General features: G+C 38.7%; 1 protein-coding gene and 1 long non-coding RNA gene across 3 annotated transcripts; both read left to right on the top strand.

The window, feature by feature from the left end:
* The first annotated feature begins 31,438 nt into the window (after positions 1-31,438).
* On the top strand, positions 31,439-249,364 carry LOC110678676 (homeobox protein SIX3-like). Of its 2 annotated transcripts, none has more exons than XM_021851882.1 (5): positions 31,439-32,530; positions 58,967-59,085; positions 66,819-67,068; positions 247,314-247,594; positions 247,670-249,364. In XM_021851882.1, exons 1-5 carry the CDS (start codon positions 32,244-32,246, stop codon positions 248,176-248,178), a joined length of 1,446 nt encoding a protein of 481 aa, XP_021707574.1. In that variant the 5' UTR covers positions 31,439-32,243; the 3' UTR covers positions 248,179-249,364. The 2 variants fall into 2 exon arrangements, with proteins under 2 accessions (XP_021707574.1, XP_021707575.1); XM_021851883.1 differs by having other exon boundaries at positions 31,442-32,530; positions 247,694-249,364.
* On the top strand, positions 156,178-157,225 carry LOC110678677. The gene is made up of 3 exons (XR_002501826.1): positions 156,178-156,324; positions 156,388-156,495; positions 156,553-157,225. It is a non-coding gene; the product is annotated as an uncharacterized LOC110678677 (long non-coding RNA).
* Positions 249,365-272,179: the final 22,815 nt, after the last annotated feature.

The following is a 272,179-nucleotide window of genomic DNA, read 5'->3' as shown; positions in this document are numbered from 1 at the left end:
TGAGAGAAGATGACCATTTGATCGGATTAGTTAACGTTAAATGCTATATTTATATCTGTATAGGATATTATAATATCTGTTCTCGGTCCTGTAGAGATCACACTGATCGTTGCGTGTACGGGTATATGCGAGAAGATAGAGGAATATTTGCTGCCAGGGATCTGAGTCCACGAGCGTCACGGGTTGCGTTTCCCGGACACGCTGACTGGCTAGTCGTCGGCACTTGGTAAGACATCTAGGATACATGTTCACGATGTGTGTGGTTTTAGGTTCTAATTATTCTGTTGACATGTTAATAGTTTAAGCTTGCTTCCTTAGTTGTGTGTTGGCTTACAGACGGCTGGAAGTTGTACGTTTGTCTGCTTTTTTTTTCCTTTTCTCTCTACTTGTGCTGTGCATTGATCTACTCTCGCTTGTGATTTATGAGTTCACATTACTTATTGTATATTTATTGGCTAGATTAACGTTGATCTTTTTCTCAATGGATGCATTTTCCTGCGAATCGTGGTATTTACTTTTGACCCTGTATCATGGTATTTTATTAGCTGGTAATGTTTGATTGTTTATTATTTGTGTACATTATCTGTTTTATTTGATGGTTATATGTACTGGTCTGTTCTAATGAGTGTATATCGTATCTGTAATGTTCTTGCATTTATTCTTGAGTGTTATGATGTTATTTGCCTATTTTTTTTCACATTGTATTTGGTGAATGTTCTGTTTAGTTAGTCTATCATGATCCTGTTTGTGATAGTTTTTGTTTGGTCTATTGGTAACATTTTATCGCTATGTCTGTAGTTCTACTGTTATCACGTTTTTTATTGGGTCGTTCTAGATACTAATTTTTGTAGTTTGCTATAATTTATATTTCTTTTTTTGGTGGTCAGTTATATATGAGGTTGAGTTTGTTAATTTCTGATCTTGTGTGTTGCAAGTGAGCTGATTTGATTATGACGATTTTCTGTATCGTTAGATCGGTGTGGTTTAAGTACTCTTCGCTGTCTGGTACGCCAGAACTACGTTTCTCGCTTGAGCAATGGGAGTCGATGTCGACGCGCCTAATTGCTGATCTACCACTTTCGCTGGAGTATCTGTCGACTGATTGATCCAGGTTCGTACTTCACTTCTGTAGCTGACCCGGCTTTTGCCACTGTTCCGGCTTCTGAAGCTCGACGTACTGCCTCTGAGATGCTTTTCAGCTTGGATTTCAGCTTCCAACTGGTGCTTCTCGGCGAGAAAGGCTCGTTCCCGTTCAGCTTGCTGTAGTAGAAGACGATCATCAAGCGCTTTCGATTCCTCTAATTGTCTCAACCGCAAACGCAGGGCGCTGGAGCTTCCTGAACTGACCGATATTGCTGAGCTGCTGGTACCATCGCCTCGGCTAGAACAGTAGCCGCATTGCCATGGCCTATTGCAAATAGAGGCTTGCACTCCCCGCACAGGTGTAGTGGAACCAAGTTCCACAAGTATCGCATGCAACCATGTCTTCGGCATGGTCCGGCCGATTGCATGCCTTGCAGTGGTTGTGAGTCGGCATTTCTAAACTGCTCATGTCCTACTGGAATCGTATTGGATGCAATAATTTTCGAGGATGTTAAAAAACGGTTTCGCAGTTCGGTTTTTCCGCTAACTCGACTGGAAATAATAGTTTTATTAGGTGTTTATTAATGCAATAAATTCATAATTCACTTACAAATTAGTTTCCTAACTGTCCGAGCAATCCAATTATTCTCCAGTTTGAGCTGTTTAGGTTAAGTTATCTGCTCACATAAAATTGCAATTATTGTTGGAATCCTTATCGATTAACAATCTTTACTTACATATCCGTACTATTTAGCTTATAATTAAGGATGTAAGATCGTTTTAGGCTAGATAATATGTATTGCACTCACTGTAATTTAAGGAATAATTCATGAGAGCACATGTTTACATTGCATGTTCAGAAATAGTTATCAAATGCACGATTCGTTGAAATAAATAACTAAGAAAAGTACAAACCTCAACTAGAAGATTTAGACTATTGAATTCAGTTTATAAATCGAATAGTTAATAAGAAATGCAACTAGAACTGTGTTTTTCATTAACTGTTAACTTTACAATAGCTTGCTTCAGTGCGTATTTTGCTGATGTCATTGCTATAGGTCTGTCACCGACAAGTCAAGTTTGACATTCAACAGCTTGACAGTATTACGCTGCGGCGCCTTAGTGTGGAGCAGATCTAAAGGGCCTATCACTCGTATTCCGCAACACACCTTTTTAGCTCACTGTTCTTATTATTATGGAGTTGCAAACATTGCGTATGAAGAACAAACCGCAGTAATAGATGCAAATACAGCAAAATGTCGTGCTCATAATTTTTGAGGAATTTCATTAAATAAATTGCGTTATTCTAGTGAATTGCAGAAGTGTCAACATATAATCCATAAAAAAGTATGTATTTTACTATATTGTATATTATTTTTTAAGAATTCCCATGTTCCATTCAACACCGACACCAATACGAATGCAAACACAGTCCAAACTAAACTTTATTCTCAAAAATATCATTGAAGCGTGCGGTGAAGACAATTTAATCTTTCTGCGAGCTTCTTTCCCTATTTGTTGGAGATTCTTTAAGACGTTAGATTTGTTGAGAGATGTGTTTTATACAAGATTTTTAATCAAGGATACGGGTCTAAATATACTTAAAATGTTCCTTGCAAGCTGGGACTATGAATTTCCTAACTGAACCCTGGAGAATCCTTAGGGAGTTCTTAGTTCATAAGGGACTTCTCAGAAATTTTAACGGATTCTTGAGAATGTCTGCAGATTCCTAGCGAGGATTAAGTCCGAAATTTTGTGATTCCTAATAAGCTTTTAAGTTTTCTAGAGCATCCTGGTAATTCCTAGCTGGATAATGTGGATTTGTAGTGGTATTTTGAATATTTCTGGCAAAATCTTGTAGATTTTGGAAAGGTTTCCAGAGGTAGTGAGGAGTGCTAGTGGTAGCCTAAGAATAATGAATTTTTGAAAATTTTTATTGAAGACTTAAGAATTTTCGGAAATATCGCAGCAATATTCCTAACAAAATGCTTCAGAGCCGTAGCGGTTTCTTGTAGATTACTTTTTTTGATTAGTTGTTTATGTTTGGAGGGTATTCTAAACTTACCGAATATTGTAAAATTTTACGCTAAAGCCTTAAAGTTAAACTAATTTTCAATATTCATTAAATAAAAAAAACTCATGCCGTTTTGCAATACTCAGCGCATTTGTTTTGTAAATACGTCTTTGTATGAAAACAGTATTATTTTTTTTTTCGCATTCTTACACAGTTTTAGGAAAATGCTCAGTTCTTAAATAAAGATCACTTTTGCGATTATTGATTTTACATGGTCCACTCATACAAATAGTGTACATAAAGCTTCTGAAAATCCTTAAAGACATTGAGGCGGAAAAAGTAAGTATGTAGAACGTTTGTCACAATTAACATCACGGCGCTATAGATTCATAGCATAGTACAATATTACGGAAAACTGCTTCGAAGTGAACCGTTCTGAAGTCTTGATGCCATATGGTTCCACAAGGATGATGTGATAACATTCTAATGATGTTTTCAAAACGAATAGTTGAAAAATAAATTTAAAATAAGCGTTCCGGTTTTGGCAACTGAAAATTTCGACTTTGTTGCCAAAAATGGAATCCCACTACACTGAAAAATTTGTCAGTACCCTTCATTGAGGTTAATAAGCAATCAAAGTAATCAATTTGAAGTTCATAATGAGAAACCATACTTTTCAAATAATTTTATGAAGATTGCAAGAACACTCATGTCATGTTTTTTTCTTCGATATTTGATGAGAAAAAGTGATTTGTAGTCAAACTTAATTATCTCGCGTATCCTACAATTCTTACAGAATCCTGGATTATTCCTAAATGTCTCTTAGGATTCTCACATATCTCTCTGGAGAATCATCTAATAATATTGGGTTGAATTGTGACATTTTTTTTAGTAAGTATCTTATATCATTGCCTTAAATTTTATATTGGAATCATGTCCAAGATTGCAATATAAAATTTAAGGTAATTTTTTAACGATTCCTGGACGAAATTCTGACGCAGTCTGGAATACAACTGCTTTGTAAAATCTTTATAGAAAATGAGACGGATTCTCACTGAATCCTTGTAGGATTCTCAAAAACGATTGATCTTATCATTTTTTTTCCAACAGAAATTTTATTTTTCTTAATCGTTTAACAAATATGTTGGAAATGCTTTGATCCACCGCGAAAAATTATTTCTGAAATCTTGCAAACGGTTCAAACATTATTAGGCAGAACTGCTCTATGTATACAAAACTGGAGGCCATATTCGTATATTCCAGTTCAGACGAGTTCGTTTGGTGCTTTCTATAATTTCGATAATTTAGATAAAACAAGTAGATATATATTTCCACGCAATGATCATCAGATAGCTAATCATATAGGCTACCACTCTGCCATTTAGTCACTCTTGAATGACACGGAAATTTGTCATATAAATCCAACAATATCTGCACGTACTTTTACCCGAGCAGAAGAGGAAATTGCTACTGAACACCAAACTAAGGTATTCCATATCAGATAATTTCCAAAATTCACAAACTGAATAAGGTATGAAACTGATAATTAAATCATAATACATAAAGGTTTTTTAGATAGGAATATTTTATATAGAAAATTTTCAATAGTAGTTCAATACCTCAAACCGCCCTTAATAGCTGTCGAAAACCGCAATGAGATATTTTTAATCGATTTCAACATTTTTTCAATATCATAATTATACCAAGTTGCATTGACTACTGAAAAATACCTGATTATGGTATATATGGTATGCATCGTTACGTGAGAGTTATTCGTTCCTCCTCGGGTACCTATCCATACTGCCACGGTGGCAGTGTCACCCATGTTCATCAGAATTTGCCGTAGGCACATTTCGGAAACACATCAGTTAGCTCCAATTATTGATGCAGTTTTGATATGTTTTTAAGTAATCTATTTGTTCCTCATTTGATAATGATACATTAGCAATTATAATTATTACCCAGCAAAATTATGTTTACATAACTTAGATTTCAATAGAGTGATCGCTTACTCGATAAAAACAAATGGTTTATAATGCATGAGTTCCCGCTTTTTGTATAGCTATGAAGGCTATATACATTATAGACATTTCATCATACAATTTTAAAATAGTTATAACACTTCAAAAAGTTTGCTTTTCTATGAACAATGTTAAATGCCGTTATGTTAAAGTTTTTTTTTTTTGAAGATTTGTATAAAATTAACTGCTTGTCCAAGAGATCTCAAAACCCGGGTTGTGGTATTCCATACCAGATAATTTCCAATACTTACAACCTGAATGAGGTATGAATGAGCCCTGCAAAAGAGGTAAAATACCTCAAATAATACTTTCTGCATATTCTACAAATACCAAACTGATAATTAGATCAGGTATTGTAATACCTAAATAATACTTGATGGATTTTCATATAAAAGTGAAATTATTCAATAATAGTTCAATACCTCCAGCAGTCCTCAATAGCTATCGAATACCAAAATGAAGTATTTTTAAGTGCTTTAAACATTTCATTCAAATGCCATTATAATACCAAAATGAAGTATTGATAACTGAACAATACCTGATTGTGATATGATACCAAAATATGGTATGCATACGTTATTGCGAGTTATTCTTTCCTCCTCGGGTAACTTTTGGCATCTGTATAGAATACACCATTAAAATTGTACATCGGTTTTTCAAATATATGCTGAGATATATTGAATTATGCTTTGAGCCATTCTCGCCCCTCAGATCATTGTCACCCCGTTCGACGGTATAAGTTCCCAAAATCGCACAATCGCCCTAATTTTCAATCTGCAAATGCTCCAGAAAAGGACAATTTGAGTTTGATTAAGCACCTCAATATTAACTCATATAAGAATGAAGGGGAATGCCGCGGTGCTTACTAGTAAGCGCATTTTATGGACAACCCCTCAAATGCGCCGACATCTCTATTATTTCTATGCCTTCATGCATCTTATGGAGCATAATTTGTTCCTTCATGTTTGTTATCTTTCAAACCGAATTTTAAAACCAGAGCTCAACATGTCGTTTTGTCGTATGAAACCCTATGCTGAGGATGCGTTCAAAGAGATATTTAATGTAATAATAATAAACCATTGTAAGCCAACATTCAGCGAAGAAACTCCCCTTTTGGTTTTTAAATGCGACGCCGCTTGCGTGTGGGAACAAAACAGGTTACACGTTGCAGTTTCCGTACTTCACATTAACGCGAAATATTGTTCGCGCCCAGCAGGGAATTTACATATCACCGAGCATAGAATAGTGCGCTCACCAGCCATGCCATGCACTGCAGTGCCGCACTGGCGTGGATAACACTGGTGAGTTCGCCGGAGTGAGAGATCTAGAGCCCGCGCAAAATTCATTTCACCAGTGTGGTGAGTTTCTGATTTCTCTTTGCTCTCACCACACTCGAACTCGCGCGCTCTTGAATGCGTGGTTCACCACAGTGAGTGTATGTATTTTCTCGCATGTGGAGCGACTGAATGCTCCTCAGTGAGACAGATTCACTTACACACTAGTGCTACACACTGGTGGAATGCCATCACTGCCTGTGGCTAAACGGTGTATTGTATGAATTTGTGCGGATGTCCTTGGTCCTCTAAGTTCTTTATCGAATATGGGCATTAGGATATACAAGCGTAACCAATCATAGATAGATAGTTCTTCAATATTGCAAAGGCCTCTTACTGTCTATATTTGCAAACAAAGTGTTGTATTGAGTTGTGTCGATGTTTTTGTACTTCCGAGAACCCCGATATATGGGCCTGAGTATCTACAAACTTAAGTAGTTGTACATTGATGATACTTATTTATAGCATAAAATCTAAACTCTTAAGGCTAAGTAGCCCGTCATTCGTTTTGGTAGCCTTGTTGATTAAATTCCAAATTGGCGTCGGACATCGATTTTCGTCATCCCCTCATCGTGCCCCTTCCGAATATACCCATATTGTATGGGTTTCCAACGGTTTTCCCAAACCAGAGGTCGCCATCTTGGATTCCAAAATGGCGTCGGACATCGATTTTCGTCATCCTTTCGTCGTGCCCGTTCCGAAAATACCCATATTTCCAACGGTTTTCCCAAACCAGAGGTTGCCATCTTGGATTATAAAATGGCGTCGGACATTGATTTTCGTCATCCCCTCATCGTGCCCATTCCCAAAATACCCAAATTGTATGGGTTTCCAACGGTTTTCCCCAACCGGAGGTCAATAATTTCCCACAGAATTATCAAAACTCAATTTACGCACTGCGTAAAAAAAGTGACGTAAATTGAGTTCACTGCGTAAAAAAAGTGACTTAAGTGTATACAAATAGCCAACTTTCGTGGCAGCCCGTTGCTAGTTTTGTTGGTGGAGGATATTTGTTTTTTTTTATTTGTATATATTTGTTGTGATACTTACGTCGAAAATAGTTGTAGAGGCTCTTCATTACTACCCGAGCAGAAGAAAATAACTACTGAATACCAAATTGAGGTATTCCATACCAGACAATTTCCAATACTGCATACCTGAATGAGGTATGAATTAGCCCTGCATAAGAGGTAAAATACCTCAAATAATATCTCAAGCATATTCTACGAACACCAAACTGATAACTAGATCAGGTATTGTAATACCTCAATAATACTTGATGGATTTTCATATAAAAATGAAATTTTTCAATTATAGTTCAATACCTCCAGCAGACCTCAATAGCTGTTTAATACCTCAATGAGGTATTCTTAATTGTTTTAAAGATTTTTTTCAATACCATTATAATACCAAATTGAGGTATTAACAACTGAACAATACCTAATTTTGGTATGATACCAAAAAATGGTATGCATAAGTTATTGGGTAGTTATTTGTTCCTCCTCGGGTAAGCAGATGTTCTACAACTTGGATACCGATGGCCATGGTAAATATCAAGTTTAATTGTAAACATGTGAAGTCACTCCTATCGTACCATATGCCATCCGGACCACTAGAACATTTTTTTCGCAAATTTGTTCGAGGTGGATAGGTATGCTCATATCTCAGTGGAAGTAATCGAAAAAATATGTGACAAATCATTATCATTTGGTTGGTTTGCATACAAGAGGCAAACTCAATGATGCAGATGAATTTACCTCTTGTATGGAAACCAACCGAATTTACCAACGCAAGCAGTTAAAATCGTGCTAAGTCTTTTTGGTTGCTTAAAATAGTTGAGTTTGTCACTAAATTTTGACTACTTACCACGAGAAAGCGCAAAATAGGCGCAGGAAAAGTTTGGTTGCCATAGACGTGTCTCCTGACGCCGGATGATTCTACAGCAGGATATTCTCATTTGACACATTCCCGCATGCGCATCAATTTGTTTTGATTTGGGGGTGTCCATTAATTATGTAAGGGTTTTTGGGTGGAGGGGGTTTTTGAGATTTCTTACGCGCCATACAATTTATTTTTAATTTTCATACAAAAAATCTTACGAGGGGGGAGGGGGGGTTGAAAAACCCCGAAAATTGTCTTACATAATTAATGGATCGCCCCTTTGATTTTGACGACAGTCAGCAAAAATTGGACTCTGCTCTATAAATTTTATTATATTTTATTATATATATTATATTTCTTTAAGTAGAACTCTTCAAGTAATACTTCTAAGAAACCCCTTCTTCTTTGGAGGATTTCAAGAATAAACATGCTAAGAAAGTCTTTAGTGATTTGTAGAATTGATTGTAAAAATATGCCTTCATGATTATCTAAAGTACAGATTTCGTAGGAGGAATTTTTGATGAAATTTATGAAAGAAATCTCTGGATTAATATTTGGAAAAAATAATGAAGCTTGTACTTGTAATATCCTGGATGAAATTCTGCAGGAATTCATGGGGCTCTTTAATGAAATCCTCAAATAAATCTCATTAGAAAATATGAACACATACCTACTGATATTTATATAAATTCCGAAAAATTCCTGTACTTTTCAAGACTATCTTTTTTCAATATTGTTCGTTTGAATCTCTGGTGGAATGTATGTATATCGAGAGGGATTCGCGATAAGGGCCTATCTGACAAATCAATAACAATGAAAAAATAACCAATGAAATTCTCGTGTGCAATTTTAAATCCCAATTGGAGAAAATATACTCAAACTTTAACCTTTCCACTTTAATACACATTTCATAAACATAGTTTTAAAATCCTCATCAATACCACACACATATCCTACAATTTCCCTAGCTATTTCGTACTAAAAATAATATTATAAGGTTTCGCCTTAAACGCACTCAAGGATGCCAGTATCGCCCAATGTTATGAGCCTGTAATCGATATTATTTTCAGTGTCGCCTATTACTTTTGCGCCGTGTTTACATTCTGGTTTCAATTAAGCCCGCCATGTACGCCTTGTTTTTTTTGTTTGCAGTGTCGCCGTTTACTCTCGCCGTGTTTTATTTATTTATTTATTTTATTTATTTATATAAGATGCGCCCATCACTTTGATAAACAAAAACACAGGCGTAATCAATAAAGTGTGTGGTTTGGCATGAGGTGAAGTTTCGTCTTCTACAAATTTGCGTTTTTTGAATAGTTAAATTATCGATAGGGGAAAAGTTCAAGTGCAATAGAATAGACAATCGAGCTACAATTTCAACGCTATATTTCCTTAGATTGTGTACATTTTGTCAGTTTCGCCTGATTCGCGAATCTTTCTAGATATATTTATATAAATTTGAAAGAATACTTTTTATTAAGACTATTTCCTCGGGGGAGAACTCGATGATTGAGATTGGAATGTGAGCCTCATTGAACTGAACCAGGAGAATGGGGCAAAATCTTGAGGAAATAAATTTTATGCTACGTACTGCTCTTATCCATCTTCTTAATTCTTCTAAATTTACAAATAAAATGTTTGAATGTCATTAGAAATATAATTATGACATTTTATAATTAAAACAAATCGAAGTTGTGTTGCATAATCGAATGTATTAAAAAGCTTGTTTAAAACTGCAGATCACTGTACTTTCCCGGAATCTCAATTGCTGACTGCCCCTATTGGACAGCACGCGTCCTTTCATAAACTTCATTTGAGTACTTCGACAGCCCTGGATTCTAGTGACAGCTGTCACTGCCATCAACCGTGAGTAGCAAATTTGGACAGAAATATAAATGAATCCACAGAGAAACAGACGTAACAGATGGCGGTAGTCTGTAAACGTCAAACGCGAACAAACACAACGCGAGCGCTGTTGGTGGTCGATTGACCTCCTGACGAACAGACGTCACACTTTCAATGCTGTCCATCGACCTGCTTTTTAACAATCGATTCGAATATATGGTAGAAAGTCAATCGACCACCCGCAGCGCTCGCGTCGTTTTTGTTCATGTTTGACGTTTACAAACTATCGCCATCTGTTGGTCCATCGTCCACTTACAGTGTTTTTAGAAGATACTCGAAAGGCATGCCATTTCAGCTGGTTGTCATATTTATAATCCTATGTTAACCCTTGTTTTTGTATGTGCAGCCTATTTGAAAACGTTCCAACTATATTTAATATTTATTTACATTTGAGGCTCGAATCGTCAAAACAAAAGAAAAATCTATGCATGTTAAGGTGAAGATAAATCGATGCCAAACCTAAAATTTTCAAGAGCACAAATCTGGAGAACCAGACATCCGTTTAAGCTGAAAACCTAATCGATTAATCACTTGCTGGTGATGATCAATAAATTAAGTTTTCAACCTTAACGGATGTTTAGTTCTCCAGATTTGTGCTTTGAGTTTTGGCTTCGATTCATATTCACCTGAAAAAAGAGTGCAAAGTTAAAATCAAGAGTTGCTGTTAAAAATATTCAAATCCAAAAGTTAATGATAAAAATATGTCGAACATCTGTTTTGACCTGCAATTTTGGAACAATAAGCACTGATTTAGGACCATGATCCTATTTCTATGTTCATCCTACGAAATTAAATCAAATTTTCAGAGAACATGCTTAGGGATGGTACACAAATTATGTTACGCTAAATTTCAACTTTTTTGACCCCCTCCACCCCCTTTGTCACGTTTTTTGTATGAGTCCTCCAATTTTTTTGTATGGCTTGTCAGGCTTGGCTTGACCCCCCCCTCCCCTCGGAGCGTGACGTTATTTGTGCATGACCCTTAAATAGAGTGGGATCACCCAATACCAGACATCGTCAAAAAATTGAGAAATAATGGTCCAATTAAGATGATATATTAGTAGAAATGGAAGCTTTTGTTGAGAGTAATATTTGCGTAGAACAACACATCCTTGACATATGAACGCTTTTTTTATGGATCTAATCCATTATGGTATCCAATATGCAATAAAAAAGAAGAATTGTAATTAAGAACAACACGCCTAATGAGTAATTTTTCATCATATATGAAAGAGGTTTTTCGATGGACGTCTTGCATACTAAGTAAAACTCAAATTACCTCTGTAGATGTTGCAAATGCATTGGCGATGAAATACTATTCGTGGAGTACATACAGTCGAAGCTCGCTATAACGACATCGTCATTTGGTCGAATGACATTTAGTCGAATGACGTTTGGTCGAAAGTACATTTGGTCGAACGGACATTTCGTCGAATGGAATTTGGTCGAAAAGGTTTGGCTGCAACAGAAAGCATAGCATATTTCGAGAGTAACATTTTGTCGCTGATACAAGAGTGATTGAATAATCGAAAAAGTATCGGCCATTTTACCAATAATCTCTTTGCGATCAGCAACATTTTCTTATTCAATTTGATGGGTGCTCTCCCAACATATTGATCAAGCTCTGGCGTTTTTATTGATTCATGTTGCTTTTTCGTTTAGGTATGTTCTGCGATTCAAGATAAGCGGATCATAAATGGAAGCAAGCCGACTTTTGTCTCCTCAGTCAACTCGTCTTCACTTACCCGATACATAGAATCAGCATAATTTTTCATTTTTATTAATTCATAGCTTCTAGAGCAAAACCCTGTTTTTTACCCGATGTGATCAACACTGCCAGCAAAGCCATATTTTTGCTTGTGGAATGTTATTAAGCTTGAAGTCACTATAAGCCAATTGACCATAAGTAGAGGTTTTTCTAAAGCATTTTTTTCCTGCCGTTTTGATTCAGATTATAGCATTCAAAAATCTTACTCACGTCCGTAAGATGCAAGACCCGGAATTTGAGGAAAGATCCCGAGCACTCTCTCTGAATTCTTCTATCAAATGAAGATCAGCAGTTCATTACGAAGAACGATGACATTTTAAAAGAATAATAAATAATGAAAACATTATGTTCACATCGTTGAATAATAAAATAAAATCTAGTTGAGCAGTCGAAGAATGATGATATTTTCCAAGAATAATAACTAAGCTAAATATTTAAGTCAAAGTACAAAAAAAATTACTTCTAGAAAGTTCATTTGAATAATAATCATCGAAATCCTAGATTTTGGCAAAACTTTAAATTACAAATCAAAAGATGTATGAAATTTAAAAACACGGCTAAATAAAATGTCCCATTTTTTATTCAAAACAGTTAATGATTCAGATTATTCCAAAGAACACGTTATCTTGCTATTAGAGTATCATATTTCTCAGGAGCACATAAATGTACTGACGAGCCTCCCACCAAACCATCTCTCAGCTCATCGGAATCCTAGTGTGCTGCGCTCATGCGCTGCTCGGCGCTACGGCTCGCCATCGGTATCCAAGTTCCGGCTCGCCAATCGGTATCCAAGTTCCATACTTACGGTTGAGGTAGAAATACGCGTATCTGTCAAAGGATACAAACTCTAGTGGAATTAAATGGTATGGACCGATGCACGAGTTCACTATTTGACGTTTGAGCGGTGCCGTGTTATTTACGTGACCATGGCAACGATTGAATTCGGCACCGTTCAAACGTCAAATTAGTGAACTCGTGCATCGGTCCATAGTACTAAAATCGGTATTTCATTTATTTGTCTTATAAAAAAAAACGATTTCACCAATTTACACTCATTTTCCCTTGACCAAATTTTGATCGATCACCTACTAAAGGGTGATTCACTTCGAATGAATGAGATGGCATATCGTCATACACTAGAAAACCTATGTTCATGGCGTTTACGACGACTTTCCAAACGACTTCATGTACAGCCATGAGTTCTCGGAAAGTGCTGAAATGATTAGCTTGATTTTTGAACATAACATGATAAGATCTCCTGAACTGTATCGATATATGTCCATACCGTCGAGAAAACAACTTCATCAGTTCAGTCGGCATACAGAGGCAGACGCATACCATTCTGTGAATAGGATTGTTAAACTGTGTATATCCGTTATGATTTTTTTCATGCAGTGAGATGCCCAACATTAAATAATCATTCAGCGAATGATGGCTATCAACGATCAACTGGATGATGCTATGTGCTTAGCCAATCTAAAAAAGTCAACAAGCAGAGGGAGCCAAGCACATATGCATAAGTATTTTGATTATTTTTGATTGGCTCGAAAGGCATGGGCGATGGGAGGGAATAAGTAATAGCCAAAACGAGTGGGCAGTGCAAAGAGAGATAGAGCATTAATACCGTCCGGGTCGTGCCCGATGAGAAGGAAACGAAATCAAAACCATGGATGAAATGATATTCAATTAAAGTGGAAAAAAGATGTAGATGGGAAATGAGAGGCAAAAGAGAAACATTCATTAGATTCTAATCTATTTAATTTGACAATTTGATTTTATTGTCCCTCGAATGGATATGTACGTGAAGTTTTGGTTTGTTGAGTACCCAGGAGAGTTTCAATGACATGGATGATTATTACTCGACTCAGTGCTTTGAACTGTTTCTGGAAGACTTTTGATAACTTATAGGACCGTAAAATGGGATCTTCCTCAGCCTTAACATACGCAGCTATGCAATACCATAGCAGAAATTGATAACGAAACGATAACGAATCCTGTTATCCGAATTTATAGCCAGCATAACCAAAATGAGAACTCGAATTTGTCCGCCGAAAAACAAAGTAACAGTAAATTCTGTTATCACTGCGTTCAAGTTTTTAAAATGTGTATATGTGAAAATTATGGTCACAATTCACGTAAAATTTTGGATGTTCTGGCATAATCTTACGCTCCATACAATAAAAAAGTATGATGAAATAAAAAAGTTTACTTACGCTTTATAAACATGTTATGGGACACATGGGTGATAACATATTTTGTTACCAACCTGTTATCAAACATGTCTATCACGGATGCATTGATAACAAATTTTGTAATCATTCAATTACAATTGATAACAGAATATCAAAACGATAACAGCGATAATTGTGAGGTGTGTATTGGGCTTAATGTTGTTGAAGTCATATCCCTCTCGCAGTATGATGTTGGTAGCACTGTCATTAGCAGTTAGCATCATGGTCGAGCGACATTGTTTGAGCGTCACACCGGACGTGGCCATCAGCTCAGACAGGCTTCGTCACAAGTGCACCAGCAACGCTCGGGAAAGGTAAGACATCTTGAACCTCTCTCAATTTCGTGTGATTTCCTAACTGTGAATAAATAATGACGAATCTCCGCGAAGCCATATTGGCTATTTAGATAATTTACAATAATGAAAGTTGTTATCAATTGAACCAAGACACTGTTAGACAACTTTGCTTGGCAGCTGCAAATTAAGGTCTTCAATTTTCCCGGGAATTGAATTTACGCCTTTCTGTGAAAGTTGTCAATGAGGGATCATATAAAGAAGTTTTTCCCTTTCTAAAATTTTAGTTTAAACAAATAAATAAATTACTACAACAATCAACGAAAAATTCACTCGTGAACTGATTTTCGGAAATATCACCAATTTGTTTTTTAATCAACTAAACTGTATTAGATTTGGTGAATGTTTTTCCAACATTTTTCAGAAATGATTTACATTGATGATTGATACAAACACATTCTAAACTATAACTTTTTTTTAGCAGAATATTCATCTTCATTTTTTATGCCACATGTAAAACAATTCTCCATAGCCCAGTTGCAAATCATACCAAACCACTGAACGGTGAAACTATAACGAAGAAGTTTTCCACTGTATAAATGTCCGATGAATGAATATTATCGTTATTATTATTTTGTTTTGACAGATGCTTTTTCTTATAAATCAGCTACCGTTCAATTCAGAAACATTAATGATAGCATTATTATCGTGCCTCTTTGCTTTCGGCTCGACTCGACTCAACTCAACTCAACTGAACGATGCCTCGGCCACTTGGAGTTGGAGCATAAATATCTTCACATCTCGACATAGAAGTGGACTCATCGCGGTCTCGTCTCCGGGAGTGCGGAGCAGCTTCGAATCAGGAAAATCGTTACACCCGCCGCAGCCCCTCGAGAGCCGACCGTTTCTGGGAACTCCAATAGACACGCGAGAAGGGGTTACTGTTCGCATCTTCGTTATTGCTTGTCTCTTCTTGGTCTTTATTTTAGAAGTTTGGATTCAATCCACAGAATAACTCTAAGACATGATTGCAAATTTAATATCTTCTGTTTTAGAGACTAGCATAGAAGATCTTTTTCTTCTTTCTGTCATTATGTCTCAACTGGGTCTGTGACTGATTCTCATTATGAGCACTTCCACAGTTATCAACTGAGCGCTTTCATTGCCAATTGACTGTTTTTGCATTTGTAAATCGTGTGACAAGTACGATGGTACTGTAAGCGCTGGGAAGTCGGAAACATTAAAAAAAATGTATTAGCGATTAATTGATATCATTTAAAATTAGTTGTCCCGGCAAACGTTATATTGTCCAGTAAGGCTACGTCAAATCCAAAGAGTTAAATTTCTTTTTCATGTTGCTCTGAATTTTCTCGCCTTATACCAGCATCAACTGTTCAGGTTACTCACATAGTGCGGCAAAATGAACATTCCAACCTGTTTTTGTTGACGATAGAAACATGTGAAAATTTAACAATATTAACATGAATTCATGTACCTACTTTAGACAATCCATGTTTTTGAAGAAGTGTTGGAAACCATACAAATTCATCTTTTTTTTTATTATTAGAGATGGGATGAAAGTTCTCCTATTGCTTTGACAGTGACTACTGGTTTGAGCAAAATTCAGATTCTCGCTCCAGTCCACTTTTTGGACTTCGTTTGGGTGCGTGTGTGTCACAACTGCGTGGTCTTTTCAATGTTCTTCCTCGTAAAATGACCTATCGAGATTTGCGATTAGAATTTTTCATAGAGATCAATGGGTGATATATGGCAATTTTGCTTTGAAAAAGTAAGTTTTTCCACACCAGCACAATTGGGGCACGCAGAACATTCTGAGTGCCCGAACTTATGCAGGTACTGCCTATAGCAACCATGTCCTGACAGAAACTGCGTCAGTTGGAAGTTCACTTCCCCATGGTTTCTTTTATATCAATCTGACACATTTGGTATTAGTCGGTCTACTTTTAGTGGAGTTATCCCATACCTGCTGCCAACCTCTGAGCGTTGCCTCTTTACACGCGTTGCGGGCTCCTCTGGTACCTCTTTGGTTGAAGCATTGAACATCATCCCGGCTATGATGCATACGGCCTCTTTAGAAACCGTTCGGTATGCACTTGCTATTCTTAAGTACTTGATCCTATAGGTGCTTTCCAACCGCATTAGGTCTCTGCTCGTTGTAAGCGCTTTTGACCTAGCGCCATGCTTGCCAGAAGCGTGCGTTCGCTGGCAATTACAGGAGAGCTGTTAGACATCATCCTCGAGAGCGTCGTTATAGCCGTTGATACCCTTTTACAGGCATATTCAACGTGTCTAGCGAAGCTGAGCTTATCATCGCTCATTATCCCAAGATGCCTAAGGGATTGCTTGTACTCTATGGTGCAATCACCTACCGAGATAAGCACCCGTTGCTCGGACTTGCGGTTGTTGACCGTGGTGGTGGTCTTGTGACGGGCTAATCCTAGTTTCCTAGACTTCATCCATTCCTCAACTATGGAGATAGAGTGCGCTGCTGACAACTCTACTTCCTCTATCGATTTGCCATACGCCACTAGGGTGCTGAAGCTAACAATCTTGATACCCGTCCGAAGGGGCATCCTCAGTACGTCATAGTACATCGCATTCCATAACATCGGGCCCAGGATTGAACCTTGAGGTGTTCCCGCGGTAATTCAAACGCTTTTCTGCCTCTCTTCTGTGTCATACAGTAGAATCCTACCACCAAAATAGCTTTCTAGAAGCTTACACAACTGTACCGGTACCTCGAGGCTATGAAGTGCGTAACGGATGCCACTCCTTTTATGCTCGACTGTCACCTGTCTGAACGACCGACTGGATGGCTTCCAGAATAGATTTACCTCTCTTGAATACAAACTGGTGGTTGGACCTTCTGTGTACGGTACTAGCCTATTGAGGATCAACCTCTCCAATAACTTGCCCGTCGTATCTAGTATCACTCTGGCATAGACGCTATCAAAGAATGCCCGTTTCCGACTCTCAATTTTCTTTTTGAGAGCTGACTTTGCCTCTCTTAATGCTGCACCGCGATCTTCTCTTTGTGCTTCCGTGCGTGCGCGCTGCATTCTTCGTCTACCTCGAAGGCACATCGCTCGAAGATTTGCAATTGATTCACACCACCAGTACACCGGCGCCCTGTTCTCTCTAGGAGTAGCTTTTCTTGGCAGGGAAGCATTATACCCTCGTGATATCTCAGCAATCTTTTAGGTCCATAGTGTTCCGTTCGCGCCTCAGAGATTTAGTGAATACTTCGCCGTCGAAGCGCGCTGTTTTTCAACCTCAGGCTTGGGTCGAGTTACATTGCACTGCCTTCCGCGCGCCTGGTATTATACTATAGCGAATCCATTGATAGTCGCAATGAGTATAACTGTCATCAACGCGTCATCATGGTACCTAAAAGGTTTGGACTACAGAACGTCACGTCGATAATCGATTCTGCACCATTTCTGCCGAAGGTACTCACTGTACCCACATTTACCAGCTCTACATGTAATGCGGCCAGGGATTCCATCAATAGTTGGCCTTTTTGGTTTGTGCAGCGGCTAACCTACTCTAAAACGGTCTGACCTGTATCTTTGACAACCGTCGTTGCATGCTGCGATACTGATGACTCTGCAGTGGTACGTCCGGTTCACCGAGCGGAGGGCTGGAGGCGAGCACCGGCAGTGGCACTGTCGTCAACCATTGAAGGGTGGGACGGGTCGCGACGCTTGGTACCACCGGTCGGCAGCAGGGCCGGGAAGTGGTTTGGAACTTCGAACGTGGCTTCAGACCAACAACAGGAACCTCGTCGACTGCTCAGGGTCGGTGATTTGTGGACCCTACGGATAATGCGATCATGTATGCGGCGAAGAAAAGGCACTTCACTCTAGTGTTAGTCGAAGACGCTCGTGTATGGGTCAAAGATAGGCCATCGACATGGATGGATACAGCATCTTCTATGGTGACAGAAGGCTCGATTGGCTTGTCAGATGGGTTGGGCTCGGGACACCCAGTCTTCTGTCAATCGCTGCAGTTGATATAGGGCATGCCCAAGGTGTGGTCAAAGATGAACAGTGTGGAACCTTTTTACATCTCTACAGTTGGAACTTGATTGGAGAATGTCGATATAAATCGTGAATTAGACTTTGTTCATTAAAGTACAGCATTTTCTATTTCTGGAAAGATATCGATTCATTCTCATGTTTCAATATAGCATTCAACATAGATCTATCCTTTTTTAAACATAAATAAGTGCTAAACATATCATATATTCTTTCCAAATGGATTGAATGGACAAATTGATTCGAAATTTGCGAAAAAGTTACACGTCATTTCGGTGAGAATCGAACTCACGACTCGCTGTTCACTAGATAAGGCGCGTTAGCCCTACACCACGAGAGGACTCATGGACGGAGAAGTTAACCTGAATTCGTGGTCCTCGTTCGCAAAGCGCACCTCTTTCGGAAAAATTATACGCCCATCCAAACACAGCGCTTTCTATCGTGCACTATCCACCATAAGTAAGGGATCGCATCACCTAGTATTGCAACACCTCAGTTGAATATTGCAGCACCCTTCAAAATGTTTAGCATCACCTATAAACTATTATGTTTATTATGTAATATCTCGGTATCCTTACTTCCTACAAGGTTGCAGTCTTCAGCAAAGTTGTTCAGAAGCCTTATGGCGTTCATTAGGTAAAATTTTTAATGCGTAATTTTGCTGCTACGTGGCGCTAGGTGAATGTAGTTTGATCATGTTCAAGCATCACCCGATCACATAGAAAGTCCGTATTTTCAGCAAAGTTGTTCAGAAGTTTGATAGCAATTGGAAGCAGCATTGTATAGTAAGCAATTTTGCCGCTACGTGGCGCTAAGGTGCATGTAAATAATGTCATGCTTTAGAAGGGTCCAGCTCATGATCGTGGTCACCTAGAAGGTTTGTGTCTTCAGCAAAGTTGTTTAGAAGCATGAAAGAAATTTGAAGCAGCTCTGTTTGGTTAGCAATTTTGCCGCTACGTGGCGCTAGTGTGGATGTAAATTTATTAATATTTTAGAGTGCTCTGGCTAATGATCCTGACCACCACGTAGTGGCAAAATTGCTAACTAAAAATTATGTCCCAGATTGCTTTTAAGTTTCTGAGCAACTTTGGTGAAGACACGAACTTTCTAGGCGGCCAGGATCATGAGCTAAAGCTTTCTAAAACATAACTAAATTAATATGCACAATAACGCCACGTAGCGGCAAAATTGCTAGCTAAACAGTGCTATCTAAAATTACTTGAAAGTTTCTGATCGATTTTTCTGAAGACACGAACTTTCTATGTGGACAGGGTCATGAACTAGACTCTACTGGAATATGCATACTAGCTCCACGTAGCGGCAAAAATTGCTTACTAAACAGTACTGCCTAAAAATGCTTTCAAGCTTCTGAACAATTTTGCTGAAGGCACGAACTTTCTAGGTGGTCGGGATCATGAGCTGTAGCCTTCTAAAACATGACCATATTTACATGTACACTAGCGCCACGTAGCAGCAAAATTGCGCATTAAAAATTTAACTTAACGATCGCCATTAGGCTGCTGAACAACTTACAAGACCGCAACCTTGTAGAAAGTGAGAATTCGGAGATACTGTATCATAAATATGATAGTTTTAGGTGATGCTAATCTTTTTGGGGTACTGCAATATTCAAATTGGGTGTTGCAATACTAGGTGATGCGATCCCATACTTATGGTGGATAGTGTATATGCAATGCCTGGTGTGGTTTTTCAATACCTAATAAATAATGCGTTCTCGGGCTGGGCATTGCATATACAATAGGAAGCGTTGTGTTTGGATGGGCATCTACTTCTTCTGAAAGAGGACAACGTGATTATTGAGCTTAAATCATCTTCAGGTTAACTTCTACATCCATGAGTACTCTCGTGGTGTAGGGATAACGCGCCCTATCTAGTGAACAGGGAGTCGTGAGCTCGATTCTCACCGCGAATACTTGTAACTTTTTCGCAATTTTCACATCAATTTATCCATTTAATCCGAATGCAAATTATATGTAATGTTAAGTTTTTCGGTAGTTGTTAAACTTCCACTCGGCTTCTTAGCCGCAAACTACGAATCATAATTAAATCAAATAAATAAGTAGATATCGAACAAAATCGAACGAATTACATTGAGCATATAAGGCATTGAATATCTCCAGGCGTTTAACGTTACATGGACGTTACATACTGTGATTACACTCAGTGTTGATCTCACGTGAGAGCAAACTAATTAGAAATCTGCTTCGCAAGTCTCACGCTTGAGATTTTGATGCAAAATCGCTCAATCAAATCAAACCGTAAAAAATGATTCAGTCGCAAAACCCGTCAAAAACCCGTGAAACCCGAATGATGTTGTTTACGTTAGAAAGGATTACTATAATTTTACCAGACTAACAAGAAATTATTGCCGTGTATGAGTAAACTGTGGAAATACGAGACAATGAGTCAAAAAGGTAAGCTAACTCATCCATGATTTTTTGACTGCTGAGTTGTGTGATTGACAACTCACGCATGAAAAATCTCAAGCGTGAGTTATGAGTAATTGAATTATTGACAACACTGATTACAATTTGTAATAATGCTGTATGTTAAGAGATTTGAGACAAAATTCTAGTTCTACTATGACAAGGCTTTTAAGGATAAGTGCCGAACTTTTTGAAACTATATCAAATATTGAGCGTAACAAATTGTTTGTAAGCGTTTTCCCACGATTTCCCCAAAAATCTCATGTGGATCGTTCCTATTGGTTGATAACGAGATCATCCGATTGCAAAATTTCATTAGGGAGAGAACTAGTCTAATAAGAATTTTCATTCATTTCGTTAGCATGAACGCTTCGCGCGGCCAAGCTACATTTCGAGCAGGCTTTTACTCGCTGCAATTTGTACCATGTTATACAGCATTCCGAAAATACTGACAGTTTGCTTTGCTGCAAAATTGGACGGCTGAAACAGTATGTTCTTCTACTTCGAAGCCTTGATAGCGGATGACAACAAATTTAGTCGTGAGATATGGAGGCGCCTCATAGCGGAAGAAAAAAAACTGTGTAGGGGGATATCCCCCAGTACCGGACACTTAAGCCACTAAATTCAAAATTCGAAAAATATTGATTTTATGGGCTCGTGTTACCCATTTATGATAAATATTATCATTTTTATAGCGTACAAAAATAAATTTGAAAATATAAATACGAATTATAACAATGCATTTTGATGATGTATTTTAGTATCAAATTGATCGATCTTGAAGGGTGGCACCCAATACCGGACACGATCTGGAAATGCCCCGAATTCTGCAAATATGAACATCATTGAATGTGTACACTATAGGAATAGTTTATAATTACCAGTTCAATGCATTTGCAACATTTACAAGAATAATTTGCGTTTTTCTTACTTTGAAAGATGCCTATCAAATACCTCTTCCATATATGATGAAAAATAGCACATTTTACGATGTTGTTCTGAATGTTCATTCTTCTTAATTTTATTGTATGTTTGATACCATGATCGACGGAACCCATGAAAAATGAAAGTATTTTGAGACACTGGTGCAATAATTACAAAGATATCATATAACAAATGGTTCTCCGACATTACCCGGAAAACCATTACCCGGAATGCAATTTACCGGAAGACCATTAAGGTGAAGATGAATCGAAGCCAAAGATCAAATTTTCAAGAGTACGGATCTGGAGAATCAAACATCCGTTTGAGCTGAAAACCTAATCGATTGGTCATCACCAGCTAGTGACCAATCGATTAAATTTTTAGCTTAAACAGATGTTTGGTTCTCAAAATTCGTGCTCTTGAAAATTTGAACTTTGGCTTCGATTTATCTTCACCTTAACCGGAAAACCATTTACCGGAATGAACCATTTACCGGAAAACCATTACCCGGAAGGACCATTTACCGGAAATTTTTTTCTCTATTTCTCGCCTTTTCCATTAACGTCCTTTTAACCGTTTTGCGGTCATTCGGTCAGTATTTTGCCTTGAAGTATTTAAAATGATCACCAACGATAATGGACAGAGGATATTCTGCCTTCAAAATACATAAGCATCGAAGAGGAGTCTAAGATATCTTCATACTTGATCATGTCAATGTGCACCATCTTCATATATTTGCATTTCATAGATGATTCACCCTTCTTTTAAAAATAATCTATTCTTTCAACTTATCTTTGCAGCTTGTCTTGGCTGGATTGGCTAAATTTGGTTACAATTATGTAACTTTATCAACGAATGTCAATTCACCAAATGTCGTTTCTGTAAACGTCAATCAACCGAATGCAATTCCTCCGTATATTCCTTTTTCTAGAATTACCCTTTTCGGGTCATCTGATATTCACCCTTCTTTATTTGGTTGGCGGTTCTTTCGAGTTTCATCGATCTCGGTATTTTTGGCAAAATGTGTTTAGTCAAAAATTACCAAATTTCTTCTTCTTATGATTGCTTACTGTTTTTTGCTTTGTCAACGAATGTCAATTCACCAAATGTCGTTTCTGTAAACGTCAATCAACCGAATGCAATTCCTCCGTATATTCTTTTTTCTAGAATGACCCTTTTCGGGTCATCTGATATTCACCCTTCTTTATTTGGTTGGCGGTTCTTTCGAGTTCCATCGATCTCGGTATTTTTGGCAAAATGTGTTTAGTCGAAAATTTCCAAATTTCTTCTTCTTATGATTGCTTACTGTTCTTTCTAGTATATTATCCTGGAATTGGATTCGGGGTACAGACATTCAGAGTTATGACATTCGTAGAAAAATAGCACAATCAAGCAAATTCATAGGAAAAGTAGATCTATTGAGGTTCAATATTTCGGAATCAAGAGATGGACGTCACAATGGCGTATAGTGTCCCTACTCTCAATCACCAAGGCACTTTTAGTTTCGTCTTGATTTTTTAGATTTCCTCAATCCATAAAGGCTTCCCTTAATAAAGGCGATTTTATTACGGTGACAGCGACATGCACATGCGCTGTATGCACAGTTTATAAGCGACGCAATTTTGCAGCGATTTTCGTCGTGTCGATCTAGATGGTTCCATATAAGAGTGCTTGCAGCGACTCAATAACGAAATCGCATCGATTTTTTGTCGATGTCGTGTTGATTTGGGGGAGCCTTAAAGCTAAAATGAGAATTGCACTGTTGTATGTCACTTCCCTCGCAAAATTAGTGTTTTTTTTATTTTTTGATACAATATTTAAATTGGATTCTAAACTGTGATTTGAAGGGAATAAGAAAACCATCATAAATCCAAACATTTTCAAATGCTGAGATGTTTCATTTACTACAATGCACCCAACCTTAATAGTTAGGCGATTTTTCCGATTTACATTGACATCGTTAATATTTAACATCAAATATACATAACGAAAATATTTATTTTCATTCTTTTTATCTTGCCTGCAATGTTTAGTTTTATAGCCTTAATTTGAAGATATAGTTTTTCGATCCTATTCTTGGCACTTTTGATTCACTTCGGCAGTGGGGTTTTTTGAAAGCTACTTAGTTTATATTTGGTCACAATTTGCATCGTACTGTAGTGCCTCTTTTTGCAAAATTTCAGATAATTCAGCCGAGAAAAACCTGTGGAAGTGCTTAAGTAGCTCTGCACACTATCCGGAGATTCTTTTCTAACAAAATCGCAAATAAATAATATGTGCAATTAAATTTTGGTATCGTAATATTCGTTGCGACAAAGTGAAGCTTTTCAGAAAGATCAAGCTGAGGTTGGTAGCATTGAATTCCGCCGGTTCAAAATTATTTCTAGTTGGCAAATTTGACTACGTTTCAGAGCTAGAGTACTTACATACTTGTCAAACTATGTACGAATGCAAAAGTGGTCGACTGACATAGACTCTCAGCTATTAACTGTAGAAATGCTACTAGAATAGCTTTGTCCCAGCTGACTCGTAACGCCGGCAAGAAGATAAACATATTTGGTCCATAGCTGTTTGAAGATGTCTTTTGAAAAAGTGTTTATAGAAACCGAGGGAGTCAAGAATGTCCATGGTTAGCGTGACATAATTTGTGCTGAGCATCATTGAATGAGAATAAAAATTGTATACAAATGTACTGAAAAAGGTCGTCAAAAATGGAAGATTTGGCTCTCCGGGTAGTGGTGCATTCCGGTAAATGGTACATTCCGGTAAATGGTTTTTCCGGGTAATGGTACATTCCGGTAAGTGGTATTCCGGTAAATTGCATTCCGGGTAATAGTATTCCGGGTAATGGTATAGAATCATAACAAATCAAGCTGTCCGAAACTGAGGGACAGGAGGTGCTTAAAGAAAATTGTAATTTGTCCATATTTAGTTCAACCATGGTACAAAATACATTCATGATATCAAATAAGGATTATGTTCTATCATGCTTGCGTGATCCAAAGTATTTTTTCTTATTCAAAATAAATAAAAATGGAATGGTGTTTGTATGTCACGAAATGGCTTGAGAACGGGCTATCGGATTTTGAAAATTCTTCCATAGTTATGTTCCTGAAGTGTTCCGACATGTTTGTGTATATAAAGAGTAAAGGATATTTAACGGGAAAGTTGAAAAAACAGGAGCGAACGGAACATCAATTTTGCACGGGGCGTTTCATGGCGTTTTTCAACAGCCTACTTGATGGCAAGACGAAGTTTGCCGGGACCACTAGTTCAAAATAATTACTGAATAGGCTCAAAATTAAGAGAATACGTCAATTTTTTAAAGATTTTCAAACTTTCTTCTATGGACCATGCTGGAAGAGGACCTACAAGCACTTGGAATATTCAAACGACGGGTGCTTAGGATCATCTTAGGATCTCCATTCGAATACCGTATGGCAAGTATAATGATACCTTTTGCTTTGGGAATTTCCATAACAAAAAGATCCTGGACCGCCCGGGAATTGAACCCATACACCTTCAGCATGGCTTTTCTTTGTTGATGCGGCCGTTACTACTAGGCTAAGGATAGCCCCGCTGAGATTCAATTATTGCTGTGATGGAGAGAAAGGTTCATCCACCAGTGGAATTAGAACTCATGACTCTCAGCGTGAATGACTGCACGTTAACCGCTAAGGCTGTTTGAGCTTTCATTACAAATATTTAAAAAGGTTGACTTGTTTTTACATGATAAATGTTTCATATAATCCTTAGAAATTCGGTCAATCTATTTCAAATGAATTTAAATCAGCTTGTCTAATGTACGACCATTTGACGCTTCCTAATAAACCCACATTGATAGGGATACAAGTATGGCTCAAATGATATCGATAATTACACTTCATCCCAGCTGTGGCTGATATACACAGGCGATCATTCGACCCGGTGACAATAATTCCATTTTATTCCGACGACCGACGGCAGAAAAGGACCGCCATCCATCCCATTCCTCATTCACGAGTAGATAGTACCTAGTAGTATGCAGTATAGGAAGAAGCTTCGAGTGAATAGACTGCAAGGCGAGCGCAAACGACGACATCCTGGCAAATAGTACCACAAACGTGTTTTCGATACGTGAAACATGTAATTGGATCCCTGCGGTGTGGTCTGGCCATGGCTCCCGGAGTGTGTGGGTGGGAGGGACCCCAAACTCCTAGTTCCTCCTAGTGCACAGTGGGGTTGATTCTTAGTAAAGCTTAATATTTATCGCTAAATTCTTAATCAGGAACAATATTTATATAGTAGGCCGGAACAGTAGCCGAAAAACCTCAGTAGAGTAGGGGTCTCTAGTGGCGTCCTCAGTGGGTTGGGTGACAAAACGTCGAATCCCAAAACGTCGAATGCCAAAATGTCGAAAGGACAAAACGTCGAAAAGTAGACGTTTTGGCTTTCGACATTTTGTCCCTAAACCTCCTCAGTGAAGCAATAAATCTTTCCAGAATAACTGTTGGCTGCAGTTTTGCTGAGAGAACTGCTGTAAAAATTGCATAAATTGTTTGAAATACGTTTTTCTTCTAGTCATTACGTCCTTTCATTCATATTTCATTCAATAAAGCCGTGTCAACATCAAAATTTATTCAAATGCGGATTTTGCATACAAATTTGGTTCCACATATTTAGGCCAAAGTTTTGGTAGTTTCTGAATCTATTCGGGAGTTTATGATGGCAAAAATGGCGATCTTTATAAAAAAATTAATGATCTAATGGTCTGTTTCGCAAAATTCCAACAAAATAAGTTTTCATATTATGGCGCAAGAAAAGCGCAAATGAAGCCATAGTACACGAATACTTTGGAACATTTGCAATACATTTTTTGTTATGGCTATATCGGTCATGCGACTCAAAGGAAAAGGGAGTCTATAGAAGATTTTTTACAAATGATGAAATGCATAGGTGGATAGGCGTCGCAAGGGAGCGACAAGATTGAAATTAATTAGGTGGTGAAAATTGAGCAAGCCATAGGGGAACCAGTAAAGCATCGAAGCGTCCTGTATTTAGCCTAGCTTCCTTACTGGAAAAGGGTTGGCTCAAAGCTTTGAGCTTTGCTACCAACACAGCTCAAAGCTTTGAGCCAACCCTTTTCCAGTAGAGAAGCTAGGCAAAATACAGGACGCTTCGATGCTTTACTGGTTCCCCTATGGCTTGCTCAATTTTCACCACCTAATTAATTTCAATCTTGTCGCTCCCTTGCGACGCCTATCCACCTATGCATTTCATCATTTGTAAAAAATCTTCTATAGACTCCCTTTTCCTTTGAGTCGCATGACCGATATAGCCATAACAAATAATATTAAAAACAATCACGGTCGATACCTTCTCTACATTTGCAATACATTTAGGGGTAAATGATCATTTTTGAAACGTTTCTTACATATTTTTGAAGATGCTCTACACTTGTTGATATTCTCAAATGATACACAGTTCACGTACGATTCCAAACACCAACAAGGAAGGCGAAGTCAAAGAACCTAGCAAAGTTTGAAACAGTATCGAGTAGATTTGGGGTCGCTGAATCTGATGTCGTGTTCAGAAATGTCCCTGCACGTCACAATATTTAGCTGCAGGTTGCCATAGTTGTATAAAACATTGGTTTAATTGATGTTTACATAAAATTTAAAGTATGATTTCTTATATATTTTTGCAATCTAATCCAGCAGGCATGTAAATGGGACTTCTACTTTTATTTCAGATGTAATTTGGTTGAAATTGCACGATAAAATTTAGATTAAATCGATTTTTTCAACAGGCTTGCAGTCTACATACAAAACTCTTCATTTCTCTTATATGGCAAAATGCAATACATTTCTAAAACCCCAAAAAATAACTTTTCAGCATCGATAGTATAATAAACTTTGCTGATAAGTATTGTTATACACATATAGTTTGAATTATGTGCCAAATTAACCAAATAAATTGCCTTACAAGTTGATAAACTTGCATGAAAGTTGGCTGAAATAGTCATTTTTTGTTTCTGCTGTTACCTATCGCCCTTACGTGAAGATCACTTAAGCACTTAAATTCATTTTGACATCTGCAAATCCCGTTCATTCAGTGATGAGCTTGGACGTAAAGATGGTGGCTGCTAGTTTTTTCACGAACTTTGAAAAGCTATTGGACTTCAAAATATTGTTTCAAATTGTTTTCAAGGTTAATATGCGTATGTGCGACATGTGTATTTGTCAATCAGTTAGTTATAGCATTTGTGTCATTTTAAAGATATAATGGACCGAGGATACCGCCGTGCCAGCCAATGGGGTTTATTCTACGACTGGCGTGAGGTGACAATTGTCGGTGTCGATTCTACCCCATTACCCCGAATGCCATTTCCCCGAATCCCATCACCCCGAATTCCATTACCCCGAATGCACCATTACCCCGAATTCCATCACCCCGAATTACAATTATCTTCACATGATGATATGGATGACATTTCCCAATGATTTTGGAATTCGGGGTAATGTCATTCGGGGTGATGGGTCGTTAGGGGTTTTGGAATTCGGGGTGATGGCGTTCGGGTTTACGGCATTCGGGGTAATGGGATTCGGAGTAATGGGGTAGAATCGTCGGTGTCGTATAGCGAGGTGACAATTCTCGACTTGAGTGAAGTGACTCTCCATTTGATTTGCACGGCAAGTCACTTCACTCGAGTCGAGTATTGTCACCTCGCTATACGGCACCCACAATTGTCACCTCACGCCAGTCGTAGAATAAACCTAAATGTTTTGATGCGCCTACGAACTGCTATTCTGGATTAACGTTCACTGGATATCTAGCAGAATATTTTATTCAAAATACATCTGTATAGATTGAATAAAACAAATATCGTTACATCTTTGATTTATGTCTCTTTTCACTCGTAGCTGCAAAAGTGACTTATACACTCTTATGTAACAAAATTGCAATTTTTAAAAATTTTCAGTTTTTAATACAAAAATTGAATAAAATTTTGGAAACCACATTTAAAATATATAATTTTAAGCATAAACTTGCTCTGGTGTAATGTCTGGTTGAGCCAAGACCACATAGCGTTGCAAGACGTTCCGATTTTTAATCACAAAAAACTCATTTTCATACTTGTGCTGGTTAAGGAGCATGTCTAAAAATAGTCTAAAATTGCAGCTGCATCTTTCAGACCTTTTAGAGGACACTCTAGGAAATATGTCTGTGCGTGATTTAGGGTGGAACTCGGTGGAATTTTTTTTGAATCGATAAGCAAAGTTACATGTTAGGATTTCATAAGTTTGATTTCATAGTCAACTCAACGTTCCAATTTCTCATATTCAAAGTGTTCTCATCACATCAAATATACTTTACCAACCTTCAGCCATGTTCTGTTTTAGATTTTGATTGAATATATTAGTTTCAACACTCTTCGGGCTAGTTGAAAGGATTGCTGAAGACATTCGACAAAATTAGGTTTTTCTGCTACTCAGACAACTGTCTCTTTCGACGCTTGTTGTAGATGTTTTAGTGATTTGTAAAGCTTATAAATACTTGTTTCAATAACGGATGTTAACTATAAACACTTGTGGATACTTATTATCACCGGAAAAAAAAACCTTGAAAATTGCACAAAATTGAAACGGAAGCAGCAAAAATCGTTTTTATACTTTTTTACGGTTGGTTTGACGTTATTAACGAGATTTTTAGCCCTGGGCTAGTTCATCTCGGGACCAACGGCTTTACTTCCCTTCCGAAGGAAGTCGTCACTATAACTTATTACGTCATAAATGACTATGTCGGGGATGGGATTCGATCCCAGGTCCTCGGCGTGAGAGGCGAGTGTTCTAACCACTACACCAGGTCCGTCCCCTGAATACTTTTTTACGATTATCTTGAGAAAAACAAAAAAAAATATATAGAGAGAATCATTTTTAACCATTTTTTATAATCTATGCTGAAAAATGCATTCTAAAACACATTGTTCATCCAAATGGAGGGTGGCGCGTTGGGAAAATTACCTTCAGTTCTCTTACAGATGGAAGCAACATTTTGGCATTTCTTTTAGAATAGCCTTATCATTGATTCATTGCCGAATATGCCCCACAATTATAAATCAGCAGTTTTCTAGATATACCTAGTTGACATTTTATTTTCAAGTCAGAAAAAAGCACAATTGAAAATCTGTTTGATGAGAAATTTTGTATTGATTCCAGGACTGATCCATATCTGTAGACTGTAAACCAATGAAAAGATTTATGTCAATTGATCATTTTGCATTTGTTATTTTTCTGTGTTAGTTGAAATAAAAAATATTACAAAATAACAGACACGGAAAACAGTGAAATATGACAATCATTAGTTAACATAGCTCCTTCCTTCACTAATGCATAATCAACGTTTCATTTACAAATTTAAAGCTGGGCGTCTAAAAGCGAGCTACCTTCTAAATCGAAAAGTTGAAATTTTGCAATTGGATTTAGTCTATTTTCTCCCCACTATGAATGACAAGAGACTGGCTCGTTGATACCGTACGTACGTATGCCACGAATCATGGCTTATTCCAGTGTTCACCTAATATAGTGCATCTGGGGCACTGCTCTTAAGCCTCATCCCACCGCGCCGACATCGGATTGGATCGAGCTTGGGAGGTGGGTGTTGAACAATCTCTCCAGCGAGTAGTGAGAGAGGGGGCTTTCAAAGTCAGCCATCGCTACAGCGCTCTCCCCAGTGGGGGCAAAACGACTCCGCAACTCCCCCCGGTCAACAGCCGGTACCACTCCTCTCTCTCGCTCTTTCTCACTAGCAGACCTTGCACCACATATCCATCGTTCGACCTCATACGATACGATACGATACCAGATACGCTTGTGGTGTATATGGATATAGCTCAACTCGGCTCAGCTGCTGCCTTCTCATATAGGCTCTCAATAGCAGAATTCCTCTACAGTTGAAATATATACGCGTACAAATAGAAATTATACACATTTTTTGTGCTGCAAGAGGTTAGGGAAAAGAGGGAAATTATCTGTTTCACATGTATTCATGTTATTTCCCTGCGTATAATGTCCAACAGTAGTAGGAAAAGTTATGTACAGAAAAAGATCATCGCAGACAAAGAGCATGGGATACATAACCAAAGCAGCAAAGCAGTGAACATGATACTTTTACTTTGTACTTGAAACCAGTTGGAAATGGAATGGAAACGTTCACAAACACACGCGGACCCCGTCGCCTGCTTGGTTTACAAGTTGCACAAAACGGCTTCGGCTCGGCAGCACTGGCCGCTCGTTGTCACTCACACAACCATCCATCCGAAATGGTATTGGTGGATTTCGATCCCCTCTTCCCTTAGTGGTAGTTGTGAAAGCGGCGCGCATGCCATTCAAAATAAAAATCGTAAAAAAGATCAACGCCCCTTTTTTACGATGATTGGTGTTCTCTTAGCTAATCAGAAACGACCAGAGAACGCGCGCCTTGCTCTTTGTAAAGACGAGAGGGATTATGTATTGAAAATCAAATAAGATATCAGTAGCTTTACAAAATCCATACGCGATAGATGATATACGCTGCTGCTGAGACGTGTCAAAATAAATATGCGCTATTAGAGGTTTCGCGCGACGAGGAGTACGGAGATTTTTTTTGTTGTTTCTGTTGTTGTTGTTGGTTTGCACAACTGTTGCGGGTGAAAGAGCTGGCGCGGGTCTTGTTGAGCCGTTGTTGGAGCATATTCTTGCGAATGACTTACCGTCGCATTTCGGTCGCTCAGCAGCAATTTACGTTTGCCGTCGTGCTCGTTCACAGTTTCGCGGTGGGTTGGAAGAGATCGCGCGCGTTTTCCGGCCTGACCGTGCTGGATGGATTGTAACGGGTTGCTTGGATCCGGCCTACTGCAACACTAAAGTGGCGGTGATGAAAGATTGTGAGCTTGATTGCGTTTTTGGAAGATAAGTGCGAATTGATTTGTTAAAATAATATGCAATAAATTTCTAGAAACCGTGGAAGAATTGCGTTTAGAGATGTGAAAATATACGTCCTGTTGGATTAAAATACTCCTCACGACGAGAGCAAACAGAAGAAGCATAAATCAGTGAATGATCGTTATAGTTTGCTGAAACAGAGTCTACGGCAGTGAACGGAATTATGCCTATAGTGTTATACCTCAAGTGTGCGTTCGGAAGTGATAGATAAAAGAGTGGCCGAGTTTGCGAAAGCGATTGGCAAGTGAAAATTACCCACCGCCATCATTGGTTCAAAATTGCACCCAACACGAACAATCTGGCGGTGGTTAGACAACCATCCATGGCCGTTGGGCCGCCGACGGGAGGATCAGGAAATCCTCCGCAAATACCAGTCCAGCCACACCCGATTCTAGCACCTAGTCCGCTGTTTGCCTTACCGACATTGAACTTTACGGCGTCGCAGGTTGCGACCGTTTGCGAAACACTGGAGGAATCCGGGGACATTGAACGGCTGGCGCGGTTTCTATGGAGCCTACCGGTGGCCCACCCGAACATCTCGGAACTGGACCGTTCCGAGGCGGTGCTGCGAGCGCGGGCGATAGTTGCATATCACACGGGACACTTTAGGTGGGTGAATCGATCGATCGTTGGTTGTTATCAGTGTATGATTTTGTTTGTGCCTCTCAAACCAGTGTGAATTGAAGAACCTTGAACAACTGAGATTCCAGATGTGTGGGACTGTAAAATAAGTCATTCAAATATAATGACATTCACATGACTAAATGTGATTTGTAGAAATAGAGTACTGATCCTCAACTTCAATGGTAACGGAAAACGAGCCCATGTTCGATACGATTTTCAGTGTACTCTCTGGACACCAGCTTGGGCAATACAAAATAAGATTATGTCAGGGAGCAAAGAAGACTGAAAACTAAAGCCAAATTTATGAAAATCAATCACGGCACTCTAACCCCCGAAAAACAATTTCAACAATTCAGTTTGGTTGTGAATGGTTTCTTTACCTTAACTGTATCCAAAATGCGCTAATTCCAAAGTATAAACCTCAATAAGGTGTGGAAATTGCTCAAGCAATAACTCTTTAAATTATCACGCTTTATTTTTATACATACTGTTGCATTGTTCGTTAGATTTTGGCAACGCAATCGAAAATATAATGTTCCAGAAAACTGAACGTACAAAATTGATTCGTTTTATGCTCAGCATGTTACCAACACAATCCATTGGTAATTGAGCTAGAAAATCATTAGTGCCAGCTGAGTTTTGATCAAATTGTAGAAGTAACTAATAACAATTGCGAAATCGATTGATTTTAACACAGTGCTAGACACGAATGTTTTTTGTAAATCGAACGATGTGTTGCCAAAAATGTACAGTGTCGCAATTGAACGGAAAATGTATTTGAATTTAAGAGCCTTTGAAATTACACTTTACAATTTTTTTTGTACAGTAGCAAAGTATTTCGCTATGAAGTTTGATTACATATTAGAATCGATTGAGCATTGAATCGCACATCATCCGTGTTGGTGGTGCTGAATCATACTCAATGAAGACAAATTTTGAATTCAAACATGTATTAAAAGCTTACAATTGAATAGACTCGTACTTTTTTGTCATAGTATTACTTAAAGTTTATGCAATGGTGAATTAAAATAAATTAGAATAACATCCGTGGAAAATGATATTGTTGAATTTGGTATTGTTATCCCCTCACGGTAAATTTTTTCGATGGGTTTTATGAAGAACAGGCTAAAAATGCATTATATATTTTGAAGTTAGTTACCTATTGTGAATTTTTTTCTATACCAATCATCAGACAGAAGGTTGTAGGGATAGGCAGAGCTTAGTGAGCAGCCTGATTTTTCTCATCTTCCATTGAATTTAAACTAAATTGCTGTTGGTTCAGTTTAATCAATACTATCAATTATTGGTAAAATTTTAAATGGAAGAAATGTTTGATTTGCGATTGATGGTTTTTCTGTTTTTCACATAATATCCTCAAGACACATTGGAAATTCTAATTCAGTAAACGGTTGTCAACAAAAACTCCAAAGATTATTTTCATTATTATTAGATCAACATTCAAATACACTCATTGTAACAAAATTCACATACAAAGAGTTATTCGATATTATTTGTTGTACATTGTTCCAGTCAAATACAATTATTATTTCTTATCGATAACATTAGACAATCATATGACATTAGTCGTGAAATTTAACATGCCACTATGAATTCTAACAAAAAAAGAAAAATGTTTTTTTGGCATACATATATTTTAACATACATTATGAATCATAATTTCCAAAATACAGAATACTGCATAAACAACATAAAAATGCATTTTGCTCGAATTGCTTTTACATGAGGTAAACTTCAATTGCATAATGGGTAAAAAGTCGAATTTTCCACCAGCTTATGGCTCAATGGCTTTGTAGCACTAACCATTATCATTTACAAGAATCTGTCTTGTGTTTCTAGCATGGCTGTGAAATGTAATAATAGTAGGCTTGAAATTCACGAAAATCACGAGGGTTTCCTGTCTACAATACCGTTTTGATACGAAATCCAGACACCTAAGCACCTAGACACCGTCAATCTAATTTTTTTTGGGAATTTCATTTTAAGGGACGAAACATTTTGTTGAGGTATGAAAATAACTATCTTTTGAGAGCAATAATTAGTTAGAAATAGCTAGTTATGAGCTACAAATCATTGAAAATACATTAAATATGTAGCATGTCTTGCTTCGAAATCCGGACACTGAATAATAAATGTTTCGAACTCCGGACATATTTGCTTCGAAATGCGGACACTCTAAAATTATCAATAAACATTTGATTTTATGGATATTTATGAGATTTTTTTCTGACACGTTGTACAAACGTAATAATGATCTGATACAATTGAAACAAAGATATAAATCTACTATACAATTCATTATATTAACTACAAACAAGAAGGAACAGTCGAAGATAAAATGTGAACCTATTTAAAGCCTTTATAATAAAATTATTTATTTTATCTAATCAGTCAACGGTTAGGAATCAATAATATTCAATTGAAGCTCATATGTTTTGTAAACAGTAGAATATGTACTACTTATATGCAAAAAGCATGCATATTGATGAAAAGGTTTGCATCTTCTGTTTTCGATAGAACTAGTCAAACAGAAGCATAATCGAATTCCTGGCGTTGAAGCTATATTCTGTTTCCCCCCACTGGACGAGGATATAACTGCTGAATTGCACTTTTTATTATTCATTACTTACCCATTTTTGCTCACCATGGATTTTTTTTCGATTTAAGAAAAAATATAGGTTAAATTATCATAGCACTAGCACTAAATGTAGTGCATGACTGTTGAATTAAACACTCGCTCACTCACAGCAGCCCATTACTTTCCCAAGCTTTGTAAAGTTTGCAGCCACCTTAAAACAATAATGTACACTCTAATTATTAGTGTAGTATGATTTTTTATTCATCATCTTTTAAAAATCATTACGAAGCAAGGTGTGTCCGGTTTTCAAAACGTTAGAATTTCATGCTTCAAAACCCGGACACTAGATTTTTTTTTACAAATATTGGACACTTAAGCAGTTTTTAGCACTTTTCGCTATTCGAAAACATCACTGGAAACAAGATCATTGCCTAATTATGATCAATATCACTTCAATGTGCTTCAACACTTTGAAATGATAAGATTCGTTCGAGTAGCGAATCCAAAGCTTTGACCTAATCAGCGCATAAACTTACGTTCTATATGACACGAAAATGTTTTTTTAAGTTTTGAACAATCATTTTACCAGGTTACTATGATGAAAAATACATAATTATGTAGAACTTAAAGTAAGGCATCGATTCGTATAGAATTGTTTAAAATTAAATTGCATATGCATGCAAAATAGCTGAAACTCTACAGAGTGTCCGGCTTTCGAAGCGTCCGGGAATTCGATGCAAAACGGTAGTTTAAAATCGTGAATCTCATCATGTAGCCTTTGTTAGGTGCATGCATTTTATCAATCAGTAGTGTCATCGCAGGCTGCAAGCGTGGGGAATAGAACATTTTTCTACCGTAATTTTGTGTTGCCATTAGAAACAAGTGTTGTGTTACTTTCAAGGCCTTTAGCGTACATCAACGATAGGCGTGAGTTTCACTAGTTATACTGATTGTGTCTTGTTTTTCTAGGCTACTGCAGCGTGAATCTCAGATTTTTCCGCACTCTGGTTTCTAGTACCGTAATCCGGGGTAACATTGATCAATTTTTTGAATATTTCTTAAATATTTCGTTTGAAATTGCAAAAGTTGCAAATTGTATACTTTTAAAACAAGTACTGCCACCTATAGCTCGTGACTATATACTTTATTTTATTTTTTGAACTATTTAAGAATGTTCGAAAAAATGTTTTAAGCGATTTTTTGATTTAGCTGGTATGGGGTAACATTGATCACTTATGTAAACAACGTTCTGAATAATTGAAAATGTCGTTACTTACTTAAATCATGGCCCCTGAAGCCGAATATGAAGGCCAAACGCTTACAAAACATTTACTTTTTGAGTTATTTTAAAATTAAAAACACCTCGAACCACGGAATACGCCTAAAGGTAGGCAATTTCCTAAGGGAAATTTACATTCTTAATAGTAATTTGGTAATGTTGCCTAATTGAACATACTTATGAAAGTTTTGACAACGGAATCGTTTTCGGCGATGCCGTTTTAAGTAAGAACCGCATTTTCCATGTGCATATCGTTTACAGAACTTATGTGAGATGTAATGTTTGGTAGTGTCATCCTTAACCATTAAAATCATTATTTCGAAAAGTTGCCAAATTTACGTATAAATTAAATGCAATATTCGCAAAAATCTTCACTTTTATTAGCTCATGAATATAAGAAAGGGAAGCACCATTCATGGTTTGGAAATGTTCCATCAATAAATAATAATGCGAACTTTCTACGAGATGAGTTATTCCGATCAATGTTACCCCGCTGATCAATGATACCCCGGATTACGGTACAATCTCTTGAACATACCAGCAGTTTTGAATCCAGTATGATGAAAATTGTCAATACTGAAAAATATCATACATTCAGTATGATAAAACTACCAATTCTATAATAGTAGTTCACATAACAAGTTGCAGAATGATGGTTTTTACAGCACGAGTCGTACACTTACCCAACGAGGCTTGCCGAGTTGAAAAATTTCGACGAGTGCTGTAAATATCGAGTTCTGCAACGGCTGTTTTTCATCACGCCAATCTGTCAAGAAAGTATGCAGTGCAGGAATAGTCATTACGCAACTGAAACCAGTGCTGTAATGATTCATTACGCAACGCTTAATCATTATGCAACTGTCTTGAGTTGCGTAATGAATCAACACAACAATTTTTCAGAAATTGTTAAATAATGGTGAATGCATTCCGATGTAATTTCTGATACCCTCAAGTGGTCTTCTACGAAATTGCAAAAAAAAGTTGTTTGTAACTCGTTGTAGAATTCGATTTTTACAGCACTCGTCGTAATTATCCTACTCGGCAAGCCTCGTGCAACTTGTTCCGTAAACTACTAATTTGCAATTTCGTAGAAGGGGTATCAAAATCTTATCGGAATGCACTCACCATTATTTTACAATTTCTGAAAAAATGTTGTGGAATGATTTATTACGCAACTCATAACAGTTGCTTAATGAGAAAGCGTTGCGTAATGAGTGATTACACCACTGGTTTCAGTTGCGTAATTAGTGCAGGAAAGTAGGTCGTTTCATGACGGATTGGCGTGATGAAAAACCACATTTTACGATGAAAAATTGTAAAAAGTTAGTTTGCAAGTTATTAAGGATTATTTTTACTCTTCTGATCGAGAGTATATGCTGATTCGAAAACTTGAAGTTGATGGAATCAATCTCATACAATTTTCAAAGAAAAATTGAGAAACATATAAAAATATTGATCTACGAACTTCTTTTGGTCCATATTAAAAAAAATGCGCTAATCAAACTAATTCTCGGCACATGGAATAATCGAAAAACTGAAGGAAATTTGTTTATACTAATTTTCTTTACTTGATACGATCTTAAGGAATTCCTCTCACAGAGATTTTCACCTGTGATCGCTGGAAGAATGTCACCAGAAGTTCAATAGAGTTTTTTTTCTTTAGTTTTCTTGTTGCTATTTATTCAAGACTTCATTACATGCTTCCAAGAATCCAGACCAAACCGTTTCAAAAAATTCTGTGTTCCGATTTCTGATCATTTTATACATATATTTTTTTAATAAGTGTGGTGTTAAGAGATTGTCTCTTCTACTTTTTCTTAGCTACTTTTTTTTGGTCTATGTCGTCCTTTATTACAATGAACTTACAACGACAAATAACGAATGTTTCATAATTTTGTTCAGACAGGTAGGGTTAGAACAATCGACTTATAGAAATTATCATAGCCTGGAAGGGTGGAGATGATTAGTTGAATGGTTTCTTGCGAGTGTTGCAAAGACCTTTACTGCCGTTCTACGCATGTTTGTCCCGCGGTTCATAAGGCTTACATAGAACATGGGACACGTAGTAGTAGAAGGGCAGTTTATATCCCCTGGAGTGCATCATGGAGAGTTGGATCTTATTCGTATGAGAGTAGTGGCCATAAGACTGCAAGTATATGTAAGCAAAGCCGCATAGTAATGTGTGATGAGTTATCCTGAATTTTAAGAAGAACTTCCACCAACTTGAAGATTAGTAGTAACTATTATGCAACAAGTTGCAAAATGATGATTTTTTCAGCACGAGTCGTACATTTATCCAACGAGGCTCGCCGAGTCTGTCACAAAATTTCAGACTGTCACGAATTTTCACACTTTCAATGCTGACTCTATTTTGAAATACAGACCAGGTAAAACGCTGCTAGCAATTTTCTACCATATTGTTGGTTATTCATGTACTAAATTGCCTACACATAAGTATACACGAACCACTTCTTAAAACTCTCCTCTTTTTTGAGAGTGAGCTCACAATTGCTACTGCCACCTTTACGTCCGCAAAACACAGAATCTTTCACAGTCAACTAGCTTCTGGCTCTACGATCCGAATCTGACTCGATTTGGTTCGCCAAATGAATGTAGAATCAGAATTTAGTTAACTGAGTCATTGAGAAATTGAGAGCAATTCAATAGACGTATGGACGTAATCCGACGTCGTTTTGATAATTCCCATAACAGTACTAAAAAATTCTACTTTTCGATACTGTTATTAGTGCTGAAAAGTAACATTTTTCAGCACTCTTTGTACTGTCAGGAAAAGTAGGCTGTTATGTTGGTCATTGCTATGATGAAAAGTAAGTCGATGTACAATCAAATTGCAAAAAGAATTTTTTCGATATATTTCAACACAGTAGTGCTTCTTCTTATGAAGATACTATGGGCGTAGGAATAGGAGTTGAAATATGCATGTTTTTGTCACGTTTCTTTTTATTTCTTTAATAGTGAGGCTGTGGCTAAAGTTCACCTCCAGGTTTTAAAAATAAGCATGAAAACAAAAATAGGTATATACAACAGTTTCATAGCTCATATTGTTTCTAGGGCACGATAATAACAAATATTCTTAAATATCTATCGTGTAATTGTGATATAGTTGCCTCAATATTGTACCATTATGCCATACAAAGTCGTGTAAATGTGTTTATATTTGTGTATCTCACAGTAACTCAAAATCATATTTTAAAATTCCAATCAACATATCATAAATATGATTTTTCCATGAAGAAGTGGAGAAATGCAATGTAGCTTCAATTTCATACAAATTGAAAATGTTCAATATATTTTCCAAAACCTTAACACACACTCAAGCCTACATGATCATGAAATACATTGAAATTTCGCACTTCCAGTTTTAAACTAATTTTGCAAAATCCCGGGATTTCGAAAATAAAAAGTCAAGTCCGGGAAATAAGACCCTCTATTTGGTGGGCTACGTAGCCGTGCGGTTAGCGGCGTCAGTTGGTTAGGCGTATTGTGCTACGGAGTGTGGGTTCGATTCCCGCCCCAGTCGGAGAAAACTTTTCATCAAACCAACAATTCTTTATTGGTCCACTGGTCGTTTCGTGTGTCCGTTGTCTAATGTTAGTTATGTTCAGTCTGTGTAGCCTCTGGCTGAAGACGGTGTAAATTATTTTTTTTAATCTGAACACTTCAATTTGAACCCTGCTAGTTTGCACATCGTTCAGATTTAAAATAATTCAAACGTCATTTAGCTCATGAAACGGAGTTTAGTGAAATGGAACGTAGTAAGATTTCGATTGATAATTTTAAAATCAAATTAAAAATGAATCCCGATGGTTTGCATGAGGTATCATCCAAATAAGCAGTGGTGCACGGTATTTGGGTTGAATTTTATACCCAGATGACACATTTCTGGCATTATAAAAAATCACATTAAAAAAAACTTGAAGATTAGTAGAATACTTAGAGCAAAACCATTTCTGTCTGTTTTGAGCATTATCCAAGTAACATTGGTAGCTGAATAACAGTTCATTCAACTAAAATGAGCTGTATAAACAGCATCTTAGCTGAATAAGCTGTTATTCAGCTACCAATGTTACTTGAGTAGGATTTATGGATGTGATTTCTCAAACGAATAGCTCATTTCTCACACCTATCGTAGTGCTCTCTAGGGCAACATTGTCGTCATTCGAATCATTATACCGTGGAGTGTTGTGTAAAGGTTCGAAATTATATTGACCAACGTGCTTCAAAATCGCGGTATTTACAATAATGTCCGTTCCTTCCAACTAATTAGACGGATTAATCGACTTGCAAGACGATGCAACCACAGATTATGCATTCGTGTGAAGCTTGTTATACAGATTTGTGTATTTCTAACGCCAAATATACTTGGGGATTTTCTGAGCAATCCCACGCCTCGCCAGATGATGATGCCTGCCTGTTGTTGGTTCAAATCTGCACATCATCGTGAGATATTCGTTTCGAAATTATCAATATAACACAATTATTCTTGCTCCAATTGTAAGAGAAAAATTCATCAAATCATAAGAGAGATAAATGGTCCATCAGCTGCAACTGAATCGCGAGGGGGGAGCGCGCTCTCTTACGACTGTCATTGCCTCCTGGCCTGTGGGGTGAAGAAGAGCTCGCGAATTCGGATTGGTGGAACGGCGGCCAATTGGGTGCGTAGTGGAGCCAAACACCGAAACGTGGACCGCCCGTATGGGTAAACGGTTCCAAACGAGGCTCGTTAGCGAGGCAACCACCACGTGTAGGCACCAGTATAAAATCAATAAATTACCTTTTGGAGCGGACAAAAAAAAAAACGAACGCGATTAACGTTTCGAACTGGTCCAATCGCAGTCGGTGGGATTTGCGATGGGTACATGAATGCGAACTAGTAGGGGAGTATGGGCGCGCGGTGCTTCATTTACTGTTATTATTATTACGAAAATTTATTGGCTTTTTTCGGTGTAATAAATGTAAAATGTATTTACTGTTATTATAAAAAACAATCCCTAACAGAAAGTTAAACGTCAGCTCGTTTTTACATACACCTCTGGAGTTGTAAAAAGATAGTTAGACGAAATTTGAAAAAACGTCCTTTTGAAGGCGGAGCGTTGATTTTTTATTTGATTTGATCATAAAAGTAGTTGACGAATCGCTGCTACCCGTATGTAGTAAACACTCATGTTCGAAAGTAGTACATACGTACTACATGTTCGAAAGATTGTTAATTTATACCAAAAGTGTAGTAAACTCTGTAAATTTCGTTTTCGAGGTTGTGCTACATGTAGGAAAGCTAAGCTTTTTTATTCATACTACCCAATTTTGCCCTACAGGTTGTTAAAGTTGTAAAAATGCTGAATTTTAATATTAAGAATTTAACGATTATACTAGAACTCAAGGAGTCCAAATTAAGTATGTAGAAATGTTTTCAAAACAATGATTGTTTGACAATTGATCAATTTGACGATCGGCGAATTGTAGTAGAGTACTATTTTGTGATAATAAATTAAGACTAGTGGGCGTTATCATATTTCAAACGTTTCGCAACGATCAGCCTATGTTGATTTGGAAAAGTTTGCTGAACTGATGCCACAGTTTACCCAAATTTGCAGTCAGTTCACCTGTCTGACGCACGTTTCGTAACCATCTGATATATGTAGTTCAAAAGTCCTACGCACACTCCGGAAAGGCTGCCCGAGAAGAATCAACAATAAAATTTGTAATAATGACCTATCGTGCACGGTGGATAATTTGGAAATTTTCTCTTTTAATTTTCGATAAATAATTTTATTAGCAAAACAGCGATACAGTAGGTGGGCACCTCGAGCCAAAAAAAAAAAACAGAGAAGAGACTTCCACCAGCTGGCGGAGAAAAATGGTCTAAAAAGTGGAGAAAAAGCAGCAAGTAATTGTAGTTTATAGCTAGTTAAACGTAAGCTCGCCTGGTGTGGTGCTATTTTGGGGGCCTTTTCCTGCCCCTCGCGGATGTGTACAAGATAGATTGTTGATTTTTCGCCTGGTTGGTACAATTGGCTGATGGTTGTACTTTTTTTTTATCATTGGGAGAGCGATCGTTTACGTTTTTGGCCAGCACGATTACGGGGCCAGAAGGAAAACACGCTTATTAAAATAATTTGGCTCTCGTCTGGATTCAGCGTTAGAGGAGTAGGTCACGTTCATGAGCATGATTTGGCTGATCCGCCCTGAGGCATTGTGGCAACGAAGCATTGCTCAGGTCTTTACCTTTGCGTTAAACTGCTCGAACGTTGTCTGGTTTGCGCACAACGAATCATTTTTCGACAATTGAGCTCTTTTCCAAACGACGTGGAGATAGGTTTCCTGCACAAACTCAGATTGAGCTATGATTTTTGTTTTCTGTATTTTATCGGTAGGGGAAGGGGTGGTAAAATGAACACCTTAAGGAAATCATCTTGTTTTTGATAGAAAAACGAGGATTTTCTATAGTTCTACCGCACAACATCAAAAATAGGGATGTAATCTATAGTAACGACAAGGATTCAGACTAAAATAGCTAGATTTTCACATATTTTCATCGCTATCAAAAAGGGATACAAATGTTCATTTTACCTGCACTATGTGGGTAAAATGAACAGTGGTTGGTGGTAAAATGAACACCACGCAAAAAACGTGAGCAAAACAAATATTTCTGAATATGTTCATTGCCCCACCGAAAAAACAACCTTTAATGATTGTAACCCATTCAAAAAGAATTCTAAAGCTATCAGATTTGACATCATATCATAACGATATTCACCTCACTGAAAAACCTCAAGTCTTCCGAGCTAAAAGTTACGGCAGTTCTAATTTTTGAACGTGGTTTTCTAAAATTTTAGTTTTCGTTGATATTTTCACTTCAATTGACCTGAGTATCAACTCGAACACTCATATTTATGCTCTAAATCGTCCGTGCGTGATAAAAAATCATCGAAATTTGTTTTTTCACGGTGAAAGGCACGGTGTTCATTTTACCACCCCTGTTCATTTTACCACCACTTCCCCTACAATAAGCTTCGGAATTCCTGGATAAATACTGGATTCGACTTTGTAAGCAGATTGATGAACATTTCTTTGAATTAACCTTTTGTATTAATTGTCAATTCAAAAACTATTAACTAAGCCTAAGTTTGTACTCATAACCATTAATTTTCGTTGCTTATTGCTAAATTCATCATTACATGAGGAATGTGAGTCGTGGGGTAAGCCCTAAAAGGTTTAAATGTACGTTCTGCCATTCAACGCTCAACCGAGAGCCGTCATGAAAAGGCAAATGAAGAATTACACCGCATTTGTGAATTGCTGTAATGGTGCCTGCCGGCAAAATCGTCTGTAGGGTTGCATTTGTTTTGTTTCGAGAATTGTGGTCTCTGTCTGAGTGAATTGATTTCCATTATTCCTATCTGCTTCATTTCACACCTTTAATCAAATGATGTTTTGAATATTACTCCCTCTAACGTTAGCATACTTTATCTACATATTTTTATACATTTTTCCACGTTTCATATTTTTGAATTTGTGTCGATTTTGGTTACTTGGTTCCAGGCATATTCTGAAATTTCTAAGCAGAGAAGAAGATTTCTAAGAACCTTAACTATAATTCATTTGAATATAATACAGAATTTTGCTTATGTTCGTTTGATTGCTACTCAAAACAATACTTTAATATTTAGAATCAGCCGCAAAAAAAACAAAGCTAACGAGTATTACTGTTGAGTAATGAGCATTTAAGTCTCTGATATTCATCTGCCCGTATAAAAATCTTCAAGACATCAAAATAGTTATTTGAGCAACAAGTTGCAAAATGATGATATTTTCAGCACGAGCCGTACATTTATCCGACGAGGCTTGCCGTACATCTAACCGACTCAAATTTTCACGCATCTCCCGAAGTCAAACACTAGCACTTTTCAGCACTATTTCTTTCGATAGGAAAATTAGGCCGTAATGTTGTCCATTTTCTTGATGAAAAGTAGGCTGATTTGCAACGGAATAGCAAAACATTGTTTTGTAATGTTTAGTTTTTTTTTACAAATGATTTGTTACAAATTGTAAAGTTGATAGAGGAACCTGGACTGAATCAGACAATGAATGTTCCAATTCGGTTGATTTCTCTAGCGGTTTTGTAGGAATCATGTGCATCGTTTTTGTACGCATCGTCTGACTCGAAACTTGCACACTATATTTGATACCTTTCCGTCAGAGTCTATATACTCATATATGACATATGATAGTCATAGACTCTGCTTTCCGTTATTGTGTTAGTTTTTTATATCAATTTGTTGTTATTGAGCATTGTCCGAGAGCATTATTTCTATGTTAATCGGTATTAACCCTCTAATACCCAAATTTTTATTTTCGATCTAAATATCATTTTAAGTTATCTAAAATCGTTCTAAACACGTTTTGGGCAATGATTTATTTTTATTCGCAAATATATGAATTTTGGTTTTTGATTTTTATAATTATTATTTTTGAACATCACTATCCTTCTTAATTTTTTCTTGAAGTTACTGATTTTTGGCAACAATAAAAATTCAAGTTTTCACGGTACTTTTAAAAAGAGTAAATTTCAAATATTTTTCTGAAAATATTTTTATTTTCCGTGTAATTAACGGAACCACAGGTTTGGAATTATTTTAATACCACCAAGCCCTTCTTCTGTTATAGGTTAATAGTAGAAAAATATAAAAGGTACGATTTTTTATATTACACGTTAAATAAACCCCAGGCATTTGTAGGTTATATAATAATACAATTTTTCAAACAATTTTCAAAAATACAAAAAAGTTTCAAAAGTCATAAAAACCTTTTCTCATATGCGTGTTATGAGTCAAGGTTTAAGCCAAAAATAAAATCATTTTGATTTCCGAGCTACGAAAAAATACACAAAATTCCAAAGTGTACCCCGCCTAAAGGCGGGGTTGGGTATTAGAGGGTTAATTCACTAATCCATCTGTATTATGCTATACTATACTAATTCCTTCAACACAAGCTTTATTCGACTATATAATTAAGATGAGGACTGTATCGAAAAGTAATTAGTAATATATTCAAATGTCCGAAATAGGTGGGTCTATCAATGCTATTTATATTATCTATATACAATACCATACCCGACTAAGGGTACAAAACAAAATTATATCAGCATATGTTATTATGTTATAAATTTTTTTCGAACATAACATTTGAAAAAAAAAGTACCCAAGAGTTCGAATCTGGTGTGGGGCAAAAGTTCGCTGGCTGGTACACAAAATCTCGTTACCTTTATATCAGCCATAAACTTATGTTTACAGAAAAATACACACTAAATTGTCATTAAAAGACCCTCGGCAATACCTAAAAACAACAATTTTTCGCAAAAATTGGTTCAAACTTGTAATTTTAGTTCCTAGATGAGTAGGAAAGATTCGCTAAATTTAAAGATAATATGTGGATTTGAGGCGGTTTTTTCATTTTTTCCGCGAGAAAAATGTACCTGCTGATTCGAACTTTTGCCCCTCTATGGGCCGAAATTGGTTATCATGCATTTATGTAAATACACCTTAGAGCATATTAAGTATATACTTACAAACACTCTTGCATAAAAATCGATTAAAATTTAATTTCTGTTTTGTTCCATTGAATGAAAATGACCAAATGACGTCTGTTTTTTAATTTTCCTGGTAACGGAGTTATTTTCAGTGTAAGACAGGGCTGCTGGTCTAATGGCTACCGCTTCTGCTTCATAACGCTTACGCCAGACACATAGGCAGTCTGCTAACCAAACAGCAAGCCTCTGGTTGCTTCTTTGTGTAAGTGCAACTGATCTGGTGATACTGGAGTAGGGTAGATGTACCAATAGTGGAGGTACTAAGCACGATTGAACTTCATTTAGCCGCCCAAATTCAAGATAGGCAATTAATCTACATATTGATGTTGTAACGGGAAGTAACGGCCTTTGACTTAATGAGAAAAAATGATTTCATCGCAGTAACCAACGGCATGTCAGTGAAAAATAATGCCTGCACTATTGGTACGCTGTTCCTTTAGTTGCGGTATATTTTTAATTTGTATTCCTATAGTTGCGGTATCCGTTGTTTTCTTCTGGGACCCTCCACTATAGGAACACTTCACCGCAACTATTGGTACAAGTAAAAAAAAAATACCAATTTAAGCGATGTTTCATCAGTTATAATGCAATTTGAACGCTGTTTTCAACTATTTCGTGTTTCAACAAGACAATACGACGATTGGCAGTGTCGGTTCTGTAACTGATGCAATCAAATCAGTGAAAATGGCTCTACCGCAACTATAGGAACACCCTCAACTAATGGATCACTTACCGAAACACACTTTTCGCACTATATGGCTTTTTAACCTTTCGGTTGTCGCGTGAAATTGTTACGCGAATAGTTTTATAAATATCCCAGGAGTCTAATCACTTAGAAATATGACGTCTTCGGCAAAATTGTTCAGTAGCTCAAAGGCTATCATTTTATTAGCCAAGAAATCCGGGATTTTGCCACTAAGCGGCTCTAGTGAGCATGAAACTTTTGTCTTGCATATCTCAGGATCCTGACCACTTAGAAAGATGGCGTCTTCGGCAAAGTTGTACGGTAATTCAAGGACTATCATTGTTCGAGCTAGATGATTCAAAATTTTACCACCAGGCAGCGCTAAAGAGCATAAAACATTTGTTTTGCAAATATCTCAGGAGCCTGATAATTTACAAAGATGGCGTCTACGGCAGAGTTGTTCAGTAGCTCAAATGCTTTCTTTGTTTAATCCTTGAAGTTCGAGATTTGGTAAAAAATGATAGTCCCTGAGCTTCTGAACAACTTTGCCGGCATCTGCCTAAAAAGTCAGGATCCTGCAATATCTGCAGAACAAAAGTTTCTTACTCACTAGCGCCGTCTAGTGGCAAAATATCCTATTTCTTGGCTCAAATAATGATAGCCCTTGAGCTACTGAAAGACGCTATCTTTCAGGTTCCTGAAATATCGTCAAAACAAAAGTTTAATGCTCATTAGCGCCACCTAGTGGCAAATTTTTGAATCAACTAGCTCGAACAATGATAGTTCTTAACTTACTGTACAATTTTGCCGAAAACGCCATCCTTTTAAATCCGTGGTCATTAAAGTGCGGCCCGCGGGCCACACGTTATGTCCGTACCTCTTAATTATGATAAGTTTCGAACATTTTTTAATCGGGAAGCTGTTTTAATCCTAAAGTTATCAAGCACACCAAACCAAATTATTATAAAAAAAATAAATTATAAGAAATAAAAATGGTCAAAAAACAAAGCTGAGGATCACTGTTCTAAATGGTCAGGAACCTGAAATATTTGCATAACAATAGTAAAAATTTAATGCCCACTAGTGCCATCTAGCGGTCAAATTCCGAATTAAATGTGGTGTCATCATACAGCGCTTCACCTCTAGAACAACTTCACTAAAGACCTCAAGTTTTTAAATTATCTAGATTTTGAGATATACCGATTTCAAACTGTGGTCTACTCGAACCTTATATAATGCGTTCATTATTATGCGACTTATTTTACTGCTTTATAAAGGGCCATACTGTAAATAAAAACTGTAGAGTATTGTTCTTATGAAAATGCTCAAGGAATACATTTCGTCTAACTTTGTTACTGAAAGCCTTGAAGAAGAATATTTTCAAAGCACATGCTGAATTGCGAAAAAAAAACCTAACCGGTTGACGAAGTACCGGCAGAACTGCCAGTGAAATCATGTAAAACGCATGCTAGATTTTACATGATTTCACTGGCAGAAGAACGACTCAAGCTATCTTAAAATTGAATCTTTGAGAAGAAAAACACTTTTATTAAATAAAAAAATACATTAGAACATCGACAGTTGGCATAGCACCATCAGCCAAATCGGTTTTTCGCCAGCCACACAATATTCAAAACGCAGCCGTCCGCACGTACGGCATGCTGTGATCCCTCGCTAGGGTGATCATTAGCCTGGGACACGGCTATATGAAATATTTAGATTCTCGCTCCAGTCCATTTTTCGGATTGCATTTGGGTCCTATAACAACCGTGCAAAATTTCAATTGGATCGGTGAAACTACATTTTAGCGCCAACTGTTCAAAGTTTGTATGGGATTTAATATGGGGAAACTTACTTTTGCAAAGAAAAATCGCCAGAGGTCGCCCATTGACGACCTCTATAAAAATTCAATAGACATCGATAGGTGTTTTTGCGATGAACAACATTGTCGAAGACCGCATTATTGTTATTCCTTTACGTGTTAATCAACGTCGCCTTGCTAATAAGTTATCATTGAATAACTTTTTTCACAAGTGTCAGATTGTTTCGCGGTCTTCGGCAATATTCTTTATGATAAAAATGCCTATCGAGGTCTGCGTTCAGAATTTTTATAGAGGTCAATGGGCGACCTCTGGCGATTTTTCTTTTTAAAAGTAAGCTTTGCAATATTAAATCCCATACAAACTTTAAACGGCTGGCGCTAAAATATACTTTCACTGATCGAGCTGAAATTTTGCACAGTTGTCTTGGGATCCAAATGTAATCCCAAAAGTGGACTGAAGCGAGAATCTAAATTTTGTCTCACACTAGTGATCATATAAGTAAAATAAGCTCATACATTCTAAAACATAATGTATCCAATCACAAGACGAAACTGAATTCTTCAAGAAAAATGTCAATGCAACTTTATTGAACTAACAATAACAAAATCTTTTTTTCATCCACGCTAATGCGTTTATGTCAATCAAGACCACTGTTTTTTTTAATTGCATGATTCTCAATATAAATTGAGGAGGTTAGAAGCAAATTGGTGGCTGACAAAACCTTGTTAAAAAAAACACTTAGAAGTTTGTTCTACCATTTTTCATTCCATGCAAATTGTATCTTCTATGAAATATGTTTTGTTTTTTCAGTTGGACAGTTGTCACTAACACTTGGAGCAAGACATCTTTGATAATAATTAATGATACTAGCAGTATTAAGGCTCGTTTGCTACTGACAAGAAAAGGAATCGCCTATCTCGTGGAAAATTTCTTCTCAGAAATGGTCCAGAAAATTACATTTTTCTGATCACAGTACGCAGATGAGAAGAAATGTCATTTCAAAGGGGGCTCCCTGTATGCAGCTTATTGACCCATTCAGTCAAAGAATTTCTTTACTTTTCTTGAGCGGAACAGCATTTAAGTCTGATTCGCTGCAGACAAGTAATTTCTCGGCCTATCTTGATGCATGGGAAATTTCTGCAAGGAATCGATCAAGAATACGTTTTTTTTTCTGATCGCAGTACACAGTTGAAAAGAAATGTCAGTTCAAATGGGAGTGGCTGTAGAAAATTTCTGTAAGGAATCGACGAGAAATTTCTTTAGCGATTCCTTTTCAGTAGCAAACCAGGCTTCAGGAGATATTAATCTTTTTGTCTCTTTCCCTCTACCTTGAAATGTGTAAACAACAAGGGCAGTAAATGTCAAAATCCCATACCAAAACAGTGCAGAGGCCTATACCAGTGCTGGGAATGGTAATAGGCATGAATTTTAGCGAAAATGACGTGGCTCTCCAGTACAGTAGTCCAACAACATGAATCTCATCAAGTAGCCTATTTTGGGTGCACGAATTTTCTAAATCATGAGTCATTGAAGGCTCTAAATGCGGGAAATAGAACATTTTTCTATAGTAATTCTGGGTTGCCCTTAGCAACGGGTGTTTTGCTTTTTTCAAGGCTTTTTGGTGTGATTGGCTTTGCTTGGCTACTGAAGAGTGAATTTCAAGACCAACCCTGATTAATAATCAAATTGATTGAGCTGAAGGATCATCGCAATCAAGCATGTCATGCTAAAATCATTGACCACTGTTGGGAAAAAAAGTGAGTTTACAGTTTGTGGATTACCTATTTGCTCGTAGAAAACTACTAAAATTAACGATCAACGCTCCGTCATCGTAATCATCGTCATCATCGAAACTTCAAAAGCAGTTTTTCTGTTCAAAACTAAAAATTACTCGATGAAAATGTGTTCACTGTGTTTCGGTTGGAGAAAAGAATACAGTGAACACATTTTCCTGTAAATTTTCTTGATTTTGAACGAAAAAACTGCTTTTGAAAATTCTGAAATCAATGACGGATCCTGCCCCCTTAAACTTTTTTCAGAAAATGATGACAACGTATCTCATCATCATATTGGAAGTAGTTTATGATGGAGACTTGCAGTGAAGTCTTGTATTGGTGGTCTGCTTGGGCACGTCAGGAGTTAATCATCAATATTAACCTCCTTTTCCCGAGCAGCCTAGATAGCCGCGTAGTGTCGGTAGCGGTTGTTTCAACTGGCTAAGAATTAATACTACGGACTGCCTGTTCCGGTGGTAAAAGTCCACCTCACAGGTGACCCCTAATTTATGGTGTGATGCGTACCGTGCCTAAGAATGAATGGTTAGGGGGGTCTAAATAAAACCTAACCGCAAACGGAGCCTGTGGGGTACCAGGGCGCCCTCCACAGTATTGAGTCCTTCCTGTGCTACCCGGAGCAATGGTGCAGGTGACCTTGTGTTTCTCCGAGATAATCGGCTGCCCTTCTTCAGTCTCTATCTTGAGGCTTAATAAGGGTGGGATTATGAATATGTTGACATTTAATTTAAATTATCACCTATATGGATTCGCATTATGCGTTTTACACAGTGTATTCTGTGCTCTTTCGCCTTTGGCGACTTTAAATAGATACCGATCTGGTTTTTTCGTTGCTGGTCTTTTTCGTGCTGAGATTGCAAAAAGCTTAATCCTGCCTAGTTTGGGTAGTGGCTACGGTTAGGTTAGCTCAGATCAATCTTCAGCATAAAAGAACAGCAACGATCAATCTTTGCAGACTCATGCAAAATGGTGCAGCCCAAGTGGCGCTAGTTCAAGAACCCTACTTTCGTAGAGGGAACTTCTATCTAGGTAACCTTGTGGACCCAGTTTTTGCTACTTTTAGCAAGCTTGAAATGGCAAACTCGCGCTCCATGCCCCGCGCATGCGTGCTCGTAAATAAAGCAATCGTTGCTACACTCATTTCTGAGTTGACGACCAGAGATGTATGTGCTGTCACAATTGATGTTTCTGTTGGTGACCTCAACAGGAAATACGTCTATTGTTCGGTATATTTACCACATGATGAACCATCCCCAACGGATGACTTCAAACGAGTTGTCGTACACTGCGTAACAAAAGGCCTTCCGCTGATTGTGGGCAGTGATGCCAATGCTCATCACATCATCTGGGGCAGCTCGGATATCAATTTGAGAGGCTCCAGTCTGATGGAATACTTAAGTAGTACAGACCTTGGATTACTTAACATAGGCAATCGCCCAACCTTCATGGTTTCTAATAGAGAAGAAGTGTTAGACATAACGCTCTGCTCGAATAGAATCAGTCACGAGTTGACGAATTGGCATGTATCAGATGAGGAATCATTATCTGATCATCGCTACATCTTCTTTGAACATTCAAATGTAACTGCGCAGACTTTGCGTTTTAGGAATCCCCGGTCAACAAACTGGGAACTCTACATTGAATTGGTTGCGACCAAATTTCATGGATATTCTCCGTCCATTGAAAATCCAAGTGATCTGGATGATGCCGTTGATACTACAACATCCTACATTATGGAAGCTTTTGAAGAAGCATGTCCTCTGCGGTCTGTAAAGACTACAAGAGGGACCCCATGGTGGAATTCCGATCTGACTAGACTCAGGAAACAATGTAGAAGGAGTTGGAACAGACGCCGTTCAGCTGGATCAGAGTCGTTCAAGTCAGCTCGCAAGGCTTACAAGAAGGCTCTTCGTTCTGCTGAACGATCCGGCTGGAAAAACCTTTGTACAAATGTTTCCAGTTTGAGTGAAGTCAGTCGGTTGAACAAAATTCTTGCAAAATCTAAGGATTTCCAAGTGAACGAAATTCGCTTACCTAATGGTGACTTTACTTCTTCCGATGAAGAAGTTTTAGAATGTTTATTCAATACACACTTCCCCGGATGTGTGGACATAGCATCTACGGATGAACCAAATATCTTTTCATGTAGTTACGAGTCTCTGGCCTCGGCTCGCAGTATCGTAACTACTGAATCGATTCAATGGGCACTTAATAGTTTTGCTCCTTTCAAATCTCCAGGAGCGGATGGGATTTATCCTGTTCTGCTCCAAAAGGGATTTGAGTTTATCAAACATGTTTTGAAAAAGCTACTTGTAAGCAGTTTTGCTACCGGGTACATTCCCAAATCCTGGCGTGATATTACTGTAAAGTTTATCCCAAAAGGAGAACGTGCGTCGTATGAGGAAGCGAAGAGTTTTAGACCAATCAGTCTGACCTCTTTTCTTCTGAAATGTCTGGAACGCATTATCGATCATCACATCCGTGATGTTTATTTGGCAAACATGCCTCTTCATGTGAATCAACATGCTTACCAATCTGGAAAGTCCACTGTGACTCTTTTACACAAAGTTGTATACGATATCGAGAAAGCATTCGCTCAGAAGCAATCGTGCTTGGGTGTTTTCTTGGATATTGAGGGTGCCTTTGATAACGTGTCTTTCGATGCCATATTGGAAGCCGCACGAAACCATGGGCTACCTACAATGATTACCAATTGGATTCATCAAATGCTCAAAAACCGACATCTCTTCTCGACATTGCGTCAAGCAGCGATTCGAAAATTGAGTGTTTGCGGATGCCCCCAAGGGGGAGTCTTGTCACCACTTTTGTGGAATCTCGTAGCAGATACGCTATTGAGGCAACTCAATAATTGCGGTTTTCCAACTTATGGATTTGCCGACGACTATCTAGCTCTGATAGTTGGTATGTGCATAAGCACCCTATTCGACCTGATGCAAAGTGCTCTTCAGGTAGTCGAGAGTTGGTGTCGCCAATATGGCCTTTCGGTTAACCCGAATAAAACATCTATTGTTCTTTTTACGGAAAGACGAAACCGCGATGGAATTCGACCTTTACGTCTTTTTGGCACTGAGATTAATGTGACTGATCAAGTAAAGTATGTCGGAGTCATTCTAGATTCCAAACTTTTATGGACAGCTCACATTGATTTCAGAGTCAAAAAAGCTTGTATGGCCTTCGGTCAATGCCGGCGAACCTTTGGTAAAACTTGGGGCCTCAAACCCAAATATATCAAATGGATTTACACAACAGTTGTTCGACCAATATTGGCATATGGATGTCTTGTGTGGTGGCAAAAGGGCGAAGTGAGAACAATCCAATCAAAATTGGGCCATCTCCAAAGGATGTGCTTGATGGCGATGTCTGGTGCGTTCTCTACAACTCCCACAGCAGCGCTCGAGGCCCTTTTCGACGTTGCGCCACTACACATATATCTTAAACAAGAAGCACTTTCTTGCTCTTACCGTTTATGGGTACTGGATCTACTGGAGAAAAATCCAGTGAATCGTAGATCTACACACACTTCGTTGTTTCCACTTTTGGTGAATTGGGACAAAATTGTCCTTCCTCCAAGTGATCTCACAATTGCTTGTAACTTTCCTTACAGGACATTTACCACACAATTCCCTTCACGGGAAGAGTGGACGTCTGGCTATTTGGAAAGAAGTATATCAAACAATATAGTATGTTACACTGATGGCTCCCTTCTTGAAGGTAGAGCTGGTGCAGGAGTATATTCTCGTGAGCTAAGGTTGAATCTGTTTTACTCACTTGGTAGAAACTGCACCGTTTTTCAGGCGGAAATATTTGCTCTTATGTGTGGAGTGCAATCAGCACTTCAACAGCGCGTAATGGGTAAAGTCATATACTTCTGTTCAGATAGTCAGGCTGCTATAAAAGCTCTCGCTTCGGCCAACTCAAGGTCGAAGCTTGTTATCGCATGTCGAACTCAAATTGAGGAACTGAATTCAGTCAACTCTGTAAACCTTGTATGGGTACCTGGCCATTCTTCCATCGCTGGAAATGAATTGGCTGATGAGCTAGCTCGCGATGGAGCATCGCATGACTTCATTGGCCCTGAGCCGGCTATTCCAATTTCGAAGTGCTGGGTGAAGCTTAAGATAAACTCTTGGGCGGCAACTCAGCACAAGCAATATTGGAATAGTTTGGAGTCGTGTCGTCAAACAAAATTGTATATTACTGAGCCATCTCCAAAGGTGGCGAAGTATTTAACAAATCTGTCAAAGCAGAATTGCAGTCTCTTGGTCAGAGCGTTGACAGGCCACTGCCGACTCAACTATCACATGGCAAATATTCAGCGTGCTGACTCATTTGTGTGTGATAGTTGTGACTCCGATTATGGAACTTCGTATCACCTGATATGTAACTGTCCAGTTTTTGCGCAAATGCGATTCCAATTACTTGGCAAACACTTATTAAGTGAAACTGAATACAGAAGCCTGAATCTTCAGGACATCCTGTTATTCTTAACCCGCTGTGGTAATGAGCTATAGGCTCTCTTTACGCTCATGCGTTTTGCAGTGCCCTTTTTAGGGCGCTGTTCGAACCCATTGTGGTATGAAGCTAACATGCTCTCATTTCGCTTATGCGATCTTCCCTCTTCAAGGGACCCCACTCCTATTTCCTCCCATCTTTCCCTTCCCTTTCCTCTCCCATCGGGTAGATGATGAAATAGGCTCAAATATGGCGATGGCACAAATCTCCCAACTGGTGGGGAACGTGCCTTTGGAGCCGGCCTTCTGATACCTGATACCGTCATCGTAATCATCGTCATCATCGAAACTTCAAAAGCAGTTTTTCTGTTCAAAACTAAAAATTACTCGATGAAAATGTGTTCACTGTGTTTCGGTTGGAGAAAAGAATACAGTGAACACATTTTCCTGTAAATTTTCTTGATTTTGAACGAAAAAACTGCTTTTGAAAATTCTGAAATCAATGACGGATCCTGCCCCCTTAAACTTTTTTCAGAAAATGATGACAACGTATCTCATCATCATATTGGAAGTAGTTTATGATGGAGACTTGCAGTGAAGTCTTGTACTTTCGGTGCTCGCTAAACAAACGATAGTTGTGACCAACTTGGGGTTATCAACTCATAAGCTCCTTAAATTCGTATAGGCTTCCAGATCAAAAAACTCGCAATGTTTTCTGTATATTGTATAGATATTAAATTTGAGGGAATTTTGCAAAAAATCTTATTATAACTAAAATAGAGAATTAAACAGTCCAACTATTAGTTTACAACACTGACACCGCAAGCAATTATTTTGTTCGTAAAGAATTTTAATTCACACCACACCATGAATACTTTTACATATTCACTTCTTATAATATGCAGTATCTCTGCGTATTAACAATGAATAGATTGAACGGGTTCAATGTTTATCGCTCTAGTCCATTGTGCCAGAAGTGTCTGGTCTACTTTTACACGTTTCTTTTCTCAATGAACCTTCAGAATAGTTCATTATTATTATGCAGCTGAAGCGAATCATCGTAAATATTCGTTGAGTGCAACTTTGCAGCCACACATGACATAGTGCAACAAATTTGCATCGAATTTCGACAAGTATTAGCAATCTAATATTTATAGGCCGTATTAATAGGGATATTAGGCAGTGTTTTGCTCCTAGCTAATACCCCTTTGCATTGAGAGCAAAAATATATTGGTTTGAGTTTTCCAGATCTGCTCTTCTCTTAACAAACCGTTTTCTGTAAGTTTCTGTTGATAATTTCAAATCTTTTCGCAGTAGTTTATAAACTATTTATTTCAATTGATATTTGAATTCATATTTTTTCGTAATTGTGTTTGAAATAAAATAATAAACTGCTTTAAAATGTTTCAAGAATTGCATTTCATGCTAATTAGTGTGGGCGGGAAAATCTCAATTTATTTTTTTAATGTTTTTGCTCTATACATATTATTGGAGAATTGCCAGAAATTTCGGTATAAAATAATGCTCTCACTCTTAAATGTGGCGTATCACACTATTCGAGTTCACTTGCATGCAGTTCACGTGCATCGATTACGTTACGTTGAACCAATCTTGGCTACACCCGATTCTGTTTTTGGGAGATGCGTATCGTGCAAAACAAGTTTTCAGTTCAAAATTTCGAAAATCGTGCAAAAAAAAGTAACACAATTTCCCGACGTTTTATGCTGAAATAAGGTATTGGCAAAAAAAAAAATGTGTGGAAACTTTTTTTTGCACGGCCGTGTAAAAAAAATCCGTGCAAAAACAGAATCGGGACATAATTCAATAATTTATACCTAGATGAAGTTAAAATCGAACTTTTGCCCCATCTTACTTTATGTGTCAATATTAGTACCGTTTTGACTCATATTCCGAACACTTAAGGCCAACAGTGACTTCAAATGCATTTGGTTGGCATGAATTGGCTGATATTCATGTAAATTTCAATTTCTTCGCAAAGTCTAACTGTTAGTTGTTGGATGTACCAATAATAATGTTGATTTAATTAGTTTTAGTATTGTTTTTACGTAAAAGTATGGAACAACATTTTGATTCAAATGCCGAACACTATGATCATTCTGTCTCATATTCCGAACACCTTGATTCAAATTCCGAACAGCACGAATAAAATGTATTTAAATGAATAATTTCGCAAATAAATTTACCTGAGCTTGTTCTACTGGTCTCAAACTAGAGAATCATCCTTAGAGTAAAGTGGGGCAAAAGTTCGAGTGGGGCAAGAGTTTCTTTTTAAGATTTCTAGCTCAAATCAAATCAAAACTTAAAAATGTCATGGTGGTTCGAATGCTATTCAAGTAAGAGACTTTCACTCCAAATAATTGGAATATTTGGTCAAACTTTCGATGCATGGAACCAAATGAAGATAAAATACTTTTCAATATTTTATGTAAGGGCGTTTCTAGGCCTATCATAAGGATGCTTTGACGTGGATTAGTTTTTCCATAAATAGTTGGAATCAATTTTTGGCCCATAGCGGGGCAAAAGTTCGAATCTGCGGGGCAAAAGTTCGACCCATGTATAAACCCACGGAAAATTTTTCAAATTTCCTGAAATCTACATATTATCTTCAAATCTAGCGAAATTTGCCTGATCGTGCGAAAAATGTCAAAAAAATTTCACATTTCCCTTAGTTTTGCGAAAAACTGCTATTTTTTGGGTGTATTACAATTAACCCTGATTTGGGCATTTTTTGATGAAAATTTAGTGTGTATTTTTCGGCAAACATAAGTTTACGGCTGGTAGAAAGTATGCCTGGCATAAAAGTATTCATATTTTGTGTTTTAGCCAATGAACTTTTGCCCCACACTAGATTCGAACTTTTGCCCCACCGGTGGGGCAAAAGTTCGAATAAGACAATCAATTTTGGAACTGTTATAACTAAAAATGGGTAAGTATTTTGACACAAGTTTGTTCAGCAAAGTTATAGCCAATATGATGAAGGTTCGCTGTATGGTATTTGTTTTGTTTCATCTGCTATTATTTTCCTGGAAACTTTGATTATACCACTAAGGTCGAACTTTTGCCCCACCTTACTCTACTTCCGCGGTATAAACTATATTGGAGACGTTAAAATTGAATTGCAATTGACTGCCATTTCCTTGTTATTTGGTGACATATTTCAGCGAAACATTTCAACCAAATCGCCATACAAAAACCGAGTGTTCGGAATATGAGTCTGTTCGGAATTTGAGACAAAACGGTAATCATCTACAATCTACTTGTGTTCGAAATTGTTGAATAAGATATTCTATTTTACTGATCATATGGCCGGTGTTTAGACAGACTGGACCAAGTGTTTTTCAATGATTTCAGGAAAGCATACCCCTAGCACTCGTAGTAACAAAATATTTGCATTTTTTCGCTGTAATAATGGAACTTGTTTGTTTGATGAAACATCTGTATCAAAATGGCATCGAAAAAATCAGAAATGGCAATGTTCTTGACTTATCTTTACAAGGCGAAACTAGCATCTAGTCTGGTCTGTCTGAACACCTACCATATTATCTAGTTATAAACGTGTAACAAATTTCCATACTCTACTACACATTCTTGTGGTAGAACAATTGGTGATGAGTGTTGTATGGAGATTTGAGCCACTCAATTGCTTGAATTTGCCATCAATAGTGAAACCACTTGTTATTCCTAGCATTTTTGGATGAATGTGAAATTTTCAAATAATCTAGATTAAGGGGTAGATGAAACGGTAGGGGTAATATGAATCTATTCCACCCATTTCAGCTTGCCCAGGTGTACCTTGTATGTTATGAAATTTAAGATTGTTTATTAAAAATGTCTAACTTTATTTGTAGACCTCGTCTAATCCAAGCGCCGACAAATCTAAGACATCATTGCCACGGAAGGCCGTTAGGCCGAAAAAGTTCTCTAAGAGGAAAGGATTGTCTGACGGAAGGAAAATTAATGTCAAAAGAGTCGTTAGGAATTTGGGCAAAAACTCTGCTGCACCGGATAATTAACCCACTGATATTTCAAATGATTCAACGAAAAAAATCCACTGATTGATGTTGTTCATCTAATGATCATTCAATACATTATTGGCATTCGATTAATCGTGTTTACTAACTTCGGTTCGTTATTATTTGCAGGGAGCTGTACACGATACTGGAAAGGCACAAGTTCACCAAATCGTCCCATGGAAAACTACAAGCGATGTGGCTAGAAGCGCACTACCACGAGGCAGAAAAACTACGCGGACGACCATTAGGTAAGCTCCAGAGAGGGATGGCAAAAAGTTTCAATAACATCCACTTGGTTGATTCTTCATAAGTAATGTACGGTTATCAATGTTGAAATGCAATCGCTGCACTAATGTTCGGTATGGTAATTTTCTTTATGTTGACTGTTGGGAAAATTTCTAGCAAGCATTAGTTTTACCTTTTGTGACAAAAAGTTCTTTCGTACATGAAACCTATCAAAGTGGCTTTGCAATTGTAGATACTACTCGTACCATTAATTCACACCAGTACAAACCCCAGCCCATATGATGAGACTACAATTATCAACATATGTTTTTGCGTCTTTTTTGCGTCGATGTGTGGAACCTTCCAGGTGCGATTCGCCATAATGGCTTCATGGGTGGTGGCACACTATGGGAGGTTTTTGTATAAGTTGGTGGCCAAAAATATTTTTGTCATTTCATTGCGTGTTTATATCTCAAAGAAGTATTATAATTTTTTTTTAATTTGAAATACGTTAACAATCAGACTACAAAACATTTTGATCTGATATTCCAGAAATATCCTAATAGAAGTGTTTAAATGAAAAATCGATCAGACCTAGTCATTTTTTCTGAATTTTGGCCACCTGCTCGCCCATAGTTTCGTAGAGCGGTAGGTAATGAATTGACGAGAGGCACCGCCGAAGTGCCAAACAGCAAAAAGTAGCCTCAATCCCTAAAAGACAGCAAGGCTCCGATGTGGCTCTCAGATAAGCGACACATGATCGTCATCCTCATCCTCAGGTCGCAATCGTAAAGTGGCGGCATCGTTTGTTTGAAATTAATCCCACCTTGACACCGACACGTTGTTGCTGCTTTTAATGCGGTAATGCAATAAGAGTTTGGTAAGGTAGGTGGAGGAGGCGGTTGAACTTGGTAATGATCGTCACTTCCGACGGTGCATCGTTACATTAGAAGGTGCAAAACCAATTAACGTTTGCAGGCACCCAAAAAATGTGGTTCTTAAATTAGATATGGTAAAGCTGTTCTGCTTTCCATTTTTAGCAAATTCGTCCACAGTTGAATTCTTAACTCAATTTAGACTGACTACACATATCTATGGTTGCTATTCCGTGACTGACCGAAGTCAGTGAAGGTGCACAAAGAATCAACTAGAAGTTCCACTGGGATTGATAATCTTCTTCAGCGTGAATAATTCAGTGCCTCTATTCATACAGGGTTTATAACGGTTCCGGCCACCTCCTTGCAATCTGGTGAGCTTATATGGAGACCGTGTTTACCTCTGCATTTCCACAAAGGTTACTGGGAGCAGTGCTGTTAAATGTCAAAATTTTGAAAAATTAAGATGCTTATAGCACCTTTCCATGCGAGATATTGCATCAGCAAGTTTTTCTAACCGATAGTAATTCGAAAAAGACCATCAGGAAGAACATTTCCCGATGACTTTTTCCATGCGAAGGATGATATTAGCAATATTCAATGGTCAAAGTCACGTGATATTCATGATATTTAACAGCACTGACTGGGAGGGATGTTTGTTAATGGAGAGGATCGTTTCTCAGTTCTCCCATAACCTAGGAGCCATTGGTAATCGAAAGTGTAGCTCGTTGTTTCTATGAAAATAAATGGACCTAGATAAAAACTATTACCACTGGGAAATAGAGAAGGATTTTCTCTTCATCGTAGCATTTTTTAATAACGTGTAAATCCAATTGTTTGTCCAGTAATAACAAACTGCACACTTGGTTACAAATAGCTTTTAAGGCAAAATTATAAATTTTGCGAGAGTTGGACATTTGTCATAGTCAAGTATATATAGTTGAAGTAACTGTGAGTGGTTCAACTACGATTCACTCCCAAAATTGGCTTATTTTGGCTCGTGTGTGTACTTTTATTTTTTTAGGGGGTGGTAAATTGCATTTGTGAACTAAGATTCACGTTCGATATGGAGGCTAGTCATATCGAATTCGTCCATCGTGCGCCAGAGTGTCGGACTCGAACCCATACCGACTAAATCCACTTTCGCCCACGAGCCATTCCCCCCGGAACAGCTTCTTGGCATTACTTCGTGAGGGAGGCTATTGTGCTAACCGCTGTACTGCTCCTTGCTTCGCTTTCTGCGTGCATCTTGCGCTCCTGTACTTCCCCGCCTGCTGCTAATCCGCCGATTTTCGAGCTTTCCAGGTTGGACCAGTTGGATGCCGAGGTCGGTCCAGCGATTCCGTGGAGGGTAGATTCCGGTTCACTGGCGCCCCGACGACTAAAGCCGGTGACTCGCTACGGACTAGTCAGAATAGTCCCCAACGGTGGATCTATCCTACTCCGACAAAGATTTCCCTGACGGCGGAAGATCTTCCGAACCGATGCTTTCCGGGCTGATGCCGAGGTCGGTCCTGCGATTCCGGTGGAGGGAACCTTCTAGTTTACAGGCGTCTCGACGACCATTTGCCGGTGCAACTACGCGATCTACTCAGTTAGTCCCCGACGATGGACTTAACCTACTCCGAAGCTGGCCGGGCAGATGCCGAGGTCGGTCCTGCGATTCCGGTGGAGGGAACCTTCTGGTTCACAGGCGCCCCGACGACCATTTGCCGGTGCTGTTTCGTGATCTACTTGGCTAGTCCCCGGTGGAACGACATAGCCTATTCCGACGCGATGTTGGTCGGTAAGTGCCGAGGTCGGTCCTGCAATTCCGGTTGGAAGATGACTTGCGGTTTGCAGGCGCCTCGACGACTTATTACCGATACTACGCTACGCCCGCTCTACTCGGTCTAGTCCCCGACGGAGGATCTAGCCTACTCCGGTCGCGCCCGTTGATCTCCTTCAATGCTCGCTTCAATAGGCTGACTTGCCAAGTGCCAAGGTTGGTCCGACGATTCCGGCTGCCCCAACGACTCAGAGCTATGTTCTGTCCGCTGTGTTTAGTGCCGCTGCTCCTCTCGCCATTTTCGATGTAAAAGAGACATCAGTTGGACGTTTGTCTTGTTTACCGCATCCCATTTCTCTTCGTCAGCACACATTCGTTGGACGATATTGTGCACATTACCGTCATTGCTAACGACGGATGTCATCTCGGCTCGCTCAATCTCGAAGCGTGGACATTCGAAGACCTCGTGCTTAGGGGTAGGGACGTTCCGATATTGCAAAGTATCGATATTTCATTCGATATGATTATCGAATCAAAGTATCGATACCACCGATATATTGATTCAAAATATCGATATATCGGAATATCATATGATATATTTCAATGGAGAAACATTCCTATATTGCTTAGTGAATTGCCGTTTAGTTTCTTAAATTCGACAAAAAAATCTTTGAATACTCAAGATTATTGCTGTTTTAACCGACATTCACATAACCATCTTCTGTTAAGGTGCATTCTAGTGCAATTCGAACGGAAGCTGCTTGTTTTAAAATACAATAAATAAATTATATTTTGAGAAAATCCTACAATTGTTTTTCATCTAGAACATGTAGAAGTCTCTGCAACTCTCGTGCACCCAATCAGATCATTAAACAATTATTAAATTTTTAGTAGAAATCTATCGAGTTTTATGCTGGGTGTAAATAGTTATCCAGTTTCCTATCCCTCAGCCCCTCAACTTTTGCAAGGACATGGCCAAGGCAATTCCTGACTGCTGAAGGATGCGTCAATTTCGTCTAATCTCAATCGCAAAAATCTCAAATCTATGTCTATGATCAATGACGAGGCAACCTTGATACAGCGGTCTAGGGCTGTACCACTTACGAATGCTTATTGCCTATGCTAGTGTTTGTACTAAAACCCTACAATTGTTTTCCATATATTAGTTACGATATATCGGAAGGAAATATCGATATCACCGATATATTGAATATGAAATATCGATACCAAAATATCGAATATCGAAAGCAAAATATCGATATTCCGATATATCGGAAGTATCGGAACGTCCCTACTTAGGGGTTTCGTCAACATCGCCGCACCTGGTGCATAATGGCGATCTTGCGTGTCCAAACCTATTCAGGTATTTCTTGAAGCCGCCATGACTAGACAAAAACTGCGTCAAGTGGAAATTCACTTCTCCGTGTTTTCTGTTTACCCCCATCGACAGGCACGGAATTAGTCGGTGGGTCGATCTACCGTTCTCAGCGCTGTACCACTGCTGTTGCCATTTCCTTCATCTCTGACTCTTTTCCGGATTCCCCGCGTGCCTCGGTCCCTGTAACACTCACTGTCCTCTTCGAGTTGAAGGCTTATAGGGATCAATCCTGCAATCATACAGACTGCCTCCGATGTTATCGTACGATACGAGCTCACCACACGCTACAGCCGGGAGCGGATCTTCATCGTCTGCAGTGCTGTCGCCCACACGGAGCCAGCGTATCTGAGTATCAACGTAGACACGCTCACCAGTAGTCGCTTCTTGTTGCTGCTGATCGCTGAGTTGTTGGGCATGATACGGGATAGAGCTGATATCAGCTTCACGGCCCTCTCACATGCATAATCGACATGGCTGTTGAAGCTCAGCCGATTTTCGATCATCACTCCCAGGTGCCTGACTTCCCGCTTTGAGTCGATGGTACACTGTCCAACCGAGATTCTCGCATGCTGCACTGCCTTTCGGTTGCTTATCATCACAACTTCGGTTTTATGATGGGCTAGCACAAGCTTCTTCCCTCTCATCCATTCTTCTACGGCGTCTACTGCTTCAGTAGCAAGTATCTCGACTTCTTCTAGTGATTCGCCGATGACTACGAGCACCACGTCATCCGCGAAGACGACGATCATCACACCCCGGGTGAAGCTCAGCTTCAACACTCCGTCATACATAGCGTTCCAGAGGGTCGGGCCAAGAATAGAACCCTGTTGGTCGCCCGCCGTGACTGTTGTGCACCTTTTCCCAGCGTCTGTTTCGTAGATCAGTGTACGATTTTGAAAGTAGCTCCTCAGAATCTCACAAAGATACTCGGGGACCTCCAATCTTTTCAGCGATTCGACGATCGCAGCCCAACTGGCACTATTGAAGGCATTTTTTTACGTCCAGAGTGACCACACCGCAGTACCGATATTCTCTCCTCTTTTGCTTCCGCGCCGTCTCCATAGCTTCCATGACCGTTCGGATGGCATCAACGGTGGATCTACCTTTCCGAAAGCGGAACTGGCTTTCTCCACCGCGTTCTGCTCATCGTTCTTTACCTGGGCTTCTTCTTCGTCGTCATCCAGAGCTTGGTAAGGTGTGGACGGCCAGCTCGTCGGTTCGTGCCGAGGGAATAGCGCTTCAATGATGGTCTTCATCTTCTCCGGACACCTATCCGGTGGCACAGCTGGGCCCCTCAACTTCGCCATTGCAACTCTGTAGGCGTCACCCCACGGGTTTGAATTGGCGTTGCGACAGAGCTCCTCTAGACAGGTTTTCTTGCTGAAAACTGCTTGTCCAGTCTTTTCGTGTTTTTGTCAGATATTTTGGGCTCATATTTTTTAAACGATCAAAAGTCAATCATTGCTTCGTTTGGAGAATCTGAAGAAAATCATCATTTGGCTCAGGATTCTGGAAGAATACTGTTCAGGATTTCATTGTTATGTAGCTCAAAATCTAAAAATTCAGCCGAGTGTAAAAAGACCCTGTCTAGGATTGTGAGAAATATGTCGCAGATTTGCAGTAATCTAGGCTATGATTCTGTTGATTGCTACACAGAATTCTGTGCGAATTCAGCCCAATTTTCATTAAAATTATGTTAGGTGTTCTTTTTGGGAATCTTACACATTATTCTTAGATAAAAATATCCTTATTTTTGTTGAAATCTTGGCCAAGATTGTATAAGATCCATGGTAAGGAATCTGTGGGAATCAAATTGTTTAAAAAATGTTTGTTGTATGCCTAATAAAATCAATCTTTTTACTGAAATACTTGTTTTTATAACATTGTGAACCATAAATCGAACTCCTTAATCCTAATTTATATGTATGACAATACTAACGGCGCTAAAGTGCTTAGATGAAGGTGACAAAAATTTAAAATTCTTTCAAAATTTAACATTGAACAATTTTGAAAACAAACAAGAATGAATTCAGAATATTAAGATAAAATAAAAGTCTTGGATGACCATATCGAAATATAAGATAGCAATGTATTAAACAGTGGCGTGTTCTAACTTCAAATAAATAGAACAGCCTATGGGCCAGGTATGAGAAGAGTTTTCGAATTCTTCGCAAGCCGCACAAAATGAATCCGTGGCCTGTACTTAAGGCAGCTTCGAAAGACATCTTGGTTTTTTTCCGCTTTAATAGGTAGTTTTTTTGGAAGTTGTGTTTGATCCTTCGACCTTGACGCTTGCTCCTGCGGGGGCCGGATCAAACATGTCGCGCATCGGTCGAGTAAAGTGAAAAAGTGCCGCGTTCGATTAGTTCTTTTTGATCTTTTGACGCTGACGCTTGCTCCTGGGCAGTGCGTCAAGAAAGCCCGAGCAGTCGTTTGTTGCTGCTCATTGATGACGGATCAATTGGTGAGCTCGTTTCATGCTACTATTTCTAATCTATAAAATATGTATGACTTCACCTTTACTCGTTACAACGGTGAGACGTAAATATGATTTTTCAACAAACTTTGAAAGGTTCGTCACTGTGAGTGTTGACATAAACTCTGATTCATAAATTATTTATGTCTGATTTTTTTCTCAAAACTCCTTATTTTTACCTTTTCTTTTGTAATTATTAAGAACAAGTGTAGACTTGCAAAAGGTTCACTTTATTCAACAAACTTTGAAAGGTTCGTCACCTCAAGTGTCGGCATAAATTTTCTCTACATAGATATTGTTCATATCAAATGAAAATATTATATTTACATATAAGCATGTTTATATCTCACAAATAATTATTTATCATGGTCTAATCGCTTATCAAAGTGAATCCTGTGACCCAACGATCCTCCTCATTTACAAACATTCCTCCCAGTAACCTTTGTGGAGATGCAGAGGCAAACACGGTCTCCAAATAGCAAAGGTTACACACTAACATTCCTTCCCCCAATCCCATCTGACTGCAAGGACGTGGCCGGCGCCGTTATTGACCATGTATAAATAGAGGCACTGAATTATGCACACTGAAGAAGATTATGGCCAATGCCAGCCGAACTTCTAGTTGATTCTTTGTGCATCTTCACTGACTTCGGTCAGTCACGGAATAGCAACCATTGATATGTGTAGTCAGCCTGAGCTAAGTTAATAGGTAGTATTTTTGGATTGGCGCCAACCACCTTGTTTTTTATGCTATATTTTTATTATTTTGGATTTCTTGTGAATTGAATGCTTAAAGTATTTTTTTCGACATTCAGTAGTCTTAAAAATTCAAACTAGAACAAAGGTTTGGTAAGTCAAATATATTTCACAATTTTGATAATCAAAGAATCATAAGCATTGATGATCGTACAATTCGTAGTTGCTACTTCGTGATTGACCGGAATAATCAAAATTGGGCAGGGAATCAACAGATCCTCAATTTTGATAATATACCACTTCTCATAAACGCTTGCAGAATGATCCTTTTCACTTAGGTTGCTAGTATGTCATTCTGTAGCCACCATAATGGAATAATTTTCAATTTCCCATGGTTGGTCTCATCCTGGTGGCGACACTGTCTACCTGTAGGAAATTCTTTTTTCCCTTCGACCCCGAAAAAAAGCAATTTTCACTTTTCCTAACCTCGTTTTTTTCCTTTCTTTCTCGCCAATCTCTGTATCGTTCTTTTTTTCCTCCATGATGCCCATCTCGCCGCGAAGGACCAGTCGATAAGTACCGCGTCCGGAAAAAATTTCCGCTCCCAAGGACCATCTGGGACGGCGAGCAGAAGACCCACTGCTTCAAAGAGCGCACGCGAAGCCTGCTAAGAGAGTGGTATCTCCAGGATCCATATCCGAACCCGACCAAGAAGCGGGAACTGGCCCAGGCCACCGGTCTCACCCCGACCCAGGTGGGAAATTGGTTTAAAAATAGACGCCAACGGGACCGAGCTGCGGCGGCCAAAAATAGGTAAGTCGATGTTCTGTTGATGTTTGTCCCTATCTTGGGAGGTTTGATCCTTTGGTGGCTGACGATAGCCATGATGACGATGAGGAAATAGAACATACCGTAACTTGTGTGTATTAGGGTGCGGCAAATTTATTGAAAGTTCTAAAAACCAATAGCTCGTGTGCTCTTCTGAATTCAAATCGCAAAAATGAAACCTCGACATTTAAGCCATTACCTATTAAGATTTGTGGTAGGTACAATGATACTTTATGATACTTTATGGGAAGTCGAGAAAATTTCCATTACGAAAAGATCCTGTACCGACCGGGAAACGAACCCAGACACCTTCAGCCGCGGACTCTAACCACTCGGCTAAGGAAGGCCCCCGGTTTCGCTTTTTATGTGATTGAATTCAGAAAAACCACAAGAATTTTCGGTTCTTGATAACATTCGAAATATAAGCAGCACCCTACTGTGTATCGCGATGTCTTGTGAAGAAGAGGATTTTTTCGTTATCCAGTAGTGTCGCGTTTGATAATGGCAACTTTCCTGTTCCGGTTGACACTTTCCATCGGCAGAAGCACCATGTTTTTTCCTGTGGACGATTCAGGAAATGTGCAAACGAGTCCCTTTCCTCCCTTGACACTTTATGCGAGAGTTTGTGTGTGTCTGTGCATTTATGTATCCCTTCGAAAGGTGTTGTTCGAGAGAGATTGTAACAGAATCAGAATGTTCTACCACCAGGTGTTGTACCGTTGTTGGAGAATGTATTGGTGGTGGGCTAGATCCCTGTTCCGGAGTCGTATATAATGTGCAAAGTTTAAAGACAATATGCTAAGCGCTAGGCATCGTTGTCTCATAATGATCCGGAAGGGAGCGAGAATGAATTGAAATACATTTCAAATGCAAATTTACGTAAATATGAAATAACAATACCGGAATGGATGGTAAAATGTGCGTTTCCAGTGAGTGGTTTTGGAAACATTTTGTGTGGCGTTAGAAGATAGAGGGGGATGTTCGTCGACTGAGATTCGTGACAAACAGTGTTGGTCCACCAAAACAAGCTGTTGGTGGAATTATCTGAAATTGAATTTCTACATACTTTTTCATATCTTTCAATGAATAGCCTTGAATTTGTACCATGAAATCAAACTTCGTCCAGTGATGCATTTGAACGCGTTCAGTTCGCGTTCCAGTTCATTTTGTTGAACGCAGCGATCAAGTAGGCTTGAACATTGAGCAGTTCAAAAATATGAACCCGTGCGAGCCGAAAAATGAACGCGATCAGTTTTGACTGATTTACGACAAATTCTAGGTCAATGTTATGTTTTTGACATGCATAATATCGAGGGCTGTATGATTTCTATATTCATGATAAATTTCGACGATTAATACATTCATTCTTCAAGTGGGACCTCCAGTCATTATTATGAACTGAACGGGCCGTTCTTGAGCAACGGCAAGCTCTTGCTCGTAAGTTCATTGACTACTACGTTCAAGTGCAAATTTGGCTCGGGCTCCGTTCTTTTTTGCCTCGCGTTCAGTTCAAAATGCACCACTGACTTCGTCAATATTGTTATGTATTTTTTCGACGAAATTTCGGATTCAATGGCCAACGGATTCTGTCGTTGATCTTCAGCTTTCGATTTCCCTCGATCCAGTCTTTCTGACTGACGACAAACGTTTACTGAACACTTTTGTCAAATTTCTTTGAATTACATTCAAAGAAATAGCAAAACGACCGAATTCATATGAATATACCGTGAAATGGTATCTCGTAGAGGTCATGGATGGTGTTTCTCAAGGCTCATTATTTTGCGTAAATTTTGTAATTTTTAAATGACTTTAACAATTATTCGTGCCTTAGATGGATATCTAATAGATTATATGTAATAAATTGCTATAATTCTTTAAAATGGGGTTGTTGAAGTCGATTACTAATATCAAATTTATATATGCATTTTCCTTAGGATATTACCTAACTCAAATAATACAGGAATTGCTGGAATTATATTCGGATTAACCCAAGTGACCAAATATCACTATAATTCACCCTGCATGCCATTATAGCGCTATTATAAAGCTGACTATTAGACGTATAATAGCTCTATAAGGCCAAAAAGGTGAATTAGTGGGTTAGTGGTTACTTGGGAAGAGGTCATGCATTTAGAAAGTAACATTATGTTCAATCTAACCGTATTTTCTTTAATCTGCATTTGTATTTACAATATCAAACTGATCAATACTACTTCTGAATACGGCATTCTTCATAAAATGTCATTTCATTTTGGACTATCTTTACTCATGCTCAATCCGTTATTAATTTTTGATTTACTTTCGAGACTCGAATCACTCACACATAATCCACAATAAATAGTCACTCGACGCACTTTGGACGCATTCAGCAATCTCCGTCGTCTCACACTAAATCTATATCGCATTTGATTTTAGGCTTTGTTTTCTTTTAGACTTATTCTTGAATGCACTGCTGTGACATTTTCTTATCTTTCTCGATTGTTTTTTTTTTAACATATTCTCAACTCATTTTTACCTACCTTTCCATTTCTCATTTTACAGGTTTTTCTTCTGGCTTCTATTATTAAAGAAAAGTCCTTTTTCATATCTACGCTGCTTCATTAACAGTTATCATAAAATAAAAACAGCCATCTAAAGTTAAAAGTTGCACAAGTTTGTTTTTGTAATTCCGTTGCAAATCAATCAACTTTTCATTGAGAAGTTGATCAACATAACGGCCTACTTTTCCTACCGAAAGAAGCAGTGCTAAAGCACGGTGCTGAAAAGTAGCACTTGGCAGCGAGTCGACAATTGTCACCTCATTCAACTCAGCTCGCTTACACGCCGCACAGAATAAGCACAATTGCATCTTAAGTTTATTCTACGTGTGGCGTGGGGTGAGAATTGTCGGTCTCGTATAGCGAGGTGACAATTCTCGACTCGAGTGAAGTGACTTTCCACTTGATTTACACGGCGAGTTTAGCTAAAATATGATGAACGCTATGCATCTAAACTTGTTCAAAAAACATTATAAGAAACCCTCTCTAGGGTTGAGAATAAATAATGCATAGACAAACTTTGAGCGTTATACAAACGTGTAGAATTAGAGTATGTAAGTGAATGCTAGGAGTATAATTTTCATTCTACGGTCAAACCTCCATGAGCCAATATGTTGCCAATGATTTTTTTTTGCATTTATATACTATACGCCCTAGCTAGAAAATCCAGAAAATTTCCAACCAGAAAAGATCTTTAAATTTAACATTGACTACAGTCAATAAACCACGTCAGCTATTCCACGCCATACAACTCGGTTCGTAGCTGCCTCCCTCCATCCTCGGCTGTGGCCCACACTCGCCAGATCATGCAGCACCTGGTCAGCCCACCGTGCCCGCTGTGCTTCACGCCTTCCTGCACGTGCCAGGTCGAAGGCGAACATAATTTTTGCAGGGTTGTTGTCCGGCATTCATACAACATGCCCCGCCCAATGCATTATTCCAGCTTTTGCTACCTTCAGGATGCTAGGTTCACCGAAGAGTATAGTGAGCTCGGGATTCATTCTTCGCCGCCACATTCTCCTGCACACCGCCGCCAAAGTAACCGACGTTCGAATACGCCGAACGCTTGCAGGTCCTCCTCGAGCATCGCCAACGTTTCATGCCCGTAGAGAACCACCGGTCTAATCAGCGTTTTGTACACGGTAAATTTGGAGCAGGGACGAATCTTTTTTGACCGCCGGTTCTTCTGGAGCCCATAGTAGGCACGACTTCCACAGATGAAGCGTCTCCGTATTTCACGGCTAACGGTGGACAATCCGTCAGCAAGGATCCGAGGTAAATGAATACATCTACCACCTCGAAGGCATGCCGTCAATCGTAACGCTGGTTCCTAGGCTCCGCCCACCAGCATGTACTTTGTTTTCGACGCATTCACCACCAGTCCGACTCTTGTTGCTTCGCGTTTCAGGCGGGTGTACACTTCTGCCACCGTTTCAAATGTTCTTAAGATTATATCCATGTCATCAGCAAAGCAAACAAATTGAGTGGACCTTGTAAAAATCGTGCCTCGGCTGTTAAACCCGGCTCTCCGCATGACACCCTCTAGCGAAATGTTGAACAACAGGCACGAAAGTCCATCTTAGTCTTAGCCCCCGGTGGGATCGAAACGAACTGGAGTGTTTGCTCGAAATATTTACGCAGTTCTGCACACCATCCATCGTTGCTCTAATCAGTCTTGTGAGCTTCCCGAAAAAGCTGTTCTCGCCCATGATTCTCGGTCTATACTGTCGTATGCCGCTTTAAAATCAATGAACAGGGGATGTGTAGGGATCTGGTATTCCAGGATTTTTTGGAGAATTTGTCGTACCGTAAGGATCTGGTCCGTCGTCGAGCGGCCGTTTACGAAACCGGCTTGATAACTTCCCACGAACTCATTAGCTATTGGTGATAGACGACGGGAGATGATCTGGAATAATACTTTGTAGGCGGCATTTAGAATAGTGATCGCTCGATACTTCTCACATTCTAGCTTGTCGCCCTTTTTTGTAGATAGGGCATATAATCCCTTGCTTCCACTCCTTAGATAGCTGTTCTGTCTCAGATTCTGACTATCAGCCGATGCAGACAAGCGACCAACTTCGTCGGGACCATCTTAACGAGTTCCGCTCCGATACCATCCTTCACAGCTGCCTTGTTATTTTTGAGCTGTAGAACGGCATCCTTAACTTCCCTCAAAGTGGGAGCTGGTTGGTTGCTATTGTTCGACATTCCGACGTGGTAATTTCTCCCGTTGCCTTGAGCCTCAAAGCCTGTGCTCTCAGCGCCATTCAAATGTTCGTCGTAGTGCTGCTTCCTCCTTTCGATCACCTCACGTCCGTCTGACGAAATGTTCTCATCTTCATCCCTGCACATTTCGGCTCGCGGCACGAAGCCTCCGCGGGATGCATTGAGTTTTTGATAGAACTTTCGCGTTTCATGGGTGCGGTGCAACAATTCCATTTCTTCGCATCCCGTCTCCTCCAGGTGTCGCTTTTTGTCCTGGGACAGATGGGTCTGCTGCTTCCGTTTATGTCTATAACGTGCCACGTTCTGTCAAGTACCTTGTTGCAGCATTACTGTCCGCGCTGCGTTCTTCTCCTCCAGAAACATTCGACTCTGTTCAACGTACCCAACAATATTCTCGCCTACGACGATGATGTCTGTTTTTATTGTACTCCAGCAGTCCTCGAGAGGGGGTTCGGCGAGCGATTCCTTTTTAGGAAATGTTTGAGATGCTGTGCGTGTGCTGTGGCGAAATCCGGCTGCTTCAGACGCTCAAGCTTATACCGAGGCGGGCGTAGGTTGTTAACGACGGAGAGTTTGGGGCGCAGTTTTACCATTACCAGGTAGTGGTCGGAGTCGATGTTAGCGCCACAATAGGTCCTGACTTCGATAATGTCGATGAAGTGTCGTCCATCAATCAAAACGTGGTCGATGCTGTGATGATCTCCAGATGTATCGGTACGGAAGGCTATGTTGGTGCTGCGAATGGCCGTATTCTTGGAGGCGGTGAAATCAATCAATCGTAGGCAGTTCCCGTTTGTCAGCCGATGAGCGCTGAACTTTCCAATCGTCGGTCACCTGAGGGTTTAAATCTCCTATGATGATCTTGATGTCGTGGCTTCACGCTCAAGCTGCGCGTAAAATGCATCTTAATCATCACCACTGCATCCGGAGTGTGGGCTGTGCACATTGATTATGCTCTTTGATGCTAACCTGCATCAGTATTAACCTAACTTAACCAGTGCTAATCTGTAAATTCTCTCATTGATCGGCCACCATCCGATTACGTGCTTTTGCATGTTGCCCATCACGATGAAAGCTGTTCCCAGCTCGTGTGTATTGCCGCAGCTCTAGTAGATGAATGATTATATCAAGACGTACGCACCATTGATTCTCTACAACAAATTTCCTGCAGCGCTACGATGTCGAACTTGCGGTCCTTCAATGCCTCGGAGAGTATGTGGGTGCTTCCGATGAAGTTGAGGGATTTACGGTTCCACGTACCGAGTTTCCAATCGTTAGTCCTTTTTCGTCGCATTGGTCTTTGCCGATTGTTTCGGTCCGTATTATTCTGTTGACGTTCTTCTTATTGGCATTTACGTCCTCACTGGGACAGAGCCTGCTTTTTAACGTAGTGTTCTTATGAGCACTTCCACAGTTATTAACTGAGAGCTTTCTTTGCCAATGTTGCCATTTTTATATTGGTATACCTGTGGCAAGTACGATTATACTCTATGCCCAGGGAAGTCAAGGAAATCTCCATTACAAAAAGATCCTGTACCGACCAGGAATCGAACCCAGACACCATCAGCGGGAGTTGATTGTATTCCTGCAGGTGCACGAGGTACCAATGATATTCTAAGCCCAGCATTTACCGTGGCGTTTACGTCACTTCGGCAAATAATGGCAGATTTGTGCCCAATACAATTGACAGACTATGAAGCGAAAATGGAAGATTTTCTTCTTTGGTCCATTCTCAGTCATCTATTCATTTTAGAGTACTTTCCCCTTATAGGTGGCCGTCTTTATTCACTTATTTTTGATGACGCTACGTCCTTAAGTTTCTCGATCGTCCCACACTTCCAAGATCCTGCTCCACTTGGTCGAAACACCTAGCTCCTGGCGCCCCTCTTCGTGTTGTACCGACCGGATTCCAGGTGAACATCATTTTGCGGGATGGTTGTCTGGCATTCTCACAACGTGCCCTGCCCATCTTACCCTTCCAGCTTTGGTGAGTTTCTGAATACTGGGTTCACCGTACAGTTGCGCATACACCGCGCCGTTTTCACATACTCCGCCAAAGATCGTCCTGCGTGCACGTCTCATGCCCGTAGAGTATTACCGATCTTATCAGTGTCTTGTACATGGTACGCTTTTGAGCAACAGTTTTCCAGACCATAAGGTCTTGCGGAGTCCGTAGAAATTATTATTATTGTAGTACTGGTAATGATTTAATTTTTATGACGATTGATAGATCTTTAGCATCAATCATCGCAAGTAGTACGCGAAATATCTTCTAAAGAGATGCTTTTCAAAAATGGTTTCAATCGCGTATCAATAAAAGCTTCTGTAACTGGTTCTAGTTCGGTTGCATATCATTATCAAGGCTCATAAAGTTTAATTGCCGTTCCAATGAACATGCATTTACCTTTTGTTTGACGTTCAATATTTGCTGCAAATGTCCTTTACAAATAGCAATGAAGTCAAGTTTATCAAGATGTTTTCAGCAACTTTTCAAACAATCTCTTGAAACATCTCCCAAAATGTCGGTTTGAATGTTATGTTTCAAATTACTTTCATTTAAAGCATCCGCAACTTGCATTCGATTTTCGTTCCCATACCCAAAACTCAAGAAGATTCATCCCAGTTGCGAGAAAGTTGCACTTAACTACGTATTTGACTGCTAGAAGTTTGTTTGTTTGAATCCAGTTGCAATATGGTTGAGTTGTATCTTACGTATTATCTAACAATGAAAACATGGTCTAGCAACAGTTTGTTTGTTTGAAAAGTGTTTATAATGTGTTGCGCGAAAGTTTTTGCGAAAAGTTTAGATTATTTCAGGCGTGGCCTAACTTCGCCAGTAATGAACTTGTATTGTGTAGGATGCAGTAAAGTTATGAGCAACAAGCTTTGATTAATGGGCAATGTGATCGCTTTTATAGTGCATTGGCGAAGCAATTGTTCGAAGATCTGGTGGAATAGTGAGTAGAGGAGAATATTGGTGATCTTGAGGTCGGAAGTTCGATTCTCATTAATATTTTTATTTTCATTTTTTTCTTTAAAGTATTTTGCAACAAATAAGCAATTTCAAATATGTTGCAAACAGACTCCCCCTCTTGCGCCTATTGCGTTACTATTCAGTGCAATTGTAAGTCTGTAAACTGTGCTACTCGGGATTCCTTCAATATCCTGAAAGATTTTTTTTTAATTATGACATTTAAGTGGTGTGTCCGTTGCAGAAAATAACTTCGCACAAGCTTCAATTGTAATTGTACTGCAATTCCTATAATGTTTTTCTCTATCTCCAAATCACGACATCTACTTCCGCGCGCTTCATTGTTCTCCCTTTGATGGAGTTGTTTGCCCAATAAAAGGACAATAAAACTACAAACCATTGGACATGAATCGGCGCTCTGAAGCGAAGAAAACAAAATCAATATTTTCCGCCAGTGTTTTCCCAATGTTTTGCGCCCTCTCGACTGCACTCCAAAGGAAAGGTACCCACATATCTCCTATATATGCAACTTGATTCCTTCCCTTCGCTCCGCACAACAAAGAAAGGAATATGGAAAACAAAAACTTAATTTCAAACAAACTCGGGAGAACAGACCTCATCGGCGAGCTGACTGCTTGCATAGGGCGCTGAAGTGGTTCTGACTGTCTCCCTGCTGTTTGCCCAAGGAATAACAACCGACAACAACAACAACAAGAACAACGGCTTTCTTTATGATGAAGATTCAATTTGGACCGCTTGGGCTGCTGACTGAGGCTCCCGTACCCATATATGTAGATATGCGTGTGGTTATTAAAGGGCACATTGGGAGTGGGCCGTTTGGCTGTGCGCCCGAATCTTGCCAAGTCATTGTCTTGGTTTGTCTCAGTCTCATTCCCTGGGACTTCTGGGCGAGTGCACGATGAGGGGAGGGGGAGGTCTGTGGTGTGTGCGCGCGCAGAAAGATCTCACTCGAGTCTCGTCTCAATCTCTCAAGATGAAAATGGGATACACACGGGAGGAGACCCCAGACAAAGAAGTCCAATGCTTGCACACAGCACGTCGATAAGTACATATTTGTATTCATTTCAACGATCAGTTTTATTTATTTTCTCTTTTACCTTTCTTTTATTCAAAATCAGATGAGAGTGGTTCGATTCAGACGCGATGCCTTATAAGGGCCGCAGAAATCGGAACTGCCAAAAAACCCAATCTTGAGCCCTTCACCAACCCGATCGTCGACTGCCACCGGAGGGAAGGCCGAATTATGTGGCTTTGTGTGGCAGAAGATCATCGGCAGTCTCATCGAAGAAGCAGCACACGGGAGCAGGGGGAAGTCTCGAGGATGACAAGGTCATTTAACGACTTGGCGCCACCTTCCTCATTGCTGAGATGAGTGACGCCTGAGGTGGGGAACGATGCATTCTGGAAATTATGTAAGCGCTATCGATGCTTCTAGGAATCATGATTGGGCGCGACCTGGCATTTGCTGCAGACGATCTCTGTCTAACATGCGTCAGGTGAAACCGTCCAACTGGGGATTTCTAATGAATTACCACATTGAGGGAATTTTCCGGTTGTCCCATGATAATTTCATCCGACATATCTTCCAATGTTTTTAAACCGGGTATTCTATGTAATTTATTAGTTCCGTACCAGGTAGGCAGCTTCACAATAATCTTCAATGTTTTATTTTGAATCATCTGCAGAGGCTTCTTTCTGACATTACAGCAGCTAGATTATAATAGGACAGTATACAACTTGACCGACCTAAAAATTTGCTTGAAAGTCAGAGGAAAAGAAACCATATTTTTCTGAAGTTCGAAATATCCTGCCTAAATCCATGGATGATCCCTCGCCGTAACACATTCCACATCAAGTTCAACAAAAAATGCTGAATTTTTAGCTGACTTGTACCAAAGCGTCCAACTGCTTGTCAACTTTCTATTCAATTGTCCACGACAGCTGCTACAGACTGTCGGCTCACTGCTAAGATCATTAGCTTCCGCAGCTTCCGACAGCCACTGCCCTGCAAAACGGTGAGTAGCATCAAAACCCAAATACCGAACCGTCCGATTCACAGCTTCAACTCCAACCGGCGACAACAGCGACTGATATCACATGATGATGGAATTCCGCCGTTCGTCGTCTTTGTCGCTTGGAAGGTGTTTTTTTTGTTGTGTCGATATCATAGAACTCGTCGCAAACGCTAATTGCTCAATCATTTTACAATTTCACAATGATACTTCTCTCCTTGAAACGCAGCGGTAGCCCCGGTCTCAGCAGTACTGCATGAAAAAAAGCAGTAAAAGGAACGTTTTACCGGCGGCCGGCGGTGGGTTTTGTACCTCGACGTGAAACCATCGACTCACGGAATGACTTCATCGCGATACCTTTCGCGATGCATATAGGAGTAACTGGGCAAATTTTCTGGTCATAAATCGACCATTGTTTTTGGAAATGTTTATTTTTGTGGTATAAATGCAGATTCTCGCTAAAGCCCAGTTTTTAATTGAATCTGGGCCCCATAACAACTGTTCAAAATTTCAGCTATATTTTTTTGGCTGTGAAACTATATTCTGAAACTATATTTTTGCGCCAGCCGTTCAGACTTTGGGATTTAATATGGGAAAACTTACTTTTGCAAAAAAAAAATCGCCGAAGATCGCCCTTTGACTCTTATAAAAATTATGAATACAGATTTCAAAATTATGAATAAAGATTTCGGGGGTAGGTGTTATACTTTATTGGTATGATGAACAATCTCCAAACATCCTATAGCAATAATGCCCCCCAGAATTGGAACTTGATTAGATTTATCATGCATTATTGTTTCTCCGATATAATCAGAGCTGTAGCAGTAAACGATAAACATACTATTTATCATGATGTTTGGCGGATCCTGGTTGCTACAGAGAGCGATAAGTGAGAACTACTCTCAAAATTCTCTGAATTCAACCCCTGATTATTTTTCACCGTTTTCGGTATTGAAAAAGTTCAAACATTGTACAGCATTCCGCAATCTGGTTAAATCGGTAGTATGGTTCGACATTACAACATAACGGGTGTTGCGTAGCGTGGTTACGGAGTATTTCGTAGATCGCATACTGAAAACTGTCATGTTGTTTACTTCACCATTCTTATTCCATTTACTAAGCATAAGCATTGATGACCGTACAATTTATAGTTGCTACTCAGTGATTGACCAGAGTAATCGAAATTGCACAAGGAACCAATAGGTGTAGCTTAGGAGTAGCATGACATCCTCTATGAGACCGATTCCTCACCATGGTTGTCACAGGATAAAGCTTGTTAATGGGGAGAGTTCAAAAGCTACATAATCTAGGTTCACCTAAGTCAGTGATGCGATTCATGTAACCTCAGTTCAAAATTAATTTAAAGAATACGTGACCATATAGTATGTCGGCACAATGAATGCTGAACTTGCTGAACTATTCAAAGGTTATTTTTAGTCATACAGTTGACTCTCCCTTACTCGATATTGAAGGGACCATCGAGTTAGGGAGGTATCGATTTACGGAACACAAAACCAGTGCAACTGCGATCCAAGGGACCATCGAGGTAGACATGAAGACCAACTTTTACTATGGTTCTTTAACTCGATACCGAGATACGGAATATCGAGTAAGGGAGACTTAAATGTACTAAAAAATATATAAATTGAATTGTATTTATGTTTCGGTACATTCACATTGTAACATGTTAAAAATAAAGAAGGGTTTAAGCCGAAAGTTGTATTGACGGACCATACAAAGCTTGTTTAATAAATACATAAGCATAAATTGGCCACGAAGAAAATGTTCATCATAAGCATGCAACGAGCTCATCAGTTCATAATCCATGCTCAACACACAAACTCTGATATTTGTAAAAGCATTCCGATGACGCGTCAAAACTGCCCATCAAGACACGCAAAAAACGAAAAAAAAAAACTCAAATTTAAACACAGTTTAAATATATAAATATGTAAAATAACAAAACTTTCTTGACGGCTGTCACACCAGTAAAACTTGAAACCAGCGACCTAAGCTCACACTGAACTCTTGCATTCTTCCATTTAACTGCACTACCCACTACCGTTGATTTTCATTTCGTTTTTCTTTTTTCATCCCATCTGATACTTCTCTTATCTCGAGCGTGCGTCCCTCATTATATCACACGCTTGATTTTCGTGCTTGCTTTATTCACTGAATCCCATCATTGTCTGTAGCCACCCAACGATCCTGCATTAAACCGTATCAAACCATGAATTGCCCGCATAAGTCTACAGATCCCTAACGAAAAACCCCACTTTTCTTTCTACACCGCGTAGACCCAATACAAAAGCGGATACAATGAATTTTCTCGATTCACCGAAATTTATCTCTCTTGCCGTCCACAATCAACAATCACTCATCGCTCTCTCGAGAGCCAAACTGCATCGTTGCTATTCTCACCATTCTCACGCAACTCACACGGACACCTCACTCGAATTCTCTCTTCTACTCTGACCACCAACAACTGCACTTAGCCGTTTGACGTTTCTATGATTTTCACTGCTTTTTTTCCCAATATAAGGACTGTTCATTTAAGAAAGTGGATACGTATTTTTTTAAGGGAACTGTTTGTTTTCGAACAAAAATCATGAGTTCTCTTGAAACACATGGAAATCAAGGCATTTTCGACCAAATTCACATAACTTTGAACAATTATTGAGCATTCCTCGATAATGCGCCGACTTTTCTCTTGATACCTCCCATCGGGTTCTGCACAATTTTCTTCGTAACTTTTCGTTGTGTTACAGACCATATTTTCTTGGAAAAATCGATGAAACTTGCTTCCCAGACAACCAGAAGTCGCATGAAAGTTCACGTTATAACTCGTTAATTCACACAAATTACATCGAACCCGCAAAACACGGTGGATAAAATCGTCAGATTAATAAGTTTCCTCGCATAGAACGCATTTTTCGGAGTTCATTTGTACATTTTGTTTTGTCCCGTACACTCGTACAAAGTAAGTCGAATCAATCCGTAGCAGCTGTCAAATCAACATTTGTTATCATAAGTTAAGTCGCATACGATCACAGGTTAGTTCGGTAGAAAACTTATACACTCGCATTGTATGCTATTATTCATCACATAATGTATGCACGTATATCGCCTCCACTGTTATACGTAGAAGACCTTTTCACGACATCTTATAAGTGAAATTTTTCACATACAAAGCCTCCAAATGATTTTGTTATATGTACATTTTGGTTGTCTGGTTTCTCTTCCATCCTTCTTAAGATGTCGTTTGATTATTGCCCAATATTTTCCAATGGGGCGTAGTTCTGGGAAATTCGCCATGTTTCAACAAATTCGACTTTTTCCTTTTTGAACTACTCCAAAGTAGCTGAAGCATAGTGACTCACTATTAGTGAGTCGATGCCAGGTCTGGCCAATACAATGAAGGCCTGGTATGCTTTCGGTAGATGGGCAGAAGACGTTTCTTAATGCATACAATTCTGTAATTTTCGCCGTTATTGAACCGGTTGTGAAATATGTAGTACTTTTCATATCGCAGGAGTAAATTGCTTGCAATACCAAAACCTTTTTCCCAAATTTTACTGTTCGGTTGTATCGTACGTTTTCAGGACCATCTGTTTTCGATACAGTGTTGAAAAATTGGCATTTGGACACTTCGCGATTTATGCCAAATCTCGGAACGACAGCTTTTCTGAACACCATTTGTGCAGAAAAAATCTGCGTGTCGCCATGTTAGACCGACCCACCGCTTGGAATTTACAACTGTTTTGATGTCAACTCTTTTAAACACTTGAGTACACACTGAAACAAAATTTTATTTTTTTTTCTTGGAATTTTCACATTAAAATATTAACAATCACGTGTCCACTTTCTCAAATGAACAGTCTTTACCGGCCATTCATTTCATCAACTGAATCCCCATCTGGATAATTTCGACTCTAATGGCCTCAAAATTCACAAAATCAACCCTTCTAGTACTGAAATCCAAATCACCCTACGTCACACAACCGAAAATTAACCAACGAAGAACACATAATCATGATTATGCACCGCAAAACGGACCACAAAAGCAAATTAAACACAAAATCAATCGCAAGCACGTCCTGTTCTCACTACGTCTCACAGCAAACTCTTTACCACTCTTATTCCAATTACTCATGAAAAACTATTTTGGACGAAATAGCTGTTCAATCGGAAGCCAGAGATGAGAAGACATGACGATATCCATTGCCGGCTATAAAGAGAGACCAGCGACTCACCGACGCCCTCATAGTTGTCAAGAAGTTAGATGATAGGGAAGGAAAAAGTCTAGGATTTACCATGCGCATGTCTTCCAGGGATGGGGCACAGGTATACCCACCTTATGTCCTACCTAAAGAGCTTTGGTTTAAGCGCCTTTGCTCGATCACTGAAGCGAGAAAACAAACTGACCCTACCCTCTGAAACAGCCCTTCTAATGAAAATAAGTACTTTAATTGTAACAAACTCACCAAATACGATCTAAGCAAATGATTCCTTTTATCACTCGATTAGTCATCGCCAAAACAGCGCGCTGATGCTGTGTATAAAAAACGATGTTTTCCAAGCGGTTTTCCAAATATGTTGTACGAACTACAGCAGCGCTACCATTGAAGTTTATGGGGCCTTCCTTAGCCGAGTGGTTAGAGTCCGCGGCTACAAAGCAAAGCCATGCTGAAGGTGTCTGAGTTCGATTCCCGGTCGGTCCAGGGTCTTTTCGTAATGGAAATTTTCTTGACTTCCCTGGGCATAGACTATCATCGTACCTGTCACACGATATACGAATGCGAAAATGGCAACTTAGGCAAAGAAAGCTCTCTGTTAATAACTGTGTAAGTGCTCATAAGAACACTAAGCTGAGTAGCCGGCTCTATCCCGAAAGGGGAAGCTCATGCCAAGAAGAAGAAGAAATAGAAGTTTTACCTTCGAATAAAGATACACCGTATTGATATACAATGATTTTCATTCACTTTAGACGGAAAAAGTAAAAATGAACAATTGATTCCGGATTAAAATAATCACTCCAAAAATCCATCATGCAGAACGCAAAAAACGTGACAGGCAGTTGAAAGCACAACCACTCACGGCGCGGCCTACTGCGTTTTCTGAAACTACAATATAACGGGTGTTCAATAAAAAATGTTGGGGCCCTGTTCAGCCGTACGACGCAACTTAGAGCGCTGCACGGCACTGACGTACAATTCCGGATCTTCGTGATCAACTGCTTCGTATCCTTGGCCCGCCAATTAGTTTTCGTACATTAGGGCACAGAGGGAGCCGAAATAAGACGGCACTGCACGGCATAAAAATTAACAAGGCAGGCTCTTTACTGATGTAAATATCAAGTTTCACTGTAAACATGTGACGTCACTCCTATCGTACCATATACCTTCCAGGCCACTAGATCATTTTTTTTCGCAAATTTGTTCGAGGTGGATAGGAATGACGTCGTCAAGTAGCTGTCAGTTTTCGGAGTATATCACCTTCTTAATTTTAGTACACCGTGACGGCACTGGAGCAATTTGGTCGGGTTCCTTTCGGATCGATGACCATGCGTTTCGTTAAATCGTATAACACGCTCGCGGAATAGGGTAACCAATACATTTTGGACCCCCTGGGCCATTTTCCTGCACATTTTCCAGTTTAAATCGAAAGACCAACTCAATTCGCATGCCATTTGGAAAGATAGGACTATTCCGCACTTGCATCAACCGTTTGTACATAGAAAATGTGTTTATATTATCTGAAATGGGGGTGAGACATTTCGCATAAAGACGTTTTGCATAAGGACATTTCGCATACGGACGTTTGGCATAATGGACATTTGGCATAATCAGAATTTTATACCTTCTTTAAAATGCTACCTGCTCTTATATGAAACTGCTTTATGCGAAATGTCCATTATGCCAAACGTCCGTATGTAAATCGTCCTTATGCGAAACGTCTTTATGCGAAATAGGTCACCACCATCTGAAATTAATTTAATTTAATCGGTTCATCCATGCAATCGTTACAACACGTTACAAACAAAATTGAAGCCGTCAGAAATTTTTCAAATGTAAACAAAAACTTTTTTCAAATTTCTGAACTATAAGCGTGGAATTTCTTCGATTGATTAGACTATGGGCAAGCATATTATGCAAACAGTGTCGTGGACTTTGTCGCCAAACAATACAAAATGCCGGGTGTCTAAAATATATAGTTTGAGGGTCCAAAATGTATTGGTGTGTCCAAAATGATAAAAACGTTGCTTCACAATTCATTATTTTCGACGTTTTTTGAATCCTACATGACCGTATGGGCACAGAACAGATAGGAAAGAGAACAACATAAACAGCTGCCAAAATTAACGCGAACACTAGCGCACCTGGTGGCGGCGGGCAAGCTTTTTACACTGTAAATTTTTCGAAAAATGTACAGAATTAGACAAGAAAACCCGTCGAAATCTTTTGTCAGATTTGTACTCCAAGGTTGTTGCAAAAGAGGTAATCTTCAGAAAGGGTGGAATATTCATATTGAATTTAAGGTGAACGAAAAATGGTTTTGCATTTTCTCCCCATTTCATAGATCAGTTCCTATAATAGTGTATTTGAATGAATTTAAATGTAAATAAGATAAATGTTCGTAAAATGGTCTAGTTTGGAGGTCTGAACCTCGGCTTCTAGTGCTAGAATTAATATGAAATTTTCATCGCAGGTCAGACATAGCTTGAATTTTACTTAGTGGAAAATTCACAATATTTTACAATTTTTTTTAGTTACAGCAGCTGTCATACGGTAAAATAAGGCATGACAGAATTACATTAGCATGCAGGACGAATAATTTGGATGGCTATTTGGTTATTTGCAGTGTAGTGTAGTTACTTGTACAAGTGTACCTAAATTTACAAAAACTATATTCTTAAACTTCTATCATGTTATTTCTTGATTCGAAAGTTGTTTAGCTTCGGACACATTTTGACGTTTGAGTAGCCTGCAGCATGCTCGTTTTCAGAGCTAGGTAATTGCAGTTACTTTAGGCGGTGATTTTTTTTTATTTTGATACCATGAAACAAGAATTATTCTGTTTATGATGAAAATAAAAAAAAAAAACAAATTAAAAGGAGATGATCTCACAGTTTGCAACCATCATGATACAATTAAATATCATATTTCAGTTAAAACCTTGAATAAGTCATTTGCCTCAAAATCGTGGGGATAAATAATGATTAGTATAAATTCCATTGAATAAACGAACAACAAGAACAACTAAGAAATGCACACATTTTTTTTCTGACGGAATACCGGAATTCAGTTTCTCCTCCCTGGCTATGAATCAAACATCAGCAATTGTTCTCTGGCTGATGCGCTTTGCAACGTTCCATGGTGTCTGAGGATTCGGAGACAAATCTTTTTATGGTGCCGTAGCAAATTAGAATTGTATTAATTTAATTCAATGAAATCAGATAACATAACACCGCGACAAATGAATCAACCTTGCACTCGTCTAAAAGTTTGCACATCGGACTGACAGCTGTTTTCCTGCTTCAATTACATCATAGCAATCCTTTGTTGGAAAACAATAAGCAAAACTCGATACTGCGATCGTGTTGGACGAGCCGTTGCGTGCATGCGTTTTTGTTGGAAAAAATCATACTAGTCAAGCAAAAACTGTGTCCCTCATCATGTAGAAAAACATTTGTGTTCTATTTATTCTCTTAAACGATAGAGTAAAATGTGCACATGATTGAAATCAGCTTTATTTTCGATATAAGTTTAATGTTGTTGTTGTTGTTGTTGTTTATGAGGGACTTTAACCCGAAAGTCATTCGTCCCTATATAAGTTTAATGGCAAATTCAAGGCAAGGGGGATGGAAAGGTTGATAGTTTTTGTTGCAGGTTGAAAACTCCAGTCGAACGTAAAGGATGTTACCAGTTGCCACACCATTTTTCTTATACATCACAATTATCTTTTGAACCCAAAAGGATCAATTATTCGCAATTCAAAACGTGTCGGGCTTTTGTTGGCATTTTTTTTCTATTTAGGTGCACTCCAAGGCTGCAAGGCTTACTGTGCTGGAATCAATGGCTTTTGTTGGCATTTTTTTTCTATTTAGGTGCACTCCAAGGCTGCAAGGCTTACTGTGCTGGAATCAATGGTGTTGACATAACGTCAAACACATTATACGAGCGAAACAGATCATTTTAGACGAGACTAACGTCAATATCTTGCACTGTTAATTTCCATAGGTTGAACAATGTTTTATTCGCCTACTCATCTTCACATTTTCTTGTACTCTAGGCGAAAATTACTTATTGTTCTAGGATGGCTATCTGTTCTGTGGTATGGGCATTTTTATCTCGTAGAGAATGTTTTTTTTCTTCATTTTGGCATGATCTTTGACTTGGTTACGCTGTGCAATTTATTAATTGGGACAAAATACTAAAATCACCTCCTTAGGAGGTCCAAAATACGACTGTTACCCTACTGTAAAGGTTAACATACAATCCTCCCAGTAACCTTTGAGGCGATGTAGAGGTGAACACGGTCTGCAAATCGCAAATGATCTACACTTCTCCCAATCCCATCTGACTGTAAGGACGAGGCCGACGCCGGTAATGATCCTGTATAAATAGAGACACTAAACTATACACACTGAAGAGCAAAGCTAATACAGCATTGGCTCACGATTTCTCAATTTTTCGACTATGTCCGGTATTAGTCTAGTAACCTATTATGAAAAAATGGTGAATTCTAATTCAAAATGTGCTCAAAACAACATAATTTATGCTTCTAAGGTGAAGATAAATCGAAGCCAAACCTCAACTTTTCAAGAGCACAAATCTGGAGAACCAAACATCCGTTTGAGCTGAAAACTTAATCGATTGGTCACTAGCTGTTGGTGACCAATCGATTAAGTTTTTAGTTCAAACAGGTGTTCGATTTCCCAGATTTGTGCTTTTAAAAATTTGAAGTTTGGCTTCGATTCATCTTCACCTTAAGCTTATACAAGTATAACTGATCATTTGAACGTCCCCAAATATTTTGACCACGACATTATTCCTGTTACTCCTACGTGCAACGGGAAGAGTAGGAAGCTTCTGTTTGGGGTTTTTCTCTTCGATCCGAACCCGCGGGTAATCGAAGAGCCTTCGCGCATCCAAGTAATTATTTACCGTCGCGGGATGTCACACAAAGTTCGCGACAATCGGACATTCCGTTCTTTTGTTTGATGTCAAACGGCGCGCGGGACTTCGGGTTGTGGACATTTTTTCGACGCGTTGCACTGGTCAGTGTAATGTCGTCGGGGGAATACATCGTCACCTCTTAGCATTAGCAAAGGCAATTGGTCATCGGCCTGCGGAGAAGTCGTTCCGAGATGTTCATTTGGTCTTGAGACGTGAAATTATGCTGCGAGATTTCACGCAGGCATTTTAGAGAAATTGCTCAATCGATCAATCGTGTATTCCTATAGTTTTCATGATTTCTGGTGCAGCTTTGAAGTTGATTGGTTTTGCAGTTTATCAATTGACCCTGCGTATCACAGTATTGAAGAAGTCAGTTATCTCAATAAGAATTGGAAATTAGTGCAGAAGTGGTCGAAGTGATCATCAAGAGATCCTTGGGATACAGGACTTTAGATCTATGAACGTAATTCACGGTCTTTAGAGAGACTATACCTGTTCAAGGAAGTGCACTTCACTGAACATTAAATTCGAAGGATGGTTCAAATAATTTGACTTGCTGACCAGTGCGGCTTTGGCTTTAAGACATATCGCTTTAAAAACATCCTAGATTTATACTGCCCATAACTGCATATTTGTAACATTCGACAAAAGTAGGCATTGAGTAAATTGAATACCAAGTCTGCATTTTATGGCAGTATGGGAGGAAACTAAAATTTAAAAAAATTACCGGGAACTCAAAAGTGCTTATTTGAGGCTAATATTTTGTACAACTCATATCGCATACTAGGTGAATAGTCAGAAAATAGTTCTGATAGAAATTTAATTGCTATTACATTACGAGGTTCATTTATAATCTCAATGTGACTGTTATGCGATTATAATTACCAATGTGACAAAACAACTTGGTATTTTTTTCGAATTTTCTAGAACAATCTCACAGATTTCAGTAAGTTGATCGAAAGTATTTATCATTTGATGACTCTCCATGGTATTAACTCCAATTTATCAAAAATGTCGAATGTGACTGTTATGCAGTTATGGGCAGTATAGTTGTCCTGTTAATTTATAAACTAGGACTTTGTTGAAGACCAATTTCAAATTAGACACCTGTTGAACGGCATCCTTAACCTCACTCTAAGTGGGAGCTAGCTGGTTTCCATCCACAGTGCTGGCGTAGACATTTCCTTCATTACCATGTGACCCTCTGTGTCTGCACTCTCAGCACCATTCAGGTGTTCATCCAAGTATTGCTTCCATCGTGCGGCAAGAATCCTTTACGGAATGCATTGAGGTTCTGATAAAACTTCCGTGTTTCTTGCTTGCATTCCATATCTTTAGGCGAATAGTTTTGGGCGTAGTTTAGCTATCGCCAGATAGTACTCAGAGTCGATGTTAGCGCCACGATAGGTCTATAATATTGTCCATCAATTAGAACGTGGTCAATTTGTGATTCTGTCTGCTGTGGTACCTGTCGCATTGGCGACGTCATGTCAAGAACAAGAAGAAGAATTTGTTTGATTTATAATGTACGGTATTATAAATTACTGTATTGCTATTTCAACTGATTATGCATGTTCGAATCAAGTCGATAGCTAAAACCTGTCTTATTTCCCATGCTTAAAAAATTAGCATTTATATTATCCTGAATAATAAACGTTAGCATTTTGCAAGAAGTACGTTAAAATTTAATCAATCAACCGATGCTAATGAACACCGTCCTCGGGTAAAATCAATGAATCCATGTTTATAGATTCACCCTCAAAATAACACACATCGAACCCTGCGGAATGATAATTGAGAAAAGGCCAGCTAGCACTTTTTTTTTGCGTTGTTCTGTTTCGAGTCATTCTCGGAAACGGTTATCCACCATTGCCACCCATATCTCAACGGGTCGGATCGGATCGGGGATCCGGTGGCAGTCTGTCTGTCTCACTCTCCCTCTCTATCCATCTCTTTCCCTGTCTGTCTCTCCGTTCGCACATAATCTATGCAAATTAAATACTTCACGGATCTACGGATTTCGCTGCCGGAGCTCACGCGCCCGCGAGAGTCGATCTTGTTTGTTGCCGACGATGATGTTTAATTAATTAAATTGCTCTTCGAACTGGCTGTTGCAAGTGCATGGCGGTGGTATTGAAGACACGGGGGGCAGTGCACAGCACATTCACTAGTGGTTCGACTACTAGTAGCAGAAAAAGTCTGATCTTCCTCAATTGAGCTCAATTAGTTATTTAGAGCTTAATCAGTACGATTTTCAAATTGTCGGTAGTCGGCAATTGGGTGAGCGCTCGATTGGGCGGATGAAACGTCGGTTGTTTTGGATGCTCATATCGACGAGAAAGCTCTCACATGGATGCATTTCTACAGGCGAACGGTGGTTTTGATTGGACGGATGATAGTTTCAAAAGATCGTCTCGATGAGAATGATTTCTGAGGCTATGGCGCAAGGGGAAGCCGGATGACCAAAGGGATCGTTTGACCGTGGATGTTATTCTGGACTTCTCAGAATACATATGTTAATTTAAAAATAAGTCTCAATAAATGAAGGGTGTTGAATGACGAGTTAGATGTACATATTGTACATCGTATAAACAAAAACTAATGGAGTTGAGTTCGGGCCAAAGTAATGCTGAAGATGTCTGGGTTCGATTCCCGGTCGGTCCAGGATCTTCTCGTAATGGAAATTTTCTCGACTTCGCTGAGCATAAAGTATCATCGTATTTGCCACACGATATATGAATGCGTAAATGACAACGTTGGCAATAAATACTTTTAGTTGATAACTGTGGAAGTGCTCATCTAACACTAAGCAGAGAAGCAGGATCTGTCCCAATGGAGACGTAATGTCAAGAAGAAGAAGAAAGTTGAGTTTACTAAGTTCTCATTAGTAAATTTTTGTGTGTCTCATTTTTTCCGAGTCCAGTCTCTAAAGCGACACAAACATGTTCCACACGTGTTCCACATAAAGCATTTACTAATGAGAATGTAGTAAACTCAACTTTCTTCTTCTTCTTGTCATTACGTCTCCATTGGGTTTTAGCAAAATTTTCTATTGAATTTTCTCCTGAACCTGAATGCTCGTACATATCTCTTAACACAGCTCATGACATCTTTGGCGAGGCTTTACCCATCTTTCATCCACAATTTCTCACAGTTTTTCTTCAAAGCTTCATCGGTTTTGAATGTTTTTCCGCTTCTTCTTCATTATCAGCCAAAACTTTTCGATCGGACGAAGTTCTGGTGTATTTGGCGGGTTCGCCTCCTTCGGGACCACATTAACGTCCTTCGCTTCGTACCAATCCATTACAGGCTTGGCGTAATGGCACGAAGCGAGATCCGGCCAGAACAGCGTGGGACCACGGTGAGAGCGGAGGAAGGGCAGCAAGCGCTTCTGCAAGCATTCCTCTCGATAAATCTGCCTGTTTATGGTGCCGGTTGTTACGAACGCCTTGCTGTACCGCCCGCACTCGCAGATTGTCTGCCACAACATGTACTTTTTCGCGAATTTGTCAATTTTTCTCGTAACAAAAAACTCGAGGCCGGGGATTTGTTTGGTGTCCGCCTTGATGTATGTCTCGTCGTCCATGATGAGACAGCCTGGCTTGATCAGCCACTCACGGTACAGCTTCCGCGCACGCAATTTGGCCACCGTGTTTTGCTTGTCAGTCCAGTTTGGCGCATTCCTGACCTTAAAAATACGTATTCTAGCCCGCTTCTTGGTCTGCTGGACGAACCACTTCGACGAATTGACGATTTTGGCTACGTCTCGGGTGAAAAGGTTCGGATTATTCTTAAAGTACTGCTCTATTATCCGCGCCTTCTCTGGGTATTCCGTTTTCGGTTTCCAGGCGCTTCCAGCGCGCCGCTCGATGGTCTTCGTCTCCTGGAACATCTTCACAACGCGGGACACGGTAGAATAGTGGATTCCAAGCCTTTTGCCGATCCATTTGTGCAACTGACCTTATCGATCATCGCGCCCAAGATTTGCTGGCGTAGCTCTTCGTGTTTCGAATGCATTTTGAAAACTACTTGACAGATCGCGATTTTTTACACATAAACATAACACTCTAAACTACTTTTACCCAAAATTTCATTTATATTTACCCATGCGAAAAAAGTTCCACCAGAACAAAGTGTCGCATTTTTTCCGAGTCCAAACTACAACTACACTATATTTTTCGAACACACTTCAAACAGCATGTTGGTATGAATGAAAGTGGCATTTACTACAAAGCTTCTCATGCTTTGAGATTCTGCATAAAGAGACTACAATTGCGAAAAAATCATGAAAATTATGATTTTGAAATCTTAGGAAGGTATTCTACGATTTCCGGAGGAATTCTTCGGTTGAAGAAAGTTCTGTGCCTACAGAGAGATTCGTGTGCTCGGGGATTCTGGCATAACCATAATAATGTAGTGAATTTCATAGCAATACATACTTGGATTTCCATGGACATTATTGGATTTACATATTCTATATGTGTATAGAAATTCTGATTTTTACTTGAAAATTCTGAAATTTCGGAAACAACATTCTGGGATCTCCTATGGAATTCCGGAAACCTTTTACGAATTCTGGGATACAGTTGGAAATTCTGGGTTTCTTTCATAATTACGGTTGTCACTTACTTAATTCCAATGATTACGACGCTTTTGGCCTAACAGCATTCGGCCTAATGGGCTTCAGCTTAACGACATTAGGCCTAACGGCATTTGGCATAACGACCTGCTACACTCTGCTACACTTATGTAGTAGAACGATGTTCCCATATTTTCGATATATCGGGATATCGATAGTTTTCTTTCGAAATTCATCAATTTCGTTATTTTCTATCGATACATCGAAAATTAACTTATGACAGAAATTATAGAGCTTAGTAACATTTGAACGCACGAATACTAGCATACGATTGTCATACACAGTTCGTTTTTGTTTTCCTCAAAGAAACTTGTACAAGCTTGCCAGGCTCATCAAAATGCATATGGGAACATTATCCAATTTGAAAAATTACACCCGGATTCTGGGGTTCTTTGAGGCAGAGTGAATATTGTTTTTTTAGTCATTATCAATATTAACAATATTCATAAATTTAGACACCTGTCTAAACCTGAACTAAAATTATCGATGTAAAATATCGAATATCGACAGAAAAACATCGATATTCCGATATATCAGAAATATCATAATGTGCACCTGGTCACGTCGTTCAGGGAAAAAATGTGCAGGGATAATCTAACTGAAATCAAAGTTTTTAGAAGGTTACGTCTCAAAAAGGGTGTAACTATGAATATCGATCATAATAGATGATCCAAAAATCCACTCACAGGCGAAAACCAACTTTTAAGCAAGCTATAATGGTGTATTACTAATAAAACGCCATGTAAATACCTCTGTTTGCCCGAGAAATCAACAAAAAAAGCATTACTGCGCCCAGGGGGGACGGACCTGGTGTAGTGGTTAGAACACTCGCCTCTCACGCCGAGGACCTGGGATCGAATCCCATCCCCGACATAGTCACTTATGACGTAAAAAAGTTATAGTGACGACTTCCTTCGGAAGGGAAGTAAAGCCGTTGGTCCCGAGATGAACTAGCCTAGGGCTAAAAATCTCGTTAATAAAGTCAAACCAACCAAGCATTACTGCAGAACGGGCGCTTCTTCTTCTTCTTTCTGGCATTACGTCTCAACTGGGACAAAGCCTGCTTCTCAGATTAGTGTTCTTATGAGCACTTCCACAGTTATTAACTGAGAGCTTTCTTTGCCGATTGACCATTTTTGCATATGTATATCGTGTGGTAGGTACGAAGATACTCTATGCCCTGGGAATCGAGAAAATTTCCTTCACGAAAAGATCCTCGACCAGCGGGATTCGAACCCACGACCCTCAGCATGGTCATGCTGAATAGCTGCGCGTTTACCGCTACGGCTATCTGGGCCCCTGGGCAGAACGGGCGCTACATATTGTATTTCAGTTATAGAAATGGAGTGGTAATCATAGTTTGGCTGAAATTTTCTTTCTGACAATAATGGTCTGGAGAAATGGTATGTAAGACACCAGCGTTTACCAAAACGTAGTTGATCTGGCATGAATTGAAGTCGTAACTCATACTGAAATTCTTCGAACACAACCCCAAATGCCTCGTTGTTCGCCTTAGTTTTTGTGCAGTTTTTTTTTGGTATTTTTGCCACAAGAGTTCATTCAAGCGGAAAAACAGGTTTACCGATACGACAGCTTACCGAAGATGAATTACAACACTAAACAACTGCTGTAAACTCGTCAGCAACAAGTTCCAGTCATGGCTGGTAGAAACTTTCGATGGATGATGATGATATCTAATACGATCGACGACGGTGGAACGGTTGATGGGTTCGATTATGGAATGGGTATCCTATTACCAAATACCAAAGTCGTTCATCGTCAGGGAACCGACCTGCCGAGAGTTGGGTTCATACAAGAAGGGGTTAAAAGGTGCGCCACCAAATGCCGGGCTGGTTCAATGCTGGTGATGCTACTTATATCTAATGTACGTCAGATGGAAACTGCAATCTGTCCGACGGTTTTAAGAAAGGCATACCTACTGATCTTCGTTTTGCTACAAGAGTCGATGTGCTACCTCATAAAAATTTCTTTCCGAACGAAAGGTTACCAATAACTGGCCTGTCAAAAACCTTTATTTGGCAGATGCCATGCTGTGTATAATGCAAAATTTTTGATCAGATCGAACAAAAAACTTTTGGTTTCATAATTTAGTGGGGTTTAATTGTAAGATTGAATTTCATTACGCAAAGAGTGACCATCTGCTCGTACTTCTTCGACCACTGCCAAACCATCATCCAGTATACCTAGATAGCGAGAGATGTGAGGGCGCTGTGCCTATCGAATATCAACGCGTGAAGGTTAACTGCATTATAATATCATTTGATCGGTGGCGCTGGTTCTGGTATTACGACGACGTGTGATTCCAAATCAGTGGCAATGTTGGATGCATCGCCGCCCTGAGTTGTGGTTTTATGCTGCGTGGAGGGTGGTGAAGACAGAGCAGAGCGAAATCAACCGATGTGGACTAAATGGAAATTTTTCACCTGAATGCACAAAAGAAACTTCACCGAACACACGACCGGTATCGGATTACAGCGAGTATCTCTCTCTCTCTCTTTCTGGCGCAACATAGAGCAGCATGGAGCATGAGATCGAATGGGGATCAGCACTCCGAGCATGTGTGTGGCTGGCTGTGTGTCTTCTTGCCGACTTTGGTCCCGTGTTATGGGGAGATATCGATATCCTGTCGACCGCGGTAGGGCCGAGCTCACCCATCGGGAGCCGTAAACTGGCTCCCGTTGTTGGTTAATGGTTCAGATCAGTTCGATGGAGAGAAGCTGTTTGCATTTCCGAGAAAGTTTAGTCATGTAAAATAATCACTAATGACATGATATCCTATATCTAAGGTGCTTGTTGAGCTGTTCAAGATTTTAGCTGACTGATTGTTGCAACTGATGAATTGGTAAAAACTGATCGGCTTCAGCAGAGTACTGGGAGTATCAATGTCTGTTATTTGAATCTTGATTTGAACACCAGATTCGACATCTTTTGTTGGCAAGATATTTCGTCTAAGGTGAACATTACATAACATTGATTCGATAGGTCCTACAAACTACATAATAGGGGCTGTCATGGCCCAAGGAAATAGATACTTTCCATAATAAGGGCAAAAATTCACGGAAAATCTTCTTATACCTGATCTGCATTTTATCAAAAGCAAACAGTAATTCTCAAAGTTTAAGGACTTTATTGAGAGCTGGAGATTGAGTTTGATTGATTGCCCTTCAGGATCCGTTTCTAAATGGCCAGGATCTAGAAATATCCGCAAAACAAGTTGTTCAGTAAGCTAGGGAATACCATTGTTTTAGCTATTTGATTTAAAATTTTGTCACCAGGCGGCGCAAGTGAGCTTGAAACTTTAGTTTTGTTGATATCTTAGTATCCTGCCCTTTTAAAAAAGGGTGTATTCGACCAAGTTGTTTGGTAGCTTATTCTAGCCATCAAATTTTAGATTTTACCACAAGCTGCGCAAGTGTGTATGAAACTTTTGTTTTGCGGATATTTCATAATCCTGACCACTTTTTTGTTTTGTTGGGTATACTATCATCAGGTCCGTCACACTCGGGTTCAGATTGGGTACTCTTTCTAGTACTGCATTTGGTCCCTTGGTACCGCAAAAGGTACCGAAGTTTGACAGATCGCAGTACTCTTTTCACTTTGGGCAGTTGCCATGGGACATGGAGGTCTTTATTTCATCTTTATCACTGCGATCAATGATTGATCTTTTTAGATACACAACCCATATCGTATTCAATCTTTCCCATCAGTTTTAGGTGATATTTGGCTGTAATTAGTTTTGGGTATGTGCACAGGCCTTTTTTAGACAAAAATAATAACTTATGTACAGTATCGGACATATAAAATGCACCAAAGCCGTTTTCCCAAAAAAATAAATGCGGTGCAAAACAAATCACAACCTTTCGCGGGCAACGCCTACTGTGAACTTCATTGCCGTCAATTCCACGATGTCTATGCTAGTTGTTGGAGCAACAGGAAGCATTACCATACAAGTTTTGACGTGCACGTATACGATTTCAAAGCAGATAAAGCTGACTGACTATCGGTGAATTTACATATGTTAGAATATTTATATTTTCTATTTAAACAAATGGTCGACGTAAAGTCTGAGACATCCAAACAGTATAATGAGAAGTGATAATCATAGAAAAACATAATCTAAACCTCTAATAGAAAGATGATTTGATGGACTAAGTGCACTTGGTTCACTCTGACTAGACCAAAGAACAACGTTCAGTTAGTAGATGAAAAAACCGAATTTAGTACTATACCATTTAATTCCACTAGAGTTTGTATCCTTTGACAGATACGCGTATTTCGACCTCAACTGTAAGGCCGTCTTCAGTGTCGTGTACTAGACTCGACTAGTCGAGTCTAGTACACGACACTGAAGACGGCCTTACAGTTGAGGTCGAAATACGCGTATCTGTCAAAGGATACAAACTCTAGTGGAATTAAATGGTATAGTACTAAATTCGGTTTTTTCATCTACTTATAGGTATTCTACTAAACAGCTCGAAGATTTATTATCAACGTTCAGTTATTTGGTTCACTTTGACTGAACAATTTCATGGAAAAGAACAATCATTTAATGTTTGCATGGTTTATGTGAGCTCATATCTCTAAGATAAGCAGATAACCAACATCCTTTAACATTAATATCTTAAATTCTTCAAGCATCCATATCCTCAATTCCGAAATTAGAGACATTACGATAGATTGAAAACTAATGGTTTGTTGGGTCAGGGCATTGATGACCAGAAATATTCAAAAATGTGTTCAATAAGAGTGGACCAAGTGAAAATCTTGAGCACCGGCCAAATTATACTTGTTAAAAAAGCAGGTACTAATATCCACTCATTCAACTACTTGAAAACAAGATGGCGTCATAATCTAAGATGGCCGCCTGATTGTTTTTATTTAAAATTCATACTCTTATCCTTCACTCAACTCGAAGAAAACACCAGCGATTGAAAGCTTGTTTCTTTGTTGTACAAAAAATGATGTTTGCATTGATTGTACTCGTCAAATACGCACGGAAAAAAATCCGTTGCCGAAATCATGAACAAAAAGTCATGAAATCATAAAATTTCATGTTTCATAATATCATGACTACAAGTCATGTAACCATGGCTATTAATCAAGAATTTGCTCAGGGCGTTACATAAATCCAACTGTCACTTTTTTCATTTAAGTCAATACGTATTTTGCGATCGGTAGTGTTTGTTTTAAGTGAAATTATAAATAAGTTTTGTTTACGGAAGAAGTTAATTTGAATACCATGCTCGTCGGAACTTTGCCATCATATCGATGACATTCCCGATGACCCAATCAATCTGCCGGTGCTATTAGATGTGCGAAATTGTACTTGCCAGCTTTCACACGGATTATTCCATACCGGGCAATGGTTGACGAAGTTTTGCTTGACAAATTCATCGGCGATTTTAAATGTTCGGATGTGATGCATTAACCACATCTTACAATAGAGCAGCTCACACAAACTTTCGGCAGCCGGATGATCTTTACCACTTTACACGCCTGCACAGTCGTTTAGGATTTTTCCATCGCCAATACAATCCAGCATTTTGCAGGCCAAGGATGTGCCAATTATAGGGGCCCAGATAGCCGTAGCGTAAACGCGCAGCTATTCAGCATGACCATGCTGAGGGTCGTGGGTTCGAATCCCGCTGGGCGTAAAGGAAATTTTCTCGATTCCCAGGGCATAGAGTATCTTCGTACCTGCATCGGCAAAGAAAGGTCTCAGACGTACGTTGGGACGTAACGCCAGAAAGAAGAAGGAGGATGTGCCAATTAAATTGAGGTTTGAACTGACATTTTGCGTGCAAACCTAACCACCGGATGTTCGCGTTTCTGCCCAAGATGTGGCACTTGTTGACTCTTCTCACAGTTTATTCCGAAACTACCGGCACAAAATACATCTTCATGTTATTTGTTTACCTATGACAAATATACTGGGATCATAATTGACGTTTGTATGTTTTCATGAAATTAGTTCATGATTTCAAGATCCTGCTTCATGATTTCATGACTCAAATTTCCACTTTTCATCGCCAAAACTGGAATCATAAATGACAGGTATCTGAATCCATGAATAGTGTTCATATTTTCATGAATTTTATTCATGGTTCCAGCATACATAGTTTATGAATTGATTATTTGAATCCACACTTTGGAAACGTAACGAAAACTGTCGAGTATTGTTCAAATGAAGATTCTTGAGGAATTTGTTGTCGATAAATATCTTTGTTGCGAAATGATAGCATATAAATCACAACTGTTGCACAAAGTACAACAGTGCTACAGCCCGAAGGTTTATATTCTGTTGAGTATTTCTGCAGTTTTAAACCTAGAGCTTTCTTTGTATATGTATATCATATACGAAATGAGTTGGGAAGTCGAGAGAAAAAAAATATTCCCAACCACCGGTATTCGTGAATTTGTCTTGCTGAAAAGCTACGCATTTACCGCTACGGCTATCTGGGACCCCATATGTATATTCCTCATGTTATATTTAAACTATATTATTTACTGCACAATTATAATTACTAAAAAAATAAGAGGGAGCATACCATTACAAAACAAAAACCAGCTGGTCAATTTTGGGAATCCCGGGATTTTTTCTCGGTTTGGAAGTCCGATAGATCACCAGTAGCAAACATACATAACTTCAATGCGTGACAATGAGTATGCATCCACTGCCGAACCATATAAGTTCACAAATAATTCCCCTTGTGTAAGTTTTGTTTTTCTTCAGTCTCATTTCCTAATTGTGAATTTAAGCTTTGCGGTTTGTCCCCGCTGACAATGGGTCCGGCCGAAGCAACCAGTACCCGTACCGATGCAAACGAGGTATGACACCACAGTTGTAATTATATCGAGATACAGGTTCTGGGCCCATTAGCAGGGGATTATAGTCCCTAATTTGAGGAAAGCGATAGGTAAATGGTTCATATTCTGCACTAAATGCCCCTGTGCTGGTATATGTCGCTGGCTGAGACTGGTGGTTATTTTGCGTTTCATTGTTTATGTACGGAATGTCGTGATCACTGAAAGATCGATGCACACAAAAAACGGTTCAGCCCCAGAAAGCTCCCAGTTGCCTTTCGCTGACTCGGAAATCTACGGATTAAATTATTGTTTTAGTAAATATTGTGACTATTAAGACAGCTTATTCACCCTAATTGCTATTCATGCCTGCCAAAAAGGTTGACCTGTATTGGTCAGATCTGTGGTTATTGAATGTGACGAGCTATAGGTTTCTCTAAATTCCTTTTCTTTATCGACTAAATCTGTTTCCTCTTCTGCACCATTTCCATTCTTCGTTATGTCCCAAAGCAGCGCAGCAATACCCAAAACAATCTTTCACTTCTTCGTCTCTGACTCCTCTCGGGTCAGGCAGTGGCAACTGGCAAACCATTCAGAAACATTATTATTTTCATGTTTACCACATACTTTCCCGCCCTCGTTTAGTCTGCTGCTAGGAGTCGAGACAGAGTTCGGAGTCGTATCGCCCCAGGGGAAGTGGCATGGGACGATTGAGATGTCTGAATGACTAGCTTGCTGCCTGACCGGAGTCGAAAGAGGTGGACAATCATTACGGTTTTATAGACTTTTACCCTCCCTCAATTGAAATCGACGGGCGAACTGTTGTGCTCCTCATGATACACCAATAAAAAAATGGGAGCGTAATATGATACAGTCGAACTGGATTGGTACAAATACATCAAGACAGTCTAAACTGTTTATAACTCCAAATAAACAAATTACAGAAAAACTTCTAAACTTAAATAAAAAATCATTCTGTATAGTTATTGGACTATTTACAGGACATTGTCCAGCTAGATATCATTTAAAGAAGATGAGTCGAAGTCCAACTGATATCTGTCGGTTTTGCGACTGTGAGATAGAGACCTCTCAACACTTGCTTTGTGAATGCTCAGCACTATTTGCGCAAAGAAGACAGTATTTCAACAAGGGCATACTGAGTCCTTTTGAAATTTGGCAAGGAAATCCCAATAAGGTAGTTGAATTCATTTTAAGAATCATACCAGATTGGGGTACGTCGCACTATCAGTCAACTGCAGTTACTCTCCACCAGATTCTACCTTATAGCAGTGGCCTCCCAACTCTCTGGGATTTACCTGCCCCCCTAATTCACCTTTTGTTTGCTTATTTGTACTTTCTTCAACAGCTCAATTTTGAGTAATATAATTGATTGGAAATAGCTTCTGAATTACCGGGCTCCCGGAGTCGAGTTCGCCGTATGAGCACATCTCGACCCGAAGCGATGTGTGTGGAATTCAACAAAGTCTCAAAACTGATCGAAGCTGCTGAAATCCGTGCAAAGGTGCTACCACTAGCTGAAGTGTAAGGGAATCGGGGGTAATATGTTCCCTTGGGCAAAAACGACCCACGGTGGCAGTTTTGCGTATTTGCGAAGTGATTCGATTTTTCGTCTACGGATCTACATACGATACAAATTACAAGAAATTTTCTTCAATTTCCCTGCCACGACGGTACGTATTACCCCAGACACCCCTACCTATTCTGCCGGCGGGAAAGTGGGAGAGTGCGGAGTTAATTGAAAAATCCCTCACTTTTGACCATGATTCCAGTAATCGTGCGTGTAACGTGTGGTGTGCCTTCGATTCTCTTGGTTTCGTTAGTGCCACAGGGCAAGCCAAACAACGATTTCGGTTGGATGGATAGATAGACGATTCGGAATATCTACGAGGGAACAACTCTGCTGGTGGTGGTAATCATCGCTTCCTCTCCGTAACTGCTCCTGAACGGTGAAGGAGATAATCGCCCCAATACGACGCTTAAGTTTCGATCGCTTCGTAGCGATAAGGGCAAGAATCGTTAGTCCATTTATTGCGAACGATGGAAAAAATCGTTAGAACAGATTGCTATCGCACATCGCTTTTCGATGATGGCAACGTGTCAGATGTGTTCGATTCAATCAAAATTATCGAATTTGATTTGCATTTCTATTAATCTATCTACATCTATAAAATTACTCGGTTCATAATCAAGCTCACGGCAGTGCTGGACCATTTAGAAATATTACTATCAAGATAAATTAATCCTTTTTTCCCATGTTTCTTTTTGTATAATATTTATGTTGTTTTGTTTATCAAATATGTTACGTAATAGAAAGGTTATGATTTTATAACAGTTTAACAGTTAATATGCTTACACCTCGTCATCTAAATGAGACTTACAAGCTAACTGAGACAGAGAGTGCATCTCAGTTTAATATTTTAAGGGCATTTCCAGATTCATTAACCTTAAAGATATCTATCGACACCAAACCAAAATCTTCTTAAGAACTATGCTCAACAGTTTTTGTTTACAGTATGGCCCTTTATAATGCAGTAAAATCAACAAATGTACATAGAAATCGTATAATAATGAACGCACTATATACGATTAGAGTAGACCATAATTTGAAATCGGTATATCACAAAATCCAGATGATTTCGAAACATAGTAAAGTAGTTCTGAAGGTGAAGCGCTATCTGATGGTACCTCATTTAATTCGGAATTTTACCGCTAGGTGGCATTAGTGGGCATGGGACTTTCATTTTTTTCTGACGATATTTTAGGGTCCTGACCATTCAGAAGGATGGCATCTTCGGCAAAGTAGTTTAGTAAGTTAAAGACTTGTTTGTTGTTTGAGCTAGCTGATTCAAAATTTCGTCACCAGGCGGCGCTAGTGAACATGAATATTTTGTTTTGCGGATACTTCAGGATTTTGACCTTTTAAAAAGATGGCATCTTTGACAAAAATGATGCGTAGCTCAAGGGCTATTATTATTTTAGCTAAGCTCGAACTTCAAGGATTAAACAAAGAAAGCAGTTGAGCTACTGAACAACTTTGTCGAAGACGCCATCTTTCTAAGTAGTCAGGCTCCTGGGATATTCGCAAAACTAAGGGTGTTGTACAAAGTACAACGCGCGACTACTCGTTACAAACGTTACAAAAAAGAACGTTACAAATTATCTCTAGTTTTTTTTGTATAGTTTGGTCTTTATTTTCGATAAATTTTATTTTAGATTTAATATGCGTATGAGGAAAGTTTATTATGATTTTTCAAGCATTTTTGTGTATTTTAAAATGTTCGAAAAAACAATGCATTACTAATTTGCATATGTCGAATGCCTCCCAATGTCTCAATGAGGAAAATCAGTTGAATAGTTTTCATAGTTGTTGGAACGTATCAAATAGTTCTCATATCTTCCAAATCAATTCCCCAATAAATGTCGAAGACGTTCTCTTGTTTACGAATGCTTTCGAAAACCTGACGAACTTGATATTTTAATTGACTAGACAGAAGTAAATTGGAATTTCGCGCCCTTTCAAACTGCGTAGCAAGATTATGTTTTCTTTTTGAATTTATTTATAATACTTCGTTTGCCTTTCTGAACGCCGAAATTTGCTTTTGGGGTTCCAGTCTTTCCAAACTTTTAATTAATAACCCTGACGGATATTGTTTGTAAAATTCAAACCATGATAACTTTAAAACCATTGCATCTAAAAACTTCGGATTTGTTACGTTCAATAAGCAATAGTTTCAAAAATATGTCAAGCATTTAAGTAAAGCTCTTCTTAGCTTTGTTTATCTGTGATAAATGCTGAGTAAATGCGCTGTACTTACCAACGGAAGCTTCTTTGCGATCCTTTCCAAACAATTCCGGCAAAACTACTCAGCTATTTAATGCTGTGTTGGCTGTTATTATGCATACCGATCATTCCTTTGTCTCGACTGTTATAAAATAAGAAGCTGTCTTACATCTTCTGAAGGAGCTTTTTCAACCATTTCGCAACTGTTGAATATATTTTATACAGCTTCCCTGTATCGTTTAAATATTATTTTCAAGCTGTTTCACAGTTTCCGAAATGCAATTCATAAGTAGCTGAATGTTATCCTCAATGCAATTCATAAGTAGCTGAATGTGTTCTCAACCTCACTCAATTAAAGTACCTGCCGTCGCTTGGGATCGAACTCATGAACTTAGTATCCAGAGGCCTCGACGCTTTCCTTGCTGCCGCCACAGTATGAAAGGGAAAGAAAAAACACCGTTTTCATCTGCATCGAAAATGCTTCATATTATATTTCATATGGATCCCACACTACCAGAATGTACATATAACGAAATCACCTTTTGCGTTTTAGGATGCTTATATGCGCAAAGTTTCACGTATAAGATGTTTCGAAAAGGCCTTATACGTACAAAAGTGGCGGTAATATACGTGCATATTTCATATAATAAAAAGCAGCATGTAGATTTTGTTGTGAATCAATCTGTAGTGTGTAGATTTTATTGTGAATCAATCTGTAATCCTCTGCGACTTAATTTGTAATATCTATTTATTTATTTATTTATTTATTTCATGTCGTCAATCAGAAGTAGACCATTTTGTTACAATTTTACACTTAATATTATATAGTTTGAAAACGTTATTTTCTTAATCTAGTTCGAATTTTGATATGACATAAATTTTTGTTTTAGTTCCGATTTCGTCATAGTAAAGTCAATGGTTTCACAATGTTTATTGTAAACAGACATTATTTGATTTAAAGGCTTAAATTTGGCATAATTTGTGCGGTGATGGTTTGTATAAAAAATACTACGACTTCGCAGTTGTCTTGAAGGAGCATAAAAATTTAATTTTGATAAAAGTGTCATCGAGTCAATACGATGCGAAACTATATCGTTTACGAACGAGACCATTGCAAACTCGCGACGTTTCTTCAATGTTTGAATATTAATGAGCATGCATCGTGCTTCATAAGATGGTAGAGGTAACCTTGTCCAACCTAATTTTCGAAGTGCGAACAACAGAAATTGTTTTTGAACTGATTCTATACGATTTTCATGGGTTGATGAAAATGGTGACCAAACTATGCTACAGTATTCTAAAATTGAACGCACATAGGTTATGTAAAATGTTTTTATAGTGTATGGATCGTGAAAATTATAGCTAAATCGTTTTATAAATGCTAACATCTTGTTTGCCTTGTTGATAATTGTATTATAGTGATCTATAAAAGTAACTTTGGAATCTAAAATCACTCCTAAATCTCTTATTCTTACGCATTTTTCTACTAGTTGATTCCCTAGGTAGACTGTTGTGTTAGGTATACTACGCTTTTTGCTAAAGGATATTGAATTACATTTTTTCACGTTCAATTGAAGAAGGCTTTTATTGCACCATTTGTAAAACATATCAATTTCATTTTGAAAAGTATGTATATCTTCATCGTTTACTATTTCAAGAAACAGTTTCATGTCATCAGCATATATTAGAGCTTTCACTTTTTTTCAGAATGAAGGAAATGTCGTTCACGTATAAAATAAAGAATAATGGCCCTAAATGAGACCCTTGAGGAACTCCCGATGTAACTTTAATTGGAATAGATTTTACTCCTTTGTATCTAACTATTTGTTGACGATTAGTAAGATAAGACTCTACCCATTTAAGAAGGTCCGGTTGAAATCCTATTTTTTCTAACTTAAAAAGCAACATTGGTATGTCAATGCGATCGAAAGCTTTACTGAAATCTGTATAGAGAGCTTCCACGTGATTACCATTATCCATGGCTGTCAAAGAATAATGAATGAACTCCAGCAAGTTTGTGCATGTTGAGCGTCCCTTAAAAAACCATGCTGAGTATGAGTTATTCTGTTTTTAACCATATCGAATAAAATTTTATTTATTATTGCCTCAAAAATCTTTGGAATACAAGAGATAATGGCTATCCCACGATAATTACGTATGTCAGATTTTTTGCCACTTTTAAAGATCGGCACTAAAAATGAGCTTTTCCATGTTTCAGGGAAACTACCTGATTGCAGAGACATATTGTAGAGCCAAAATAGCGGAGATGCAAGTTCGATTGATAACATTTTCAAAAATACAGGTGGAATCCCGTCAGGTCCAGCACCTTTGGAGACATCTAGACTTTTAGTGCATCTACAATATAATGTACTTTGATTTGATTGACGCAAATGTCATTTGGGATTTCCGGAAGAAATGAGAAATATTCACGATCTCGATTATTTTCCGAATAAGTAGTGTAAACGTCTTGAAAAAATGTTGCAAACAGATTGCAGCTTTCTTCAGGGTTCACACCAATTTTATCATCAAGATGCATTTCAGATGGAAAGTTGTTAGATTTGGTTTTTGTTTTAACGTAATTAAAGAAATTTTTAGGACATGATTTCAATTCACGCTCAGTTCGTTCATTATACTCTTCAAATGCGGTATCAATGGCAAGATTTAATTGATCGCAAATATTCAAATAGTTAATTAAATTTGCATCATTTTTACATTTGTTGTATATTTTATGTGCCTTTTGCTTACGATTCTTTAATTTTTTTTTTAAATTCCTTCTTCTCTTTATTAAGGGTATATCGTCGTGTATTATGTCGTTTAAAATTTTGTAAAACATTTTAACGGCAGATTCAACATTTTCTTCGTTTCTTAACACATTTTGCCAACTTACTTGATTGATTTTCTGTCTTATATTGTCATAATTTGCTGAACGATAATCATGAACTTCTTCAAAGTTGCAATCTTTAGGTCTGTTATTTCCATGCACGAATAAAGAAAACTCAATAGCTGTATGAAAAAGTTCGTTTTTCCATAAGGGAGTCAATGATTCTACCACACAGAAATCTTCATCAGTATTGGTCATTAAGAGATCTAAATAACAGTTCTGCTGATTTTTAACGTTGTTAATATGGTTTAGACCTAGACTTGTCGATGTATCACATATAAATTGCAAAGCCTCATTTTCTCCAAATATTGGCAGCAGGATGCTCTCGTTGTCGACATCTGGGAAGAAATCAATATCACGTTGATTGAAATCTCCATATATATGCACTTTTGTTTCGGGAGGAAATCCGCCAATAACATGTTCAACAATATTGTAAAATTTCTCATAAACTGTTTTACGAGCGTTTTTCGGCGGAAAATACACAGACACAAACACATGCGTTTCGCCTGCTATGTGTACTTTCACCCATACATGCTCAAACTCTTTAAATTTAGTGGTTTCTATGATTTCTGCACTAAACAATGTAGAAACAGCAATTGTTCTGATCGTAGTGTGCCGCGCGCGAATGCGGATGTCAAAAATTGTGTGTCCCGCATTTTTTTCCGCTGCCAAAAAGCGTTTTAATGAATTTCGGCTGATGGCGGCAAGGATTTCCGCTGTATCTTGTGTTGAAACTGTGTTCTCCGACGGTTAAAGTTTACTTCGCGTCCGTTATAGTACATAGGAAGAAATTGTTAAACTATAACTGTTGATAGTTTAGTGCAACTGTGAAAGTGTATGGATTAGCGGAACATTCTGCAACTGCCCCATTGGAACGGAATCAGAAGATATTATCTGAACAGCTGAAAGGAATTCCAATGTAAAATGCTGAAATTGGTGAGTTTGTTCCAGTTGGAAAGCTTAATTGTTATCCAATTATATTTTTTTAATGTGATCCAATGACCATCAAGAATCTGGTTGGAAAAGAAACACATTTCAGTTATAACCATTCTATGTTTCGTTACATTCAAAGTTTTGTTAGTCTCAAAGTTTAAATTAGATGCCTCGCGATTTGCCGGAGCTTTATTTTGTTCCTTTTTTTTATTCCGATGACCCTAGAGGGATAGGTTCTGCTTAAAAATCGCAGAGCAGAAAATTACTCCCCTACTTTTTGTTTCAAGCACTACATTAACATATTTCTTCTTTTGTTTAGTTACACGTTAATCGTACCCACGCGATTATTTTATTTATTGTTATTTTTTTTGTTCCGATGACCCTGGAGGGATCGGATCTGCTTTTAATGATTACTGAGCAGATAACCAGAGCTAACACTACTTTCACAAAAACGGTTGATAGTACTATTCGATGCAAAATAATCTATACGATAAATAAAACACATGTTTTCTTTTTTGAATGCCGGCATTCAAAAGATTAAAACTTAAAAAAATAAACAACAAATGCCCTCGGTCTATCGCCAGCTTTTCAGGCGAATCCTGACAATATACCTATCCCAACCTCCACCTCCGTAGCACTTATGAGGGCGTCGCTGAGTCGGTGGCCTCTTATTAAGTAAGTGCTACATCAACATTTCCTTCCCCTATCCCAAGTTACGGTAAAGATGGGCGTGGCCGGGAATAGCGATGTTAATGCTATTGATATTCTTCTTCATGACTGGATCAAGGTTCACTCCCCAGCCTTGTTCCTAAAAGCAATCTGGATTAGATTATCAAAAATAAACATTAATGTTGCTAGTATCCAATCTACGAAGTATACCGTAACTACGCTAACGCTAACGCTAACGCTAAACAATGTAGAAACAGCAATAAAGGCTCCTCCTCCTGACTTCTTCTCAGACGTTTGACAGTCACGATCATTCCTAAAAACATCATAATTATTTCCAAAAACTTCTTCACTATTCACAGTTTCATCAAAAAAAAAAATATTTTATTTGACGGCTGCTACGGTTTGATCCAACTTACTTCGTATGTGTATGTAATCGAGCAGGATCCTGAGTGATTACATGACATACACTCCAACCTCTTTTTACGACCGTTTTTTTACCGGCGGTTCGTTTTACGACCACTTTTTACGACCAAAATTCAGATTAACGACCGTTTTTATAAATGATCAATATCTCAATAAGTATTCAAAATAGAGGATCATGATGTTCAGCAACATTGTTCAGTAGTTCAAGGGCTAACAAATGGTGATCATTGAATTGCGGAATTCTGCCATTAGGTGCCGCTAGTGAGCATCGTAATTTTGTTTTGCCGATATCTCAGGATCCTGACCACTTAGAAAGATGGCGTCTTCGGCAAAGTTGTTCATTAGCTCAAGGACTATCATTATAAAAGCTATGAGATTCAAAATTTTGCCACCAGGCGGCGCTAGTGAGCATGAAACTTTTGTTTTGCGGATATCTCAGGATCCTGACCATTTAGAAAGATGGCGTCTTCGGCAAAGTTGTTCAGTAGCTCAAGGACTATCATTATCACAGCTATGAGATTCGGGATTTTGCCACCAGGCGGCGCTAGTGAGCATGAAACTTTTGTTTTACGAATATCTCAGGATCCTGGCCACTTAGAAAGATGGCGCCTTCGGCAAAGTTGTTGAGTAGCTCAAGCGCTACCATAATAAAAGCTATGAGATTCAAAATTTTGCCACCAGGCGGCGCTAGAGAGCATAGAACTTTTGTTCTGAGTATAGCTCAGGATCCAGGCCATTTAGAAAGATGGCACCTCCGGCAAAGTTGTTCAGTAGCTCAAGCGCTACCATAATAAAAGCTGTGAGATTCAAAATGTTGCCACCAGGCGGCGCTAGTGAGCATACAACTTTTGTTTTGCGTATAGCTCAGCATCCTGGCCACTTAGAAAGATGGCGTCTTCGGCAAAGTTGTTCAGTAGCTCAAGCGCTACCATAATAAAAGCTATGAGATTTAAAATGTTGCCACCAGGCGGCGCTAGTGAGCATGGAACATTTGTTTTGCGTATAGCTCAGGATCCTGACCACTTAGAAAGATGGCACCTCCGGCAAAGTTGCTCATTAGCTCAAGGACTATCAGTATTCTAGCCAAAAGATTTGAGATTTTGCCACCAGGCGGCGCTAGTGAGCATAGAACTTTTGTTTTGCGGATAGTTTAGGATCCTAACCACTTAGAAATATGGCGTCTTCGACAAAATTGTCCATTAGCTCAAGGACTATCATTACACAGCGTAACAAAAATGACATGTTTGTGTGTCTCAAGGATCAAATTATGTGTCTCTAGTAGATTTGGGGTTACTGAATCTGGTGCCATTCTCAGAAATGTTCCAGCACGTCACAATTTTTAGCTACAGGTCGCCAAAGTTGTATAAAATACTGGTTTTATTAATGTTTACATGAAATTCAAAGTACAATTTATCATATTTTTTTGTAATCTAATCCACCAAACATGCAATATAGAACATGAACTTTCATTTCAGACATAATTTGATTGAAACTGCGCGATTAAATTTCGATTAAACCGATTTTTGTGATGCAATTTGTATAAATAAACAACATTGCTCCTAAACTGTTATGCGACTTCTTGTTGTCTGGGATGTTATAAGTTGTTATAACCATGCCTTCACCACTTCATCGGGCTGTGTTTGTGAAACGTAAAACGCAATTTTTACATGTAGATGCGACACAAGTTGTTATTTTAAAGCTTCTTGCTGTATGTTCGCTGTATAACTAACAACAAAGTGCTTCTTAACTATATATTAAGCAGCATTACAAAACATATTGTATAGAAGCAGCCGGATGAATGATAGGGACGTTTATTACACAACATTAGGTTGCTACTTTTTACGGTGTTGAGTTACAGCTTAGTGAAAGCAGAAGAAGCGAAAACTGACGAAATATAGTCAGCAAAGATTTGTAGCTGCAAACCGTTTGCGCTTCATTGGCGTAGGAACAGGAGGGCCTAGCCCTCTCCAGAATTGCTCAGAGGATTTCTCAGACAATACATAGCGGAATTTTTGTCGAAGGCTCAACTTTCAAGGAATTTCGGCATGGCTAAGTTTAGTTCAGATGAATGGCAGACATTTTGCCTGTTGTGAAAAAAATGTAACAAAATCGACCATAGTGTTTTATACTAGTTCTTTTTGATTTTGATTATTTTTTTTTTGAGTATTTTCGCATTGATAAATTTTTTGCTTAAACTATATTTTTCTAAGAAAACTTACTATTTCATAAATTATTTGATTAATTTTCAACAGATTTGTAGCAACATATTTCAAAAACTTTTCGATTTCAAGAATATTTAAGCCACCCAGAACCTTTGCAAATCTTTTCGAAAAAAGTAAAATTATATTGTGAGACTTGTTCATACTTTCTAAGTGAATTCCTCCTCGTGGATACCCATTCCTTCTATGTCTTTTTTTTTTCATTAGCAAATTGATTCCGCAAAATGTTCCCGGATAACCCTGAAAGATGTTACTTAATCTTTCAGAAGTTCTGTGAATGTCCAGTATAGTCCTTAAGAAGTATTTCCAAAATACTTCACAATTTGCGTTAAAAATGCTTCTGTTTGTTTTTAGAAATTTTGCTTCACATCCCCGAATTATTCATGAATTGGAAAAAAAATTGTTTTCGAAACGTCTCTTGCCTTCAAATCTTCAGAGGAAATTTGTTGAAAACCCCCAGGAAAACTTTTGCTACCAATATTAGCATAGCTGTAAAAAAACTGTAGCGAAACATGTAGCAAAATAACTAAGAAGGAGAAAAGATTTATTAGGATATTCATAACGTAATTGGCATTGATCTTCTTCAAAACACTTATTTAGAAATAATTTTACCAATTTTTGACAGAATTCATATTCTTGGTTTGATTTTGTGTGCGATACGAGGACGGAATCAAGGAAGGATGGATTTCATGGATAATTCCAAAATCTTGAAGGACCCTTTTGAGAAATTTGTGTTATTTGTTAATTCATTAGAGAGGTTTTAACAATCCTGTAACTTACATCTAGAGAAATGATTACCGTAATCCGGGGTAACATTGATCAGCGGGGCTACATTGATCGCAATGACCTTCCTTGCAAAAAGTTCAAATAGACATATACAGTCAACCCTCCATGAGTCGTTATTGTAGGGACCATCGACTCATGGAAATATCGAGTCATGGAACTGCAATGCTAAGGAAAGCTGTTTGAGGGGACCATCATAGTAACCAGGGTTGGGAAAAAATCTGAAATTCATTCTACAGTAGCCAATCAAAGCCAATCGCAGTCAGCGAAGCCAGTGAAACTAACGCCTATCGCTGCTGTAGGCAAAGAGCCTTGAAAATTTCAAAACACCCGTTGCTAGGGGCAACCTCAAATTACTGTAGAAAAATGTTCTATTTCCCGCATTTAGGGCCTTCAAATGCACTAACGATTTAAAAAACTCATGCATCCAACATAGGCTACTTGATGAGATTCACGTTTTTAAACTACTGTACTGGGAAAGCCACGTGATTTTCGCGAAATTCAAGCCTACTACTATTACCATTCCCAGCACTGATAGTAACCATGAAATTTGACTTTTAGTATGGTTCCATGAGTCGATTTTGTATCTATGAAATATTTTCAATGCATGAATTGTGATCCTTCTATTCATAAGCTAATAAACATTAAAGTTTTGAAAATAAGTTGTGTTTATGCGTAAATTTTTCAACTTTTGCAAACAATGATTTTCATGTTCATGGATGACACGATCAAAGAATCATGTCTCTATGCGTTACTAAAATGACATCGCTGAAAACGAATCCGTTGTCAAATATGATCAGTTAAGCATAATTCACAAATTACTATATAGAGTGCAAAATTTCCTAAGGAAATTGCCTATCTTTAGGCGTATTCAACAATTTAAGGTGTTTTTAATTTTGAAATAACTCAAAAAGTAAATGAGTAGTAAGAGTTTGGCCTTCATATTCGGCTTCAGGAACCATGATTTCAGTAAGTAATGATATTTCCAATATTAACGTACGTTGTCTTCATGGGTGATCAATGTTACCCCATATCAGCAAAATAAAAAAATCATTTAAAACATTTTTTGAGCATGCTTCAAACTTTCAGAAAACAAAATACAGTATATAGACACGAGCATTGGGTGTCAGTACTTGTTTTAAAAATACAAAACTTACAACATATGCATTTTCAAACGATTGTTTTAAGAAATTCCCAAATAAAAATGATCAATGTTAGAGTGGATACGAGTAACTGACACTGAAGAAGACTGCAAGAGGTAGTCGAAATACGCGTATCTGTCAAAGATAAGCATTTAGGAGCGGAATTAAAAGGTACACGGTACTCCATCTACTTTTAAGTTTCTCTATTGAGATTCTACTCAGACGATTCGAACATTAATAAGAGAATGTTACCCCGGATTACGATATAAATTATCTTTCATTGTACCATTACCCAATGCCCAACTATTGTTTTACCTGCTTCAACATTTTGTTGTTCCTCCTTCCTTCGCATGACGCTTTGAGGAACTTCGTACAAAAACCATACTCCAAAAAGCAACATTTCAAAGAATCTAAAAACAATGGACAGCTGTATTGCCCATTGCACGGTTACGTAATCAGAAAATCTCTCTCTTTCCCTTCTTCGGGAAATCTGAAAACAATGGTGCCAGTACCTGTCAAAGTTGACAGGTATTGGTACCATTGTTTTCAAGATTTGTTGAAGAGCGAAAGAGAGATAATCGTTATAATTTAAACAGCTGTCAATTTTTGCAGCATTCGCTACATCAATCAGCTGTTATACAGCAGAAAGCATATAATATTGGCTAATATCGCTGAAACTGTTAGTTGGGTACTTTGGACCAGTTGAATCAATTCAAAAATTGAACGATTTTTAGAAAAGAAGCAACATAAAAAAGCTATTAGGGTATTGAATTTAGATATATATTGTAGAGCACTTGTCAAATATATCCTGCCGTTGGAATTATTCCACCAGCGATGTTTGGCATTTGAGTCTCCAATGGCAAAAGAAAAGAGTTATTAATTTTCGCAAGTTAGTTTAAAGCAGTTGTACTTGCTGTCCAGTGCATTGGAAAGGCATATTGAAGTGAATGGAGCTATATGCTAGTGGAAGCGGTTCAGCTAACATGAATGAGGGATGAACTTATCGCTGAGAAAAACGAAGATTTCGTATGAAATTTGACAAGTAAATGAATGACAGATTCATCCTTGTTCATTCACTTCTCCTAGCCTATTAAATTTACCAAGCTGTGTATCTGAGAAAAACACAAGGATTTGAAACTTGGGTTTGAAATGACGAAAAAAATGATGTTTAATGGTTTCTCGAAAAGCTCAAGGATTCGCCCTTGAGAATTTGGTGAAAAATCGTGATTTTATTTAATTTTAAAAATTTGGTGTTACTGATTTCTTTATCATTTTAAATGATTGATAGTTTTAGGCGAAAATGTTCAAAGAATCCACAAAAAAACATTAGATACAGTGTCATTTTAGGCTTATTGAAGTTAAAAGGTCCGAATTGCCCATGTTAAATAATATACAAAGGAGAACATATTTTTTCGAAAAGCTCATGGCGCCATGCAATATTAAGGAAGTGAGAGCTGTGGATTTTTTTTTATTTCCGTACGAGTTTGGGCCGAAAGGTCTCAGATTTTTATGAAACTTTTTCCACAGGCAGGGCTTATCAATATATGAATAAAAAAAATTGAGAAAAATTCAGGGTCGCCTATTTTCCCGAGAAAACTCAGTTGGAATTTTTTTGTTTTCCCCTGACACTACTTACTTTGAACAATCATTACTCAAGAACGAAGCATCATAGAAACAAAGTTTTTTTTTTATGAAAATGAAAGCAAATTTTCTCAGGGATAAAAAAAATATTAACTAGAAAAAGTTTTCCACAAAATTTTCCACCGTTGAGAAAATTCGTAAAGAAAAGCCGGAAAAACTATGCTCCAACTCGTGGAAAATTTTCAAAAAAATATTTTTGAGAAGATAATTTCATAAGCTTTAATTTTTGAAATGTACTATTTTTTCGTTTTTGAGTTATGGCCAATTTTGTGGAAAATGACCATGTAAGCCTTTTCTTTGAAAATCCATATTTTAATCGAACCATCAGAAAAACAATGATTTTTTTATCTAAGCAATTGCAAATTTTCTAAAACATCTGAAAAAAAGATATGGGATTGGTTTTAATGAAGTATAAGTCGGTATGAATGATATTTTTCATAAAAAATTAAACCGCTAAGAAAAACTGAACAAAAACTGTTTCTGCCTCAATTTTTCATTATACTGAAAAGGGATTCTTTCTTTTCTATGAAACAAATAAGATTATTATTATTTTTTTTAATTTTATTTATTCAATTATTCAGTACATAACTTACATTTTCATCTTAATACTATATATTTTTTCAACCGGGAAGATTGTCTTTGATTGCTAACACCAGAAGATTTTCGTTTCTTTGTATTATTAAGAACAAAGCATGCCGTATTTTCTTGGTTTTCATGTGCATCTGAGAATTCACTAGCAAAAATGCTTCGTTCGTCTTTTAGTATAAATGAATGATATTTTTTTGTTCCAGGAATTGGAATAAGGTTAGAAAATCTTTCCTGAAGAAATATTTCAGCCTCTGAATAGTCATTTTCAGTTGCATAGATAAATTCCCAATCGTTTTTAAATTGGTCTTTCACCTTTTGCGACACAGCCCAGTCGAAAAATTGTTTGGCGTTATTAATTTCTGCTGACTTTCTAATACTAGCATCTCTAGCCATTCGCTTAATGTTGCCACCGATACCATCACAAGGACCTTTTCCATGTGAGGTTGGGAAAAAGTGACATTCTGCTTTAATTTTAAAATCATTTTCATGGTTGCATACATTTTTGAAATTTGATTTATTTTTGTATTTTCTAACAAAAGCTACTATGTTTTTGAAAACATTATATATATTTTTCTGACAGAGCTAATGTATTTCAAGATTAGCTATACGAGAAAAAATCTGTTCTCGTTATCATGAATAAAAAATCATGAAAAGAAAAAAAAATATCTCATGAAACTATGAATTCAATTCATGATATCATGACGAAAATACAAAATATCATGAACAAAAGCAAACGTTTCCATGAATAATAAACATAAACCCTCTGGGCGTTACGCGCAGTTAAAATCGGCTTAAAAAATGGGATTATTAGTTTAAACAAAAACTACATATTGTTTTTTTTTAGATTTCGCAAAGTGCTAGTGTTGTGTACCAGGCAGTGTTTGCAAATTTAATTCAGTGGATCGGATATCGACCAAAAAGACGGTATGTGGCAAAAGTAGAGCAAGCCGATCCATCCAATGGATCGAGTTGCAAATGCTACTTGCCGCTTGCTCACTTACAGCAAGTATGGATCAGCTGGCTTGTGCCCGAGAAAATGCGAGTTAGTTGAAAGGCAGCCTTTTTCAATTTGTTCTGCTTTGTCCTTAAGCGCAAATTTGAGTTCATTGCTTTGGAAAAATCTGCTATAACATCCACATTCATGAATAAAGTTACCGATTGGCATGATTTTTTTTCATGACCTACAAAAAAGCCATGGAATCATAAACGATTTGCATACATGTTCATGAATAAAATTTTCGTTTTCCGGTTTCGTTTTGATTTAAGAAATCATAGTTATGATTTGCTGTCAATGGAAAACTCGTAACGCACGGTGTGTGTAACGAAGATATAATTCATGATTTCGTGAATATTATTCATGATGTATTTTCATATCTTAAAAACACACTTAATTCTCAAAATCATGATTCCAGAATTTGAGAATGGATATGCTCCCGTGTATACTTTTGTAATTTAATCACCACTTTTTTCGAATATGTTTGCTTGTAATTATCCAACCTACCAGAAAAGCTCACAATCATCCAACTGAAACACTTCTAAACTTCCGGAAAAATATGTAACTAAAAACAGTGATTGATTGCCCTGACCCGTGCACCGGTTGACATAAATCACGCGCTAAAAACAAAGCGATAATCACTTTCCAACGGAATCCAAAAGCTCCCAGCGCGCCTCCCATTGCATTGATGAGGTCTCAAACGGTAGCCACATTGCTTCCATCAGTAATTATGGCCGTCCGTGTCCATAAACAGTCCATTACGGTGGCCTGGTGTCTCCGACGACGACACAAGCACAAAAACGCGGTCAACTGTAGCAAATGGGCCTGGCCTCCGTGACTCTATGTATCTTGGTCTCTTAGAGCGAAGCCTAGAAAAGCCAGAAGGAAACGATTTCCTTTTTCTTGCCGTGTGCCTTTGGACTTGGAGGTAGATTTGTGAATGAGATAATCAATTTTGTTTTTGTGCTTATTATAACATTTTCTCCTATTTCTGCCTCGTCGAGCAGAAGTAGCAAAAGTATCTACCCGTCAGTCAGAAGCCGGGGTGAAAATAGCTGTTTATTGCGAGTGGCGAGTCCCTGCCAAGGCTTTCGGCGCGGGGGAAGGTGTGTAGAGTAATTACTATCATAGCACATCATAAAATACAACAATGAAATGTATGTTTGCGGTTAGTAATAATAATAATCAAAATAAAGTATAAATAAAAGCCGTTGCAGATGAAAGCCCCCTCTCCCCCGCATCCTGCCCGTGCCACAAAATGATCGAGTAGAAGTCGACCACGGAGGAGAAGAAGAGTGCTAAGATGATTAATGAAGTTATAGCGTGAGCTTTACATTTAGCGAGTGCTACCACCGCGCGATGGCACTTGTCTTGTAAAACCACATCAGTCTGGTTGGCGGCTGCTCTTCGAAGGGAATTTGGCCGCAAATGTGGTTGCGTAAGTTCTAAAGTGTACCGGATCGTCAGATGGGCAAGGTAGGTGCGCTTCCGCTACACATTTTGATCCAACTGTTAAATGGTGCGGTTTATAACGAAATCATTTTGGTCCTTCATACTGTTGAAATATAAAACTTTGTCAAAATCCTATGTAGAAGTGAATTAGCTTGACTGTCTAATGGCCTTCCTTAGACTAGCTGTAGCGTCCGTGGATATAATGCAAAGCCAAGCTGAAGGTCTTTGGATTCGATTACACGGACTTATCGTATAACGATACGCCAAAATTTGAGTACAATGGCTGTTTATGGTAACCCAAGAACTACTTGGAGGACAGGTAATCAAATCTACAAGCGTTCAGAACTTTATAATTAAAGATAAGGTCCATACAGGCTTATATAGTTAGGTTCAACAGAGTAATTTATTTTAAGGTTTGTTTAAAGTTATCCAAAAATTTCTGCAAGTACAGGTCTCAGACCGTCAAGCGTAATTAGTGATCTGTCGGAGGTTTATGAACAATATATTCTGTCAAATTTAGAGTTCAACTATCAGCATCTCTTAAATAATTACAGAGGATTATGAACAAGGTTGATAATAGCGGCTGATACAATTATACTCCATCAATATTTGACGTTGAACTCAAATCTCGATAGGTTATATCTAAAATAATCTCGTATAGGTTGTTTAAGATTATCCAAGAACTACTTATTTTCATTATTAAGTCAGCTATTCAGGTTCAGATAATATTAGAAAACGAAAACATCATTATTATTATTATTATCTTTATTAAAGAGTCTTTCTGCTCAGAACGTGGCTGGTTGGTCTCTGCTAAAACTAAAATAATTCATGTAAAATCTATAGTTTTCTTACTTAGCCAAATCTACACTAGTCTACAGTAATCTTGCAACAATCAACAATCAATCGTCTCCGAACACAGAAATCGTAGGTATTGTGAAATTGTACCCACCTTTGAATGTTTGAATGTGAAAAATGATTCTAATTTATTTCATAAACGAAGGCAATCTCAAATAATCATAAACTAATTTATCAAAAGTACCAAATGTCCGGGTTGGGATGGCATGAGCTCTCGACGTCAGTTGGAAGCCGATTTCGACGACAAAGCATCTCGCTCAGGAATCATGATCTACTCCATTATACTGAGGGAGCTTCTGCACATGAGATGGATTGCGAAAAGCAACACTGTTATAAAGGAAAATTTTCCATTCGTGTCGAATTGAACAAGTGTTGTTCGTTAGCGTGTTTAATGTAATTTGTCCAATCGGTCAGGATCATACAAAAATACAGAATATTGCATTTGATACGGTGTTAGCAGTGGAGAGTGTGATACAGATAATTAATATGCTCTTTTGTACTTGATTGCTTAAACAACTCCGGAACTTTAATTTAGGATTGGCATGGTATTTGAAGATTAGAGGGTTACAGTGTCATTTGATAATACAGACGATCAGTGGCAGAATATAGAAGATTTCTCATGCATTTTGTCATGATGTAAACTGTTGTCCGAATATTTAAGGTGACCCCTAAAAATACATGCCAATTTCATTCCATTTTCCTTTGTTTAGTTAACATCTAAACAGATAACACTGAATCAATCGTTTTACGACACAATACTCTGTCCCACCAGCTAGCATGTACTTTGTCTTGGTCACAGTCACCACCAGTACAACTTTTGCTGCCTCGCGTTTCAAGCAGGAGTACACCTTTTCAAATGTTCGGACGATAATTTCCATATCATCCGCGAAGCAAACAAATTGACTGGATCTCGTAAAAATCGTACTCGGCTGTTAAGCCCGGCTTTCCGCTTAACATCTTCTAGCGCAATATTGAACAACAGGCACGAAAGTCCATCACCCTGTCGTAGTCCCCGGCGGGATCCAAACAAACTGGAATGTTTGCCTGAAACCTTTACATAATTCTGCACACCTTCCATCGTTGCTTTCATCAGTTTTGTGAGCTTCCCGGGAAAGCTGCTCTCGTCCATGATATTCCATAGCTCTACGCGGTTAATACTATCGTATGCCGCCTTAAAATCGATGAAACGGTGATGCGTTGGGACCTGGTATTCACGACATTTTTGGAGGATTTACCGTACAGTAAAGATCTGGTCCGTTGTTGATCGGCTGTTAATGAAGCAAGCTTGATAACTTCCCACGAACTCGTTTACTTCAGGTGACAGACGACGGAAGATGATCTGGAATAATATTTTGTAGGCCGCATTTAGAAAGGTGATCGCTCGGAAGTTCTCACAATCTAACTTGTTGCCTTTCTTGTAGATGGAGCACATTACACTCCAGGTACACTCCAACCTCTTTTTACGACCGTTTTTTTACCGACAGTTCTTTTTACGACCACTTTTTTAAGACCGAAATTCAGATTAACGACTGTTTTTATAAATGATCATTATCCTTAAAAGCATTCAAAATAGAGGATCATGATGTTCAGCAATATTGTTCAGTAGTTCAAAGGCTAAGATATGGTGGTCATTCAATTGCGGAATTCTGCCACTAGGCGGCGCTAGTGAGCATAGAACTTTTATTTTGCGGATAGCTCACGATACTGACCACTTAGAGAGATGGCGTCTTCGGCAAAGTTGTTCAGTAGCTCAAGGACTATCATTATTCTAGCCAAGAGATTCGAGATTTTGCCACCAGGCGGCGCTAGTGAGCATAGAATTTTTGTTTTGCGGCTAGCTCAGGATCCTGGCCACTTAGAGAGATGGCGTCTTTGGCAAAATTGTTCAGTTGCTCAAGGACTACAGTGAAACCTCCATGAGTCGATGTTCCATTACTCGATATCGACTCATGGAACCATACTGAAAACAAAATTTCATGGTTACTATGATGGTCCCCTCAAACAACTTTCCAAGGATTTTGTTTCCACGACACGATATTTCCATGAGTCGATGATCCCTTCAGATATCGACTCATGGAGGATTGACTGTATCATTATTCTAGCCAAGAGATTCAAGATTTCACCACCAGGCGGTGCTAGTGAGCATAGAATTTTTGTTTTCCCGATAGCTCAGGATCCTGACCACATAGAAAGATGGCGTCTTCGGCAAAGTTGTTCAGTAGCTCAAGGGCTATCTTTATAAAAGCTTTGAGATTTAAAATTTTGCCACCAGACGGCGCTAGTGAGCATAAAACTTTTGTTTTGCGGGTATCTCAGGATCCTGACCACTTAGAAATATGGCGTCTTCGACAAAGTTGTTCAGTAGCTCAAGGGCTATCATTATTCTAGCCAAGAGATTCGAGATTTTGCCACCAGGCGGCGCTAGTGAACATAGAATTTTTGTTTTCCGGATAGCTCAGGATCTTGACCACTTTGAGAGATGGCGTCTTCGGCAAAGTTCATGAGGATCCTGAGATATCCGCAAAACAAAAGTTTCATACTCACTAGCGCCACCTGGTGGCAAAGTTTTGAGTCTCATAACTCTTATAATGATAGTCCTTGAGCTACTGAACAACTTTGCCGAAGACGCCATCTTTCTAAGTGGTCAGGATCCTGATATATACACAAAACAATAGTTGCATGCACACTTGTACTGCCTGGTGGCGCAATTTCACTTAAGCAGTGTTGCCAGTAGTTAATACCGGGGAGAGTTATCAATTGATAAATACTTTCGATTAACTTACTGAAATCTGTGAGATTATTCTAGAAAAAATCGAAAAAAATACCAAGTTATTTTGTCACATTGGTAATTGTAACCGCATAACAGTCACATTGAGATTTTGCATGAGCCGCGTTATTTAGTAGCAGTGAAATTTCTATCAGATTTTTTTTTCTGACTATTCACCCAGTAGGTATACGGTATGAGTTGTACACAATTCGCTCCCAATACGACAATTCGTCCGATGGGGTGTGCTGCTGTCGTCATGATGATGGTTGACGAGAGCAATGTCAAACTCATTCATGGTTCAAAACATTCGGAACAAAATATTTATTTTCACCGCTCAAGTAAAGTTATGCATGAAATTGAATGAGATCCAATGGTAGAGAATTCATTTATCTACCCAATGGTATTTTTAGGGGCAGCGGAGAATGTCCCGAAACGTGTTTTGTTCAAGCGCAAAAATCGCTCAGGCGAAAGTTACAATGAAACTAACCTCACATATCCTGGTTTTTCTCAAACTAGTGCTCCTACCAGCCGGATCTCATTTTTTATGAAAGTAGTGTAATAATACAAGAAACAAACGTATGTAAAACATAGAAAATGGATATTCCTACCTTTTCCGCCTAACTATTTCACTGTTAACCGTCTTTTATCTGGAAAATAAAACATTTTTCCCCACAGTGGCATGTGATGGATGCGTGAAAAATCAAATCTCTTTTTTTTTATCTTTATTAACGAGATTTTTAGCCCTGGGCTAGTTCATCTCGGGAATCAAATCTCTCATCATCTGACTAGTTGCGCTACCAAAGTATAGATGGCTAACAGTATGTTGTGTTCGCGCTTGGTGGCGCTCCTACCAGCACTAGTTTGAGGTTGGAAAACCAGGATATGTGAGGTTAGTTTCATTGGAACTTTCGCCTGAGCGATTTTTGCGCTTGAATAAAATACGCTTCGGGACATTCTCCGCTGCCCCTAAAAATAGAATTGGGTAGATAAATGAATTCTCTACCATTGGACCTCATTCAATTTCATACATAAGTGAAGTAAGCGGTGAAAATAAATATTTTGTTCCGAATGTTTTGAAACCATGAATGAGTTTGACATTGCTCTCCTCAACCATCATCATGACGACAGCAGAACGCCCCACCGGACGAATTGTCGTATTGGGAGCGAAATTCTGCCTCAAATAAGCACTTTTGAGTTCTAAGTAATTTTTAGAAATTTTAGTTTTCTCTCATACTGCCATAAAATACACACTTGGTGTTCCATTTACTAAATGCCTACTTTTGTCGAATGTTACAAATATGCAGTTATGGCAGTTCAGGTATTCTCATAGTTTTATAGTAGTCTGCGGTCTTCTAAGAGCATCCTTCTGTTCCTAGATTTAAACAAGCATGCTTTGAAAACATCTCAATGTGTGGGATCGTTTTGAATCCTGATTTTCCCAATCTCAGCGTGCGTGATTTAGGCAAGGATTCGATCCCACGATTGAATCTCTGTCATTACGCTCATAGGCAATCGAGTCAAGGTAAAATGCTCGTCGTCTGGAATATTTGACGTTTCTTTGGGGTTTGGGACAAAATTTGTTTAATAAAACCTGTCTACTAAAAACCGAATAGGGACTACTTGTGGTTATTTCCATTCGAGAAGAAATTAATTTAGACAAAATTTCGAACGCCAGAGCTTCGTTGAATTCAAACATATTTCAACGGAAATTCAATCTAAAACTCTTGATAACACCTGATTCATATTTTCTGTTTAAGAGCTCGAAGTCCCGTCTACATGAGAAGTCATTACGTCAGGTCAGAATGTTGCCACTAATTGTTGCTAGTTCCCAGAAACTGTTCACTAGAAACAGCTGTACATGATAAAATCTTTCAGACACACTCCGTGTCAGACAAAAGTTTTCTTCCGATATGGAATAAAATATCAATGCTTAGGGTGCTGTGCTAGTATCCATCGTATTAAGCATTGATCAGTGAGAACTGCAATTTTCCAAGTATTGCAGTGAATGATGTTGATACAAACCGATGCCAAACAATTCTTTCTCAAAACGGCTGTAGCATTGTACAACTCCCATCCTTATCCCTGCACATCTCGGCTCAAGGCACGAAGCTGTAGCGAGAAACGCATCTTCTGGTAGAACTTACGTGTTTCTTGAGACCGGCAAACTGTTCCACCTCCTTCTTTGTTTTTTCTCCCGAAAGAGGCGGGTCTGCTGGTGCCGTTCCCGTCTATAACGTTCCACGTTCTGTCGGGTTCCTTGCTGCAGCATGACCGCCCGCACTGCATTCTTATCCTCCAGAATCTACCTACATTCTTCGTCGAACCAATCGTTCCGTCGACTCCGTCCCACGTACCCGACGTTGCTCTCAGCTGCATTGTTGATGGCTGCATTCACTGTTCTCCAGCAGTCCTCAAGAGGGGCTTTATCCAGCTCAACCTCTTCCGGTAATGCAGCCTCGAGGTGCTGCGCGTATGTCGCTGCGACATCTGGATACTTAAGCAGCTCTAGGTCGTAACGGGGCGGCCGTCGGTACCGTACGTTGTTAACGACGGAGAGTTTTGGGCGCAGTTCAACTATCACCAGATAGTGGTCAGAGTTGATGTTAGCGCTACGATAGGTCTTGACGACGGTAATGTCGGAGAAATGCCGTCCACCAATCAGAACGTGGTCGATTTGTGATTCTGTCTGCTGTGGTGATCTTCAGGTGTATCGGTATGGAAGGCTGTGCTGGAAGTAGGTGCTACGGATGGCCATATTCTTGGAAGCGGCGAAATCAATTAGTCGTAAGCCTTTTTCGTTCGTCAGCCGGTGGGCGCTGAACTTTCCAATAGTCGGTCTGAACTCCTCCTCCTGACCAACCTGAGCGTTTAAATCTCCTATGATGATTTTGACGTCATGGTTTGGGCAGCTGTCATACTAGCGTTTGAGCTGCGCGTAAAAAGCGTCTTTATCATCATCAGTGCTTCCGGAGTGAGGGCTGTGCACGTTCATTATGCTTAAGTTGAAGAACGCGCCTCTGCATATCATCCATCACTATAAAAGCTGATCCCAGCTCGTGTGTTGCCGCATGGTAGATGGTATGGTTACCTCTAAACGTTCGCACCAGTGATCCCTTCCAACACACTTCCTGCAACGCTACGATGCCGAATCCGCGGTCCTACAGCACGTCGGCGAGTATGCGTGTGCTCCCGATGAGGTTGAGAGATTTACAGTTCCACGTACCGAGCTTGCAATAGGCCTCCAAGCGCGAAACGCAACATACTATTAGCCATCTATACTTTGGTAGCGCAACTAGTCAGATGATGAGAGATTTGATTTTTCACGCATCCATCACATGCCGCTGTGGGGAAAAATGTTTTATTTTCCTGATATAAGACGGTTCACAGTGAAACAGTTAAGCGGAAAAGGTAGGAATATCCATTTTCTATGTTCTACATACGTTTGTTTTTATATTATTCCACTACTTTCATAAAAAAATGAGATCCGGCTGGTAGGAGCACTAGTTTGAGGTTGGAAAACCAGAATATGTGAGGTTAGTTTCATTGTAACTTTCGCCTGAGCGATTTTTGCACTTGAACAAAACACGTTTCGAAACATTGTCCGCTGCCATACCAAAAATACCATTGGGTAGAGAAATAAATTCTCTACCATTGAATTTTATTCTATTTCATACATTTTTTCGCTTAAGCGGTGAAAATAAATATTTTGTTCCGAATGTTTTGAAACCATGAATGAGTTTGACATTGCTCTCGTCAACCATCATCATAACGACAGCAGCACACCCCACCGGACGAATTGTCGTCTTGGGAGCGAATCGCTAGTCGCTTTACGTCGCTGTGGCCTTCGCCGATTGTCCCGGTTCGTATTCTCTCGTTGCTTATTCGTTGCTTGATTTCTTACGGCTAGCTTGCAGGGCCTGACATCGATCCCCTAGATTTTCGGAGGACCAGATTGCGCAGTTTAGCTTAAAGTCCTTCTCTGGCACTCGGACAATGATCAGCCGCCCCTGACATGGGAAACGGATACTGTTGAAACCACTCCTAACATGGAGTACAGACGCTCCAGGTTTGCAGAACCAAAAGCAAACTTCCCTTTCCTTGTCAGCATACGACCAGAGTTCCTACCGGGGTTGGTTACCCGATGATTTTCCCTAAGGTTACTCGTACCCCGGCCAGTATCGCGAGGACGTAGGGATAGAAGTTACTGGGCAAGAAGCTTAGGACCACGCAGAGGGGTATACTTTATTCTTGCAGGTATGCGAGGTACCAATGGTACGCCATGCCCAGCCATTTACCGTGCCATGCCAACTTCATATACCTTTCGAAATCCAAAATTTGATCTCATATTCAGAATAAACTTTTTCTTGATTGTGGAAATAGTGCAAAAAATCTACACGTTGATGTGTATACAATCAATCGTAGATCAAAAGTTTAAAGAAAAATAAAAACCATTAATATGAGTTTGTGGTTACTAGATAAAAACATGAGTCCAAAACTTCGACAATAGACAATCGAAAACGAACGTGCCATCATTTGGAATCCGAATGTCGACGTTATGTGATTCTCCAACGAACTAAAAGTTACGTCCTCACTGGAACAGAGCCTGTTTCTCAGCTAAGTGTTCTTTTGAGCACTTCCACAGTTATTAACTGAGAGCTTTCTTTGCCAAAGTTGCCATTTTCGCATTCATATATCGTGTGGCAGGTACGATTCTACGCTTTGCCGAGGGAAGTCAAGGAAATTTCCTCAACGTAAAGATCTTGGACTGACAGGAATCGAATCCAGACACCTTCAGCATGGCTATTCTTTGTAGCCGCGAACTCTAACCACACGGCTAAGGAAGCTGGACCTAAAGCTCTAATTCTAATTTTAAGCTCTTTCGGACATGCTACCTTAGTGAACCGTCATGCGCTAGCGTTGTTATTAATGTTGTAATAATAAATAAAAAGTTCTTTTTTAATAGAATGAGGTAGAACTTGGAAAATAATTAGTTTAACTTATACTAGATTCAGTCAAATTTAAGGTTCAACTGAAAAATTCAAAATTGATTCAAAAATAGCTAAGTTAGGTATGTAAACTGAACTGAATACACGCTCAAAAAAGAATTCTGGAAAACGTGAACTGTCAAAAATACACCATGAACTACCACGAATGGTCACATAAACATGATCTAGTTCACGGTGTATTTTTGTTGTTGACGAGTTCACGTCTGCTGTTCACGGATACGAGAACGGATTTTTTTCTGTGTATATTATAGAAGAAATTTACTGTGAGGCGCGTCATATTTTTTGACTCAGACCTTGAGCTTTCTCTTTTTATGTGATTTGACTTCAGAAGGTTCTATTGGTTTTGAACATTTTATAAAATCAAGCTTTTGTGCAGTTTTAGTTTTCATCCATAGAAGCCCAGTTTTTGTAAGGGAGCTCGGAGTTTGATGTAGCATCGAACGGTGGGGTGCAAAAAAAGATTTATTTTAACAATCGGACCGTCTTCAATAGAATTCTAGTATGAAGTTTCACAATCGAAGAACTTAGAATAGGCAGGGAAAGTGCACCAATTTTCGACCCATTCGTACGTTTAGGCCTACTTTGTAAGAAAAACCAAAAATTGGCACAGTTTTCTTGTGGATTGAAAATGTGTGAATGCGATTGGTTTCTTACAGTTTTATTATTTCTCAAGTTACAGTTTAGGTTAATATACGCGTATCTGTCAAAGAATACAAATTCTAATTGTAGTAAAATACTTATAGAACTAAATGCATTTTTTAATTTATTTTATTTTCAGGTATTCTTCTAAACAACCCAAATATTTGTTATCAGAATATTATGCACATTCGTAAGTATAAATCTTATTCATAGTCGGTTCGGATTAAAATTACTATTGGCACTAAGCTGATAAAATTTAAATCATAATTTTCCCTTCTTCCGATAAGAGACTGCTCTTTCAAGTTGTTGTTTTGTGTTTGACGAAATGTTCTACATTTCGACTAAATTTCGATCGGATGTCATTCTACCAAGTGTCTCAAGGTCCTGTTATTTGTATCCAAAATACCTAACATTGCTATCATTCTGAATATTATATTCCGAGCACCTTGATACAAATTCCAAATAGCATGAATAATTAGTTTCAAGCTAATGATATCGTTAACAAATTCAACCAAGCTAGTTACACATTGCAACCTTGAACAACCAAATTGTTACAACTACTAAAATTCAAATAAGCGTTAACTGCGTTTAACTTGAGATCCAAACTATCGTCATTTCCTGAATTTTTATGTCATATTTCCATGTATTGTTTCAACTAAATTTCCATACAAAACACAAGTGTTCGAAATAACAGTCTGTTCGGAACTTGAGACAAAACGGTACTAGTTTTCTAAGTCTACTTGCATTATTTTTTATGTAAACATTATAGACATTGAAACTGATAAACATAAAACTGCAATTTGAGGTCCGATTTGATAATAAGCCTCAAAGGCACTGAGATATAAATTGAAGGAAAAATCTCAACACTCAATTCGACCATCAACTATATTCGCAACTCGCCTTCAACACAATGTTGCGTCACAGATTCCGATGTGACACTATCTGATTATCGCTCAAGCCCTAAGAGCAGGACCACCTCGACAAACAACCTTCTGACAAGTTCCCTAATGCTCCAACATAGATAGTTGTACAGGTCTCGAAGGGCTAAGAATAGATTAATGATATTTAATTACATTTCAGCGTGTACTGGACGTAAATTATACTGTAAATAATCAATCATACAGACATAACCGAAGATAGCAGTTGTGTGCTTTTATGCATGTCCGTCGCCCATCGGTTCGCTTGCTCGTTCTTTCATGTGTCATGGCCACAGGAAGCTCCTCGTTTGCTGCTCGTCTTCGTGCACTACTCTCCGCCGAGTCGCTCCACCTTAATCAGTTGGACAGAATCTCGGACAGCTCCCAGGGTAAGGATCGTATCGAGATTTATGTGCCATGGTCCGAAGTCTACTTTGTGCTTTGACGAGTGGCAAAAGGGGAAGCAAACTTCAGCAGCCAGCATCTCCTTTTTCGTTCCGCTCCCAAGACAGAAGAGCAGACGCCCTTTCGGCGAGATTCTCGAGAGCTTTTAAGATTTTAACACACCTTTTCATGTAGCGTGCTCAAGAAAGCGTAAACTTTGAGTGAGTGATTGCTTTCTGCTGCGCTGAGCTGGAAGTAGGTACCTAATGCTACAACAATATAAACGTTGCAACTGGTTGGGTACCCTGTGGAAATGCCGCGTTGCACGTGGGAGTAATTTGGGTGGATCATGGCCAAAATTAAGTTTTGCCCTTAATCCGTATAAGCGTTTCATAATATATTGTAGATTTAAAATAAAAGCATGAAACGAGCTCACCAAATTGATCATCCATCCTTGATTGAGCAGCTGTAGCTATATTTATCAGCATGCTCATTTCAAAATTGCACTCAGAACGCGTACAAACTGAATCGAAAAAAAAACTACGGCGACGCGACGACGCAAAAAAAAAACGATTATTCTGGTAAAATGCTTCGCCAAAGTCCAATCAGAAGGCGAAGATGCATCGAAGCCAAAACATAAACCCTCAAGAGCACAAATCTAGCGAACCAGACAGCGATTCAAGCCGAAAGCCTGTCGATTGGTCACCACCAAAGAGTGACCATTCGATCAAGCACTCAGCAAGATCCGCTCTCCGCCTGGGCTTCAACGATTCACTGTCCAGCAGAACGCGTGAAAAAAATAACCGTTTTATTTCCGCTATAGACACTTTTATTTTTTCAAAAATTTCATCAGCCGTTTCACCAGCCGAATTTAATAATTTACGGAGACGATAAAAACGTGACAGATCAATTTTCAACACATTCGTTCGCGCGCGCTGCCAAACGAACAAACGAACGCAGGTTTGTTGAAAATATTGATTTACTATCGAAATAAGTGACCTTGGTAGAAATGCCTTAAAAAGGACTTTAAAGTGATTGGCTTCAAAAAAGCAAAGTCACTGAAAAGTTACTCGTTAGCAGTCCTGAAATTGTAATTATGGCCACCAATTCTAGAACTCCAATTCTAGAACTCCTCTGTGCGCAGCACCAAGCTGCATACCGAAGAGCCGGGTGCGAAATGTGAAGCGACCAACAAGCGAACTGATGTCTTTATTTGAACGATTTCCCGTAAGTATCGCAACGTGGGCAACAATGTGACGAAGAACGATTCGCACGCGTGGTTGCATTAATCACCACACAAACCGAAAGTGTCAAAACATCCAAGATTTCGGTAGCACATTTCCGAAAATCACTACCAAACAATAACATTTATAGGCACCAATAAAAACCATGTTCAAAGTCGGTAAAGTTGCAAACACATTGCCAACCAAAGTCCCCTCCATAAATCATTTCACCCTGACGACAACAACGACTAATGTGTGGAAGCATAATAATGTCTTCATCAGCCGTCCTTCCCTTTTCGTTTTGAGGGTAATCGATAGAGAGTGTTATTGTCACCTCGGGCCGTCCAGACTGGAGGGACTGATTTCAGAACCAGGCTAGACACATAACCAAAGCAGGATTTAATGTTAATAACCATAACATAAACAGTGGTGCTTTCAATGCCTATTTGTCCGCAGAGCAGAGGGCTCGCAAATAAGTAGTTCTCTGGGACCCATCCAGCTATAACAGACGAACAGAGACTGGCAAAAGTAAATCCCTCAAAAGTTTCTACACTTCCGGATTAGGGTCGCTTCTCTAATCCTCCCAAATACGGCCCGATGGCTGATGGCTGGATGCATTTTGCTAACTGACTGACTGACTGACTGGTTGGATAACTGGATGGCTGAACGGCTGGGTGTGTATTATTGGTTTCCATCTTTTTCGACTTTGCCATGCTCGGCAGGCAGTAATCAAAACAAAACTGAAACAATCTGTTTGTGGAAATGATCCATTAAGTCCTGCCATTTTAGACCCGTCCCTGTCGTCCTATAAGCCATTTACGAGACGTTCGAATGACGTTTTCTGTCGGGCCGCTCATTGTTGATGTTCAAAAAACTAGCATAATATCTGAATGGCGCTGGTCACATTTTTGTTGGCGATGACGTTCCCGTCTCTTTCAGCGCATGTTTCTACCCGGTTTACATGTATAATGTTACCTGTAGATGAAAAATATCTTCCCTGTCCGCTGATTTCAATTTTATATGCGAAAATTAAAAACTTTGTTGCATTGCCACCAGCGCCATTGTTGAATAGACTCCTTCCAAATGTAGCGCTAGAAGAAACGTAAATAAATCGGCCCGCCAGAAACTTTCAAAGCTGGTAAACAAACGGAAACCATATGATTCGAAACGTCTCATAAAATGGCTTATATGGGCGAAAGAAGGGTATGGGAAGAACGAGGAAAGTTGACAGTGAGAGCCGTGGTTTTTAGTACTATCATGCCTGACGATGACTAGAGTGAGAATCCGTTACCTACGATGCTTATGGTAGTCTTAAAGGACTTCAGATTTTGCAACAACTATGCAATTCGAAATTGTTGAAAATTTTACAATTCAACATTAAAGTGTTCTCGATAGGAACATTACTCCAATTGATAAACTTTTCATAGTATGTAGGGGTCCTCCGTAGCCTAGTGGTTAGAGTCCGCGGCTACAAAGCAAAGCCATGCTGAAGGTGAAGGATTCGAATCCCGGTCGGTCCAGGATCTTTCCGTGATAGAAATTTCCTTGACTTCCCTGGGCATAGAGTATTATCGTACCTGCCACACGATATACGAATGTGAAAATGGCAACTTTGGCAAAGCAAGCTAATAACTGTGGAAAGAAAGTTAATAACTGTGGAGTATTATCAAGCCTGGCCATGGGATACGTTTGGTAGACGTTCTGGCCGACAAATGTAATATTTAGGCATTCTGATCTTGCACTTTTGATTAGAACACTCACCAAATTCCTCTTTCGAAGCTCCTCTGCAATCCGCTCTTCGGTCCCTTCATTCTGCATACGATTTCGCTCTCCATATCTCGATATCCTCCTTATCTCGATATCTCCATATCTCGAAGTATTCATGTTGTTATTTTTTTCCCAATTTTCATGTTAGTTCATTGATTTAGTAGGCGGCTCACACTAACAGTTCGTGACAGCAGAATATCGGCTCACCTTGTCGCACACAAATTTCGTATCGGTTTCTCCCTCCCAGAATCTACCTAGCCTGCAAAATAGTATTCAATCTTTTGTATGAATTAAATTTCATTATCGAAGTAATCGAATCTTTAAACATGCTTGCATCCTCCATTCAAAATTCGTTGTTTCTTTTATATGGCCGGGTACAATACTTTTCTGAATCATCATAGGTAATAACTAGTATTACAAACTTGGATGGTATTATTAACACCTAAAAATTATTTCTATGGCATAATAATCACATAAAGTTGGAAAATCTTTTTGTCCTGCCTCTGTGTTTTAATTATATACTAGCTTACCCATCATGGCTAGCCATGTTCCAACAAAATTTGGAAGCTAGAATCAATTCTGTAAAAAAATTCGCACTTTTAAAATTAAAAAAAAAAGCAAAAAAAAATCAACTTTATTTAGGTATCCCGTTTTAGTTTGCACCGGTTTTCTTTGACATATTGAGAAAATCGCCTAAATGTATGCTCTAACTATACATCTCCACGCATGTTGCATGCTGTTGTTGTGTTTCTTCTACTATGAAACATTTTAATAGTTCCAGAACATTCTACGAAATAGAAAGAATAGTAATATTGAAAATTCTCGAATATTATGTCAATGAAACATTTCGGTGAAACTTTTCAAAGCGTTACTGACAGCCATACAACACTGGGATTTTATATATATGATTAGTTTGGAGAAACCCACTTTCCATTCCTTTCATTATATTTTGATAGATATATCTTGATCATTCCCACTAGGATATTTCTTGATATAGTATTCCAAGAGTATTTTTTTGCAGTTTCTCATCGTAATATGTTATTTTAAATCACGCCAATCAGTCATGAACTTGAATTATGCAGCGTTGCAAAAATCTCTAATTCATATGCGCATAAAACGTTATTTTCTGAGTGGATTAGTGCATTTTATTTATTTCCGCATATGCGTGAAAAGCAAATCGAATCGATCCGAATCGGCTCCCTCCCATTACCCTGAACGCCACTACCCCGAACGCCACTATCCCGAAAACCATTACCCCGAATGGTTCATTATCCCGAACGTTACTACCCCGAATGAGCCATAACCCCGAATAGTATGAGGTACAATGCGGGCAAAAATGCGTCGATAATGAAAACTGGTAATTAATGGCGCGTTAAATTCGTCGGTAAAATATTCATCATATATTTTCCATTCTTTTATATGTCAACTATTCTTTCGAAATATCTTGTTGGCAACTATTTTCTTCTCACTCTTTCTGAAACAGTGCCTGTTTGTCAACTCAGTAGGCACTTTCGTAGTTTACCCACCCCCTCGTACCATTTTTTGTAAAGAAATTCTACTTATGGGCTGTAACATTTTGAGGACAACCACCTACAACATTTTTTGCCCCCTTCAGCATTACGAAATTTGTGAATGGGCTCTTAACAAAACAAGATTTTTATTGACTGAGAGTTTTCCTTGTCAATTTACCATTCTTGTACATGCACCTCAGAGTCTATGAATGGAGAGCTGCGCGAAGAGTGAAACCAAATCTACCTATCGAACTGTCAAACCGTCTACCTATCGAGCAGACCAGCAAAACAGATAGGGGCTATTTTCGAAGACGAAGAAGAACAACCATTCAAAGAAGCCTCTTCGCGCAACTCTCCATTCATAGACTCTGATGTACCTCTATGCCCAGGGATGTCAAGAAAATGTTCATTGCATAAGATCAGCCACCGGAGGAATTTGAACCCATAACCCTCAATATGGTCTTGCTGAGCAGCTGCGTGATCACCGGTATTTGGTCACCATAGTGGTGTTCATATTCAATTTTGTTTTTGTACAAATATTGAATTTTCAAATGCCTGCCACATTTTTCCGTCGATGTTCAAATTGCGTGCTGCTTAATATTCACAAATTTTTGCTGTGTAGAAGACAAATTTAAACAAAACTTAAAACTAGCTGCTTTTTAATCTTCCAATATTTGAAAAATACATTGTTGAACCAAATTCATTGAATACTCATAAGGAATAGCACAATTATCTCCCCATTCTATAACTAGAATAAGTCTAAAAATGTTATTCGGGGTAGTGACCCATTCGGGGTAGTGGCGTTCTGGGTAGTGGCATTCGGGGTAGTGTCATAGAGTCATCTGAATCAGTTGCTGTCAAATCAACTTTGTTATCATAAATTAAGTCGCGTAAGATTACAGATTAGTTCGCAATTAGATTTGGGCACTAGCATTGTATGTAAATTTTCATCGTATAAAAAAAGAACATGTATCGCCTCTACTTTTGAAAGTATAAAGGCTTTTAACGACATTTCATATGGAATCTTTGCACATATAAGCAACGTAAAACACAAAAGGTGATTTCGTCAAACATACTTTCTGGTTATTTGTGCTCCCACTGGGCCACGGTCTATTTCTCTAGATAGTATTCCACGATAAAAAGAAGCAAGGTAAAAAGGCGAAAAATGACATTTGACAGTGACGTCATTCCTATCGCAAACTCAAACGAGTGCAAAAAAAGCAAGGCCTGCTCTCCTTTACTATCCTCAAGACCTCATGCTTGACGATAGGAATGACGACACATGTTTTGATGGAAAATCGTTGTTTACACGTGGGAATAGCCTACCTTCTTGTACCTACCGTGATAGTATTCTAAGAGTATTTTTTGCATTTTCTCATCTTGATAAGCTGGTTTTCCTCAAGCCAATCTTTCTTGAAACGGCTTTCTTTCCTGCACTGAAGTATGCATTGCTATAATGATATAATGATTCATTACGCAACGCTTTCTCATTACTCAACTGTTTTGAGTAGCGTAATGAATCATTACACAATTTTTTTTCAGAAATTGTAAAATAATGGTGAATGCATTCTGATATAATTTCTGATACCCTCAAGTGGTCCTCTACGAAATTGCAAAAAAATGTTGTACGTAACTCGTTGCAGAAGTCAATTTTTACAGCACTCGTCGTAATTATCCTACTCGGCAATCCTTGTAGGATAAATTTTCGACTCGTGCTGTAAAAATCATCGTTCTGCAACTTGTTTCGTAAACTACTAATGCACTGCATAATCAGCGTTGCGAAAAATTTCTCATATGTCATGCTTGAGATGTTTGATGCTTATTTGATATGATAAGGGCTCAATACCAACCCTTTTCGTCAGGTAGCAAATCATTAGGTGAATTGATCAAGCCAATTCAATAAGGAATTCCAGTTCGCCCTACCGAGCGAGAATACATAATTGAAAACAGATACTAGTAAATCGTCATTATCCTGATAGCCTTGTCATATAAATGTTCCCGGGACTCCCTAATGAGGAAATCACATATTTAATTGCGTTCACTAATTGACACCAGTTATTTGTTTTCACCACTGCGAAACGGATCCCGCAATGATTGGAAGGGATTGGTTGTTGGGCTATTGACAGGTCCGTCACCAAACCGTCCATGGTGAATTGCACAGCGTGATGTCTCCGGACCCGATATGTATTTATGAACCGTTGTTGGCCGCCGAGTGCTTTCATGCATTATGCATGTTGGTTCAACATCCTTCCGTGTCGTGTCGATACACATACAAAACGTGGTCGGGAGTCGGGCAGGAGCATAAATACACTCGCCATGTTCGACATACGCTGTCATTTGTAGCTTCCAATTACTTTTCATTGTTTATTCGCTGATGGGGCGCCTGGGCCTGTCGCTTCCAAAGGAATGTCCGTCCATGTGGCGTCCGATTTGTCAAAGCTGCGCGACAATCAGCCCCTGCAGAAGAGGCGTTGAAACTCATGTCGTGATGCACCTTCACTGGGTGCAACTATTTGAAATCAAAGTTAAAGGGAAGCGCTCCGAAGTTTCTGACAAGTTTCCGAGAATGAATGATTTCCCCGGGAACCGATTGGCCATTAATCTTCCGCCACCAGAAATGAGACCCCAAAACCAGATTATGTGTTGCTGGGAAGGGGTTGTTGCAACGAGCAGCAGAGGCCGCGTCCAGCAGTCCAGCAAATGACGCTCGCGGCTTCGTCGACGCATTATACCTGTAATCAAATAATAATAATATCGCTGGCTGAACATGAATATGAGTAAATATGCTCGCGCAGGCGAGTAGCAAAGTGTCAGAACAATTATCATTAGTGCAAATCGTGTTGCCGCGTTGTTGAGTTGCCCACATGGTGGGGTCACTAATTTTCGACACCTGAAATTGGGCAGTTTTTTGGGAGAACATTACAGCTGGGCAGAAACTGTCGGCAGCCTTAGTCTCGTCCACATGTTCGTACGTTTGAAGGTATGCTAAATGCAACAGACTGCAGCATGATGAACGTTCAATGTTCGGAACGAGCATGAACAAGTGTGTTCTTTACGAGCAGTTAGCCAAAGTTGCGTTTTTTGTGGCATCGCCGCTGGCTGGTTAAATGTGGACCTCGCCCCAAATGAGCGGAAAGAAAAGGTGAGACATCAAATGTATTACTTATGAGCAGAAATAAAATAAATGTGGACTGATGATGGTTTTGCATGGGTCGGGTTCGTTTGGAGAACATGTTCTGGGCCATCAGTGTGATGCCAGGTTGCTTTTTGGTGCTTTTGTGCGTCGGAATGTTTTGAAATTTCCGATCAGAAGGGATTATTAGGACAGTAACAAACACATTTCACATCATTGTAACATTTCAGGATTGGCATAGTTTTAAAACTGATTTAAAACCTAAATATTGGTGGATTCTATTACCAAATTTGTTTTAGATCAAACTTTTTCAGAATTGATTTACTTCTTCGCTGTTCGCAGCATCGAGGATACAAACTGATCCTTTCGGAGCTGATATTGTGTGACATTTCTTGCATATTTTGAAACGACTTCAGCCAGTACTACGTTGCAGTACTCTGAAGTCTTCTACAAAACAGTATCTTAGACGTAACCAATTTGAAACCATTTTTGGATTGATTTCAACAAAATATGTTGGAAGCATCCCAGAAGATGTTGATGAATTCTAAATTTGAAAATACGTGAGATAAGTTCTCCGACTCAATATTAAAAGTTCGTATGGAAGCGGATTCGTTTTTCACCACGCTGGAGTGAAACGTGTCTTTCTGCTGGATGCGTGAGTCTTAAGCAAGCGGATTCGGTTTTCGTGTCGCCGGAGTGAAATGTTTTGAAAATTGAGCTACACGTACATATTCTTTTATTTATTTGACGCAATTACTAAAAAATAACCTTTGAATAGTTCGACATTAAAATTTTCGTGGCTACATGAATCGCATTACTTATGAGATCGTAGCAAGCTGTACGCGCGGGAGGCTACGTTTTGAATTCACTGTCAAGTGTTGTTTCGTTCTCGTGGTTCACAATTCGGCTGGTGAATTATGAAAAAAGCTGTTAGTTTTATGCCACCAGCAGGAACGTTTGAACTCGTTATCCACATTCAGTGACATTTTCATTAAACTAGCAGAAGATATGATATCAAAAGCAATAAAAAAGAAGTAGTATCTGATTCTTTGAGTACGTTGCTTGCTCCTGCGGGGCGAGCAAAAAAAAAGTCAGCTGTGTTGAATAAATAGTGTTCATAGTGAGGTAAACATTATATGGCGATGGGATTAACCACAATACAAACTGGTGAGATCGTTCTGAACTATAAACCTTTTGAAATCAATAGATACGTGCAAGATTCAAAAGTCAAATTTTCGATTCGGTAAGTGTGAACTTATTTTAGATATCCATTTGGGTGTTTTCATGCGGGGCATGCTGTAATGAAAATGACCTCAGAATGTGTGTGTATGAACAGCCATTCTTGAAATGGTTTGTAGGAATTGCAATAGAGCTATCACCTTTCATTTCTAGGGCTAAAATTGTCTGCGTCTATGAAGACATCAGAGGACTATTAGCAGTTCTGTTTACAGTACCTTGATGACATTCAAACGATGATCGCCCGTCCTTGGCATGGATAACAGACGCTTCAGAAAGAAACCTCTTCTCCCTTTCTCTGTCATCATAGGACTAAATTTTCCCCAAGGAATAGTTATTCTCCAAGGTTAAACAGCATTCAACAACCAAAACAATTTTAATGAAAATTAAGAGCTATATAGATGGTTGAATATAAAAGCTTGGCCGGTTATATATCAATAATCATGCAAACTTCAAATGTGTGCTCAGTTAAAAAAATTTCAAATCATTTCTAACATTTCAACAACTGATGTCCTTTGAACATAAGGGAGAATACTTATGAATTTGACTTCTTGAATAAGTTGATGAGATATTATTCTTCTGAAGTAAACTAAAGAACTATGTTCTACAATTAAGGATATGAATCAGCATTCAATATTCGGCGGCTGTTGCCCCCAAAATAAGGACATGAAGTACATATTAGCTTGTCGTGGCCAGTTCATAGCCATAATACCCTACAGAAAGAGTTCATCACCCAGTATGATTCACAACAGCAGTGCTCAGTAGCACTGTTCCAGCGGGCTATTGACACAACGAACAATCAATAGTACATTTTCCGAACCCCCATCATCAACTTAAATCTTCATTTGTCAAGATCGCAATCTACCTGTCACATTACTATAATTACACACCAGGAATACCAGCGAGCCAGCGAGAGTCACCTTCGCCTCGACTAAACACACTTGCATGGGCCCTTTTTTCCTCTCGATGGTGTCGATCCCAAACAACGCCAAACGCCAGAGACCTCTCCTCTATGCCAACAACGGCACACACACTTGATCCCATACCCAACCAACCGAGTGAGAACCCAAAACATACACACAATTTCCGCCATCAGTGCACAAACAGTCAACAACGCCAACGCCAATAATGTGGCTCTGGGTGATGTGTGGATTTCTCTCTATTTGCACCCGCTCGTTCCCGGCCATGACCCACAGTGGTTCCGTTTGTTCTGCGAAGCGGTCATAAACAATCTTATGCAATATTTGATAGATAATATTATTTGAAACTACGTTTTGCCTATCAAAAACGCTATTGTTCGATATCACTGCGGAACACGTTGTTGTCTCAAGGACAAAAATACCGCTATTTACTTAATTAAGGGTTGTTGAATCCATTGCTGTTTTTAAAACTATGTGTACAACAATACTTATCAACAACGTTCAAAATATTTTCGATGCTCAAGAGTAATTTTTTATGGTTCAAAAAAGTATTGTATTTTGCCATATGAGAGAAACGAAGAATTTTGTATGGAGGCTGCAAGCATGTTGAAAAAGTCGATTTAATCTGAATTTAATCACTCAATTTCAACCAAATTACAGTCAACCCTCCATGAGTCGATATTGAAGGGACCATCGACTCATGGAAATATCGAGTCATGTTTTTAGCTCACCTCAATGAGTATACCCCACGTAAATACCAAAGACAAATTAAAGACCTCCATGTCCCTTGTAGTTGACCAAAATTTTATGACTCATAAGGTAATCTAGAATGCCGTGAAAAATGTACTGCGATCTGTCAAACTTGGGTACTTTTTGCACTACCGCATACAGTACTAGAAGTGGTACCCAATCTGACCCCGAGTGGAACAGACCTGTTAATACGTTAGTCAAGGATGTAAGAAGTATCGTCTTGGATCGGAAATTTTTCGGACCCATTTGTAAATTTAATTGTGCTGATGGGGGTAGGTGGGTGTCCTTAAGATGTAACAGCTCATAAAAAATAGCGCCAAATTCAAATAAGAATCGTTATGAGGGGGTAAGCTGATTGGTTTTATGTTGGTATGTTGGTTTTATTGTTGGTAGAATTTATGTTGTGATTGGTGACACCATTTTCAACAATTATGTTCTGGTAGTTGATAACCATTTTCTTGGTGTTATTTTGGAAGTAATTGAAATTCATAAAATTGATTAAGTATCTACTTTATATAAGAAAGTCAAGTTCAAATTGAACATAACACAGTACCCGAGCAAAGTCGAATAACTGGATGATAGCAAATTGATAACAACTTTCATTATCGCTGTTATCATTTTGATATTCTGTTATCAATGATAACCGAATGATAACAAAATTTGTTTTCATTGTATCCGTTACAGCCATGTTAGATAACAAAATATGTTATCACACATCTTTTCCATAACGTTTTTATAAAGCGTTTGTCATTAAACAAAATTGCCTTTTAGTCATACAAAATTTTGTACACTTTTTTGAAGCGTTATTTTAATCCAAAACACTCATCTCTCAAAATTTTTTCTTGATAAAATTCAAAAATATATGATGATGCTAATTTAGTTATAAACTTGAACTCAATGATAAAATAATTTGCTACAAATTTGTTGTACGACGAATTTGAGTTCTCATTTTTGTTATATTGGCTGTTAACCCGAGCAAAGCTTGAGATCATATTGAAAACTAATTTTGATGTTGTGCTGTCGCGGATTTTGATAACTCAGTTTGTTGTCATTTTGGTCGTTTTAACGGTTAAAATATCAAAACTGAGAGCAGAAAAATGTTCCCATGAAATCAAATTGAAAACTCTTTTTGCTGTCAGTGAAAGCAAATTGAAAACAGTTTCTGCTGTCATTGAAAGCAAATTGAGAACTCGCTGAGATATACATATTTTCGATTGATATTGAAACATGACTGCGACTAGATAAATGCTTTATTTTTATATTCTCGTAGTATTTAAACATGTAGTACGAATAAATTTATAATTAAATAAAAAGAAAATATAAGTAAAAATTTAAAATGATAGCAGAAAGAAAACAAAATATGACATCGAATATTTCATTGATAAATTGATATCAAATTATGATATCAACTTGATGCTGAAAACAATATATGTTTTCAACTTGCTTTCATTTTGCTGTTGGACTTTGCTCGGGAATACAGCCAAGGCGATAACAAAGTCAGTTATCAAATGATGAGAACCAGGTAACAAGATTTGTTATCAGTTAGCTATTCAACTTTGCTCGGGTATTCAGCACATAGCATGGTGTGCACTCAGATTCATATAATATTCCAGATTTTATTGCATAATCGTCCGAAAGCTAGTCGGTTCGAACATTGTTGATGGAAATATTTACATCTATAATTCCAATAACTGTTAGGACAGCAAGAACCATAGCATATCAACCCCTCTACCGGCAGCTTCATTTTTTATCGCTTTAAAAATATTCAAATCGCGATAACTTTTTTGTTTCTCGATATTTTTGCGCCATTTCTTCACAAGACCTCAAAACTCTTCTAGTTTAAGAATATGCATGGTCCAAGACGCACTGATGGGGTAAAATGGCCCACGTCATTAAATCATTCCTAGATCGTTTCAATTTGTATTCTTTGCCAAACGAAGTTAAAATATGTTTAGCTAAGAGTTGCCGCCACAACCGTTGGACATAAACTTATAGATTTTTCCTCAATTTTCCGGTGAAATTCAACATTTTTCCCTTTTTTGCCTGAACATTAAGGTTTTCCGATGATTTCATAAAGGAACAAGCGTTTCCATACCACAGAGCAAACTCATGGAGAAACATGGTTGCCAACTAGTTGTTCTCCATACTAAATGGCATTCTACCCCATCCATTTGGTCATTTTGAACCACCCACATTTTTCAACCAACTTTTCTACACGATTTAAACCCGTTAAAAAACTCAAATTTGGGAAATGTTTTAATGATGGTAGCTAGCAAATATTGTAAAGTTACTGTTAGGACTTCGAATGGCGTTAAAATGTGGATCTCATTAGGAAAAAACGACACAAATCCTTAAAGTGGCATTTTGGACCATTTTGCCCTATCGATATTGATAATTGATCAGCTGAATCCGGAGATATTCCAAAACTCCTTGGTTATCGCGATTTGAATATTTTTTAATGGCAAAAATGAAACTGCCGGTAGAGGGATTAATGAAAGAAGAATATTTTTCAAAAAGATTTTACGTTCAGTCGTTATATGGACCGTATAGTATAAAGAAAAGCCTTTGATTCAAAGTAGGTAAAATATATGATGGATAACTCAAATAACTCAAAAGAACAGTTTAGTTATAAAAAAAGTAAAATTTTCTGATTAAAATATTAGCAGCACCTACTCCAATAAATTTATCGACAGTATAACTTTAAAGAACAGCCTTCAATTTAAAGAAGGGATAATCTATGGTGGGAAAATTGACATTGATGTTTACAACTAAAATTGGAAGAGCAGCAGGTCGTGTACAGAGTTGTTCTTAGTCTCCTTCTCATTCATGGCATTACGCCTCAACACAAATAATTAGCTTAGTGTTCTATGAGCACTTCCAAAGTTATTAAACAAAAGCTTGTTTTGCCAAAGTAGCCGATTGTTTTACTTTAAGGTCAAGTGAAGAAAGCGAAAAGAATATAGATCAGCTATGAAACGAACTCAGATCCCTTTAGAAGGCATTATTTTCCCTTTTTGGCGCGGAAATTACCACAAAGCTAATGAAGGCCCTGCACAGCATTCTAACAAGTTTTGTAACAAAAAAAAAGTATTAACAACTATGGAGCAACTACAAGACAATCGCATTACAAACACACACTCATGATCTGTGAAACCCTTTACAAGAATCAACAATGTCAGCTAACTTTTCAATCAATGATTTCAATTCTCATTTTAAAAATTATGCCAAACGTCCATTATACCTGTCGTTTTTATGCCTATCATACTTATGCCTAACGTCCGTATGCTTGACGTATTTATGTCAACCTCCTCATCATGGATATTAGACCTGTTCACTTTTTGGAAAAAGTTATCCGACTCTCTGTGCCTCATCAAATTCTGAACTTATTTATCAAAACAAGTAATCGGTCCAAAAATGAGCCAATTTGAAAAAGTTTAAAAGGTGTATCAAATCGATTTTGTGGTTTTTTGGACTTTTTCTCCAAAATGCGTTCCTGAAACCCAGAAAAATCATTGAATATGATTCGAAAATACCATTAGCCTTTTGCTAACACAATAGTCTATCACTTTGCCGAAGACACTGTGTTTTGACCGCTTCTTCATTATGCTTCTAACGTAATTAGTCAAAAAGTTTCGAAAAACGCAATACATTTTTTCAATTTGCCTTATAAATTCCGATAAAAATCTTATTATATTTTGTATCCAATTCAACTATCTATTTGATCTAAGTGTTACGAACATATCGTTCATACATCATTTTCATGTGAGAATTGAATTTCACTTCGAAATAATTGAAAGTGTATCACTCTATACCCAAACATCTCATAGTACACCCTAGTGTCTTCGGCAAAGTGATAGACTATTGTGTTAGCAAAAGGCTAGTGGTATTTTCGAATCATTTTCAATGATTTTCTGGGTTTCAGGAACGCATTTCGGGGAAAAAGTCCAAAAAACCACAAAATCGATTTGATACACCTCTAAAACTTTACCAAATTGTATCATTTTTGGACAGATAACTTGTTTTGATAAATAAGTTCAGAATTTGATGTGGCAAGGGTACCTTAGAAAAAGTGAACAGGTCTAATGGATATCTTAACAGGATGCGTATAAAATTTTTATTTCTACATTCTTGATTTCGTAGTTTTGCTCCGAAGCGGGACAAAATGTCACATGTTCGCACATACCACTGTTTAACAGTGTAAAATATGTTGTAAAGTGCTAATTTTAAAGGCAAAAGTACAAAACAAAAATTATTTCAACTTGTTAGAAATTCCAATAATTTCTACGAAGCTACGAGCTCACAGTATAAAAAACACTAATTGAACTGTAATACTTCTCTTCACTTCACTTTTGCACTAGAAAAACTTTCAGTTCAGCTCAAAACAAGCAAGCTGAAGGATTTATTGTCACAAAATGTTAAATTCTGTTCAATTTCCGGAAAACTTACACGTATCTCAATGAAATCTGAGGAATTATCCCGGGACATAATCATTATAGACTTCAGAGAAGATTGCTCATGCTTACATAAGTCTCAATAGGTTTCAGACTAGGTTTTGATGGAATTCTGTGCTTAATCTCACAGGATCTTGAACAAGATTATCACCACTATTCTTGTTTACGTTCAAATGCTCTTTCGATCGAAAACCGTTTTGCATTTCTGTTTACGCCAGCAAAAATAAATGGGCCATGGTTTCGTACGAATAGGATTCGATCCAAAGTTGGATTCGCCGTAAACTAGAATGTTGAGTTATATACAGAAGAAGTTTTTGATTCATAACAAATCAATTTTATAAAAAAATGGATTCAAATGGTTTTTCGACAAGATTGTTCTTATTGGAAATACATAACCTTCATTATTGAAACTGGTTTATGGACAAAAGGTCGAAAATAACTTTCTTGGTGGGAAATTTTCCCTTCTTTGAAAAAAATATGTTCGATCTTTTGTATCTTCTTTTTTGTTCTTCGATCTTTTGATCTTTCGACCTTCATCATAGATTCATTGAAACTTGCTAAGTCTGTTGTTACTGAAACAACTATTTGGCAGTTGTCAAGTACATAAGCTTTATAAGTTTCTAATGGTGACGATTCAAAATTTCATCGTAATTTTTTAAAAATATTTTAAAATGAGGGCTGCAAAAAAGGCACAACTAATAACTTCTCTAAAACTGATGGAAATTTTTTGATATGAGTAAAATGCGGGACTTTCCAGCGTGGGACTTCACTGCCACACTTATGATCTCGCCCTAAAAGCCATTGGTAACCTAGTGTGTAGCTTGTTGTTACTGAGCAAACTCATGGATTTACAGGTTATTTAACAACACTACTATAAAGAGTAGATCCTCCTCTATCTCCTATCTCTGGTGATAGTTTTTATATTTGTCCAATCATTTGCTTATAAAATCAAGCTACACGCTCTTACCAATAGATTTTAGGGCGAGATCAAAAATTATGCGATAAATGTTCAAAATGACGGATTGTCCCGTGCAAAGCGGGACGTCTGTTCACTTTATTTTTTGGCCAATTGGCGCTACCACTGTGCGTTCCGGCATATGTGCTCTGGCTGCTGCTGCTGCTGCTCTCTCGGTATGCCTTCTGGTCATTCGACGATGCACTTTTATTTGTTTTGCTTTGCTCCAGTCCACCCAGCGTGTTCCGTCCCTGGAACGAACGCGACCTACAAATGCCTACCCTTTCTATGCCACCATCAGCTGTGAGCACTGAGCAGTGCACAATGGAGGTCTACTACCGACTCCCAGTCCACACAGGCCTCTCAGGTTCAGCCCAAGGCGAAGCAAAGTGATCAAGCACACGAGTATATTAATTCAAAAAAATTCACCTCATTCTATTTAATCGTTTCCTCATAATAATAAAGTTGTTCATAATTCTGTGTTCCTTCTGACTGCGCTCTCTCGGTCTGTGGTCGCGGTGGTAGATTCCAACAACAACCAGGCCTCAAAACGGCAGCCAGATCCGAGACTGAACACGGGTGTTCGCAATAAAGAGTACGGATCAGCGGTTCTCAGCTTCCCCAATGAGGTGTACTCTCTATTGGTTGAATGAGTTTCCTCAGTGGGTGACGTCCCACAGATTGCGAACCACTGGCATGAAGTGAGGCTCGCATCAGAAATTGGACAGTATTATCATACGAGGTGTATCATAAATCAATGATTGATGAATGATTTACCCCCCGTTTCATCGCAAGCGTTTCTTGCTCTTCAACGCGAACGAGCTCTCCGTCATAGTCGAACTCTTCGGGTTGTGTTATGAACTCTCGCTAAAGGGAATATAATAAAGCTGACAAAACAATGTATCAGAGAACTCGAATAGAAATTAACCGGATTTAGTGGCGAGGAGTGATTTGCTCCGGTCCCCCTCCTCCGGTACCCCCCGCAAGCACACGCAATTGGACATTTTGACACCAGCAGTTGAGCGCTGGATTTGTGTCTTCCCGGGGTCGAACGTCGCCAGGGTTTTCAAGGCTCCGCTGGACGCATTGGCAACTTCAGTGAGCACGGCAGCATCATGTCACCTCCGAAACTCCGAGGGAGTCCCAAATTGGTTTCGCTCGCGACCGTCCGAAGGAGACACAAATGTGATAAGATTAACAAGATTTTCGAAGAGTGATTAGGCATCAAGGTGGATGAAGATCAAATCTCCACAAGGCCCTGGTCCAAGACGACAACGTTCCGTGTTCGATCCGAGGAATCGAAAAACGGGGCGCCAAATTTGATATTCACGCTTTCGTTTATACGCGCCAGTAATTGATTGACCGTTTCTCTGGGCCTCTGGTGGACATCACGCAGTGATTCTCGGGTCCACGCCTCGAAGGAAGGACCAAGGCAGGGGGCGGAGAACGATGGATGGATTTATTGGGAATATCTTTATTATTCATCTTCTTCGCTGGCACTGACAGTTGGCTGGATGACACGATCAGCGGATTTGAATATATTATTAAATGACTCTGGGAGCGCACGAGTTGGCCCAACAAGGACTGGAATCAATCACCGGGTATTTCTGGGTATTAATGGCAGTCCATTTTGTGGGGGCCGGGGCTCTAAGGGCGATGACGAATGACGCGAGGAACCACACTGTTTGGTGAATGTTAAGTATCGTTAATGATTCTTTAAATGCCTGTTGAAATTTTGACAGTCGCTCGGGTTGACAGTTTTGATTCGAGGTGGAAAATAATCTTGCGACATATCAAACTTCATAAATTTGCAAACCAAGTCTACAGAAGAATAGTTCAAGAGATTTTGGATGACCTACCATGGGCTTCAGAAGAAACTGCGGCCAAGAAAAATTCACCCCCGCACCAAATGCACGATGTACAAAACGCTCATTAGACCGGTAGTCCTCCACGGGCATGAAACGTGGACTATACTCAATATGAGGACCTGCAAGCTTTTAGGGTTTTCGAACACCGCACAGTGCGTTGCTCCATAGACAAAAATCAAATTTCAATTTATTTTATCCGGCGATAATAAGTATCCACAAGTGTTCATAGATACCACATACTATAGAAACAAGCATTTATAACCTATACAAAGCACAAAATCAACTACAACAAGCATCGAAATTGACAAAAAAAGTTCCACCGAGTTCCATCCTAAATCACGCACAGACATGTTTCTCCTCCACTGACCTGCGATCGATTCCAGTAAGGTCGATATCGTCCTCAAAGCCAAGCAGTATTTGTGAACGTGTGATGATAGCGTCGTTTTTCTACATACCAGATGTCCTAATAGCACCCTCGAATGCAGTAAACTCAAAAGTGCGTCTCCCTGCTTCAATCCGTCAAACGTCACAAACGAGGTTGACACCTCGTCTATAATCCGAACACTTGATTTTGAACCATCTAGCGTAGTGTGCTAGCCTTGAAATCTATAAGGCAGCATCCACAAACTACGTAACGCTCGTAGGGGGGCCCGAGCGTTACGACTCATACAAAACAAATAAAATTTTCATACAAAAAGCGTAATGGAGGGGTGGAGGAGGGGGACAAAAATTTCCAGGTGCGGGCACTTTCGGGTTACATCTTGCACAAACAAATTCTCTCGATTGCTCATTAGCTACGTATCGCGCACGATAAGGCTCGGCGTTATTTGGTCGCCTGCATTCCGCGCAATCTGTGTCAATCCCTTTCGGTGAGGTCAGTTACCGAAGGCTCGAAGCTGACTCGTTCTACCTTATCTTCTGCGACAGAACTATCCGCATGACTACAAGATGGTGAGCTGACTGTAGCTGCCTCTTGAGTTGCTCGGGTTTTGGACCGAGTCTGCCGAATGAATGAATGATGAAATGTAGTGAAACTTTTCGGAGTTCCTTGAAGTAAATCCACCTTTGTTCCCGATGTGATGTAGATTCAAAGATGAGTCAACTACCTCGGGGAGCGGATGGCACGTTTCGTGAAGACCGTCCTAAATGCCTTACCTATTTCACGAAAAATGGACTATGAGTCGTTCATGACGTTGTTGACCGAAGCGGAACAAATGATAAACTCTAGACCGTTAACCTTTGTAACTTGCAGGTCGTGTTACTCTCAGCCTAGGTGAGACCTCCGTCTCCAAGCCTCAGGGTCGGCGCTAAGCTCGTGACATTCCGCGAAATAAAACACACATAGTAGACTCCAGTAAAACTCCCTCTATTTTGTGGTCTCGTGTACACTTGTATTTCCACTTCCACTGACTTCTACTGACTTTCCCTTCCTTACGTCCGTCCTCAACACCGGACGACGCCTCGCACTTTCTTACAATTACTCCTATCTTACACTTTCTTATCTTCTTCAGGGCCCCGCACGCTACAGCACCTTCTCCGCTGCTTCTTCACTGACCACTGGAACTACTTCCGCTATCCGGGCCAGGGGGCGGTTGACTCCTTCCTTCTCCTTTCTTTTCCTTCGTCTACAGTATCTCGTGGACCTCCCCAAGTAACCACAAGCATTATAACATTGCACGTATTCTACTGCATTTCAACAACACTGATGTAACATTGCCTTTATTCGACATATTTCAAGAGCTGTCAAGCAATATAGCATTAACTCTACATTACAAATGTATCAATGCACTAATATCACTTTATAAATTGCACTGCTGCACTAATGTTACTTTATACATTGCTTCATTGCTTTATCGTCGTTTTTGCATTAGTGCAACTGTAAAAGGGCCCTTTTCCACTTTTAAACTACTTTAATGGTAGGCTTACGGCAATGCAGCTACATTATATATGCAACGATATAATGCTCCATGGTTACTTGGGTCTTGTCTGTCCCGTACGCCCCTCGAGTATGGTGACGGACTCGAGGCTTTAGTGATCCGTGGATTCACTGGAAAGCCTGGGTTTCCAAGTGCATTCGGTTGTCGTCCGGGGTACAGGTCTTCACGGACTCACTACTTAATTGGCGCGTAGGGTCAACGCGGGTACGTCTAGCGTCTAGGGTCTACGGTGGTAATAAACCAAACCGCAATGGCGTTTTTAAACGAAAACCGCGAGGTCCTAGATGGAGTACAGGGTACAAAAGGGCGAGTATTAGGAACTTCTCGGTTGGGCTTGGTTCGGGGTTCATTGACTGCGAACCTATGGTCGATTACCCATCTTCGTCCATGACGTAGTCCGCCTCATCATGGCCATCCATTTCGCCACCCCCATAGCCGCCCGTTCGTGTGGATTAGCGCAGCCTTGGTGGTGACTAGCGGCACTACTTTCGTCCTTCTATAAGGTGGAGCAATGTTGGCTGCGTTCGTGGGATCTTTCGGGAAATCTTATTCAATCCTATCTACTAACGTTTTCTTTTTGCAATACATATTATTTTCGACACTACACACGACAAATCTCATCAACACTAGACATTATACTGACACTGGTTACACCTTTTTGCCGCTAGACAGAGAGAAGCAGGAATCACGACATTTCTTGATGCTCAGCTGTAGCAGAATTCAGCAACAAGTGAAAGAACCAATTGATGATCGAAGGGCTCTGAAGACCAGTTGGGCGTTTCTAGACTAGATTCATTCTGGAGTCGTTGGATTGTCGAGTACTTGTAATATCTCGACGGTCAAAATGGTTCTACGACGTATATCCGATCAAGAAAGGAGTGCTGGTTTTGATAGTTCAGGGAAAAGTGCTTAATCTATAGATCCGAAATCAACTGACCCAAACCCATCCTATACGTCAAACCGATGAGGAGACTTCATCTAGAATTATGAAAAGGAGACGTGTTTGCAAATTTGCAGTTTTTGATGTCTACGGTCATGATCAATAGGAAGCTTTCGACTTTGGCAAAGATTAGAGTTGAAGAGCACGAAACGGACTATACTAGATGTGGTGCCATTGAACGAGTGTTCATAGGGCACGAGGGGGAGGATGTTTCGGCGCAAGTGTCCAGCAACACACCCCTCGGTATCGTTGACGTTTCGCGAAAAGATAAAAGTTCAACAGCTTTGAGTTTATCACATCTGGAACAAAGGTTGATTTGCTTCAAGGAACTCTAAAGTTACACCCCGTAATACAGATGGTGAGTGAGTAAGTTATATCCCCGTAATTTATCTAGGATCATTCGTAAAGCAAACATTCGGTCCGTTGTCGTGCGGACCTCATGAAGACCAGGTTGGTATTCTCCGACGAAGGCCTCCTCGAGCGGTCTCAGTCTGTTAAATAGGATGGGCAACAGTATTTTGTACGCCGAACTCAGCAGGGTAATTCCTTTGTAATTGACACACTCCAGTCTGCGCACTTTCTTGTAGATTGGGCATATGAGGCTATCCAATCAGCCGGTGGGCATTTCTTCGTCCTTCCATATCTTCAGAAGTCCTCGGTGGATCGCCTGGTAGAGACGCTCACTTCCGTGCTTGAAAAAAAATTGATCGGTATTTCGTCCTTCCCAGCAGCCTTACAGTTCTTCAACTCACTGATAGTCTTTTCATACACACTTAGATTTTTTTCACGAGCTCGGCTGCGCGAATCTCGGTTTCCCGATTTTAACCGAGACTCAGCTAACGATTTGTCCGGTTGCTTAGCAACGAAGCACGATTTGCTGATACTCGGCTCTTATTTACTGAGATCCCATTAAACTTGTTTGCCGACTCCTCGGCTGTGCGAATCTCGGTTGAAATAAGCCGAGATTTGGCATTCTAATTTAAGTGTGTATGATCGGTGGATCCACAGCTTGATCGTCATCATCAATGTTCATCCTGTTTCTCACTACATTTCCCTTTTTACTGTTCAACAATTGCTGCAAGTGCTCTTTCTACCTGGCAGCCACCAGCGTTTAATCGGTCAGCAAATACCCTTCTCGATTATTGTACATGGCGAGCACTGGTATAGTATTGTTCCGCGCAACATTCACCATTGCATAAAATCTCCACATATCGTTCTAATTCATGCTATCTTGAGCTTCAGGTACCACTCTTCGTGGTGGATTCGCATTTCTTCGGTTCTCGCTGCCCTGTATCGCTCTCTGTTTTGTCGGGTACCGGCCACAAACAAAGGGCTTCTAGCGGCATTTTTCACGTATGACACTGCCTGGCACTCTTCATCGAACCAGCCGTTTTGTCTTCGTTGTTGACCAGTGCCAATCACTTTGATTCCATTTTGTTATCACTAGTATCGTAGCTAGGGTTTTTGGGGCCCGGTGCGGAGTTCCATTTATGGGCCCTCAAAAAAAGGTGAACGCCGTCTGGACGATGACCAAATAGCTTTTGTAGAATTATTACTAAAGTGGTGCAATTTACGTTGATAATGTTGTTGCAGTCGTTTAATGGCAAACATGTCCATTGATTGTCTCTCTTTAAATACAATACTATTCTTCAGGAGCTTATTTCGTGATTTTCTCGAACTTCCTCAGGATTCCGTTCAAGATACCTTAGGAACTCAACATAGAATGTATTATTTTTATTTATGTTTTCTAAGGGTAACTATAAAAATTACCTCAGAGATTCCAGTACGAATTTCTTCAAGGAACCTTTTTAGGATTTTTTCAAGAAAATCATATGTACTCCAGAAATGTATCCAATGATTTTACCAGCGATTTCTCAAAAACTACCACCAAGATTCCCGTTTGAAACATCTTTAAGATTTCAAAAAGTATTTTCTCAAAGGATTATCTTTTAAAACTATCTATCCGATTTCAACCAGGGAATTACTCCAGAGATTGTTTCTTGGGTTGAAAGAGCCTTTGGAAGATCTCCTATAGTTACAACAGGGGGAAATCAAAATAGTTAGCAAACTAGTAACTGGAGCAAACTACTAAGATATTCCTCTAACCATCCCTTGAAACAACGCTGTAAGATTTTTTGAGAGAATTGGTGTTGGAATCAATAAAGGATTTCTAAAGGATATTCCAAAAGTATACCTGAAGAGATATTTGTAGAAATCACTAGAAGATTTTCTGAAGTTTTCCTTCGAGGAATCTGAAAAGAAATTCCTAAAGAACCTGTGAAGAAATCGTGTAATACCATAGTTGTTAGTTTAGTCACTGCACTGTAATTCGTCCTGCGTGCTAATATAATTCTATTATTCAGCTGACGTTCTCTATTCAAGCCGTATAATAGCCCTATAAGGCTGACAAAGCGAACTAGTGATTACTTGGATAGACTCTGAAGGTATCTCTTGAACCTTGAAGCAGGATCCAATGCAAGTAGAATAAATAAAAAAAAGTTTGCAATGAAATAGAGACTACGCCTCTAAAAAGAGATCTGCTACCAGCCTTGATTGTATACAAACCATGCCCGAAGGTGGTAACTGATTTATTTTCTCAATTATAATTGAAATGAAAAACGGTTTGTTTAAGGATATGGTCTGTAGCATACCTTCAAATCAGTTTCAGATATGATTATGGGCATCGCACATTTCGGTAGATCCGTATGAATTACAATATTCAACCGAGTTATTGAGAATGAATTTTGAACATCTTTCTAGGCTCCTCTAATCACTAATACCATTGATCATGGGGCCCCTACACATTGCCGATCAAGGTCACCTTCAAACTGAGCCTTTTCTGCTTGTAAAAGTGTTTGTTTCCTAGAAATCAATTTCAATGATAGGGTCCCACTGGCTGTTTAGATCTCCAGCGCAGCGTTCTGTTAGTTCTGGAACTCATGCTGCATCGTCACTTGGTTGTCGCCGGTTGTGTACTCGTTCCAATGACGGGTCGGAAGAAGTCTTCTTTTACGATCTCATCCTTCATGTCATCAGAATTATCGTTCGTTCGAATATATACTGATCAGGTTGTAGTTGAAAAATTTGCCCTTAATTCTCAACTCACAGATTCGATCGCTTACCGGTTTCTATCGCATAACTCACTTCATATGACTATAAAGCCAACTCCACGTTCTGTTTTGTCGCCTCCGCTGTAGTGGATGTAGTACTTGAAGCCCAATTTGTATGGTGTTCTAATTAGATTTGCACCTGAATTAGAAATCAAATTGCTGATTTCTCTCAAATGAAGTATTCAAATTTAATCTCTTCTTTCTCTCTGCAAAACCCGTAACTTCCGGTCGATGGTATGGTATTTCTGTCCAGTAACGTAATCCGTTACGAGCTGATTGAAATTGTTAATTTTTACCAACCGAATTCGTATTCAGGAAACGAATAATTTTGCAGAAATTTTCCAAACCACCTGTACGGTGGGCTACCTTCATTTAATCTAACTGGCAGTCCGGTCTAGTGCGTCATAAAAACGCACTCTGTGCGTCAGTATTGGCCACGTTAGATAACGAGCTGAACCGATTTCGAAACAATACTTGATCGAAACAATTTCGCTTGGTTACAGTGATTTTCGTCTGCGCAGGTTCACCCCATTAGCCACGGCTCGTTTCGATCGGTAACAAGGCGCACGCTTCATCTCTCGTATCACTTTTTCCAATAAGTTTCGATCAGTTTTTCTTGCAGGTGAAAAATTCATCTCCATCTGCGAACAATGGAAGCCTAATAGTGATCATTTTTGGTTTCATGCTTTCCAAACCGGGCAGATTGATCAGCTCTCATGGGTGAATTGTGCGTCTTGTTAAGAGTACAAATTTGGAAAAATTCACGGCACAATCTCCTGGAAAGAATAATGGGGCGAAATTAATCCACGGAACGAGTCGGGAGCCGTGGCGAAGATAGTGTGCCAAACGCCAACAAAAAACGCACCAGAGGAAAATAAGCACCCAGAGAAATAATGAAATAGGTATAAATAGTAATCATAATTGAGTGTAATTTTCAGGTACTTAAAACTTTATGGTGATCATTGGCTACTGGTTGAGCTGAGTTGAGTTGAACTTTTTTCCTCTTCTATGCCTCAAAATTGATCGTGGAAAAGGGGTCTGGTGGTGTAGTGGAGGTTTGCGGCCATCGGATGTTACGATCGCGATAGAGTCTACGAGTGCGATGTGGGAGCAAAGCGCGCCAAAAAACCGACGCAATTCAGTGGCACATGTTCGTCAGGGTGCTCCAATTTCTGAAAATTATGCTTGATTATTCTATGGAACAATCTTTGGTCGAATCCAGAGACTTGGGTTTTGTTCACACCCTGGGCCATAACCAATTAGGCTGCTTCATGTTTTTACCTAAATGAAACAAAAAGAAACAGTTGGGCGTGAAAACTTTGTAGCACCCTATTGTTCATACGAGCAAGAAAGTGCTACAAGAAAACTTAACAAACCGAGCTTCAGTGTAACTTGGAAAAAGGTGGAATTGAAAAATTATTGCAAATAATTGAAACATTTTGCTTCCCTCGTTTGGAAAACTCCACGATTCGGTTCTTCTGCTGCCTCTTGGGAGCCTCAGAGGGGCCACCTACGGTGTGCTTAGGCCTAGGCAGACAGGCAGGCAGGCAGGCAAACGCAGCTTCAATTATCCGTCAGAAATTAAACGCTGAACATTTAGAAGCAATCGCAATTTTGGAAACCCAAACCAGGCATAATGATCATTCGGTAATGGTAGGTTTGCTTGTCAATCCAAATGAGCCGGCTGCGTCATGTCGTTTATGCTGTTCGATGTTTATGTAACATTTTAACGAAGATGAGCATATTAAAAGTAGGAGCTCTAGTTTGCCAAAAAGCGTTTCGCTGCGCAAGCCTATCAAAATAACCTACACACGGTTTTTTTCCCACTGGCCTCAGAAAAATGGATTGACGAGAATCCGAAAACTCGGTTATGATCAATACGCTGACAAAGGCGAACTTCTAAAAGTTCTTGGAGGAGTACGATGACTTCGAATATACCGGAAATTCGGATCTGCAAAACCAGAAGTTAGATTCGTTCAGGAAGGAGACAGCCTGCGGGGATTCCGGGAGCTTCAAGAAAGAGACTTACCTACCAGCTTTCCAATTTGTCTGGAAGTCGATGTTAGCAATGATGATTACCTCCGTTTGTTCTCAATAGCCCCAACGTAAAATTATTAACTAGCAAAACTTGAATATGAATTTTGGATGTTAGTCACTAACTCAAGTGCTTCAGACGAGAGGTCTTAAGGATTTCTTGTCATTGAAATAAAATTAAAAAAAGTGAAACTTTTGATTTGGAAACTTCATCAAAACTGTTTCAATCGATGTTGATTTTGGGAAAGAGAAACTGTTTTACCAGAAGCGAACCATTACTCGTCACTCGCAGATCCCAAAAGTAGAATGCAAACTCGATTAAAACAGCCAGAAAAGACCTACTCAATCTCAACTCCAGCCACCTAACCCTTTTTTCGGAACTTCTTCGAAGCCACCGCCTTGAAGCAGCACTTGAATTTATCCGGCGAAGCGTCGACTTGACTATACGCGACGCTGACTTTATTTCCTGCGATCAAACGCCAACTTGGACGTTCTCTCGCGCTGGAGGGTAATTGCTCTCAAGCACCCTTGACAAATTTAAACTCGACAAGAGCGCAATCCTTCAGCGGAAACTGCCGCCCGGTTCTCTCCTCCTCGATATCACGCACTCGAAGCTTAAACATTGTTTTGATACTTTTCAATTAGGAACTGCAAGTAACCAACCGAGTGGCACCTCGACGGGACGGATTAATTTCTCGTGGGAATATTTGCGGCACAATTGGCGACAATTTCGATTTCGGCGGCATCGTCGCAACATAATCTTGGTGGTACTCTGCGTTTGCTGGGGTCTCGATTCGTTCTTTTCCTCTTCGTGAAGTGAAGTACTCACCTAACTAATCGGTCTCCGGGTATAATTATCCGTAATTCTCCCACAGAATAGAGCCATCAAGTTCGACTTTTGATCCGCAATGCGCGAGACGAAAGAAACCATTCAGCAGCATCATCCGGCCGAACAGTGGGGAATAAAAGAAACTTCCAACGCGCCCGGGTCTCTAATGTGTATATTAATTTCAAGCGTGTCCAATCGATTTAACGCTTTTGGGCTTCATCTCCCACGGTTTGATTTATGATATTGGCATACACGAAGAAGGTGTACATAGCTACAGAAGTAGGAGTTTGGCGATTCCGAATTGAATGAGCTCCGGTTCGGTATCCATTTCGAATGAGAACTTCAAGTTTTTATTGCCACTTAATGCGCTGACTGGGTTGTGTACTTTTGTGATTGGTACAAAAACTGTGCTTCAATCTTCCTGGCTCTTCTTATTTGCGAAATGTTCTGTACCTACTTGATTCATATATTACACACTTCAAGGGTAGTTTGCACTTTTCCATATGAAATTAAATACTGAAAATCGGGTAGATATTAAAACAATAGCAAAAGAAATAATTGTAAATTTCAAGCATGTTGTACTGCATGGAGCACTGAAAGGTGGGAAACCGAACCGTTCTTCAATACCCGCATCGAAAGTTGTATCAAATTTTGATGAGTGATGATGAATTTTCTACGAACTTGGACTGCCATAGCTATAGGATTTGAGCATTGATATTACAACATTATGTCATTCGTTGTAATTTTTCAGATTATAAATCGAAATCGGAAACAGGATCGTCATTTGAAGTAGGTACCATTCGAAAATTTTCTGTTGATGACAAGATGGAATTGAAGTTATGTGTATCCACAGGAATAGTGACACAGGTAGCTCCATTCGAAAAAGTCATTAGTTCTCTTCCAGTGAGGAGCGTTTTCAAAATGTTTCTTTTTTGAATCCTCTGCAGTGCTTTCTTCATGATATTACAACAGCTAGTCCCTATTGGTACAACATACAGCATAGCTGGCCTGGAATTTTTTTGAGGATCAAAAGCTTGTTCCTAAGACAAAGTTTCGATTTTCTGTTAATAAGTAGATACAGACATTTTATATATTCGTTACATTTGGCTTGAATGCCCTCAATGTGATTTTTGAAAGTTAAGTTTTTATTTAGCATGAGCCCTAGATACTTAACTTCATCTGACCAATGTATTGGAACCCCTCTCACACAGCTAAAAATATGTTGTAAATTTAAGTTTATTTTCATGCATAATTTGGAAGCATAAGAAGACATCTTCCATTTTAGAAAGTATGGAGAAAAAATATCCAAACTTTTTTGCAATCGACTACAGATGCCACGCAGGATTCATCCTTTGGCGAAGAGATCTGTGTCATCAGCAAACAAAGATTTTTGGCATCCCTGGGGTAACTCAGGTAAGTCAGATGTGAAAATATTGTATGCTGAAGAATGCTGCAAAACTCGCTCTTACAGGAAGTGTTTCAGATTTGGAATTTTGATAATGAACCTGAAGTAGGATTTGTTTTCTGTGCTAAACAATCCCTAACAATCCCATTGAAACGATACATGCAAACATACTCGCCGTGGTTGCCGGCTGTCACTTCCACCTTCCCCGCAGCTGACCTCAACGCGCACCAATAGATTGCTTAAATTGATGAACCTCCTTTTAAGGAACCTTGGTTTTGTGACTGTAGAATTCATTAATATGACGCCTAAACCATGGACCTATGCACGGGTTCACTATTTGACGTTTTAGCGGTGCCGTGTAATTTATGTCACTATGGAAACTGGTGAATTCGGCACCGCTCAAACGTCAAACGCCCTATGGGTTTTTTGGGTGCAGCGTGATTTTTATTTATTTCGCAGTGAAAACCAATTCCTGCATGAAATAGTATTTGAACGATGTGTTTGTAAAACTCAGATAAAACTGTAAAATTGATTTGATTCACCTGTAAAACTTTACCAATTTGGCTCATTTTTGGACTGATAACATATTTTGATAAAGAAGTTTGGAACCAAGACCGTGAGCAGAAAAACATCCCCAAACCATTACATTTCCGCCATCAAGCTTCACAATCTTCTGTCAGTAACGGGAATCTAAGCGCTTTCCAACCGGTCACGATAAATTCTGTCGCTTCCGATTCTTGTCCGATATCAACGGCTTCTTCGCAGGGCATCGACAGAATAATTCGGATTCAACGGTTGTCTAATCGTCCGATCCGAAATGGACAGCTGAAGTTCTTTCTTCACTTTGAAAGACAATTTAAAAGGATCGGCATTTGCATGATCGTGAAATCATCTCTAGACGATGTGGAACGTGGTCTTCTACCTCTATGGTCCACAGAAATCACATCTGTTTTCTAAAACTTTGTACATACTCTTGAGATGATCGGTTTGTACAAGTGATATTTGTTACAAATCGTCTTTAGTGACATTCCACCAGAATAGTCCTCAATGATTTTCTTGCGAAGTTCGAATTCAAGTCCGTCAGGAGCCATTTCAATCCTTGTTGTAACAAAATGAGAATAAATCAACACACTCCGAAAAAATCATGTGATTTTACGTCTTTTGGATGCACATAAAAGAAGCGAGCCAAATGACGTGAATTTGTTTCACATTTTAAATATGATGGTGTCTGATTCGGGAAATGTCAATCATAGTGGCATTGTTTTCATGTCCTTCATCATGCAAAATTATATTTTTCGTTCAATACATCTTTCAGACCACATTTTTACGTCATTTCATAACTTACATCATGTGTTATATGTGTGTGTGTGTGATACAATCCACCTTCCACTGACCGGCAGTGCTTTCATGGAAGAAAATTGTATGCATGTATATAATGATACCCTTCGATATCTTTATATCCGCAGACAATTTTAGCGCAGGAGATGAAAAGTGCCCGCATAGAAAAATACAATTTGCCACACATTCCCAACAGTAATCTTCATTTATCTGTAACGGTTACTGTATCACAAACTGTCGCTATTGTATTGAACAGTATGAAGCCTGATGCCAAACACCATAAAAAACTGTTTATGTAATCTACACCAAACAGTAACATAACATCAAAGTGTACAGAAATTGTTGAATTATATAGGAATGACAACCTCTGGGTTATGGTGGAAATATAACACAACTGTACCCAAAATTGTTTTGCGCAACAAAGATACACATGAGCATTTCACTATACATTAATATTTGGGAACAGTTTGATAAACTGTTTTACGCTGGGAGGGAGGCACCGATACTACACACGAAATATAAGACAACGTTATTTTGAACTGCAAGATAACTCCGGCTTGCCAACAACAATCAAGGCAGGCTTCGAGAAAATCGGTAGTTTCCTTTTGTTGTGCAACTTCGATCTTTCCTGACAAACATGAAAAAAGGGCCACAGTTTTCTATGCACTAAATATTCATTTTCATTGGAAAAAGTAGAACGATGCGTTTTTCAATGCTTTATGTTCAATCAGATTAAATGGTGCTCACGTGACATTACTTGCGTTATGTGCATGAATTGATTTTCATTCGATTTTTATCACTTTTGAAGAAATACGAAAATGTGTTATAATCAGTTACGCGCTTTTTTCATGTTAGTCCAATGTTTGAGATCTGGGCTCACAGTGACGGTTCGTGACAGCGGAATCTCGGCTCACTATGACGTACAGAAATTTTGTATTGGTTTCTCCCTCCCAGGTTTTACGTATTCATCTTCATTATGCACGCTTGAAAAATATCAATGACTGGATCTGTGAATTAATGAAACTTTTAGTCAAACATAACGGAATTTGCTTTTTTTAACTAAAAGATGCATGCGCGTGTCTATTTCTACAAAACTTTCGTATCAAAATAAGAAAAAAAGAACAAAAAATCTTTTTTATTTATTTTTTTATTAATGAATATGCAGACACTGTATGTATGTTTTTTGAGCGTGCATTTTTCCGCAGCGTTTCCGAAACCATCAAAATAAAAACAAAGTGAATTTTTGTTTCGGCCAGTTTGCTCCGTTTTGTCGTCTTCGTTGTTCCAGAGAAAAAGTGATGAGACTCCTTAATTGGCAGAAGAAATACTGTAAGTTTTTAAACGTAAGTTAAGTTGAAAACCATATACACATTTTCTCTTTTTCCGTTGCAGCTCTACAACCCCCCAGCAGTCTGGTGCCGCATGAAAAACAGGCCCCCTGAGCTGCGGCCAAACCACAGACTACAGCCATGGAACCATCGCTAGTTTCTATACTCTAGAGTAAGTTTTGAGAACATTGTCATTTCCAATTGTGAAACCTGATTTTTTACGTTGCAGTTGCTGTGAAATCGAACCAATGAAACGGATTTTCATCTACGCACAAGGAAAAATCAAGCACCAGCAGAAGGTCATCCAAGCGCAATTTTTTTTCTAAATCACCGGAGGTGCAAGCGATAATGCAGAGCTTCACCGGGAAAACTTCGGCAACATATGAAACCTAACCGGAAAGGGATGAGAGATATGATCGTGATGTGGTGTATTACTTCCGGGACAACCCCCTCCCTTCGCTTCGTAACGGCTTTTGTACGAAAATTTTGTATAAGTCATAACGCTCGAGCCTATTTCATCCCCCCCCTCGAAAGTTACGCAATTTGGGGACGGCACCTAAATAATTCTGAATTCCGACTGAGAATTATTTTTATTATTGATATTATTTTGAATTTAAAGACTCGTTGCTTAATACGTAAATAATAAAAGCATGAATTGAAAAAAGTTAAGTTATAAATGTTTAATTATTTCAAATCAGAAATAATGGAACAAATAGAACATGTAGCATGAATCTGCTTCTGAAGAGAAATAGTTGAAATTGTGATTAAATTGCGTGATTTGTGTACGTTTCAATTGAAGTTGATTTTTCTACACGTATCTAATTGTTTCATTATTTTGATTCATTCTAAAATAATTTTACCTAGATATAAACATATCAGTACAGTACAGGATACGGTCAAATTACTGTAACAAACCATATATAAATAATTACACATACATTGTCCGTTTTCATTCCAATTGTATAGGTCAACTATTTCATAACTGTTTGCGTTATAGTGAAATGGGTGCAAAAATGAACAACATATCCATCATTTGGGAAACTGTAAACAAAAAAATTTGTTCGAGAAAATCGACGTTTTCAAATGGTTACATAACTTAACCGCCTATTCCCCATATTGTGATTTCCTCGATTACCATTCACCAAACTGTAAAAACGGTTCGGGGTACAGTTGGTTTATTGTTATTTTGGATTTTAAAAGGAATTATTCTGAAATTGTCGTAAATGGTTATGAACAGTTTGTGAAACAGTAGAAATACAGTTCTTGATTATGCGGGTGATAGCTCTACTGAAATTCCAACGACCCATTTCAAGAATGGCAGTAAATACACACACATTCTGAGGTCATTTTCATTTACAGTAAGCCCCGCATAAAAAACATCCAGATACACGCTAAGATGAAAGTACCCGTTAATGGGTAAAATAATACCCATTTCCAAGAAAAGTGGTTTAAATCATTAAAAGAGTAAAGTCGATTTACTCATTTAAGAGTATTCGCCTTGAACTTCAAATAATGGGTATTTTTCACTCTCGGTCTTCACAAAGAACATGGGTAGGGGGAGATCCCCCAGTACCGGACAGCACCCAATACCGGACAAAGTCGAAACATTGAGAAATCATGGTCCAATCAAGATGGTGTATTAGTAGTAAAGGAAGCTATTATGGAGACTAATGTTTGCGTAGAATAACACATCCTTGAAATATGCATGCCTTTTTAAAAAAGTACAAAAGATTGAAAATTTCAAAAAAATTGACGTATTGCCTTAATTTTGAGCCTATTTAGTAATTATTTTGAATATGAAAAAATACTTTGGATCACGCAAGCATATTCGAACATAATCCTAATTTGATAGTATGAATGTATTTTTTACTATAATTGGACTAAATATGGACAAATTACAATTTTGTTTAAGCACCTCCTGTCCCCCAGTTTCGGACAGCCTGATTTGTTATATGATATCTTTGTAATTATTGCACGAGTGTCTCAAAATACATTCATTTTTCATGGATTCCGTCGATCATGGTATCAAACATGCAATAAAATTAAGAAAAATGAACATTCAGTACAACATCGTAAAATGTGCTATTTTTCATCATATAAGAAAGAGGTTTTTGATGGACATCTTGCAAACTATGATATACTCAAATTGTTCTTGTAAATGTTGCAAATGCAATGAATTGACAATTATATACTATTCCTAAAGTAAACACATTCAATGATGTTCAAATTTACAGGATTCGAGGCATTTCCAGATTGTGTCCGGTATTGGGTGCCACCTTTCAAGATCGATCAATATGGTACTAAAATACATCATCAAAATGCAATGTCAAAATTTATATTTATATTTTCAAATTTATTTTTGTACACTATAAAAATGATAATATTTATCATAAATGGGTAACACGAGCACATAAAACTAATATTTTTCGAATTATGAATTTAGTGGCTTAAGTGTCCGGTACTGGGGGATCTCCCCCTAATAAAACCTCATTTTGTAAATGAATATTGCCGTAGATTGAGGTTAGGGATCCAGAGACAAAAAGTTACGAATATATTATTGAAATACCATTAAAAAACTTCGTAAATGTATCGTACTATATATACCATTCATATTTATTATTTTATACTACACAATTTTGAAATTTTATCATTTGCTTATCATTGCGGATGTTCCCCCGGTGCTTTAGAATTGAAGACCGTGGGGCGCTTTAACTTCTTCAAAACATCATCCTTGGAGCCGGCCCAAACCGATTGGGTGAATTGAAATGGATGTCGAAGTGTCTGCAACAAAAGTACGATTTGTAAAAGTCTTCATTTTTAAGGTCATTACAAATAGAATCGCCGAAAAAAAAATATCGCGTGATTTACACTTTGACCAATTTATTTTTCAATTATTTCGGGTGGCAACAAAATAAAATCGTGCAATGGCGGTTTTGTTGATACCAAACTAGCATGTGTACAATTTACCCTTTATTTTCACAAGAGGAGATACTTCGGAATGGGGCTAAAGTACCCTTTTTTATGTCATTGGAAAATACCCTTTTTCTGACATTCCCATACTGATTATGAAAATGGATACATGGTACCCATATAAAGGGTACTTTAAAGTTATCGTGCATCAAATGGATATATGAAATGTTTTTACACTTCCCGAATCGAAAATTAAATTTTCGACGCTGGCACGTATTTAGGTTTAATTGGAAATAAGTGAGTAGAGTAAACAACAAAAAAAAACGATTTTACCAGGATGTGAAGCTGTTTTTCTCCGTCGCCGGACTGGGGTTACCGTAAAATACTATACGCTTTTTCACTGCACTCTACGCGTAACACGATCGATCCTGACCACATCACCCGCCCCCGCAGGAGCAAGCGTCGCAGTCAAAGGATCACACACTACTCAACTTACATCATGTGTTATTCAGTCATAATGTGAATTACGTCCGCAGTGATTTTCATTATTTTTAAGAGTGAATAAATGTCATTTTTCATCACGAATCGTGTACCGTTCTGATTCAAATTCCGGACAGCTTCAAATTCCGGACACTCAAGTTTGTATGGGAAAGGTTTCAATTGAAATGTTTCAAAATTTGCCCTTCAAAAGATCCCATTTTGAAGACTCGTTTTAACATGATTTTTGCATAGCAATCCATGAAAATTTACAATTTTCAACTAGTGTTGACGTTTTTCCGATGGCTGGTAGTGTTTGTTTAACAATTTAACTTTTCCAACTTTGCTTTTCACGAGCTGTCCGGAATTTGAATCAAAGCGTCCGGAATAAGAAGCAAAAGTGAGGTGGTGTCCGGAATAAGAATCATGAAGAGGGCACACATTTCTATTTATTTAAATTGATTGAAGTTGTGGAATTCAAATCTTCACCTACCATTCGAAAGGTAAGTGTCCTGATACCATGATAACGCTGAAGAATCGTAAACATTGATTTAATTCATATGCTTTTAGGTGGTTCACACATCAAAGAGGCCTTAAGTGTCCGTAATATGAATCAACACGGTACAGGCACGGCACAAAAATTAACAAGGCGGGCTCTTTACTGATGTAAACATCAAGCTTGATTGTAAACATGTGACGTCACTCCTATCGTACCATATACCTTCCGGACCACTAGATCATTTTTTTTCGCAAATTTGTTCGAGGTGGATAGGAATGACGATTCGTGTAATACATACCTTATGAGCAATGAATAACAGTCAAGGGTGGAGGGCGGCTGTCAACTGGGAGTAAAATTGAAAAGCCGTTAATCTAAGTCCAGAACCAGTTTTAAGGCTTAACGAGGAAAAGTAAAAATCTTTCTTCGCAAAATTCCAGGTAATCAATGCGCTTGAAAGAAATTGTTTGCAAGCAGTTATTTGCTACGTGCTACTGCAGTGCCCTGTTGGCAAATTAATCAGAAAATTCTGCTAAATTCCCAAAATAGATGTTTGCGAGAAAATTGATTACGCCTTCACCATTGTCACCATTGGTCGTTATTTTGTAAGGTTGTTTACATTTTAGAAGTAGTGACACGTTGGGGTAGCAAGAAAGAGCCGCCAGTACCACCCTTGATAACAGTAAGTCGAACTTTACAAAACAACCGCGTCACAATTGTTTTGTGACACTAAAAAGAAATGAATTCACAAAGTTGCACTTGTTTTGTCCAACGTGAAGTGAAGAGAATAAACAAATAGCCGTAGGTGCACTGTCATTAAACAGGTGATTACTAAAAAAATGTGTACTCTGAAACTAGACCCCTGAGCCGACTTTAGCAAACCCTCGCTCAGTTTTGAATCATTTTTGCATTTGTATATTATGTGACAAGTACGTAGATATTCTATGCCTTGATTAAGCTCCTGCCCCAAATGGATTCACGATCCACGGGATTCAAACCCGCGATTCTCCGCTTGCGATATTTCACTTTCAAAACCGGATACAACGAATAGTTGAAGGCATGTGTTTAAGTATCGAAAAGTGATCGATAGGTATTGAAAAAAAAACATTAAAAATACCGTTTTAGAAGCACTGAAAAATACTGTAACAGTACTGAGAAGTACTGTTCCATAGCTTTATGAAGTATCAATGCTTATGACAGCAGTTCTCAAGAATTGAAATACGAAGCCCAGAAAATCGCTGCGCACGTGGTAGGCGATCATTATCATATTCTATTCAAGTGATAATAAACTCTTGTTGCGGAATAAAATTGTCGCAACAAGAATACGAGATGACAATGTCCTTTTTGCTGCGTGTTGGGTGACAATTCCCAAGTAACCACAAGCATTATAACATTGCACGTATTCTACTGCATATCAACACCATTGATGCAACATTGCTTTTATTCGACAAATTTCAAGAGCTGTCAAGCAATAAAGCATTAACCCTACATTACAAATTTATCAATGAACTAACATCACTTTATAAATTGTACTGCTGCATTAATATTACTTTATAGGTTGCTTCATTGCTTTATCCTCCTTTTTGCATTGATTTAACTGTAAAAGTGCCCTTTTCCACTTTTAAACTATTTTAATGGTAGGCTTACGGCAATGCAACTGTATTATATATGCAATTATATAATGCTCCATGGTTACTTGGGTTGTTTCACTGGCAATTGGATATTCTCTCTGAAGAATTTACTCAAAATCGGGCCTTCTGGATCAACACATCTTGTACTTATTCAAGCTCCATTTTCACAAATTTCATGTCACATTGAGATGCCTCATATTGCGAACCATCTTCAGCTGTCATATACCTTGAGAAAAAGCAAAAGAAATCAACAAAAGAGCATTTTTTCAGAATGTTTTGAAATTACTCACATTATGTGTTGGTTCAGAAGAGCTCGATTTTGTGCGAATAGTACTCAATTTTGTGCAACTTTGTTTAAGCGTGTAGTTTCGTAGAAAATAGATAGAGCAACAACCACTTCAGTATAACAATTTTTACCCTGTATTTAAAATATTCACGTAATTGTAATACATTTAATGAACACAACATAAACCAATTTAAGTTCACATTTGACACAAATGAGTTCACCCTTCACGGTCATTAGATTTGCTAATCACCCGATTAGACTAGCACGCAGTTTCATTAGTCGCCGTATTCTGCGCACATTGCACCGTAATGTGTGGCAAAATGAGTGGATTTATCTCCGGCTCTTGTCGCTGCTAGATCGCGCCAATTCATTCCCTTCGCGGGCGACAATTATTATTGTTACTAATAAATAGTAGATAATGATGATAACAATATATGAAAATGCATTAAAACCCGTTCGCTATAATTGCGACCGATCGCGGCCTGATGGCCTCCGCCGGTGCCTCCGAATGGCCGCCTCCAAGTCCGCAGTCGTTCCCCAACGTGGCAGGGCAATAAAATATGAAATAAAATTAATTAGTCTGGTTGCAGCTTGCCACTTTCGATCGTCACACATACATATTTGAGTGGGGGATGGAGTGGAGCATCCGGGGGGAAGTCAAAGTGAAGCACTGCTGCAGTTTCATTTGGTACAAAAAGCTGCAAATTCATCGCCATAAACCGCATCGTGACAATTGCTGCTGACTGACAGACACACACATTCTCTCTCTTTGCCTCAATCTGCTGCGCTGTTTCTTGCCAATGGACTTGGTTACGGGTAAAATGAACAGTTGTACGAATGGGGTGTAATTGTGAATGGATTCATAAATAATAAATAATACTTTTCTCAATTATCACATAATCACGATTATGTTTCGTATCCTATGAATCGAATCTCTTTCGAAACCGGGAAATCCGTTGGATAATTCCGTGAATAAATCGGTACCAAAATGCAGAGTAACGTGATCATCAACAAGCTTATGTTCTTCCTACTCATGATGCGTCAGGTAACCGTTGCCTATGTCACTGCAAAATTTCTTCGGTACTTCTCACGATACAAGTTTTTGTCACAATTCTCTCAATTATCGTTCAACCAACCAACCATGCTCGTCACTAAACTTGTAGTCCATGACCGACCCTACTCATTGACTGCATCTTTGTTCCATTGCTAAGATCTTTTCACAGATGATACTAAACTAATGCGAGTAACAAGTCATGGCACGGATACTCTTTTGCTTGAAATCGGTGTCGTTGCTACTGTTGAACAGCAACAGAAGAAGCCTCCCTTAGCTCAGTCGGTTGTATGGTGTTTCAGAACCATCAAAATAAGAGGGTTCGAATCAGAAATTTCTCAAGACAAGAAGCATTAAGACAGACTGCGTCCAAGTTGGGGAGTAAAGACGAAGCAAGTTAGCACCGACTAAATCCTTTTTTTGCGCTGAGGCAATGATTATTCACTTACGGCTCTCTTTGTCAGTGATGCATTATCAAAATGCAATCCCATTAGCAATTAATGATCACACACGGTTGCACCAAGCAAAAGGTGGAGGATCCAAATGCGCAGTTCTGAATGGAAGTCGACCATGCAGTAAGTTGAGTTGGACGTGCGGTTGCATCGGTGGCGGAAGGAAGGGATAAAATCATTACCCGTTGAAAGCTGCAAATCATCCAATCCGTCCTTTCGCACTTGGTAGGACTGTAACGGAACTGAAGTGGTGGTGAATCACCCACCGGAGACAAGCCGTTGATGATGTTGAACAAATCTAATGACGGGTGTATGTAAACCAGGTGTTGGCACGGAGGACGTTAGTCAAGTCGTGAGCCAGTCGGGGACAATGCAATGCAGAAGATTGAAAGCTTCTCTACTAGTGAAGATACATTGTAAGTAATTTTTGTAGTTTCAAGAGCAGACATGCACTTTTGAAAATGCCAGAATTTTGGCAGCTGCTTCTATTCATTGAGAGGGGTATCTCCGTTAGCTACCGCTTAGATTTTAGCCATATTAGCGACAAATATTCAGGTGAAATGACGCAATACCTATAATAATTTATTCTTTGTAGTGTGCATTAAAACTGTATGCTTTCTACGGTTAAAAATGGTAATCTGCCTCGTCATAAACATGATTTTTCTTGTATTCCAACAATCTTTGAAGCTTATCTTCTTACTTCATCAGGTTGACAAATAAAGTGCCGATGTAGGTTCGAAAATTCCGGCTAAATGGTACCGATACATTGGGGCTCCGACTACTCAAGTCCTGCTTCAACTTCTTCATGTCTGACCTCTGGCGTCAAATATGTTTCACTAATTCCATTGTTGGAGAAATGACCGCATTCGTGATGCCAATTTACTTATTTTGCCATTTCTTTCTTAGAAAATATACTTTTCGATTGCAAAATAAAATTCGTCGATTCTGGCTAGGAGGTGACTTCTTGTACTTTGCGATTCTGACGACCTGTAGCCAAGCACTTAGCACATTACGTTGCTTGTTGCTGTACTGCATACCTTCTTGTTGCAGGGCAGACATTATAATGCTCTGTTGACCGTGTTTCATTTGTCTTCGTTACTACACTTACTTTAGCTATTGATGGCGCTACGTCCTTTAAGATATGACCTGCGCCATAATGTTATGCCAACAAACTCGGTCCATGGCTGCTCGCTCCATGTGGGATAGCCAATGCCAGAAGTTACAACCTACTGGAGGCTGTAGCAAAGCTAGACGTACGTTTATGCAACGGAGGCACCGTTAGCACATTTTGGAAAGACGAACTCGAGTCGATCATCGACCTAACATTTTGTAGCTCATCACTGGCGGGCAATATGAACTGAAGGATAAGTGAAGAGTATACACCCATAGCGATCACCAGGCGATACGCTACAGGATTGACCAGCGGAACACTGCGGCAGTGCAGAGGAACACAATGGGCGACCGGCAGTGGAAATCGAAGGCTTTCGACAAAGATCTCTTCTTTGAGGTACTTTGCACCGACGGGGATGCTCTGAACTTGGATGCGGTAGGGCTAATAACAGCAAGGGCATGAGATAAAAGGATGCCACGAAAATGGGAGCCCCCCAACGATTGACGTCCCGCGTACTGGTGGAACAAGGCACTCAAAGCCCCCCGCGATGCTTGCCTTAAAGCCAAGAAGCGTAACCAGAGAGCAAGGAACGTAGAAGTCGAGTAGCAAAAGGTCATATTCCAAGCAGCTGGAGCTGCTTTCGATCGCGAGACTTCGTTGAGAAAGTCTCAGTGCTACAAGCAGTTGTGCCGAGCAGCTGACGACAACCGCTAAGGGACGCTTATTGGGTGGTCATGACGAAAGTCAAGGGCCCATCAATGCCGGTTTAAACGTGTGCTGAAAAGCTGAGGGTTGTTGTCGAGGGCCTCTTCCCAATGCATGATCTGACACCGTGGCCACCCACACCGTATGTCGACGAGGAAGAAGCTATTAACGAAGATCACCAGGTCTCTAATGTCGAGCTTGAAGGTGAAAAAGGTTCCCGAACCGGATGGAATACCAACAGTGACACTTAAAACGGTGATCCTGATGTATCCGGATATATTCGGGAAGGTTATGCCGAAATGTCTGGATGAAGGTCACTTTCCAGATATATGGAAGATCCAGAAGCTGGTGCTGTTACCGAACCCAGGAAAACTACCCGGAGATCCATCATAGAGGCGACCAACGTACTTACAAAGATCATGCCGAACGCTCATGGTCCGAGAAGCGTCTTCTGGCTACCGAATCATCGTCAATACTGAGCTACGAAGTTCCGGCCTGGGGTGTCAGCACTGCAAACCTAGCGCAATCGAAACAAGCTCAACAGCATGTTCCGGCTCATGGCCATGAGAGTAGCAAGCACATACAGAACAATATCGTCGGAGGCAGTATGTGTGATCACCGGGATGATTCCGATTTGCATCACCCTGGGAGAAAACATCCAGTGCTATCAGCGGAAAGGCACTAGACAGGTAAGGATCGGCTCAGTGGTCAAGTGGCAGCAAGAATGGGAAGCCCCTGAGAAAGATAGGTCAAATGTGTCGACCTGGGTAAATAGAAAGCATGGCTAAGTGAACTTCCACCTGACATAGTTCCTGTCAGGTCACGGTTGCTTCAAACATTACTCGCATTGGTTCGGCCACGTACTGTCACAGTTCTGTCCCGTGTGTAGTGAGAGCCGGAACGCCGGAACGCGGCGGCTGCTTTTGGACATAACTTCAATGCAGATAGAATTGAAAGCAAAATGGTAAGCGATTCTAAACTTTGGAATCTGTCGAACAATATGGTGGGGGAGATAGCGTCTATCTTGCAGAGAAACTGGCGGGAAGAGCAGCGATACGAGAAACAGAGAGCAGTGTCTGGCATCGGGTCGTCGGGGCGCTAATGAACCGGAAGTCAACCCCAAACCGGAATCGTTTGAACTACCTAGGCACTCGAGTCAGCCTGACGAAGATCTCCCCTGCGATAGCCGCCTGTAGTCAGGACTCCATCAGTGCGGACGTCTCCCCAATCGGTACTGGTGACAACCTCCGACGCCATGGGAAGTCAGGAGGAGATTGAAATGAGAAGGGAAGAAGAAGATGAACGACGGAAGGAGATAGAGAAGCGGAGGAAGATGAAAAGGCAGTCTGCTCAACATGCAACTAATGGCAGACTGCGCAGAGTACAATAGCACAGAGCGTAATAGAAACGTCAAGAGCGTAAGAGAAGTGCAGATGCACATTCCTGGAGTTGCACCTGCCGAATTTAATGGAAATGTGATGCATTGGGATCTGGTATTCATTTTTTCCAGGCACTTGTCGTATAGTAAAGATTTGATCTATTGTCTATCAGGCGATCGATCGAACAATCGAATGTTCTGTCTATTTCATATAACTATGCAGTTTTCTGAAAATAGCTCTTCAGGGCATCTCCTCAGTGCAAAAATTAAAATACAAAGATTTTGCACTTTGCGCTTGTCATGAATGTGAAGGTTTTGCGGCAGCTACACTTACTCATTGGTCCTTATTGGAAATTTTGGGTGAATTTTTGAAACAGGGCCAACGAGTAGATGACGGAAATCGATGTCCGTCCATTATGGAATCCAAGATCGCGACTTACGGTTCTTGAAAATCACTTCAAATCAACGCAATATGGATATTTTTGGAATGGGATTGACAAGTGGATGACAGAAATCGATGTTCGACTCCATTTTGGAATTCAAGATGACGACTTCCGGGTTTGAAGTTATTTGCATAAACCGAAAGTCGCCATCTTGGTGTCTAAATTGGAATTGGACATCGATTTCCGACATCTACTCGTTGGACCCATTCTATAAACACCTATGTCATAAAATAGGTAGTGTCAAATTGTGTACACTTTGAACATGATTTAGGATAGCGGTGATCCTGGCCTGATGGTACCTTCAAAGCGGCCACAAAGCGAAGCTATGCCGAAAGTGCCTGGATTCGATGGAAATGAAAATGGATGTCAATGGAAATTTCCTTGACTTCCCTGAACATAGAGTATCTTCTATGCAAAAATGATTTTTATGGCAAAAACAACTTCTCAGTTAATAACTGTGAAACTGCTCTATCCTACTTGTGACGCGATGCCAAGAAGAAATTAATTCTCATTATTTAGAATATGTATCACAATATCATAAGTTTTGTGTACTTTTGTCTTACTTAGTTGCCTAATGATTTCAGAAACACCCCTTCCCTAACTCCAACCATCTAAACCACCATCATCCATCCATTAGCAATCTAACATGTCATCGGTTACAAGCTTAAGTGCAGCGAAGCGTTTGATATTGCACTTTCCTCCTCGCATTAGTGCTAATGTCGATGCATACGGATAGTGGCACCTACTCGGATGGGCAATACCTACTGCACAACTGTTCGCATCACAGTAGGCACAAATGCTTTAAACTAAAAAAAAAGTGAAATAATCTGTTCAAGATGCAAATCTCAATTTACGATATAATAGTGTAGCATAATTACCGGGTGCGGACCCGAAGACCAGACTCTCCGCTTTCGACCGGCGGCGCTAGATTTTAATGAACTGATACGGCAATAGAAATAATCGTGAACATGATCGTAATGATGGTTTTTATTCTAGCGTTTTACACATCGACACGATTACATCTGACAAGAGAGCCGGCCTAGACGGTTGAGCAATTCTCAGTGAACAAAGCCTAAGTAAGAAATCCTTCAACACGTAAAAAGTTACGCATTATTAAGCACAAACTATAATCGACGCCGAAGGTACGTGCCAACCAGAGTATCACATTACGGTTGCTGTCGGACCGTATCATTTACTGGCAGCTTGAGAGAGAGAATTGTGACAAAGTTAACAACTCGTTCAGCACTGTCGGAATGCGCAATCTAGTCAGCTAGTGTTTGAATTACGGCAATCACCATAGTAGGCATTTGTAAAGTGGCAAAGAAAGGTTCGCCACGTGTTCGAAATCAAGGCCGCTGTCGCCGACTTGGCCCACACTGAAAGTAATTGATCGGTCGCATATGTGTTGTTTTCCTAATAATTAAATTATTCCATTTCAACCCACTCGAATCGAAGTGGTTTTCCACTTCACCCACCGCGATGTTTGAATAGTCTGTTTTGTTTTCGTCGAATGTCAGAAGCTAATCGCTGGCCTGCTCTTCGATGGCGGCGGTTTGTATCAACCTGGCGGGTCTAAAATAGCGATTTTGGTGGTCGCAAATACACGTTTCTGAGCTTCGAGACATTGTAATAATAACCTGAGTGAGGGAGCTGTGTATACTTTTTTTCTGGTATCAGTCACGCAACACTGCTCACAATACAGCAGCTGTCAATAATGCGACCGAGACGCTGAAAAAACTCGTCAGCTAAGAAAACAACATTTAAATGCTCCTCATTATCCGACACTGAAACATATAAAACAACAAACCACTCGTTCGTCGTTGAATTTTCCGAGAGCACCATCGGGGAGGTGGAAAAACTGGACCGTCACCTCTTCTCGGACGGTGTCAATCCCGTTTCCCTGGATCCAGTCGAATGCTTGTATCACAGACAATCAGACGTAATACTTAGAACCAGTGCTGTTAAATGTCAAAATTTTTGAAAAATTGAAATGTTTATAGCACTTTTCCATGTGAAATATAGTATCAGCAAATATTGCCATCCGATAATAATATGGAAAAGGTCACCGGGAAAAACATTTTCCGATGACTTTTTCCACAGGCAACGATGATATTGGCAATATTCAATTATCAAAGTCACGTGATATTCATGACATTTAACAGCTCTGCTTAGAACAAAATCATTGTCGCGAAAACTTTTACGTCCAATTGGCGATGGTGTATGAACAAAGACGAAATAAAGACATAGTAGTCGAGCTGAGAACAGGTAAAACTTGTAGTACTACATTTGGTTTCTTGGCACTACACTTGGTACCCAAGTTTGACAGATCGCAGTACACTTTTCGCAGCATTCTATCTATTATGGCCATAATGATTTTCTATTTCGTCATACAAGATTTGTTATTCGATATTTGTCCTTGTTGATGGACAGCGACCGGAGTGTGCCATCTGTTTGTCTGTGACTCCTATAGTGAAGCAATTCCCGCCCGTTCACCGTGCCATTGCTAGACAGCCGGAACAGGCGAGAAGTAATTCAATTTGGGAAACTTCATTTGTTTATTTATTTTTTCGATTGTTCCCGGGAAAAAAGTGGGGTAGCTACCAGAGCAAACAGAGCTACCCCGAACCGAGTCTGACCGGGAACGACTTGACGACACGGCGCAAAACAATTCCAAGCGCTTTTTGAACAGGAGGAAAAGTGTGTGTGTAGTCAAAAAGTGTATAAATAAATGCAGTCGGCAATGAGTGCGAGGCAAGGAGGACGAAGAAACGCTTCTTGATCGGGATGGGTACAAAAAGTGCCACAAGTGGCACGCAAGAAAGTGCTCTTGCTTGACGGGGTTCTTTCCGTTCGGTCCGGTTCTAGTTTCGTTTAGTTTTTTAGACACGACGAAACCGATCTACTCCTATTGTGAGTTTGTGAATTAATACTTGAGATATGTTTATGAACTTGAGAAATTTAACCATTTCCATCGCGGTTATTCTGGCTCGTAGTAGGCTTTGCTTTTGCGTCGCATCGCTAACGCGTTTGCCAAAGGTGCGACGCAGACTACTGTGGTTGGAAATTTCCGAAGAATAGCGATACCAGATCAATTGTAGATTCCGTTTGAATTCGGTTACATTACAAGAAAATCTCTTTCACTTTTTAACTGTTTTGCATACGGGCAATCAATAATTCACACTTCTCTTTCTTTATTTACAGGTGAGTGTTTCAACACTGAGATAAATTTGGATACATAACAGCAAAAAGATATAACACGAACTTGCGCAATGGCAACTGATAAATGAGGTTTGTATAGGTGTAGTTCACATCATGCTTTATCGTAAAGCCTGCACTATATTCGGCAGAAGAAAGCACGAATGTTTCAGTAATACGTGGTGGCACGTAAACTTAGGACTAATTGAGTTTCGAATAGCTTCCCTTTCTGTTGAAAATAGGTCAATTTCTGTTTGGGTCATCAAAAGTAATAATTGAATCATCCGTTTCTTGGCTTTGAACATGTGTTTCGAGAACATTGACTTCATTTGGAAGCTAAACAAATTTCATTTTCGAACTAATCTTGTATTCCAAGATACAAACTTTGTAATCGTCACCTGCAGAAATATTTTAGTTGCTCGATACTTGAAGGGTCACAATTCGCTTCGTAGAATCTAGATGGCGTCTGTGTCGAATATTATAGTTTTTTTTGGCATACCGTCAACGCGGCCAGTCCAACGCAGTCTGCCGTGTTTTATATGCTTGTCAATAACCAGCTATTTATACACTTGGTACAATTCGTAATTCATGCGACGCTCAATTTACGTCCAAAGATGTTACCGTTTATCAGGTACGGCTTTCTTAGACCTCGAGGATCGGGCAGCGATACCCAGATGAACGGGTTCGGTCATAATTCCAGAATGCCTCATCCTAGCAAAGCTCTAAACGCCTTTTTACGGGTTCTTGAGTCCTCAGAACCCCAGAGTTATCGACATATCTCAAGACATCTAAAAACATGAAAATCCACCTGGATCAAAATCTAGATTATTGTCTAAATTCAGCACTTGTAGGGTTAAAAAAAGCTTCAAAAGCCTGTAGGATACAAACAAATTTTTAAAACTCTACTCATTACGACATTTCTACGGTATCTCTGCGACTACTCATTTTGCCCAATTGGCGGTTGAAGTTCTCGCCGGGGCTTTGAACAGCTATCTGTGCGACAACGCATACTTCCCTTTAGCTGGCCTCACGTCAGAGCCCTGTTGAACTTCTACTGGGCGCTCATGTGCATTTCGTTGCTCTACGACGGACTCGTTCTCCGCTGCTGCTGTTCAAGCTCTCCAGGTTGACCAGTTCGATCTCGAGGTCGGTCCAGCAATTCTGGTTGGAGGATGACTTCCGTCTCACTGGCGCCACGACGACCCAAAACTGATTTGTGATGATCGATGCTACTCGGCCTAGTCCCCGACGGTGGAGCTAGCCTACTCCGGCTATGTGCTTCTTCATGCTTCGATACTGGTCGAGTACCAAAGTCGGTCCAGCAGTTCCGTTGGAGGATGGCTTCCGGTTCACAGGCACCTCGACGACCATTTTCCGGTGCTGCAATTCCGGTAGGTAGGACTTCCGGTTTGCAAGCGCCCCGACGACTAATTACCGATACTACGCTATGCGCGCTCTACTCAATCTAGTCCCCGACGGAGGATCTAGTGTCTAGGAATCTCTGGTCTTCCCACCAACGCCTTTGAAGCAAGGACATTAACTGCGTTATTCCCCTGTTCACCGCATTCCAAGTGCTTTCATGCTGGCACATGTTCTGCACGATGTTGTCCGGATTTAGGACGCTTGCTGACATAATCTCGCTTCGTATATCCCTGAATCGATGGTAGTCGAATATAACATGCTCCAGGGTCTCCTTGATATTTCGACATGCCTGAGGATGAGGATGACCTTCTCCAGAAGTTTACCAAGAGTATCCAGCAAGCATACTGGTCTATATGAAGCAGTATCTCCTGGCGGTTGTTCCGGTTTTGGCAGCAACATTAGCTTCTGCACCTTCCATCTGTCTGGGAAGCAGCCTTCCACTAAACACTTCTACAACGCTGTCCTAAATATATCTAGGAACTAAGTTGAGGATACCATCAAGACCGGGAGCTTTGTTCAGCTTCAATCCTTTCGCAATCGTTATCAGCTCGACGTTAGAAACTTGGATACTGGAATTTTCTTCGTCTACGTCAGCGTACAGTGTGAGTGGCCACGTGACAGGAGCATGCGTAGGAAAGAAACCGTTCACTACACTATCAACTTCAGTTTGTCGAGGCACATTCCAGCTGGTGCTACTGGGCCGTTTATCTTTGCCATCACTACTCGATATGAATTGCTCCAGAGATTTGCGTCAGCTTTCCGGCACATCTCCTTGTAGCAGTTCGATTTACTCGTCGTTATCTCCCATTTGAACGCGGCTCTGGCCAGCCGGTAGGTCACTTTACGCTCTTCCATGCTAGTTTCCGATCTAGTTCTCTGAACGCGTCTTCTGTCTCTTAAGCAGGCTGCACGGAGGGTGCTGAGTCTGTCGTTCCACCAGTATGCAGAACGCCGCTGATTTGTTGGCTCAAATTTGCTCGGCATAGTTGCGTCACACACTCTCGCCAACGCTTCTGTCAACTCTTCTGCATCCATATTTGGAGCGTCGCTTACTGCTCGGAGTGCTTCGACGAAAAGATCCTTGTCGAAAAGTCTTCCACCTACGTTCTCCTTGCTTCCTCTGCGATAGTGCACAACTTCTCCGGCCAACACAGTAGTGGATCGCTTGATGGTTACTGTGTGTGTATTCTTTGCTAACGCTCCAGTTCATATTGGTGATCAGCGACGGGCTGCAAAAAAGCGTAAGGGCTCTATTTGCTCTGGTTGCGATTTATCTCTGCTACGTTACTTACATTTTGGGACTGGCCACACGCCTGGGCCATGTGAGACTTATACAATAGATGCTCCTGTGCTTCTTGGTTCTCTAGACTCCACTGCGCTGTTCATCATACTTGTCGGGTGGAGCAGGTGGATACTGAGTTCGATCTTGTGATTCCGATTGAGGGGTGACTTCCAGTACGCAAGCGCCCCGACAACCCAAAGCCGACGGTGATGGATTATCTCCCAAAACCAGTCACGTTACGCGTTGCTCTTACTCCGTTATTGGCCGGTAAAGTGCCGAAGTCGGCCTAGCGATTCCGCTTGGAGGATGGTGCCCTGACGACTTAAACCGGTGATTCGCTACGGATTACTTGGAATAGTTCCTGGCGTTGGATCTATCCTACTCCGACGTAGATTTCCCCGGCGGCGGAAGACCTTCCGAACCGATGCTATCAGGACAGATACCGAGGTCGGTCCTGCGATTCCGATGGAGGGAAATTTCCGTTTCATAGGCGCCACGACGACCATTTGCAGGTCTACTCAACTAGCCCCCGACGGCGGACCTAGTCTACTTCGACCGTTAACTCGATGCTGGTCGGTTTTGTGCCGAGGTCGGTCCTTGCGATACCAGTGGAAGAAGATTTCCGGTTCGCAGGTGCCCCTGCTACCCATCACCGATACTACGTGACGCTCAAACTACTCGGCCTAGTCCTCGACGGAGCATTTAGTCTACTCCGATCGCGGCTCGACGCCCTCTGGTCTTCTCGCCATTTTTGTTGCAACGACGACTTGATTTGCGTTATCGCTCTGTTCACCGCGTCGTTCCGCACTTCCAAACTACATGTTGCGGTGTCTCCTTGATGTTTGTGCAATTTGGGCAATGCGGCGACTTTGCGTGCTCGAACCTTTGGAGATACTTTCGGAAACATTCATGACCTGATAAGAACTGTGTCAGGTAGAAGTACATCTCCCTATGCTTCCTATTAATCCATTTTGACAGAATTGGGATGAGTCGGTGGGTCTATCTTCCTTTCTTCGCGCAGTCTCACTCATGCTGCCGCCAGTGGTGGAAAAGTTCGCACCGCGAAGCAGCTCACGAATGTACACCAACGCATAACAAACATCACAGATTCGAGAACTGGCTAGGTGTGAGCAAGTCCGCACCCGTCTGCTCGGTAGGACATGTCAAAAGAAGTAGCAACAAGCTCGGGAACGTTAACTCGCGAGCTACCGAGCAAACTGTGATTTATTATGGTTTTGACAGACAGAATAATTGTATAACCACCAAATTGACAGTAAACTACTAGTTTGTAGTATAAAATCCTTGGAAACCATAAATCTCGGAGGGGAAGCAGCTTTTTCCAAAAGCACAATATGACTCTGAGCAGCTCCGAACACGTTCGCGAATCACTTTTAGTTTCGGTTACTCGGGAGCACGACAGATGCGAGTAAAGCAGCGCTCTGACGCTCGAGAGCGTTTGGTTTTGTTTTTGTTCCAGTTCAGCAGAATTGTTCGCCACTTTCCATCATTGGCTGCCACCTCGCCATAGATCCGACTCTGATCAACTTCCATACGTTTCTGATGTCTCTTCGTTAGTAACACTCGATATCCTCCGCCAGAGTGATGCAAATGGGGATCATACCGGCTTAAATGCATACAGCATCTGACGATATCGTTGTATATGCACTCGCTGCTCGCACTGTCATCAGCCGAAACGCGGGTCCGCTTTATTAGCAGTGCCTTGCCACTTGCAGGAACCCCATAGCTTAGTATCGATGACGAGACATTGGCTAGTAGACGCCTCGTACAGCTGCTTGGACCGACTAAATTTGGCATGATTCTCCCTATTGCATTCATTGCCTTCACGGACTTTTCGCATGCCTAATCAACGAGGTTGTTAAAATTCATAAAATTAAATGATCGTCGATCATTACTCCCAGGTGCTTCAATACGCGCTTCGGTGCAATCACATACCTTTCGACGATGACCTCCATCTGCTGAACCGCCTTGCAGTTGCTGACTAGCAGCTCCTCTGTTTTGTGGTGAGCTATCTGGAGTTTGACTCCGCCATAAAATTCTGCACAACTTTTTTCGGAACTTTTCGAACTGCTTTTTGAACTGCTGACCACATTTTCTTGAAAAAATCGATGGAGCTTGCTTCTCTTCCATCCTTCTTAAGATGCCGTTTGATTATTGCCCAGTATGTTTCAATGAGGCGTAGTTCTGAGCAATTTGATGGATTCGATCATTTTTCTACAAATTCGACTTATTCCTTCTTGAGCATCTCCAAAGTAGCTGAAGTATAGTGAGCCGATGCTAGGTCTGGCAAAAACAATGGAGGCATGGTATGCTTTCAGTAAATGGGCAGAAGCCATTTTTTAATGCATTCAGTTCTGTAATTTTCGCCGTTGATTGAACCCGTCGTTAAATATGTAGTAGGGGAACATGGTCCAAGACGCACTGATGGGGTAAAATGGCTCACCGCGTTGAATCATTCCTACAGCGTTTCCATTTGTATTCTTTGCCAAACGATGTTCAAATATGTTTACCCAAGAGTTGCCGCTACAACCCTGGGACATAAACTTACAGATTTTTCCTTAAATTCCAGGTGAAATTCAACATTTTTCACTTTTTTGCCTTGATATTAAGGTTTTCCGATGATTTTATTAACGAATAAGCGTTTCCATACCACAGAGCAAACTCATGGAGAAACATGGTTGCTTACTACTAGTTCTCCATACTAAATGGCATTCTACCCCATCCATTTGGTCATTTTGAACCACCCCCGTTTTTCAACCAACTTTTCTACACGATTTAAACCCGTTAAAAAACTCAAATTTGGGAAATGTTTTCATGATGGTAGCTAGCAAATATTGTAAAGTTACTGTTAGGACTTTGAATGGCGTTAAAATGTGGATCTCATTAGGAGAGAACGACACAAATCCTTAAAGTGGCATTTTGGACCATTTTGCCCTATTTTCATACCGCAGGAGCAAATTGCTTGCCATACCAAATCATTTTTCCCAAATTTTTCTGTTGGGATGTATCGTACGTCGTCAGGAATATCTGTTTTGGCCACAGCGTTGAAAAAATTCAATTTGGACACTTCGCGATTTAAGCCAAATCTCGGAACGGCAGTTTTTCTGTACACCATTTGTGCAGAAAAAAATTGAGAGTCGCCATGTCAATTCGACCCATCGTTTAGAATTTTTAATTTTTTTATGTCAACTTTTGTCTGCTGTCAAAATAAACACTTGAGATCACACTGAAACAAAATTGTATTTGTTTTTATGGAATTTTTACACCAAAATGCTAATATTTAGGTGTCCACTTTCTTAAATGAACAGTCCTTAGCATGCTTTTTGGGCTCTGCGTGCAGCGTTTTACAAGATGACCCGTTCCCCTACAATTCCAGCACATTTTGGATCTGTCTGGCCCGTTGCAAGCGCCTGCCCGGTGTCCAAAGTTTGAAACATTTTTCTGCCTTGTGCAATCGCGGAGCGACTCTCAATCGACATTTCGACCATCCAATCGACACGTTGCCTATCTCTAATACCTTGTTCGCAGCAGTCACCGGTAGACGAATCATCGCTGTCTGTGTGCCTCCATCAGGCTCGGGAACTGTGACCACTATTCACAACAGTTCATCGATTCTGCCAGTCAACCAAAACACAAAGTAGCAGCAGCATCAATACCATTAGGCGTTGGCGCTGCCAACGGTTAACACACTGCTTGACTGTTTTTGTCTCTCCACTCTGACCGTTTTCGGGCAGCCATCTCGAGGTGAATGATTGAAAAAAATGTAAAATAATTCAATCGCTAATATTTCGCTTGTGTTTTCAACTTATTGAAATCTATTAGCGCTAATAAAAAGAGCACAATCATTTCGTTGCGATACATATAAACAAGTTCAATTTCATGCTGCCTTTATCGAGCAAAATTGCAAAACCCCGAAAACCGGAAAAATCGTGTCACCACTGTGCTCGAGTCATTTCGCATTCGGGTTTGAAAAAACGTTGGGAAGAAGAAGATTACAGTTTTGAGGAGCCGTGACATTTTTTTGTTTTGAACGGTCATGGTTTGCTTTGGATTTTGATGGTCGTGTAGAAAAATGTGAATGTCGAGGAGGTAAATGTTTACTACAGTACAATTCCCATCGCTGGCCTCCATACACCTCAATCGGATCGGATTTGCACGTCGCCTAAATTACACTATGCCTTAAGTGCTTCATTCTTAATGTGCATCTCTCTTGGAGCGGCGTCCCTAGTATCCTGTCCCGTCTGCTTCTTGGATCCACCTAGTCTCCCATCTCCCGGTGAAGTTCTGCTTCTCTTTGGAGTCATGGAAACTGGTGTGTTTCCCACCCCCACTGACCTCTCTTTCGTTCGCTTATCCGATGTAACAGCGAAAGCAGCTTTAGTCGTCCCCAATGCGTACTCCGCTTTTTCGGCTCTCATCACTGCTGTATCGTACTCATTCACCACCGATAAGAGGGCCTTTCGGATCCGTACGATCATGAGCTTTATGTTCTTGTAGACGTTGTAATTGTGGAGTTTCTCCGCAAGGCACTTCGCCAATACTACCTTCGGCTTTTGTGGAACTACGTTCAACCCATTGCACCCTGGAGTCTGTGGTACTGCGTCTTTTGTCGTTGCTGATACAGCTGTTGTTGTACTTATTCCTGTTGCTACTGTTGCAACTGTTGCGACTGGTTCTTCTACTGCTGTCATCGTTGGAGGTGATCTCAGTAAACCACTTCTCGCGAACGGATTGGCCACATTCCCTGCTTTGTTGTAGTTATCTCCTATCATGCTGTAGGGTCCTCCCTCCAAACCGCTATCTCTACCCGTGATAAGTAATCGCAGTCGTGATCCAGTGAGCAGTGAGGCCATGCTAGGGTTGAAAAGGTCCCTTATGGAATATCATGTTCAGAGCTGGATCGGCGCTAGTTAGGAATTTGCATCTTTTGATGAGTTCAACTTCGATACCAGCTGATAAATTATACTTACGCTGTTGATTGTCATCCTTAACCACTCTAAAAGTGAAGACTGGTTGATTTTCGTCTTCCGTAGTAGTGACAAGAGATTATCTCCGTCATCTCCATACTCATTTCCTGCGTCCTCAGCACCAATTAGGTGTTCATCGAAGTGGTGATTCCACTTTTCGATCAAGGTGCTCCCATCCCACACAGACAACCAGAATAAACATATAATGAAATCACTTCAGGTGGTAATGTCTGAATCCTTATATATATATATATATATATATATATATATATATATATATATATATATATATATATATATATATATATATATATATATATATATATATATATATATATATATATATATATATATATATATATATATATATATATATATATATATATATATATATATATATATATATATATAAAGTATCGTCGTGCATGCCACATGATATACGATTGCAAAAAATGGCACCTTTGGCAAAGAAAAGCCTCAGTTTAAAAACTGTGGAAGTGCTCATATAACTACTAAGCTGAGAAGCAGTCTTTGTCCCAGAGTGAGGAAGACGATTCTTCCAGTGACTTTCTACCACGCTGCAGTTGCCCAAAAGTCTGAACAAGTTGTGTGCAGTACGTGATAAAATGCAACAGGTTTAGCGATCGTTTAGTAGTCAATTATTCGATTTCCAGTGTAATCGAATTTCTGAGAAAACGATACTGTCCGATGCCATAGTGATTGTCTAAACTTCCCGCTCTGCCCTTCACATCGAACTTGCAGATGTGTGGCGGGTCTTCAAATATCACCGTTGTCACCTTCTCGGAATTGGCTTCAGTAAGTCAACCGGTATCAGTGTGCGAAATTACAATGTACAATTTATGTACTGAGCCGCGCGGTCTATAATTATCCGGTACTGGAAACGCATTTCGCCGGGGGTCCGGTCCGGTAATTGGATCTACATGGCGATGGTTCTTGTAATTAATGAACCAGATTACCTATCGAAATTGAAACAAGACCGTGGTGACTGACTGGCTGGCTGGGGCTAAGCAGACGATGATTTAATAGCATTAACACGCAGCCAGCAGACGGTTCCACCTTTCGTCACGCTGGTTATCGAACATTAATGTAAATCTCTCCGATAAATTCCATTTAGTTTTTTTTTCTGCTTCGCTCTTCATTGTGTACATATGCATTATAACAGCTAGCCGAGCAATAATCCTATTTAGTGGGATTTGATTTCACTTCGACAACCAACAACGTCGGGGCAGTGTTAGCACTCACATGCACACAAGCTGTTTAATCCCTCCGCCGGTCTTATTACACCTCTCCATATCGCTATGATTATTATCGAAATCTGCGGTTTGTGAGCAGGAAACTGGAATTGATCCGTAGGTTCGGACGGAAAGCACTACACTGTCTCTGTTGGAAGAGAACATACATGCTCTACATTTGGACTAAATCTTAAAGTACGATCTACTGGATTGCCTTCCTAAAACAGAGGTTCTACAATTTTTACCATATATGCTTCAAAGTTTTTAGATGTTATTATGGTAGATTCGTTTTTTTCACTGAAAATTTCAATATTCTCGCAAAAACGAGGCAACAGAATAATTTTTTAAAATTCGTCGTATCTTTCTTCTTCTTTTGCGTTTCGCTCCATATACGGCATACCTGCTTCTCAGCTTGTTGATCTCAAGAGTACTTCCATAGTTTTTAACTGAGAGCTTTCTTTGTCAATTTACCATTTTTGCATGCGTATATCGTATGTCAGGTACGAAGATACTTTATGCCCTGAGAAAATCTTCTTTACGGACAGATTCTCGACCGGTGGGAATTGAACCCACGACCCTCAGCTTGGTCTTGCTGAATACCTATACGATTACCGCTACGGCTATCTGAGCCCCTCCGTATCCTATCATGCCAATAGATTCCGTAATTCCTCCCACTAGTAGATATCACACATTGTGTCAACTACACCGTAACCATCCACCATTGGCAACCAACCTGAAACCATCATTATCAGCAATCAGCATCACATGATATTTCAATTGTCAGGCTTTGGCAAACGGAGCGACTCTACCCTTTTGTGCCGTACCAGTTAATGATTAACAAATTACACTCAAATTACACGGAAATAATTCGATAGCTTATAAAAGCAACCAATCCACCCCTTTCGTCGTCCTTTTTCGAGGGCGAGTCAGACACCGGGCAGGATTGGCACCATGCGAGGGATGATGGCTTTCTGGCAAGATAAACATTTCCCAGTTCAATTGCGTCGCCCAGCGCCGACACACAAAATACCGGCACGTGTCCTACATGAAGATGAATTTAAAATTTCGGAAACACTCCGGTGGCGCTGCTGTCGGTCGGGTTGGGTGGATGCTGTTTGACTTTTTCTTCGAAGCTCACGGCAAAGAAGCAGACTGTCTCCTTCAATTTGCTGCAATTCACTGGAACCACTCGACTGACACCGGATCAACGCGCCCCGAACCGAGCGGACCGAAATCAAAGGGCTAACGGCACGACGTTGGCTGCAATGGCAAACGCCCCGAAAGGTACGGTGTAGCAATCATTAATTCAGTAGGGTGGCTTGCATTTAGGGAAACCTGTGGCGTAATCCAGCCGAATGTTGGAAGATGATAGAAATGACTACGTTCAGTTTCATTTACACAAACATGTATCCAACTACAAAATCAGAAAAATCGGGCGTGTATACTTAGTGTAGTTGCGAACGGGTAATTGAGGATTAAAAACTAGCTTCGCAGATATCAACCCAAAGGGCGACATAATCGTTGCTCGACTGAAATTGATTTGTTGCTGTTGTTCCTGATATAGATATTTGATGTACTTCACATTGGTGTTTTCGAACCAGACCCCAACTAGATACATTGCCTAGAATAACTTGCAGGGGTACTTGCAGATCTACCGTCACTGAAGGCTGTTTGCCGAGTATGAGACAATATCGGCATGGCTATCAGTGCACAATATTACGTGCATGACCCGTGTTTGCTCTTGCAAGTTGAGCAGTCTGCCTGCTAATTGAAATCATCCCGGTGAACACACATACTGCCTCCGACGATGTTGTTCTGTATGCGCTTGCTACTCTCATGGCCATGAGTTGGGACGTGTTGTTGAGCTTGTCTCGATTGTGATTGGTTTGCAGTGCTGCACTCAGGCCGGAGCTCCGTATCTTCGTATCTCAGTATCGACGATGATACGCTAGCCAGAAGACGCCTCCTACTGCTTCTCGGACCATGAGCGATCGGCATGATCATTATAAGTGCGTTGGTCGCCTTCGTTGCCTTCTCACATGCATAGTCACGTTGACTTAGTTGAAGTTTAGTCGATCGTCTTTCCACTTCCTTCAGCGTTTCGTCTATTGCTGACAGGACGACATCATCGGCAAAGTCGACGATGTCAACGCCCATGGGTTACTCCAGTAAGGACCCTTGCGGACATATCACCGTTACTCTTAACTCCTTTCGGCCGGCGTAGGTTGCATACACCAACACCTGATTGTCGAATTGCTTCTACCGTCGACTTTCCCTTCCGAAATCCGAAATGCCTTTCTGATAGTCCCTTCTCAGTCATTTAGCTACTCTGTTTAGTGTACCCTTCAAGCATATAGGCCTGTAGGATGATGGTTCACGGAGTGGTTTTCCTGCCTTTGGAAGCAACACCTGGAGGCTTCTGAATCATCCATATATCTAGTAAGTGACCTTCGTCCAGGCATTTCTGCATCACCTTCCGGAACATTTCCGGGTACGCTAGGATCGCCGCTTTAAGTGCCTTTTTCACATTCAATGCTTTATTGGTATTACATTATTATTACAATAAAACCGCGTCAACAAATCCACGCCATACATCTCGGTTCACAGCTGCCTCCCTCCATCCTCGGCTTCGGCACACAGTTGCCAGATCTTGCAGCACCTAGTCAGCCCACCGTGCCCGCTGTGCTCCTCGCCTCCTGCCGGATCAGAAGCGAACATCTTTTTTGCAGGGTTGTTGTCCGGCATTATTACAACATGTCCCGGCCAACGCATTCTTCCAGCTTTTGCTATCTTCAGAATGCTGGGTTCACCGTAGAGTACAGCGAGCTCATGATTCATCCTTCGCCACCACATACCGTTTTCCTGCACTCCGCCAAAGATCGTCCTATGCACCCGACGTTCGAAGACTCCAAGTTCTAGCATGTTCTCCTCGAGTATCGTCCACGTTTCATGCCCGTAGAGGACTACCGGCCTTATGAGCGTTTTGTACATGATACATTTGGTGCGGGTGTGAATCTTTTTTGACCACAGCTTCTTGTGGAGGCCATAGTAGGCTCGACTTCCACTGATGATGCGCCTGCGTATTTCACGGTTAACTTTATTGTCAGCCGTCAGCAAGGATTCAAGAGAGACGAACTCGTCGACCACCTCGAACGTATCCCCGTCTATCGTAACACTGCTACCTAGGCGAGCCCTGTCGCGCTCGGCCCCACCAGCTAGCATGTACCTTTCCAGGACCGTCCGAATTGCTTCTACCGTCGACTTTCCCTTCCGAAATCCGAACTGCCTTTCTGATAGTCCGTTTCTGCACACGTTTCCAGCGACATTGATGGACCCTTGACTTTCGCCATGGCTACTCGATAAGCGTCCCCTCAGGGATTGGCTTCAGCTGCTCGGCACAGCTCCTTGTAGCACTCAGCTTGCTCAACGTTATCTCGCGTTTGAAAACAGCTCTGGCTGCTTGGAATACGACCTTTCGCTCCTCTTTGACTTCTATGTTCCTTACTTTCTGGTAACGCGGAACGTCGATCATCACAGGGCTCCCATTTTTGTGGTATCGTTGTATCACATGCCCTTGCCATCGCTGGTATCAGCTCTACCGCATCCAAATTCAAGGCATCGCTGTCGGTGCGATGTGCCTCAACGAAGAAGAGATCTTTGTCGAAAGCCATCGTCTTCCACTGCCGGTCGCCAATTGTGTTCCTCTGCCCTGCCGCAGTGTTCCGCTGGCCAATCCTGTAGCGCCTGGTGATCGCTATGGATGTACCTTCGCTTACCCTCCAAGTTCATGTTGTCCGTCAGTAATGGGCTACAAAATGTTGGGTCAATCTGATGCTCCCGCCCATCATTCCAAAATGTGCTAACGGTGCCTTCGTTTCACAATCGTACGTCTAGCTTCGCTAGATCCTCCAGTAGGTTGTAACAATATTGCAACACTAGAAACAATAGATATTCAACCAGCGTTGCGAAAATTTCAAATTCTCATTTCTCATGCTTGAGATTTTTCTCGCTTGAGCTGTAACTCATGCATACTCAACAGCGAAAACATTATGCATGAGTTGACTTTTCCGTTTGACTCAGTAGCTTGTATTTACAAAGTTTTTCACGCAAAGTAGGGTTTTGTTCTTCTTCGTCGTAAGCGCTACTATTCGTCGTATCAAACTTTAAATGTTCCACTACGGCGGATATTCAAACTCACATGCAACATAGATTCATTATCCAAGTGTAATTTTGTGAAAGCTGTTATGGTTTGTACACTTGTACACCAAAAATGCAATAAAACTACTGTATTTCGGTAAATAACTTCAGTTCAATTATCCACTTTGCTCTTTTTCACCGAAATCGCATGGACGAACACGATTTGAGAGAAATGCTTTGCGATCGACTGAGCCACACCTCTTTCCAACACAGAACACAAGTTTCTTCCCGCCCCCGTGGGTGACTTACTTCGCCAGGCACTTATTTTCACTATGGAAAACCTTCGTACTTCTTCACTGAAGGATTTCATTCCAATCACACGCCGTAAAACTTCAATAAATCACCAAATTTTACGAAATTTCCTCAACCGCCGCGTATAATTGAAAATGTAAACAAAGTTTAATCCGTCGTACTGAGAAAAAAAAAGCTTGTGCGCATCAATGTGTGCGCGACGCTCGATGTAAAAATACGGTTTCTTTGATTGTGTTGTTTTCGCTGTACTGTGAGCAAATGCCATAATTGTACAGTCAAAAGTAAGATGCAATTTCTTTGCATTATTTCCAAAAAGAGATCAAGATTTATCAAAATGTTATTGTACAATGCTAAAGCCGTTTTGAGAAAGAATTGTTTGGCATCGGTTTGTGTCAGCATCATTCACTGCAATACTGGGAAAATTGCAGTTCTCACTGATCAATGCTTAATACGATGGATACTAGCACATCACCCTACTAACTTCTGCTAGAAATATAACAAATCTTTCTAATTTAAACAACAGCATCGGATTTTATGAATGAATCATTTTATGACAGCATGATCGTGAGCAAATGATTTTGCCTCAAAATCTCATGCGTGAGTTTGCTCTCGTGGGAGAACTCAATGATAAAGATTTCAGTGTGAGTCTACCAACACTGATATCAACTGATGTTTATGTTAAAAAAAACTTCTAATAAGTAACGTAAAATTATCACCTGTTACCTCTTTTACAAAGCTTAGTTCCCAAAAAATACACAGCATCCAAAAACAAGAAAAAAAATCTGCATTTTATTATCATTTTCCACTCGGGACTCCCCAGTTGGGATTTCGAATCGAGCCTCTCTCCCTCGATTGGGAAGGGTGCGCAGAAAACAAGTGTTTAACCCAATATTTATTTTGTTATTTAAATTTGGCAAAAGAGGAAACAGTTTTGTAGTCTCTTTCTTTATCAAGATAACCTCCAACGCCGCTCGTCGCCAACTGCTTGTGGAATGGGATGATTGTTACGCTTTTCCGATCGCAACGGAACTCCACTGCCAGACGCGGAAAAACGGAGGGAAAAACGAACCCGAGCTCGAGACATCAACGTAATGCTAAGACGGGGATTTTGGAAGGGAGATGGCTTTTGCTCTTTTCTGCAGCACGTCCGGGTTTCGGATTTTCGGAACGCTTCTCATCTTTCTAATTCCCTCCCCGGTCGCGTCTTGACGGGAACTGACTTCGAGAGGTTCGACTGAAAGGAATGCCACATTAAGACGGGAAGCGAGCACTGCCTAGCTGGCCTGTGTACCCCTAAATGGGAAGTAAATGGCGTGTAATTTGAATTGTCGTAGCAAAATGTCAATATTTCTCAAGCTGTTGTCGATTCGCAAATTCGTTCAAGGATCGGGGGAAATGAAGAAAGATTTTTTTTCTTATAGCCGCAAGGAACGATTTACTCACGTTCAGGACGAAAGGGACACTTTCCTGGAGACGGGTTTATTTACTCTATAGATCAGTCATTAGAATTTATAACGAACTGCAGAAGAAAAGTTGTCATCAGATGATGAGAGTGATTGAATGTAAATGGATTAAAATAAAAATTATACAAATTGAGAAGAAAAGCATTGCAGTACCAAGTTTGAGTTGAAATCAAAATCTGTTATTATAGCGACGATCTTATACTTTGGATCCACAATTTCAAAAAACTTTCCGTCTCACAAAACAGTGATCAGGTTTTTTAATGTAATGTAGATATCTTCTTCTTCTTCTTGGCATTACGTCCTCACTGGGACAGAGTCTGCTTCTCAGCTCAATGAGCACTTCCACAGCTATAAACTGAGAACCTTCTTTGCCAAAGTTGCCAATGTAGATATCTGCAATACTCATTATAATTTAAATTTGGACGTAACAGCCTCTTAAAATCCCATACGATTTGATGCATTTGCTGCAGCACTTTCATGATTAATCCAATTCCCAATTTCATAACTTGAAGAGGGTGCCCACTCGGAAGCTGCCAGTAAACCCTTATGTAACAATGATCCTTATGACTTACAAATCACTACCGAAATTAACAAATGGGCCCACATATGAAAGCCAACATAATCGTTCCGAAGTAACTAGCAGCAGAAGCTGAGAGGCTATCAAATATCGTCCAGAAGCCGGGCCAACAAGGGTTCGAGATCCATGACTTGCACCCGATCCCCGATCCGTGGAGGGTTGGTTTTCGATATTTAACCTACATTGAGTTGCGGGCCTGCAGCGGCGACGACTCTCCACAATGGGCAATTTCCATTTAGTCTAATGGCCAAAAGTATTTTAGAAGTTACATTTCATATAAATGAATTTTGGGATATAAAATTGATGTTTCAATACAAAAACATGTTTTTGAGGCAAACTTTTGAGCACAACCTTCAGCTTGGTCTTGCTAAATAGCTGCGCATTTACCGCTATGGCTTTTTACCAGAACAAGTCAATTTTTGGCCACCTGATTGCCCATAGTGCACTCGGGCCCGGGCTGCTGAAATTTGACACGACCTGTGCTCACGCTCTAAATTACCTGTATGTGAACGCAATTTCCGAGAATCATCTATCCATTAACCGTCATTTATCTTTCAGTTTTGCATTTGGCTGATCCGATCCGAGCGGTTTTTTTTTTCACACAAACCCATCTCAACGGAGAAAGACTCATATTTCCCCGTGGTGGCAGCACACGGCTCCCGTATGAGTTTATTAGAATCGCTAACAAGCTGACCCGGGAACGAAGTGCGGCGTTAATCTTCCAAAGATCACAAATGGCATTGCTTTTGCTGCTTGCTGCTTCCTATATTAGACTGTTGGTCGACCTCGGTGTATTAAACATAAACGCGCAGATTTGTTTTAATATTTAAAGGACTTCGAGGAGGTGGCCCCGGTAAGTATCAAATTCTAAAAAACAGTACAAGTCAAATTGGCTACAGCTGGATGGTGGCCCTGGAGATACAGAGTTTTGCTCCCAGTTGCTCGAACCACTGCCGGTGGTCGAATCACTTGATAAGGGAACCATTTTAAGCCCTGATTTGTCGACTTTTGCTTCTTAAGTTTTTTTTACTCATTCGTATGGCGTTTGATGTTGGAGGTAGCTCGACTCGACTCGGTTGGGTTTTCATTTTTCAACAACGGGATTAGGCGGAGCAAAATATAAGCTGACAAGAGTTTGTGCTCTGCTTCGAGTTCGAAGGAAAGATATCGCCTCTAGCGCAGTGATTCTCAACAGGAGTGGACTGTATTAGAATAAGCTATCGTACAATGAAATTCGACCAAATTTTGTTTTCGATTTGACTTTTAAGTGAAGGAAAAATATAAGCTTTGCTTATAACTCAACTTAATAACCCAACTAGGGCCGGCTCCGTGTCATTGAGGTGCTTGAGAACTGGAAATTCTTCAATCAGAATTTCAAATTGATACCTGGGCTGCCGCAAACATTACGACACTTTCGGGTCACGTCGAAAGGCAAAATGTCGATTGCCAAAACGTCAAAAGTATAAAATGTCAAAAAAGAAAATGAAATTGAAAATTTCTTAGAAGGAATGATTTTTTTTCTGAAAAAATACATAATTCACTATGTGGTTAACGCTCATTTCATTGACCACGATGCGAAAACAAATAATTCTTCCAAATCACTGTTGAAATTTTACTACTTTCGACGTTTTGTCTTTCGAAATTTTGCCCCTAAGCCCCTTCAAAGTTAAGGCTTGTTGGCTTTTATCGCCCACAGTACTGACGTAGATATTTCCTCCATTGCCTTGACCCTTATTTCCTGCGCTCTGAGCACCGTTCATCTTAAGTTCGTTCGTCATAGACCTGTGCCCAATAATTCCTAGAGGAATTCATGAAGGATTTTTTGTTAAAATTTCTAAGTACATTCTAACAAAACATATCTGGAATTGTCTAAAAACCTTCAAAGAGATATTTGCAACAAATCTTTAAAAAAAAATCTTGGGAAAATAAGTGAGGAATTCATTTATGGGAAAATAAGTTAGGAATTTCTTATCGTGGATGAAACTAATGGAAATATTATTGAAAAAATCGAACCAAACACCATTTTTTTGTGAAACTCTTGGACAATTCCTTCAATAATCCCTTGTCAAAACACAAGTAACGGAAAGATCTTTGTGAAAGTCATTGAAGAACCAGGAGATATCTTCGCTGCAATAATTGTAGGAATTTTCCAAGAATCTGTGGAGAATTTTCTGCAGACATTTTTTATAACTGGAGAAATGTTACGATACTAGGGGAATACTTTTCGACCCATTCATACGATATTGGCCTACTATGTATGAAAATTAGCACAGATTTCTTGCAGGTCAAAAATTAGTGTTTTTTCTCCTATCGGAAACAAAACAGATTTATAATGATTCAAGAATGTTTGAAGAATTTCCCGATGGAATTGGTAATGAAATTGAAGAAGAACCTAGAAAAAACTCTAGCAGGAATACAGGGGTCGTCTATTAATTACGTAAGAGTTTATGGAGGAAGATAGGGTGTGAGGTTTCTTATGCGTCATACCAAATTGCTTTTTAATTTTAATTACAAGAAGTTTTACCATCAAATTTTCAGCGATGTATGTTTTTAAGTTTTTGAGATATATATTTTTGAAAATACAAAAATCAGTCATTTTTCATCGGCAAAAAAATCATAACTTTCGAACAGCCTACCGATTTCCAATATTTTTTATGGAATTAAAGCTTAAGATTTTTTGTGAAATATCATATTTTCCTTGAAAAAGTCAGTCTTTAGCTTTCATTACGTCCCAAAAGATCGAAATCGGTCAAACGGTTCAAAAGTTATAATATTTTTTAAATATTTTTTTTTTGCAAAATCACGGTTTTCTGGCCACCCTATTTGGAAATGGTCACCCTAATCAAAAAATCCATAAACACGTGTATCCTTAATTCGGATAAGGAACAAAATAGCAAATTTTCATGGAGTTCGGTGACCCACTAGATTGGTTTTTCATGAATGGATGCAATAGAATATGAATGGTTGGTCACTATAAGTGTCGACAAAAACTCTTGTTCATGTTTAACATAACATACCTTTCCTGTTACCTAGTTCTTGTTATTACAGAAACACATTTGAATGGTTCGACACTAAAAGTTGTCTTTTCTTTAGTGTCTTACGTGTAATTTTTTGAAATGGGGCTGCAAAAATCGCATCGCTTACCAAGGTGAATCCTTATTATGTAGCTTTCAAAACCCTCCCCACTAACAAATTCCTTCCTTGCTTATGATTAAATCTGGGTGACCATCTTGGATTTTGACGCCAGTCTGGGTTTTAAGTAGTAGAATTAATTTTTCACTTTGACAGCATTCAACATGGCAAATTTAGAGGCTACCAATGAAAACAAGGTTACGTATACTTTTCTTCTTATTATTCTTTATTTTCCTGACGTTACGTCCCTACCGGGACCGAGTATGATACTCAGCTATATTAGTTATAAATGACAGGTATTGAATAGGAATTTCTTTTAAATGCAATTTTCCTGATACATATCAATTCTTCGAAGTTATCTTTGAGTCAGGAATAATGGATTAAAAAAATCAAAAAATTAAACAGTGATGTGGAATAAACAAGACCTTTTTTTATAATATGCCATGTTTATCATTTGAGATCCAGTTTATAGATTGCGCGTTGGGACATTTGTAAGTTTTGTGGTATATGTGTAGTTTAACGTAAAAACGTACCAAATGTGCATAACTAAGAGTAGAAATCTTATGTTTTTGAGCAAAACAAAGTCTACGGAATGTTCTGAGCCATAAAGTATCGTTTTACCTACCGCCCGACATACATGTGAAAAATAGCGAAATTGAAAGCTGAGAAGCAGGCTTTGTTCTGATATGGACGTAATTCCGAAACGAAGGTGTATAATTTTGAGGTTGGAAAATCCGGCGGCCATCTGGGATTTCGACGCCATCTTGGTTTTAAGCAGTTGAATGATTTTTTACCATCTCAGCGCTCATCATGTTGGATTATGAGGCCTCCGGCAAAAAAACAATCAGAGTCTTTCTATCAATGGTTTAAGACCAAATAAATGAAAGAAATAATGCTATTTTTCAACTCGAAGATGTACAGAAGAATCATTTAGGTAGCAAATAAGCGTTAATAAATCCTATTTGATAATTTGATTTTAAAGCTAGTTAAGCTGAGGGGCTGGCTTTGTTCCAGTAGGGACGTACCGTCAGGAAAATGAAGAACAAGAAGAAGAGTGAGTGTTACGGTAGCATTAAAATTCAACATGTTGAGTGCTAACAAGGTGAAAACTCTTTCTACTACTTAAAACAAAATGGAATCAAAATCCAAGATGGCTGCCAGATTTTTTCACTCAAAATAATACTCCTATTCTTCGTCTGAATCGAATAAAACACCAACGATTGAAAACGTGTTTATTTGATGTACATAAAATAATGTTTGCATTGATTTCACTTGCCATATCCGTCAACATCGTGGAACATGATTTAGAAAATTGTTCATTTGATAGGGTAAATACCATTGCTCACCTAGTTTTTGTAGCCTATTTTACGCAATTTTTCCTCGGCTTTTTATGGTGATCTCAGAATTCAAAACGAGTGGTGTGCTAATGAAGAAAAATCGATTTTTCTAACAAAATTCAAGATGGCCGCCATTTTTTTTAACTTCAAATGATTTATGATATAATATTATTCAAAGATTTCTAAAAAATGGGCTTTTTCGCAAAGTGTTTAGCCAGCTGGCGTACGAGGCGAAAAAGGTTCTGTGCTTGCCGTTTCCGTTTGTATCGTTCCACGTTCAACAACCCGCGCTGCATTTCTTACATCCAGAATCTGCCTTCAGATCACCCCTCGTCAAACCAATCATTCCATCGACTCCGTCCCATATACCCGACTTGATCTCAACTGTATCGATGATGGATGCTCTCACTAAACTGTCTGTAAACGAAGCCTCATCGATTTTTTTTTCTGCGAAACCTTAGCCAAAACTTTTGCTACGAGTTGAATACTGAGAATTGAGTTTTTTTTTAATTTTTATAGCGAACAATCCTTAGTATTAGAAATTTAAGCTTAAAATGTGATTATCTATCATGCTTCATATTCTTTTAGACAAATTTGTCAAAATTTGACATAACAGAAGAAGTTTCTCGCTTCACTCCGCTAAACACACACTGAATCCAGTTTTTAGTGCCAGTAGATAAAGTTGTCAGTATCCCTTCAATCCCTTACTCTACTGCTTCATATTTCACGCATTTTCCCTTTCATCATCGAGTTGTTGCGTGCCCATACTGAATGACACCTCTTCAAACGTCTGGAATTCTACCCCCTTTGAAACCCTGGACTGGCGTTGGGAGGAGTTGGATTCTGGATGCATCATCAAACGTGAAAATTAGAAGCTCAAAAAACGCTACACCGGACGGAGTCTGTAATTTTCTAACACCTCATCCAACACAGTCTATCTGATGCGCACTATGGGGGGGAAACGTTCTCCGTGTCAATGCAAAAGATGAATCGATTCGTGTTCAGATGCGACCGGGGGGATATTGAAAGCGCGACTGATTTGCTCGCGCAATCATCATACCGATTAGGGTGATTTGTTTTCAGTTCCACGCTGCAAAAGACAACTTTATTAATCTTCGGTTCGGAAAGCTGCTGTGACAAACTTTCCCATTTCCACGGAACTGTCATCAGCGTGGATGGTGGCTGGTTGGTGATGCGAAACGGTGCTGCTGCTGCTTCTGTGGCTTTCAAAGTGTGAAACACGCCCTAATAGCAGGATTTCTCGGTTAAGGGTATGTGTTGCGACATTTCGAATGATTCCGTCAAATAGCGTGCGATACGAAATTCCGGAATTGAATGAGGCTAAAATTATGTTTTCCGATTTGGTTTTGTATCAACATATGAGAAAAAATGGCTGAAAATTTTCTGTAGCAAATGAAATATTACGGAATTTTATATGAAATTCTACCTTTCTTTTAAGAAGTAAGACTGTCTGCAATAATTATATAATAAGTATTATTTAAGGTATTCTACCTCTTATGCATACCTGCATACCTTATTCAGGTTGTAAGTATTGGAAATTATCTGGTATGGAATACCTTAGTTTGGTATTCAGTAGTCATTTTCTTCTGCTCGGGAGGCAACAAGCATGGGCTCTTGAACGGAATTGAAGTAATGAAAAGAAATGATGTTCATGTCAACTAAGACAATACACATAGGAAAAAAGGAAATGGATATTGATGACTGATAGTTGCGAGCGTTGCGACCCTTAGATACATGCCCAGAATGTAGTGGTTCGTGATCATACCTGGCCCTTTGTCAGGACGGCTTGGTACATCGCCAGCTTTTCAGGCGAATCCTGAGCTTGTATCCCTTTCTACTCCCACTCCGTAGCATTTATGAGGACGTCGCTGAGTCGGTGGTCTCTCATAAAGTTAGTTCACCATCAATATTTCCTTCCTCTATACCAAGCTACGGTAAAGATGGGCGTGGCCGGGAATAGCAATATTCATGCTCTTGGTAGTATTGTTCAAGATTGGGCCAAGGTTAACTCTTCAGTTTTGTTCCTGAATATTTGACCCATGAATATTTATAGTAACCAATCTATGAAGTATAGCGGTCGTAGAACTCCTCGACCGCAGTGCAATGGCTAGGGGCAAATCCTCTAGGCCTCACCGCACTAGAAGAAGCCATTGAACGTTCGTTCTAACTGAGCCCAAAATACTTGTTGTGGTTACCATCGATGTTTCAAAATTCTGTAGCTCCGCAATCGTTCGATCGATTGATGAGATTTTCAGGAAAAATCACAAATGAGTTATATTTTTGATTCATGTATTGAAAATTCCGAGCTCAGTGATGATTTTGGACTTTGTTGGGGTATCTAGGGTATTCGAAATAGAAATGATGTGTAAATTCAAGAAACCTTACCAATATGTTTATGGAATTAGTGTAAAATTGATCCAGAAAGTATCCGTAACTGTTTTCAGTTTGGAAAATATTGCATAGAAAAACGATAAATTGTGAATTTGTAAAGATAGCTCTAAGGTCATTGATGCGAAAGAGCTCGTAAAACACCAAGACAAGAAGAAGGTTCTATTCCAGTTGGGTCGTAAGGCCAAACAGAAAAGGAAGCATATGAGATGATATATATGCGGTTCTGTGTGAAAAATCATGTTTTTCAAGCCGTCACATGACAACTGCTCAACTGGTCCTAAAAGTGGCCATTTGAAGCCCTATCGGAACCTGTCACCCAATGCTTGAAAATGATCAGAACCAATTCAAAATTTATGACATGGCATTTATTCACTGCTGGGTGGAAAATCACGAATTTTGAGCCGTCGAAGGTATCTGTGCATGATATATAGGAAATGTTCCTTTAGGGTTCCTACCGAAACCAAAATCCGGTGAACATGTTCATCTTCTTCTTCTTGGCATTTACGATCTCACTGGGACGTAGTCTGCTTATCAGCGTAGTGTTCTTATGAGCACTTCCCCAGTTATTAACTGAGAGTTCTCTTTGTCAAAGTTGCCATTTTCGCATTCGTATATCATGTGGCAGGTAAGATGATACTCTATGCCCAGGGAAGTCAAGGAAATTTTCTTTACGAAAAGATCCTGGCCCGACCGGGATTCGAATCCAGACATTTTTAGCATGGCTCATCACACTTGTGATTTTCCCAGAAAATTAAAAAAAAAAACAATCGAACGATTACAAAGTTACAGAGTTTTGAAACTTCGAAGTCGGCAATCAGTACTATAAAGGTTCTCCCATGAATGACCACGTTGTTAATGAAGGGGCCGGGTTCCTAAAACATGTTCAGAAAACTCTCAAAGATTTTTAGATACTCCCGAGAGATTTCATGCGGTGACAGTGCTTTGCGATGACCCAAGCTGTTGAGTTCCTTTAAATTGTTGTAATTGATCCCAGCTTTTGCATGTTGATGCCGAGATTGTGGCTATTCAGTCGAGGACGGATTACCCGCTGGTGAGCTCATTTCATACTTTTTTATCGTGGTAAGTTATGTTTACATAAATAATAAACAAACTTTGAATGGTTCGTCACTACAAGTAAGGGATGCAGAGAAGTGTAATTGACAAAAAATTAGTTTTGGAAAAATAGAATTTGATGTTTTTTAGCAATTTTTCATTCCATACACTCCATACAAATCATAATTCTACGAATTATGCTGTTTTTGCTGTTGGACGGATAAAATACCTGGAAACACCAATGGAAGTAGTAGAGCTTTTTGGTGTTCTCAACTTAAAACCAAGCAAAATTTCAATTACACTCCTTGGCCAAAAAAAACGTACTTATAGATAACTTTTTAGACTAAGGTCTCATGAATCGCATCACTTACCAAGATGAATATTGATCTTGTAGCGTTCGAAGCCTTCCACCTACGAAAACTCTTTCTTGTGAAAACCATGAAGATGCAGAGGTAACCTCGGTCTCTGGTAACAATGGACGTCATACTAACATGCTTTTTCTTCCTCCGGTGACCGTAAGAACGTGGAAGGTACCGTTATTGTCATTGCCAAATTTTGGAGTTCTCGAAAATCTACATTAGAGATGGTATGCAACTCCCAAGCTACATCTATTGGATTTGTGTCCAATTTTGATAATTCTGGTCAATCACGGTGTAGCAACTATGAATTGTACGTTCACCAATGCTCATGCTCATTTTCGTGCGATTTCATGCGGTTTCCAATGATTTCCAAGTGATCTTCAACAATTAGCCTGTGGAGTAATCCAAGGTTTACTTTGCAAAGTGCACCATCAAGTGCTTTCCAGGAAATTTTGAAATACTTCGTAAACCATGGAAACGCGTGAAAACTGCTTACAAGCTCTTTGAGAAAGACTAGGCACACCTTGGTAGCTCACTTTAAAATCCTAAGTATTCTGTGGGAACGACTTGAGAACACGTAAGATACTCAAGAACTGATTTGAATTAGTTTTGAACTATTTTGAATACTTTGGGAATTCAAAAGAACCTCTCGAGAGCTCGTTGGAAACCACTGAAATGTCTTTAACCCTGAGAACATTTAGGTGCCGCTTGAAAGCATCTGGAAATATTTTTGAATTCATGGATACTTTTTGAGAACCCTCAGTAAGTTTCTGAAAGCCATTGAAAACTTTTAAGTAAACCTTTGGGAGGATAGCCTTGGGTAACTTCTATAAATTCCGTTGAAATCGCCTCCGGTATCCAATGTTGGGAATCCCGGAATACGTTTTGGGAATCCCTGATTAACATAAAACCTCGATTTCACTCGTTCCCCGTTTAACGAAGTGAACTAAAGCGCTTTAAATACCACACAGTGATAGTATTTCAGTGCACATCATTTAAGAAAACTGAAACGCGTATAGATTAAGACCATAATCTCATTCCCCAAAAAGTTCACGTAGGCTGTTAAGGCCTTTTAGATAGGACAACGTTATATGGTTTTTTCCAATAAAAACAACGCAATACTAAAAAAAGATGATTATTTAGATTATACAGTGGAAGAAGCATGAATACAGAATTGAACAGCCGCTCTACCAAAAAGTTTTTCAGATGGAATTATTGCTCTTATTCCTAGGAACAATTGTAGTAGATCGAGTTTTGATGACTATCGTCCAATTAGTTTACTAAACTGTCTCTATAAAGCCTTCGATAGGGTGAATCACGACTTTCTGTGGAAAGTGTCACAAAAGTTCAATTTTCCGGAAACCTCCTAATTGTATGAAGACTGTTAATGCTAATACATCATCTCGAGTTTACATTAATGGCTTTCTTTCTAAAAATTAACATTAATTGCTCGTGTGAACTGTCCTATTGAACAGTGCGCGCCCATTATGTTTCTGCCTCAGTAACAGCTATACCGCTGCTATTCTGGCGACACTGGGTTGGAGTGACAGAGCTACCGCTTGTCACAAGCGTGAGTCAGAATTAAAACAAATGAAGAAAGAAGTGAATTACCACGTTATTGAAAGTTTACAATCTAGTTTACTAGCTAAAATATTTTATAAATCTTAGTGAACTATATGAAATTGAAAGGTAATCCTATGAATTATGAGCTTATACAAACTGCTGATAAATTAATGCTATTTAGACTAAGACTATGACGACACGAACTTACGTAATCAGCACACCGAGACTGTTAACCTATATCTATCTTGTAATCGAATTCGGTAAGCTATGCTAATCTATAGAATTTTCTTCCTAAAAAACTAAATAACTAAATAATGAACTATTATAGCTTACCCACTAAAAACCAACAAGGTTGACCCAATCACCGGAGCTAAAATACGATAGGGAAACTAAACGTAAGTTGACCATTTACTATTCTAATGTAGATTTCATTGCCTGAATCAGTGAATCTAAAACTATTATAACTACAACTATGCGCTAAATCGATTATTAACAAATTCCGTTCTTTAAAACTTTGTGTATTCCATGCAGGGAATTTATAAAACTCCAATAAAAGAGCCGTGAATACAAATGCTCTGGAGCTTACAGATCGAAAATACCACTATCAGTCCGGTAAAACGCTAGTCGAAGCGAATTTTGACAGCTCGGTTCGACAAGGATGCCAATAAGTATGATGCTTTTTGGTTTTTATATTAAGCCCTTAATAAGGCAAATCTCCAACAGCATTACAGCTGTACTTGTTATTGATGAGTTTATGACTTGTTTACGATGTTTATGATTTATAAATGCATTTCCTAATATGATGGCAGTTGTTTTTTTTTTTGTATCAAATACGACTTGGAGTTCGATTATTTTTATTTTAAGTTCTTGACTGTTATGGTGAAGTGGCTCAAATTTGTTTAAACTGCCAAAATCTAGGCTTACATACGTCTAAACAATGTACATATAAGGTCCTCAACGTATACAAGACGTTGATTCTCGGAAAATTCTAGAGTGATTTTTTCAAAAAAAAAACTGGAACTCGATGGCAAACGCATAGTATGGACAATTGATCACGAATTTGGAGCTGTTTAGAAGATGTAATTTTGTGTGCCATCTCAACATTTTAGAGAGATTCATAGTTTTAATCGTTTATGTATTGTCAAAACTTTGTATGTGGCTCAGATCATACGACCATCTAATCAACATCTGGCGCCAATTTAATCAGCCTGTTGGAAATTGTTTAGACCAGTTTCTATTCAGAACTGAACAGAAAATGTCTTCTTTTTTATGATTAATAGAAACAGACAGCTTCTAGCAATGGAAAAAGAAGGGACCTAAAATAGATCCCTGGGGGTTACACCACAGGGTAATTGTGGTGTTCTCCGATTCTTTATTGTTAAATTCGACGTATTGTGAACGGGCGTGTCAAATACGAACGTACCAGTTTATACAAAAAAGTTGGAAAATGCGTACAAGTTTATTAAAAGTAAACTACCGTGATGAATCAAAACCCGGACAGTACCAATATCCGGACACTCTGACCATATTCATTACTTGAAGGGAAAATTAAATGTTATTCCACTAGTTTATAATAATATCAACTATTTATGATACTTCTGATCATTTTACTGTTTGTATCAATCTAGTTAACATTGGCAAATAATCAATGAAATTTAAATAAGTTACGCTGCTCCGGTTTGACGTAAACTTTACTCATCAATCCTGTATTTGATGCACTATGAGTCACATAAATACGTAAATAGTTGTATAATATATGGTATGTAATTGAAATTTAACATATTTTCCGTAATTTTTGCGCAAGTAAATCAATATTAAAACAATTGTCTGGATTTCGATTCAAAAGTGTCCGGATTTAGAGGCAACATTTACTACATGTGTCTGGATTTAAGGACAAGATACGCTTCAGTATTCTAAAGATTCGTTATAAAATCGTTTTTTTTTTCAAAGGAAAATTTATCATCTTCTTCTTCTTTCTGGCATTACGTCCCCCACTGGGACAGAGCCTGCTTCTCAGCTTAGCGTTCTTTATGAGCACTTCCACAGTTTATTCACTGAGAGCTTACTATCAATGACCATTTTTTGCATGTGTATATCGTGTGGACAGGTACGAAGATACTCTATGCCCTGGGAAGTCGAGAAAATTTCCTACCCGAAAAGATCCTCGACCGGTGGGATTCGAACCCACGACCCTCAGCTTGGTCATGCTGAATAGCTGCGCGTTTACCGCTACGGCTATCTGGGCCCCTAAATTTAATCACCCTTAATTTATCAACTCTTTATCAAGATCTGGTATAGAAGATATTCATTAAGTAATAGAACTTTAATTGTTTACGCATAATACTTATTTGAAAAAAAAAGTATTTGAATATTTGCTTCAGTGTCCGGATATTGATGCATCACGGTATGGACTAATTGTGTCAAACGCTTTACTGAGAAATCTAGTAGTGTCATGACTGTAACCCTTTTTTTTGTCGAGAGCTGAAATCCTAAGGATAATATAACAAAAAATTGTGATACCGTTTTGCTTCGAATTGCCATGCCGGCCGGACGCTTCAAAAGCAGGACACTGGCTTTTCCACGGTGTTTTTGGACCAAATTCCTTTTTTTCGGCTACAATCCATCATTATGACGTCTTCTACATTCTCAATATATAAAAGAAGTAAAAAAAACATTTTTTTTGTGATTTAACCCTGTTGTCCTGGATTTGGAGCATCCGTAAACTTCGAATCAATTTACCTGCAATTTACGGTGCTAAGAATTCCGTGTATCGTTTCGTTCCGTACCGACATGATACAATTGCATATCACATACCCCCAATCCCGATGATCCACCGGTGAGAAGGACGACGACGAGGAAAAGATGCTTATCGCCTAAAAGCAAACGGTAAAACAATATGCCTCCCGTGGTTTGCGTCGTCTTTCATCTTTCACACTTCCTTGAGCTGATGAGGAGAACAACAAAGTAGTTACAAATTACTCTCGTCTTACGATCTCTCAGAAGCAGCAGATTAAAGAAGAGATGGCAGCGGCAAGGACGTCCAATTGAGGCGTTACAGAGTTTGTGGCCTAGCGCAGAGGGTTTCAGATGTTTTGGCTCGCAGAGCACTTTTTTAAATTTACTCCCTTTAAAATCCGGATTTTTTTGGAATGTGTGATTCGGAACTGAGTTCGGACAACAGAGCGAGAACTTGAAAGCGAGCTATTCTTAAGACGCACTGAACTGTTCGATTTCGCGATTTTGACGCTTACTGTTCGTTGTAGTTGAACATCTTTGAACAACATATTTTATTAAATTTGTAGCTTACAATCAAACTCAAGATAATTGAGAGAATTTGTAGAAATTTTACGAATGTTTTACGGGAGCAACCAACTAAAGCCTCGCCAAGTGCTCCGGGGAGCACGATCTGATAACGCTGCTCTAGCAGATAGAACTTCAGCATTCTGACAAAGTCGTTAACGAATACAGAAAGAAATTCAATAATAATAAACATAAAATAATAACGATGAGCAAACCGGTTTTTCTCTGCTGCAAGCGTTCAACCATCGAGGGTCAGAGGGAAAACGGATCGGAATCTGCTAAATACTTTTTTAATGATCTAACCACTTCTGTTTTCGTGCTTTTTAACAGCTTCAAAACAACAAACTCAATCAGCTTCCACGGTTCCTCGGTCCCTACCGAATCCGATCCGAAATATGACAGCAGTGAAAAAATGCATTCCGAGAGTGGTACTCTCGGAACGATTCATAAATCATTTTACAATTTTTCAAAAAATATATCAGTTATGCATAAATCACTTCTTTATGCTGCAACGCGGCGTTTGTTCGGAAAACATTCCACCGGTCTGTTCTGAGTTCTGCGGCGTGGCGGCAGAACTATATACTATCTTACTAAGGGAAGAAAAAACAGTGGCAGCCGTGAACATATCTTCGCCATCAACGTCGATATTTATTCCTCGTCCAAGGAGAGTTAGTTGTGGTTCGAAATTGATGACTTGATGTACCACGATTGTTGACCTGAGTGAGCAGAAGATGCGGTGTAACTGGGAATACTTTGGTGGCGATGAGTGCGTCACCAAATGATTGCATTATTACGTTCTGGGTGGTTGAGGCCAGGGCAAAAAAAAAACGCGTCAAGTATTGACAATAGGTGCTAGGAGCAACATATACATGAACTACACAAACTCAAAGGATCAAATCAATGCCTTCTGATGTAACTGATATGTCAGAGATTATAATCTGATTGCTGATCGAATTCAGCTTATTTCATAGACGATTGAATACGCCAAATTCCGTTCAATCGATAATCTTTTTGGAAATTGGTTTTTGATTTTCCAGGGCGTAGAGTGTTATCGTATTTGCTTCACAATATTCAACCCAAGTGTTAAAACAATAACATGGATTACATACAGCATTATAATGGCAACTACAAATGCTTACACGCATTAACAAAACTTCAACCGCATATAAAACCTATCAATGCATCATCAATGCTAAAAAGCCTGGTGAATACAGGCATTCAATAAACACAATGGTAGATAAACGACATGCTAGTGTTTGCATGCATTGGAAAGAGGGAGTAAAACATAAATCTTTAACACCTATCCATTAACATCAGATTTTATGACCGGGGGAAAAGTGATGATCTCTTTTTCTTCAACAACAATATTCATTTAATGTGGCCAAAGATACAAGACTTTAACCAATCCAACATTACGGGTGTCACAAATAGATTTTCATCATCATATAGCAAAGATTCCTTGTATGTATTTTAACTAAGTCACTTTTTAGGTAAAAGTAGGATCAAGGTAATATTTCAAACTTTTGGCTCAGATTTTTTGCAGTCATATGGTTCGTTCCTTTACGAAAGACAACATAAGCAAGTACGTTTTGATACTTCCTGTTCTCAATCCAAGTTCGAAAGAGAAAACATCTCCAATATAGTTAAAATGATTTATCCACGATGCTTTTCATGAATTCCTGAAATATGAGATTTCGCGCAGAAACAATGACTTTCACCAGTGCCTGTTCACTCCTAATCTAGTTTACTACCACGCTCCGGCAGCCAAGGGGAACATCAGGCAGCATATTACATGTACTGCCGTAGCTCAAGGGGGAGCAGAAAAAATTGCTGGTTTATCAAGTGTCATGGCGAAAGGATTCTACCGCACGATTACTCCGTATACAGGGATTTTAAAAACCGCCCGGAGCTGTCCATTTTCCATTATTCTCCGGCTCTCCTGAAAAAGATACCAACAGTCACGACCACCGACTGACTAAATAAAATCGCTGCAGTTGGCTCCGGCTACAAAGTGTATTGTACCGTGTTTCGACTCAACCGAGATTTTGTGGGGGTTTCCCACCCCCTGTTTCAACTTCAACCCGAGCGAAATGTAATCTTGGAAAAATAGCTTTCGAAATTAATTTTATATCTGCTTTGTTTTTTTCCAGGTCGCAGGAAATAGTTTTGCAAAATGCAGAGCGAATTATCTTTCATTGTTTTGCCATTTCAGACGAATTTCTGAACAAATCTTTTCTGGTTTGCATTACCAAAATCACATCGTTTGACGTCACTTTGCCAAGATGTGCGTTTGGATGATTGAGATAAATAGATAAACGATAAACATGGCCCATTTCGATTGTTTGCCCTATAAACGCAATTTAAAAACTCAATAGCAGTTCGGAGTTCTTATAGCGAGATACATGAAAAGGGAACAAATTCAATATAATTTGATTTTTATAATCTCGACACGAGCCTCTTCCCTCCTCCACCATTCAATTCAGCTGGCTTGAACACCCTCATCTCTTTGCGTGAAGCAGAAGAGCATAACCCTCGCCTTTGGACGCCTTCGACAGAATGGACTTTCGCCAGGGATCATGAGCTGGCGTAACAACAATCAGTCAAATAAAGCGTCACTTTTCCCAACTCGACACACAAAACGCACGTTGGGAAAGTGAATAGCCACTAGGGTGTCCCAAAATTTCTCTTTATCATGAAGCTTAACCTCCAATTAATAGATCAGTTTGGTTACCAAACATACTTTTGTAGCTGCATCCCTTGTATGTCATTTTGAGGTTGAGCTCCTACGTTTTTCCGAAAAAGGATGCAATTTTTGGACACCCTAATAGCGACCGCCACCTTCATCTTCATACATCACATCGCATCGCCCGGGCCCAGGGTAGAGGAAAGAAATCCTGAAAGCAAATTGTTTGTCTATGACGGATTACGTTTCAGATTCTCGGATTCACATTAGACTTCTTCAATGAACGGTCCTTCGCCTGGGACTATGGGCTATGGACAAGAGGCAGTAGCAGTGTGTGTTTGTTCGACATGTGAAGAAAAAGGACGTAATCGAGTCGTTATTTTTTGCCTCTCCGTTTACCTAGGATAGCGACTATATGGGATATCACTTGTCCTTACCGACCGAAAGATTCTGCTCAGAGATCATGCTCAGGATGAATATGTTGGAAAAGGGGGTGGGTGGACAGAAGGCGGGATGCAGCAAAGCGAAGGAAACACAAACGATGTTATTCAAATTGGAGTAACAATAGCAATCGACTTTTGGTATAACGAATTTAGGGGCGACGTCGAATTCGGTCCCAAAATCTTATTAGGGATCCTTTCTTTCCTGATTGGTCTTGGTTGCGTGCAGTGCAGTTGCTTTGCCTTGTTTCGAGTTTATTTGAAGGCGATTGAGTTGAGATATGGGTACATGTGTTCCTCAATACTTCAAACCAATCGATTGCGACAGAACAGCTTAACAGTATTTCTGTACATTGAAATTTGAGAGCAATTTTCAATAAAATTCCAAAGTGAAATTTCAAATGCTAAGCTGTTCAACCCGTCCGTACATTTTTTTCAACAATATTATGCTGAATATAACGTTCAGTATAATTACTCATTGAGCATGATCCTAGAAAACCGCCAATCTAGCGTCAACTTACACGTAAGAAATAGCTAGTTTGTCAACGTTATTCTGTGGAAAAAAACATCTTCATCGGCGTCGTCCGTGTATCGGGACGACAATATGGCTGTCAAACATCAATCACAAGATTGTGTTCCACCGTCATCGTTAGTCGTTGTGTCCGCATTTCACCTTCCATCGACGGAAATATAGAAGTTGGTACGGATAAAGATGTCATCTTCCAAAACGTGCGCAATATATGCGCCTTTGGTATGTTACTAGTACGTTACGCGTAGACATTGATTAGTTGTTTCATTTTCTGTGACATACATACTCGCTAACAATTTTTCGTTGCATTTTATTTTGCGAGAATGGACGCAAGAGCTTGCAGTCACAACTTCTGAATAGTGAACTGAAAACAAAGTGTGACTGCTGAACCGGTTTTAACTAGAGTGTCTAGTGTCCATGGGGATGACAATTAGTTAGAAGGGTAAGAATAGGTCAAAACATAACTTTAAATATTTCAACAATTACTTGAAATATTGATGCACAATATATACATCCATTCCATGAAAAACCGGATTTAGTGGGGTCTCCGAATTCCGTGAAAAATTTGCTATTTTGTTCCTTATCCGAAATAAGGATACACATATTTTTTAATTTTTGATTAGGGTGACATTTCCGAAATAGGGTAACCAGAAAAATCGCGATTTTGCAAAATTTTTATTTCTAAAAAAAATATAACTTTTGAACCGTTTGACCGATTTTCAATCCTTTTGGGCAAAATGAAGGCTAAAGATTTTGACTTTTCAGGAAAAATATAAAATTTCACAAAAATTGTGTTTTTTTACATGAAAAAACTCAATAGTTTCTGTTTTTTCGAGTTTTGAAGGGCCTCGGGACCAAAGGGGCTATCGCTGTTCTCATTTTTTCTTGAAAGTTCAGAAAATTTTACGTATACTGTCATATTTTCAGCGATGTATGTTTTTTAGTATTTGAGATATATTTTTTTGAAAATAAAAAATCAGTCATTTTTTATCGGGCACACACTGTAGGTCTCAGCGCATTAGATTTGTAAGGTTAAAAAAAAAATATAACTTTTGAACAGCTTAACCGATTTCCAATCTTTTTGTATGGAATGAAAGCTTAAAATTTCAAGTATTCAGACAAAATTGAAAAATCTGATAAAAATATGTTTAAAACGTGAAAAAATATAAAAATGTCTAGTTTTTTTTAGAAATTTTCATATATTTTAATGTGAAAATTTTTTTTTAAAGTTTTCTATTTTTTTCATTTTTTCTGAAAGGTTGAAACCTTAAGCTTTCATCCCATAAAAAAAGATTGGAAAGCTGTTCAAAAGTTATGAGTGAAATTTTATATTTTTCCCGAAAAGTCAAAATATTTAGCCTTCATTTCGTCCAAAAAGATTGAAAAACGGTCAAACGGTTCAAAAGATATAATTTTTTTAAAAATAAAAATTTTGCGAAATCGCTATTTTTCTGGTCACTCTATTTCGGAAATGGTCACATTAATCAAAAAATCCAAAAATACGTGTATCCTTATTTCGGATAAGGAACAAAATAGCAAATTTTTACGGGAATTCGGAGACCCACTAGATCGGTTTTTCATGGAATGGCTGTATATGTATATGTTCTCTTTTTATGTTTATGTTTTATTTAAGACACTTTACCATTTGTCATGGCATTCATGTCTGAAAATGTTCTCTTTGAATGCCAAAAATTTCCAAACAAAATAGATTTCTGGGGCAAATTGTTTGTTTTAAATAAATCGTCGAAAATAGTTTGAATTGCTAATTTTAGGGAGTCATTTAGACAATATTTTTAATTATCGGCAACCAAATTTCAAACGCCATATACACAGTATTATTCTATAAAAACACAGCAACAAAACACTCATATCATTCTTGTTCTGTCAGTTTCCAGCTGACATGATTTCCGAGACTGAACAATCAATATCACCAGAGGTATATTCAATTCAAATGAACACGCCTCGACATGCGACTGGTTTGGAGCTGCTGATGAGATTCGCCTGCAGTTCTTATGAGAAATCTGCCGAAGAGAATGAGACTGCCGACAATAGTCACACTGACAAGAGATGTTCGAAGCGTTGTAAAACGTTTCCAAAAAGATTTTAAATTGTTTGTTGGTGTGAACCGATAGAGGATGAGCAGCGCATGAGTGTAAACAGACAAACACGGAATTTGTCTGCTGATGTACCGTCAAACGGGGTAACTTGCAACAGGGGTGAAACTTGCAACACTTCGACATGTAACCGAATTGACGTTTCGTTTAGCATTTAGTCAAATTATTGTTATTCATTTCACCGTTTATTGACTTTAGGCTTAAAACAGTAGATTTTGTAGAGGATTTGAGTATTGTTTCTTTTTTATTCGGTTTGCTGGAGGTAAAAATCGTATTACACGTTGTATTGTATGAAATTAATGTTGAAAATCGTTCCTCGTATAACACAAACTGTAAAAATGAGCCTTTCAGGGCATTTGCTATCAGTTACAGTTCATAATAGTGTACTAATTGACAGTAAAAAAGTTTTGATAATTTGATGCTTGAACACTATAAAAATTCAAAAACGTTTTTGACTGCCCTTGTGGGGTAACTTGCAACAGCAATTATAATCTCAATTGTTCGATATTTTTTGCCGGTTGCCATTAAAAACACATGAAAAAGCGAAATTGAACATATATTTGTTCAGTAACGTTAAAATTGTTGTACATTAATCAGTTCTATAAGCATTTGGTACTGAATATTAGAAAATTTACATAAATCGCAATACAATTAGAATTAGTTTTATTTCCCTCATGAAAATAGTAAAAAACTTTTCAAAATCTGTTTTAAAATTATCTTACAGAACTGCCATTGGAAACTTTCTGCATGTAATATGATGATAGTTATGTCAAAACACTAAGAAAGGCTTTTTAAAGACATACATATCAATATAAGATACGTTGCATCGGTTGAAATATATATAAATAAAAGTTATGTGAAGTATAACCTAAAATACTATTACATTTGTTGATAAATTGTATTGAAACATTGGCTTTTCAATAATGGTCAAGACTTATGATATGCTAGAATTTCCCCGTGTGGACACCCTATGCAATACCAATGTAGTTTTCAATCGAATTGGTTTAATGCTCATAATTCAATCAAAAATAATTAGTTTTCTAAGAGTAAAGTATCCTGTTTCTGATTATTGTTATGCTTTTACTGCAGAAGTTTAGTAAATGATCATAATAAAACGATATAGGTTAAGTTTTTAATGATGAAATTTAGGTTGCACTATGTGTTGCATGTTACCCCACATCAGGGGTAGCATGAAAAATGTATACTTTTCGTCTCTTCTGAGCCCAGAAAACCAAATACTGTTAAAATTATTATCGCGTGGTATTATTTACGTGGCGATTAGGCTACCAGATGGTTTTTATCTCATCTGAATCCTTAAATGTTTCATCCATATAGCTTTGAAGTTGAAATGTGTTGCAAGTTACCCCGTTTGACGGTACGGCAAAATTGCAAAACAAGAGCGGCATCGGCTTAGACTGCCGAGAATACGTAAATTCCCCCAGTGGCTTAGCTAGAGTTTTTTGAGGCCCGGTGCGGAGTTCGAACTAGGGGCCCTCAAAATTAAGGTGAATGCGCCTATGTGACATCGACTGTTGAATTAAAAGATGAATAATTCGTTTTGTAGAGTTATGACTAAAGTGATGGAAAAATGTCAATTGGGTCCTAAAATTTTGCATGAATTCTTGTTTTAATTTAATAATACGGAAGAGCATGATCTTGGAACTACTTTAGCAATTTTCCCAACTACAATTACGGCTATAACATATTTAAACTTCAATTGAAACATGAACCTTGACACTTTCGATCATGTTTGACGTTCACTTTTGTCGACAAAAATGCCATAGGGGTTTTAGTTCTTACACTGGGGTTGTTCCTATCTGTCATTTTGGAAGGGACATGGAAAACAAAATATACCCAAAATATTAGTTTAAACCAAGAGGTGTGACAAAATCTCAAAAAACCGTAAAAAACTGTTTTTTGGAATGAATCAATAAAAATCATTTAAAAAATTAGTAAAAATCTGTTTTTGGCCTAAACTTAAGCGTTTGGTACTAAAATTGGGACAGGGCTTTAGGACCTTATTAAACGAAAAATAACCATCATCGTTTTACACATTTTCAAAACCAGTTTTTTTTGCTCAAAACCGAACCAATGTTCATGAAAATCTATCGTTGCATTGCACTTGCTATCTGCAATGCAGTGTTAGATTTACATGTGCATATTTTTAAAATTGAACGAAAAACTGGTTTTTCATTATTGATTATTGCTGATGATTGAATGATGGTTTTTGAGCCTTAATTTGCTATATTTCTTTTTTTTCTAAATTCATGTTCAGAAATATATTAGTTTACTAAGAATTATGGGGAGGACTTCTAGTGAAATGACATGGAAATGGAAATATTAGGAAGCAAAGTAGGTCTAGAAAGCAATGTTTTACAGCTTTTATTGGGTATTCTGGAAAATTTAGACATGGGAAAGCCTTAATTATAAAATGAACTTTTAAGATTTCTTCAGGTAATTTATGCGAATTTCAAAAGAATTTCTTTTTAGATACCTTCAAAAATTAAACGTAGAAATTTTCTGAAGAAAATCACATTTCAGATATTTTTGAAGTAAATCATAAGTACTCCAGGATTATCTCGACTGATTTTACTATTGTGTTTGTGCAAAACGTTCAATATATGTACATTTACCCTACCATTTTACCACCACATATGTGTCTAAGAAATAAATCGTATTTTATTCAATAAATATTACTATAAGTTCTTGTGCCTCCGCCATGGCAGGACGGCTAGAAAGTCGGTCGTGTTTTACTTATTTTTTTACCAATTATCACACAACGTAATTAGGGTCCAAATCGCTGCGCGATCATAATTTGGTGCCGTGACCAAACACTCGCAACCGTGGGCAACAGTTTTGCTCTATTAGCCGTGCAATATTTTCGAAACAAGTGTCGATAGTGAAGAAGCAAAGTGAATGATGCCGTCGACTGCAAGCCATTCCTGTCACTCCCAGCTACGATGGTGTGGCCTCGTATAGGTAGCCATCTAGCAAAAGTGTGTACGTTCTCGACCCACCGTGAGCTGCAGATAGTTCTTGTCGAGAAACACGCTTTCATCATACGGCGAGCTGATGTATCGGATTCTGGCAAAGTTACCGCATTCACATCGCTGCTATCCGCATATTGAAAGAAGGACAAGCCACGGAAAACAATAGTTCACCAACTGGAATCACATCCGTACGGGCCGATTCTTCAACGTACTCATAGTCATCCGTTCAATTGTAATTGTGTAAAATGTTGTTCTCGTCTCGTCAGCACGAGTTTTCTTTTTTTTGGAAAACCGTTGGTTTTGGCGGGCCGGTATGTTTGTGCAAAACGTTCAATATATGTACATTTACCCTACCATTTTACCACCACATATGTGTCTAAGAAATAAATCGTATTTTATTCAATAAATATTACTATAAGTTCTTGTGCCTCCGCCATGGCAGGACGGCTAGAAAGTCGGTCGTGTTTTACTTATTTTTTTACCAATTATCACACAACGTAATTAGGGTCCAAATCGCTGCGCGATCATATTGTTTTCTTAAAAATTCTATCGAGATCCCGATTACAAATTTTTCAAAATTTCACCTAGTATTTTCTCCATTAAATTTTCTAGATTTTTCTTCAAAATCATCATTCAGATTTCATCCAGACAAATCTTTCAGGAATTACTCCAGAGATTGTTCCTAAGATTTCTTCAGGAATTATTCTAGAAGTTCTTAGATTTATTTCCCAAAGACGTCTTCGAAGAATTTCCTCACACATTTCCCCAGGAATATCTCCAAAAAAGATCAAGAACCATCTTAGGAGATTTTTTTTATTAATCTCCCAGATTCAGAAAGAAATCACAAAGTAACATCTAATGAATCTTGATTAAAGTTTGAAAGTAACCCTTGATGAACTCCCACAATGTTCTCTGAACGAACTCCTGGGCTATTGAGGAAGTCTTGAAGGATTTCGTAAAGAAATCGATTGGAATTACTAGAATATTTACTGTAGGAAGGTGTGGAACCTCGGATGAACTTTTGTAGAAGCCATGAAGATTTCACTTGAAAAAATATACGAGACATTGTTTGAATGAGCTGCAGGAGTAATTTGGCATGAAATGTTTGAGAAATTTTTAAATATATTTCTGAAGGATCTTCATGAGGAACCCAGATCAAATTTGAAGAGGAATTTCTAAAAGAGTATTGGGGACGGACCTGGTGTAGTGGTTAGAACACACGCCTCTCAAGCCGAGGACCTGGGATCGAATCCCATCCCCGAGATAGTCACTAAAAATTTCAGTGACGACTTCCTTCGGAAGGGAAGTAAAACCGTTGGTCCCGAGATGAACTAGCCCAGGGCTAAAAATCTCGTTAATAAAGATTAAAAAAAAAGAGTACCGTCAGACGGGGCTACTTTTGATTCCGGGGGCTACTTTGGACACTCACGTTTTGGATTTATTTCCAGCATAAATATTAATCTGAGGCATTTTGTGTATTCAGCTTTTTTATTAACCAATTTATGTTCAACAATCAGGCATGAATATTTTTTGGAACAACATCAACAATAACAGGATAAACAAGAAAATATATCAAAAAAGTCCAAACAAATATTCACAAGCTACAAAACATTTGCTATGTAAACATTGTATGAATTTTCCACATATCGTGGAAAGTTGTTGGGAACACCACAAAACTATCGAATCGTCATGATTCAAAGAAATTTGTGATAAATTTATGATAAACGTTGTTTTTTAGAAAAATAAATGATCAAATGTCTTAATTTTACGACTCATATTTAATTATAAAGTGTTGGTTTCCATATTTTACAACACAATAAAAAATAAACAAAGGATTAAGAAAAGTAAATAATTGTAAAACATATATATTTCAACTCATATAAACAGTAAACTTACAACATAATCCTTAAAAAATATTGTTCAGTCATATTTTACATGAATCTGCTATACAAAACAATGGCATCCTTCAACTGCTAAAATAAACTACTCTTACGCCATCTCAAAGCTATTAAGAGCCAAAATGTATCTAACAAAGGCAAACTTTTATTGTTTATGATCTTGTGAATCATTATTCTTATACTTCATGGATTGTGTTTGGAATAAAAATCACTTTCAGTTACAGGAATTAATTAGATTTTTCTACATATCGTTCATATAACATTAAGAATCAGAACGAATATTTCTGTACAAAGCTAATTTTTCATCGCAGTACTTGGTAGTTACACAATTCGTTTGCGTCAACTTGAACAATCAAGCATAAGTCGCTATTTATTAGCTGACATTTAAAAGGAAGTAAACATATCATCATGCAAACTAAAAATTATGAATAGCATGTTTTTGTGAAAAGTATTGTATAGGTATGTGTAGTTTTTTCAAGCTTTACAATTTGCTAAATTATGTATATCATTGAAAAACATTCGAAAACATCACAATGAACGATAATCAATAGAATCAGTTTGAAATTTATGATGAAAAATCATTTTACTATCAAAACGTATTAATTTCTAAAAGTGTCCAAAGTAGCCCCTTTTTTGTCTTGAAGGACACATTTTTTTCGCTATTCAAGCAACTTTTTTATTTATTGATGGATTTGCCTCATATTTTGCACATTGGTTACTTACAAATACAACTTAAATATACGCAAGAATTATCGAAATCTATCCATTATTCACAGAGCTACAAATCCTCAAAGTTGAAGAATGTGGAAATAATGTCAAAAGAAGCCCCGTTTGACGGTATTAAATTTATTTCCTCGGATAATTCCTGGAGAAATTTAAGGAGCTATTCATAGGGTAAATGTAAATTAATCCTTGAAGGAATCTACATAAAAAAATCCTAAGAGGATAACTAAAGAAACTGGCATAGGAATTCTCGTATATCTTTTTGGAAAATCCCCAGTAGAATGATTTTTTTCTTGAAAGAACTCCTGTAGGAAATTTTTTAGGATCTCCTAAAGTTTCAACTGTGGAAATCAAAATAGTCAAAGAAATCGTTGTACATTATGATGAAATTCCTCTAAGCATTCCTTGAAACAAAACAATGCTAAAAGATTTTTTTGGGAGGCTTGGTGGTGGAATCAATAGAGAAAATTCTGAAGGAGATTACAGACGTACACCTGAAGAGATCTTTATAGAAATAACTAGAAGAGTTCCTGAAGTTTTTCCTTGAGTAATTTGAAAAGAAATTCTTGAAGGCCCTGTGAAAAATCGTGTAATAGTCTCGTAAGGTCTCTCGGGAACCTCTTGAAGCAGGATTAACTACAAGCAGAATAAAGAAAAAGAGTGACTTTCAAGACCTTCCGTTAAAAATAGAGACTATGTCTCTAAAAAGAGATCTGCTCCCAAGTAACATTTTTAGTTTTTTCATTTACTACAAGCTGTTGTTACCACCATATCGTTAATACTCATTTTAGAACTTATTAGTCTTAATAACCTTAATAAACCTTTGATAAAACTCTGTTAAGCCCGAAAAGGCCCACACTACAGGAGGTTGTTAAGACTATACCTTAAACCCGTTTCTAAACTTCTTAGTTTTGTATCGTATGAAAACATCTACCCTTGTAGTATGCTACAAAACATTCATAAGAGCTATTGTATAGTCTTATTCAGCTCAACTTGCGGTATTAAATCTTTTACGATATCCTAATACACAGAATAAAACCAATGGTAAGAGCATATGATTGAACAAACACCAACCAATAATTTGTTTATAAACCATAACCTTTTTTTGATATTGAAATCATCATGATGTCTGCCGACTCATAATAATAAATTAAAATAATCATTTTTTGCGTGGCAGAAAATTTTCTTACTAGCGCGTGAAATTCCTGCCAACAAAAATTTACTGGTGGAATGACATAAAATTTTTCGATTTACAGCAACGCGCCACAATTACGGCAACATTATTGGCTATCCAATATTTTACTCCATTCCATTTTCAGAATGATTTCATGCTCATCTCAATCATAAATTGGAATTTCCCACGCATATTGTAATTATCAATCCGAAACGGCGACAATAAAAATGGATTCCATCCAGTTAAATCTTGCTGGTCTGGTCTGTGATGGTTTAAGATCAATTGGTGATTATTCCGAACAATATAATCATTCATAAACGCTTTTGATCTTAAGAACCCGTGCGCAAAACCCTAACTGGCTAAAATATTCCTAAACCAGAATATTTGTTCTGCACTAAGACAAATTGGTTTTTTGGGAGCCTTGACTTAAACTTAATGCACTCAGGAAAGCTAGTGCTGTCAAAAAGGTAAATAAATCGGAAGATTCAATATTGTGATGTAATTAATTTTATTAAATTTGTGCCGTAATGTATCTAACTGTTTTATTAGAATGAATTGTTATAATAAAGCCAGTCGTGCTTGATCGGTTGTATTGATGCAGAAAACGGTAAGTGATAAGTGTCTGAAAAATAAAAGCTTTTTTCGTGGAGCTCAGCTGTTGTGTGCAGCATAGTTGTCCCACTAGAACGGGAAGTTCAGGCAAGCATGGGAAAAATATGCGATATTCTGTTAATTCTTCGAGAGGAATATTTGTCATTTCTATGTTTGCGTTCTAATTAATCCATAATTAACTACGTGATTATCATTATCAACATAATGATATTGATACCCACACGCAGACTGCATTCCAATAACATGCATCAGACAGTCAAGATTTAAGAAGGCTTCAACATGACTTAGCGTAGTCTTGGAAGTTTAACTTATGCCTTGACAAGACAAGCAAGATGAGGTTTTAAGTATAGGTTTTAATAGACACTACACAGGTCCTTCAAAATACAATTTATTATCAAAAAATGTGACCAGCAAATAAGTTTTAACAGGAGCTCTTGTAGATATCTACAAAGCATTTTAAAGTGGGTTTTACCGAAAAGAACGTTTGGCACTTTGCAATGCTTTATTAAATCTGTTAGGAATGGATACATCTCTAATAAAACCTCCATAAATAACATCTAAGATCAAAAAGCACTAAAATTGTTACTTGGGCTACCAACCTTGAATATGTGCAAACCAATTGCCGAAGATAGTAACTGTTTTTTTTTTTTCAATTTTATTAGAAATAAAAATCGACTTGTTTAAAAATATGATCTGTAACATACCTCCAAAGAAGTCTAAGAAGACCGCAAACATGAAACATGAATAAAGGTGTGTAGTTGAAAAACAATATATTTTAACAATTTAACGATTATATCGTTTCCCTACAAAATAGTGGTTGTGCTACTTTTCACTGAATGTCGCTTCCCCAAATGTCATTTCCCCGAATAACCCATTACTTCGAAAAGATTCTGGCTCATAATGGTCATAACTTCACACATTCAAAAGAAGTCTATGAACGGGTCATCTGAAATGAAGCCTTCTTTATTTAATTGGGGGTTCCTTAGAGTTTCACTGATCTCGGTATTTTTGACAATATGTGTGGAGAATGGCCAATATCTCTTGTTTTTTTTATTACTTATTGTTCCTTCTAGTACACCACGTTGTTGCTGAAGACTATTCCTATATATTTTTAACTGCATCACTTTTCGGGCAAACGGCTAAATCAGGGAAGTCTCATTCGAAGAAAAACATTCGGGAAAAGTAACACATTCCGTGATAACATATCTAAATTATCGAGCAATTTTGTTTCGGTTTTAATTCGAGTCAGTCCTCATAAAGATCGATCACCGCATTTCAATATTATCAGTTGAGTTTTGGAAGCATTAGGAGAAATCTTCCATTTTTGCAAGTGTGAAGAAAAAATATCCAAACTTTTTTGCAATCGACTACAGATGACACGCAGGCTTCGTCCTTTGGCGGAGAGGCCTGTGCCATCCGCAAACAAAGATTTTTGACATCCCTGAGGTAACTCAGGTAAGCCAGATATGAAAATTGTGTATAATATTGGCCCCATAAGGCAGTCCAAGAAGTACATTGTAGAAAATTCGTTTACGTAAATCATTCTTTGTTTATATGTTGCGAATCATTCAGCAGCCACAAGACAAAAAAATCTTTTTTTAATATGTACACACCAAACATATGAATATTCCCTCGCCCGGATCGTTGATGGCCGTAATGATCGTCTCAAGAAGATGGTTGACTGTCGTGAGCAAACAAATCCCATATCGCATCGGGCTCTGTTTGTGTGTAAATGAAAAACAAACAAAATCTTTCCGCGAAACTTTACACCGCAAAGTGTCATCCGAACCGAACCGTCTTCGTGGAAACTGGTGGTTAGCAGAGGCAGAGGCATCTGCCAAATGGTGGAGAGGATATTGTCAACTCTTCATCCGCCCAAGCTGGCCTTGGCTTTGTGGTCAAGTTGGTGATCTTCAACAAGGTTCACCGCTTGCTGCGCTGATCTTTCTGTGTGCAGTCATCTCAATCTCATCCGGTTTTCGTATTTGGTGTTCGTTTCAAGTAAATATGCGAAAGATATTGTTGATGGTTCAATTCCAGCAGCGGTCCGAGGTATCGGTTCCTTCCGAGCGTTATACATAATTAAATACCGTACTTGAAGTATTTTGAGTCCAGGCAAACTGAATCTCATTTCAACAAATGTACCTATTAAATGGATTTTTCTTTCTCTTGTCTTTGTTTTCATACTCTTCCTTTTGTGGTAGGTTTTTTATAACTTAATTTGCTATCATGGACGAGTTTATTTGTCCTTTAAAGGTCTACATTTGAACTTCCTATCGGACAAAATTTCCATTGTTCGCATTGCGAATGTTGATATCATATCTAGAATGCTGCAATCCTTCGAATTCCATCACATCGTTAATCCAATTTTAATAAATGATTAAAAATGATAGAAACGCACTTCCTTGAATAGTTATCTAGATCCAAATTTTTCATCGTCGCCATTAACTGTCTTCCAAAAGGAAGTACGCACATTTTCATAACCTTATTCGACTTACAAAAAATACTAAGACCTCAACCTGAAAGATGAGAAGCATACTATCCAAAATCTGTCAGACGCAATGTGAACCCCATCATCCCAAAATTGAGCGGAAAGGAATGTAACAAAAACTCCCATAGCGACGGCACTTGGCGACGATGACGATGACGACCCTGACAACGGCGACGGTGACTGCGATGAAGATCACACGTTAAACAGGCCACCACATCAAGTATCCATCACCGATGGCGCCGGAAATGAAAATACAGAGTGTCTATATTTACACACCCTGGCACTTTTGGGATTAACGTGAAACGAAGTGGATCCGTTGCCGTGAGTCTTGAGGAGCTCCTCTATACATGAACCACATGGTCGGTCATCGTCGTCGCCAGGATTGGGATTGGGACACATGAAATAAAGAAGGAAGTGTAAACATATAATCGACCATGGCTTTCGAAATGTCGTGTCGCTCTCGTTTTCCAGAAGAAAGGACGAATTAGGAAGGAAAAATTCATTCGAAAATATGAAAGGCTGCTATATCAGGCTATGTCAATCTTTTGTGTGTCAAAATCCCATGTGTGCGTCGGAGTATAACAGTTTTACCGAAGACATTGTTTTCTTTGGTTTTCTGTTTATTTGCGTTAGACTTAATTCCTTTCAGCTTGGAACAACAAAGCGACGGTGGAATTCTTCTTTCGACACTGTGGAATTTGCTTCAATCGTTCAGTGCCATTAAGACATCAAGATCTTGATGGGTTCCCTAACAGATGTTGTATTACCATAACGTGCTCTAATACAGTCAACTGCTGTGGGTTTGATATTTTGCACTTTCATATTTCTGATAGCTCTATTCTTGATGTAACACTGAAACCAACGACAAAATGGAGGCGTTAATGCCACTTACAGTGGCACAAAATTTTATGGCACATAAAGTAAAAATGCAAAATCTAGAATGCCGTGAAAAGTGCACTGCGGTTTGTCAAACTTGGGTACCTTTTACAGTAGCAAGGCATTAAATGTAGTACTAGAAGTGGTACAAAATCTGAACATGACTAGGGGAAGTGGTGGTAAAATGAACAGGGGTGGTAAAATGAACACCGTGCCTTTTACCGAGAAAAAACGAATTTCGATGATTTTTTATCACGCACGGACGATTAAGAGCATAAATCTGAGTGATCGAGTTGATACGGAGGTCAATTGAAGTGAAAATATCAACGAAAACTAAGATAGTACAGGTAAAATGAACATTTGCACCGCATTTTGATAGCGATGAAAATATGTGAAAATTTACCTATTTAAGTCTGAATCCATGTCGCTGCTATAGATTACATCCCTACTTTTGATGTTGTGCGATAGAACTATACAAATTCCTCGTTTTTCTATCCGAAACAAGATAATTTCCTTAAGGTGTTCATTTTACCACCCCTTCCCCTACTATGTCTCTATTCGTCTCAAGTTGGGTCAACCAAGGACGAATAGAGACAGACAGTAGTCGTATTCAGATTGGACACCACTTCGGCAGTGCGTGGATACCCAAGTTTGACAAATCGCAGTACACTTTTCACGGCATTCTAGATTTTGTTCTATTACCTGATATGCCAAAAAAATTGGGGTGACTGCAAGGAACATAGAGGTCTTTATTTCATCTTTGGTTCCACTGATTTTTGTTATATTTCTTCTTGGCATTACTTCCTCATTGGGACAGAGCCTGATTCTGAGCTTAATGTTCAATGACCACTTCCACAGTTTTATAGTTTTTTTTTGAGCTTTCTTTGCCAAAGTTGCCATCTTCATACGTATATCGTGTGGAGGTACGATGATACTCTATGCTCAGGGAAGTCAATAGAATTTTCATTACGAAAAGATCATGGACCTACCGTGAATCGATCCCATACACCTTCAGCATGGCTTTTCTTTGTAGCCGCGAGCTCTAACCACTTGGCTTATTTACTTGGTGTTACATCAATTAATGTGATAAAACCTTATTAACGATGTTACGCCAATTTACTCGGTCCATGGCTGGGTCCCTCCAACTTCGATTTTGGCGTACGCTCTCCAGATCCTGTTTTACTTGATCAAGCTCCACGCCTTCTTTTACCAACTGCATTCGACGCGAACTCCATCTTCACAGAATTGTTGTACGGTGGTCTTGCAACATTTTTTTTTTCTATCTTTATTAACGAGATTTTTAGCCCTGGGCTAGTTTATCTCGGGACCAACGGCTTTACTTCGCTTCCGAAGGAAGTCGTCACTGAGATATTTAGTGACTATCTCGGGGATGGGATTTGATCCCAGGTCCTCGGCGTGAGAGGCGTGTGTTCTAACCACTACACCAGGTCCGTCCCCCCAACAAAGGTCTTGCAACATGCTCAACGCATCCTTCCGGCTTTCGACACCTTCCGGATACAGGGTTTGCCGTTGAGCTCGTGTTTCTTACTTCGCTGCCACACACCGTTCTCCTGCAAGCCGCCAAAGATGTTATTAGCGTTTTTTATGAGATACATTTGGTGCGGGGAGCCTGGCGCCCATTGTATGCGTGATTTCTACTGATGATGCGTGTCCGTATTTCACGACTAACGCTGTTACCGGCCGTTAACAAGGATCCGAGGTAGATGAACTCATCATCCCTCTCGAAAGTATCCCGTTAATAGACAGACGATCAATCTTTCCGGGCCCATTTAGCTTAGCTCAGCATCAGCACAATCCTAACCAACTGCCTTGTTGCCTTAGAGATAGTTGATGGCATTCTTAACTTCCCTCAATGTGGGAAGAGATAGGTTTCCTTCATTCGTCGTGCTGACGTGGTCAGTTCCTGCGCTGTCGTGATCCTCTGCGCTTGTGTTATCCGTGCAATTCAGGTGTTCGTCGTTGTGCTGCTTTCACCTTTCGATAACCTCACGTCCATCCGTCAAAATGCTTCCACCCTTATCCCTACACGTTTCGGCCCACGGCCCGAAGCCTTTTCGGGATGCGTTAAGCTTCTCGTAGAACTTTTGTGATGCAGCTGCTCCATTTCTTGCAGTTTTCTTTCATTTCTCGATACATTTAATAAACAGATAATTGCAAGGCTCACCTCAGAAATCAATGGTATGTTTGATACCGAATACACTTATACACATATTTGCCACACATTTTTAACCAATCTATTGCTTTTTTTAACTTTTGTTTTCTTTTGGACAGTTGTTACGACTTGATGCAAATGCTAATCTACTCCGTATTCTTATTTGTGTTCCGACCTCTAAAATATCAAATGATGCATCTCAATAGGTAAACAGCGTAATCCATTTATGCAATTGCTTGCTGATTCCTTCCTTTCTCTCGGCCAAAGCAACACTGGTAATGCCTTAAAACAACAAAACCACATAATTTTCAACATTTAATATAATATGCAAATCAGGTCATCGTAAACGAGGCGCGAACTGTCACCCTAAAGCGAAAAACGATTCACCACACCACCAGAACCAGACTGTCTCGTCATCCCGGCCCGGTTACAACGGGATGACACGGTTAAGCGATTCCCTTCTCATTCATTATCGTGACAATTTGTCGAGAATTGTCTCCGAGGGATATGCGCCCATAATGTTTGAATACCGTCGGGGAATCGCAAGGCAGGCAAGGCGCGAGGGAGGATTCGCCCTTTCGAACCCTTCTTCTGCTCATCCGCTGCCAAGTAAACAAGCTCGCCGGTGATATTTAGATTCATGTCACCGCATTGGCACCCTTATGTTTGCTCATTTTCGACACCTCGTCGGTCTTCGCAGAAAGCGAACGAATAACCCTCTCAGGCGGCATCCACAAATTACGTAACGCTCGAGGGGGGGGGGGGGCTAGCTCGAGCGTTACGACTCATACAAAAATTATAAAATTTACATACAAAAAGCGTTACGGTGGGGGGGCTTTGTTGAAAATTTCCAATTTTAGCGTTACGTAATAAATGGGTGCCGCCTCAGAAGCATTGTACTCATAGACGATTCGCAGCCAAATAGGCAACGCGGCCTGGGGACGTAAAGCGCAAATCTTGTAAATGCTCCCCCTTTTTATGGAAGAGCCCTTCGGGGCAATCGCGTACACAATGGATAGAATTTAATGATAATTGAATTTGGGTTCAGTTGATTTGTTCTTGTGGGTGCCGATAGACACATGTTATCCCATCAAGTTGTTGGGCAAATTCAATTTTTATTGAACAATAGTTTTCTTTTCGGTTTGACTTAACATTTTCTGCACTCGTGAAGTAACATATATTGATTTGAAAATTACAAATCAGCATAACATAATATTAATTTTTAAATGTACTCAAACTATCCAAACCCTTTGAACTATTTTAAATTTTATACGTTGTTCAGCCACCCATGTATAATTTTTTTCGCTAGACTATTTGCCTTTTGAGCATCTTTATTTCGTAAGCTATTAGTAATTTTTCAATTACAGTGAAATCTCCATAACTCCATATTGAAGTGACCATCGAGTTAGGGAGGTATCGAGTACAGAACACAAAACCAGTGTAACTGCGGTCCAAGGGACCATCGAGTTAGCCATGAAAACCAACTTTTACTATGGTTCTCCAACTCGATATCGAGATACGGAATATCGAGTAAGGGAGAGATTTTAAAAAGACACCCACACGTTAATGCTTCCATTGGGCATTTTGCCCTTTGAAGAAAGCACCACACTAGACAACGGACTAGCATGCAACGCCCTATGATATACAGTCGGAGAACATTTCTCACGAAAAGTTTTCCGGCCTGCAGCGGGAATCGAACCCACACTCCTTAGCACGATGCGGCTAAATGCCTGGTGACACTAACCGCACGGCTACGAAACCCACAATGACTGTAACTCTTCTAACTGATTGTTATCAAAATCAATATTTTGATTCAAAGTTTTAGCTTTTGAAATCATTTTCTACATTCACTGTCAGTTCGGTTATATGTTGAAGATCAAGATACCTCCAACTCTTTCATGAAATCAGTAAACAACTAGATTGCACCAAAATCGGACTAATCTGGATAATGTGTGTAATCTAAACATTTCCTGAAAATGGATTTTGTGCTGATTTCTGCATCATCTTCTCGAATTTCATTACACACAGAGATACTTAATTTTGCGAAGCAATTTTATTATTTTGCGAAAAACAGAAAAAAATCTTCAAAGCTGTTTTTCAGAATGAGTTAAAATTGCACACATGATGTTTTGGCCCTGAAGAGCTTGATTTTGTGCGAATCATACTCAGTTTTATGAAACTTTGTTTAAGCATGAGTGTTTTTCATCACGCAAATCGGTCATGATATTGTTCATCGTACACATTGAAACTATTTAACCGACCTCAGCAAAAGCAATCGCCGAGAATTCAACAGATGAGGTATTCGTAAACCGAATCTCGATACTTATTTCACCGAGACATTCACAAACCATTTTTGCTCTACCTAGATCTCGGCAAACGTAAACGAGATTTGTAAACATTTATCGAATACTCGGTAAAGGATTGAACGATTTTAAGCAAATAACTACCGAGATCTAAGCTGCTGGATTCTTGGTTATCCGTTTACCGGTATAATTTACAGTCCTCGCCAAAATAAAATGCCCACTAGCTTGTGAACACGCAAATTGACGAAAATCCTAAGTCGCGACGGGATTTTCTTTTCGTTTGAATATTTGTACTTCATAGTTAATAGCTACTGAGCCATATTTGGCCACAATATGCGTTGTATTGATATGCTTCTAATTGCAAAGTTTCAGACGACTCGACCAAGAAAAACGCCCCATACTAAAGTGAATCATGGAAGGGCCCAAGTAGCTCAGCACCCTATGTATGTATTTTGTGATAGTCATAAAAAATCTTATTTTTGAATAGAATTTTAGATTTAACAGAGATTGAACAAAAAGTGTATCAAACTGAGGTACCCACTTGGTGCTTGTTTTGCTTTGAAATTATTTTACTTTTATTTGACTAAAGTTTTTTGCCAACATTTGAAACACTTTGTGATAGTTTTAGAGTATTGCTGGTCAAACTCTGTTCAGTTACACTGTTTTATGGTGTAACTATATTTCATTTGAATTTACTGACAAAAACATAGTTACACATATATTGATAATTATCTTATTACGCGAGGTAACGCTTCTCTGTAGTAATCATGTCGTCACTTGAATGCGAATGACACGTTGATGGCCTTCCATCATCTATATACTTCCTCAATACAGTTGTTGTGGAAGCGATGTGGGTATAATAGGCAAACAGTTTCAACACAAAATAATTCACACTCGCTCTGCGCGAGATGAGATGGATGGATGTGGGTTGTGAAAAGGATCCGCGTGATCTGTGGGGCTTTGAATTCGAAACTTGTAACCAACTGAGTTTTTGGGTCACCAAATGGTTCGATAGCTTAGTTAGTAAAGCGCTCGTCTAGCATACAATAGTCTTGGGTTCAAATCCCAGTCAAGCACGTGGATTTTTTTTTTCATAATTTCGCCCATAATTTACCCATCTTTACCACGCGTATTGAGTTAATTAATTTGCCAAAAACAGCTTGAATTACTGGTGTTTTGGTCGTTTGGCATGAAGGTCATGTGGCATAATGGTTATTTGGCATAATTGTCGTTTGGCATAATATGCTTGAAGACAAGCATTTCTTACGGGTAGCTAACGACAAAGGGGGAATTAGAATAAACCTTTGTTTTGAATCTTCTGACACATTAACTAACATTTTTTTTTATATATAGGATGTTCGTGGCAGTCACGATAATTAAATTTCACCTTCTTGAAAACATAGGCTGTTTTTTTAGATAAGTCTTATTCCGGGGCAATGATTATTGGCACTCAATATTTTAACCTTTGAATCATGAAATTTCCCTGCTTTCAAACATAGACTGTTGTTTACTTTTTTTCTTGTTATTATTGGCTTTCGATCTTTTAAAAATTTAACCATTAAATTCAACTTATTCAAACTTGGACTGTTACTGATAGTAATTATTTTGAAATGATAATCAACATAGCTTTTAGTATTCTATTTTATCGTGTGTTCTAATATAGATTTTTAAAACTATAACGTTTTACTTATAAATCATACTTCATTTTGAAGATATGATTTATTTTAGCTATGCTGTGGCATGATGTTTCAATAACATTATTTTCAAAGCTGCCAATATTCAGAACATAAACTTAACCGTCTTTCCAAAACTTGCGAGTATTGTATAAAAATAATAATGTATTGCCTTCACATTAGTTCTTCTGATTGAAGCTCTTGATGATTAAAACTGTTGATGTTGCAATACGAAATTTCCCCATTTACATTTTGTACATTAGTTTTTATTGTTTTCAAATGCAGAATCTTTTTAATACTGCTATGAAAGTTTTTTGGATTTGTGGGGCGCTTGTGACTCCTTCTAAACAGCCCAAACCCACTATCGAAAAAGAGATGAATTTATCCTTCTAATAGTGCTGGCGTAGTATATTGGTGAGCTGGAATCCGCTCTAAAGTGACGTGAAAATGCGTTGCTTACGGAAGTAATTGAACCAGCGGCGTCTCGTCCTAAGGTGCACTTGGTGCACTGCACAGTCAAAGATTTCAAACTAACAAATTAAATATATAAATATATATATATATATATATATATATATATATATATATATATATATATATATATATATATATATATATATATATATATATATATATATATATATATATATATATATATATATATATATATATATATATATATATATATATATATATATATATATATATATATATATATATATATATATATATTATAATTCTCAATAATTCCAACATTCATAATGTGTAGTTGCTTGAAAATGTTGTTTGATTTCTTCCCCTTCAATTGGTGCATCGCCCTCAGTGAACAAACCGTTTGATTCTCCCCCCCATGGTCTTGCTCAACCAGCAAGCGAAAACAGAAAAGCAAACAAGACAAACTGCCATGCGTCTCCATCGTATTGCAGAGAATGTTCATTTCAGCCGTGCACTCTTTCTTGTGCACGAAAATAGCGTGTATGGACACAGCAGGAATGTGCATTTGTATTGGCATTTCTAGAGCAGCAGTGGCGTTGTATAGGTAAAATCTGGTTCACTCCAATTTGTGCACCCGAGAGAGAAATTGCCCATGACACTCGCATTGGTTTGCAAGAATTGAGAAAGCGCGCGCAACTGGCGTCACGACGTCTGCTGTTGGAAAAGAAAGCGTCAACGCTTCCAGGTGTCGCGCGATAGTAGGCGCAATATTGATTGGAACCAAAACTAGATGTTATAAACATATTAGCCAAATTGATTATGCTTTATCTTATTAAATACACAAAATATATGTGGCTTTGAATTGATTTATAAACTATGTGTGAATATAGTTTTTCTTGCTCAATAGACCGACAACTGATAAATTGCGGTGGGCGTAAAGTGGGTTTCAGCGTTCAACAGTCAGTCATCATTTCACTTAAAAGCTTTGATGTATCAACAAAAGTATACAAAGAGATGTACCAGCGCTGGACATCGTCAAAAAGCTAAGATATCGCAATACAATTGACAAGCTGTAAATAATAAGAATTATTATATAGAATAACAACGTTAGGAATAATGGAGATTCGGAATTTCGCGAAAGCCACGAAATCCACGGAATTTATCCTTTATCGCGAAACTTGGAAAATAACGCGTAAATAGTTGAATTCTGAAGGTTTATATGCTAATCTCAGAAAAGTTCAGATTTTTGCTCATAAGAATGGTTTATTTATTTGTAAAAATGTGCTAATCGTTTAGTTTCAAGTTAAACGTCTTTCTTATTGCTTTAAATTTTGTATTGATAATACGATATTAAACTTATTATCTCAGTTCGCAAAATACGAAAAATGCTTGAAATTTACGCATATAAAGGTCATTTTTACTGTAAATATACATTTTTATGTCAAATATTATCAAACTATGGGACCGCGATTAATACGCAAAATTTTTCTTTCATCGCCTTGGTATCAGCGAAATTTTGAGAATTTTCCTTGTCCCTAAACATTGTTTATTGGAATCATCCAAAATTCTTAAAACTTACAACTAGTGATTGAAACGAAGAAAACAAACAAAAAATACGTCCAATGAGCAACAAATATAATAGCTTCCAGACACTTCAAGATTGCATACAGTATTGGAAATTACATTTTAAGGTGTTAATAATAAGAAATTACATTTTAAGCTGAAATACATTTTAAAAAATCAATTGAAAAATTTGTATTCATAATTCAAAATAAACGGTTTGTGCGAGTCAGTGCACAGGTAATCAAATTCCTCACGGGACGCCTCTGAATTGAACCCTTTTAAATGATCGCAGTCAAATGTCGTTCCTATTGCTAGAATACTAGAGATTAAAAAATCCGATGCAAGCTTTCTAAAAACCAAAAGATCACAGTTATACTGTGATCTGACCATTTTTCAATCCATCATGCCGAACGACTTTATGCCAAATGAGTTACAGCAAGTTAAGATTTCCAATTTCTGAAGAACTTTACTGGGTTTTTGAACTACGGAATACCCAGTAATTTTTTACCATAACCGAGAATTCGATGAACCAAATATTTCCCGGAGCTCAGACATTTAATTTTTAATTTATTTTATAATTCTTTATGAAGGCATAAATGCAAATATCAAAACTTTTCATGACAAACAATCGATATATAGTCAAACCTCGATGAGTCGATATTGAAGGGATCATCGACTCATGGAAATATCGAGTCATGGAACAGGAACCCACTGGAAAGCTGTTTCGAAGGACCATCATAGTAACCATGAAATTTCGCTTTTAGTATGGTTCCATGAGTCGATATGTATTTCTTTCACTACTGGACTGCGAAGTGCGGCCTCATAAATGCGAAAATTTGAATTAAAGTGCGATATTGCATTGAATCATTTTGGTGTCTTCAGGGCACTTATTCTTTGGATTGTGAAGAATAAGCCCGCTGAAGACACCGTCTCCATTTTATGCAATCGCGCACTTTTATTAGCGTTTTAGCACTTGTAAAAACTTCTGCGATAGTCCAGTGGTAAAAGAAATGCGCAATTTCTACAAAAAAAAAAGATTCTCAATCCGCTGATCCGTTTAGTTCCTTCGTTCGTTCCTCCTTTCCTCCTTTGTTCCTCGTTTCCTCCTTCGTTCGTGTTTAGTTCGTGTTATGCAAGAATACTTGATATGTAGCCCAAGTCTGGAAAAAATGATAAGCATCTTCAGCATTTTCAGGGTTAAAAGAACAGCGGATTGAGAACCTATTCCAAGATATCCGATCACTTACCATGAGCTGGTTCTACTCTGCAGGTTGCAAACAGGAGAAGAATTTGTGCTCCAGAAGCAAAATCCGTTGATGTCCCGAATAAATAAGCAAATAAATAAGCAAGGATCACTTTCACTTCATCACTTTGACAGATTTCCACACAGTTCGAACGAAACGTGTGAATTTCTGAAACAAATAATGCACATAATTGGAGCGTGGAATATCATGGATGTTTATATGATATGTCATATAAGCTTCAATTATATGTCATGTAATCTAGCAGGATCCTGTCTGATTACATGACATATAACACATTCTTACATTATTTCGAACTTAAATTTACATGACATGTTGTTCACATCACATAAATGAAGTTTACATGACATGTAAATTCCATTATTTTTAACAGTGCACACACGTTTGGTTTTCAATTTGTTCTACCGAAAACCGAGTAAAACATAACTGGGGAATTCGGTGCTTGCTTCTACTGCGAAATTGCCGAAAACTCTGTTTACTCCAATAACGAAGTTGAAAAATATTACTGATGACCGGTGATTTTCAGTAAATCAGTATTTTTGTGTTTTACAGTTCGAGACCAGTTAAATGAAAAGTACCTAATAATAGAATTCTTTAATATGTGTTTATGCAGCCATTCCATGAATAAACTGATCTAGTTGGTCACCGAATTCCGTGAAAATTTGCTAGTTTGTTCCTTATGCGAAATAAGGATACACGTGTTTTTGGATTTTTTTTTTATTAGGGTGAAAATTTCCGAAATATGGTGACCAGAAAAATCGCGACTTTGCAAAATGTTTTTTTTTTTTTAAATAAAATAATTTTTGAATCGCTACATCGATTTTCAATTTTCTTGGACGAAATGAAAGCTAAAAACTTTGACTTTTCAAGAAAAATATAAAATTTCACAAAAAATGTTTTATTAGAGAAACTTTAAAGTAGATGGAGTACCGTGTACCTTTTAATTCCGCTCCTAAATGCTTATCTTTGACAGATACGCGTATTTCGACTACCACTTGCAGTCTTCTTCAGTGTCAGTTACTCGTATCCACTGAGTGGATCTGTCAAAGATAAGCATTTAGGAGCGGAATTAAAAGGTACACGGTACTCCATCTACTTTAAAAATTCTCTATTTGAGATTCTGCTCAGAGGATTCGAACATTCATTAAAGAGGTGTTTTATTACTTTTATTAAAAAAAAATCCAGACACTGTAGGTCTCAGCGCCTAGATTTTTTATTTAAAAAAAAATCATAACTTTTGAACAGCTCGACCGATTTCCAATCTTTTTTTATGGGATGAAAGCTTAAAATTTCAAATTTCCAGAAAAAATATAAAACGCCTAAAAAAATAATTACATAAAAAAAGACAATTTCTGATGTTAAATGACTGACATTATATTAAAAAAAAATCTCATAAACTAAAAAACACACATCTTTAGCTTTCATTTCGTCTAAGAAAATTGAAAATCGGTCAAGCGGTTCAAAAGTTATGATATTTAATAAATAAAAATTTGGCAAAGTCGTGATTTTTCTGGTCATCCTATTTTGGGGTCAAAATCCAAAAACACGTGTATCCTTATTTCGGATAAGGAACAAAATAGCAATTTTTCATCGCATTCGGTGACCCACCAGATTGGTTTTTCATGGAATGGCTGTATGTGTACATATATCATATATCAGAAAAATGTGCACAAGCAACAGCACTTTTAAATTTGAGAAATTATTTTATGTTAATGTTAAGTGTCGGTGAACAAATATGCGTATAAATTGAATAATAAAGTCAGCGGTTTTATCATCTGAAAGCTTTTCATATTGATTTTGTGACAAAAAATCTGATTCTATTTTCTTCTTATATAGGTAGTAGTACTGGCTACAATGCGAAGGCAAATCACAAATCAAAATCGTATTTCTACAAAACTTACTAAAATTTTTAATAACGGATACAAGGTTCTGTTACTCATTCCACAAACACATACACTCGTACAAACACAAAAACCTAAAAATTGGAACCAACCGGTTACAGTTCATTCGATTCTAGATTGAATTGTGACTGTCTTTTCTAAATTTGAGCTCATTTCGATGAAAACTGAGACTCCACAAGCCCATCAAAGATTATACGGGAATTACAATGCGAAAAGCAAGTAATTCATTCCATCATTAATGATGTTTGCCCATGTGTAGAGGATTAATATTGTACTAAACTTCTAGATACATTCATGTGCTACAACGCCTCAGTAATTTGTTATGTATTCTCTAAAAATTGAAATCTTTGGCTATAGTAATTGAGCTGCTCTGCAGGCATCACTGAAGATATGCAGTGAAACATAGTAGGGGAACTGTGTTTAAATGAACAGGTATGTATTTAACGGTAATTATGTTATAAATCTATGCAAACACATAGCACATGTAAGCATAGCAGACCCATACTTCGAACAGTCAGTTTTTGTATGGCGATTTGGTTGAAATGTTTCGTTGAAATATGTCATTAGATTTCTAGTTAAGAGCAGCCATTGCAATTCAAATTTAAAGTCTTTTAATCTATTTTAAACTTTGGGAGTTGTAATGATTCTCTAGATAGTGGAAAGTAAAATTAGCTCTGATAAAATTATTGGTAAAATCATTCATTTGAATACGATTTATCCATGCTGCTCGGAATTTAAATCACGGTGTTCGGAAAATGAGACAGAATGAAGAGTGTTCGGCATTTGAATCAAAATATTGTTCTGGTATGTAAAAACAATACTAAAAAAGATCGAATAAACATTTTTATATGCTACGACTAACATTTACATTTTGGAAAGAAAACGAATTTTTCACAAAGATCAGCTAATTTTTGCCTTTCAGATGCATTGAATCTTACTGTGAACCGTGTTCGGATTATGAGTCAAAACGGTATATTAATGTTGATAAAATCCGATTACAATCACAATATTTCAACTTGTTACGTGACATCTTTCTTCAATTCTGAAAAATCTAGAGGGAATCTGACAACTTCATAACCAAGAAAACATGAAAATTATTTTACCCCCAATCCGCACTTTTCATCAAAAAAAAACTTCATTTTCATAAAAAAAAACTGAAATTTGGAAGAGAGGACACTCAGAATCTGAATTAGAAAAGAATATGGGGTGTGGATCAAATAAAATATTTTGAAACACCCTGATTGGTGCAGTTGTGTTCAGAATAATAGTAATGAAATCCGATCTCCATACAAAATGCTCAAATTTGGCATGCTGTAACTCTGTTTCCATATGAGTAAACAGCATGAAATTTTGGCAGAGTACTACAAGGATATTTGTAGTACTCTGCCAAAATTTCATGCTGTTTACTCATATCAAAAAAAAAATTAAAATTTAGCACAGTACCGGTTAAAAATTTAAGCACCAGGTGAAATCGCTCAATATTTCTGAGACATAATTGGAGCGTATAATATCATGGACCTTTACATGATATGCAATGTAAACTTTAATTATATATACAGTCGTCTCTCCACATCTCGATATCGAAGGGACCATCGAGATAGGGAGAGATCGAGACAAAGAACGAATTTTTGATGAATACTAGATTGAAAAACACTCCGTTGCCAAGAAAGTAATACACAAACAGACGTCATTTTGCGCTCCTAATTTGTTTTGAATCCCAAAACTTTGGTCTCGTAACCTTCGATATTGGTCATATCGACATATGGAGAGAAAATTGAGACCGAAAAATCAACAGGAACACATCGAGATATGGAGATAACGAGATAAGGAGGATATCGAGATATGGAGAGTGGAAATGTATGCAGACTGAAGGGACTTATGAAATCAGCGACATAGGGAGAGATATCGAGATGTAGAACATCGAGATGTGGAGAGTCGACTGTATTATGTAATCCAGCAGGATTCTGTGTGATCACATGATATATGATTTCAGACTTAATTTTACATGACATTCCATTTACATCGCATAAATGAAATTTACATGACGTGTAATATTTATTATTTTCAACAGTATGGTAACATTTATGTGTGTGTGTGTGTGTGTGTGTGTGTACAATCCATCTCCCACTGACCGGCAGTGCTTTTATGGAAGAAAATTGTATGCATGTATTTTTGATACCCTTCGATATCTTTATATCTGCAGACAATTTTAGCCCGGGAGATGAAAGGTGATAGCTCTACTGAAATTCCAACGACCCATTTCAAGAATGGCAGTAAATACACACACATTCTGAGGTCATTTTCATATACAGTAAGCCCCGCATAAAAACACCCAGATATCAAATGGATATTTGAAATGTTTTTACACTTCCCGAATCGAAAATTAAATTTTCGACCCTGGCACGTATTTAGTTTCAAATGGTAATAGGTGAGTAAATAATAATAATGAACGATTTTACCTGGATGTAATGCTCTTTTTTTTTCGTCGCCACACTGAGCTATACACTAAAGCTATACGCCAAATACTATACACTTTTTCACTGCACTGCGCGCATAACATGATCGCTTCACCCGCCCCCGCAGGAGCAAGCGTCACGGTCAAAGGATCACACACTACTCAACAGTATGGTAACATTTATTACATAAAAAATCCGTATGGAAATTTATGTTATTAAAGATAGCAGACCGTTAAGTTAATCATGATTAAAAATTTTATGATTATACGGTAAATCATGCAAAAAGCTTTTCCATTTGGATTTTTTTCTTTCATCATGGGTAAACCTAATTATTTTCAACTGTATGACACATTTGTTGTATATTTCAAGGCGTTCAAGGCATCTCCAAAGTCATTTAATCACTATTTTTATGATTAATCAATTATTAATGATTAATCACTCATTGGCCAATGATTAAATGAAGTAAGTAAGTGCACTAAACGCCTTGAAGTATGCTACAAATAGGTTATACACTAGAACATGATGAATATTACCCATGATTAACGAAACATCCCACAAGAAAAGCTTCTGGATTTCTTTATAGCAAATTATTCACAATATTTAATCACAAATTATGATTAAATTTATGATTAATGCTATTTTCAACATTCTCGTTTTTAGCTACTTCATAGATTTATGATTATGTCAATAACAACCACTGAAAGGAAAAAATATATTTTTCGTATTGAAAATGATTTTTTGGGTTTTTCGAATTAAGTGTTGAATACGAAAATTTCAACTGTTTTTTGCTGTTTATGACAGAGCCTCAGAGATAGATAAAATTTGTTAGAATTTTGTATAACAGCACTTTTTCTTTTTATTCATTTTTCTGGAAACTTCGTTTTTTATGAGGCACTGAAATATAGTAATCGAACAGTTTTCAGTGTTTTATCCTCAAAATGAAAGTTTCAGTATATTATATGTGTTACTATTTGTACGTGTAGTCCCTCTGTGATTGTAGAACCATTTTTCTTGCATTTCCGCACGCGATATGTCAAGAAATTCCGTTCAAAATTTTGATCCCCTTATGAAGTAATATTGATTTAAAATCCTCTGCTTATCATGTGCTACATTTCTTGCTACTCCCATTTTTGTCTACCAAATAACCTAATTCCAGAGCGACCGATATGTTTGGCCTTGCATTGACAAGGGGTTATAAGGCTTGTATGATTTACCCAGAGAAAAGTGAAAAAAAATGCTCAACACCGCTGGAAGCAAGGGTAAACTTAATGCTGTTAAATTACACCAACAACAGACTGACTGACGGGCAGTACCAGCTGAAGCAATGCATACCAAATACAGAGACAGCAGCGGCAAAAAAAACGATGCCAATAACGAAATTACGATCTTTCTGGGTGAGATTTGATTCAATAATAATGCCGTTGATTTTTTGTTCCCTGCCCTGGGCTGCGCGTGCAGAGAGCTACTGCTTGGCCATGTGAATATATTTACGGCTAAACTTAATTTGAACAACAATAGGACCATTATAGCACGCCTCCTCCGAAAAATTGCACCGCGAGCGACTCGAACATCGATACTCTGACAACGACTTGTAATGACGGTGCGTGGCATTATATCTTGCCATAAGATATCCGGCAGCAAATGGAAAATCGTTAAGAAATTCCCAAATAATGAATATAAATTAGCGTGAAAAATTAAAAACCGTACTGGCTGTTGGCGATGTGACATTCTAACTTTGAGAAATCTGGTTCGAAGGTTCGTATCTGCATAATCGTCGCTCGATTGTTCTTTGTCATCTATCGCATCAACCGACAAGTAGAATCCTTCCGACTTCGGTTATTCGCCTCAGGGCCAAAACAGTATGAGATGACTGTCTGCCGAATCGGAAGGAGCTGCGACAGCCATTTCTCCGCCAGCCATAAGATTGAAACCGTACAAAGAGCGTCTTGGTTTGAGTCAGAATCATACCGCCGCTCCATGGCTCGGAGGCAAATTAAGCTGTTATCAAATTATCATTCACTCTGTAGTAACAACAACAGCAGAAGTAGTAGAACGAAGCAAACTGTGGCGTAGCTTGTCGTAGGCTCTGAATGATGCATCCCTTTGAAAATTTTATAAACCCGCATACAGTCAGCTCACATCTCGTGGCATGGCCAACTATGGAGGAGATTACATGTGAACAGAATCATTTGGATTACGACGACGGCCAGCAACCGTCTTTTGATGAGCGTTATTAAAGTTTTTAATTGAGTTTGTGCTGATGGTTGGCTTAGACAAGAAACATGATACCTCGGTAAGACCGAGTACCGAAATGGGTACACAGATTCATTTGAAAACATATTTGATATACACATTTTCCTTGATAAGTATCATTTAAAAAAATAACATCATTTCTTACATGTAGGTGCACTAGATTACAACTGTTAAATTTAGTATATTTGTTGCATTTGGCTATACAGTTTTTATAAAGTTAAATTTTGAGGTTAAGTTTTTTTGAGGGAATGTTATAAATTGTGTTTGAGAAGCATTAAAAGAAAAATTATTGCAAGTATGAAGAAAAGCATCCAAACTTTTTTGCAATCTACCACAGATGACACGCAAGCTTCGTCCTTTGGCGGAAAAGCCTGTGTCATCCGAAAACAAAGACTTTTTGACATTCTTGAGGTAACTCAGGTACGTCAGATGTGAACATATTGTAAATTATTGGTCCCAAAATGCTGCCTTGAGGAACATCAGCTCTTACAGGAATGATTGGGGTTCTGATGATTAACCTGAAGTGCACGATTTGATAGATAACTTGGGATTACTCTAGCAATGTGTTTTGGAAAATTAATGTTTTTTAGAAACGACATCTACTGAATCATGCAACATTATAACAGCATCACAATGAGCAATGAGACACAGCTGTTCATTTTTTCTGTAAATATAAAATATGTTCTCTGAAAACTCTTTCCATTTTAAGATCAACAGTAACAATACCAACTGTCGCAAATTCCAATCGCAAGACTCGATATTTATTGTCCACATTAGCGGCCTTATTTATTGCCCAGAACATATTGTGCTGCTGGCAATCATTTAGACCATATTTTAATTATCTGTCGTTTAATTGTTACCAGTTTCGAGCCCATCTATCCGTATAGGATTGCAAATTTCAAACGCATAAAATTTTATTTTTATCGCTCACCGCTGCTGTTACTGTGTGTACGTTTGACATCTTTTAACGATAATGGGTCCGGTGTGTAAGGGGACATGTCTGAAAATCCTTTCTCGGGAGGAACCGTAAACAGAAATGACAGAGGACAGTCCGCGTCGTAAAGTTGCGCAGCCGCGAGGAACTGAGCCGAGTTTGGAACTGAGACGTTCATCAGAAATTTTTCGAGAATGAGCATTTCGAGCTTCGGCCGTCTTCTGCTACTGTTCTCGGTAAACGATGATCGGTGGAAAGAGACACGTCGGACAATTAAGCGTGTATGGTGATCGGTGCGTCAAGGTAATTAATCAAGATAATTGTCAATTTTGAGCCCGTTTGTATTCCCGTCCGGGCCGATAATGTTGACGTTTAACAACGTAATTTAGCCCATATGAGAGAACCTTGGCCGCGCAAATGTACAAATGTCCAGGATGAAAAATTACGTATGCTGATTGAGTCATCTGAAGGCAGAGCACACACATTGCACCTTTCTGTCTGGTCTTCGCGCGGTCAAAGCTTGAAGGGTTTCGGATGTGGACAAAAGCTGCAGCCGTGGGGTCATTTCGGTGGCATTGCCATCAAAGTGTTATCGCACCCGTCGACGAGTGTGACGGTGCACAGTGGCACTTTTGTATTAAAAATTGGCAAAATCTCAAAAGTGCCCCAAATCGATTGAAAACGGTAATATGTACATCAATTTTACTATGTTTTTGTTTATAGCAATCTTCATGGAAACAAACAAAAAATTATAATTTAATTTTTCAGTGTACAGTTTTGTTTAAATGACGTTTTTAACAAATTCAAATAAAAAACTTTTTTAACATATGTTTGTTCTCAATTAGTTCAGAAATGCTTTCTATAGATTTGCGCCGAACCCACCTGATCTAGTACTGCAATTGAGTGCTAGGCGATGGTAGTAGTACTATAAATGAGTAGCATATAAATTAATTATCATTAGTTGTAGTACCTAGTTAAATTTCTTAAAGGTAAAATCTCAGAAATAAATTCATTCCAAGTCGAGCTCTTAAAGAAAAAAAAGTGCAAAAGAGTTTTATCTCCCAAGTTATCCTCCGAATAAAAGTGAAAATAATGAGTCGTTTTTATTCGAGCAGAAAAAAGACTCCTAGTGGCTGTTAGTAGCACCTCAGTGAGCTTTTATAGTGTTTTTGCCGGTAGTGACGTTTCCCGCCGAACATAGTGGCTACTTTACAGCAAGCGGTCGTTTTTCTCCCAATTCCAACGGAAATCGCGCCTGCCCCAACAACATAATATTCAAAAGAAAGACAAAAAAATAATACGAATTGAAAGCTCAGATACAAAGTCAAGTTTGGTTTGCTACCTTTTCAAAAACTGTATTGTTAAACATAATTCATTCTGTGAATTCTGTGTGTTAGATTTCCAATGGTACACCGAAACATGAGTATGAAAGGGAAACATTTGATAGTATTGATTGTTTGCTATGCTGTAGCGGGTTACTCATTTTTCCGAACAACTTCACAGTAACCGGACAAAGCCTTGAAATGTTCTACAAATTTGAATACAATTTTTATGGTACTTTTCCTAATGCAATGAAAGACATAACTTGTAGAAAACTGTATAATTGTCATCAAGTTGAAAGATTGGGACATACTTTTTGAATGGATCTGTTCAAATTCAATCCTTAGATTTCATTAAGATAGGGTAACTCGGTGTTATATACCCCACCTGGGCAATACGCCCCTCTTCAATATTTAACGAACCAGATTCTATATAAAATTGAAATTTATTGGGCGTCCTTAGTATTCATGAGTCTGTCCGCCATGAAAACAGCAAAACAGAGATTTAGCAAAAAATGTCAATATAACGAGTATCATTAATTAGAATGACCAAAAAGTGTGGACATTTATTGTAGCTTAAATTTATCAACAACCTCTCACTTCTGGGCAATATGCCCCACAACGGGCCGGACGATATGCCCCACTCGTGATGCCATCTATTCCTTAGCAAGCTCCTTAGCAGTTTTTTGCGTGCATCAGCAGCAGACAGTCGTGGGCATATAATTCCTATGTTTAGGGCATACTGTCCATTTGTCTTGGGGCGTACTGTTCGCTTGTTGTGGGGCATATTATACTGACTCTGGGGCATATTGTCCAGACTGTTTTTGAGATTGACGAGATTTAGACCATTGTAAAAAAGGTGTTATTTTTAATTCATTATTTTTTATACAGCTAGTAAGATAATGAGCCTATTGATGTGGTTTTTCTTTTAGAGATAGTGCTTTTGACAGAGATATTTCTATTTTTCGAGGGTGGGGGCATATTATACCGGGTTACCCTACATCTATCTGAAGTAGACACCCTCATCACATCAACACATCACACATCAAATTGCATCACAAAAAATCGCTGTCGAAACTTACCTAGTTGACCAGTCCTTTACAAACTTTCAGATAAGAAAATATAATCTTGGCATATTTTTTCTATTCCACTTCAATATGTATCCCGTTATTTCTTTTTGGCAGCCGAAGTCATCATGGCAGATCGTAATTTCAAAGTAATAAGACTCAGTTCTCCTGATTGATAATGATTCGAAAAAGTAATACAAGAAAATATTACGCAGTGCCCACCGTACGAGACCCCGCACTTCACAAGTGCGGGCGAATTCATAAGTGCGGAAACGTCAAACCCTTTTTATCAAAAGGCAGTGAATCAGTTTCGCGCTAATGAAAATGGCAAAACAATGTGTTTTCAGCCGGGTTGCTAGATTGTTTGTTTTACAAACACCCGTTGCTAGGGGCAACAAAACAATACTGTAGAGAAATGTTCTATTTCCTGTTTCATTTTCCGCATTTACAGCCTTCAATGACACTACTGGTTAAAAACAATCATGCACCCAACATAGTCAATGAGATTCACGATTTTTTGCAATTTCTCATCGTAATAGGCTGTTTTTCATCAGCCAATCTGTCATGAAACGGTCTACTTTCCTGCACTGAATTATGCAATGCCATAAGAGAACGACTTAACTGATTTCAGTTGCGTATTGACCATTATGGAACGCTTTTTCATTACGCAACTGTTTTGGCCTTTAACAATAACCTAATTTCAAATAATTTACGTTGATAATTACTGTTTATACGTTTTGAAAGTTCTCGACCTGAGAGAGAGAAGTACCATAAAAGTAGTTGTAAGAAATCAAGCGTAATGAGATTATATACCTTTTTGTATTAAATTCATCCTCCGTGGTGCTTTCTTTGCTTCAGAATTTCGTTTTTGCTACCACTAAAAAAGTTTCAGTTTTGAATATCGCCATATTTGTATGGAGAATGAACAGTCAGCAACCAAGCTTCTCCATGAGTTTGCTCTGTGGTATGGAAACGATTACCCCTTTATAGTTCCGGTAACGCACGCCGTCCACCACATGAGATCGCTTGCCAAATCATGTACCGTTAAGTCACCAGTCACCGTGCGGCCTCCATTCACCGTGCACATATACAAATTCCAACAAAATATTCATACAATTTTCACAAACTATTCTTTTGTCAGCAAAATGAGATAACACTGATGGAATGAAGTTGTTCTCGTCACAAAGGATTTTGTAAAACCTAGTTTATGTAGTCAAAATAATGTGAATTCTGTTAAATAATGGGATTTTTTAACACTCTTAGTAGAAACGCCAAAAATTCACATTATTCGTTTTAACGTTAGTGTAACAAATTTTTCACAATTTCAACAAGTTTTTGCTGTAGATACTTCAAGTAAGATGTATTTCATTTTATGAACCATGAGACTTTGAGCAAATTATATTTTTTTATTGTGTTTCAGTTGAAACACAAATGCACGGTGAATGGACCCTTTTCAATATGTTTGGTTCCTATTACCGTGCATTAGTGTAAAAGGCTTGAAATTATTGGGTAATATAGGATTTATTATTATGTCGTGATTTAACTACTTTACATTTAGTTTTTGAGCGAATATGAAATGGTTTGGACAATATAGTCAAACCTACTATAACGATTTTAATGAAAAAATAATGATTTAGCAACTTTTTCAACTTTCAGTGGTTTTTATTATAAAATAAGATCTGAATACCCTTAAAAATGAGTGCGCACACTACTAAAGCCTGTCCACGTTAAATTTCGGACACCCAAATAATGGCAGCAAACAAAAGTTACTCATAATTCAACAAAAACAATTGTTTATTTCAGAATAAAAGAGTTATATCTACAAAATAATAAGTTGACAAGGATGTTAATCCTTCTTTCTGTAAAATTCTGGAACTTTCTGTGGTACACCCGCCATCCGTGTCCGAAATTTATCGTGGACAGGCTTTAGCAACATAGTTGCTCCACCAACAATGTTTTTTTAATATACGAAGTTAAATCATGACGAAATCTATACGCACGGTAAATGGTGCACCAACGTGCACGGTAAATGGTGACATAGAACGGTACGAGGCGACCTTATCATGACATTTGTAAACATATTTTTTGAGTAATTTTTTGTTATACATCACTAATTTTAGATTTTTCCCTAAATTATGGTATAATTTCACGCTTCGTAGTGGTATTCTAGTTCGCTTTGAATGATTTGGAAAAATTATATAATTTGTGTAGATTTTTCTTAAATGCACGGTGAATGGTGTCTTGACGGTATTTCATTTCTGAAAATGTTTGCTTCCTTACTACCTCCGGAACATCAAACTTGTGTTGGGCTGTGAAGAACAGTAGCCGAGGAAGCTGCCGGAAGTCCGCCTTGCCGTAAGTCTCATCACCCATAATGAGACGATGAGGCTTCGTCAGCATCTGGGTCTACAGTTTTCGAGCCCGTCCTTTCCTCCCCTCGTCACGATTTGCAGCTTTCTCCACTTTGTACGTATGCAGTCCCTCCCGGTCCATTGCACTCTGAACGAAAGACTTGGAATCATTTTTTACGGTTGTGATTTTGTGATTTTGCATCAACATCTGAAGCATGAGATTTGCAAAGCAAATCTCTAATGACTTTGCTCTCACGGGAGAGCGTATTGATTGAGATTGAGTGTGAGTCTATCAACACTGAATGGGTTATTTCTTCACAAAAAATATAGCTAAGCATAAGTACTTTTTCAAAAACATCATTTTTTGAGATTTTAACCGATCGTGCGCCACTGTGCGTCGTTGACGACGAATCCACCGCTTCAAGGCCCCATGATCCCCGTTGGCGGAGGCGATGATGGTGTGGCGCATGGTGGAGCATTGACTAACTGTCAGTGAGTATAATTATCACAAAAGCAACTGTTTCCCTCTTCCTTGAAGGTATTTTCCACCGCCGCCCCGTCTCGCACATATGCCTCTCTATTCAGGAATTTCTCGCATTGTGTTTCTTTGAGGCGCGCAATTTTACCCTTCTTTATCTTTGCGCCCAGTCGGAGTAGTTAGGAGTTGAGGACGGAACGAAACAAAAACCTCCCGAGAGGTGGTTTATAGCGGTGCTTTGGTTTTGCGGTATGCAACCGAAAGGTAACCAACTGCTGCGAGAGCAAAGGAAATCAAATACCATACACTTTTTGTGGTGGCGCTGCAGTTGGATTTGGAGCGGACTGAGCTGCCGAAAGAGGTGATGCCTCTTGGCACGGGACTATGCGGTTAACTCTTTCCAAGTATGAGATATTGACACTATTGACAGGCTTACATTAAATTACATGTAAATTTGGTGCTAAAAGTTTTCATTTCCTAATACCTAATAATACGGTACAGCACAGTTTGCTAATAATACAGTACATTTATAATTATCTTAGAAACCTACCTGTACATTTTCTGCAAATGAATATACATACACCGTGGCGGTTTAAAATAGAAAAAAAAATCAAAATTTAGTCTCTCATACCTATTTTAGGTGAAATTCTTATGAACAAGTAGTGTTCTGCGACATTTTCAGCATTTTCAGTGATTGTTTGAAGACGAAGTAGGTTTACATTCTTTTTCTACTTGGCATTACGTTCTCATTGGGACAAAGCCTTCATATCAGCTTAGTGTTCCATAAGCACTTCTATAGTTATTAAATTAGAGCTTACTTGCCTCTCGTGCATATTCTATGAATATCAAACTGATAATCGAATCTGATTTTATAATACCTAAATAATACTTGATGGATTTTCATATACATGTGACATTTAAGTAATTGAATACCTTGAGCAATCCTCAATAGTTTACCAATACACTCAGGTATTTTTGATTGATGCAAGCAATATATTTATAACTAGTGGTCCCGGCAAACTTCGTCTTGCCATCAAGTAGGCTGTTGAAAAACGCCATGCAAGTCCCGTGTAGAAAATGACAGATTCGTTTTCTCCCGTTTTCTCACTATCCCGATGACTTTCCCAAACTTTTTCTTCGCACGAACACGTCGGAGCTCTGGAAGAATTCAACAGTGAAAGAATCATGTAAGTCCAATCACCCGTTCTCAAGCCATTTCGTGACATACGAACACCATTCCATTTTTATTTATATAGATGCATATGCTTGGGTCTTCACAAGAAAATATCTCCAAATTTGATGTCTTCTTTTGTCGTAACTTACAAAATCAACCCATAGATCCTGAGTTTCAAGCAAACATGCAATGCACACTGGACAACCGGGAGTGCTCCACATACGTGATTCGAGGCCAGCCTACAGAGCCACTCTGTCTGGCCTAGAAACCTGCGGTGAAAAATGAGTTCATCATCTACCAAACCCCCCGAGTTAAACCCTCCGATATGGGAAGGAATGAGTAATGAAGATGTTTTGTTTGGACGGGAAAGCCTTTTGCTTTTTTGCTGGCGGAGGATACCTGGAACCAAACAGCCCGACTTGGAGATCATAAATACATAACTCGACACCGCTCGTTCGGCGCTCGCATTCCCTTCCCAAGTGCACACAAGGAAAATAATGCCGCTAATGACTTTATTATATTTCTTGGCGCTTCTTGCCTTCTGGGCCGATACTGCGGATAGTGCGGGTCGGATCGGTTTTGTACCACAGATCCGCACGCTTTGCGGTCATCTCGGGTGGAAAATTATGATCCTCTGGGTCCAGTGGTTCCCCAACAATGTGCTGCTCTGGTGCGCCTAAGCATTTCCCTAGGTGTAAATATTATTATTATCTTGGAAAATCCTTACAATTTGTTAAGTAAAGAATTGAAATTCATATTAACCTATATCTTCCCAGTGTCCTAAAAATATGACACTAGTAGTGCCATAATCTTGTTAATGGAGAGGTTTAGAAGAAAACTGTGTTCTGAAAAGTTGATAACAGGACTGCTGACTTCCACTTGGTGAATGTTTTAATTCCGAATTCACTCACCAGGTGGTGCACAGACACCAACCAAAATCGCATGTGAAAGTAATAGATAAAATAAAATTTCGGCGTTAATTCGCTTGTATCTCACTCTAGTGGTGAGATATAAAATTGTTGTTTTCGACAAAGTTGAACAACTATTAAGTCCTATTCACCTGAAATCTAATTACTTCGGGAAATACTTTCAAGATGACGCGACATAGTTGATTAACTGAATGAGACCTATTTGCCTGAAACATCAATAATTCGCAAAACACTCCAAAGATGCCGCTAGTGGGCAAACATTCTATTCGGCTATATCTGTTATTCTATCTCAGTCCAGTGATAAGATAGAAAGTTGGTATTTTCAACAAAGTTGATCAACTATATAAGACATGTTCGCTTGAAACCTTATTAGTTCAGAAAGCACTTCCGAGATGGCGCTAGAGGCCAAACATTTCATTTGCTCATATCTTAGTCTAGTGATGAGATAAAAAAAATGGTGTCCAAGCCGAACAACTAATTGAGATCTATTCACCTGAGACCTCATTAGTTCTCAAAACACTTTAAAGATGATGCTGGTGGGCAGCCATTTTATGTACTCATATCTCAGTCCAGCGATGAGGTACAAAGTAGGTGTCTTCGATAGAGTTGATCAATTATTTGAGGCCAGTTCGCTTAAAACCCTATTAGTTCGGAAAGCATTGCTGAGCTGGCACTAATGAACAAATATTGTATTTGCTTATATCCCAGTCAAGTGATGAATCATAAAGTTGGTATCTTCGACAATGATGATCAAATAAATGAGACCTATTCGCCTGAAACCTTATTAGTTAGAATATCACACCCAAAATGACGCTAATGGATAAACATAGTATTCGTTTTTATATCCAGTGCTTAGATACAAAGTTATTGTTTATTGAGACTGATTCGCCGAAAAACCTTTTAGTTAGAAAATTATTCCCAACATACTACCATGAATCGCAAGTCACTCCCATCTGCATTTTCGTTAAAATTTAGTTGAGTTCAGTTTTTAACATATCTTCCATTGCTCTATCAGCTGCACCAATAAGATAATATAATTTTGTTCGAAAAAAAAAATGAGAAAACAGCAAGTTAAATTATTCCATAATGAAAAGTAATAGCATACCAGTCCCACTACAGATTTCCGCACCGTTCATTTCATTTATTTAGTTAACATCTACACAGATAACACTGAATCAACAATTTCACGCCACAATACTCGGTTCGTGGCCGCATCTCTCCATCCTCGGTTCTGCCCCACGCTCGCCAAATCGATACGCACTTGATCCGCCCACCTAGCTCGGTGCGCTCCACGCCTTCTTGTACCAACCGGATCCGAAGCGAATACCATCTTTGCAGGGTTGCTGTCCGGCATTCTTGCAACATGCCCTGCCCATCGTATCCTTCCAGCTTTGGCCACCTTCTGGATACTGGGTTCGCCGTAGAGTTGGGCGAGCTCGTGGTTCATCCTTCGCCGCCACACACCGTTCTCCTGCACACCGCCAAAGATCGTCCTAAGCACCCGACGTTCGAAGACTCCAAGTGCTTGCAAGTCCTCCTCGAGCATCGTCCACGTTTCATGCCCGTAGAGGACTACCGGCCTTATGAGCGTTTTGTACATGGTACAACATAAATAAACCGTGTAGCACATAAATAAACCGTGTTTTGATCATCTTTATATTTTCTCGGTCGTAGTGAAAAGCAAATTGTGAAAGTTTCAATAAGATTTGGATGTGTTCCAATCCTCTCGAATTTTTTGAATATTCGTATGGGAAACGAGCTTGGAAACTTCACATCCCATTTTCTCAATGCCTACTTTTACAGATGGGACTGACTTGTGATTCATGGAAGCACAGCGCTAGAGACAAATATTTTATTCGCTTATATCTAAGTCCAATGATTAGATACTAAGTTGGTGTCTTCGACAAAGTTGAACAATGAAATGAGCTCCATCCCTCCTCCCATATATCCCACGTTTTGAATGCACTTCCATTTGTTTTATGAGTCGTCAAGTTTTCCTGAAACCCCCTCCCTCCGCTTGAGGTGTGACGTAATTTAAGGACGACGTCTCACCAGCAGTATTTTTCAACTTCTTTACATTGGAATGGGTCGACTAGCATGAAAATATATTTGATAAATCTCGAAAATAGTTTATAAAATAACTAGATATTGACGACACACTCACAAAAATTTGGTTGGATCCCCACCATAGAAATGATTTATGTTTAGGGAAATACGGTTTAATTTATGGGAATACAGCCAAGCCTCTATTTTACGCTAGAAATTCCAACAGAAGGATGATTAATAGTTAGGGAGAAACAATATCTGGGAGTCACCTTTGGTCGGTGATGCGATCCATTGTAAAGGAGGAAAAGTACGATTCTTACTTAGAACTAGTTTTGCATTTTTGTCTCGTGGTGAAAAGATATCGGCAGAAGATTAAAAAAAAGGGGCCCAGATAGCCGTAGCGGTAAACGCGCAGCTATTCAGCATGACCATGCTGAGGGTCGTGGGTTCGAATCCCGCTAGTCGAGGATCTTTTCGTGAGGTAAATTTTCTCGATTCCCAGGGCATAGAGTATCTTCGTACCTGCCACACGATATACAAATGCAAAAATGGTCAATCGGCATAGAAAGCTCTCAGTTAATAACTGTGGAAGTGCTCATAAGAACATTAATCTGAGAAGCAGGCTTTGTCCCAGCTGGGACGTTACGCCAGAAAGAAGAAGAAGATTAAAAAAAAGTAGGTCGACATTTATAATGTCGAAATATTCAATGACTAAAAAAGATATGTGTATATTAAAATTATATGAATCAGGAATAGGGGTTTATGTCGTCATTGGTGGTGACGAACCATCCATGGTTGGTCTGAAACTAATATAAATGTACATTGCCACGATAAAAATGTTTCTATCTTATGCATGAAACGAGCTCACCATTTGGCATTTCATTTTCGATTAATTGCGAATATCTTTTCGCACTCTCAAAACGCAAACGATTGGTCTTTATTCCGTCTCTCTCCCCACAGGAGCATACAACGGAACCAAAAGACCACACAATACTGACCTGTAAAGAACATTGATCAAATAAATGAAAAAAAATTCTTTCCGTTTAGAAACAAAAAAAAATATACCTAGGGATACTGTTGTTTGGAACGGGCCGAAAACTCAATTTTTGAACTACCACCACTAAAACAAACACACGGAACTTTCCGTTTCACCCCGAGGAAAACCAAATTTGACTTTCCCTAGGTATATCTTCATTTGTAATTAAAAGATTTTCCATTTGCTGCAGATTATTCTCTATTGATTGAATTGATTGAATTAATAATAAAAGAAATTCATCTTCTACAGCGCCACCTATAGTCTATAATGTAATATGAACCTGATATGATATAACCTAATGAACAAATATTGAGAGTGTAACTCAAGATGTTTGTAATTTGATCATAACATTGCGCAACAATTCCGTTGTAAAAGTAGGCTGTTTTTATCAAGAGAATGGACAACATAATGGCCTACTTTTCCTACCGAAAGAAACAATGCTGAAAAGTGCTACTTTTCAGCACTAATATCAGTATCGAAAAGTAGCACTTTTTAGTACTGTTTTGGGAGTTATCAAAATGACGTCGTATTGCATCCACACGTCATTTATTCAATTTTTCTTTATTTCTCGATGACTTAGTCAACTAGGTTCTGATTCTGAATCCGTGTGATGAACCAAATTGAGTCGGATTCGAATTGTAGGTTCGGATTCAGAATCAGAAGCTAATTGACTGTGAATGTTTCTGAGTTTAAATAGGATGTACTCATAGGAAGCAGTAGAATATTTAAGTTCACCGAAAGCTTCATGGAGCGATTCGTCTAGTGAACGTAGGGGCAGTAGTTGAGTTGATCCCAAAGTAATCGGAACTTCATGTTCCTATACGGTTTATGTAGAAAGATTGACACATGAGAAATAACTATAAAACACATAAGAATATTTCTTGCGGTGTCTTACCTTGTCCATTCACGAGTATTCCAACCAATAAGTAGATCAGTTTGATGCGTGAAAATTTGTGACTGTCGTCATGTTATGGTCAAATTACTGCTTCACAGCCTACCTGATTGAAAAATATCGAGTTGCTTTGACGCATGGATGCCATGTAGATTCTCTTGAAATATAATTGTGTTCCTAAAATGATTTAACTCAAACGGCATTTTTCGTAATTGCAAAAAATGTTGTATGCAACGCAGTGCAAACTCGATTTTTTCAGCACTCGTCGTATTTATCCAACTCGGCAAGCCTCGTCGAATAAATGTACGACTCGTGCTGACAAAATCATCATTTTGCAACTTGTTGCATAAATAACTATTTTGCGTGGTTCAAGGTATAAATTATGTGTTGATTTTGAGTTGCTGAATCTGATGCCGTTTGAAGTTGAATAAAATACTGGTTTCAATGATGTTTACATAAAATTAAAAGTATGATTTGCTAACAGTTTTAGAGATCTAATCCACCAATCATGCACTATAGGACTTCAACTTGCATACAAGGTATAATTTGGTTCAAATTGCTTCATAAAACTGAGATTAAATCAACTTTTTCAACATGTTAACATGCAGTCTCCATACAGAATTCTTTGTTTTTATTATAGGGGAAGGGGTGGTAAAATGAACACTTTAAGAAAATCATCTTGTTTCTGATAGAAAAACGAGAAATTTGTATAGTTCTATCGCACAACATCAAAAATAGGGATGTAATCTATAGCAGCGACATGGATTCAGACAAAGATAACGAAATTTTCACATATTTTCATCGTTATCAAAAAGCGATACAAATGTTCATTTTACCTGCACTATGTGGGTAAAATGAACAGCGGTAGATGGTAAAATGAACACCATGCAAAAAACGTGTGCAAAACAAAAATTTCTGAAATTTTTCATTGCCCCACCGAAAATACATCTATTAATGATTGTAACCCATTTAAAAAGAATTCTAAAGGTATCAGATTTGACATCATATCATAACGATATTCACCTCACTGAAAAACCTCAAGTCTTCCGAGCTAAAAATTACGTCAGTTCTAATTTCCAAACGTGGTTTTCTAAAATCTTAGTTTTCGTTGATATTTTCACTTCAATTGACCTACGTATCAACCGGAACACTCAGATTTATGCTCTAAATCTTCCGTGCGTGAATAAAAATCATCGAAATCTGTTTTTTCTCGGTAAAAGGTACGGTGTTCATTTTACCACCCCTGTTCATTTTACCACCACTTCCCCTATGGCAAACTCCATTACTATTCGAATCCATCAATAAATAACTTTTGACCCTCGAAAATATTATAAACTTTGTTGATGAGCATTGTTTAACACATGCAGGATGAATTCTGTGGCAAATTAAGCAAATAAATTGGCATACAAGCTTTTATCTTACATGCTCATTGATTGATATAATTTGACAATATCGCATTTCCAACAACCAATATCTCAAAAATAAGATGTGCTATGATATTTTAGAAAACGATAATGGATTCAGCAACCCTAAATTAATTAAATAGCGGTATTGTGGTGCTTGAGACAAAAACGTGTTCCGCAGTGTAATGGGGCAACTTACTACGGAATTTTTCGTATCAATATATACATTTTGGTATAAGACATTAATGTTCAAGTTATATCCTGTAAGAGTGAAATATAAATAATCTTCAAGAAAATTGAATAGACTACGATCTAAAAAAGTTTGGGAACCACTGCTCTAGATAGTTCGAAAGTACACACTCACATGCGGTTCAACTCTCCAAGGAAGGGTCATGATATCGTGAGAGGCACCCGGCCTCTATGCTAACAGGGAGCTCTAGGGCCATTTATCACAAAGAAGTCATCACAGAGAAGTAGGTACTGTTTGTTCACAAACGATCCGATCGGTGGCAAACAGCAAAAGCCGAGATTACAATGTGACCAAAAGCTGCCGTGGCTTTTGTGTGAAAGAGTCTTGCGCGCGAATGGAAAGGCAAATTGCTGTATCAAAACGTGTATAAATAATTAATTAACTTATTGTTACACTTAATAAGATAATTAGTTACACTATACAGACACTCTACGCGTTAATCATTATCGCATTGCTTCGGCGGTTTGAGCTGCGAATGTGCGAACGTGGAAAGGGCGGAACTTGGCCACAAGTGCCCACACCGCTGCCGATGAATACGTACAAGTACCCTACCCCGGGTCTCTACGGTGGAAACTGAGGAACGCGATCTGGGAAGTGGCGGCTTCGACTGCGCGCTGTCTGTCGGCATGGGTTTAATTCCTCTCTCATCTGTTGTGCGGATCTCTTTCAATGTTTTTCTTATAATGTTATTAACGGCTGCCGATACAATGTGTTGTTTCGAGTTATGCCTCCGCCACGGAACAACAACGCTGCCTCCGCCACCACCAGCCGTCCGAGCTCAGGCCAGGCCCGGGCGGTTTGGATGTAAAGAGATTGAAAGCGATACTACTGTCTTCTATTTGGCTTGGTTTGGCGAATATCGCAGATCGGGATGTTTATGGATATCGAACAGTTCACATATTACGAAACTACGTCAAAAGTTCAAGCAGAATCCAAATTTTGAAAATTGTTGGTACTCAGAAACTTTTTTTAAATGCTTTTGATATTACCGTAAATCGATGTATCATTGATCAGAGGGTGAACATTAAAGAATACAGAATTTCGTTAAGAAATTGCCTAGTGCAAGGCGTATATATTGTTTCTTATTTAGAAATAACTCAAAAAGTAGCCGATTTATAAGAGTTTAAATGCTTTTGATATTACCGTAAATCGATGTATCATTGATCAGAGGGTGAACATTAAAGAATACAGAATTTCGTTAAGAAATTGCCTAGTGCAAGGCGTATATATTGTTTCTTATTTAGAAATAACTCAAAAAGTAGCCGATTTATAAGAGTTTAACTACCATATTCGGCATCAAAATTAAGATATTACAGTATGATGAAACTACGTCAAACTAAAAAAAACGAGCTCCTTCGTGCAACCTGTCACTTTTTCATCTCTTAACATTCAAAAGGAACTCATAATAGGAAGCTAGGGATGATACAAAATAGATGTGTCAAACTTAAGTTTAATGATGATAGCTTTCAATGTTCCCGCTAGTTCCTCAATCGAGGGGTTCATCAAGTTCACATTCTTCCGATCCTCAGATAAACTGTTGCAACATAAAGTTCCTTATGTTGCAATTTGTCGTATCAAGATGACTGCCGGTGCCATTCATAGTTGATAATTGATAAATTTTAAGTGAGGGTTATCCATGTCCAGATAGTGGCTTATTAGTTCTGACTCCATTACAATAGTTAATGCATATTTTTTAAGTCCACGTCCCCCTAAAGCCCAAAAATCATTCAATGACCTTATACTGTTGTAAACCTTCCATTTGTTCCACCTTAAGTGCGCATCATGATTTACATATATTCAATTCCTATTTTCTCTCTCTCTCTCTCTCTCTCTCTTCCAGGCACAATCAACCTCCTCTGTCCGGTTCCGGAGCGACCTCACTAACACCCCGGCGAGGTGATGCACCACTTTCACCCACGGACACCGATTCCGATTCGGACATCTCGCTCGGAACGCATTCGCCAGTACCGAGCATGTCCCTACAACACAGTCCCAGTTCGCTGCCCGGTTCCAGCGAGGATCGCCTGAACGACGACCGAGATCGGGAGAAGGATTTCCGCAGTTTTGCATCGCTTCACTCGTTCCGCTTTGGGGACCATCTGGCGGGCGGATTCCTACCTGGTATGTGTTTCAATAGGTTACGGGTCGAAAGGGCGAAAACTACTCGGAGCAAAGTCGGCAAAGGCAATTAAGCAGAAAACTTTTCGCTTTCACTTTCAGGCTCGTTCAACAACAGATTCATGCCTTACCGCCTCGGGGACAACTCACCTCCAATCAATACTCACTCACCCCCGATAGGTTTGACACATCTTCCAATCACACCGACAGTCCTTCGGCCGCAGCCTCACTTACCTCCATCGCTCTCAGTGACGGCACCGACGGCAACGACCACATCGATGAGTGAGTCTCCGAACAGTAACAGTAGTGCCACCACCAGTTCCATCAATAACGGTGCCACTGGAGGGTTGGCGATAGGTGGAAACAGCGGTTCCAGTGCTCCCCTGATGGCCCAAATGTCTCCACTCAGAATACGGGTCAGTTCACCGACGCGACTCAACGCGGACCTGCTACAGCACAGTTCGCACCATCATAGTCTCATGAACGGATTGAACGCCAGCGGGATCGTGCGGATTGTTCCTAACACAACGACCAATCTCATTCATCGGCCATTTTCGCCATCGCCCAAACCGAAGGAAGCGTCGTGATAAAATCTACCGCCGTCGCTGCATGAAAAAGGACAGCCATTCGACACCCAACGCGACTGGCCATCGCCGAGTAGTTGATTAATGTAGTGAAATATGTACAAGGAGACTACTAGTAGAGAGCACAAGTTGAAACTAAAGCATATAAATCTCCTTAAACTTGTTACTAAAGCCATAAAACAGTGAAGCAAATCGAATACTTTTAAGTAAGACATTTTAATACGGAACGCACTGCTTTGGTAAATTAGATTTACTTTAAAACTTTGGCAAATCACGTCATATTTATTTGGCGTTCTGGAATGCGCGTGGCGCACATAATGTGGTACCCCGGCATCCGGCGCCTCTTTTCCTCCCCCTATATATACATAGAGAAGGCAGCAGCGGCACACCATACCACCCAGAAGTATGCGAGGCCATGGTGTGTGCAGTGTTGGGCGGATCAATATCACCGACAGCGTGTGCATACCAACACACTAAAATAACGCTACAGTACAGCAGTCGACGGCCGCCGGCCGCGCACATGCGTAGAAACGCGCCCCGATTGGGGAACTGGCAGCACTGCTCGACGACGAACGACATCCTCGGTGTCGGATGCGTGCAACATTTTTTCCCAGATCTAGTGAGCCGCGTGACACTCTGTAAATGCGATGTATCTCGCGAAGCGATCACGGTGTTCTTGCGGCTACTGTTATCGAACGAAATATAATGCCGGGGTTAGCTTGTGGTTATGATATTCAGGGTGTCTATGCTCGTTATGTAGAGCTTGATAATCGAATTTGAAACATGAAATATCCAATCGTTTAGTTATCATGCATACAAGTCAATCAATAATCAAAGTTCCTCACTTGAAAAACTAGTTAAAATGATAAATGCCATTCTTAATACCTATTAGCTGTGCTGTAAACATTCGAAATTTCTCTTGGCGTTTGTTTTGCTTCCATGGTCATCAGTCAATTGAGTTTTCTACGCTCATAAGCTACCGTCAGCTTTCACACACATCACTAGCGGTAGAATGAACATCGAGAAACACAAAAACTTTGGATTGAATGTTTTCTGACACGATGACATTTTCATTAATTTTAAATTTTGCACAGATTTCTGAAATGTCCAATAATAAACAACAATAAAAGTTTAATTTTGCTTGTTATGTCGAATGCATACAGTAAAAGCATCTCTTATTACAAAAAAAGATAGTAATAAATAAATCCGAACCTTTTTTTTGCGACGCCATCGTGATCAGCTGCACTCAATTGACATCTTTCTATCGTTCGTTTTTTTTTGTAGTGTATGCTGAAGGCACATACTGTAGAATGTCAACGAATCGTGTCGTCTATCGTAATTGCTTCAACACTGTCTGTTATTCTTGGGATGTTCAACGGCATCCTTACCTTTCCTTGAAATGGGAGCTGGTTGGTTTCTATTGTCCAACATTCCAATTATTGCTTGAATTTCCGGCTCACAGTGCCATTAAGATTTTCGTCTTAGTGCTGCTTCCACCGTTTGACTACTCCACGTTTGCCCCTTGGTTATATCGACTCGAGACACAAAGCTTTCACGGGATGCGCTCAACTTTTGATAGAACTTCCGCGTTTTTTGACACCAGCACAGCTGCCCCATCTCCTCGCATTCCGCTGGCTGAAGATGGCACTTTTTCAAGTAGCGAAATAGGCTTCACGCGTTCTTCCGAGTCCCTTGCTGCAATATGGCCGATGCGCCTGCACTTCTCGTCGAATGAATCGTTCCATTCACATCGATCCTTGTACCCGACGTTGCTTTTAACTTCATTGTTGATAGCTTATCTTACTCTACTTCAGAAGAACGAATGCCTCTTAACGTTCAACGCTCCTTCATCGTTATCATCGTCATCATCGAAACTTCAAAATCAGTTTTTCTGTTCAAAACTAAAAAATATTCGATGAAAATGTGTTCACTGTGTTTCGGTTGGAGAATAGAATACAGTGAACACATTTTCCTGCAAATTTTCTCGATTTTGAACGAAAAATCTGCTTTTGAAAATTCCGAAATTGATGACGGATCCTGTCCCCTTACGGTAGCACAGCCTCGAGTTGCTATGAGAATGCAGTAGCGACATCTTGTTGCTGTTGTTGTTCTGCATAGGTCATGCCCATGACGTACATACATCATAAACAGTATTCCTAACAGATTTTCAGGAATTTCAGGAGACTCCAAACGCATTCAACAAACTTTCAAAAGTTTCAATGGAAGTTGGAATCACAGTTTCCATTTAACATGGCATTCGGAAGTGTTTGGCCAAAGCAGATCAAGAGGAAACTTCGGAGAAACTGTGTAGCGCAGGATTTCCCAACCAGTGGTCCGTGGACCCCTAGGGGGGCATGACGACTTCTGAGGGGGTCACTTAGACATTAAGCATAATCGTCCTGTTTCTTGAGGAATCATTTAGATTGCTTGTACTGAACTAGAAGATTACATACGAATTTCAAATTTTCGATGTTTCAATTATTTTTAATATGTTTGTTCAACTTCAAATAAGATTTTTGACTAATCTTCGATAGATTTCTGTGAAGATTCTTAACGGATGTCTGACAATGCTTTAGAAGAGTTTCTGGTGATTTTTAGTAAAACTTCTCACGTCCAACAATTCCTCCTCAGAAGCTCCAAAGAAGGTTTAAAAAAAAATGCAGTAAGATATCGTTTTTTGACGAGATCTACTCGAATTTCTAAATTTTTCCTCAGAAAATCTTAAACCCTGGAAAAATCTTGGCTGAATAGCTGGTGGATTTCAATGTTGGAATATTTTCGAGTATTTAAGGAAAGAGAATTTTTTTCCCAGCACTTTTGGTTTTCTTTGGCTGAGGGTTTACTGGAAGTCATTGTACTTATTTTTTACTGTCTTAGTATATATTTGAAGAATTGTTCTAAAATTTCCAGCAGCTTTCCAAAAACATTGATATCAAGATTATCATTTTTCTTGGGGTCCGGGAGATGTTTGTAGATCCTCAAAGGGGGTCGCGGCTCTAAGAAGGTTGGAAACCACTGATATATGCCATCGTTTTGCAGTTTTCTACATTAAATTCTCTTGCGAATACCCCATGGCTTTTCAGAGAGATTATTTTCGAGTATTTAAGGAAAGAGTATTTTTTTCCCAGCACTTTTGGTTTTCTTTGGCTGAGGGTTTACTGGAAGTCATTGTACTTATTTTTTACTGTCTTAGTATATATTTGAAGAATTGTTCTAAAATTTCCAGCAGCTTTCCAAAAACATTGATATCAAGATCATCATTTTTTTTGGGGTCCGGGAGATGTTTGTAGATCCTCAAAGGGGGTCGCGGCTCTAAGAAGGTTGGAAACCACTGATATATGCCATCGTTTTGCAGTTTTCTACATTAAATTCTCTTGGGAATACCCCATGGCTCTTCAGAGAGATTATTTTCGAGTATTTAAGGAAAGAGTATTTTTTTCCCAGCACTTTTGGTTTTCTTTGGCTGAGGGTTTACTGGAAGTCATTGTACTTATTTTTTACTGTCTTAGTATATATTTGAAGAATTGTTCTAAAATTTCCAGCAGCTTTCCAAAAACATTGATATCAAGATCATCATTTTTTTTGGGGTCCGGGAGATGTTTGTAGATCCTCAAAGGGGGTCGCGGCTCTAAGAAGGTTGGAAACCACTGATATATGCCATCGTTTTGCAGTTTTCTACATTAAATTCTCTTGCGAATACCCCATGGCTTTTCAGAGAGATTAGATTGAACGCAAATTACAGAAGCTCCCACGTTCTGCTGAGTGTTCCCAGGAAAGACATTCAACGATTCCAAACGAGGTATTAGAAACCCTCAGAGTTTCCAAGAGGCATAAATAAGTTTTCCATTGATTATAAGGACACAGAAAGAATAATGAGTTCTCAATTGGTACTGAAGAGGTTTCCAGGAGTTCTCAGGGAATTTTAATGGATTTTTAATAGGGTTTCAAGACATTTCGAGAGGTTTTCAAAAGTTTCCAAACATTCTCAATAGATTGTTATGGATTTTAAATTACTATCAATGGAAGTTTTCAAATATTTCCAGAATATCGATAAAATTTTCAACGTCTGCTCTTCAATTATTTGAGAATTCCTTCAAATTTCTTAGGTATCAGGTATCAGAAGGCCGGCTCCAAAGGCACGTTCCCCACCAGTTGGGAGATTTGTGCCATCGCCATATTTGAGCCTATTTCATCATCTACCCGATGGGAGAGGAAAGGGAAGGGAAAGATGGGAGGAAATAGGAGTGGGGTCCCTTGAAGAGGGAAGATCGCATAAGCGAAATGAGAGCATGTAGCTCCATACCACAATGGGTTCGAACAGCGCCCTAAAAAGGGCACTGCAAAACGCATGAGCGTAAAGAGAGCCTATAGCTCATTACCACAGCGGGTTAAGAATAACAGGATGTCCTGAAGATTCAGGCTTCTGTATTCAGTTTCACTTAATAAGTGTTTACCAAGTAATTGGAACCGCATTTGCGCAAAAACTGGACAGTTACATATCAGGTGATACGAAGTTCCATAATCGGAGTCACAACTATCACACACAAATGAGTCAGCACGCTGAATATTTGCCATGTGATAGTTGAGTCGGCAGTGGCCTGTCAACGCTCTGACCAAGAGACTGCAATTCTGCTTTGACAGATTTGTTAAATACTTCGCCACCTTTGGAGATGGCTCAGTAATATACAATTTTGTTTGACGACACGACTCCAAACTATTCCAATATTGCTTGTGCTGAGTTGCCGCCCAAGAGTTTATCTTAAGCTTCACCCAGCACTTCGAAATTGGAATAGCCGGCTCAGGGCCAATGAAGTCATGCGATGCTCCATCGCGAGCTAGCTCATCAGCCAATTCATTTCCAGCGATGGAAGAATTACCAGGTACCCATACAAGGTTTACAGAGTTGACTGAATTCAGTTCCTCAATTTGAGTTCGACATGCGATAACAAGCTTCGACCTTGAGTTGGCCGAAGCGAGAGCTTTTATAGCAGCTTGACTATCTGAACAGAAGTATATGACTTTACCCATTACGCGCTGTTGAAGTGCTGATTGCACTCCACACATAAGAGCAAATATTTCCGCCTGAAAAACGGTGCAGTTTCTACCAAGTGAGTAAAACTGATTCAGCCTTAGCTCAAGAGAATATACTCCTGCACCAGCTCTACCTTCAAGAAGGGAGCCATCAGTGTAACATACTATATTGTTTGATATACTTCTTTCCAAATAGCCAGACGTCCACTCTTCCCGTGAAGGGAATTGTGTGGTAAATGTTCTGTAAGGAAAGTTACAAGCAATTGTGAGATCACTTGGAGCAAGGACAATTTTGTCCCAATTCACCAAAAGTGGAAACAACGAAGTGTGTGTAGATCTACGATTCACTGGATTTTTCTCCAGTAGATCCAGTACCCATAAACGGTAAGAGCAAGAAAGTGCTTCTTGTTTAAGATATATGTGTAGTGGCGCAACGTCGAAAAGGGCATCGAGCGCTGCTGTGGGAGTTGTAGAGAACGCACCAGACATCACCATCAAGCACATCCTTTGGAGATGGCCCAATTTTGATTGGATTGTTCTCACTTCGCCCTTTTGCCACCACACAAGACATCCATATGCCAATATTGGTCGAACAACTGTTGTGTAAATCCATTTGATATATTTGGGTTTGAGGCCCCAAGTTTTACCAAAGGTTCGCCGGCATTGACCGAAGGCCATGCAAGCTTTTTTGACTCTGAAATCAATGTGAGCTGTCCATAAAAGTTTGGAATCTAGAATGACTTTACTTGATCAGTCACATTAATCTCAGTGCCAAAAAGACGTAAAGGTCGAATTCCATCGCGGTTTCGTCTTTCCGTAAAAATAACAATAGATGTTTTATTCGGGTTAACCGAAAGGCCATATTGGCGACACCAACTCTCGACTACCTGAAGAGCACTTTGCATCAGGTCGAATAGGGTGCTTATGCACATACCAACTATCAGAGCTAGATAGTCGTCGGCAAATCCATATGTTGGAAAACCGCTATTATTGAGTTGCCTCAATAGCGTATCTGCTACGAGATTCCACAAAAGTGGTGACAAGACTCCCCCTTGGGGGCATCCGCAAACACTCAGCTTTCGAATCGCTGCTTGACGCAATATCGAGAAGAGATGTCGGTTTTTGAGCATTTGATGAGTCCAATTGGTAATCATTGTAGGTAGCCCATGGTTTCGTGCGGCTTCCAATATGGCATCGAAAGACACGTTATCAAAGGCACCCTCAATATCCAAGAAAACACCCAAGCACGATTGCTTCTGAGCGAATGCTTTCTCGATATCGTATACAACTTTGTGTAAAAGAGTCACAGTGGACTTTCCAGATTGGTAAGCATGTTGATTCACATGAAGAGGCATGTTTGCCAAATAAACATCACGGATGTGATGATCGATAATGCGTTCCAGACATTTCAGAAGAAAAGAGGTCAGACTGATTGGTCTAAAACTCTTCGCTTCCTCATACGACGCACGTCCTCCTTTTGGGATAAACTTTACAGTAATATCACGCCAGGATTTGGGAATGTACCCGGTAGCAAAACTGCTTACAAGTAGCTTTTTCAAAACATGTTTGATAGACTCAAATCCCTTTTGGAGCAGAACAGGATAAATCCCATCCGCTCCTGGAGATTTGAAAGGAGCAAAACTATTAAGTGCCCATTGAATCGATTCAGTAGTTACGATACTGCGAGCCGAGGCCAGGGACTCGTAACTACATGAAAAGACATTTGGTTCATCCGTAGATGCTATGTCCACACATCCGGGGAAGTGTGTATTGAATAAACATTCTAAAACTTCTTCATCGGAAGAAGTAAAGTCACCATTAGGTAAGCGAATTTCGTTCACTTGGAAATCCTTAGATTTTGCAAGAATTTTGTTCAACCGACTGACTTCACTCAAACTGGAAACATTTGTACAAAGGTTTTTCCAGCCGGATCGTTCAGCAGAACGAAGAGCCTTCTTGTAAGCCTTGCGAGCTGACTTGAACGACTCTGATCCAGCTGAACGGCGTCTGTTCCAACTCCTTCTACATTGTTTCCTGAGTCTAGTCAGATCGGAATTCCACCATGGGGTCCCTCTTGTAGTCTTTACAGACCGCAGAGGACATGCTTCTTCAAAAGCTTCCATAATGTAGGATGTTGTAGTATCAACGGCATCATCCAGATCACTTGGATTTTCAATGGACGGAGAATATCCATGAAATTTGGTCGCAACCAATTCAATGTAGAGTTCCCAGTTTGTTGACCGGGGATTCCTAAAACGCAAAGTCTGCGCAGTTACATTTGAATGTTCAAAGAAGATGTAGCGATGATCAGATAATGATTCCTCATCTGATACATGCCAATTCGTCAACTCGTGACTGATTCTATTCGAGCAGAGCGTTATGTCTAACACTTCTTCTCTATTAGAAACCATGAAGGTTGGGCGATTGCCTATGTTAAGTAATCCAAGGTCTGTACTACTTAAATATTCCATCAGACTGGAGCCTCTCAAATTGATATCCGAGCTGCCCCAGATGATGTGATGAGCATTGGCATCACTGCCCACAATCAGCGGAAGGCCTTTTGTTACGCAGTGTACGACAACTCGTTTGAAGTCATCCGTTGGGGATGGTTCATCATGTGGTAAATATACCGAACAATAGACGTATTTCCTGTTGAGGTCACCAACAGAAACATCGATTGTGACAGCACATACATCTCTGGTAGTTAACTCAGAAATGAGTGTAGCAACGATTGCTTTATTAACGAGCACGCATGCGCGGGGCATGGAGCGCGAGTTTGCCATTTCAAGCTTGCTAAAAGTAGCAAAAACTGGGTCCACAAGGTTACCTAGATAGAAGTTCCCTCTACGAAAGTAGGGTTCTTGAACTAGCGCCACTTGGGCTGCACCATTTTGCATGAGTCTGCAAAGATTGCTCGTTGCTGTTCTTTTATGCTGAAGATTGATCTGAGCTAACCTAACCGTAGTCACTACCCAAACTAGGCAGGATTAAGCTTTTTGCAATCTCAGCACGAAAAAGACCAGCAACGAAAAAACCAGATCGGTATCTATTTAAAGTCGCCAAAGGCGAAAGAGCACAGAATACACTGTGTAAAACGCATAATGCGAATCCATATAGGTGATAATTTAAATTAAATGTCAACATATTCATAATCCCACCCTTATTAAGCCTCAAGATAGAGACTGAAGAAGGGCAGCCGATTATCTCGGAGAAACACAAGGTCACCTGCACCATTGCTCCGGGTAGCACAGGAAGAACTCAATACTGTGGAGGGCGCCCTGGTACCCCACAGGCTCCGTTTGCGGTTAGGTTTTATTTAGACCCCCCTAACCATTCATTCTTAGGCACGGTACGCATCACACCATAAATTAGGGGTCACCTGTGAGGTGGACTTTTACCACCGGAACAGGCAGTCCGTAGTGTTAATTCTTAGCCAGTTGAAATAACCGCTACCGACACTACGCGGCTATCTAGGCTGCTCGGGAAAAGGAGGTTAATATTGATGATTAACTCCTGACGTGCCCAAGCAGCCCAAAAAAGAGATGTTTGTAGATCCTCAAAGGGGGTCGCGGCTCTAAGAAGGTTGGAAACCACTGATATATGCCATCGTTTTGCAGTTTTCTACATTAAATTCTCTTGCGAATACCCCATGGCTTTTCAGAGAGATTAGATTGAACGCAAATTACAGAAGCTCCCACGTTCTGCTGAGTGTTCCCAGGAAAGACATTCAACGATTCCAAACGAGGTATTAGAAACCCTCAGAGTTTCCAAGAGGCATAAATAAGTTTTCCATTGATTATAAGGACACAGAAAGAATAATGAGTTCTCAATTGGTACTGAAGAGGTTTCCAGGAGTTCTCAGGGAATTTTAATGGATTTTTAATAGGGTTTCAAGACATTTCGAGAGGTTTTCAAAAGTTTCCAAACATTCTCAATAGATTGTTATGGATTTTAAATTACTATCAATGGAAGTTTTCAAATATTTCCAGAATATCGATAAAATTTTCAACGTCTGCTCTTCAATTATTTGAGAATTCCTTCAAATTTCTTAGGAACATCTACGTTGTAATTTAAAAAGCCTGAACGCCTCCTGAAAAACTGCAAGAAATTTTTTTAGCTCTCTAACAAGGGTGAGCAAACATTCCATGAGAGTGTAGTAGCTGCGGGATCAGGTCTTTATGTCTGAAGATGGAATATATGAATAGCTCTCATGTTTTCACAGAGATTTTCAGGAAATTCTATAGAGTTTTCAGAGACCTGCATAGTTTACAAAGGAAAATATTTGAAGACTTTGGAAGAAATTGCTCTAGAAATCATAGGAGGAGTTCATAGAAAAATCGACGGGGGAATTCCTTGAAAAATTCCTGGCTTCTAATAGAATTCATGCCAAACTTTCTAGCAGTTCCTGAAATAATTTCTGAAAGATATTTATATGGAAATTTCTGGAGGAATCCCTTAAGAATTCTTAAGTAAAATCAGAAAGAATCCTCGAAGAATTTAAAAAAAACATGGAATAATCTCCGGAAGAATTTTTGGAGGAACTTTTGAAGAAATTCTGGAAGAATTCCTGGAGGATCAGTGCTGGGAATGGTAATAGTAGTAGGCTTGAATTTTCACGAAAATCACGTGGCTCTTCCAGTACAGTAGTTCAAAAACGTGAATCTCATCAAGTAGCCTATGTTGGGTGCACGAATTTTCTAAATCGACACTCGTGAAGGCTCTAAATGCGGGAAATGCAGCGGGAAATAGAACATTTTTTACAGTAGTTTTGAGTTGCCCTTAGCAACGGGTGTTTTGCTATTTTCAAGGCATTTTGCCTATGGACCTATGCACGAGTTAACTATTTGACGTTTTAGCGGTGCCGTGTTATTTATGTGACCATGGAAACCAGTGAATTCGGCACCGCTCAAACGTCAAATTAGTGAACTCGTGCATTGGTCCATGGACCGATGCACGAGTTCACTATCTGACGTTTGAGCGGTGCCGTGTTATTTACGTGACCATGGCATCGAGTGAATTCGGCACCGCTCAAACGTCAAATTAGTGAACTCGTGCATCGGTCCATAGCAGCGATGGGCGTGAGTTTCACTGGCTTCGCTGACTGTGATTGGCTTTGCTTGGCTACTGTAGAGTGAATTTCAGATTTTTTCCCAACCCTGTGGAGGGTTATACCTTACAGAATTTCCAGAAGAATTTTTGGAAAACTCTTTGGAATTTCTTGAAGAAATCTTTCCAATCCTAAAGAAAATATCAAAAGAATTTCTGGACAAATCCTTGAATGAGTACAAGGAGGAGTGCCTGGGAGTATCCCTAGACATTTGTTTAATCTCTGAAAAAGTTCGAAGTTAGGCGTTAAGAAATTCCTAGAAGAATGATTGTTAGAATTTGTGGATGAATCTCAAAGTGATTCCTGAAACAATATTTTGAAGATTTTTTTGATTAATACTATTAGAAATTATTTGGTATCGATTTTTGAAATAAATATTGAGAGGCATTTCTATAAAAAAGTCATGGAAGAATCTTTGACTGGTCCTGGTGGATTTTTCGAAAGAAATACTAGAAGGAATTTTTCGAGATATTTTTAGACTTTCCTGATAAAAAATATGAAAAAATACTTTAAGGAATCCTCAAAATTATTTCAGACTGAATCCCTTAAAAATGCAAAAAAAAAAAATGCCTGGGAATATTTCAAAAAGGAAGAACTAGAAATTTTCATGAGGTATATCTGAAGCAATTCCCGGAGGGATCTCCAAAATAAAGGCGGAATCCTCGAAAATATACCACAACAAATTCCTAAAAAAAAAACACCAGAGAATATTCTGAAAGAAATTTTTGGGAAAATATGCAAAGGATTGTTTTGACGAATGCCTAAAGCAATTAACGTACATACAAGAAATATTTTTGAAAAATGTCACCGGTGAGAAAATTTCTTGTGGATTCCTTGGAAGAAAAGTGATGTTAGAACTCCTGAAGAAACTCCTCATTAAACCCCTTGAAGAACTCCTGAGGAAATCCCTAGAGAAATTATTCTTGATGGATTCTTTAGAAGTACTCGTGATCAAATTCCTGGGAGAACTTCTGATGGAATCCCTGGATGAACTTCTGGTAAAAGCCCTCGAGGAATTCCTGATTGAATCTCTAAAAGATTCCTGAATTTCTGGAGGAACTCCATATGAAATAGTTGGATGAATTCCTGGCGGAATCTCTGAAGGAGCTTGTGATGGAATCTTTGGAGGAATTCCTCATGGAACTCCTGATAGAACATCTTTTGGAACATCTGATGGAATTCCTAAAAGATCCCTCAAATCCTTTCAAAACTCAATAAGAACTTCTGATAGAATCCATGGAAGAACTTCTGATGGAATATTTAGCAAACTTCGTGAGCAATCCCTGATAGAATCCCAAGTGGAACTCCTGGAGGAATTCCTGGTGGAATATCTGAAACTCAATAAGAACTCCTACAGGAGGATGGATGAACTCCTGTAGGGATCTCTGGAGAAACTCTTGGTGAATTCTCTGAAGAAACCTCTAGTGGAATCACTTCTAAAAGAACTCTTCATGAAATCCCTTGAAGAACTTCCTTAACTTTTTAAAATCCCTAAAATAATCCCTTAAAGAATTACCTTGAAGAACTCCGGATGGAATCTTTAGAGGAACTCCTGATGTAATTCTTAAAATAACTCCTGTTGGAATCTTTTGAAGTTCTCCCAATGGAATTCTTAGAGGAATTTCTGATTAAACCTCTAGAGAAAAATTTGATGGAATCCCTGGAGGAACTCCTGGTGGAATCCTTATAGGAATTTTGAAGTGATTTCCAGGTGTTTACTAGGGATTTGAAAGAAATCCCAAAAAATGTTCAATGGTTTTCAGGAGTTCCGATGCATTCCCAAGAGATTTCCATCTGTTTCAAATAATTTCTTGTGAAGATTTTCAAATGATTTCAAGAGTGCCGGAGAGATTTTCAAAAAATGATCCTCTGTACAACTCCTGGATGCCACTCGAGAAGTTGGCTTGACAACCTCTTGAAAATGTACAGTCAATTCTCCATATCTCGGTATGCGATATTGATTTACAGAACCATAGTAAAAATTGGTTTTCATGACTAGCTCGATAGTTCCTTGAACCACAGTTGTACTGATTTTGTGTTGTATTACTTGATATCTCCTTAACTCGATTGTCCCTTCAATATCGAATTATGGGTAGTTGCAGTCGTGGAAAGATGGTGTGTTCTGCAAATTTGTGTGACTTCAGAAATAGAATAACTTTGTGGAACAAACCAACAACCAATAACTTACCGTTTTCGAATTAAATTAAAAAATCTCTCGGTTATTAACTTCTGTCTTTGAACAACCCTCTGAAACTCTATGTAAAATGAATGCAATGTAATAATTCCCCTACAGGCAAAATTTCAAGTAATTTGTAGTTCGTCATCCAAATTTCAGCCAATTCGGACTACCAGAAGCTGAGATACAGCACCCCAAACTTGGGCATTTTGTATAGAAAAACAGCATGCGGTTACTAACTTATGTCACTGACTGTAGCTACAAGTAAACCGTTCAGCACGTGCTGAATGTGCTCTTTCAAATTGGCAGCCACAGCTGGTTTTTTGGTCAGCGAACTTCCCTCCATACCACAAGGCAGATGTTGACCTGCTATTGTGCCGCGTGCCGTTTATCTTTGCATAAAATCTCCGCTTATTGTTCCGTTTCAGCACCACCACGTCCGTTATGCAGCTTTTCCATCCTGCTATGGCTTCGCTTTACTTCAGCTCTCGCTGTCCTATAACGAGTACCGGCCACTAGCCAAAGGCATCTGGTGACATTTTTTACGTCCGTCACTCTATGGCACTCTTCATCAAACCAGTCGTTGCGTCTTCATCGCTGACCAGTGCCAAATAACTCCCACTTAACAAATTTCATAACGCTAAAGGGGGTGGGTGGGTGTCTTCATTATGTTACGGCTCATACAAATTTTGTAGAATATTCATACAAAAAGCGTTACGAGGGGGTGGATGGGTGTCAAAATTGGCCATTTTTGGCGTTATGAAATAAATGAATGAACCCTAATCACAGCCTCGTGAATAGGGTTCAAAATCTCCAGAAACGTTAATTCTTTCCAACTGCTCTTCTAGTTGCTGGTGGTTCTGTTATTTCTGGAACTTGTGACGACGGATAACCAGAGTTTTAAAACGATTTCTTAATACCCCTAAAGTGAAAATCTAGTTTTAGTATTCTACAGTCAAGTTGCTGTGTTTTTAACAGATGTGTATTTTTGTGTTTGTCTCACTACTTCTTCCACCTTTCTAACAGCCAATGGCTGTATTACAAGTAATCTATCTGTTTTTGCGGCATTACATGGCATTTTTATTCTCTAAAAACCTGTGGTCTTCTCGTCAGATTAATCTTCCTCTTGAATTCACTTTGTCGAAAGTGTTCGCAGAAGCGCTATTGATGGGTGCTTAATTGATTTTAAAACAACTCTACAGCACAGACAAACAGACAAAACACTGACAAAATTTCAACCACTCATTAAACGATTATTTCAAAGTCGCTATGTTGCAAATCTCACAATCGTTTTTCTTCGTATTTGACGTTTCACACTATCGCCATCTTGCAGCACAAAGCAGTATCTCGTGCAACATGATCACCAGGTGATGATGGTGTAAGCTGAGCGACGGTTTTGGAAGAAAATTGTTCCAAGCGTTACGTCTGTTCGTCTATGTCTCAAACAATCATACTTGGAAGAGATTTTCATATAAAATTTCAACAGTATGACAATTTTTGATTCATCAAGTGACCACTGATTATCGATTGACATATTTTTAATAATGAGTTTTATTCGTTGAAAAGGCGCTGCAAAAGCACCGTGGAAACAAAAAAAAAATCGCAATCAACAACTTCAGAGGATCCCCCCCATACTTTGTAAAGCTAAATTTGTTCGTACGTATAGTCATTAGCGCACAGAGCGAGCTCGGACTTTTATCAAGTCGTAAAAAATCAATAAAAGCAAACCGTGCATGAGAACGTAAGTTAAGCATAGAGGAAAATATTTAAATAAATTCTAATATAAAGAACGTTGTGTAAAAAAAGATCAAAGCAAATATTAAGTAAAATTAATTCTCGTATTAAAGAGGCGCTGAGCAAGCGGCAACTGAGTGCACATAACTTGCAGGCAAATACAAAGAGCAACCTAAAACAATATGAAAGTATATTTAACAACACAAAAAGTACATACAATAAAGGCAAAAACACACACAAACACTGACGTAGAGGTAGGCAAAGGAGAAATAATTGATCTAAAGTAGTGCTAATTACTCCCAAGCACCCAACCGGCCGAATCTGACGACGTCAAACACCTCGAGCGAAAGAAGAGACCTCTTTCGGACGTTTTAAACCTTTTCACTTTTTTTTTCTCAAGATTGCTTAGTTCTACCTACAGAAGTCACTTAAAACAAAAGACGATCCGCTCTTCTTTCGCGCGCCACGCCACCTTGAGCTTAATGCGATTTGTAGCAGAAAGCAGCGTTGTGTGTGCCCCCTAACCCCCAACTAGGCTATAACCATAAAACAGGGAGTTTAAATTCAGTTTTACGCGAGTATGAGCAATAGCTGCCTACCAGGCGAAAACGCGACAAAAATTGAACCATTTGCGCCAAGACCGAGCGAAATAAAATCATTTCAGACCTCATGCACAGTGAATAGGCAGAAAACTAAAATAGCAGAACAAAAAATAAAACATATGCGAGTAGGCCATGAGAGTATATTCATTGCACAGGCACCAGAAACAGAAAAAAAAATCCATCACTAAGGCACAAAGCAAATGCAGGGCCTGCTGTACAAAGATAAAAGGGCAACTGAGTTACGTTTTTTTTTCTACTTTCGTTCGAGCGAGCGCCTGCCCTCTGATAGATTACGGAGCTCAGGCAACACATCACATGAAGTGAGCACAGGGAACACTGTTTGCAATCAACGAGCCGGAGCGAAAGCATACGGCACAAAATACAGTGCATGGAAGGGAAATCGAACGAATCTATCACTACTTTGTAAATAAATTGCTGCAATCAAATTATATTAATTATGACGATAATAAATTAAATAATTAAATTGAATGACCCCATTGTTTTGATGTTACACCCGATGAAGCCCTTTTAGTTGTACGGTTCCAACGTTTGGTTCCAACGTTCAGAAACTGTTGCCAGTAACAAGGTCTTTGTACCGCGAATCATTGAATTACCAGAACATATTACCCTAGCCCGAAAACAAGATGAGACTATTCAAGATTTCCGACGAATTCTACGGTCCTCTGTGCCTCAAAGCGTTATACTGTGCGCTTGTACGTTCGATTTTAGAATTCGGATCAGTCATTTGGTGTCCATATCACGCAACCTGGATAGCGAGGATTGAGGCCATCCAAAGAAGATTTATTCGCTATGCCCTTCGGTATCTACCATGGAACGAACGATCCATCAAACCTTCCGCCCTACGAAGAACGTTGCCAATTATTGGGCATAGAAACCCTCGAACATAGGCGTACAACCGCATAGGCGGTTTTTGTAGCTAAACTGTTTACCAGAGAAATTGACAGCCCGAAATAATAGGCCAAATTGGCATTTATGTTCCCGAACGGAATCTTCGCTCAAGAAACTTTTTGTACCTCGGTAGCCGATCATCAAATTATGGCATGCATGACTCGATACGTTTCATGTCCACGCGGTTCAACGAATTTCACTTGATCTTCGACTTTCACGACACCTCAACAACATTTTGTCGTCGAATACAACGGGAATTGACCGATCGACGGCTGTTCCCGTTACAGGGAACAATTCGGACGATAGACTTCCGCAAATCTAAACAAACTCGCTAATGTATTGTTTTCACGTAATGTATTGGCGAATTAGTTAAATTTTTCCTGTAGGATACAATTTACTTTAATAACAAATTCGTGGGTAGAACAACTAACATTATTGAATTGGTTTAATTGTTACTTACCGTCGTTGGGGGTGACAATGGGTCAAAAAGGGATATGTGCGATTTATTTTTTGAATAACTATCGCAATTTAACTCCAATAAACTTCAAATTTGGTGTGTATGTAATTGAAATAACTTGTTTTTGAGAATATGATTTCAAAACCATTCACAACTGAAAAATATTGATAAAAAACGATGCAAACAAGACAAAAAGATATCTAAGATGTTTCACAAGTATGATAAACCCACTTAAAAGAAAGATTATACAGAAAATTATGTAAACCCAACATTTATCGTCAAGTTTACATAAATTTTCTTGGTTTTTCACTCAAATTGTCTTTAAAGTCTCATCCCCATTGCTATAAAGCCCATTCAGTTTCCCCAAAGATGTACTGAAACAGTGATTATTTTAAACCTTCGCAAATAGTTAAATTTCGGTGCGACATTCCACGATCAATAAATTTCAGGCAGAAGTTGACGTCATAATCCCAGTATTTCAGCGATCCAACTCATTTGTACTTCCGTGAGATGTTTCTATTATATGAAAACACTGATAAATAATCAAATTTAGGAAAAAACACCCTTTTGAGAAAAATTTACGATGTTGTTGCGCACGAAAAACAGTTGCTGGTTTGAGAAGTTGTCAAAATGCGTTATATTGATATTCAATGCACGGAATACTCAAGTAGACTTGATGTTTCAGAGATGCTGTAGGGTCGATGTACCAATAGCCGCATAGCTAAGAACAAATTTTCGTATAAAATCGAAAAATAACGCTAGCGTCATTATTTTTACATCATCTGAAAGCTTTTTATCTTGGGTTTGTTGGAAAAATATGAAAACTACGAAAACTCAATTTTTTGTATTTATTATCGCGTGTGCCACTATAGGAATACATGTGCCTATAGTAGCACTATTTTTAATTTCTATTCCTATAGTAGCACTAGCATCACGCCGTTGGCAAAATACTTATCAAAACCGTATCTTTACAAAACTTTTATATTTTTCCTACAAAGTGTGGATGAAAAGCTTTCGTTTGATGTAAAAGAAGTTCTTAATTCATCAATTATTTCGTATGATAAAAAATAGTTTGTCTCAGTAGTGCTACTATAGGAACAATAGGTTTACTATAGGCACAAGGGAGCTCAAATTTTAAGCAAAACTAAATATTTCGATAATATTTTGAACAAAATCAAGCTGTGTATCAATGGTACTTAGATAAATAGCTCTTGACCTTTATGTCAAAAAATGTTTCGAATAGATTTATAGCAAAACGGCCGTAAAAAGCCACTAGTGCGACTATAGGGGACTGTCCACTAAGGGAACACCGACCCTATATAGAAAGAATAAACACATCTTAATGAAAAAAGAGAACACCCGGCACCGTAAAATGTCAAAAAAGTGGACTTGGCATTTCATTTACTATCGTTCTTGCTTGACCCAATCTCACCCCCATTTTCAATGTTTTAGACATCGTACCGAAAAAAATGATTTTTTTTTGTGGGAAAATCAAACAGATTCTGAAAAATACCAGTGATGTGTAATGAAAAGACTTTCAACATTCTACTAATACAACGATAGAGGCTAGAGGACATGCGTGATACTTTGTACAGGAGAAATTTAATGTTGTAAATTTTATCTAGTTTCAACATGCAAGTTTATTGATGTAGTAAACAAAAACTACTATTTCTAAAAATGTATATTGTTATGAATTATGTGTAATAATATGTTCCCTAACATATGAATTGTTAATTTTAGTAATATCAGCGTTATTAGCTGAAATATTTCACAAAACATATTTTTCCGTTTTGACCCAATCTCACCCCGTAGACCCATTGTCACCCCCATCGACGGTACGTTTAGTGTCTACGTTACTCTTTGTTATGTCCAGAATGCGGTATGCTACGGTACGCTCTCTGTTATCAGTGTTTAGCTGTAGTTAATGTATAAGTATAGGAAAAACTATTAAAATTAATTTGTATTAATTACTTTTCACATCAAATCACCTCATTTAATACTTTTTCCATAAACACTTGCCATACCTAACTAAACTTTTACTGAATGAAGTTGATCTAGGATATATCAAGGTAGATTTCTATTAACTATTTCGAATAGGCTTTAAATTTATTTTACCTTTAACTGGTATCCACTACTCTACTTCCTAATAATTTTAATCGGCTTTTAGCCAGTTGAAACTTTTACTGAGTTATTAATATAAAATTCGTTGAGTGAATAGAACGATCGATAGAGATCTTTCACATTTGTTTACTGTTTTTATATATGTTCTTATTTATCTGACGTTCCACTGCTCCGTCGGCTACGTCGATCTAAGCCATTGACGGTGACTCCCGATGCACACTGTAGCCGTCGCCGAAAAAACGTGATCGAAATTGTTTTGACCTTGAAAACATGATTTTAGTACTATAGTGTCTTCGGGAAAGTTTTTCCATAAAATAATCGCTATTTTATGAAAGTGTCAATTTGGTGATTAATCCACCTAAAAGTGAGAACGAAATTTTATTTTTCGTATTTATGAATTTAAAAATAAACTTTATTCGGGAAAGTTGTAGGTAATATTAGAAGAAACAACTTTGCTGAAGACACCGTATGCATATATTTTGATTTTCATGTACATTTGTGGAGTTTTTTGTGGAACGCCCCTAAAAATCACATTTTTCATCATAACTTGGTTGGATGATTTTGTACAATTTTCAATTGTTCTAGTGTTATTTGTTACTTGCAAAAACGCATAACTTTCTCCAAAAGAGCATATTTTTATCTCTCATACTTTTCGAGTTATTGAAGGTTTTATATAAAATTTTGCACCTTTTTGACACTAAAAATCATTATGTCGCGCACATTTCCGCAGTCTGAAACATGTTCATCCAATGGCTTGAAACTAATGCTATGAAATGCAGAGAAAGCCGCTTTTAGCCTGCTTTAGCCTGACGGTCAAAAGAAAGTCTGAAAAAATGTTTACTTACATGCAGATATAATTTACACTTATTCACTACACCCTATATTGGCTTAGCTTGAATATCTGGCATCATTGTATCGAATTTTATGCAATAAAGTGAACAATATAATCAATCAACAAAAGGTCGGAATAATCTGTCCAGACAAGTTTATCACAGACAAACAGACAACATATCCAATACACTTTTCGTCGTTCACCTTTCCAACGTTAGCTGTTTATTTTTTGAAGAAAAACACTTATTGCTATTTTTTCTGCAGGAAGTCTCAGTCCTTTCTTGAGAATTTTTCGGAGCTCGCAGCAAAAACTAAAATGTATAAAATAACTATGAAACATTTATTTTTTCCTTTAAAATTCATATGTAATCCATAAATCAGTAAATATTAATGTTTAAGATTATCATCATTATTTTTAGCTTCGCTATCACTGGTTTGTTCGTTATCTTTTTTAACCAAAAGATTTTCCCATCCTGATAAGGAAACACTTTTTCTCGGGAATGCTCTAATAGATGTAATCACAGGATTTGATGTCGCCAACAAACAGTGTAATAATTCTTAGTCAGTATAAATTCTGGAGATCCTCCCTGCAATTCTTAATATCCTTGTTACATGCTCTTGAGCCTCTTCGGTCAACTGTCGAATAGAGACCAAGAAAGAAATTACCTCACTTCCTCGTATAAGGATTCAGTGAACAAAGCGTTGAGCAAATTTCTCCATAGCATCGATTACTGAATCGATTCACATTTGAACTGTCGAATCTATTTATTGATTTAATCGAGTCCTTTGCATCTATATATTTGAATTGAAATTTATGAAGTTTGGGACGGGATCAAAAGAATTAGCAGTAGACACCAACATCTTTCAATAAAATCAGTTTTCATATTCGATACAACAAATTCACTAATTAAAAATTTGGTTTCTCTCCCATCAATTCATTAAGAAATATTTATCGATTTCTACAAAATGAATCGAATCAAAAACTCGAATTTAGAAAATCAATTCATTCGATTCTAGATGCTCCAAACATCGATTCAAAATATCGATTACCGTAATCCGGGGTATCATTGATCAGCGGGGTAACATTGATCGGAATGACGCATCTCATCAAAAGTTCGTAGTATCATTTATTGATGAAACATTTCCAAATAATGAATGGTACTTCTCTTTCTTATATTCATGAGCTAATGAAAGGTAATATTTTTGCGAAAATTGCGTTTATCTTATGCGTAAATTTGTTAACTTTTCAAAATAATGATTTTAACTGTTTAGGATGACACTATCGAAGATTCATACCTCACATAAGTTCTGCAAACGATATAAGCAAGGAAAATGTGGCCCTTACTAAAAATGGCATCGCCGAAAACGATTCCGTTGTCAAAACTTTTATAAGTATGCTCAATTAGGCAACATTATCGAATTACTGTTAAGAATGTAGAATTCCCTTAGGAAATTGCCTACCTTTAGGCGTATTCCGTGGTTCGAGGTGTTTTTAATTTTAAAATAACTCAAAAAGTGAATGATTTGTTGGCCTTCATATTTGGCTTCAGGGGTCATGATTTAAGTAAGTAACGACATTTTCAATATTACCGAACGTTGTTTACATAGATGATCAATGTTACCCCATATCAGCTAAATCAAAAAATCGCTTAAAACAAGTTTTTTAACATGCTTAAATCTTTCAATAAACGTAATACAATATATAGTCTTGTTTTAAAAATATCCCAGACAACCAAAATGTACGTATAACGAAATCACCTGGAGGCTTTGTATGTGCAACATTTCACTTATAAGATGTCGCGAAAAGGCCTTCTACGTACAAAAGTGGAGGCGATATGCGTGCATATATTATGTGATGAATATTAACATACAATGCGAGTGTATAAATATTCCACCGAACTAACCTGTGATCTTATGCGACTTAACTTATGATAACAAATGTCGATTTGACAGCTGCTACGGATTGATTCGACTTACTTTGTACGAGTGTACGGGACGAAACAAAATGTACAAATGAACTCCGAAAAGAAGTGTTTTATGCGAGGAAGCTCTTCAATCTGACGAGTTTATCAACGGTGTTTTGCGAGTTTGATGTAATTAGTATGAATAAACGAGTTGTAATATGAACTTTCATGCGATTTCTGGTTGTCTGGGATAAGATTTGCAACATATGCCTTTTCAAACGAAATATTAAATATTCAGAAAAATGATCAATGTTACCCCGGATTACGGTAATCGTAATGACAACTTAAATATTCTAAATATCAATTTAAACTCAGCCAAAGCTAGTACGGATGCTGATATTGGGTGCCACGCATATAAACCAAAAAGCAATTAAACAGTTTGAAATGCATACTTACCGATTTTCTCGCATTAAAACATATTTACACAATTATGAAGAAACAATCCACAATCACCTTCGTGTACTGCCGTTCTACGCATATTTGTCTCATAACATAACGCAGCTCATAACTTTTACATAGAAAATGGGACAAGTAAGTGTAGATGAGCAGTGTAAGCCGGTTGTAATTTGTTAATGGTCCCTTTTCAATTCAACAAAATGTTATCATAGAAAAATGTATGAACAAATTTTGTTACATGATCTTTAATATCTTAAGATTTCAGTAATTCCGCTGTTTTATTTTGTATGATGCTGATAAATAACCTTCGCCAATCGTATCATCCATCAAGCGGTTCTGGTGATGGCAAATTACATGACACGAGGGTAAATATTTCCGATAACTATTACTAATATTCTAAAATATTTCAACAAATGTATTTTTTTCATTCTCCACAAATTATCAACTATTTATTGTAAAATGCATAAATGTTATAATTGTGAATAAAACTAAAATATAGGGATTTCTAATGAACAAACGAAAACTATAACATTTTTTATTGGTTTAGAGGGAAAAAATTTCGCTATCGGTATTTTACTAGTACTACCGATGAATCTATGACAAAAGGTCGAAAGGACAAAAGGTCGAAGAACAAAAAAGAAGGGACAAAAGGTCGAAAATCTTTTTTTCAAAGAAGGAAAAATTTCCCACCAAGCAAATCATTTTCGACCTATTGTCCTTTTGACTTTTTGTCTTTCAGCCTTTTGTCCTTAAACCCTACCGATACTGATCGATGTAGTAGCGTTGAATCGGTATTCAGCAAAAGTAGTCGGAGCCGGAATCCCTAATTGACCACCTACTTCATAAATGGAACTAACGTTAGAAATGTGAACGATGAAAAGAGTGTATGATATTTAGTCTGTTTGTCTGTGGTAAACCTGTCTAAACAGATTATTCCGATCTGTTGTTGATTGATGTCATTGTTGATTTGATTGCATAAAATACGATACAATGATGCCAGATATTCAAGTTCAGCCAATATAGGGGGTAGTGAATAAGTGTAAATTATATCTGTATGTAAGTAAACATTTTTTCAGACTTTCTTTTGACCGTCAGGCTAAAGCAGGCTAAAAGTGGCTTTCTTTGCATTTCATAGTATTAGTTTCAAACCATTGGATGAGCATGTTTCAAACTGCGGAAATGTGCGCGACCTAATGATTTTTAGTGTCAAAAAGGTGCAAAATTTTATATAAAACCTTCAATAACTCGAAAAGTATGAGAGATAAAAATATGCTCTTTTGGAGAAAGTTATGCGTTTTTGCAAGTAACAAATAACACTAGAACAATTGAAAATTGTAAAAAATCATCCAACCAAGTTATAATGAAAAAAGTGATTTTTGGGGGTGTTCCACAAAAAACTCCACAAATGTACATGAAAATCAAAATATATGCATAGGGTGTCTTCAGCAAAGTTGTTTCTTCTAATATTACCTACAACTTTCCCGAATAAAGTTTATTTTTAAATTCATAAATACGAAAAATAAAATTTCGTTCTCACTTTTAGGTGGATTAATCACCAAATTGACACTTTCATAAAATAGCGATTATTTTATGGAAAAACTTTCCCGAATACACTATAGTACTAAAATCATGTTTTCAAGGTCAAAATAATTTCGATCACGTTTTTTCGGCGACGGCTACAGTGTGCGATGGGGGCTCGTTGGTAACGGAGGCGCGTCCGCAGATTGCGGAACAACGACGTTATATTCCGATATAATCATATGAACATGCACTAATTGAACAGCTGAGTCTCTGTCCAAGTCCTGTACTCAGTAGTTTTGTGCTATTCCTCTGTTTTTATTTCATGGATTCCAAACGACCCGCTACAAACATCGAGTATCAACTGGATCAATGAACCCCGACTTCCCGAAAATGTTTTCAAGTTCAACTATTTAAGAGATAAGTTTTAAATTGTTTTCGTTTGTTTTTTGCTGTTTACTATGTCTACTATTTATAAGCTTAAGTTCTTTGTTAATTTTCGAAAAGATATGGGATTTTTACACACTTAAATTAGTAGGCCGAATCTCGGCTAATTTTAACCGAGATCCGCACAGCCGAGAAAACGGCAAACAAATTTCCTGGGGTCGCAGTAAATAAAAGCCGAGTATCGGTAAATCGTGCTTCGTTGCTAAGCAACCGAACAAATTGTTAGCTGAGTCTCGGTTAAAATCGGGAAACCGAGATTCGCACAGCCGAGCTCGTGAAAACAATCTAAGTGTGTACGCTTTCTTGTTTCCGGCATAATGTGGCTGACTCAAGGAAGCTTTCCCCTATCCAACCTTTTTCATTAAGATTAAAAAAGTCAGATTAAATAAATTAATAAATACAAATATAAATAATGAAATTGACGTTTATACAATTGCCTCTGCTTAAGCGTCTGAATATTGATTCACCACGGTAGATGTGTCCTTTAACAGCCTACATGATTAAGAAATACTAAGTTGTTACTACATATGAATGCCCATGTACATTTTTTTGAAATACGTTTATTCTCCAAGAAATAATCCAACTGCAATGACATTTTTCGTAATTGCAAAAAATATTGATTGCAACTCGTTGCCAAACTCGATTTTTTCAGCACTAGTCGAGCCTCGTTGGATTAATGTACGACTCTTGCTAAAAAAGTTATCATTTTGC

This window comes from Aedes aegypti, chromosome 3, assembly GCF_002204515.2.
Source record: "Aedes aegypti strain LVP_AGWG chromosome 3, AaegL5.0 Primary Assembly, whole genome shotgun sequence".
Classification (NCBI taxonomy): domain Eukaryota; kingdom Metazoa; phylum Arthropoda; class Insecta; order Diptera; family Culicidae; genus Aedes; species Aedes aegypti.
The sequence above is the reverse complement of the archived record's forward strand: the minus strand, read 5'-3'. Positions and strand labels throughout refer to the sequence as shown.

Bases quoted from the DNA above. Each gene is read 5' to 3' on its own strand.
- LOC110678676 (XM_021851882.1), top strand. From the start codon at position 32,244: ATGGCCGTTGGGCCGCCGACGGGAGGATCAGGAAATCCTCCGCAAATA. The intron at 59,086-66,818 runs GTAAGCTCCAGA...CTCGCCGCGAAG, and splicing joins ACTACGCGGACGACCATTAG to GACCAGTCGATAAGTACCGC. The intron at 247,595-247,669 runs GTATGTGTTTCA...GCAATTAAGCAG, and splicing joins GGCGGGCGGATTCCTACCTG to AAAACTTTTCGCTTTCACTT.